The 271,744-nt window shown below is 48.7% G+C and overlaps 1 protein-coding gene across 13 annotated transcripts; it reads right to left on the reverse strand.

Moving 5' to 3' along the window:
* Nucleotides 1-17,028: 17,028 nt before the first annotated feature.
* LOC116942266 (voltage-dependent L-type calcium channel subunit alpha-1D) lies at nucleotides 17,029-234,374 on the reverse strand. Of its 13 annotated transcripts, none has more exons than XM_076066961.1 (50): nucleotides 233,499-234,374; nucleotides 229,417-229,930; nucleotides 220,545-220,650; nucleotides 143,420-143,559; nucleotides 134,922-135,070; nucleotides 133,602-133,754; nucleotides 131,322-131,518; nucleotides 130,031-130,134; nucleotides 129,192-129,358; nucleotides 124,043-124,133; nucleotides 123,851-123,877; nucleotides 121,703-121,863; nucleotides 120,614-120,839; nucleotides 120,152-120,359; nucleotides 118,650-118,770; nucleotides 117,837-117,951; nucleotides 117,218-117,317; nucleotides 116,722-116,791; nucleotides 114,601-114,733; nucleotides 113,505-113,634; nucleotides 111,457-111,516; nucleotides 109,663-109,769; nucleotides 109,047-109,134; nucleotides 100,973-101,080; nucleotides 99,680-99,732; nucleotides 98,749-98,895; nucleotides 98,161-98,362; nucleotides 97,858-98,016; nucleotides 97,147-97,257; nucleotides 87,984-88,067; nucleotides 86,520-86,603; nucleotides 82,092-82,127; nucleotides 81,392-81,532; nucleotides 80,246-80,311; nucleotides 80,013-80,104; nucleotides 78,340-78,499; nucleotides 77,735-77,862; nucleotides 76,669-76,765; nucleotides 76,347-76,449; nucleotides 75,765-75,866; nucleotides 74,981-75,108; nucleotides 73,782-73,898; nucleotides 67,670-68,496; nucleotides 67,066-67,092; nucleotides 56,637-56,816; nucleotides 49,881-50,029; nucleotides 46,752-46,876; nucleotides 38,303-38,449; nucleotides 37,194-37,376; nucleotides 17,029-27,568 (listed from the first exon to the last, which is right to left on the reverse strand). In XM_076066961.1, the coding sequence occupies exons 1-50, from the start codon at nucleotides 233,524-233,526 to the stop codon at nucleotides 27,224-27,226; spliced, it is 7,296 nt and encodes a 2,431-aa protein (XP_075923076.1). In that variant the 5' UTR covers nucleotides 233,527-234,374; the 3' UTR covers nucleotides 17,029-27,223. The 13 variants fall into 13 exon arrangements, with proteins under 13 accessions (XP_075923076.1, XP_075923075.1, XP_032809853.2 ...); XM_076066960.1 differs by having other exon boundaries at nucleotides 74,981-75,105; nucleotides 117,218-117,320; XM_032953962.2 differs by having other exon boundaries at nucleotides 117,218-117,320.
* Between the last annotated feature and the right edge of the window lie 37,370 nt (nucleotides 234,375-271,744).

The following is a 271,744-nucleotide window of genomic DNA, read 5'->3' on the forward strand; positions in this document are numbered from 1 at the left end:
ACCAAACATTAAACTAATTTTCAATGGTACAGTATATTTTTTCAAGTAGTGCTATCCCAAACTTTCGCAGCTGCTTATTTTCTCTTCACACCAACATTATGTAAACTGCCCCCCCCCCCCCTCGCCGGACTGAACATGTTCCCTCTACGTCGTCGTGCATCATGCTAATCCCCCAATTACATGCTCATTTTTTATGCTAACTCCTTTGTCAAGGCGCTCTGTTTCATCCCACACAGCTTGAAGGACGTGGTCTGGGCTTGGCTGTGTTCACTCCAGCGCTGTCCTCTGGACAGTCCGGTCCCTTCACCTGATGAAGGCCACTTGTGTTGTTGCCGAAACGTCGTGATTTTTTGTCATTTTATTTTTTGCCTACGTGACTTTACCGAAGAGAGCCAAAGAGTATAGAATACATAATCATTAGCATTGTTATTCTAAGTTAATTATATTAGATACACATTCATAGTTTGAAATTTAGCAAAATAATATGGTGTTCCGATTTAAAGCTTTCGTGACTGCAAGGATCCATCTTCTTTGGTTCTTTCGGTAAAGTCACGTAGAATGAGAATAAAATAATAAATTGACAAAATAAAATAACACAATAATATTCTCACGACGTTTCGGTCACAACACAAGCGGCCTTCATCAGGTGACGGGACGAGACTGTCTGGTAGGACAGCGCTGGAGTGAAAAAGCCACGCTCAGATCACGACCTTTAAGCTGTGTGAGAAGAAACAAAGCGGCTTGACAAAGGAATTAGCATATAATTTAGCATTGAAATGGCTGAGTGATTAGCTTGTGACTGGTCACAGAAATGGCTATGTTAAAGTTAAAGCATACACATCCGCAGAGGCACCCCTTGACAAAGGAATTAGCATAGAATTTAGCATTGAAATAGCTGAGTGATTAGCTTGTAACTGGTCACAGAAATAGCTATGTTAAAGTCAGAGCATACACATTCACCGAGGCACCTAGTACAAATCAAACAGGATAATTTAGCATTGAAATAACTAGGCTAATTTAGCATTGAAATAACTGAGTGATTAGCTAGTGACTGGTCACAGAAATGGCTATGTTGAAGTCAAGGCCTACACATCTGAGCTATTCACAGTAACTGGGTATACAATACAATATATAATGAATACTACATAGTGAACCAATAAAAAACTAAAATATAAATGACCTTAATGTTATCAATAAACTCTATATTCTCCAATCAGCTAAGCTACCAACAATCAGTCGTTATATATCACAATGCTATATGGCGAAACAATGGGTGGATTCTTACCCTCAACTTTAGCAACACGGATAGCTACGGGCCCCGTTCAGACGGACGAGTTCATCCATGGTCGGAACAGAGGAGGGGGAGAGAGACAGCTGCGAGGCGCTATTATACTCCATGTTGTAAACCATACCATTAACCGTGGTGTGAGAGGTATTAAGAGTCAATGCTGGCGAAAGAGCTGCGGTCTGAAGGTCATCGTAAAATTCAATTAATTAAGAACGGAAATGGTTTAAAACATCTTTCCAATGGTTACTAAGCCAGAATCCATCTTCTTGGTTGAAATTGTCTCTGTGCTTGTATATGTGAATGGCCTCATGAACGAATCTCTCATGGTAGCCGGTTGGTTTGCAAAGAATCTCCGTCTTAGAGAAGTCAATGTCATGTGAGCCCACTGAATTATAACAGTGATCTGCCACGGCAGAGGAGTTTGTTCTACCGTGTTTCAAGTCTGCTTTATGTTCGCGGATGCGGTCCGAGATATGTCGTTTGGTTTCTCCAATGTAGCTACTACCACAAAGGCACTTTAGTTTGTAAACGCCCGGGTACTGTATGTCTGGAACAGCATCTTTTACAGTTTCTTTTACAGATTCTACAGATCATTCTACGTGACTTTACCGAAAGAACCAAAGAAGAATATGTTGTTCCTTTGGGTCTTCTTTGGTTCTTTCGGTAAAGTCACATAGAATGAGAATAAAATAATAAATTGATAAAATAAAATAACAATAAAATTCTCACGACGTTTAGGCCACAACACAAGTGGCCTTCATCAGGTGAAGGGACGAGACTGTCTGGAGGACAGCGCTGGGGCGACCACAGCCAAGCTCAGACCGCGACCTTTAAGCTGTGTGAGAAGAAACAGAGCGCCTTGACAAAGGAATTAGCATAGAATTTTGCATTGAAATAGCTGAGTGATTAGCTTGTGGCTGGTCACAGAAATGGCTATGTTAAAGTCAAAGCCTACACATCCACAGAGGCACCTAATATAAATCAAAGGAGAATTTAGCATTGAAATAACTGAGAGATTAGCTTGTGACTGGTCATAGAAATAGCTATGTTAAAGTCAAAGTCTACACATCTACAGAGGCACCTAGTACATGGACACCAAAGGGGCTGCAACAACTCGACTATCATATAGTAAACCGATGTGAAAAAAACCCAAGTCTAAATTACATCAATATAATAAATATACTCAATATATTCTTCAATAAGCTGAGCTATTAACAGTAACTGGGTATACACTACACTATATAATGAATACTAAATAGTAAACCAATAAAAAAATAAAATATAAACTACCTCAATGTTATCAATAAATTCTGTATATTCTCCAATCAGCTAAGCTACCAACAATAAGCCGTTACATATCACAATGCTATATGGCGAAAAAATGGGTGGATTCTTACTCTCAACTTTAGCACCACGGATAGCTACGAGCCCCGTTCAGACGAACGAGTTCATCCATGGTCGGAACAGAGGAGGGGGAGAGAGACAGCTGCGAGGCGCTGTTATACTCCATGTTGTAAACCATACCATTACCCGTGGTGTGAGAGGTATTAAGAATCAATGCCAGCGAAAGAGCTGCGGTCTGAAGGTCATCGTAAAATACAATTAATTAAGAACCGAAATGGTTTAAAACATCTTTCCAATGGTTACTAAGCCAGAATCCATCTTCTCGGTTGAAATTGTCTCTGTGCTTGTATATGTGAATGGCCTCATGAACGAATCTCTCATGGTAGCCAGTTGGTTTGCAAAGAACCTCTGTCTTGGAGAAATCAATGTCATGTGAGCCCACTGAATTATAACAGTGATCTGCCATGGCAGAGGAGTTCGTTCTACTGTGTTTCAAGTCTGCTTCATTCTCATTCTACGTGACTTTACCGAAAGAACCAAAGAAGATGAATCCTTGCAGTCACGAAAGCTTTAAAGCGAAATTTAACCGCCTCTACGGGAAGGGATTCCACACAACCTTAAGATCATTCAACAGACTCCGGGATAAGAAGGCTCAACTAATCGAGTCTCTCACCTTTCTGAAGAGATGCCGCGACTCTAAGGTAATACCAACCGCATTTATACTAACCTCTGCTGCTGCAACGTCTCTCAATGCAAAACGAATTCTAGCTAGAACTAGCTTCACTCTTATCTCGGAAAAAATCAGACTTACACGCACCGAACTCGATCAGTTAGACAAGACACTCTACAAATCACACTTAACATTGACAGCAACAATGTCTACATCTGATTGGGAACATGTAGACAATATGACTACCTCTTCGGCTGCCACTATGTCGACCAAATGTAGGGACAATTTGATTTCCAAATTCAATCACCTCTCCAACAAAAAAACGAACAAAATCATCTCTGATTCAACAGCATTAATTGATCAGACCAAACAGTTCTCGTTGAAACCCTCTGCTGCCAGACCACCAAGATTATATGACCTTCCAAAGATACACAATGAAGATACACCCCTTCGTCCCATCGTTTCTACTATCAACTCCCCCACCTATAAACTGGCACGTTTTCTTGCTGATATACTACCATGCGTTAATTGTGTTTTGACTGGCCCTCTGTGTTGCATTAATATTGTTTCCAAATTTTACTTAATCTTGTTCGATTTGATGGCTTCTCCATCTCTCTTTGTCTCCCCTACATGCTAAGGCGTCGGCACAGAGACCCTATCTCTCTGTGCTCCATACGTTGTGTCTCTTGGTGTCTCTGTGTTAACTCCCTCTACTTAGGTGTCTGTACATATATATCTGCGGTTCTGTGTTTCCTCTCTCTTAAATTTAGCTCTTCTATGCCTTATGATGATTGCTTGCGTTGCAATCGAAACGTCGTATGCTATTATGTAATTTTATTATTTCTTATTTCTACGTGACTTTACCGAAAAAAACAAAGAGTATGTCAACACCTGTTTTATTGCCAGAAAGTGTAAAACCTATTCTTATTTTTCATCATTATTTTGTTTCTGTTGGAAATTTTATATGTATAATATGTCGGTGGAGTTACCTCTTAATGCCCATGGCATTCTCCTTGGGTTCTCACCTGTCCCAGTTTGACCTCGACATTCTGGGAATTGGCATTTGTGTTTGGGTGACAGGCATTGATTTGTACTGATACCTGGTTCCAGTATTGTGTTGAACTTTATTCCAGTAAACTACACAGTTTTGTAAACCTTGGCCGACTGAGAAATATGTTAAATTTTGATCTACAGTGGAAAAGGTGGCAAATTCTACGTTTTCCTTCGTTTTTCTCGAGAAAACCCTCTCTGTTAACTCATAACAGCCTCCATTTGGTTCAGGGTACACAGGAGTGTTAATAACGACACTCACTGTGATGGCTTAGGCTTTATGGCTGTTAGCGTTACTATTGCATGTCAGCATAGACTTTGAACCCAGGGTTCCTTTTACGATCATTGAACTCACCGACCTTGAATTTGTCATTTATAGAATGTAGGTAAGGAGCGCATATATACCCACTGTGTTCTGCGGGAGGTTTCACAACAGCCTAACTGCTTTGTGGTTTCCCCCCGCCTCTCGGATTAGCACGGTTAGCTGCGTATGGTGCGAAAGAAGTTCAACATATTGTACATACATAATATCTTTACTAGGGTTGCCACCTTTCCAGTAATTGCCATCTGTGTTTGTACTGAGATCTGGTATGTATGTATATGTATGTTGAACTTCTTTCGCACCGGACGTACCCAACCGTACTAATCGGAGGTGCGGGTACTGGTATCGCATTGAACTTTATTGCAATATGTACACTGTACAGTTTTGATAATAGGCCTAGGCTGACTGGGAAATATGTTTGATTTGTGGGCAATGGCAACCCTAATCTTTATTTTGATGCAATGATTAATGCAATGATAATTGGGATTGGATTAAATAGATACGGCCATGTGGTTCCACGTTAAAGCGAGAGGCTTGCAATCAGAAAGTTGCAAGTTGACATCCTGATTGGGAGTTGACTCTGCCCATCGCCCTTCCTGAGTAAATAAAATTAGCACCACTTTATAAGGAAGTCAATAGTGGGTGTCCTATGTGTAGTGGATTCTAATCAGGCACACAACAAGACTTGGAGGCAACACGTTTATTCACTAATACAACCAACACTGCTCAACGTTCCAAGGTTAACTATGTACATTCCGGGTAACTATGTACATTACGGCTAAACCAATTAAGGTGGTGGCTACCGTTCCTAACCACCTAAGCACTTGAACAGAATCACTATATGGTTGAACCAGAACAGCCGACACACCGTTGGGTCTTCGTGTGCGGAGACTGAAGAGTGAGGATCGAAGAAGGCGGCTTCATTCCCGGGTCGAACAGCCACGCTCCCTCTCGGGACTCGACTTGTATAGCCCCTGGTCACGCCCCCTTCTCGATCCTTCGCGGAGGCTCTGGGTCCACATCACGTGGCCCGCTCACCCCCTCCTGGGGGTCCCCGTACTCCCTCGTCCGGTCACGTGCTCTCGCGGGTTCACCCAGACTGTTATGTCCTGACCCGACCTCCGTGACATCCGGAATCTGCCCTCTAATGAGCCACTAGGTATAGTACACCCACTGGTGCCATGGAATGGCTCATTTATGTCGTTACATATCGATGGAATCGCCCTCCCCAAAAAGGAATGAGGAAATTCCATCACTGACACAGCACTGTAAATAGGCGATGAGCACCGCCTCAATGCTCATCTGATCAGGAATCACTTTGAATTTGCCAGGTTAATAAGTCATGTGTGAGCAGGATATAGAAGGAGTCACTCTGGATATCCAGGTTTAGCAATACAAATTTTAATCAGGTCGTTAATTGCTCATTATGTTAGAACATTCATTTTTCCATCACCCCGATAGAGTTGGGCAATTCGTTTTTTTTTATCAACAACATCCCAATACCGATTTGATGCACGTAGGCAAATGTCTAGGGCAATAAACAGAACATCTTCATCTTTTAACTGAGAAACGAAGGGAATTACTACAGTAATGGAATGGCTTGGCACACTTGACTACACCACAGTCAATCAATCGCCAGGTTGCATATTCTGAGGTAAAGTGTGGGTATGCCAACTTCTTCCCACAAATGTTGTTAACGTGGAGAATAGTCGAATACCTTCCAGAAATAACTACAGTGGACGCGCAATGGTGTGAGCAAGCAATTGCAAGGCTGCACACTTACACTGAGGACCACGCGATGCCTTAGGCCTGCCACCAGTAATTTAAGATGGATGCCGCCAACCAATTAGAGTCGCACACACCATATATTTTGGACAAATTCACAATTCTATTGGAAGCAGTTATAGCTTTCATGGTTTACCAGTTATCTTTTATTCTGTAGCTCGGTTGTTCTTGCTCGAATAATATATTAGTTATTCTTTGGTTCTTTCGGTAAAGTCACGTAGAAAGGAAAAATAATTAAATAATACGTTACGCCGTTTCGATTGCAACACAAGCAATCATCATCAGGTACAAATGAAAGATAAAACAAACGTAGTAAACTTAGAAATATAATGCAATACAACACAGAGAGTCGGCTAACATAACAGTCGACACCCTACCTGGATAATTACGTTCTTCCAAAGATTGCTAAATTTGAGAGAGAGACAAAACACAGACACGGAGACACATAGACAGACAGATAATCAGAGAGAGATAACACAGAGACACACACAGAGAGACACATATAGAGATAACACAGAGACACACAGAGAGAGACACACACATGGGCACACAGAGAAACAACGCCTCTGTGTCGAGGCCTTAAATAGAGAGACAGGAGGGGTCAGAGAGAAAGGTGGGTAGATAAATTAGCATGTCAATGAGAGATTTGGAGCTTTCGTGACTGGAGGAAATACTAGAGCGACAACACGAGGACACAGAGAGAGAGAGAAAACACAGGTAATCAAACAAACTTAGTAAAATTTGGAAATGTAATGCAATGCAACACAGAGAGTCGGTCAACACATAATTAACGCATAGCCTGGTTGATTACGTTCTTCCAAAGATTGCTAATTAGAAGTTAAATGTGAAATTTTAAGAGACAGACAAGACACAGACACGAAGACACAAAGACAGACACACAAGCAGAGAGAAACAACACAGAGACACACAGATATATTAGTTGTTTTTGCTCTGATTTCTATTTTGTTTTTATGCCATTGCTTTATAATTTTGGTGAACCATGTTCGTCACTTGCAAATTAGACCATCGTGATCTCTTGATTTCTCACCTTGTTAAATAAATGCACATTTTTTTTACAACTTTAATATGAACACATCTTCAAGCTGGCTTGCATGGAAAAGAAGTTAGTTTGGTTACTCCACCCTCAGAGCTGGGTCTAAAATTCCAGTGTTTTTTTGCTTAAAACCTTAGAAAACCATGCATTACCCTAAGCACATATAATTGCACATTCTAATTGGTGCCTTAAATCGTGTGCAGACACAATGCAGAGAGTTTGCAAGCCTATGCATGAGGGTCTCATTTTTACAGACGATGGTCCAGGCCACATATCTCACTTGCCTGTAGCAATTGAAAAAAGAACAACTGAGGCTTCTCTCTTTCAATGAGACTATTCAATTGTAAGCATTTAGAGATAAAAAGGTAAAGGTGCGGCCCTTCAATTGCTCGCTCATGCCACTGCGAGTGGAAGGGCCTCCACTAGAGCGAACTCTGGAGGGAAATTGGTCTTTGCCTCCATTTTGACCTGATGTTACAAGAGGCGGGAGTTTCGATACTTTACCCTACCACACACGACATCCCGATCAACTAACTGTGGTGTTCCTATTACTACTGCTGCGTAGACAGTGGCAGTAGGGAGGATTTATATTCCTTCCTACTTATTTCACAGATGTACTGGACATCTGTGAATACTGAACATCTTTGAAAAATTGCTTTATATCTCATCGGATTCCTCCAGTATATATAAATATTCTGATTTCAACTGCCGTGCCAGCAGATGGAATCTAACCGGTCACCTCTGGATTTCAAGTCGTGTGCTGACCATTAGACCACATAAACTCCCCTGCATACGCATGTATAAAAAAATGGGCAGACAGACATCACATCATGTATCGGGTGGTAGCTCAGGGTCACTACATAGCAAACCCTCAGGACACTCTGGAGCCATCAGTCAAATAAATATTAATGTATCATCATTACATAACATTAAATCAATGCAATATTGATTTATTGGATACATTACATTTCAATTGTTTCTGTAATGTGGTTACTTTTGCTCAGATTAATATTTTCTTGTTTTTTCTTCATTGTCTTAGTTTGGTTTCATGGCTTTGCGTTTGTCATTTTGGTGACCCAGGTCTCTTGAATTCCCACCTGGTTACACCAAATACATCTGTCCGGGTGGCTCATTGGTAGAGCGAGTGGCTCACAATTAGAAGGTTGCGAATTCAAACACCTAACCGGGGGTTGACTCAACCCCTCATCCCTTCCTCCGTGGTCATTACAATAAGTGGCACTTTGTGGGGAAGACCAACAGCAATTGTCCTATGGATACACTCGCCCCCACCATAGCAATGTGGAATTTCTACCGCTGGCTCAAGGCTGTAAACGGGAAATGAGCACCGCCTCAATCCTCATTTAAGCAAGAAGTCAGCTGGCTAGCAAAATAAACTGGAAAACCACAGCGAGGCAGAGCAGCAGCTCAGCTGCGGGTTATCACAGGAAACACAACCTACATCCCACGACATAACCACGGGAACTCACAGCTCGAGTCCATTGCTGACAATGTCAGCGTGGAGCCTGCACTGTGCACATACGCTTATCAGATTGTGGTGACCAAGGGGTTGGTGGTTGTGGTGGTAGTGGTGGGCGTTGTGTTTGTGTTTAAAAAAAAAACAGTTTCTGAGCACAGGTCCATTACGTCAAAGTCGTCAGCAACAGCTCTTTCAAAGTTATAATATTTGGGAGTGTAACACATTTCTTGATTTAAGCAACATTATTATAATAACTTGGGGAAATAAACATTGGAAGGGAATTCAAAAGTGGAGTTGTGCGAGGGAAAGTTTTTGCAGCCAATATTTCGATTCATAATTGATTTGTGGCCTCACAAAAAAATATATCATGAATAAAGATAAGGAAGTGTTGTGACCTGCAGTGTGATGGTTGAAGCAAGTGTACAGGATCCGACGAAAGTCAGTCTGCTAGACCGGAGTTAACAAGACATAGGCAAAGAAAAGAAAAACAATCTTCTTTGATGCCTCCTTAGCCAGAGCAGTAATGTAGCCAGATCAGTAACACACCCATTCCATGGCAGCTCAGATGACACTGGTATTTCCCTTCACCCCGCACCTCCGATTAAAACGGTTGGCTACACACGGTGCGAAATAAGTTCAACATACATACCCAGAGAGCGTGTGAGTGAAGGGGGAGGTGGAAGCAATGTGGAGACGTCGCGACCGTGGAGACCTCTGTTGTTAGTTATGTAGTGACATCTCGGGATGTCACTGTCCAGTGCCGGCCCTAGAGAGGCACGGCGTGCGATGTAACGACATCGCGGACACCGCTATGATGTGGGTGCAGTACCGGCCCTAGAGGGGCTCGGTCAGCGCTGAGTGATAGCGCTGGATGGCATCACGCTTGGCGTGCAGTGCCAGCCCTACAGGATAGGGTGTGGAAGTTCCGGCTGTACGTGACTTTACCGAAAGAACCAAGAAGACGTAGGAAAGGTGTTACTAAAGGCCCATGGCACTCCGGTTGACCCGAGAGGACACGTGACCAGTTAAGTCTACAAAGGGGCCCCAAGTGGGGGGCTAGGGGTGGTCACGTGGTCGGGGTCCAGATCCTCCTCGAGGGTTCTGGAAGGTGGACGTGGCCAAGGGCTGAGCCAGCCACGCTACAGAGAATATAAGCAGGGACCCCCAGAGGGATCGACGTTGTTGTTCATCTTGAAGAAACCTTCGTCTACGTCCTACAGTGAAGGAAAAAAGTATTTGATCCCCTCTCAATCAGAAAGATTTCTGGCTCCCAGGTGTCTTTTATACAGGTAACGAGCTGAGATTAGGAGCACACTCTTAAAGGGAGTGCTCCTAATCTCAGCTTGTTACCTTTTTAAAAGACACCTGTCCACATAAGCAATCAATCAATCAGATTCCAAACTCTCCACCATGGCCAAGACCAAAGAGCTCTCCAAGGATGTCAGGGACAAGATTGTAGACCTACACAAGGCTGGAATGGGCTACAAGACCATTGCCAAGCAGCTTGGTGAGAAGGTGACAACAGTTGGTGCGATTATTCGCAAATGGAAGAAACACAAAAGAACTGTCAATCTCCCTCGGCCTGGGGCCCCATGCAAGATCTCACCTCGTGGAGTTGCAATGATCATGAGAACGGTGAGGAATCAGCCCAGAACTACACGGGAGGATCTTGTCAATGATCTCAAGGCAACTGGGACCATAGTCACCAAGAAAACAATTGGTAACACACTACGCCGTGAAGGACTGAAATCCTGCAGCGCCCACAAGGTCCCCCTGCTCAAAAAAGCACATATACATGCCCATCTGAAGTTTGCCAATGAACATCTGAATGATTCAGAGGATAACTGGGTGAAAATGTTGTGGTCAGATGAGACCAAAGTGGAGCTCTTTGGCATCAACTCAACTCTCCGTGTTTGGAGGAGGAGGAATGCTGCCTATGACCCCAAGAACACCATCCCCATCGTCAAACATGGAGGTGGAAACATTATGCTTTGGGGGTGTTTTTCTGCTAAGGGGACAGGACAACTTCACCGCATAAAAGAGACGATGGACGGGGCCATGTACCATCAAATCTTGGGTGAGAACCTCCTTCCCTCAGCCAGGGCATTGAAAATGGGTCGTGGATGGGTATTCCAGCATGACAATGACCGAAAACACACGGCCAAGGCAACAAAGGAGTGTCTCAAGAAGAAGCACATTAAGGTCCTGGAGTGGCCTAGCCAATCTCCAGACTTTAATCCCATAGAAAATCTGTGGAGGGAGCTGAAGGTTCGAGTTGCCAAACATCAGCCTCGAAACCTTAATGACTTGGAGAAGATCTGCAAAGAGGAGTGGGACAAAATCCCTCCTGAGATGTGTGCAAACCTGGTGGCCAACTACAAGAAACGTCTGACCTCTGTGATTGCCAACAAGGGTTTTGCCACCAAGTACTAAGTCATGTTTTGCAGAGGGGTCAAATACTTATTTCCCTCATTAAAACGCAAATCAATTTATAGCATTTTTGACATGCGTTTGTCTGGATTTTTTTGTTATTCTGTCTCTCACTGTTCAAATAAACCTACCATTAAATTTATAGACTGATCATTTCTGTGTCAGTGGGCAAACGTACAAAATCAGCAGGGGATCGAATACTTTTTTCCCTCAATCTACGTCCTACCGAGTCTCCAACACGTCGACCTGGACCCGAGCTGTGGTCCGGTCCATTGTAGCTAGTTACGTTGTAACTAGTGTAGTTAGCCTGGTGGTCACCACCGTAGGTTGTTATTCAGTTAAGGGGCAGTCACCCTGTGTGTTGGTGTTAAATAAATGTGTTACCTTCAAGAGTACATCTGCGACTCAGTTGAACTCACCACATATGTGTGTTTATGAGTGTATTTGTACGTTAGTGTATGCATGAGTATATACGTGTAAGTGTATACGTGTATGTGTTTGTGATGGACTAGGTCCATATGTATGTGATTGAGTGTATATGTGATTCTCATCGATGCCCGGATACGGTCAAGGAATGTCCCCTGTTGGTTAACCATTTTTTTAAAATATATATTTTACCAAGTAAGGCCTACTGAGCGAAATAGCTGTTTGTCAGAAGCGATCTGACCACAAATGATTGCTGAACGAAGTGGCTTATTACCTGGAAATTATAGTAGCCAAATACTATAAACGCGTGTTTCAAAATATGAAGGGAAAATCTGAAGACCCGGAGAAAAATCCACGGGACCACGGGGAGAGAGATATGCAAACTCTAAATATACATGCGTTAGGGTCAGGATCGAACAAACGACCTCCCGAATACCAGGCCAGGGAGTTAACGTCTAAAACGCAGTTAGTTAGCGCAGTAAGGAGCACAAGTGGTGCATCTGTTAGTTATATCAGCAACCCATGACACTTGGGTCTTTTTCGTGACTTCCTGCCAGCGAGGCTTCAACACTGGCCTCAAAGTGCACCTAGCCTGGTACAAACACTGTGGTGACGTCACCATCATTTAGTGGGGAATGGCAGCTGTTGTATATGAGTGTATGTTTTTGTGTAGTTATATGTGGGGAGCGGTGTCGCAGTGTTTCGTGCACTCGCTACGAACTCGGCAACCCGAGTTTGATTTCCACTGACGACCAATAACTGTCGAATATTTTAACCGGGCTTCGACCTCCTCTAGGTCGACTCATCCTTAAATGAGTACCTGGTGCGGTGTGTAAACATCAGTCCTGGGGAGACAAAGGCGGCGGAGCGTGGTGCTACTCACCCATTCCCTTGTGTGCCGTATCAGGCTTAATAGGCCGAAAAGGTTATATGGGGGACCTTTGTGTTTGTGTCAATCGACACCCTGGTCACCCTTACAAACGAGATGTTCCGTCTCAAGCGATTTTTCAGGTGAAATATGAAAGTAAAAAAAAAACACATTCAAAGATGCATAAAACACCTTACGTGGAAAGTGTGAGGAAAACACCAAGGCACAAACATCCCTCCAACTGCCCACTACCTTTTTAAATGCTTGCTTCCTTACGCCTGTGGCTTAAAAAGCATTGGATATATTTGTTAAATGTACCCGAGCATGCTCTATAAAAAGACAGGTGCTTCCTGACAAGTTTACGGAGTGCTGCATTCGAAAGGGCTCGTGAACGTGGAACACAATGCTCCAACGGCCGAGTCGAGCCAATGCAAGAGCATTAATGACACACAATGCAAGAGCGACACGGTGGGGAAGGGGCGAGTCCCCCAGGGCTCCCACTGCGTGCCCACCTCACTCACAGCGCCATCCCAGGTGCCGACCATACATCAACCGCCTTCGCACGGTTCATGAGGCGGTGAGGTCGGGTTATTGTGAGGAGGGTCCTGCTGGGGCTGACACCTTTACCACAGAACAAACTTGGACACGTTTCTCAATCAACCGAGGTCCACTTTCAAAACTATGCAGTGTACTGCGACAAAATTAAATACAAAAACGGGTACTAGATCTTAGTACCAATCAGTTCCTGTCACTAGAACACAGACACTAATTTCCAGACTGAGCAGTTGCATGCGACCAAGAATAGCGTTCATGTGCAAGCAGAGGACGTCCTCATGCTTGCTATTCTATAAGCGGGTGATTGAGTTGAGCGATTTGAGAGCGATTTGGTTGCACGAAATAATTTTAATTTTTATAGCGTTGTTGTGAAGAAAAGCAGTCCGCTTCCTTCCTATATCTGCCCCTCTCACCAGCAGTCACGCTTGTGCACTACAGGTAGCTATCACATTTTAGAGCGAAAGTCACCACAAGCGACTCTACACTTGAGCAACGCCACAGGTCGTGGCCTCGTGACACTGTCTCTGGAATATGGCGCTGGGTAATTAAATGGACTTATAATTATTATTCAGCCAATTGTTAACCTCGTAAATGCCTTTACAATTATATTCTTCAAACTCTGAATACTCGTTTCACTAAAGTGAAACTGATATCATCATGAGTCATCCTCTATCCATTGCTGTATGAAAGCCTTGCCACACTAACCCCATCCCTCACAGTCTTGTGAAGTCACAGCTGGGTGGCTCAACATTTAGAGTGAGCAGCTAACAATTGTAAGGTTGTAAGTTCATATCCTGGCTGCTGGTTGGCTCAGCCCATCATCACTCAGAGAATGATAAAAAAAAATTGTACCACTTTGTGGGGAAGGCTACAGTGAGTGGCCTATGGATAGACCCGTTCTCACCATAGGTATATGGAATTTCCACCACTGGCTCAGCGCTGTAAATAGGCGATGAGGACTGCCTTAATGCTCATTCCAGCTAGAAATTACGTTCACCAAAGGCATTAATGATTTGGCACCTAATCTTTCAGAATTGCTTTTTACTTATGTCCTATCTCTGATATTATTATAATTCTGTGCAACAATAGCACTGCTCAGCTTTAGGCATGCATGTGAGTGTTTCAAGCATTGGACATATCTGTTGAGATAAGCACAACAGGGTAGAAATGAGTGGGTGGTCTATGCTACGCCAAGAGCAAGCTTTTTTTTAGCCATACAGTATGTGCCTTGATCTTGCACGCTTTGCATCATGGTTAAATAAAGCGGCTCACCCATTTTGTTTACCTGAGTCAAGATGCCATCATAATACATGTCACGAGCATTCCGTGTCCATCGTCCCTTCCTGGGCCAGGCAGCCTGAGAAGCGCATCCAAGCGGTGCAGTGACCCTCTTTTGTTCGATGGCTACTGCCTGGCCACATGCAGATGCCAGCGTGTGTGTCGTCCACAGACACATGAAGGGCATTTAATGGCGAGACAAGTAAAAAACAGTAAACTATGACATAATTTTAACACAATTAATAAGCAGACAATACGCCTCCTTCCCATATCTGTATCTCACAATAAAATACATACGTCTTCTTTGGTTCTTTCGGTAAAGTCACGTAGAATGATAATAAAATAATAAAATAAAACAATAAAATTCTCACGACGTTTCGGCCACAACACAAGTAGCCTTCATCAGGTGAAAGAACAGAACTGTCGGGACGACAGTTCTGTTCTTCATCTGTTCTTCATCTGTTCTTCAATGAAGGCTACTTCTGTTGTGGCCGAAACGTCGTGAGAATTTTATTGTCTTATTTTATTGTTTTATTTTATTATTTTATTATCATTCTACGTGACTTTACCGAAAGAACCAAATAAGATGAATCCTTGCAGTCACGAAAGCTTTAAATCGAAATAAAATAATACGTATTCTATTTTCTCACCCCATCATTGGACACACGGCCTTATACAAATTCAGCATCATTCAGTTTTCACATTCAGTGTATCATCAGCGATCAGGCTTGCTTACAGACAAGGACCCTTTCTGTTAGATATGGGTCCTAGTTAAACACAAAACTGTACTATATACTACGCAAAATAATAATTTGCGTCGTCACATTGCCCTATTAGCATACTTTCTATGCCGATTCGTTTGCCTGACAAACAAATTGCAGGCAATTCCCACAGCATACTCAGACACTGATGAAGATTACCCTCACCGGGAAGATGTGTCACCGGATATTTGTCTTTCCGATAAAATTTTTTACCATATTTTCCATCATAAGAGTTTGGGTTTGAGGGTTGGGGGAATTCGAAGTTAAACTGGAATATGGAGTTAAACTGGAATATGGAGTTAAACTGGAATATGGAGTTAAACCGAAAATTGTAGTTAAACTGGCGACCTCTAGATTGCAAGTCCAGCGTGATGAACATTATACCACAGCAGCTCCATTAAAACGATAAACGAAGGGAATTGTTCACTGTATCCTACCCCTAAGCTTCCCTCTAGAAATTAAGTAGGCAATAGATAGCACTACAGAAACGGATTATCGATTCAAATTGGGCAGCACTTCAAGTGGTCACCCCTTGATTTAAAGCTTTCGTGACTGCAGTAATTCATATTCTTAGCTCTTTCGGTAAAGTCCCTTCAACGTGACTTTACCGAAAGCGCTAGGAATATGGTCACCCCTTGTTATTTTCTGAGTGCTGCCATTTTCATCCACCAGCAAACACCCATTCAGGAAACTTGCCACATGTTCAATTGGAAGACCCTCCTTAGAAAGAATATTGAGACTGTAAAGTTATGCTGAGTAAATGCATTGGTATTATTGTGATTGCTTACTCAGCAAAGTCTCAGTTTCAAGACTATTTTTCAGGGGGTTTTTTTGCAGCAGAGGGACTATGCTGCTGCTGTACCTAATCCCAATTGAGTAATTTCCAGGTGATTTATTCGCATTGGGATGTTTGGCCAATATCAGTTACATTCTGTGGGTTTTTTGCGAAAATGAAGGGCAACATTATAAACATGGGACCATCAGTCCACAACTCCCCGGCCACTCCACTCCACCGCCACAGTCACCAAGGTGACTCAGTGGCTGTGGCTTAAACCACAGGTGTTAACGAGACTGAGCCACGCGGCGTTTCCAAACATACATGGTTATTAGCACGGCATAGGAATAACAGATACCCCACAGGGTCCACGGGCAGCTATTGCCTAGAATGCCAGGCAACACAGCAGGGTTTGTTGATTAGTCCCAGCATTGTTTTGTTTAAACCCCAGTCGCTAAGCAAAGTGACCAGCAGCAAACAGCACTAATCAAAATTGTAATAGGTAAGAGTATGCAAGTTTCTTGCACTCACTGACCCAACCACCAACTCCCCCACTCACCGCACTGCAGGTCACAACGCTTCTCTTTCTGCTTCTTCCCTTGCACTGATCCACTTTGGAATTCCCTCCCATCGCTTCCTTTCCCAAGCTCTTATAATTACCTTGCTCAATTCAGGAAACATGTTACACTCCTATCTATTGCATTTAAAGTACTGACTCATAACAGAGTTTTGGGTTAGGCCACGTAATGTAGATTACACCTGTGTCGTTGAGACCTCCACCATTTGACATAAAAACAAACCTACATGTCATGTTGTTTGTATTTCAGTGCCAGTTGACGTGTAGAGCCGTTGGGCCTGTGCTCAACATTTTTTTTTTAAATACAGCGATCCAATGTGCATGTATCCGTGTGTATGTAAAACCACGAGAAACGCAGAGGGCAGGCATCAGGAAATAACACATTTTGTTTTACTTACAGAGCTGCAATACAACATTCCTTTGTATAAAACTGTGACGTACAGTACTTACAGTAATATGTACATATACATTAGTCGGTTCTATTCCGATGTACACAGCAGAGTCGCAAATCAGCGAGCTATTTCACAAGCTGTACCCAACATGTGAATATGAACATCAAATTTTGGACTTCCACACGAAGCTTTACAATCAGCCACGCCACCCCACCTTGCCATGAAAACGAACCATGAAAAGTTAACAAAATATGAAAAGGGGCCCCGTAATGGGGGTTGATGCAGGGATAGAACTTGTCGTTGGCTAGTTGGTCACAATTGGGGTCAGGGTTAATGTCAGTGGAGGGCGAGTGCTGGTGGTTAACTGCTCACCAACAGATAATGGTAGCGAGAGCATTTGGTTGCATTATTTGGTGAAACTGCATTGGCAGTGGAGCACAAGAAAATCACAAAAACCCAACACATTTGTCAAATACACTCCCTTCTGCACAGCACATGTGCTGGAAAGGTGGGCCATTGCCCAAAATTACGCCAATAACATGTTTTCCTTTTAAGGCCACGGTGTTATTGACTTCATTGTGTGTTGAATTTTTGGTATTGACATTTGGGTTGTCAGTACTGCCCCAAAACCACTCACCCCTCCGTCCCATTGCAATATAGCCTTTTACATTTTTAGTCGCTTTTCATTTCGGGTCTTCACAGCAGTTTAAACATAAATAACAATCTGCCAAAAAAAACCCTTAAATAGGTCCAAGTTAAAGTGTCCCATGCCCTTAAGAGCAAACCAATTAAATAAGAAGACAATTCGCCTCTTTCCTTTATCCGTATCTCCACATTAAAAATAAGACATTTTATACATATTCCTTCGGCCATACGGCCTTTGAGGCGTGCATTATTTCAGCAGCATTGGTTCAAACGCAAGCAAGACGTTGGACTGATTTCGATACACAGTGTCGAATCAGCAGCCAGGTTTACTCACACCAATGCTGCTGAACTGCCAGATGATTATAGACAAGGGCCCTTTCTGTTGCGTATCTAGTGACTTACATTCTCCACGATGCAATTTATTTTATTTCAAAAGCACAAGACGGTGCTTATCTCCATTGGCAGTCACAAACCAGTGGTGGAACTCCACATATGCCTCACCACTGTCTCTCAACAAGGTAACCACTGCCGATTCCTCACCGAGTGTTGTAACCGCACCTGGTGAGGTAGCAACGTGGGCTCAAGTCGATTCTCACCAGGATTTAAACCCGTATCTTCAAGATCACGAGCTCGCAGCTAGCCCAGCTTTAAAACATAATTACAAAAAGAAAACGAGCTTTACATTGTTTAATGCGTAGGCTTTCACGCCCAATTCCATAATACAGGTTTGTTGGGTTAGATCGCGTAAATGTGTCGTTAAACCCGCCACCACCCGCCACAGCCAATTAGTAAGGTTTTTCACGTAAACAGAACATGCCAATTCGTTAATAGTACAGCACACCAGTGTTGGAGAGCCAAGCCACAACATTTACAACCTGAGCACGAGATTTCGCCAGTAATCATCAGGCGACAGACGGATTTAAGAAACGAAACAGGAGGATTTCTCCACAAATCTGGCTGTCGCCTGATGAAGCTAGTTGTAATTACTGGCGAAATGTCGTACTCAGATTGTAAATGTTGTGGCTTTGCTCTCCAAAACACTGGTGTGCTGTACTAGTAACGAATTGACATGTGGTGGTGGGATTAACGGCACATTTATATATTTACACGATCAAACCGAAAAAAAACCCCTTGTATTATGAGCTTTAAATACTTCACAAGCCCATTAGGGGCAAGCAATTAATGTCAAGGCAAATATGTCAAATATATTTAAATGTACACACACTGGTTTCAAGCACATTGGGGTGATTTTTCAACTCTGTGAAGCTATGTGTGGGGTGCGGCTGTTTGTGAATTCAGATTTGAAACCCACCACCGTCTGGGTGGGTGAGCGGAGGGGGTTTGAGAGAACAGGTTTGGGGGATGGAAGGGAGGCATTCGTACAGCACAGGCGTGGCTGCATGCAGAGGTGCGCGAGAAAGAGCGGGTAAGGGTTAGGGTTTGGTAAGGGTCACTTATAAACTACGCACGCATTCAGTTAAAGCGCTTTCCTCGTAAACAATTCAGCCAGGAAGCCGCTCGGGCCACCGATATTATATCAGAGGAGACAACAAGTGGCCAAATATTGACCAGAGGTAAAATGATAATAGTTAACAATAAAAAGAATAATACTAAACGCATTAGCGCAGCCAAGTTTAAATGGCCGAATTCACTGATGGGACAAAGTGGAGGCGAGCCGCATCGCTGCTAATTGTACATTTTAGACGTTTCTGTTTGACACTGCCCACGCAGTGCAGGGAAGCTTGACGGATTGAGGCCGTTACCATCCGCCGCTGAATTTGTATTAGCAGCTTCTGGCCTCTGCTCGTTAACATGATTTATCACCACCCCTCTGGCACAGAGACATGGGGTTGGACCTCACGATAAGTGGCAAAATGACATATCAAACGGGCTTGGCATTTGTTTTACCAGCAGTGTAAAGTAAGCAAATGACATTCAAATCCACCTACCAATGACACCACGGGTCAATGTTTTCAGCAATGTTTAAACTAAACAAGGCCAAGCCTGAACCGGTTTTGACTTCAATGAGTCATCAGCAGGCGGTGGTCTTATGGTATAGCCATGGGCTACTAACAAACACCGTCATGTCCAAAGTTACCATCGGCACAAAAATAGCGACACTGTACAAATCTCAACTGGCATAACTGTTAGTCTGAGAACATTGCCAATGTGCAACACTTAGAGGTATCACTGCTACTTTTAAATCTTGACGTCCAAGTAAAACCCAGTTGCATTATTAATTTGTAATATTCAGCAACACGTTTAAATATACATGCTGCTTCTTGTTTGGTCAAGTTCACTCTCATAATGAATAATTAACAGAGTCCGGTGTGCCTGAGACAATGCCCACTGGCAAACGGTTCCTAAGCACACTGGCTGGAAAGTATCAAAGATTCCCTGCTCAAATGAGCATCGAGGTGGTGCTCATCTGTTCACAACTCTAAGCCATATTGCTGTGATGGTACCACATTGCCGACTCACAACCATCTAACATGTGAATCAAACATTCTGACCACATTTGGCACCAGGCCGAATTTTGGATGTTACATCACACCGCACTAGAAATTGGATTTACTTAATGTATTATCCTTGTTAATCCAGAAAAGCCTCACTGAGTCGCAATACACTTTCAGGAGGGTTCCGCCAAGTTTTTGCACAAGGAGCAATGATGCTACTGCTTTGTGTAAACCCATTTCAGTAAATTGCAGGTAATTTTCCAACATTGAGATGTTTTGGCCAACACCAGTTACGTTGTGTGTTTTTTAGCTATATGAGGAAACCCATGCAGCACATAGGGATAAAACAAACTCCATGCAAAAATACGCCCGAATTGGGAATCGAACCGCGACCCTTGCTGTTGTTACCATTGTGCCACTCTACTGTCAAAAGCATACATACCACAGTCTCTCAAGACGGTGAAGGAAGGAGGGAGGGGTACGAACAGCTGAATTAAATCTTCAAGCTGCTTGGGCTTCACGATTTAAACAAAACTTGATTGCATGGGGAAATAATGTGAAACGTGAGTGATGAAGCTGAATCACCGGGAGTATCGTAAACCACCTGAATGCTCAGTGGGGCCCCGTGTCTCCAGTTTGAAGAGATAAAAAAGTCTGCCCCTCATTTTACATTCTCAGGTTGTGCACCTCAGTGGATTTAATACCTTCTATGCTAGATGGTCCAGAAACAGTCTTGTGAAAAAAAATGTAAGTGTCCATATAGACTTGGAGAGACGCATGCTTGGAATTACTGTGACATAAAGACGAATAAATGGCATAGAGAACATATGCAGGTTAATGACATTTTCCAAAAGATTAGGAAAGTGTGCTTGGACAGGATGCGTGAAGGCAAGAAGGGATGGTGGATGATGGTAAAGAATTGCGACAAAAGTGGCAGCCAAGGAATGGAATCAGATGGACTGATTAAATAAATTAATGTGCAGGTGTTAGATGGATTGTTGCATCACAAGATTGTGAGAGACTGCGGCAGCGGCGGCTTAAGCAATACAGTCTCTGGGTCTCTGTGTGTAAGAAGCCACTGCAAGAACGTTCCAGCTACTCATGGGTCTCCATGTGAGTCTACAGGTGCCTGTGTGAGTCTCTGGTCTCTATGTGGATATATGGGTCTCTATTTGAGTAGTCAAGGCCAGCATATTCCAATGATATCAGTCACTCAATGAGTCCACCTACACACGTTATTATCCAAGTCTATAAAACCCTGGGCCGGAATTTGTAACCTACTCAACTGCCAACAACATTCTGAGCCTCCTGATGCCACCAGTTTCACTTTTAATTAAACCACACACAGCATTGCCTTGCTTTCACTTCCAGATATCCCTGAATCTGAAAGTACCAAGTTCTGTAAATAAAACACATGCTCCTCTGAGTGAACATCACTGTGGGTGGAGGGGGGCGGCGACGGAGGAAAGTCTGGCGTGGATTCGCACCCATTTGTGGAAACGAGTGGGTAATCTTGGCAAACTGTGACAGCACAATGCGGTACAGTAGTTGTTTTGCTTTTAACAGCGCACACACACGTACTGTGTAAAAATATGCACGCCAACACACAAAAGACACCATTCTTTGCATTGACCGAGGGCTTAGACAGATTCCATAGCACACGCAAGCTCACAAGACCCCCCAATTTAGCCTTAACAGGCTTTGGGAGCAAGTTCTGTCTTATTATAACATCTATGAAGGCTGCTACGCCACACACGAGGAAGTGATGTTGCCAGGACCGCTCCCAGTTGCTTTTGTCTCCCCAGTTCTGACGTTCACAACCCTGATCAAGTACAAAGACACACACACGAACAACTCACACATAGTGCACATCATTTGAACTTTGCATGGTGCTATGTAACTCAGATAATGTAAAATATTACCAACTAGGTTACATGATATATGTGAGTTGATTGGGTTTACAGTGGGCACATTCAAATCGTCAAAGTGATGTTCTTCTCAAAAGAGAGCAGTCCTGAGCTAGGAATTTACTTCCCATACTCCTATGGTGTGGACGAGTCTCTCTGTAATACAACCGCTGTTAATTCTCCCAAAAATGTATCCTTATTTTTCAACCCCGGAGGGATGATGGGTTGAGTCAACCCCTAAACTCGGATTTGAACTCGGGACATTCAAATTGCGGGGCATTCGCTCTACTTGGCATATACAGCCAACATATCATACACTCAATTCGAATACCCGAACCCATCGCTGTTTTTTTTGTTTTCTGAAGACAAATTAAATGAGAGGCGAATATAAACCCACACCCAACCATAGGCTGAGAACACCAAATCGCGTGTCCTTGGGTAGTTATGCAGACTCACTCCTTTCTTAAACCCAATCTTTTCACAGCATGGTCAAAAGTTTATATTCATATATTTGTATGAGTATATTTATAACCAGTTCTGTTTGTTCAGAACTGGTTTATTCCATGGGCCCAAACATATTTCACTGAACTAAAAACGTAGGTTTTCATTGCCAATACAATGATCCATATTAGTTGTTGGGTTATGCCATATGAGCGAACCCAAAAACAAATATGGATCAGATATTCCATTTGTTCGTGCTGTACCCCTTGAGCTGTGGGAACGTACTTATGTTTTGTTGAGGGCCGTAATTACAGACGAATACAGCACTTGGATGTGATAACGCTTAAAAGGTAATCATATAATCTTGATTTAATTTAAATTTGCTACAAACGACCAGGTTGGCTCAACGGTGGAGATAGTGACTCGCAATCGGAAGGTTGAAAGTTAAGATTCTGACAGGGGGGTTCTCTGCCTATCATCCATCTGGGGTCGATAAAATGAAGACCACTATGTAGCGAAGATCAACAGTGGTTGTCCTATGGACAGACTCTTCCCCATCATGGTAAGGTGACATTTTCACCTCCACCAGCTCAGGGCTGTAAACAGATGAGAATTGCCTCCAATACTTATATGAGCAGAGAATCACTTTGTAATTGTCCAGGTAGATTAATTGGTAGGACTGCCCGCCCAGAAGTTTTGCTCTCACTGACAGTTCCATGTTCTATCTTGTCCCATGGACCAACTGAGCTTTAACAAAGCGATGCGTTTTGCATGGTCACCAGTACCAGCGTCAAGCAATAATTATGAACATATTCATTGCTGGAGCAATGACACACGTAGACTTATGGTTGCAACACAGGACACATGCAACGCATGTGTGTGCATTAGAATGCACAGAGGCAAAATGGGAACACGTAAAACACGGTAGTGATACGTGTGGAGAGCTGTTAACCGCTAGCGGTGAAACGGTAACCAGATTCCCGGTTCCAAAAGTCAGGACGGTGTAATTATTTCGAGTGGAATTTTCGTAACAAATACACTAATTGGCACAGGCGTTTGTCAGTTGACAAGGGTGCATGCAGCCTTGTAATTTCTTGCTCATTCCACTGATAGCAGAAGGGGCTCCACGAGAGGGAGCTCTAGTGGTATTTGGTCTATTGTTTCACGCTGAGCAGACGTGAGCGTGCCCACGCGTTTCCCCACCGTACGCGACCTGGTGATCAACTACGATATATTATTAATTCACACTGCTGGGTGCACAGAGGCGATGGGGTGAGGGATTTAAGAAACTTGCTATCATTGTTCCAACTGCCTCATCGGGAGATGGAATAAAAGTGGCGACCTTTGGATTGCAAGTCCAGTGTGCTAACCATTGGACACGGCAGTTCCCTTCATTACACAGTTAAAAAGGTGAACGTGCTATGTTTACTGCTCTCGACATTTCTATAAGTGCAGCACACCAGTAACTGGGTTTACTGTCTTCCATGCAGTTACCGGTTAAGCAGAAACAATGGTCTCAACAACCATAGTGCGAACAGGCACGTTCCACACACAGACACGGGTCATGTTACAGAGGCAGCGGCAACTTGAACCAGGGGCCTGAGTTCAGAAAACGCTTATAAAATCCGACAGGCAGTGATTGTAGGAAGATCCGAAATTCCATAAGACCAAACAAAAAAACCCCCATGGTAAATAGGGGTGTCCGAGTAAGATAGTAAAGCTGGGTGTACGGCAGTGATTGCTAGGAATGATGTCATCAGCTCCCACTGCACCGGCCAATCGGCTGCCAGGAAGACAAGCCCATGCAACATGGCCACGAGGCCATCCCTCGTACATGGCCAGTCCGTGGTAGCAGTACATTTACGTTTTTAATGTTTGTTATATTATTTTTGTTAGAATTAATGTTCCCATGTTAGTTTAATTATTGGTTTACCTTTATGTACTTTGCCAATCGAGGCAAGAATGATCCCGACCATAACTACGGTCTCTCCTAACTTTACGACGTTTATTTGTTTCAATTTCCCTTGTGGAATTAATAGTCACGGCAAAAGTATTTTAGAATTGTCGGAGTTCTGTAGTCAGGCCCTAGCAGAGGCAAGAGAACCTCGTTCCGCTTCATAATTTCCCGGCGGCTCTGCTTCCGTGATGTTTTAGTCACCATACCCAGGTCTGGCTTCGCACGCCGCCCGACAACCACGCGCAACCACACGGGCGTCTCAAACAATAAAACGCTTTTGACAGGTTCACACCCTAAATTACAAATATAGAGAACATTTCTTCTTTACAAATACATTACGAATATATTACAATAGTGTAAAAGTAGTTATTTTTTACGCATGTAACGCACCATCCCCTCTTATCCTCTGTAATGTTTTATACACATATAAAGTCATAACTTAAATCCGCGTGACTCGCACGCCAGATCGCTTCATCGCAAAAGCTGGGGCCTTGAGCCCGCGTCCTGCATCCCCCCCACACCACCAATAGGAGGAAGCGACCAGGGGAGGGGGCGTTAGGGCCTACGCGAGGTGCCTCTCAGTGGGGCAATTTGTTGGTTTAGGGGACACGTGGATTTTCATGCATTGAAGCGATGGTGGTGCAGAGGGCGAGGGGCAGAATTTGGCAGGTTTTGTTGTACGCATCATGAAAGTGCAAGTGTCATCTTAAAAAGAAACGTTATGCCCTTTTATCATCGCTCTAGAGGTCGAACGTGTACATCCCGACAAGCAATTAGAAAGGGCCACACTGCTCACCTATCCATCTATCTCCCCCACCGCAGGATGGATTGGGCCAGTGGTAAACTGTATAAACCGGTCCTTCCTGAAGTGAGGCCACGCCACCACTCTGTTCCATCTCAGTAATTTTCTGGCCAAATGAAGTTGCCTTTTTACGTTGGGCTGTTTTACATGCAGAATTTCCATACTTTCCCTGCTACTCCATCTCTTCCCTTTTTCATCCATTGCCATCTTCATGCATTGCCTTCATCTCTTTCATCCTCCTCCATCCCCTCTCTTCGCATCTTTTTCGCCCCTTCCCTTTTCGCTTTCCTCTCTCCTCTATCCCCTTCCCTTCCCCATGGATCCCCTGCTCCTGCATCCGCTACCTTCTCCATAGCATGACTGGCTATGTACGGTGCGAAAGAAGTTCAACAAACCCTTCCCTGCTCCATCCCTTCCCTTCGTCGCCTCATTTAGAACGGAGCCCAAAGCGAAGGATGCGACTGCATCGAGGCCTTCCCCGAGTGCACGTAGACACGAGTGAAGCGAGCTATTGGTTTGCCATGTCCACACGGCCGCTCGCTGTCTCGTATAAACATCACCAGTGGAACTGCTCAAGAGAAACGAGCGTGTTGAAAAAATATACCCGTCTCCCTTGCCTCTTCCCTCCCACTCTCCGTCCCACCCACCCCTGCAAACTTCATTCTAATTTCGCATCATGAACTTAAATTATACAACGCACCTCCGATGAGCGCGGTTGGCTATGTACAGTGCGAAAGAAGTTATACGTACAGTACAAGGGGGTTGGTTGTGGGACACAAAAAGGGGACTCGATCAGGGGGATGGGGGGGTCATGATGGGGAGGAGAGAAAACCAAACGAGAACCCTCCTGCAATGTAGAGAGCGGCTCAGTGCAAAAATACAAAATATGCACGGACATATGCACCGGAAGCGACGAAAACCCTCCATGACAGCGCGGAACTAGCCGCAAGTTACAAACAATCCCATTGATCCTGTCTCACCCGTTAGAACATTGACATCACTTATGCGCAGCCGGCAATGATAGTATCTCACCGCAACAGCCCAATAGAGCGCATCGGGCAAAAGTGCATTGTGGGGGCCCAGGGCCTCGTTCCCATCTTCGAGCAGCCAAGGGGAGGAACTACCCCCACTGGGAATATCTCCCATGCACTCGATCTGGAGTTGGCGTTACCACACAACTCAGAGTGACTCGAACGCAAACTTCTGCTAATCTATGATGAGCAGAAAAAATGAGGCATCTCAATACCGATTTCCCAGTGGCACATTCCCGCCCCGTTTAACGACGCCTCATGGTTAGACGAGAAAAAAAATCGCCGCTGCACCCTAGCAAAATATTCTCAAGATCCACAGAACCGTGAACTGAAATTCTGCAAGGCCATTTTTCAATGAAAAGGGCACACGTTAAACTTCTTTTTCACTGCTCGTGGTCTTTGGAAGTGTGGTCCTCTGTTTATGCATGACTCACTGCGTGACATAATCAGTTAAAACACACGCACAATCATCCCTTCATCGAAGGTATGTCACGATGTTATGCACAGCGTTTAAAAAAACAAATTTCAAGAAAATTACATTCTGGTTTGATCAACAAGAACGAATATGTATGAAAAACAACAACAATCATCGCTCTGGCCGACGTCAGATGAAAATGATGCAGGTTTTTACGCGAGTGGCTTACGTGCCATGAAACCGCATGCGTTATTCTGGCGTGAGACTCGGCTCAGCTGGTTGACCAGGCCGGGCTTGACCAGGCCGGGCTAGGCCAGGCCGGACGCAGTGCGGCCCTGGGCCTTCGTAGCCGTTCCCAAGCGGTTCCACGCGCACAGTCGTAAGCGAGGCACTGGATCGGGCGACCTGAACATCTGGGCCGTGATTGAACGGGCCACAACCCGCCTGCGCCCGCTTGCGCCCGGGGCAGCTGAAACCAGCCCGGCGGCACGTGGCGCTCGCACCCCGGCAGCCGCTGCTATAACTTGGTGATGCAAATCATCTCGTCTTCCAGCTCTCGCTCGTACAGGCGTCTCCTCTCGCCGCCCGGCTGCAGATTGTCGTTGCCCTCTTCTTCTCCGCCCTCTTCTCCGCCGCCCTCTTCTTCTTCGCCGTAACCCCCTCGGTGGAAGTGGCCGGGGAAGAGCGGCTCGCGACTTGAGGAGGTGTCGTCATGGCCTTCATCGGCGCCGTTAATGAGGTCGCTGGCGGCGCTCTCCATCTCGTCCACCGTCATGTCGCATGCGTCCGCCAGCTCGCGCTTCATCACCGACACAAAGCGCCGGTCACGAGCGAACAGGCCCAGCCCCTCTGAAATCAGCACCTGCGGGCGAACGGTGGCACAGCGGCCCGCGGGGGGTCAACGGATGAGCGACTGGGAGGACGAGTATAGTAATAGTTAAAATTGCGGATATTCAAAATACAAAGTTTCAGAAAAAACTTTGGATTTATTACCATTAATTTAATGGAAAAACTAAATAAGATAATAAATAAACAATCTAGTCCCATATAAATAACAATAAAATAAAATTTCTAGATTTAAAGCTTTCGTGACTGCAAGGATCCATACTCTTTGGTTCTATTCGGTAAAGTCACGTTGGTAAAAAAAAAATCACGACGTTTCGGCCACAACACAAGCGGCCTTCATCAGGTGAAGGGATCTTGCTGTCTCGAGGACAGCACTGGAGTGGAACACAGCCACGCTCAGACCGCGACCTTTAAGCTGTGTGCCTGGAAACAAGGTGCCTTGACAAAGGAATTAGCATAAAAATTAGCATTTGATTGGCCGACTTAGCATAGAGGTGGTGTACATGCGGGTGCACATGCCGGTTGGTGCGGGGGGGGGGAGTTTACCTATTGATGGTGTGAAAAGGGAATTTAAGAGCTGCGAAAGTTTGGGGTACCACTACTTGAAAAATATACTGTACCATTGAAAATTAGTTTCATGTTTGGTTCGATTTAGAACATCTTTCCAATGGTTGCTTAATTTGAAACCATCTTCTCGGTTGAAATTGTATCTGTTTGTAGATCTGAATTGCTTCATGAACAAATCTCTGATAAAATCCCGTGGGTTTGCAAAGAACCTTGGTATCGGAGAAAATTATATTGTGATCACCCACAGCGTTGTAACAATGATCAGCTACGGCAGAAGAATTCGTTTTTCCATGTTTCAAATCTGATTTGTGCTCGCGAATTCGGTCAGAGACATGTCGCTTTGTCTCCCCGATATAGCAATCACCGCAGGTACAACTCAATTTGTAAACCCCGGGGTACTGAGTTGTACCTGCGGTGATTGCTATATCGGGGAGACAAAGCGCCATGTCTCTGACCGAATTCGCGAGCACAAATCAGATTGGAAACACGGCAAAACGAATCCTTCTGCCATAGCTGATCATTGTTACAACGCTGTGGGTGATCACGATATAATTTTCTCCGATACCAAGGTTCTTTGCAAACCCACGGGTTTTTATCAGAGATTTGTTCACGAGGCAATTCAGATCTACAAGCACAGACACAATTTCAACCGAAAAGATGGTTTCAAATTAAGCAACCATTGGAAAGATGTTCTAAATCGAACCAAACATTAAACTAATTTTCAATGGTACAGTATATTTTTCAAGTAGTGGTACCCCAAACTTTCGCAGCTCTTAAATTCCCTTTTCACACCATCAATAGGGAAACTCCCCCCCCCCCCCCGCGCCAACCGGCATGTGCACCCGCATGTACACCACCTCTATGCTAAGTCGGCCAATCAAATGCTAATTTTTATGCTAATTCCTTTGTCAAGGCACCTTGTTTCCTCGCACACAGCTTAAAGGTCGCGGTCTGAGCGTGGCTGTGTTCCACTCCAGCACTGTCCTCGAGACAGCCTGATCCCTTCACCTGATGAAGGCCGCATGTGTTGTGCCGAAACGTCGTGATTTTTTTTTTTTACCTATGTGACGTTACCGAATAGAACCAAAGAAAATTAAGTTTCTTAACTTTATTTTTTTTATTCATGGTAGTTTTATATTTTAATACTCTAACATACTCTTTGGTTCTATTGGGTAAAGTCACGTAGGTGAAAATAAAATAACAAAAAATCACGACGTTTCGGCCACAACACAAGCGGCCTTCATCAGGTGAAGGGACGAGCCTGTCTGGAGGACAGCGCTGGAGTGGAAGAAGCCACGCTTAGATCACGACCTTTAAGCTGTGTGAGAGGATAAAGAAGGCCAAGCGCCTTGACAAAGGAATTAGCATATAATTTAGCATTGAAATGGCTCATTGAAATAGCTAAGTTAAAGTATACACATCCGCAGAGGTACCCCTTGACAAAGGAATTAGCATCGAATTTAGCATTGAAATAGCTCATTGAAATAGCTAAGTTAAAGTATACACATCCGCAGAGGTACCCCTTGACAAAGGAATTAGCATCGAATTTAGCATTGAAATAGCTGAGTGATTAGCTAGTAACTGGTCACAGAAATAGCTATGTTAAAGTTAGAGTATATACATTCACCGAGGCACCTAGTACTCATCAAACAGGAGAATTTAGCGAAACACAACCACGCTCAGACATCGGACCTGTGTGCGAGCAAACAAGGTGTTCTGACAAAGAAATTAGCATAAAAATTAGCATTTGATTGGCGGATTTTAGGAAAGAGGTGGTGTACGTGCCGGTGGACTTGCAGTTTGGCGCGGGGGGGGGGGGGGGGGGAAGGGGGAGGGGGAGTTTACCTATTGATGGTGTGAAAATGGGAATTTATAAGAGCTGCGAAAGTTTGGGGTACCACTACTCGAAAAATATACTGTACCAATGAAATTAGTTTAATGTTTAGTTCGATTTAGAACATCTTTCCAATGGTTGCTTAATTTGAAACCATCCTCTCAGTTGAAATTGTGTCTGTGTTTGTAGATCTGAATTGCTTCATGAACAAATCTCTGATAAAAGCCCGTGGGTTTGCAAAGAACCTTGGTATCGGAGAAAATGATATCGTGATCCCCCACAGCGTTGTAACAGTGATCAGCCACGGCAGAAGAATTCGTTTTGCCGTGTTTCAAATCTGATTTGTGCTCGCGAATTCGGTCAGAGACATGTCGCTTTGTCTCACCGATGTAGCAATCACCGCAGGTACAACTCAATTTGTAAACCCCGGGGTACTGTAAATCAGGAATGACATCCTTCACGGATGGGATCAGATCACGAATTTTGTGTACTGTATTTAACCGGACCTGGATCTTGTGTTTGTTTAGAATTTTGGAAATCTTTTTAGTAACGCCTGCTATATATGGAAGTGTGATGGTTTTGACCGGAGTATCAAGTGCTTGTATCTGTATGGAGCGAGAGACAGCTTGGAGGATGGTACGGTCAGAGTAACCATTCCTTTCGAGGGCCAGGTGTACATGTTTTAATTCACTGATCAGGTGGTGTTGGTCCGAAATGCAATGAGCCCTATGGTATAAAGTTTTTATGAGAGAATTATTTTGGGCTGGGTGGTGGTGGGAATCAGGTTTCAAGTAGGAATCTGTGTGGGTGGGTTTCCTGTAGACAGAATGCCCCAATGAGCCATCAGGTCTCCTCTCAAACAGAACATCTAAGAATGGTAGCTTGCCATCTTTCTCCACTTCCATGGTGAATTTGATGGTGGGATGTCTGGAATTGATGTGGTGTAGGAAAAGGTTCAGAGCTGGGAGGCCATGTGGCCAAATGACGAAAGTGTCATCCACATATCTCTTCCACAGGGAAGGTCTGAGGGTGGAAGTCTGGATGGCGTCTGATTCAAATTTCTCCATGAAAATATTGGCTATCACTCACTGGTGATAAGGGGGATCCCATGGGGGTACCCTCATTTTGTTTGTAGAAGGAGCCATTCCAAGTAAAGTAGGTATTGTTGAGGCAGTGCCTAACCAGTGCAGGTGTGTCAGGGTCTAGTCCATGTTGGACCAAATTTTCAATTATTTCAATGGTATCAGGTACTGGGACCTTGGTGAACAAAGAGACCACATCGAAGCTGACAAGGATATCGTCAGGGGACAGTACAACGTCTTTGACCATAGAGACCAATTGGGCTGAGTTAAGTACTATATCACTTCTGTATTTTAAATTCGCGAGTTCAGAGCGTTCATTTTTGCTGATGTTACTAATGGGTTTCTTAGCAACATCATCTTAGCAACATCAGCAAAAATGAACGCTCTGAACTCGCGAATTTAAAAAACAGAAGTGATATAGTCATCCTCTCAGCCGATAAAGGCAACGCTACTGTTATTATGGATAAACATTCACACAACAACAAAATCCAGAATCTGCTCAACGATGGAAGTTACTCAAAAATAAAAAAATGACCCCACTAATAGCCTAGCGATGAAAACCAACAAGATCATCACAAGTTCGACCTCCCTAATCGACCCAACTAAACGTCCCTCCCTAAAACCTTCTGCTGCAAGACCCCCTAGATTCTATGGTCTTCCCAAGATTCATGAAGAAGGCACCCCACTTCGACCCATCGTATCCATGATCAACTCCCCTACCTATAGACTAGCCCGTTTTCTGTCAGATACCTTGCTGCCTTTCACTGGCAAGACCGCCTCAGCAGTACTTAAATCAGCCCAATTGGTCTCTATGGTCAAAGATGTTGTATTGTCCCCTGACGATATCCTTGTCAGCTTCGATGTGGTCTCTTTGTTCACCAAGGTCCCAGTACCTGATACCATTGAAATAATTGAAAATTTGGTCCAACATGGACTAGACCCCGACACACCTGCACTGGTTAGGCACTGCCTCAACAATACCTACTTTACTTGGAATGGCTCCTTCTACACGCAAAATGAGGGTACCCCCATGGGACCCCCCTTATCACAAGTGATAGCCAATATTTTCATGGAGAAATTTGAATCAGACGCCATCCAGACTTCCACCCTCAGACCTTCCCTGTGGAAGAGATATGTGGATGACACTTTCGTCATTTGGCCACATGGCCTCCCAGCTCTGAACCTTTTCCTACACCACATCAATTCCAGACATCCCGCCATCAAATTCACCATGGAAGTGGAGAAAGATGGCAAGCTACCATTCTTAGATGTTCTGTTTGATAGGAGACCTGATGGCTCATTGGGGCATTCTGTCTACAGGAAACCCACCCACACAGATTCCTACTTGAAACCTGATTCCCACCACCACCCAGCCCAAAAGAATTCTCTCATAAAAACTTTATACCATAGGGCTCATTGCATTTTGGACCAACACCACCTGACCAGTGAATTAAAACATGTACACCTGGCCCTCAAAAGGAATGGTTACTCTGACCGTACCATCCGCCAAGCTGTTTCTCCCTCCATACAGAAACAACCACTTGATACTCCGGTCAAAACCATCACACTTCCATATATAGCAGGCGTTACTAAAAAGGTTTCCAAAATTCTAAACAAACACAAGATCCAGGTCCGGTTCAATACAGTACACAAAATTCGTGATCTGATCCCATCCGTGAAGAATGTCATTCCTGATTTACAGTACCCCGGAGTTTACAAATTGAGTTGTACCTGCGGTGATTGCTACATCGGTGAGACAAAGCGACATGTCTCTGACCGAATTCGCGAGCACAAATCAGATTTGAAACACGGCAAAACGAATTCTTCTGCCGTGGCTGATCACTGTTACAACGCTGTGGGGGATCACGATATCATTTTCTCCGATACCAAGGTTCTTTGCAAACCCACGGGCTTTTATCAGAGATTTGTTCATGAAGCAATTCAGATCTACAAACACAGACACAATTTCAACCGAGAGGATGGTTTCAAATTAAGCAACCATTGGAAAGATGTTCTAAATCGAACTAAACATTAAACTAATTTCATTGGTACAGTATATTTTTCGAGTAGTGGTACCCCAAACTTTCGCAGCTCTTATAAATTCCCATTTTCATACCATCAATAGGTAAACTCCCCCTCCCCCTTCCCCCCCCCCCCCCCCCGCGCCAAACTGCAAGTCCACCGGCACGCACACCACCTCTTTCCTAAAATCCGCCAATCAAATGCTAATTTTTATGCTAATTTCTTTGTCAGAACACCTTGTTTGCTCGCACACAGGTCCGATGTCTGAGCGTGGTTGTGTTTCGCTAAATTCTCCTGTTTGATGAGTACTAGGTGCCTCGGTAAATGTATATACTCTAACTTTAACATAGCTATTTCTGTGACCAGTTACTAGCTAATCACTCAGCTATTTCAATGCTAAATTCGATGCTAATTCCTTTGTCAAGGAGTACCTCTGCGGATCTGTATACTTTAACTTAGCTATTTCAATGAGCCATTTCAATGCTAAATTATATGCTAATTCCTTTGTCAAGGCGCTTGGTCTTCTTTATCCTCTCACACAGCTTAAAGGTCGTGATCTAAGCGTGGCTTCTTCCACTCCAGCGCTGTCCTCCAGACAGGCTCGTCCCTTCAGCTGATGAAGGCTGCTTGTGTTGTGGCCGAAACGTCGTGATTTTTTGTTATTTTATTTTCACCTACGTGACTTTACCCAATAGAACCAAAGAGTATGGATCCTAGCAGTCACGAAAGCTTTAAATCTAGAATTGATAACCTCTATGGGGAGGGCTTTCACCTATCTGTTAGAGCTTTTAACAGATAACGGGACAAGAAGTCACAACTCATCGAGATGCTGACCTTCCTCAAAAGATGCCGCGATCACAAGGTAATACCCATCTCTTTCACACTCACTTCTGCTGCTGTATCTTCTCCGAATTCTAAACAGATTCTGCTTAAGGCCAGCCTATCTTTAATCTCAGAGAGGATATGGCTACTCCGATTTGAACTCGATACTTTAGACAGGACTCTCCTACAAGCTCATTTAATGTTAACAGAAAAAATGTCACCTTCTGATTGGAATCACGTAGACAACATGACTCCTTCTGCTGAGTCACTGTCAGTCAAATGTAAAGCTAACCTGATTTCTAAATTCAACCACCTATCAAAGAAGAACCCAGTTCCACATATAACAAAACTAGATGTTAACAAAATCGTCATTAATCAGAGTAGCACCCCGATTTCGGACAATCTGAAAACAGTACTGGCTAGGCGACTAAATTTTGCTGTCACCCCAAAACACATACCAATAGATGATATCATCTCTCAGGTCGATGTAGCCCTCAAAGGCGTAGGACACATCCAAGCAGACGTTGCGAGAGCTGAAATAGCCACTATTCTTAAGAATGCTAAGAAACCCATTAGTAACATCAGCAGAAATATACGCTCTGAACTCGCAAATTTAAAAAAACAGAAGTGATATAGTCATCCTCTCAGCCGATAAAGGCAACGCTACTGTTATTATGGATAAAGATTCATACAACAACAAAATCCATAATCTGTTCAACGATGGAAGTTACTCAAAAATAAAAAAGACCCTACTAATAGCCTAGCGATGAAAACCAACAAGATCATCACAAGTTCGACCACCCTAATCGACCCAACTAAACGTCCCTCCCTAAAACCTTCTGCTGCAAGACCCCCTAGATTCAATGGTCTTCCCAAGATTCATAAAGAAGGCACCCCACTTCGACCCATCATATCCACGATCAACTCCCCTACCTATAGACTAGCCCGTTTTCTGTCAGATACCTTGCTGCCTTTCACTGGCAAGACCGCCTCAGCAGTACTTAACTCAGCCCAATTGGTCTCTATGGTCAAAGACGTTGTACTGTCCCCTGACGATATCCTTGTCAGCTTCGATGTGGTCTCTTTGTTCACCAAGGTCCCAGTACCAGATACCATTGAAATAATTGAAAATTTGGTCCAACATGGACTAGACCCCGACACACCTGCACTGGTTAGGCACTGCCTCAACAATACCTACTTTACTTGGAATGACTCCTTCTACAAACAAAATGAGGGTACCCCCATGGGATCCCCCTTCTCACCAGTGACAGCCAATATTTTCATGGAGAAATTTGAATCAGACGCCATCCAGATTTCCACCCTCAGACTTTCCCTGTGGAAGAGATATGTGGATGACACTTTCGTCATTTGGCCACATGGCCTCCCAGCTCTGAACCTTTTCCTACACCACATCAATTCCAGACATCCCGCCATCAAATTCACCATGGAAGTGGAGAAAGATGGCAAGCTACCATTCTTAGATGTTCTGTTTGAGAGGAGACCTGATGGCTCATTGGGGCATTCTGTCTACAGGAAACCCACCCACACAGATTCCTACTTGAAACCTGATTCCCACCACCACCCAGCCCAAAAGAATTCTCTCATAAAAACTTTATACCATAGGGCTCATTGCATTTCGGACCAACACCACCTGACCAGTGAATTAAAACATGTACACCTGGCCCTCAAAAGGAATGGTTACTCTGACCGTACCATCCGCCAAGCTGTCTCTCGCTCCATACAGATACAACCACTTGATACTCCGGTCAAAACCATCACACTTCCATATATAGCAGGCGTTACTAAAAAGATTTCCAAAATTCTAAACAAACACAAGATCCAGGTCCGGTTCAACACAGTACAAAAAATTCGTGATCTGATCCCATCCGTGAAGGATGTCATTCCTGATTTACAGTACCCCGGGGTTTACAAATTGAGTTGTACCTGCGGTGATTGCTACATCGGTGAGACAAAGCGACATGTCTCTGACCGAATTCGCGAGCACAAATCAGATTTGAAACACGGCAAAACGAATTCTTCTGCCGTGGCTGATCACTGTTACAACGCTGTGGGGGATCACGATATCATTTTCTCCGATACCAATGTTCTTTGCAAACCCACGGACTTTTATCAGAGATTTGTTCATGAAGCAATTCAGATCTACAAACACAGACACAATTTCAACCGAGAGGATGGTTTCAAATTAAGCAACCATTGGAAAGATGTTCTAAATCGAACTAAACATTAAACTAATTTCTTTGGTACAGTATATTTTTCGAGTAGTGGTACCCCAAACTTTCGCAGCTCTTATAAATTCCCATTTTCACACCATCAATAGGTAAACTCCCCCTCCCCCTTCCCCCCCCCCCGCGCCAAACTGCAAGTCCACCGGCACGTACACCACCTCTTTCCTAAAATCCGCCAATCAAATGCTAATTTTTATGCTAATTTCTTTGTCAGAACACCTTGTTTGCTCGCACACAGGTCCGATGTCTGAGCGTGGTTGTGTTTTGCTAAATTCTCCTGTTTGATGAGTACTAGGTGCCTCGGTGAATGTATATACTCTAACTTTAACATAGCTATTTCTGTGACCAGTTACTAGCTAATCACTCAGCTATTTCAATGCTAAATTCGATGCTAATTCCTTTGTCAAGGGGTACCTCTGCGGATGTGTATACTTTAACTTAGCTATTTCAATGAGCCATTTCAATGCTAAATTATTTGCTAATTCCTTTGTCAAGGCGCTTGGTCTTCTATATCCAACAACACAGCTTAAAGGTCGTGATCTAAGCGTGGCTTCTTCCACTCCAGCGCTGTCCTCCAGACAGTCTCGTCCCTTCACCTGATGAAGGCCGCTTGTGTTGTGGCCGAAACGTCGTGATTTTTTGTTATTTTATTTTCACCTACGTGACTTTACCCAATAGAACCAAGAGTATGGATCCTAGCAGTCACGAAAGCTTTAAATCTAGAATACTCTAACATGTTTGGCCAGTGTCTATGTACGGTATGAAAGAAGGTCAACATACATACATACTTTTTAGCTATGAGAGGAAACCGGAGTACCCGGAGGAAACCCATGCAGAACATGGGGAGAACATACAAGATCGACACAGTGATCAAGTCTTATATTGAGGAAATCTATTGGGCTCTCCCTTCTCCCCCACCGCTTTTTCCCCCTTTATCCCCTCTCTCTCCCACCCCATCTCTCCCCCTTTATCCCCTCTCTCTCCCTCTCTCACCCTCTCTCTCTCCACCCCTCTCTCCCCTCTCTCTCCGCCCTCTCTCCGTTCTCCCCCCTCTCCCTTTTCACGCACTGCCTGCACGAGGCTGTCGGCGCTGCCGCGGTGGTGTCGACGTGGGGAGGGCAGCGGCATGAGGGAGAGCGACGCGGCACTGGGGGTCTCCGACCCCCACGAGTGGCGGGCCCCATGACCCCGGGCCCCCAATGCCCGGGTTATACTCCCCTCTCTGTCAGCCGGGGAGGAGGAACACTCCACCTGAATGGGACAACCATACACACACAAATACAACACACACGTGAACAGACACACACAACACGCACGTGAACAGACACACAACACGCACATGAACAGACACAACACGCCCGTGAACAGAACACACACGTAAACAGACACAAAAACGCACATGAACAGACAGCACGCACATGAACAGACAGCACGCACGTGAATAGACATAACGCACACGTGAACAGACACAACACGCACATGAACAGACACACGTAAGCAGACATACAAGATACACGTGAATATGAACACAACACGTAGGAGAATGAATACGCGCACACGCATGAGAACACGTACAACACGCACGTGACCATATGCACACAACAATAACAAATCACGTAACTTTCGCAAAATAGATTTTTTGGTTAGGGGCCATCCATAAATGACGTCACGCGATTTTGTACGATTTCCCCCCCCCCTCGTCACATGGCATCACAAAAAGTCAGACCCCCCCTCAAAAATGACGTCACAAAGCTCTGCCCCCCCCCCCAAAACCATATTTCCATTTTGAAAATAAAACGTGCTTCAAATGTGGCGCTACACTCGGATGTTGTAGGAGAAAACATTTATTAAAAAGTATATTTAATTAAGTAGAACGTGTTGGCGTCACATTTCTCAACCCCCCTCCCTCGTCACACATCGTCACAAATGTCTGACCCCCGCCTCCCTTCAGGTGCGTGACGTCATTTATGGACGGCCCTTTAGGGCATGTAATGATCTGGCCATATTTGTGTTATAAAACCCTCCACCACCCAACACAGCCTATCAAACTTCATTGTCACGTGCGCGAGCGATGAGGATCGCACTGATTAAACGGAGTGCTGCCGTACAGAACAGGAGGGCATCCTCTTCGATCTCCGGGATTGGCGGAGCCCCGGGCGCGTGGCACGGCCACTCACCTGTATGGCGGGTGTGTAGAGATGGGGGCAGCCGCGCCGTCCGCGCGTGGGCGACGAGGGCGGCGTGCTCCACGCGTGTGTTGAGCACGAGAGCGCGCTTGCGTCGCCACGGCCCCCAGCCGCCTCGCTCCCGTCTCCCGTTGCCGCCTCGGGTCGGGGGGTGGGGGAGCGTCGGGCAGGGGGCACGGAGGGGGGCGAGCGGGGGCACGGATAGAGGACATTGGGGGGGCGTGATGGGGGGGGGCACGCAGGGGACACCTCCCATTAGCGCGGTTGGTTACGGATGGTGCGAAACAAGTTCAACATACATACGTTTCGATCGTACAATCCTGTTTGCTCCAAAATCACACAACGCAAATACAGGCAGTCCTCGGCTTACGAACGGGCTCCATTCCTGAGATACTTTTGTGAATGGATTTGTTAATAACTCATAAATAAGAAATTGTATGTTCTTGTTGTGGTTTTCACACCTGATGATGATTGCTTGTGTTGCAGTCGAAACGTCGTGAGAATTTTATTGTTTTATATATTTTTATTATTTTATTGTTTCCCTTCTATGTGACTTTACCGAAAGAACCAAGAATATGAATCCCTGCAGTCACGAAAGCTTTAAGTAAAAAAAAAGAAATTGTATATTTGTATATAATACTGTAATAAATACTGTATAGTGAATAAAACGTTAAATTACATAACTTAAAATAAATTTAACGGTTCACTGTTGTGCATCATGCGGGATGCTGGGACTCATTATATCTTGCGGAGGATTGCTGCGCCGAACAAAATAGTTCCACGGTTCATTTTGTAAGTACAACCAAATGTTCCCAAGTTAGATGGTTAAACATAACATCTTATGGTGGTTCCTTCGTAAGTGTGGATGTACGTAAGTCGGACGTTGTATCGGGGACTGCCTGACTCAAGAAGATATGGCCAACCATTCGAGGCTGGTCATTCTTGCAAATGATCCTTATGGCGGTACCCCGGGGTACCAAATAATACAAAATGTCCGAAGCAATTAAATAGTTTATTTCTGGGACATTATTTTTTCCAGGGGTGTACTTAACTCCGCGACTGGGGTACCAATCTGAAATCAGTGCTACTCCGCGATGTCGAAACACCAAACAGCATAAAAAATCCGTTATCGAAAAATTATACTTTGAATAGTGCATAGTGTACAGCTATGCACTATTCGATTGTCGCATCGCCGACCATTAACAGACTAAAAATAACTGCATCACGGGCATTATGCGAGAGCCGGGGAACTATGGTACCCCGGGGAATCGCCATAAGGATTCAAATGGTCACTGCTCCCTGTGTTCTCACCTAGTTAAGTAAAATAAACTTCAAACTTGGATATACATGTGTAATGATAGGGTGCCTCCTGTCGGCCTGGAGGGATAATCGCGGGTATGGGCAAGTTATATAATGACTAACTAGAAGGGGGGCGTATCTGGGGTAAAGGTGAAAGGTGGAGTCAGTCGGGAGGCTCCGGGAACCTGCTTGAAGGCTCTGGAAGGGGGCGTGGCCAGAGGCGGGGCTTGCACACGCCGGCAGGTATATAAGGGGGACAGAAGCAGAGGTTCGGGGCTGTTGCGGGTCCTGGGTCCTTGCTGCGTCGCTGCTCGCCATCATCTATCTTTGTCGTCCAGCCGCATGGCCGATCCTCTGCACGGCTCTCATCGTCGTCGTCGCTATGCTAGTCAGACAGCTGTGTAGTTGTACGCCGATAACGAGGTTGTTATAGAAGGGTCAGCTATGTGTAGCCATGTAGATACGTTCTGTATAACGCCCACTGTTGTGCCCAATGTGAGAATAAATAAGAAGCTGTCTACACTACGTGTCTCGGAAGTCGCTCACTACACATGTATGTACACATGTATGTACATCTGTAGTGGAGTAACGCGCGTGGGGTTTTGCAAACAGTGTGCACGCATGTGTGAGTGGCGGACAGTGAAGTCACGTCAGGGCACACAGGTGCGGAGAGAGACAGCAACCAGAGAAAGGCGACCAATTAAGGTGCATAGCAGTGATTGGCTTGGCTGCAAATGCAGACACGGTGTAGGCGCCTGGGAGTCTGCAGATAGAGGCATAAGCATGGCGGAGATGGCGCGAGAGCGCCAGCTTAATGAGGGCCACATGAGATATCTTAATGAGTAAGGGCATATAAGCTGATGCACGGAGAAATGGAGTTGAGTTGGTTGGAGTTGGTTGGGGTTGGTTGGAGTGAAGTCCGAGGCCCCGCTCTCCACACCTCGTCCTCTCCTCCAGCGGGGATGGCTGACCCTCCGCTGGAGGCAAGGGCGATGATGGAGGAGTAAGGGTAGACAGGTTAGTAGCAGAGAAGCTAGCAGAATATATAGCGAAAGACTAGCAATAGAGAGGCTAGCAGAGTATATAGTGAGAGGATAGCAGTGGGGAAGCTAGCAGAATATATAGTGAGAGGCTAGCAGTGGAGAGGCTAGGAGAGTGAGAGAGAGAGCAGGCTAGCAGTGGAGAGGCTAGGAGAGTGAGAGAGAGAACAGGCTAGCAGTGGAGAGGCTGAGAAAGAGCGGAGTGAGCGAAGCGGAGCAGGCGAGCAGCGCAAGCGGGAGAGTTGCGACGGAGTTACGTGGTGTTGAACGCGAAGAGTTATGTTCAAATAAAAGTGATACAGGAGAAAAAGAAGAAGTCCACGTGAAATAACGCCACTACACATGCAAGCAGGGTGGCAACGCAGTGGTAACATTTGCGCCTCACAGCAAGAAGGACCTGGGTTCAATTCCTGACACAAGTGTATATCTGTGTGGTGTTTGAAGATTCTCCTTGTGTTTCCTAATGGGTTTCCTCGTTTCCAGAGAGTATGTGTATGTGAGCGAGAGTGTGTGGTGTATGACAACAACGGAGGGCGGAGGAGCGACGCTCACAACAACGAGCGGAGCGCCGGGTGGCTAAAGCACAGCAGGTTGGCACAGTAGGGGGCACAGGTGGTGCATCAGCCAGTCATCTCAGTCAGTCGACCCGTGGCACCTGGGTCTGCCCCGTGACCTCCTGCCAGCGGGCGTTCGACACTTCACGTGGCCTCAGGGTGCACATAGCCTGGCACAAGCGTCGTGGTGACGTCACCGCCACTTAGTGGCGAATGGCGGTTGTTGTTGTGGTGTATGAGTGTGAGAGTGCGTGAGTGTGTGTGTAAATATGCGTGTGTGTTCATGTGTTGGGGAGCTGTGGTACAGTAGTTAGCGATTTCCATTCACAGCCACCATCAGTGACAAATATATGAACCAGTCCTGACCCTCCTCTCGGTCGATTCAACTTTAAATGAGTACCTTGTGCTGTGTGCAATCAGCACTGGGGAGTCAAAGGTGGCTGGGTGTGGTTGCTGGTCACCCACCCCCTCGTGTGCTGTGCCATTCTTAATAGGTGCTCTCTAACAGCACTTGCACCAAAGGCTGTTAAATGCTATCGGGGTTTATTTGTCTTTGTGTAAATGTGCCAGTGTGTGTGAACGACTGTGTGGCGTTTGTATATTCTCATGGATTCCCCTCAAGTTTTCTAGTTTCCTCCTATAGCTAAAAGCATACTGGGGCCAATCCCAATATAGCATGACCCTCCTGAAAAAAGTATTTGGACTCAGTGTGGCTTTTCTGGGTAAATAGGTAATTACAATTGAATTAAATCTTTAAAAACAATAGCTTTGCAAGGTTAAAAATGTTAACAGTTTCTGTATACAGGCCCAAGGGCCCCAAATGTCAAATAGCCAGCAACACAAAACTATCAGATAAGACACATAGAACAATAAAATAATAAAAATGAAATACAGGGTGTTTGAAAAAGATTTACCCAATTTCAAAGCAGTATATTTCACGATGGCAACATGTTACAATTACACAAAAAGTTACAAACGGTTTAATGAGTTATCAAGTTTTACTAACCATTTTATAAATGCTCTATGTGCCCTCCACCTGCTGTACGGACAACATCGAGACGATAATTGAATTCGTCCCAAACGCCTCTCTTCTCACATTTCCCTCTGAGGTGCATGGTCGCCCTGTGCTCTTCCCCTTACATAAACAGCAGCCCGTTTCCTCAAATTATCGATACCAACTACGAATGCTCTTTGACATTGGCGGATCAACGTCCCTTGTGTTGCGGGGTCACCGTCTTGCGAATGACGTGAGGCTAGGGGCTGTTTGTGCGCAGGGAGAGGCATCTAGCGGGTAATCATTTGAAACTCTATGCCCCGCCCCCTCTCTATGCCCCGCCCTCTCTATGCCCTGCCCTTTCAAGTAGTAAGAGTTTCATTCATGGGCGGTTCGTGGTTGCAGAGATATCGTGATATTTTTTCTTATTTTTTATTATTTTATTATTTTATTGTTCTATCTACGTGACTTTACCGAAAGACCCAAAGAATATGAATTCCCGAAGTCACGAAAACTTTAAGTCAAGATTTATCAGATAAGAGTGAACACGTTTATTGAATTGAGGAAGGCTATTATTGTAAATGCTTAGGGGTGAAAGAGACGATGGGAAATAATTTCAAAGTGAAGTGGGAGGGAAAGAAGCATAAAGAGAAGCGTTGTGACCTGCAGTGTGGTGAGTAGTTGGGTACATGAGTGAGCGTGCAGTTGTGCCCTGCAGTGTGGTGAGGGAGTGGGTGAGTGAGTGGGTGAGTATTTGGATGAGTAAGTGGGTAAGTGGGTTAGTGAGTGATTGGGTGAGTGGCTGCGTGAGCGAGTGAACATGCTGTTGTGCCCTGCAGTGTGGTGAGTGGTTGGGTGAGTGAGTGGGTGAGTGGGTGGGTGAGTGGGCGAGTGAGTGGTTGAAGTGTGAGAGTGAGTGGTTGGATAAGTGAGTAAGTGGTTGGGTGGGTGAGTGAGCGTGCTGTTGTGCCCTGCAGTGTTGTATTTGAGCACAGTAGAGAGAGAGAGAGGAAACAGTCGGGTAGACCGAGCTCTCACCATGGGTGTGTGTGTACATATTCATAGTGTAAACACGTTTATTATAGATGTGGGAGGTAGTGTAGTAGTTAACTCGCTGCGCTACAAACCCGGCTGCTCGAGTTCAATTCCCGCCCAAAGCCAACATCAGTGACGAATATCCTAATCGGTCCTGGGCCTCCCATAGTTTGACTCAGCCTCAAATGAGTACCTGGTGTGGTGTGTAAACATCGCCACTTGGGGACAAAGGCGGCTGGGCGTGGTGCTGGCCACTCATCCCCTCGTGTACCGTGTTGGCCTTCATGGGGGCTCCTTACAGCACTTGCCCCAACACTCTGTTAAGGCTATATTGGGGATCATTGTATTTGTCTTTGTTTGCAAATTCCAGTTGTGTGTGTACTGCATTAATGAGTAACCAGTGAACTATATTAACTTAACCTCAGTTGGCTTTTACACTACATATGTGACACACTGTCCTTCAAAATTAAGCATTTTCTTAAGGTGCTTGACCAGAGGGCATGGTTTTCAAAGTCTGTTTAATTGCCATTGTTAAATTGCATTTTTTATTTATTCGTTGAGATTGTTGTTCGTTCAACTTAGGTGAAGAGATTGAGTTGAAAGAGGCGAAACAGCCTCGCACGTTATCTAGCCAAGCTGTGGTATCGCTCCTCATTGTGGCCTCACCAAATGTCGCCCTAACAAATTTACCATGGGGTTTTGATGCTGTTTAAACACCGAAAGAGTCGAGTTGTCCATGTTAATTTGTCTGAACCAGGAAATAACTCAAGAGAGCAGGAGAAGTCTCATTTTCAAGAGTGACCTGGATCACCAACAATAAAGCAAATAGAAAACAGCGCAAAAACAACCAAACTGAAATAAGAAAATACAGAATCAATAGTTTAGCATCAAATTGTGAATTAGAAGGAAGTGTAATTGCGGACATATTTGAAGCATTGGAATTCCAGGTGTTAGGGCATTTCAAATAAAATGAAAACCAAACCGTGGAAAACAAGTGCAACCATGTGCTAACTTAAACTCAGCACTGCGGGTTAAAATTGCCAAGTGGGATCACAACCTGATTTTATGAGTAGGCACGAAAGTGGAGTGCTAAAGCATTCTAGACTCATGAATACACGCTACCCATTTGAACGGATGAGTCAGCTGGGAAGAGTGTATTGGAGTCTGTCCATGACAAGTGAGAAAATCACAAGCTGCTCAAAACCCAATTTTTCCTCATATCCTCTGCTGATCTATGCCAGTACCTCGTGTGTTCGCTAATGGCAGATTGTGGAATTTTCACTGCAGAGCCACCAATAAACACGAGCACCACCCGATCTATCTTCCTGAATGCTGAGACACTCAGAGTCAGATTCTTGTCGTTATCGGACAAAATAAATGCATCGTGGTGGCAAATTGCACCAAGGTTTCGTGATGGAGACAGCACAATATTGGCAAACATGAGACAGAGCACATCTATGAATGCATATGTATATAACATCGCGGATGTCACTGTGTGGTGCCGGCCCTAGAAGGGCATGGCGTGCGATGTATTCGCATCGCGAGCATCACGTATGTAGCGACATCGTGACTGTCACTGAGTAATGCCGGCTCTAACGAGGCATGGCGTGCGATGCATTGTCATCGCGGACACCCCGTAGGTGGGTGTAGTACCAGCCCTAGAAGGGGCTCGGTGAGCGCTGGGATAGCGCTCAGTGGCACCACGCGTGGCGTGCAGTCATGACTCCTACAGGAGGGAGTGTGAGAGTGTCAGCCATGGGATGAGGTTACCCTGGGCCATGGCACTCTGGTTGACCCTGGAAGGCACGTGACAAGCAAGATCTACACAGGGGCCCCAGGTGGGGGCTTGGGAGTGGTCACGTGTCAGGGTACGGCAAGGGTCAAGAAACGACAAGAGGTTTCTCGAAGGTGGTCGTGGCCAAGGGCGGGGCCAGCCACGACCCAGCAGCAGGTAAACGGGGTCTTCACAGGGACAGGGGTTCAGCGTTGCTGCCGTCATCTGATGATCTATGTTCTACGTCCAAGAGGAAGTCACCAACTCGTGGACGAGGACCCAAGCCAGGGTCCTGTCCGTTGTAGCTACTCCCAGTAACTAGCGTAGTTAGCCTGGTGGTCCACCACCATAGGTTATCTGGTAAAAGGGCAGTAACCCCTTTGTGTTCATGTGTTGGTGTTCATAAATATGTGTTGCCTCCAAGAAGTATGTCTGCGACTCAGTTGAATCCACTACACACATATAAAAAAACCCAACGCAGTGCAACATGAATTGACCCAAACACCCAAAAGCTGAAATATTACCTGCAAATTACTAAATTTGGATCACATACGTTCATGTGCAGAGATAAATGTAATTTATTTGTCGAGTTAAGGTAATTGATTCGATTACTGTTGCTGTTTCACAATGCTGTTTTTGTCAGGGTTAATAATTTTTGGTGTCAGGGTTCAGATTTCTTAACAATCTATGGGTGTGGCATGTTCTGTGCATTGACCCTTTCAGTTACCCAACCCTCAGAGCCCTAGGATATAAATACAGTCCACAGACAATTCGCCTCACTCCTGTAGCTGGCCTTAAAAAATATATATAATACATATCTCCTTCTGGGAGTGCACAATTTCAGCAGCATTTGTTCAATATGACCAATTATGGACTGTTTTTGACATTCAGTGTCTTATCAGCAGACAGGCTTGCTCGAATCAATGTAAGTGAAGTGCCAGTTTTGACAAGCAACGACCCTTTCTCTTAGACATGGGTGCTAGTTGAACACAAATCTACAAAATATACAACACAAGATAATAATTAGCATCGCTAATTATTATTTTGTGCTCTAAACACTGATCAGCTAGAGTTGCATGTCTTGTGACACTTTAAATAAAAGTAAAACTGATAGACAATGACAGCAAAGATGAGAATGTGAGGCAGATGAAATGACATCTTAATGCTACGAGAGATGTGGACTGATGGGCATTTTTTTTGTAAGCACTGTCCATAATTATATGACATTTGGTGAGTCTCTATACATGTGGGCCCCTCCCTCTAGCAGGACAATAACAGCTTAATTGCATCTGGTTTCTTTTTAGCTGTATGGTGTGAGTCCATGTGCATGTATTATGCTTGTACAGTTGGACAGTGGACCGTGCATTGCACTATGAACCCAGCAACCCAAGTTTGAAATGTGCTCACAGGTTAAAATCTTTGGAGGATTTGTGAACCAATACCCAGTATTGGGAGTGGATGGCCAGCACCACACTCGGTCTTCTTTGTCTCTCCAATGTTGACGGTTATACACTGCACCTGGTACCCATTTAAGACTGAGTAAACCTTGGGGAATTCCAGGACCTTTTCAGATATTCATGACTGATGTTGGCTGTGAGTGGAAATGAACTTGAGTTTGTAGCACAATGCACTAAGCACTACAGAATCAGAATCTTTATTTATACTGGTGGAATCTGATGAGCTATGCAGCTCTTTTTCACAGATTTTCACACAACACTCAGACAGCACATATTCACTCGCTCACCTGCAGCTGTGACACCAGCAGGGGGAGGCAGGTGCTACGTTGGCTGGGCGGCAGGGTCACCTCTCCTGTGATGCTTTGGGTACCCTGCCTTTTCCAGCACTCCATGTTGAAGGACTTACGCCGCCCTGTAGGAACACAGCAGTCCATTAACAGAGGGCCCTCCACCCAGTGCAATCATGCAGGGAGTGTGGTATACGGACACAGCACTGTCCGCTCCAAGCATCGTGATGTTCATGCTTGCTGCCTGGGCCATCTTGTTCCTTTTGCTGAGTACAGGCTCAAAAGCCCAAAATTTCAAGCGGCCAGTAATGAACAGCACTGTCAAAGTTGCTATAGGTAAAAGTTAACATGCTTATTCAAATCGATAAAAACTCAACACATTTATCACTAACACTGTGGCCTTAAAAGGAAAGGTATAACACAAGTTTTTAATAGTCGATGTTTTGGGCAATGGCACTTTTCTTCATAGCAACATTAACATAGAGCCCAGAGCGATGGAGCGGGTAATAAGAGTTGGAGACTGCCCTTGTTTACTCCATGGGGCCTGATTATACATTTTTAAACTTGTTTTATGGTGACCAGTTTTTAAATACTGGCATATAATTAGTTACCTAACAATAGCTATTGAGTAACAGGCAAATCCGTAAATAGTATATATTTTTTACGAAACATCAAATTTACATTTAAAGTAAAATAAAATATTGCTGGTACATTCCACTCTGGGAAGATTTGAACTTGTGAGCACGAGGCGCGGTCCACCTGGAAATGCATCCTGGGCACATTCACCAGTTCTATCAAAGGTACTTAACTGTCCTGCATTCCTGAGGCAGACAAGTCGGAGAAATTAAATGTGAGGGACAAATATGAAATTAAAATAATTGAAATGAAGTCCAAGGGATAAAGTTTGCCTTGCACTCAATACTCTTTGGTTCTTTCGGTAAAGTCACGTAGATAGAAAATTAATAGATCACGACGATTCGATCGCAACACAAGCAACCGTCATCAGATGAGACAAACACAGCAGGAGAACTGCTGACTTCACAGAAAGAGCTGCTGCAACAAGAGTTTCATATATTTATATACGTTTATATCCCTCGATTTGCAAAAGAGATGCGTTCTTCAAAAAGTACGCGCAAAACAATATTTCTAAAATCGGAATAGCTTTTTCCATTTTTATAATACTTAATATTAGTGATGTGTTTGGGACAGTCATTCCAACTCTACTCCTAACCTAAAAATACACCACTTATAATACAAATATAATAACATAAATATGAAAACGATTAAATTGTTAATTTAAAACAAAAAGAACTAACCTTTTCAGGGAACTCGCCAAAAGATCTGCTGCATGTTGGAATGACAGTAAAGGTGATGTGGAGGCGTTACTGTGGCACTGCAGGGACACCGTGACGCTGTGAGGGGTGGATGACGACGCATCCTCCTGGGGGCTTCTTGTTTCATGATCTCATGGCACGGGCCGAGTGAAAGTTTCATTAACGCGGAAATTAGATTTCGTTGATCGAAAAGTGAGCATAATTTGTTCATTGCGGGAACATGAAATTTCATAAACCATATGTTCGTAAATTGATGGATACCTGTATAGTGACGACGGGAGGAAATTGCAATTGCCCAAAACAACAAGAATGGAGCAGTGTGAGATAAGAATCAGAAATAGAATGTTTGTGGCATGCGGTGTGGCTGTTAAACGCAGTGCAATGGACGAGATGACACAGTGACAGTCTGATAGACCGAGTCCTCAACGTGGGTGGAGGAGTCAACCAGTGAAGTTCACGGGAACAGTGACCTTGGTAGTAGCAACAGAAGGGTGATACGGCGGAGGAGAATGACTGCCGGTGAGTGAGAGAGTAACTGGCGTGAATCAGCGCAAGCTGGATCATCAATACTGTTCTTGCTTATTTTTGACAATGCATAAATGTATCCTGCATAAGTTCGTAGATTTTAAACTGTGCCTGTGGCATTGTTTGTCTGCTATGCATCAAAGGATTTTGCAAATAAATAAAATACATGGGAGATTGTATGCCCCATCTATAGCTGCCAGTTTGTCTTTCTTACTCAATATCATATAAAACGGTTTAACTCAAATGTTGTGCTTCAAACATCTCAAAGACAAACTACCTCCATCAATATAATTAACGACACTTACTATGAGCTGCCCGTCAAACTATGATGGCTTCCTCAGAAGCTTGGAGGTTTTTGTTTATGTTATCCTCTGTTTAATTATTGTTTAATAAAATGTATGGTTATGATGCAGCGGCATTCATATCCAACAAATGAGCCACTCACACTAGCCTCAACCCTAAACAATGAACCACGAGTACTAGCCTCAACTTTGCATGTATGTATGTTGGACTGCTTTCGCACCGTGCGTAGTTAACCATTTTAATCAGAGATGCGGGTGAAGGACAACAAACTATACACAAAAAGCAGTTCTAAAGAAATGAGTTTTAAACCTAGATTTAAAAGTGCATTTCTCCAGTGGCTTCGTAATATCAGAAGGAAGAGCATTCCAGATGGCCGCAGAAGCGCATCTAAAAGTGCGCGATGCAGTGACCATCTTTGTTCGATGGCCAGCCAAAAGCCTGCTGCAAGGATGACTGGAGTTCGTGTGATGGTTTATGCTCCTTCACCCAATGAGCCACCCGAACTAACGAGTCACTCGTATTAGCCTCAATTCTAACCAACGAGCCACTCGTACAAGCCCTCCCACTGATCATATGGGGAACCAACTAACCACCCAGCCTATTCATGTCATCGTTGTGCTCCTTTTTATTGCTTTTGTAATTTTGGTGACCTACGTTACTCTTACAAATGGAACGGTCCGCTTCTCTTGGTTCTCATCTGGTCACACAACCATCTCTAACCCTACCCTACCACTGGCGTTTCACGAAGCCCATTCATCACCAGAGCATGTATTTGTTTGCATGCTCACCACAATGACGTGTGGTTACTGCAGACAGGATTCCTTGCAAAAGGTTTATGTTTGTTGCTTTAACATCTTAACACCTGTTGCTTTATTGCAAGAAAGGGTAAAACCTATTATTATAATTTGATACTAGCAAGGTCCCATATTGGTGTCCGTGTTGGCGGGGGTGAGTGACGGCGCCGCACCTGGGGGAGTCGGGGGCAGCAGGGGCTGCTGGGAGAAGAGGCTGGGCCGATCGGCGTGCGCGTCGCCGTGGTAACTGTGTCGCTCAAACCCCAGCGGGAAACGCCGGATGCGGCGACCCCAGCCTCGGCCCTCGCGCCGACTTGGGTGCCTGGGTTGGGAGGAGCCGAGAGAAGACAAAGGATGGCAGGGTGGCGCTGTGGTAAGTTCATGCCTCACAGGAAGAAGCACCTGGGTTCGAGTCCCAACTCGGATGCCTTTCTGTGTCAATCTTTCTTTGGAAAGTTTGTATGTTCTCCCCTTGTTCTACCATGGGGTTTTATCCGGTTTCTCCTGTTGCTCCCACAGCTAAAACATAAACAAAGTAACCGGTCTGTATTGGCCAAACATCGCAATGCTGAAAAATTACCTGAAATTACTCAATTGCCCAAACACAATGCCACATTACCCCCTACTCCAGAATCTTAATAATGATAGGTAATAAAACATATATAACATAACGACCGTTGTTCACCACTAAGTCACAGTGACATCACCACTGCGCTTGTGTCAGGCTAGGGGCAATTTAAGGCCATGTGAAATGTCGAAGGCCCCGTTGGTAGGAAATCACAGAACAGACCCAGCAGGTGCCACGGGTTTGTCTCAGATGACTGACAGATGCACCAACTATGCTCCACACTGTGCCAACTCTCTGCGCTTTACATGTGGAGTGACACCGCGGGTTGTCAACATGCAGTGCCGGCCGTAGAGAGGCACGGCGTGCGGTGTAACGACATTGAAGATACCACAAGGGTGTGGGTGTAGTACCGGCCCTAGAAGGGCCCGGTGAGCGCTGATTGATTGCGCTAGATGGCACCACACTTGGCGTGCAGTACCAACCCTGTGTGGGAGTTCCGGCCGTAGGATGAGGTTACTAAAGGCCATGGCACTCTGGTTGACCCGAGAGGACACGTGACCAGTTAAGTCTACCAAGGGGCCCCAAGTGGGGGCTAGGGGAGTCACGTGGTTGGGATCCAGATCCTTCCCGAGGATTCTGGAAGGTGGTCGTGGCCCAGGGCGGAGCCGGCCACGCCACAGAGAATATAAGCCGGGTCCCCAGAGGGACCGGCATTGTTGTTCACCCTGAAGAAACCTTCGTCTACGTCTATGTTCTCCGTTCAACGAGTCTCCAACACGTGGACCTGGACCCGAGCTGTGGTGCCAGTCCGTAGTAGCAGTTACGTTGTAACTAGTGTAGTTCGCCTAGTGGTCATCACTCGGTTAACTACACTAGTTACTTTGTGACTAGTGTAGTTAGCCTGGTGGTCACCACCATAGGTTGCTATTCTGTGAAGGGGAAGTTACCCCGTTTGTTGGAGTTGAATAAATGTGTTGCCTCAAAGTCTACATCTGTGACTCAGTTGAACTCACCACAAATGCATATAATACAACAAAGCCACCCTGTATCGCCTTAACAACTGTTGGGGCAAGAGCTGTTGGCTAGCACCTATGAAGGCCTGAACGGTACACATAAGGGGTGGGTGGCCAGCATCATGCCTGACACCCTTTGTCTCCCAAGTCGCAATGATTACACACCACACCAGGTACTCATTTTGTGGCTGAGTCGACCTAAGGGAGGCTCAGCCCGGTTTAGATTATCGTCACTGATGGTGGCCGTGAGCGGAAATCGAATTCGGGTCACCAGGTTCGTAGCACAGCACGCTAACCGCTGCACTACCGCTCCTCACATAGACATACATATACACTTCCACACACGAACGGAGCATTAGATTGTCAATTGTTCTATACGTATTTAATCCACGTATAATATTTATTGTGTAGTCTTGGAGTTTTATTCTGTTAGTTATAAAGGCATTGGAGTATAAATTATAGATCTTCTTTTAAAACTCAAATAATTTGAGCATTTTTTAATCAAGTTATTCAGCCATAGATGGCATCTCTGCTCACTGCAGGGACACTATTACGTGTGGCCAGTTCCATTGATCGGTGGAGTCTTTGGTTCAAGATAGCAATGCACGCACGCAGACACAAGGCTATGAATATCAATCAGCTTCAGGCCAACAACGCTGTTAATGGATATGCATATTATTCCATGATCATCGATTCAAATGTATTCTCATGCTCACGTGTTAAATTGTCCGAGTAAGAATACATTTTTTTAATTCAATGGCATGCAAATGACTCCTTTGGGAGAATGGGCTCCATGAAGGAGATGGCAATGCATGAGGCACAGCACGAACACCAGAAGGACAATTTGGATGAACGAATGACGGGAGACCGTGAAGAGAGACAATACAAATTGATCTCCCGCTCAAATGAGTTTAGAGGCAGTGGTGCTCATCTCTTGTTTATAGCCCTGAGCCTGAGTGGAAATTTATATTCCTATGCGAGGGGCAAGTTGATCCAGAGGACCCACACCTCCGATTAGAACAGTTGATTACATATGGTGCAAAAGAAGTTCAACATACATATATACAACCGCTGTTGCCTTCCCCACAACACAGTACTTATTTTTTATTATTTAGTTCTTTCGGTAAAAGTCACGTAGATAGAAAAATTAAAATAAAGTGAATAAAAAACCCCATTAATGTAGACTGTAGCCTAGTTCCTAATCGGAGTGAGTGCACTGGCAGTCTATAATGTAGACTGCAGCCTGGTTCCTAACCTCGGTGAGTGTAATGGCAGTCTATAATTAGGCTGTAGCCTGCTTTTTAAGCTTGGTGAGCGTATTGGCATTCTATAATGTAGACTGTAGCAACGGTTATTAAACTGAGTGAGCGTACTGGCAGTCTAAAATGTAGACTGCAGCCCAGCTCCTAACCTGAGTGAGCGTACTGGCAGTCTATAATGTAGACTTATTCTTTGTTATTTCAGTAATAAAAAATAAAATAAAAATAGCAAAAAATAAATAAAAACAAAAACTACGACGTTTCGATCACAACACAAGTGATCGTCTTCAGGAGGACAGCCGAAGATGGTCAACTAAGGCAACCGTTAATACAGGTTTCAAAAATGGGCGTGGTACAAGAACAAAAGCTCCTGCGGCGCAACAAAGTGGGCGAGGCATATGTATCCTGGGGTTAGAGAGCACCAATGTGAAGCACAGAGCATGTAGTGCCACAAAACGTCTTCGTGTCAGAATGAACTGGGCGGGGCATATGTGCCCTGGGGCAAGACAACAAGAATACAACACAAATAAAGTCATGACTTGACCTGTGCTCCCCCGACAAGAAAACACAAATCAAGTCACGACCCAAAGTGGTTGATGACCATCCTCTCGGTTGAAATTGTCTGTGTCTGTATATATGGGTGGCTTCATGAACGAATCTTTGTTGATAGGCAGTGGGCTTGCAAAGTACCATCATCTTAGAGAAATACATTTCGTGTGAGCTAGCCGCATTAAAATAATGATCAGCCACGGCAGAAGTATTGGTCCTACCGTGTTTCAAATCTGCCTTATGTTCACGAACACAGTCCGAGACATGTCGCTTAGTTTACCCAATGTAACTGCTGCCGCAGATACAGCTTAGTTTGGTTACCTCTGCTATGTATGGCAAGGTGATGGTTTTGATTGGATCCTCAGATGGCTCCCTCCTCACGGTTGGGGTGATGGCTTTGCGGATTGTGTAGTCAGAGTATCCATTCGCCTTGAGCGCTTGGTGTATGTGTTTGAGTTCACTGGTTAGGTGTTTATGGTCGGAGATACATTGAGCTCTATGGTGTAGCGTTTTGATGAGGGAATTCTTCTGAGATGGATGGTGGTGCGAATAAGGTTTTAGGTAGGCGTCAGTATGGGTTACTTTCCTGTAGACAGAATGGCTCATTCAGCCATCTGGTTGCTTTTTTATTAGGACATCCAAGAAAGGTAGCATGCCATCCTCTTCTACCTCCATGGTGAATTTGATTGCTGGGTGTATGAAATTCATGTGGTTGAGGAATTGCCTCAGAGCCGGTCGGCCATGTGGCCAGATGACAAACGTGTCATCCACGTACCTCTTCCACAAGGGTGGGCATAGAGTGGATAACTGGATGGCGTCTGTCTCAAGATTTTCCATGAAAATATTGGCTACAATCGGAGATAAGGGAGAACCCATTGGGGTGCCTTCAGTTTGTTTGTAGAATGTTCCATTCCAGATGAAGTATGTATTTGGTGAGGCAGTGTCTCACCAGGGCCGGTACATCAGAATTCAATCCTTGTTGGACCAAATCTTAAATTATTGCAATGGTATTGGGCACAGGAACTTTGGTGAACAAAGAAACTACATCGAAACTAACGAGTAAATCACCTGGGGACAGTGAGATGTCCATAATTGATAATACCAGGTGAGCTGAGTTAAGTACAGAAGAGGTGGTCTTACCAATGAATGGTTGCAAGGTCACAGACAGATATCGGGCCAGTTTGTAGGTGGGTGAGAGCCAATGGTGGAGACGATGGGGCGAAGGGGTGTACCACCTTCTTTATGGATTTTTGGTAAGCCATATAATCTGGGTGGTCTAGCAGCAGAAGGTTTTAAGGAAACCCGTTTGGTCAGTTCAATTAATGAAGCTGAATCAGTGATGATACTGTTCGTTTTTGTAATGAGGCTGTGGGTGGGATCTCTTTTGATTTTTGTGTAGCTACCATCATTAAGTAGGTCCTGTATTTTGTTATTGTACACGGTTTTGTCCATGATAACCGTGGCATTGCCCTTGTCGGCTGAGAGGATGAAGATATCATCTCTCTTTTTAAATTGAGATAACTCAAAACACTCATCCTTACTGATGTTGCTGGCTTGTATCTTAGCGCTTTTTAAGGTTGTAGCGATTTCAGATCTTGTCACATCTGCAGCGATGTGTCCCAAACCCTTAAGAGCTGCATCGACCTGGGCAATAATGTTCTCCACTGGTATGTGTTCGGGGGTGACTGTGAAGTTCAACCCTTTAGCTAAAACCGACTTTAGACCATCAGAAATTGGGCTTTTACTCAGATTAATAACAACTTTGTCAACGTCTAACTTTTTAATGTGAGGATCTCGTTTCTTCTTGGAAAGGAGGTTGAACTTGGAAATTAGGTTATCTTTAAATTTAGCTGACATTGCAGCGGCTGATGAAGCAGTCATGTTATCTACATGTTCCCAATCAGATGTAGACATTTTTTCTTTCAATGTTAAGTGTGATTTCAAGAGTGTCTTGTCTACATGATCTAGTTCAGTACAGAGCAGTCTAATTCTCTCTGAGATCAGGGCCAAGCTAGCCCTGAACAAAATTCGTTTGGCATTGGAAGATGTGACAGCAGCAGAAGTCAGTGTAAATGAGATTGGTATTACCGTAGAGTTGCGGCATCTCTTCAGAAATGTGAGTGACTCGATCAGATGAGCTTTCTTGTCTTAGAGCTTGTTAAAAGATCTTATGGTTATGTGGAAACCCTCCCCATAGAGGCGGTTAAATTTTGACTTTAAACTTTCGTGACCGCAGGAATTCATATTCTTTGGTTCTTTTGGTAAAGTCACGTAGATAGAAAAATAATAATACAAATATATGAATAAAAAAATCAGTACCTATTTTATTGACCCAGGAGATGATTGGCCGAATCAACCCCTCAATCAGGATTTGAACTCGCAACCTTTTGATTGTGAGTCACTCGCTCTACCACAGGCCAGATCTTGCCTGGAGCACTAAATGCTGGCCGCTGAGCCTTTACACTTGTCCACAGAAAATACAATGGCTTTTTAATATACATCGATTGTACAATTTGATCCTGCAATTTGAATTATACTTCCGGATTGCACTGTCCAGATCAGAGATGGGCAACCCAGACAAACTCGTGGGCCACATTAAAGCTTGAAATCGTGCTTATGCAATAATCATGACCCCCACGCACAATCCTCAATACACTTAAAACAGAATCTATATTTATCCTGAAGGAATCTCATGAGCTATGAAGCTCTTTTTCACAGACGTCCAGTAGGTGCGGGTCACCAAGTTACAACAACAAAGACAAACAATGATAGGATTGTAAAATAGAGAAAAGGTAAGCAAGTTACAGAAAATAAGAAAATATAAATAAATTATATAAGTATAAATTACATAAATTCCTACGGATTTTTTTACACTAAATGCAAGCTTGGAAAAGGCAGCAAAACAACAACAGTCCCAGACCACACCAAGACAACACACAGTCCCTCAAATGTACTGCACATGAACAATGAACTATCGATGATGAACGGTAAAAAACGGCCACCACGAGGGGCTGCAGGGGCTGCATGGGCCACAGGTTGCCCACCACTGGTCCAGAAAAACCCTTTGCAAGTCGCCCCCCTATCTGTGGCCACGTGTTGTTGTTGATGCAGCGACATGGCCCAACACATTCTCTAATTGTGGCAGCAGTTCATTTCTGGCAGGTTGCCGTGTTAAATACCGCTGTGTATTAACCATAAAATACTGTGTGCTGGATCTTAAAATATTGTGACATCAATTGATACGAGTAGGCCATTGTGTGCCGGCGTCACGGTCCTAATTTGCTAAATAAAAAATGTAACTGCAAATTTCTCAAATGGCATTACACACAGCAGCATCATCATCGCTCGTTATTGGCAGATTAATGCCTGCTAGGAGGCCAGTGCTGTGTTACCTTGTACAACACAGGGACAGCTGCCACTGGGAATGCCCTCCAAACGTTTGAGTTGAGAAGTGATGGAAGGTGCTTTGAGTTTGTCGAGGCATTTAAGATAATGCCATATAAATGCAAAGATCGTTATTAATGGGTAGCTTTTGCGCACCTCTCCAGGGTCATCCCCGCCTGGTCACCGGCATCACCCAGGTCCCCAGAGTCCCCGGACTCTGCCAGGACCCCGGGCGTCCCCCCTGGACCCCCCCATGACTCGTGGGGGTCTTGTTCCGCCGTTCCAGGTAGCTCCTCTGTGCGGATGACGGGAACCAGTCCTGGAGTCGACTCCAGGCTGAGCACGCAAAGGCAAAGGTCTCGGCATTAGCCTCATCAGAGGGCCTTCCTAAAGCAGCACTCACAAACATGGCAGCTGCCACGCGCAGCATTACACAACCGATGAAGATAATTCCAGTCGACCGAATCAATGTGATACCTCTGCTGCCAAATCAAAACTCTTCATGGAGTGTGTATGTGTGAGAGTGTGAAGCTCTTTTTCACACACATACACACTCAAACAAAGACATTTTAATTTGTTTTGTGTGTGTGTGCGTAACAGCACTTTTCCCAAAAGTCTTTGAAGGCTATATGGGAGTTCTTTGTGTGTTTTTTATGTGAGGGAGTGCAGGGAATGGTGGTGTAGCGTTTAACGCGCTGCACATCGAACCCAACGATATGAGTTCGATTCTCGCTCATGGCACAACACCAGTGACGATTATCTGAACAGGTCTAGGGCATCCCCTAGGTCGACTCAGCCTCAAATCAGTACCTGGTGTGCTGTGTAAGCATCGCTACTGGGGAGATAAAGGCTGTCGGGCATGATGCTGACCACCCACCCCTTCGTGTACCGTTCAGGCCTTCATAGGTGCTAGCTAACAGCGCAGGCTCCAACAGTCTGTTAAATGCTATACGGGGGATCTTTGTCTAGACGTGAGGGAGTGAAGTTTATGTTTTCCCCTTGTTCTGTGGGTTCTCCAGTTTCCTCCCATAACGAAAAAACCCGCACACAGTGAAACTGGTATTTGTAGTGGATTCAACTGAGTCGCAGACGTATTTCGTGGAGGCAACACATTTATTAACATTAACACATGAACACAAAGGGGCTACTGCCCTTTTACCAGATAACCTTCTGGTGGTGGACCACCAGGCTAACTAAGCTAGTTACTGGGAGTAGCTACAATGGACAGGACCCTGGCTTGGGTCCTCGTCGACGTGTTGGTGACTTCTTCTTGGACGTAAAACATAGATCGTAGATCTTCAGATGACGACAGCAACGCTGAACCCCGGTCCCTGTGCGGACCTAGTTTTTATGCTCCCGGGTCGTGGCTGGCCCCGCCCTTGGCCACGACCACCTTTGAGAAACCTCTTGTCGTGTCGCGACCCTTCCCATAGGATCTCACCCTGACATGTGACCACCCCCAAGCCTCCAACTGCGGCCCTTGTGTAGATCTTACTTGTCACGTACCTTCGTGGCACTCAGCCGTCCTGGCTGTCAACTCCCCCTTAAAACGAACTAAGTAAGGTGATAAAAATGAGTAAAACATGATTAAATGCTATGTGTGCCTCAAAAAATAAGAATTACCAATTATATACCCAAACCCACCTATCCAATATTTACGCTACCTACAAATGTACATTAACAACTTTCCCGAACCCAGTGGAGACGGTGCAAGCAGCGGCGCTGGGGACGTCAGGCGCGCGGCACCTGGGGAAGGGATCACATGACTCCGCTGAGGACCACCCTCAGCGGGCACACACCCCGGCTCGCCGGACACATCTGACACTCGGGCCCTGCGGTGTGGAGATGGAACGAACTCGCCCGGCGCAATGAAAGGTTTGAGGCACGAGGGATGTACAAACCAACTCCGCCGTCCTAAGCGGATCTGGACACACTGTGGTTGAACGACCCGAATCACATCAACCGGCCCTCTCCAAGGTTTGAACAATTTGGGTGATGTACCCACCGGAACATATGGACAGTGCAACCAGGCTCTGTCCCCAGGCGCCCACTCATGTGCAGAAGCAAGGGAAGCCCTCAGCCGCTCATTGGCCAATTGGCGCAAATTGGAATTTCCCCTAGAGGCTTCCCACGCTTCGGAAAGCTTTGAAGGGTGAAACACACAGTCAGAAATTTTAGATTTAGCTTTGTCGCGCGCGGCTTGTAACTGAATATCAATCGGGGGGTCATGCTCTCTTCCATACATTAAAGAAAACGATGAGTAGCCAGTGGATGCATGAGGGGCCATCCTATATGCAGATAGGACTCCGGGAATGTGTAAATCCCAGTCGAGTTGGGACTCGCTGACCTGGTGGCTCAACATGGACGACAGAGTCCTGTGTAGGTGCTCAACCATGCCATCCGTCTGTGGGTGGTATGGTGACGTGCGTACTTTTTTTGTTCCCAACAAATTGCACACCTCCCGCAACATCTTTGAAGATACATTTTTTGCCCTGATCAGTCAGAAGACGTTCAGGAGCACCATTGTCCATTACATAGCCATTGAGGAATGCCTCAGTGATCGTCGCCGCTGACTGGTTGGGGAGCAGCCAGGCCACAGGCCATCGTGAAAAATACTCGACTTCCACCAGCAAGTACTTATTCCCATGAGGGGTAGCGGGAAATGGACCAAGGATGTCTAGTGCAACTAACTCATTAACGCGGGAAACCTGAATCGATTGTAATGGTGGACAACAGGGTTTCGCCAGCGGCTTCCGCCGCGCACATTGCACACACCCTTTCAACAAATTAGCGACATCCTCAGCCATGCCAGGCAAAAAAAGAAGTCCAACTTAAGTGTGGCCAGCGTCTTATGCACACCTAGGTGCAACAAGCGCTCATGTAACGCCCAAATTAACTTGCCCCGCAGGGCAGTGGACACAACGATGTTGTATCGGCGCAACCCTCCGTCCCAATGCATGAGCAATCCGCCTCTAAGAAGAGGTGATACCTGTTGTATATAAAGGCCTTAATATTAACAATAATTCTGCCATTTGTTTAAAGATAATAATCGATAAAATAAATAAATAAAACTCCCTCAAACCCGCTACCTCCCACAAGCACCAAGCATCTGGAGGTCGTAAAAGGCCATTAAATAATAAACTCCGGGGCAAAGGGAGGTTAACGACAATCTGAAAAATCTCCAGATTGCCAAAGGACCGCATGCCATGACCTGCTTGGCGCTTTGGACAGTTCACAAACAGATATTCAGAATCACAGGCAAGGACACAGAGCACAGGGCAAACGGACATTATAACTGATATACTTTTTTTGAACGGAAAAAGTAGAAGCTTGGCTATAAGAATAAGTCGACATTATAGACTGCAGTATTCCTTATATTATTCCTTATTGTATCTTTCTATCTACGTGACTTTACCAAGAGAACCAAAGTACATGAGTTCCTGCAATCACGGAAACTTAAGTCCAAACTAAGCTATATCTCTGACCTAGAGAATAAAAAAGCACGGATCCCTGGATGCAGACAGGGAGCAAAAAGTAATAAAACCCTTGAAATACCGGAGGTAACATCTAAAGACATTACAAATCTTGGTTAAACATGAACCACATAATAATCACAAGAGATTAGACCTAGGGTAACTCAAAAGAGATATAAGAAAATAGGTCAAACACACAAGACCAGATAATATGTATTCCATGAAATCAGAGGCTCCCTGGCCACCTTTGTCTTCCAACAACTTGACACAAACACATGATAGTCATAAAATACGTATGAAAGGTGCGTCCCCTCCCTTAGCAGACACCACGAAGAGAGGGGTTGGGAGTGCAAACAAACATAAATTTGATGTAAAGCAGCCCGCCGAAGTCACCAAGGAAAGAGGGGGGAGCAATCAGGCGCGGCCGCGGGGGGAGAGCATGACGGAGTAAGCATCTGTTCTTTTCTAGCAAGAGATGTGCAGAGGGGAAACATTTTCAGATATAAACAGCAACACGACACACAATTTTAAGCTCGGCAAGGGACAGCGAGACAGCAGCTCAGAAGAGGACAGCAAGCCAGCTCCGGAGCATGGCCTCGAGATCAACAATATGTGTGGTGCATCGCAAATAAGAGGGGCGAGGTGATGTTAGGTGCTGAGTTCGGCATGGACCGACAGAGTATTGCTGAAAGTTTATTCTACATTCATCCTGATGTTTTGAGTCACTTGAGAATCGAGGATTGCGATAAGTTGTATCGTACTAAGCTATCAGAGTTGTGTAAGAGGTGCGCAAATACAATTTTCAAGTTTTGAGAGTGAGTGATCCAGCCAGCGACGAGCAGCTCACAGCAAAAGCCCTCCTGGAAGAAGGGTGAAGAGCACGAAAGTTGAGCAACGACAAAGCGCAGCCCTGAAGTAAGGGCGGGTGTCCGTGTGAAGCTGGCAGCTGCACGATCAAGGAGAGAGCAAGAGAAATGAGAGAGAAAGAGTGCCGAGCGACGACAAGCAATCATCCTGGAGAAAGGACGGAAAGCGCCAAGCATCGACCAAGCCAGCATCACAGAGAACCAGCTCCACCGAGCAAGGGTGTCTGCCACCAGCGAACGAGCTGCACGCGCAATCGAGCATCGCCAGAGAGAGAGACGGAGCAAGAGAGAGAACGAAGCCGTTTGTATGACCCTCCCCCACACTCACACCCTCACGACGCATCGCCCGGCGTCTGCTTTACGCAAAGAATTGAACAAGTGGCAAAGAACACACACAACACGCATATCGGGACAAATGAGATTGTTCCAAAAAGTTATCTTTGTGTTTCAAGAAGGGTTGCCATTCCAAAGTGGTGCGTTAAATATCAACTGATCGTGAAGAACATTGCTGCCCATTGAGTTGTAGATACGGTCATTACCAATGAATTAATTGATAACTACTCTTGCCTTCGGGACATGTTTCTTTATTGCCCTTCGTATGGATATCATTGCATTAATTCTTAAGGACTTTTCCTCTCGCCGTGTATGCTCGCGTACTCTGAGGAATAATCGATTGTACTGTTACCCAGTTAACGAACGTGACCATTGAGGGTTAAATATATAGATCAATGAGGGGAACATCTCCAGGAGTACTATTTTGACAATTCCAAGCATAAGAGTTCGCATATTAGAGTGTTATGTTTTTGTTTAGAAATTAAAATTGCTTAACACAGAAGTGTCTGAGTGGTGCCTTCCTAAGTTCATGCATAATAATCTTAATTATAAGAACTGTATCCTGCGGTGAGATTTGAATTTGGAGACCTGATATAAACACACTAAGACATGATCAGTAAATGTTAAAGCGAGAATAATTGTATTATACCGATTGATAATACAACCCTAGACAACGAAGCCGAGCTTAATCAAGCATCCTCCACCTGGAGGCGCCCCCATTCTGCGTGGTCCAACCCAATGACAGCGTCACGCGCCGCTGGACTCTCAGCCAACTCAAATGTTACCACTTCGGCCGACGCTGCGAGAGGAGGGGACAAGGGCTCGGCGACCGGCTTACAGCACCCGGAGCCCGAAAAGCAGGCGCACCCGCCGCTTGTTGGTAATCGCGACAGGGCGTCAGCGTTCGTGTAACGGGAGCCCTTGCGATAGGTAACCTTAAAGGAGTAATCCTGAAATACCTCCAACCAGCGTGAAAGTTGGCCAGACGGCTGATCAACACGCAGCGCGTACTGTAGCGCTGCCTGGTCAGAGCGCTCCTAAAAGTGTCTACCATACAAATAGGGACGATTCTGATGCACAAAAACCACAATGGCCAACGGTTCCCTGCGTGTGACACAATACCGTTTTTTTACCAGAGACAGCACCCTGCTGCCGTATGCGACAACACTCTCGACACCATTGACAACTTGGGACAGAACAGCTCCAATTCCGGTGTTACTAGTGTCTGTATCAAGGACAAACGGCAATGAAAAATCGGGGTAGCAGAGGGGAAGGGCGTGCACCAAGCCATCCCGGAGCGAAACAAATGCGGCCTCCTCCTCCCCCCAATGGAATTTATGACCCTTAGACGTCAAGGCTTGGAGAGGCTTAGCGATGGTAGCAAACCCGGGCACAAAACGGCGGTAATAGGACGCGAATCATAAAACTGCATACCTCCCCCACCGACGTGGGGGTCGGCCAAGTTCGAACACACGCGGTTTTGTCGGGTCAGTCGTAATACCTGATTCACTTCCTATGTGGCCAAGATACCGAATCAATTTCTTGAGGAAGTGACATTTCTGCGGTTAAAATTTCAGGTTGGCCGCACACATTTTGAGAAAGACAGCGTGTAGCCGTTCCAGGTGTTCGTTAAACGTTCGGCTGAAAACGATGACATAGTCGAGGTATATCAAGCACGAGTCCCACTGGAGACCAGCCAGGACCAGTTCCATTAATCGCAGGAATGTGGCCGGCGCGGAATGAAGACCCATCGGAAGCCGATTGAATTTGATCAAGCCTTGTGGTGTACGAAAGGCTATCTTGAGCTTCGAGACTTCGTCTAGTGGCAAGTGCCAGAATCCGGATAGGAGATCAAGAGTGGAAAAGAACCACGCTCCGGCTAGAGCATCCAGTGAGTCATCCATTCGAGGTCAAGGGCAAGCATCAGCGACAAAGACCTTATTAAGCTTACAGAAGTCAACACAAAAGCACAAGCTACCATCGTGCTTTTTAATGAGTACAATTGGTGCTCCCCATGGGCTGGTGGACGGTGAAATAATGTCCGTGGCTAACATTTTGTCAACCACCAGCCGAACGTGTTCTTTTTCTGCAGGGCTCAGCCGGTAGGGATTCTGTTGGATGGGAGCGGCGTCATCCGTATCAGTGTGCGTCTAATATCACATTTCCCTTTACTAAAAACATCCGAAAATTAGTGCAAAAGTGCCTGCAGCTTCCCCCTCTGGACCTCGGACAATTCCGCATTCTCGGAACAAAGCTTCTCTATCCACCCCTCATCAGGTTTCTGGCGCGACCGCGTATTCGACGTGGCACCCACATTGCCAACAATGCTTCCCTCAGGAAGTGCTGGCGACGCATGAGCTAGCACGGTACCTTCCTGGATGACCGACGTGTCTAACCCTGCGTTAAGGACCTGAATAAAGGGTTCCTGATTATTGGATACCAACATCTGCGCCCCCACCAACGTCAAACCACGACTGACTTTATTAGCAGGACCCAGGAGAATTCCTCCCGCCGTCGCCCCCCGGTCTAGCGGCTTCCTCAATCGTAGGGGAACCAACATTTGCGCGCCGGGGGGAATCCTCACCGTCCTACATGCAAGTGCTTGCACGGTAGCATTATCCATGTATAAGCGGGTGGGAGAAGGCAAAAATTCCATTCGATGGCCGGGTGGTAATTCCAGGCACCCCTGGTCAATCAAAAATTTCAGGGGCATTCTTCCCAAAAAAATCAGTCCCGAGCAAGCAAGGAATAGCAAGGGACGTCGAAACAAGACCCTGTCCTGTCAATTTAACATCCGCAATGCACACCTCCACTGTTATTTTAAAACGTAGGCTTTCGCGACCAATATTATTCATAATAAAGGTTTTTGGGTTAGATCGCGCGAAACGTCGTACTCAAACTGTAAATGTGGATTCACTCTTCAACACACCGGTGGGCTAAAGTAGTGAATTATTTGTCTTTTGTCAACGTGACACTTTTTTTGCTGATTGGCCATGTCGGGTGGTGGAGGGTTACGACACATTTATAAATAAACGCGATCTAACCCAAAAACCTTTATTATGGACTCCACTGTTATTTTCGCAATAATGCCCAATGAGCCACTGTTTGCGGCGAAGCAAGGAGCTTCGACAGGGCACAAGGAACGACATTTAGGGGGAAAGATATTATAAATCAATTCTGAAATGATGGCCGCTGATGCACCGGTGTCAACGAGCATCCTAATTTCTACCCCTTCTATCAGTCCAATAACAGCGGATGAACCTGCGGTCGCGGCCACCACTCGATGGGCCAGCTCTGACCACTGACCCGGTCGGAGCATCCGGCCGGCCTAATCAACATCAAAATTATCCCGCCCTGACGCACGACCGGAACGAAACCCAAACGCACGAGATGGGTGAGATGGATGTGTTGCGGCTTGCCTTAGGGTGCAGTGGATCAAAGGACGGTTGGGCGGATGACAGCGGTGGTCGGGGGAGGCGTTGTCATGGTACTCCGCAGCCCGACGAGACGTGTCCCGGCAGGCCGCAGCTGTAGCACACGACGGGGCTGCTCCCGGGACCAGGAGATGTCTTCCGCCGTCCCTGGTCATCCGCCCGCCACACCATGCCGTCCCCTCGCCCGCCTCCACTCTGGGTTGATGCGCATGCTGGGACGGGCTCCACATCTTCAGGTGTATCCGGCCCCTCGTGGGACGCGGAACACGCCACCAACTTGTGCTGTTGCAGGAGTTGGTGAGCCTGAATGCATTTAGCAACCCTGATGGACGAAAGATCGTCGTCTACAGCTGGCAGAGCGATGTTGAGGTCCCGAGCCAAAGCCAGCAGTCTCTCAAGGACCAACAAGTCGACTCTGTCGTGGTCCATTCTTGCAAAGGCAGCCTTCGCTAGCGCCAATAGAGCGCTACGGTAGGCAAAGGGCATCTCGGTTTACCCTATCTTTCGCGTAGCGAACTTGCCGCGCACGTTGGACGGCGGCTCAAATGGCCGCCATTTGGTCGATGGCTTGAGTCAACGTGGCTCTCTCCGATGGCGGGATAAGGAACACCACCAGGGCATCGCCATCCAGGGCAGCGGGTAGCGCTCTTAGCGCCTCTGCCTCCGTCCACCCCGGCAAGTTGGCGTTCGTCAGGAACGGCCGCTTGAAGACCACCCAGTCGCTTCCGGTGGCTGTAAATTATTTCATGAAGGGAATTTGTCACCGGAGAGATGGAACGTCCACCGACGATTTTGACGCAACTTTGGATTTGGCGGGTCCCGCGCTATGCTCTTCGGAGATGGCAACTGCAAGCGCGGGCTGCGCCACGGGAAATGGCGGGAACTTTGTTCCCAAGTGGCTCCGTTGCTCGCGCTTCCACCGCTGGCTCCGCAATATGGAGCTCCGCTAGAATGGACATCGCGGCATGGAGGAGCTCTGCGAGCCTGGAGCATCCTCCCCTTCAGCGTGGGGCAGTCGCATGCCTGGACGGTGCTCTGCTCTGCCGGCAACGCTTCAACTCCATCCTCCTGGGCTGTTTGCGGGATGAGATCTTCGTCTTCATCGTCCGACGCCCTGGTACGTAGTCCACAGCATGTAGACATAGTCTAACAGCTAGCTAAGTAAAATAGCGTTTGGCCACTTCCAACACCCGTTGTAGTGGATTCAACTGAGTCACAGACGTACTCTTTGGAGGAAACACATTTTTTAACACCAACACATTAACACAAAGGGGTTACTGCCCCTTTACGAGATAACCTATGGTGGTAGACCACCAGGCTAACTAAGCTAGTTACTGGGAGTAGCTACAACAGACAGGACCCTGGCTTGGGTCCTCGTCCACGTGTTGGTGGCTTCTTCTTGGACGTAGAACGTAGATCTTCAGATGACAACAGCAACGCTGAACCCCGGTCCTTGTGAGGACCCGGTTTATATGCTCCCGAGTCGTGGCTGGCCGGCCCTTGGCCACGACCACCTTCGAGAAACCTCTTGTCGTTTCTCGACCCTTGTCGTAGGATCTCACCCTGACACGTGACCACCCCCAAGCCCCCACCTGGGGCCCCTGTGTAGATCTTACTAGTCACGTGCCTTCCGGGGTCAACCAGAGTGCCATGGCCTAGGGTAACCTCATCCCATGGCTGACACTCTCACACTCCCTCCTGTAGGATTCAGCACTGCACGCCACGCGTGGTGCCACTGAGCGCTATCCCAGCACTCACCGAGCCCCCTCTAGGGCTGGTACTACACACACCTACGGGGTGCCCGCGATGACAATGCATCGCATGCCGTGCCTCGCTAGAGCCGGCATTACTCAGTGACAGTCACGATGTCGCTACATACGTGATGTCTGCGATGTGAGTACATCGCACACCGTGCCTCTCTAGGGCCGGCACCACACACTGACATCCGCGATGTCACTACATATTGACTAAACAACCAATGCTTAAAATTGCAATTAAAATTTCTTATACAAACCAACATCGCCCCCTACTGTGTAAAATTGGCAAAATAAGAGTGTCGAGACTCCGGGAGTGCTTTCGCCCGGGTAAACAAACAAAACGTTGCTGATGTTGCTGCTCGTGTGGAGTCTGATAGAAAATCCAAACATTCGCCACACAGGTGGCAGATGTGTACAGCGTGACGTGAGGGTGGCATAGGAATGTATGTTGTATGTATGTGTAACTTCTTTCGCACCGTACATAGCCAACCGTGCTAATCGGAGGTGCGGAGGAAGGACAATAAAAATAAACACAAAAAGCAGTTCTAAATAAATTAGTTTTCATTTAGATGTTAAAGTGTATACCTCCAGTAGCTTCCGAAGAATAAGTAGTGTGGAAGTGTCGGAGGCAGTGGGGTGGCATGAGGGTGGCCCGGGGGTGGTGTGAGTGACATGGTTTGCATTTGGGGGGCTTGGGTGGCGTGAATGGCATGGGTACCTACCGGATCAGAGCCTCATAGTACCGCCTCCTGGCAACCCAGAATGGCAAGCATTTGGCAGTCACAGGAAACATCGGTGTTTTAGGTTAACCAAGCAATCCCAGCCATAACCAATTCACTTTCAATAGCGGTCTGCAAGTGCATTCATATCTATTATATTTAATTTGTACTGGGATTTTGTGCCCACGTGTTTTTTTTTGGGCACTCCGGTTTCCTCCAACGTGTATAAACAGTCATGATGGAGTTTTCAATATATCCCAATATAGGACCACAGAGCTTGGGCAATTGGGACTGCCGGTTTTGCTTTCCTTCCCGCTTACCTGTGATTTGCCATGCCTATGTATAGAAACTACGAGTGGTACAAAATCTATAGCGTTTTGAGATGCAATTTAAATGAATGACTGTTATTGGTGCCCGTTATTGCATAGTTAACAGCTCCTACCAGTTAATAAGTATGTACTTTGTGGTTAGTTTTATATATTCCTTGTTGCATTTACACCTTTTACAAGCACTACACAATGAACTACCCATTCTCTTGGCCACTCATTTAAAGGTGGTACACAAGATGATTATGTCTGAGAGGGAGGGAGTCCCAATGTGGACCCACCTCCTCAAGCTCCCCGTGATGCTCGGTGACGCTCCTCCACTCCCTCGCATGGTCACCGCATCCTCCTTGCCACCTGTCACATCGCTCCGCCCAGCGGGCTCCACCGCCCCGGCTGCCCTGCAACCCGCGCAGCCGCCTGCCCCTGCCGATGGCGCGGGCCCCGTGCGGGCCGCACAGGCCACCGTGCTCACCACCTGCAGCAGGGCCTCCTGGATGCCCGGCGGCACGCAGCGAGGGGGCGGTAGCGGCGGAGGAGGAGATGGCGGCGGCGACGGGCCTCTCGCATTGTTGTTCAGGTTGGAGTTGGAGCTGGATGGGGAACCACGCGGGTGACGCTCGCTCCAACGATTGTCGGCCGCCGCGTTGTCCGCGTCTGGCAAATGCCGCCCGCGGCCACTGTCGTCGCCGTCGTCGTTGTCCTCGTCGCCGCAACCCGCCACCTCCTCCTCTTCTTCGCCGTCATCCTCGTTGTTGTTGTCGTCAATCGAATCTTCTGGTACCGCGAGGTTGTTCCCGTCACTTTCTCTGCTACAACTTCCACCGTCATGCTGCGTCTGCTGCGTCTGCGGCGTCTGTTGTGTCTGCACGTTCGGGTGATGCGAGTTCGCAAACGCCAGGGGGGCAGGCTGCCGCTGCTGTGAGTGGTGATGGTGGTGATGATGGTGGTGATGGTGGTTGCCCATCAGCTGGCTGGTCGATGTGGGTGGTGGGGTGCTGGGGGGACGTTGGATCTGTAGAGGGCGCCGCGTGGCCAGCGTCTGGGGCAGTGAGGCACGACGCTCGCCTGGGTAGCAGCTCACGTGGTTTGAGAAGAGCCCCCCAGAACGCTGGACAGACCCCCAGACCGGAGTGCAACAAGGGAGGATGTGCATTAGATTAGTCAGGGTTGTAGTTCGTGTGTATTTATGGATTGGCTTTGTACTGACAGATGCATAGTGGCGGTGACGCAGTCCAATGGAAGAGAGTTTGCCGCCAAAATCTATTTTAGTTATTTATTATATATTCTTTTTACGTCATGTTGTTTTTTATTCTATTTTATATTATTATATTTGTATATTTTTGCCCACTCAGGCAAGGCATGGGTTTTCTCTGGGTACTCCGGTTTCCTCCCATGTGTATATTAAACAAAAGTCATCACATACTCTTTGGTTCTATTGGGTAAAGTCACGTAGGTGAAAATAAAATAACAAAAAATCACGACGTTTTGGCCACAACACAAGCGGCCTTCATCAGGTGAAGGGACGAGACTGTCTGGAGGACAGCGCTGGAGTGAGAGAAGCCACGCTTAGATCACGACCTTTAAGCTGTGTGAGAAGAAAAACACAAAGCGCCTTGACAAAGGAATTAGCATATAATTTAGCATTGAAATGGCTCATTGAAATAGCTAAGTTAAAGTATACACATCCGCAGAGGTACCCCTTGACAAAGGAATTATCATAGAATTTAGCATTGAAATAGCTGAGTGATTAGCTTGTAACTGGTCACAGAAATAGCTATATTAAAGTCAGAGCATATACATTCACCGAGGCACCTAGTACTCATCAAACAGGAGAATTTAGCGAAACACAACCACGCTCAGACAGCGGACCTTTAAACTGTGTGCGTGCAAACAAGGTGTTCTGACAAAAAAATTAGCATAAAAATTTGCATTTGGTTGGCGGATTTTAGGAAAGAGGTGGTGTACGTGCCGGTGGACTTGACGTTTGGCGCGGGGGGGGGGGGAAGGGGGGGAGGGGGAGTTTACCTATTGATGGTGTGAAAAGGGAATTTATAAGAGCTGCGAAAGTTTGGGGTACCACTACTTGAAAAAATATACTGTACCATTGAAATTAGTTTAATGTTTAGTTTGATTTAGAACATCTTTCCAATGGTTGCTTAATTTGAAACCATCCTCTTGGTTTCGATTGTGTGCCTGTGTTTGTAGATCTGAATTGCTTCATGAACAAATCTCTGATAAAAGCCCGTGCGTTTGCAAAGAACCTTGGTATCGGAGAAAATTATATCGTGATCCCCCACAGCGTTGTAACAGTGATCAGCCACGGCAGAAGAATTCGTTTTGCCGTGTTTCAAATCTGATTAGTGCTCGCGAATTCGGTCAGAGACATGTCGCTTTGTCTCACCGATGTAGCAATCACCGCAGGTACAACTCAATTTGTAAACCCCGGGGTACTGTAAATCAGGAATGACATCCTTCACGGATGGGATCAGATCACGAATTTTGTGTACTGTATTGAACCGGACCTGGATCTTGTGTTTGTTTAGAATTTTGGAAATCTTTTTAGCAACGCCTGCTATATATGGAAGTGTGATGGTTTTGACCGGAGTATCAAGTGGTTGTTTCTGTATGGAGGGAGAAACAGCTTGGCGGATGGTACGGTCAGAGTAACCATTCCTTTTGAGGGCCAGGTGTACATGTTTTAATTCACCGGTCAGGTGGTGTTGGTCCGAAATGCAATGAGCCCTATGGTATAAAGTATTGATGAGAGAATTATTTTGGGCTGGGTGGTGGTGGGAATCAGGTTTCAAGTAGGAATCTGTGTGGGTGGGTTTCCTGTAGACAGAATGCCCCAATGAGCCATCAGGTCTCCTCTCAAACAGAACATCTAAGAATGGTAGCTTGCCATCTTTCTCCACTTCCATGGTGAATTTGATGGCAGGATGTCTGGAATTGATGTGGTGTAGGAAAAGGTTCAGAGCTGGGAGGCCATGTGGCCAAATGACGAAAGTGTCATCCACATATCTCTTCCACAGGGAAGGTCTGAGGGTGGAAGTCTGGATGGCGTCTGATTCAAATTTCTCCATGAAAATATTGGCTATCACTCACTGGTGATAAGGGGGATCCCATGGGGGTACCCTCATTTTGTTTGTAGAAGGAGTCATTCCAAGTAAAGTAGGTATTGTTGAGGCAGTGCATAACCAGTGCAGGTGTGTTGGGGTCTAGTCCATGTTGGACCAAATTTTCAATTATTTCAATGGTATCAGGTACTGGGACATTGGTGAACAAAGAGACCACATCGAAGCTGACAAGAATATCGTCAGGGGACAGTACAACGTCTTTGACCATAGAGACCAATTGGGCTGAGTTTAGTACTGCTGAGGCGGTCTTGCCAGTGAAAGGCAGCAAGGTATCTGACAGAAAACGGGCTAGTCTATAGGTAGGGGAGTTGATCGTGGATACGATGGGTCGAAGTGGGGTGCCTTCTTTATGAATATTGGGAAGACCATAGAATCTTGGGGGTCTTGCAGCAGAAGGTTTTAGGGAGGGACGTTTAGTTGGGTCGATTAAGGAGGTCGAACTTGTGATGATCTTGTTGGTTTTTATCGCTAGGCTATTAGTAGGGTCATTTTTTTATTTTTGAGTAACTTCCATCGTTGAGCAGATTCTGGATTTTGTTGTTGTATGAATCTTTATCCATAATAACAGTAGCGTTGCCTATATCGGCTGAGAGGATGACTATATCACTTCTGTTTTTTAAATTCGCGAGTTCAGAGCGTTCATTTTTGCTGATGTTACTAATGGGTTTCTTAGCATTCTTAAGAATAGTGGCTATTTCAGCTCTCGCAACGTCTGCTTGGATGTGTCCTACGCCTTTGAGGGCTACATCGACCTGAGAGATGATATCATATCAATGCTACTGTTATTATGGATAAAGATTCATACAACAACAAAATACAGAATCTGCTCAACGATGGAAGTTAGTCAAAAATAAAAAATGACCCTACTAATAGCCTAGCGATGAAAACCAACAAGATAATCACAAGTTCGACCTCCCTAATCGACCCAACTAAACGTCCCTCCCTAAAACCTTCTGCTGCAAGACCCCCTAGATTCTATGGTCTTCCCAAAAATCATAAAGAAGGCACCCCACTTCGACCCATCGTATCCACGATCAACTCCCCTACCTATAGACTAGCCCGTTTTCTGTCAGATACCTTGCTGCCTTTTACTGGCAAGACCGCCTCAGCAGTACTTAACTCAGCCCAATTGGTCTCTATGGTCAAAGACGTTGTACTGTCCCCTGACGATATCCTTGTCAGCTTCGATGTGGTCTCTTTGTTCACCAAGGTCCCAGTACCTGATACCATTGAAATAATTGAAAATTTGGTCCAACATGGACTAGACCCCAACAGACCTGCACTGGTTAGGCACTGCCTCAACAATACCTACTTTACTTGGAATGGCTCCTTCTACAAACAAAATGAGGGTACCCCATGGGATCCCCCTTATTACCAGTGAGTGATAGCCAATATTTTCATGGATAAATTTGAATCAGACGCCATCCAGACTTCCACCCTCAGACCTTCCCTGTGGAAGAGATATGTGGATGATACTTTCGTCATTTGGCCACATGGCCTCCCAGCTCTGAACCTTTTCCTACACCACATCAATTCCAGACATCCCGCCATCAAATTCACCATGGAAGTGGAGAAAGATGGCAAGCTACCATTCTTAGATGTTCTGTTGAGAGGAGACCTGATGGCTCATTGGAGCATTCTGTCTACAGGAAACCCACCCACACAGATTCCTAATTGAAACCTGATTCCCACCACCACCCAGCCCAAAAGAATTCTCTCATCAAAACTTTATACTATAGGGCTCATTGCATTTCGGACCAACACCACCTGACCAGTGAATTAAAACATGTACACCTGGCCCTCAAAAGGAATGGTTACTCTGACCGTACCATCCGCCAAGCTGTTTCTCCCTCCATACAGAAACAACCACTTGATACTCCGGTCAAAACCATCACACTTCCATATATAGCAGGCGTTACTAAAAAGATTTCCAAAATTCTAAACAAACACAAGATCCAGGGCCGGTTCAATAGTACACAAAATTCGTGATCTGATCCCATCCGTGAAGGATGTCATTCCTGATTTACAGTACCCCGGGGTTTACAAATTGAGTTGTACCTGCGGTGATTGCTATATCGGGGAGAAAAAGCGACATGTCTCTGACCGAATTCGCGAGCACAAATCAGATTTGAAACACGGCAAAACGAATTCTTCTGCCGTGGCTGATCACTGTTACAACGCTGTGGGGGATCACGATATAATTTTCTCCGATACCAAGGTTCTTTGCAAACCCACGGGCTTTTATCAGAGACTTGTTCATGAAGCAATTCAGATCTACAGACACAATTTCAGCCGAGAGGATGGTTTCAAATTAAGCAACCATTGGAAAGATGTTCTAAATCGAACTAAACATTAAACTAATTTCAATGGTACAGTATATTTTTTCAAGTAGTGGTACCCCAAACTTTCGCAGCTCTTATAAATTCCCTTTTCACACCATCAATAGGTAAACTCCCCTTCCCCCCCTTTCCCCCCCCCCCGCGCCAAACGGCAAGTCCACCGGCACGTACACCACCTCTTTCCTAAAATCCGCCAATCAAATGCAAATTTTTATGCTAATTTCTTTGTCAGAACACCTTGTTTGCTCGCACAGTTTAAAGGTCCGCTGTCTGAGCGTGGTTGTGTTTCGCTAAATTCTCCTGTTTGATGAGTACTAGGTGCCTCGGTGAATGTATATGCTCTGACTTTAACATAGCTATTTCTGTGACCAATTACAAGCTAATCACTCAGCTATTTCTATGCTAAATTCTATGCTAATTCCTTTGTCAAGGGGTACCTCTGCGGATGTGTATACTTTAACTTAGCTATTTCAATGAGCCATTTCAATGCTAAATTATATGCTAATTCCTTTGTCAAGGCGCTTTGTGTTTTTCTTCTCACACAGCTTAAAAGTCGTGATCTAAGCGTGGCTTCTCTCACTCCAACGCTGTCCTCCAGACAGTCTCGTCCCTTCACCTGATGAAGGCCGCTTGTTTTGTGGCCGAAACGTCGTGATTTTTTGTTATTTTATTTTCACCTACGTGACTTTACCCAATAGAACCAAAGAGTATGGATCCTAGCAGTCACGAAAGCTTTAAATCTAGAAAAGTCATCACACATTTTAAGCTAAAAACCCAATGTGGCAGGACCCTCCTACAACACATTGCGGCTCTCCTGGATAAATAAGTACATTTCCAAAAATCCACAGTGCATGTGTGCGCTCGGTGCATGCCAGGCAGCCCAAAAGCACCATCCGATTTCTGGAATTTATAATTACCCGGAATATGCCCTCCTCGCCATCAGCGCCGCTTTCTAGGTCATCGTCCTCCTGCAGCTCCCCCGAGATCGCGCGCCGGATCTCAGGGCCCATGTCGTGGAGCGTTCTTAGCCCAGCCTGTGTGATGCACGCACGCACGAACGCACGCGCGCATGGGTACATGCATGCGTGTATGTGCACACATACACGCACGTGTACAAATATACACAAATCGTTTACATACATGCGTGGACTCATACAAGTATAAAAACAAAGACAAAGACCACCCTTATATCCATACAATTAAACAACTATGCTTTGTTTAATTTTGTATATACATTGTTCTTTTTTTTGGTGTGGTTTTCATATAAGCCCTCTTGGGTTTCCGACCTCACCTGCACACCTTTTTTACCTTTTTTTACTTGCACTGTTTGTCTTTAACTTTTTTGAGCGAATAAACAATACCATAGAAGCTATCTATTAGGTTATTTAGGTAAATTCACGTAGATAGTAAAACAAATAAATAATAGATCACGACGTTTCGATCGCGACAACTAGCAATCGTCCTCAGATGAAAGAGAGAAACATGCCTCTGTGACAAGGCATTATATTACAGGGGGGAGGAGGGGAGGCCGCAAAGGGGTGAGAGGGTGGGGATAAAATTAAAAGAGGGCTTGGGTGAAAGAGAGAAAAGAAATGTGACAAGGAAGCTTAGATATAAAACTTAACAAAATTTAGAAATGCAATGCAGTTCAGAGAGTCGGCTAACATATATAATGCCTTGTCACAGAGGAATGTTTCTCTCTTTCACCCGAGGATGATCAAATGTTGTTGCGATCAAAACGTCGTGAGCTATTATTTATTTATTTATTCATCTACATTACTTTACCAAAATAACCTAAGAGTATGTGAATCCTGCAGTCACGAAAGCTTCTAATCACCATAGAGGCTGTTGGGGCAAGTGCTGATAGGGAGTGCCTATCAAGGCCAGCACGGTACACGACAAGGTAGGGTGACCAGTACCACGCCTGGCAGCATTTGTCTTCCCCAGCGCTGATGTTTACACCCTGCACCAGGTTCTCATTTATGACTGAATTGATCTTGGGGAGGTCTAGGACCGGATGCAGATATTGGTTACTGAAGCTGGTGGTTGCCAGGTTCGTAGTGTAGCGCGCTTTCCACTGCACCTCGCCCTCACACGGGGTTCACTGGACCCTCACCTGCAGGGCGATGGTGTTCCTAGGCCCAATCCCCAGTGCCCCCAGCTCCTTGCGCTTCTTGAACTTGCGGAAGTAGTCCTGGATGAGGAAGGTGGCGTAGAACTTTCCCACGGTCACCTCATCATCTGCTGGACAGGGCAATGTGATGCACGCACGCCGTGTGATGGCCGGACGACGGGGTGGCCAGGGTGATGAGGCAGGGAGAGGGGGGGCAGGCGAGGATGAGCAGGGGAAGTGAGAAGGGTGTGGTGGTGGGGAGGGGGGCAGCAGCAGATAGAGCCTGTAAGCACCATGCAATCTGGCACCCTGCTGTTACCAGTCATTAATATTATTATTGTTTAACGCAGTTGTTGGGCACAGACCCAAAAGTCCAAAAATCTCATGCGGTGAAAAACAATCAGCAACTGTTGAATTTGTAATCGTAAGACTTGACACGTTGCTTGAATTAAGTAACGTTATTGTAAGAGTATGAGAGAAGAGACGATGATGATGGGAGGAGGAAATTCCAAGGTGAAGCAGTGCGAGGGAAGACGCAGAAAGATAATTGTTGTGGCCTGTAGTGTTGTGAGTGTGCGAGTGGATGAGTGATTGAGTGAGTGGAGAAGTGAGTAGTTGGGTGAGTGAGTGAGTTGTTGTGAGCTGCAGTGTGGTGGTTGAACAGTGTGGTAGATGAGGCGAAGCAGTCAGTCTGCTAGAGACAGATTCCTCAACATGGGAGGAGGAATCAACATGTGAAGTTGGTAGGACTTCACTTTGTTCACACAGACAGCCAAGCAGCAATCACCTCCAGCAGGGGGAACCACTTGATCCAAGAGCTTCATGTTTGTCCGCTTCCATATTTTCTTGATGACAGCTCGCAGTTCCTCGTTGGCCTGCTCAAGGTTTCCTGCAAGCACGTACACTCGTACATATCTGTTCATGCCCCAAACACCTGCAACATAAATTACTTCATAAATGTCATCCATAATTTAGGTTTTTTGAGTTAGATCGTATAAATATAAATGTGTCGCCAAACCCGCCACCACCCACCACAGCCAATTAGTAAGGTTTGTTACGTAAACAGAACGTGTCAATTCGTCACTAGTACAGTACACTGGTGTGTTGGAGAGCAAATCCACAACATTTACAATCTGAGTACGACATGTCGCCAGTAATTACAACTAGCTTCATCAGGCGATGGCCAGAATCTGTTTCGTTCCTTGTGAGCCTTACTTATTCTTTAAATAGGATCAAAGGCTTTCAATAAATGTTTGGCTGAGAAATAAACTCAACTGTCATTGCACAGGAGTGGCAGAGAGATGAACCGTTGATCTGGAGGGAGGATACCGGCGGTGAATACTGGCAGGGACTGCTGTGCGCTGCCTACCGTCCGTTTTGATTTTGAGCGAAGTGCGGACGAGGGCGAAGAGCGTTGCGTTGAACATGACGGTGCCGTCGCTGTTGAGAGGCATGTTCATGGAGACGAGGCGCTGTGGGGGACAGTGGCGCGTGGCATAGAGGTCAAGAGGTCGCAACACCCACAGCAGGGGACGGCCATTGCGAGCGAGAACTCAGGAGGTCGACAGTCTTTTGAGAAGCGAGCGGTCGAGTGGTACGGTAAGCACGGAGGCGTTTCAGTCTAATTGCGTATTGCCAATTAAAAAACGTCGGAGTTTTTCATGCGGAAACCGAGATTCGGGTTCGCTCACCTTGCAGGCAACGCGGTGGGGGCACAGCTTCCCGAAGCCGAGGGGCGGCTGAATGCGTCTCAGCAGCGTCACCACGTCCACGTGCTTGATCCGGCCCCTGTCGCCGCACGCACAGAGCGAGGTCATGCTGCCAAACTTACATCTCGTCAAATCGGTCAAAACAAATGTCATCTCATCATCGCGGTGTTAAGTTGTGGTGACACTACCCAGCGCGGTGACGTGCTCGATGCCTGTTGCAGAGGTTCGCGGTTCTAGTCCAACAGGACGCCCTGGTTAGTAGTGGGTGTATTAATGGTTAAATATACACCATCAGTTAACTCAGTGGGCATTATAGAAATAAGATAAAAAACCAAACAGAAATCAGAGTAAAAACAACCAGATTACAGAATAAATTAAAAATACTGCATCAACATAAATAAATGTTAAATCAAATATATTCCAGTGACAAAAACTGGCTCAGTCAAATAACTTTGATAAACCATTCGTAGTAAAATTAAGCAATAGAAATCATCCGCATAGACTCAAGGATGATTATTGCACTCATGTGTAAACAGACAATAATTAAATATGAAACAGACTTAGGGTGATTACTGTACGAGTGTACACACAGACAAGGATTATAAGTTAAATACAACTGCAAATGAAGCTATCGCAAAAGTCAACAGGCTGACATGACTTTGTAATTTAGGTGGGAGAGCAACCAAGGACAGGACAGAAGCAATGCAATTCCATGTGTTTGTGGCATTCGCAGAGTCTGAGTAAGTATCAGAATAACTGTCACTCGAAGTCTCGAGGGATAATGGTTGATGGAGTGGCAGCCAGGGAATAGAACGTGTCCGAGAGGACGTCCAACGAGGAGATGGAGCCATGATATCAGTTCATGTGCAGGTGCTGGTTGGATTGTTGCATTGTAGGATTGTGAGAGATGGCGCAAGCTTGGGGAGGCCTTCATCCAGCAGTGGATTAATCATGGCTGGTTATGAAGATGAAATGTTGTCTGGGTGGACTGTGTATCGGAGAAGGTGGGTGACTAGGCCCCGTATGTTGCCAATTGATGGTCACTCACTTGGCCTCGGGGTCGTACTCTGCCCAGATCCTCTTGAACTCGTCCAGATGGTGGGGACCCAGGATGGACCAGTCACGTGTTAGGTAGTCAAAGTTGTCCATGATTACGGCCACAAAGAGGTTGATGATCTTTGAGAAGAAAACAGAATATGGGTCAAGGCGTCTCTATGATCCAAGGAGCATTGGGTTATATCCTGTCTCTATCCCCCACCTCGATCCCCTATCCCCCAACTACACCCCTATCCTTCTCTCTATCCCCTACCTCGATCCCCTCAACCCCAACTATACCCCTATCCCTGACTCTATACCCTACCTCAATCCTTTATACTCGAGCTCTGTGGTTCTTAAACTTGTGTGTGAGAAGCCCCTTCTTTGGGTGCGAGACATGGCCAGATTATTTTGGAAGGTAAATCATCGAAAAAACTCATTAAGCACGGGGACATAAGTACAATAACTTTGTTTCATTAAACTCTATGCATTTATTAACATTAAAAATGTTTAACGATTAAGAACCAAAGGGAGGCAAGGATGCAGTAAAGGTTAAGAACCACTGCTCTTGCTCTACCCATATCACTGGCACCACCCGCTGGCAGTGCCTGGCAGTACCAGGAAGGCACAGAGCATGTAGAAGCTGACGAAGTAGAAGATGGCGAAGCTGGATCCACAGGAGAACTCCTCGCCCACGCTGGCGTCGGCGTCAGGGTCACAGCGCCGGCCCGGCATGCAGGCCAGCATGATGTCCTGCCACGCCTCGCCCGTCGCACACCTGCCCGGGGCACAGCGGCACACGTGAACACGCACGGCAATGCAAAGATCCCCAGCGTAGTGCCATCGGTGCTGTTAGCGAGCGCCTATGAAGGTTGACAAGGCATCACATCTTTGCCGGGTCGCCTTTATCTCCCCAGTGGTGATATTGACACACCGCACCACTCCTTTCAGGCTGAGTCGACCTAGTTCAGTGCCGGGAGCTTTCAGATTTGACACTAATCTTATCCTTGACTAAGAATCGATATTTTGGTCGCTGGGTTTGAGGCGCAGTGCGTCTGTAGTGGAGTAAACAATATGCATAGGAATTGGCCATATACAGTACATACAGACAGACAAGGAGAACGGGTCACATGAGGTCGAACAGGTGGTCGAGTCGCGGGTTGCGTAAACAACCCGAAGTAATTAAGGGAGTCGTGGCACGAGGGCTGTGATTGGTCGAGAGGCTGTTAGTGTTAAGTGGTGGCGTCTGGATGTCTGATGGAGGGGACAGGTGCGAGCTGGCGGAAAACGGCCAGCGAGCCACGTGGCAATTAATTAAGGCTAATGCGAAAGGGGATAAAACGCGAGGTGGTTTGAACGGAGTTGAGTTGCTGCTGGGGAGTTGTTGTTGGAGAGTTGTTGCTGGGCAGTTGTTGGCGAGAGGTGAAGAGATACGAAGAAGACAGCTGGAATGTTAGGGAAGAATAGATAGAGAGCCGAACCCCAAAGACAGTAAATAGCGATAGGGAGAGTCAGCGTTAGCGGAGATAGATGGAGTCACTGTGTGTGAATAGATAGATGGAGTCACTGTGTGTGAATAGACAGACAGGATACTGCGTGTGAATAGATAGAAGAACCACTGTGTGTGGAAGGGAAGTCACTGCGTGTGAAGAGATAGCGGCGATACTGTGTGTGTGAGGAGATAGAAGACGAACCACTGTGTGTGGAAGGAAAGTCACTGTGTGTGAAGAGATAGCGGCGATACTGTGTGTGAGGAGATAGAAGACGACCCAATGTGTGTGGAAGGGAAGACACTGTGTTTGAAGAGATAGAGGAAGGAACACTGTGTGTGGAAGGGGATGCACGGACGATGCTGAAGTAAATCGGAGTGTCCGAGTTGGCGGAGCATGGAGAGAATTACTGTGTGTACGGAACGATGGAATAAAAGTGACGGCGGAAAAAGAGACGGTTGTCGTCCGAGTGAATTCACGGCACTACACGTCAATGCAAGTATGTGTGTGTTAAATGTGTGCTTGTGCGATTCCAGCTCACAGCTGACACATAGTAATTGTTATCTGAACCAGTCATGGGCCTCCCCAATGTAGATTCGGCCTCAAAAGAGAAGAAGGTACTATGTGTAAAACATCACTATAAGAGTGACAAAGGCGGCCAGTCGAGGTGCTGGACACCCACCCCCTTTGTGTGCCGTATCGGCCTTGATGGGTGCTGCTCGCTAACAGCACTTGCCCCAATAGTCTATGAAGCGTATACAGGAGTCTGTGTTTGTCTTTGTGTGTGCACGTGCATGACACCTGAACAGCAGCAGCACGGCCTGCGGAAACGTCTGGAAGTTGTTGTTCCTGTTGATCTGCGAGCCGTCTTGCATGGCAATTTTACCGAACATCTGTTCCGACGGAGCATACGCGCAAACAAACCACACTCAACGCGTTGCTCCATAAGATGCCACTGTTGTGTTAAATTTGTATTACATAAAGAAACTTTCGCGAAATTTGCAGAGGCCCCAGAGCCCGGGGTAAATGCTGACCTGCATGCCAATGACGGCGTAGATGAAGAAGAGCATGACAATGAGGAGAGCGACATACGGCAGGGCCTGCGGGGAAAAGTGCGTGGCAAGGGTAGCGAGTGAGCGAGCGGGCAGGAGAGCAGTCGCCACGTTTATAGAGACGGCTACCGACACTAGCGATCAACCAGGTAGCTGACTAACAGAGCCACCAGCTAAGAAGCTACCAAATCCCTCAGTGCCTGCAAACTAGCCAACCACCACCACTCATTCATCCAACCAACCAACAAGTCACCCAACCAACAAAGCAACCATCGAATCAACATCAGCCCTGCCCACCATCCCAAGCAACAACTCAAGCAACCAATGGACCAGCTAACCACCCACTTGCGGACTCCACAATCAACCCACCCATCCACTCAACGGAGCTCCAGGTCCTCTACTCAATCATTGAATGATGCACATATCCACTCACCCACCAACCTATGTGACCAACTACTCAACCACTCAACCAGAGAATCATCCAAAGACAAATATCCCCTTATCGCACCTCTGATTAGCGTGGTTGGCAACATATGGTGCGAAAGAAGTTCAAAATACATACATACAAGTGCCTTTAGTGGGCACCTATGAAGGCCGGCATGGCACATGAGGGGGTGGGTGCCAGGACCACTCCCGATCGCCTTTGTCTCCCAAGTGGCGATGTTTACACACCACACCAGGTACTCATTTTGGGATAAGTCGACTTAGGGGAAGCCCGGGACCGATTCAGATATTCGCCACTGATGTTGACCATGAGTGGGAATCAAACTCGGTTCATAGCACAGTGCGCTAGCTGTGACACTACCACTCCCCACTAACGCTCCCATCTACAAACTCACCCACCAACCTAGATACCAACTCCGACAGTCACTCACCCGTTGCACCAACCACTCAATGACTTGACCAACAACAGTTGCACCACCTGTAATCCCCACTGTCAACTTGTTGTGTTCTAGCCGCCTGGTGCTCCGCTCGATGTTGTGAGCATCGCTCCTCTGCCCTCCGTTGTTGCTGGAGGGCGACTGCCTCCAGCTCCCCAGCAGCGTCCTTCACGAGCCTTAACCACCCAGCTACCCACCCCCCCAGTTAACCAACCACTCAACCGTTAATTGCTCGTCCTCAACACACCTGGAAAGACTTGATGAAGGTCCAGAGCAGCGTGCGGATACCCTCGCCGCGGCTCAGCAGCTTGACGAGGCGCAGCACACGGAAGAGGCGGAAGAACGTGATGGAGATGCGGTTGTTGTCCTCGGCGGCGCTGCCCGAGTTCTGCAGAAGGCACCACGACGGCGACGTGAGCAGCGGCAGCAGCAGCAGCAGCAGCCTCAGCCTCGCAACGACGATATCCTCAGTGCCCTTGTCCTGACCCGATCCCTGACCCTAACCCTCGGATTCAATAATAATCATAACAAATAACGTATCCTGCCCATATATGTCCCTCCACAATACATATAGAACGTATTTTTTAAACATACCATCAGCCATGTGATTTTCTGGGAGTTCACCAACATTGGTTCAATCAAGCCTGACTGCTGATGAGACATTGCACATCAAATCTGAAGGCTGTATGGCTGTTGGAAGGTGTAAAAATGTTTTTCTTTTCACGTGGAGAGACAGATATGGGAAGGAGGCGAAATATCTGCATGTCTGCCTGACACAGGGTGATGCACTGCTCAATGCGAGTTCAGTATTCAAACGTCTTCACCTCATGAGTTCGTGACAAGAATAATTTTAAGAGACACACTGAGGAGGCTCCCTTAACGGCCTGGCTTGCCAGCTCACGCGGCGGCCTCTGCCGCTGGCTCCGCTGTGGGTTGCACGTTCTTACCAATGCGACTTCCGTGAGGGGCGTGTGCTCTGGCGTCTTTAGGGACAGCACGGGCAGCACACAAGGGGCGGCACACAACGGGAAGCGGTGAGGTGGCTCGCACCGGCGACGCTGTCATGAGAGACGCCACTTCTCCGAAAAAAGAATCCTGCTGCTAGCGAACCTCCCAGCTGCTGTCGAGGCCGGGCTGGGCGATGGAGGGACCACGTATCTGCACTAAGTTTCTGCTGGGACCGGGTATGTGCCTGGTAGTTAGATAGGAAATTATTCACCCCTGCCCACCAGCGATTAGATGAGATGAAACGATGATGCACCAACTGTCTCATTGTCCAGTTTTATTCGGCCTAATAGCATCGTCATGTCACATGTGGCTAGGGTTGAAAACAGTGTGAGGGGTTGGTTCATGGTTAGGGTTACAGATATGAATAGATTTGGAGATAGGATTGGCTTGGTGATGATTGGGGACAGAGTTAGGTTGGGTTAGGGTCATATTTCTGACTGAATATTTTCCGGTTTGCAAGTAGATTGGTTAGGTGGCGCGTCACTAGTATTAGCCATATCGAGAGGTTCACTGAATGTTGTATCCTAGATATGCCGGGTGTGGAAATGCATTGCGTGTCACCAACCCAGACAGACCCGACTGAAGTCAATCCCTGGTTGGCTGGAACGACTATGTGCAGCACAGGTTCTCAGAGAAGCAACATTTCACATGACACGGAGTATCACATCGACGCCCGCCAGACCCTCACGACACTCACCGGGAGGGGGCAAGGGCGGACACCAAGGGCTGTGGGGCATCTACACGGATCCCCTCCGTCCATCACCTCTACTTAACCATCAAACACCGCCTTCACCCCCCCAACCCTAACCCCACTCTATGAATCTTCGTCTTTCCGCAACTATCTGGTCGGCACTGAACTTTCACTGCTGCTGCTCTCTCTGCCACTATTTAATTCACTGCTGCCCATAAATCCACTGCTGCACACTTTTCTGACCTTTAATTTGGGGTGCCATGGTGCCGATATGTCAACTACCTCATTATGTATACAGAGTGTCGTGGGATCGATCCTGACCCTAATGCCTGCTGTATAGTTGGAGTTTGCGTATTCTCCCCGTGGTCGCGTGGAGTTTTCTCCAGGTTGTTCGGTTTTTCCCTCCATGTTAAGAAACATGTGTTTAGAATATTTGGCGGCGATACATTTCCAAACTATAATCCACTTCGTTGAGCTTTCATTTGTGGCCAGGTCGCTTCTGAAAAGAGCTATATAACTCAGTGGGCATTACCTGGTAAAATAAAAAAACATTGTTTACAGTTTTTAGTTTTGATTCACTGCTGCACACTCTGCTGCCATTTAATTTACTGCTGCACACTCTGCTGCCCTTAAATTCACAGCTGCAATGCTCTGATGTATTTTAATTCACCACTGCACAGTGTTGCACTTAAATTCACGACTGTCCTTTAATTCACTGCTGTACACTCTGCTGTGTGAAATCCTCTGCCTTCGTCCCTGCGAGGCTGTGCGCTTCACTTGCTCCTCTACAATGCCTCTCCCCCACCTCCAAACCAACCTGGCACAGCAGGTTGTCCCTGGCTTTGCTGTGAAGTCTGGACTTAAGTTTCATTATTTCAACAGTTAATTTAATCTGACACTGCGTAATCTATGAGAAAACCCACCACAGCAGGAGAATGCTGAAGACTAGAAACACATAGATTTAGCAGCAAGCAAAGGTGTCATGTTTAGAAATAGCAGAAGGGCACGACTCCCATCCATACGCCTTACATGCATGTCAATAATGATCTCAGCCTTGTTAAGGCCAACAACTCAAGAGCTGAATATTCGCCCGGGTTTAGAAGAGATGTTAGGACGTCCACATATTCAATTATTCTTAATTCGGTGGTCTGAACACACGGTTGCACGTTCAGCTCTTGAGTTGTTGGTCTAGACAAGGCTGAGAGCATTATTGTACGTGCAATGTGGTGGTCACATTGCATGAGGGAGTACAAGTCTGCGTATTCTTAAGTCGAATACTCATCATTTATTGTCATCATCTTATCAAGGAGAACCTCACTAAGTCTCAACTCTCTAGGGTCCTGTTGCATTGGGATGATTTGCCAATTTGTGTTTGTCTGGTTACAATTGAGTAAAAATTAGTAATAATGTTGTTTTATTTGTACACGGCATTATTAATGCAGATTGCAACGTTGTAGAATGCGTAACCACAGACAAACAGCAGGAAGGCAGTGAGAACCCCTGCGTACACAGCACTGGGTCTTAGGTTGCACCACCACGTTCAACAGAGCAACCAGATGTCCCTTTTACCCTCCTCCTCCCTCTCCCTTCTTTCCTCATCCTGGCTAACGAAGGTTAGGGCCACCACTTCTCCCACAGTGAAAACCCGGACGTGTTTCTCAGTCGGCCTAGCCATGTAATCAAAACCGTGCAGTTTACTGCAATAAAGTTCAGCACTAGAGTGGTACGAGATCTTGATACATATCAACTCCTGCCACCCGAACACTGATGCCGACTCCCAGAGTGGTGGCAACCCTACTAATGGGCATGTGGCCACACCACAAGAGTACTAGCCACCGGCACCACCATGATTCGTAGAGCAATGCCGGTCACATTTCAGTGGTTATGTCTCTTCTCCTGCTCTTGACTCCCCAGGACAGAACAAATGGGATGAGGGGAAATGAGAAATGAGAACAGAGAAACGCAATGAAGATTCATGCTGGGAATTACACCGAGAGAAACAGAGAGGAGCACACAGATCAGGGAGCAAAATGCAGGTTAGAGACAGAGACATCATAGTGGTGGTTGAGGACCATTCAGTGTCATTGGCCAAGAGACATCGCTGGAAGGACTATGCACAAGACCGGTGATGAAATGGCAGCCAAAAGAGGGAAACAACACCACTGTGGAGATGGACCACGAGCGGGACATTACGTGGCATGGGAAAACCGTGAGCCAAGGTGAAGGTGTGAAGAGGCCTTCATCCAGTAGCAGATAGATCATGGCAGCTGCTGATGAAATATGATGCGTATAAGTACAAGTATCCTTCAATTTACAATAGTTCAGCTCACGAAATTTGGTATAAATGCAATTGATAGACAATGGACACTTTTCGATGAACGAATAACAATTTCCGCGTTCACGAAATTTTTAAAGGCAGGTGCCATGAGATCACCCGGGAGGCTGCGTCATCTGTCTGCGACAGTGTCACGGTATCCCTGCAGTGCAACAGTCACGTCTCCACATCACCTTTCCAGGTATTCCAACATACGGATCTTTTGGTGAGTTCCCTGAAAAGGTTAATCCTCTTTTATTAAAAATTAATTATTGAATCATTTTAATATTTATGTTCTTCGTTATTATTTCTGTATTGTGAAAAGTGACACGGGTGTATATTTTTAGTTTAGGAGAAGAGCTGGAATGACTTTCCGAAACACATCCCGATTTTTTGTATTCAATTAATGGGAGAAGTAATTCCGAGTTTCAACGCTAAAATGTGCAACGCCTTTCAAGGACAAATGCATCTCTCTCGCAAGTTGAGGGATAACTGTAATCAAAAGTGATTGTCGGCGACTCAGATGGGAATCACGTTTTTTGCGTCTGTGGCTCAAAGCAAGAAGCGAGAAGCAGTGGACAGCAGTAGCAGGGGGTGTGCAGCAGACGGGCGCGAGTCCGCGTGAGACAAAGCGTCACGTTCCCCTGGTACCGGGCCCCAGCCACGTGTGTGACTCCATGACCGGCCGTCACTCAGGGTCCACCCCCCCCCCTTACACTTCATCTCCTTACACCACTGAGATGAACAGCAATCATGAACGGGAATGTAACACGAGAGTAAATTTAACTTGCAGATTTATGATTCATAATTGACTTTTGGGTTGGGCAATGTAGTGAATGAAAATGTAATGTTAACAAGCGTTTACCGCCCCGATTCGTATCGTTGGGTGAGCTGAAGAACAATTCTCACAACTACATTTAGCAATTAGGTTTGCGACATTTCACTTCAGAATTGGTCTTCAACTCATCGGTGAGCTGAGGCAAGAGTAATTAGCATGTTGAACGCTTGGTCACATGACAATTTAATTTGTTTAGCTAAGCTGGGTGGTAGAGGATTGCACAAGACAAATTTGGCGACATCAAGTGACATAACCCAAAAAAGAATGACTCAAGAGGGTAAGTGTCACCAGTGAACGCAGATTGCTTGAGCAGCAGCAGCAGCAGAAGCCACACACAGTGCCATACCCAAATAAAGTTTAAATTGCGTGCCGACGGGTTCTGACATTGCTGCTGCTTTGGCTTTGTTACAGTGGGAAGGTTTTGAGGCAGATGGGTCAGCGATGGCAGTGAGGCAGCAGCGGGGGGGGGGGGGGGGGGTGCGTGGGATGGATGGGGGCCAGGGCAGAAGGGCACTCTTACTTACGTTCATCTCTGTGATCGCAATGTCAACGATGCTACCCACAACTAGCAAGGCGTCAAAGGCGTTCCATGCATCCGCAAAATAGTGCTGCATGCCAGGAAGATAGAGACAGAGAGACACGGAGACACAGTAATGGGAGACGGAGAGACATGGATAGCCAGTAATGGAGAGACAGAGACAGACATGGACACAGAGAAAAAGACGGACATTGCTTGAAGAGATACAGCAAGAAAGAGGGACATTGTTTGGAGAGATACAGCAAGACAGAGACAGGAAGAGCCAGAGAGATGAAGAGGGAATGTGAGACACAGAAAGAGAAAGATGGAAACAGTGAGATTGATAGAGAGATGGAAAGACATCGAGAGACAGGGAGATGGAGAGAGAAAGCACAATACAGGCAGGGTGAGAGGGCCAGACAGACAGAAGGAGACACATAGAAGCAGAGACATGGACACACAGAGACAGAGAGAGACATCGGGACAGTGATGGGGAATGAGAGAATAGATAAAGGGCAGAAACAGAAAGAGAGAGAGAAGAATAACAGATTAAATAAAAACGAGAGAGTGGTCACTCCAGAGCGAGGGGAGGGTGAGCGGCAGTGGGCTTCGTGAGCGCCGGGCATTTCGAAAGACAGCGCTTCCCCGAGTCGTCCACTCGGCCCCTCACCCCCCAGAAGGACCCGGAGTCAGCACCCACCTCCACTCGCGAATTTGCTCTGCGCTCTGAAACAAAACAACCCTGTGGTGAAGAGCTCGCCCCGGCGTACGCCGTGACTACCCCCTTTCTCCCACTCACTCCGAATTGGAATCGTCACGAGCCCTGCGAACGTTTCGTTTTGCAGCCGCTGCGGCCCAGTCGCGGTGGCAAGCAAAGCGACGAGCAACGAAACAAGGCCGGAGACCAGAAAACAGAGCTGTGAGCGGCAGTGAGGTGGCGAGAGCGCTGCGGAGAACACACGGTTGGTCAGATCGTCCACAGCCTGAAGACAGAACCCTCGAGAGAGAAAAACACATTTGCACAGTTAGTGGGAAACACGAGGAGGATGAGCAGAAGGACGAGGAATAGGATGAGGAAGGTGGAGGATGATGCAGATGTAGAAGGGGAGGAGGAGCAGCAACTCCATGAGGTGTTGGACCCACAGCAGGTTCAGGCTGCTCGCGGGCAAGGGTCGGTGGGGAATGAGTGATGGTGAAAATGTACAACTCTGTTTAAGATTAATAAACAACTCAATTATGAATCGTAAAGTAGCCTGTGAAACCCTACAAGTTGCTTTAACTCTGTAATTTGTGGCTATCACCAGGAGTCAATGACCTTCTGCTCACATCCCAATGCTTTGCTCTCAACCACCCTGCTTCCCCCCCATTCTAGAGCCCGCATGGAAGCAAACACTTGGGGAGCCCCACAGGCCGAGGAGTCAGCCACCCCCCACACCACCACGAAGCCTCATCCGCGTCACTCGGTACTCACATTCAGCTCACTCAGAATGACGTCAATGATGCTGCCAATTACGATGAGGAAGTCAAACACGTTCCATGGGTCGCTAAAGTAACCCTGCGTGAGGGAGGGGCAGGGGGAGAAGAGGTGAAGGAGTCAGCCAGATCAGCTTCTCTTGGACATGTTCACCTACCACGTAAGCGCACTCCGACCGCACGCGGGACGCACGCAGTGTACCACGCAACGTGACCCACGCAAGGCAACATTTGTCTTGTGACAAATTTCATCAGCTGTCCCTGCAAAAGAGTGTTGGACACAAGCTTGGCAGCCACCTTGAGCCCCCACACTCAACGTAATAACATTACAAATACATTAACCCCAAGGCGTCTTACACAATACACGAAACCTGCGTGGAACGCGCGGCTATGTTACGGATGTATTAGTACTTTGAGCAAAACTGGAATTTTTGTGGCAATTATAGCATGCAGGTGAAAAGACATCTCAATGAAATACAGGAGCTCTGTCGTCCCTCTGCATAAAAGTCCCACCACCTATTTTGCCAAAATTTGGTTTGGTAGTTTTTGCCACGGCTCAATTAGATCCAGTTGAACATTACGAGGATGTTGTGCATGTCCAGCGCAAAAACCAGAAGGGAATTATCTTCGACACTCGCCAGGTTTGTAGAGAAGACTTCAAGGGTGGGACCTTGTTTGTTTAGATGTTTCTGAGTTGGACCGTTTTCTGAAAAATCTACTGTTTATAAGAATTTGATGTGCATGTGCAGCGCACGCACACATACATTTAGTTATTTGCGTGTGGCGTGATCGCGCGGCGGCGTCTATGTCGCAAGGGTTAGGGTTGGGTTTGGGTTGGGTTAGTGTTAGGGTTTGGTTAGGGTTGGGTTAGGATTAGGTTAGGGTTGGGTTAGGTTAGGGTTGGGTTAGGGTTGCGTTAGGGTTCGGTTAGGGTTGGGGTGAGTTAGGGTTGGCTTAGGGATGGCTTAGGGATGGGTTAGGGTTGAATTAGTGTTGGATTAGGATTCGGTTAGGGTTGCATTGGGTTAGGGTTGGGTTAGGAATGGATTAGGCTTAGGGTTGGGTTAGGTTTAGGGTTGGGGTAAGGTTGGGTTAGGGTTATAAACACAAATAAATACTGTAATAATTACTGCAAGTTGTGTAAATTCCACATTGCCATGGTGGGAGTCAGTCTCTCCACTTCATATAAAGTGCCATATTAATTTTATTGACCCTGAAGGAATGATAGGCTGAGTCAAACCTACATAGCTATTTACAATTTGCCTGCTTCATATATTTTTGTCCTGCACATATTTTGTACACATCCCATCATGAAATCAAAAGATGTGAGGCTGATGGAATGTATAATAATTATGTGCATAAGTTGTTATGTCGAAAGACGAATATGTAAGGAGGCATATGGGTTTCACAAGGATGCGCCTGCATATTTTGTCCCACGTGCCGTAGGTTGTGCAGGAGAGGCGGCGACTCGGTTGTCTCCACCGCCGAGCCAGGGATGATACTTGGAGTTCTGGGCCACGTGGGAGACTGTGCCATCACCGTTGCAATGAAGGCAAGAGTGAGGTCCGGCACTCTAACGGTAACGGTGGCACCGCTGGGGCTCATGATAATACCGTAGCCAAGTCCACGTGCGTATCCAACCCACCCAAGTAAATAAAAATCAATAAACAATTACTGTCGCACACCAGTGATGGACTGTTATCATTGTGCAATGTTGTTATTGTCTCTTTAGTGCTGGAGAGCTCTCCGCGGGCAATTGAGATGTGGTCATTATTTTCCAGTTCCTTTCCTGCAGGGCTTATGTTTTTATTTTAAAAAATGTACTATAATAATGATGTGCAGGAAAACTCAACAAAATGTTGATTTCTCATTTAGCTTTTCCCACATTGTTTCATGGCATAGCCTCCTGGTTTCATAGGCATAGCCTATGAAACCAGGAGGGTAGCCAGCACCAGGCAATACATAATGCCCCAAATTTTGGCTTATTGGATAAAGTAGCTTAATTTGGTTGGCCCATCTATAAACATCATGCCCTCAAGCTCTCAAGATGAATGGATATTCAGACTACACAATCTGTAAAGCTATCACCCCAACTGTTGGAAAAGAACCATCTGAGGACACAATCAAAACCATCACCTTGCCATACATAGCAGGGGTAACCAAAAATATTTCCAAAATCTTGAGCAAATACAAGATCCAGGTTCGATTTAACACAGTACATACAATTCGTGATCTGATCCCATCTGTGAAGTGATCCCTGACATGCAATACCCCGGCATCTACAAACTAAGCTGTGTCTGCAGCAGTAGATACATTGGGGAAACTAAGCGACATGTCTCGGACCGTGTTCGTGAACATAAGACAGATCTGAAACATGGTAGGACCAATACCTCTGCCGTGGCTGATCATTGTTTTAATGAGGTGGGCTCACACGAAATTGATTTCTCAAAGACAATGGTACTTAGCACACCTACTGGCTATCAATAAAGAGTCGTTCATGAAGCCATCCACATATACAGACACAGACACAATTTCAACCAAGAAGATGGGTACAAACTTATCAATCATTGGAAGGACGTTATCAACCAGTTTAAGTCATACCTGGCTGTGATGTTCCCATCCTGCCACCTTCTGATGTTAGTTATTTTCGGCTCTCCCATTTTACATTAACAGGTTAAATTTCTCACACCAACACAGCGCCGACCTAGACGTGGCGGCGGCTCTGCGATCTCACATTAACATGCTAATCTCTCACATTAACATGCTAATCTCTCACATTAGCATAGCCACCTCAGCGCGCTCGTCGTGGAGGCCACTCACTGATCTTACATGAACATGGGAATTTTTACTTTGCAGCCCTTTCATTGGTGGAAACACCACCACATTCGCGGTCGCCGTCCATCACTTACATTAACATTAGCTGCCCCGCCCATGCTGCTGACATTTGGGCTATGCCCATTTCGGGCCTTTATAAACAGTTTGCCTTTAGAAGCTAACCCACTTTTCCTGATGATGACCGCTTGTGTTGCGATCGAAACGTTGTAGTTTTTTGTTATTTTCTTTGAACCTATCTACGTGACTTTATCGAAAGACCCAAAGAATATCATGCCCTCGTTAGACAAAAGCACTGCGATTGTATCAACCATAAAATACCACGGGCGGTCTTCTTCACTCAAAATACCATCAGCGTTCTTCTTCACTCCAAATACCACGGGCTGCCTTCTTTACTCAATATACCATGGGCAGTCTTCTTCACTCAAACTACCACGGGCAGTCTTCTTCACTCAAAATACAATGGGCGGTCTTCACAACTCAAATTACCACGGGCGGTCTTCTTCACTCAAAATACCACGGGCAGTCTTCTTCACTCAAAATACCATGGGTGGTCTTCTTCACTCAAAATAACACGGTCAGTCTTCTTCACTCCAAATACCACGGGCTGCCTTCTTTACTCAATATACCATGGGCAGTCTTCTTCACTCAAACTACCACGGGCAGTCTTCTTCACTCAAAATACAATGGGCGGTCTTCACCACTCAAATTACCACGGGCGGTCTTCATCACTCAAATTACCATGGGCGGTCTTTTCACTCAAAATACCATGGTCAGTCTTCTTCACTCAAAATACCACGGGCAGTCTTCTTCACTCAAAATACCATGGGTGGTCTTCTTCACTCAAACTACCACAGGCAGTCTTCTCCACTCAAAATACCATGGGTGGTCTTCTCCACTCAAAATACTATGGGTGGTCTTCTTCACTCAAAATACCACAGTCTGTCTTCTTCACTCAAAATACCACGGGCAGTCTTCTTCACTCAAAACACCACGGGCTGCCTTCTTCACTCAAAATGCCACGGTCAGTCTACATCAATTAAAATACCACGGGCTGTCTTCTTCACTCAAAATACCACGGGCTGTCTTCTTCACTCAAAATACCACGAGCGGTCTTCTTCACTCAAAATACCACGAGCGGTCTTCTTCACTCAAAATACCATGGGCGGTCTTCTTCACTCAAAATACCATGGGCGGTCTTCTTCACTCAAAATACCACGAGCTGTCTTCTCCGCTCAAAATACCACGGTCAGTCTTCTTCACTCAAAATACCACGAGCTGTCTTCTTCACTCAAAATACCATCGGCGGTCTTCTTTACTCAAAATACCACGGTCAGTCTTCTTCACTCAAAATACCTGGGGCTGTCTTCTTCACTCAAAATACCACGAGCTGTCTTCTTCACTCAAAATACCACGAGCGGTCTTCTCTGCTCAAAATACCACGGTCAGTCTTCTTCACTCAAAATACCACGAGCTGCCTTCTTCGCTCAAAATACCACGGTCAGTCTTCTTCACTCAAAATACCACGAGCTGTCTTCTTTACTCAAAATACCACGGTCAATCTTCTTTACTCAAAATACCACGGTCAGTCTTCTTCACTCAAAATACCACGGGCAGTCTTCTTCACTCAAAATACCACGAGCTGTCTTCTTCACTCAAAATACCACGGTCAGTCTTCTTCACTCAAAACACCACGAGCGGTCTTCTCTGCTCAAAATACCACGGTCAGTCTTCTTCACTCAAAATACCACGGTCAGTCTTCTTCACTCAAAATACCACGAGCTGTCTTCTTCACTCAAAATACCACGGTCAGTCTTCTTCACTCAAAATACCACGAGCTGTCTTCTTTACTCAAAATACCACGGTCAGTCTTCTTCACTCAAAATACCACGAGCTGTCTTCTTTACTCAAAATACCACGGTGAATCTTCTTTACTCAAAATACCACGGTCAGTCTTCTTCACTCAAAATACCACGGGCAGTCTTCTTCACTCAAAATACCACGAGCTGCCTTCTTTACTCAAAATACCACGAGCTGTCTTCTTCACTCAAAATACCACGAGCTGTCTTCTTCACTCAAGTTACCACGGGCGGTCTTCTTCACTCAAAATACCACAGGCAGTCTTCTTCACTCAAAATACCACGGGCTGTCTTCTTCACTCAAAACACCACGAGCTGTCTTCTTCACTCAAAATACCACTGGCGGTCTTCATCACTCAAAATACCACGGGCTGTCTTCTTTACTCAAAATACCACGGTCAGTTTTCTTCACTCAAAATACCATGGGCAGTCTTCTTCACTCAAAATACCACGGTCAGCCTTCTTCACTCAAAATACCACGAGCTGTCTTCTTCACTCAAAATACCATCGGCGGTCTTCTTTACTCAAAATACCACGGTCAGCCTTCTTCACTCAAAATACCACGGTCAGCCTTCTTCACTCAAAATACCACGAGCTGTCTTCTTTACTCAAAATACCACGGTCAGTCTTCTTCACTCAAAATACCACGGTCAGCTTTCTTCACTCAAAATACCATGGGCAGTCTTCTTCACTCAAAATACCACGGGCTGTCTTCTTCACTCAAAACACCATGGGCGGTCTTCTTCACTCAAAACACCACGAGCTGCCTTCTTCACTCAAAATACCACGAGCTGTCTTCTTCACTCAAAATACCACGGGCTGTCTTCTTCACTCAAAATACCACGGGCTGTCTTCTTTACTCAAAACACCATGGGCGGTCTTCTTCACTCAAAATACCATGGGCAGTCTTCTTCACTCAAAATACCATGGGCGGTCTTCTTCACTCAAAACACCACGAGCTGCCTTCTTCACTCAAAATACCACGGGCTGTCTTCTTCACTCAAAACACCATGGGCGGTCTTCTTCACTCAAAATACCATGGGCAGTCTTCTTCACTCAAAATACCATGGGCGGTCTTCTTCACTCAAAACACCACGAGCTGCCTTCTTCACTCAAAATACCACGAGCTGTCTTCTTCACTCAAAATACCATGGGTGGTCTTCTTCACTCAAAATACTATGGGTGGTCTTCTTCACTCAAAACACCACGGGTGGTCTTCTTCACTCAAAATACCATGGGCAGTCTTCTTCACTCAAAATACCATGGGTGGTCTTCTTCACTCAAAATACCACGGTCTGTCTTCTTCATTAAAACTACCACAGGCGGTCTTCTTAACTCAAAATACCACGGTCTGTCTTGTTCACTAAAACTACTACGGGCTGTCTTCTTCACTCACAGTGGACGTCCAAGATCCCATGGCGTAATTATAAAAATAGGAGACCATCGTGTGCCAGCGCCACGGTTAAAGTTTGCCAAATTAGAAAAATGACAACGCAAGTTACTTAATTGGGATTGCACATTGCATTAATTGCCCTTGCTGCGAAACGACTGCAGGCTATTGTCTGTGAAACATATTTTCATCCTTCGTGAAAGCCTCGCGCTATAATAACGGTCCAATTACCAAACGTAGTAAATTTAGTATTACATTATTATCTTATTTATAAACCAGTAGTTCCCAACCTGTGCTCTGCGGACTACCGTCGGTGTGCGCAAGGTCGTGGGAAGTGGCTCACAGACCTCGAGCAGATACAGCTATCACTCACTTTATGTACGTTCGGTTTACAAAAATTTTGTGTTCACGCAATTGACAAATTATGGACACTTGTCGATTAACGAAATTGAATATCCACGTTTATGAAATTTCACACGGCTTGCGTCATGAGATCATCAAACAAGAACCATCCGAGAGGCTGCGTCATCCATCCGCGACAGCGTCAAGGTGTGCCTGCAGTGCAACGGTAACTCCTCCACATCACCTTTTCAGTCACTCCAACATGCAGATCTTTTGGCACGATCCCTAAAAATGTTAATTATTCTTGTTTTAAATTCATTATTATTCAATCGTTTCAATATTTATGTTCTTTATTTTTTTTTATGCTGATATTATGAAAAGTGATTATGATGTATACTTTTTAGGTTAGGAATAGAGTTGTAATAACTAAGAAACAGATCCCAGATTTTTCGTATTATATTTACTGGAAAAGCCGTTCCCATTTACGAAATTTTGTTTTACATATTTTTTTTTAAAACGCATCACTTTAATAAATCGAGGGATCCCTGTACTGCAAGATTGTCCACAAGATGCCCTTTCTCTTGATTAACCATTACACACCAGTTGAGAATGTATTAATGACTCATCAACACAGCCAGCTCTTGACTGACAGCTTTAACATCTGATGGAGGATATCTCTACAATTAACAATTGCACCGTCATCAATTTCACATAACGGTGCAGGATGATGTCATAGGAAATCAATCCTGATGTAGTTTGTGATGTAATGAGAGAGCACCACAATTGGTGGGGGCTGCATACTGAAGCTGCTTGGCCATGCGGTGGCTAGGCATGCGGGTTAAATGACCAGCCTCACCTGGCGGAGGAGCTCAAACTGTGCCAAATCCTTCCAAGGATCTTTGAGCTCCTCACAATGTAATTCAGCCTGGTTAAACCCGGATGGATGGTATGCAGGCTATTAGCAATGCTTCAAGGAGGCGACAGAGACACGGCCACGCGATCGCGCAACACGCAAACAAATCAATAAATGCATGCATGCGCGAACATGCCCAGACAATTCTTATAAATTGATAATTTTTAAGAAAACAGTCCAACTCAGAAATATCTAAACAAACAAACTTGGCGAGGGTTTCATGATAACGCCCTTGGAGTTTTTTGCGCTAGACGTGCACAACATCCTCGTAATTTAAATGGAATCTAAATCATCGTGTTGTGAGGTCGTCTGCGGAAAATCTACCAAACCGATTTTCAGAAAAATTGTTAGCGGGACTTGTTTTTGAACTCGTGTTTGGGAAGATGACAAAGCTTCCAAAGTCAACTGAGATACCTCATTTCACGCTGTGAATGCCACAAGAACATGGCTTTTTCTCAAAGTGCCAACGCACGCACAACTCTAGTTGCGCGACACGCGCAGTTATGAGTCTCTTTTTATAAAATGCAGTAATCAGCCAGGTGACCCAGTGGAGGTGTGAGCGCCGCGCAATCAGAAGCTCAGAAGTTAAAATCGTGGCTGGGTACTGACACAACCCATCGTGCTTCCCTCTGGGGTCGAGAAATTTGTACCACTGTGGAGAAAAAATTACAGTGGTTGGTCCTATGGATAGACTTGGCGCAGCCATAGAAAGAGGGAATTTCCACCACTGGCCCAACACTATAAATAGGGAGAAGAGTGCTGCCTCATTGTCCATTTGAGCAGGAAATGGCTGGAACTTTTGCGTGTCAAGTAATTTCTCAAAGTAAAAACATTCGGCCGAGGTCCCAGCACACGGTAACCCACGAACAACGTCTGAACTTAACGGCAGAGAGAGGGCGTCCCAACGCCGCAGCAGGAATTTCTGCACCGGGCAGACGTGGGAATTGAACTGAAATAACTTCCGTGTGAAATGCGACATGGCAATGGAAACGGAGTTACACAGTTTGTGACCTGGTACGCAAAACGTCGGTAGGTAATTTATCATGCCGGTACACATGCACGCAGGTACACACACGCACACGTGCAATGCATGTCTTACACAGGTGCTGCGTGGCTATACTTGCACATGTGCGCACACACACGCACGCACACCTCCATTCGCCAGAACGTCTTTGCAAATAAAATAGTCGCGTGCCATGCTTCCCCCAGTCCTGCACGCACCCTTACGCACCAACGTACACGCACGCACGCATGCACACCAGTCCAGCTCCGCTGATGGTAAAGCCATGGTTACACATTACAACGAACGCGCACGCAACCCGCTTGCTCCGTAGCACGCATCCACGTGCACATCACTTAAGCGAGCAGCAAAGCAGTGCAGTGTGAGCTGTGTGCAGGTCGAGTACATCACAAGCAGCGTGCGGTGCATGGTGTGGTGTGCATGGTGTGCTTTGCAGCCCTCTCAATGTTGTGCAGTGTGTGGCAGGCTTTGTGTGATGTGGTGTGTTCTGCTTGTGCTGTGCATGCTGTATGGAATGCTGTGTGTAGTGTTTAATGTGCATGTGCTGTATGCAGTGTATGCTATGCGACATCCTATGTGATGCGCTTTGCTCTCTGTAGTGTGTCCTGTGCAACATCCTGTTTAATATTTATCTGCATGTATAGCATGCTATCTGGTATGTTGTGTGCTGTGCATAGGGTATAGTATGCAACATGCTGCGTGCTGAATGTATTGTATGCTGCCTGACATGCAATGCGCTGTGAGGTTTAGCCGTGTGCTCTGCACTGTGTGCTGTGAGCCACGCCGTGCCGTGTCAGCGCTCACCCTGGGCTTGAAAGCAACGAGTTTGAGAATCATCTCGGCAGTGAAGAGCCCGGTGAAGAGCATGTTAAACGCGTCCATCGCCTCCCGGAACGACTTTGACTGCCCGTAGTGCTGCAGCACAGCCACCAGCACAGTCAGCACTGATAGTGGTGGTGGTGGTGACGGTGGTATTGATGGCTGTGATAGTGGTGGTGGGGTGATAGTGATGGTGGTGATAGCGTGGGGAGCCATAGAGTAGCGGTTAGAGCGCTGCGCTACAAACCCAACGACACTAGTTCGATTCCCGCTCACGGCCAACACCGGTGCCGATTATCTGAATCGATCCTGGGCCTCCCCTAGGTCGACTCAGCCTCAAATGAGTACCCGGTGCAATGTGTTAACCTCGCCACCAGGGAGACATAGGCGGCCGAGAGTGGTGCTAGCCAACCACCCCCTCGTGTGCCGTGCCAGCCTTAATTGGTGTTCACTAACAGCACTGTTAGACGATACGGGGAATATTTGTCTTTGTTGCCGGTGATAGTGATGGTGGTGATAGTGGTGCTGATAGTGGTGATGATGGTGGTGATAGTGGTGGTGACGGTGATAGTGGTGGTGACGGTAATAGGGATGATAGTGATGGTGGTGATAGTGATGGTGGTGATAGTGGTGGCGACGGTCATAGCGAAGGTGGTCGTGACGTCCAGTGGTGGATTTGGTAGCGACAGTGCTGACCTGCATGGCGAGGCACAGCGTGTTGAGCATGATGAGTCCAAACATGAGGTACTCGAAGGCGGTGGAGTTCACCACGTACCAGACGCGGTACTGGTATGGGTTCTTGGGGATGTAGCGCCTGAGAGGGCGAGCCTTCAGCGCGTACTCCACACACTGCCTCTGTGGGTAGGTGAGTGGGTAGGAAGATGGATGGGTGTTAAAAAAGGTAAAAAGGTACCAACCCATCCATCCATTCACTCACTCACCCACCCACTAATTCACTCACCCACTTAACCCTCCTACCAACCCATCCCATTCACAGACCTGGTTCTTGTCGAGCTCACAGTTCTTGTACTCCTGTTCTCCTTGCTCCTGGAATGTGACGATGACGAAACCAACGAAGATATTCATCATGAAGAAGGCGATGATAATGATGTAGATGATGAAGAAGATGGAGATCTCGACGCGGTAGTTGTAGATAGGTCCCACGTCCTCGGCGTGAGAGTCAATCGCGCGGTGCAGCAGCCTGGGAGACGCACGCATTCACTGTGAGCACGGACTCGCTCGCTTCGTGCAGCCATGCGGTGCAGTTGTGGTGGAGTGTGGTGTGGTGTAGTGGGGTGTGGCGCGGTTGTGGTGTAGTGGGGTGTGGCGCGGTTGTGGTGTAGTGGGTGTGGTGTAATGGGGTGTGGCGCAGTTGTGGTGTAGTGGAATGGGGTGCAGTTGCGGTGGAGTGTGGTTGTGGTCTAGTGGGGTTTAGTGTGGTTGTGTAGAGGAGTGCGGTGTGGTTGTGTGGTGGGGTGCAGTGTGGTTGTGTGGTGGGGTGCGGTGTGGTTGTGTAGCGTGGTGCGGTGTGGTTGTGTAGTGTGGTGCGGTTGATTGTGCGGTGACGGTGATCCTCTTTCCACTCACGTGGGCCAGCCCTCAAAGGTGGAGACCGTGAAGAGGGTGAGCATGCCTGAGAGCACGTCGTCAAAGTTGAACTCGTTATTCTGCCACACACGCCGCTTCGTGAGCGGCTGGTTCACGTCGCCATCCTTGTACACAATGAAGTGGCCCCTGGGAAACAGCCCGGCCACGAGAGTCACGCTGCGACCGCGGCGCTGTGATTGCGGTGCAGGGCTTGGTTTGGATCGAGTTTGGTTCTGATCCCATCAGCGATGCTGCAGATCTCATCCCAATTCACCAACACTAGACTTGAGTTGTTGCGTAACATTAACAGATGTACGCAATATATTACAAATGATAACACTATATTACCAATAGCGTGTGTGCACGGAGTGTATGAGTGTCAGTGTAGTGTGTGATAACGTGGTGAGCAATAGTGTAGTGAGTGTGTGTCACTGTGGGCAGCAGTAGTGTAGCGATTAGCGCACTGCGCTACAAAACCAGGCGACCTGGGTTCGATTCCTGCTCACGGTCAACACCAGTGACGAACATTTGAACTGGTCTTGGGCATCCCCGAGGTCTACTCAGCCTCAAATGAGTACCTGGTGCAGTGTGTAAACATCGCTACTCGGGAGACAAGGGTGACGTGATGCTGGCCACCCACTCCCTCGTGTGCTGTGCTGGCCTTCATAGGTGCTCGCGAACAACTTTCCCCAAAAGTCTGTTGAGGCTATATGGGGGATCTTTGCCTCTGTTGTGTTCGGTGGAAAGTGTGTAAATGGAGTGTGAGCGCGGCGGGCAGTACAATTACCCTGAGTGTGGGGAAATCGCTGCATCAATTCTGCGTGGAGTGCGTGAGTGTGGTGAGTAGCGTCAGTATGGTGAGTGTGGTGAGTACCGTCAGTGTGGTGAGCAATGCGTAGTGCGCTGCGCTGCATGGTGACGTGCAACGTACTTGCAGTCGGCTGGCGTGTGCTTTGCTTCGTCCGTGCAGCTGTAGAAGGTTCCCTGGAAGCACAGAGTATGGAGGCGTCAAAGCAATGCACGAGTCACCATTGCACGCAGCCGGTGATCAGAATCAGAATCTTTACTTCGACTGGAGGAGGAATCCGATGAGCTACGAAGGTTTTTTTTTTACAGATGTCCAGCAGGGGCAGGTTACAAACAAATATCAGGGGCAGGTTACAAACAAATATCGATAGGCGTGCAAAATGGAGAAAAGGTAAGCAAGTTACTAGAAATAAACATACATAAAGTATATAAACAAAAACTCCACAAGTACATAAATTCCTGCCGATTTTTTAAACACTAAATGCAAGCTTGAGCAAGGCAGAAAAATAATAAAATAAACAGTCTCAGACCACACCAAGACAACACAAAGTCCCTCAATAAAATTGCACATTCAAATTTAACTATCGAAACACGGGTATGGATCAAAGTTACAGACTACATTTGCATATGTCGTTGTATCCAGCACCAATCTTCTGCTTCATATCCATGTAATAAAATAAGAGGCATGGCATCGTTAAACCGGCCTTCACTGCCGAGTTATGGCTGTTTATCCAGGTTATGTTGATTTCCTGCTTTCCATACTCGACGCATTGGGACCTACGGGGCACAATGCGCCACTTGACAAATATCAATCATCCCGAATATTCCCGGGACGATGGCGCCGCCTCGTGGCTGTTGACCCAAAGTGCCAGGGGTTTGGTTTGCGCGCCATACCCGTGCGGCTCTGCTCCCACCTCGTGGTCACATCGGGGATAGAAAACACTGCAGAAGCAACAACCTGGGTCATGCCCCCCTCATTCACTCTGAATAACCCCCACAAAAATCAAACCAAGTTTACAACATTAATGAACAAAAGCAGCATATTGATTGGTGATGCACAGGTGAAAAGCATGCCGCCTGTGCCAGGGTGAAAGGATCTCTTGAGTGGCACACCTCATCTATGTGCTATGAGGACAAGACATTGCCCAGCTCGTCACCTCATAGACGTATATATTTACCTTTCAAAGCCACAGTGTTCAACAAATGGGCTGACTATTGTTATTATTTGTGCTTGTGCACCGCTCCCAACGCAAACGCATCACCAAATAATTTGTCTAATTCACAGGTAGTTTTGCAAAAGCAACTTCCACGAGCCGTCCTCTAACACGACGCCTCTCACGGCATCGCTTCTGTAGCACAAAGAAAAATGTCAAAAAAATAATGCCGCAGTTATACGCGCGTTATCAGAGCACCACACCTTGAACAGCTGAACACCCACGCAGGCGAAGATGAACTGCAGCAGCGTCGTGACGATCATGATGTTGCCGATGGTGCGGATCGCGACGAACACGCACTGCACCACATGCTGCGGAGACACGGGGCTGGAGTCAAGGGCGCTGGAGCGGCGTGCGCCAAAGCACAGATGTGGTCAGCATCACACACACACACACACAGGTGTGTTTGTGTGTGGTCAGCAGCAACAACAATAACCGCCATTCTCCACTAAGTGGCGGTGACGTCATTACGACGCTTGTGCCAGGCCATGTGCACCTTGAGGCCACGTGAAGTGTCGAACGCCCGCTGGCAGGAGGTCACGGGGCAGACCCAAGTGCCACGGGTCGACTGACTGAGGTGACTGGCTGGTGCACCACCTGTGCCCCCTACTGTGCCAACCTGCTGTGCTTTAGCCACCCGGCGCTCCGCTCGTTGTTGTGAGCGTCGCTCCTCTGCCCTCCGTTGTTGTTGGAGGGCGACTGCCTCCAACTGCCCAGTAGCGTCCTTCATGAGCCTCCTCCACAGAGGCCGATCTTGACACCACTGGTACCAGTCATCGGCAAGTCCACTCAGCTCCATGTCCTCCTGTACCACGTCACTCCATCTCTTATCTAGCCCATGCCGCGCCTGTTTAGCCCCCTCTATCCGGCAGAACAAAAGCTGTTTAGGCATGCGGTGGCTAGGCATGCGGGCTACATGACCCAGCCAATGCAGCCTTACCTGCCGGAGGAGCACACCGATGGGACTTTGCCCAGATATTTCAAGTATTTGTGAGCTCCTTACACAATCCAGCCTGGTTAAACCCAGGATGGATCGTAGGCAGGCCAGCCTAAATGTTTCTAACCGGCGAAGATGCTCCATTAGGGGGGTCCACGTTTCGCAAGCATAGAGAAGGGAGGGAATGACCGTGGCCGAGAAGACCTGAAGCTTAGTGCGGAGCGACAGACCAGGTAGCTTTCACACAGCGTTACACAACCGATGAAAAGATATTGCCGCTCGACTGATTCGGAGTGAGACCTCTGCTGCTAAACTGGAGCCAGTCATAAGCACACTGCCCAGGTATGGGAAACTCTCCACTCTCTCCACTACTGCCCCACCACCGATTGGGAGATCTGGAGGTGGAGTGTCCGATGGTACAAAATACCCAGGCAGGTGCTTAATTTTAGTGGGGCTGATGGTAAGCCCCCACCTCTTAGTGGCACGCTCCAGTTTCAGCAGCAGCGTCTCCAACTCCTCCTCTGAATGAGCAGCTATTACCAAATCATCGGCATACATAACGTGGTTGACCAATAGGGAGCCATCCCTTGACCGCACCCGGGTATCAATCAGCCTCCCATTATATCTGTACCAAATGGAAATTCCCCCGGTACAGCTATTGAAGGTTTAACGAACTACTTGGTCAAGATAGATGTTAAATAATGTGGGAGCCAGAGGACATCCCTGTCGCACCCCAAGGTATACAGGGAATGGCTCCGACTCCTGGCCACGTAGTTTTACCCAGGCCCGTTCACCATCATGAAGGTCCTTAATGATTGTGAGCAGAGGGTCAGGGACTCTGAAAGCACGAAGAAAAACCCAGAGCCCAGGCCTACTGATGGTATCATAGGCCTTGACCAAGTCAATAAAGCAGAGATGTAGGTCTTGTTGGAATTCCATACACCTCTGCTGTAGCAGATGGACAGAAAATATGGCATCTGTGCAGGACCGCCCTTTCCTGAAACCGCATTGGGGCTCCGCAAGCCTCTCCTCAGCGTGCCTAGCAAGGCGATGTTGTCAGCAGCATCACACACACACACAGGTGACCACACACACACACACAGGTGACCACACACACAGGTGTGTGTGTGTGTGGTCAGCAGCATCACACGTGGTTCTTTCGTACAACAATGCCATCGAAGCTGCCATGGAACAGCTGCGGTACTCTTCTGGCTGCGTTACTCGTCTGGCTGTGTTACTCTTATGGCTGTGTTACTCTTCTGGCTGTGTTACTCTTCTGGCTGGGTTACTCTTCTGGCTGTGTTACTCTTCTGTCCGTGTTACTCTTCTGTCCATGTTACTCTTCTGGCTGCGTTACTCTTCTGGCTGCGTTACTCTTCTGGGTGTGTTACTCTTCTGGCTGTGTTACTCTTCTGGCTGTGTTACTCTTCTGGCTGTGTTACTCGTCTGGCTGTGTTACTCTTCTGGCTGTGTTACTCTTCTGGCTGTGTTACTCTTATGGCTGTGTTACTCTTCTGGCTGTGTTACTCGTCTGGCTGTGTTACTCTTCTGGCTGGGTTACTCGTCTGGCTGTGTTACTCTTCTGGCTGTGTTACTCTTCTGGCTGTGTTACTCTTCTGGCTGTGTTACTCTTCTGGCTGTGTTACTCTTCTGGCTGTGTTACTCTACTGGCCGCGTTACTCTTCTGGCTGTGTTACTCTTCTGGCTGTGTTACTCTTCTGGCTGTGTTACTCTTCTGGCTGTGTTACTCTACTGGCCGCGTTACTCTTCTGGCTGTGTTACTCGTCTGGCTGTGTTACTCTTCTGGCTGTGTTACTCTTCTGGCTGTGTTACTCTTCTGGCTGTGTTACTCTTCTGGCTGTGTTACTCTTCTGGCTGTGTTACTCTACTGGCTGTGTTACTCTTCTGGCTGTGTTACTCTTCTGGCTGTGTTACTCTACTGGCCGCGTTACTCTTCTGGCTGTGTTACTCTTCTGGCTGTGTTACTCTTCTGGCTGTGTTACTCTTCTGGCTGTGTTACTCTTCTGGCTGTGTTACTCTTCTGGCTGTGTTACTCGTCTGGCTGTGTTACTCTTCTGGCTGGGTTACTCGTCTGGCTGTGTTACTCTTCTGGCTGTGTTACTCTTCTGGCTGTGTTACTCTTCTGGCTGCATTACTCTTCTGGCTGCGTTACTCTTCTGGCTGTGTTACTCTTCTGGCTGCGTTACTCTTCTGGCTGGGTTACTCTTCTGGCTGTGTTACTCTTCTGGCTGCATTACTCTTCTGGCTGCGTTACTCTTCTGGCTGTGTTACTCTTCTGGCTGCGTTACTCTTCTGGCTGGGTTACTCTTCTGGCTGTGTTACTCTTCTGGCTGCGTTACTCTACTGGCTGCGTTACTCTTCTGGCTGTGTTACTCTTCTGGCCGTGTTACTCTTCTGGCCGCGTTACTCGTCTGGCCGTGTTACTCGTCTGGCTGTGTTACTCTACTGGCTGGGTTACTCTTCTGGCTGTGTTACTCATATGGCTAAGGAAGCATCATAGATGCTTGGTTTTCTTTTCCGTATCAAAACCTCATTCACGCCAAACAATTATCGCTGCTGCTGCACGGAGCACAAACTCGGAAGATGTTGAAATCCTGCTGCTGCTGTATCTGCACATGTTCTCGCTAACTGTCGGTCAGTCATCTCCTTGTTACTGTTCCCGTGAATTTATTTTGTCTGATTCCTTCACCCACATTGAGGACTCGATCTACCAGATTGAGTGTGTTGTTTCATCCACACTGTGATCAACTACCATACTGCAGGTCACAATAACTCACTCATCCACCATAACCACACCTCTGCCAGCAGCCACTCAGCCGGCTATAGATGCGGGCAAATTCAACAGCCACCTCACACAGTGGGGCTACTCAAAACATCGCAAAGACGCAGCGAGACTCGGGGTCTGGTCGTCAGCACAAAACGCCTTCCGTATGTACGACCCTAAAGAGTTGGGCACGTTTCATGCAGCCTGATGAAACGAGAACCACGACCCAGACTCCCGCTTCGTCGAAAAGGACGAGAACGGACAGCGTGAACTGCTTCATGAACAATTAGAGGCAATTTTCCCAAAAGGCAACACAGACCTGCAGTTGCTCAAATTTGACTTCTGATACCGGTCACCACTGCTGTGCAAACAGTGGCACAAAGCAGATGTCCAGAATAAACAACTCATTGAAGACCCAAACATCGCACAACCTGGCATTGACAATTCTCCTCGAAGAAATCAACTGCATACAGTGAGGGAAAAAAGTATTTGATCCCCTGCTGATTTTGTACGTTTGCCCACTGACAAAGAAATGATCAGTCTATAATTTTAATGGTAGGTTTATTTGAACAGTGAGAGACAGGATAACAACAAAAAAATCCAGAAAAAACGCATGTCAAAAATGTTTTAAATTGATTTACATTTTAATGAGGGAAATAAGTATTTGACCCCTCTGCAAAACATGACTTAGCCCTTGGTGGCAAAACCCTTGTTGGCAATCACAGAGGTCAGACGTTTCTTGTAGTTGGCCACCAGGTTTGCACACATCTCAGGAGGGATTTTGTCTCCAAGTCATTAAGGTTTCGAGGCTGACGTTTGGCAACTCGAACCTTCAGCTCCCTCCACAGATTTTCCATGGGATTAAGGTCTGGAGACTGGCTAGGCCACTCCAGGACCTTAATGTGCTTCTTCTTGAGCCACTCTGACTCACTCACACATCATACACTGACTCACTCACACATCATACACTGACTCACTCACACATCATGCACTGACTCACTCACACATCATACACTGACTCACTCACACATCATACACTGACTCACTCACACCATGCACTGACTCACTCACACATCATACACTGGCTCACTCACACATCATACACTGACTCACTCACACCATACACTGACTCACTCACACATCATACACTGACTCACTCACACATCATACACTGACTCACTCACACATCATACACTGATTCACTCACACATCATACACTGGCTCACTCACACATCATACACTGACTCACTCACACCATGCACTGACTCACTCACACATCATACACTGACTCACTCACACATCATACACTGACTCACTCACACATCATACATTGACTCACTCACACATCATACACTGACTCACTCACACATCATACCCTGGCTCACTCACACATCATGCACCGACTCACTCACACATCATGCACTGACTCACTCGCACATCATACACTGACTCACTCACACATCATACACTGACTCACTCACACATCATACACTTACTCACTCACACATCATACACTGACTCACTCACACATCATACCCTGGCTCACTCACACATCATGCACCGACTCACTCACACATCATGCACTGACTCACTCGCACATCATACACTGACTCACTCACACATCATACACTGACTCACTCACACATCATACACTTACTCACTCACACATCATACACTGACTCACTCACACATCATACCCTGGCTCACTCACACATCATGCACCGACTCACTCACACATCATGCACTGACTCACTCGCACATCATACACTGACTCACTCACACATCATACACTGACTCACTCACACATCATACACTTACTCACTCACACATCATACACTGACTCATCATGCGCTTACTCACTCACACATCATACACTCGCACACCCACTGACCCATTCACTCATCATACACAGGTTCACTCATCGTGTGCTGGCTCACTCACACATCATACACTCACCCTGCCGCTGACTCGCTCACACATCATACACCGACTCGCACATCATACACTGACTCTCACATCATACACTCACTAACGCTGCTGCTGACTCACTCACACATCATACACTGGGAGTGTCGTGCTGCCAGCTATGGCTGCAGTTTTTGTCGTCCGTGTTATATATGTCGTTTATTGTTAAATTTAAAATCACAGTTCCTATGATTTCTGTTGTTACATTGTTTTCTTAGCTTTATTTTGGTGATTCGAAAACATATGGTTAATCCAAATTGTCTTATGGTTGTTGTTGTTGGCTTGCACCACATTGATTTTTGCACACAGCGTTTAAATACTTTTTTTGTGTGGAATATTTGCTGGTTTATTCCAGAATGTTTCTGTTACGCGTTGTCGCTTTAAGATGTTCTCTGTTCAAATTTTGTTTGTTGCGGTTGCACCCGACTTAAGAGCCGCATGGCTCACAGGGCTATACCTAATAAATGAAACTTGAAACTTGAACTCCTTTGTTGCCTTGGCCGTGTGTTTTGGGTCAATGTCATGCTGGAATACCCATCCATGACCCATTTTCAATGCCCTGGCTGAGGAGGTTCTCACCCAAGATTTGACGGTACATGGCCCCGTCCATCGTCCCTTTGATTCGGTGAAGTTGTCCTGTCCCCTGAGCAGAAAAACACCCCCAAAGCATAATGTTTCCACCTCCATGTTTGACGGTGGGGATGGTGTTCTTGGGGTCATAGGCAGCATCCTCCTCCTCCAAACACGGCGAGTTGAGTTGATGCCAAAGAGCTCCATTTTGGTCTCATCTGACCACAACACTTTCACCCAGTTGTCCTCTGAATCATTCAGATGTTCATTGGCAAACTTCAGACAGGCATGTGTATGTGCTTTCTTGAGCAGAGGACCTTGTGGGCGCTGCAGGATTTCAGTCCTTCATGGCGTAGTGTGTTACCAATTGTTTTCTTGGTGACTATGGTCCCAGCTGCCTTGAGATCATTGACAAGATCCTCCCGTGTAGTTCTGGGCTGATTCCTCACCGTTCTCATGATCATTGCAACTCCACGAGGTGAGATCTTGCATGGAGCCCCAGGCCGAGGGACATTGACAGTTCTTTTGTATTTCTTCCATTTGCGAATAATCGCACCAACTGTTGTTACCTTCTCACCAAGCTGCTTGGCAATGGTCTGGTAGCCCATTCCAGCCTTGTGTAGGTCTACAATCTTGTCCCTGACATCCTTGGAGAGCTCTTTGTTCTTGGCCATGGTGGAGAGTTTGGAAACTGATTGATTGATTGCTTCTGTGGACAGGTGTCTTTTATGCAGGTAACAAGCTGAGATTAGGAGCACTCCCTTTAAGAGTGTGCTCCTAATCTCAGCCCATTACCTGTATAAAAAACACCTGGGAGCCAGAAATCTTTCTGATTGAGAGGGGGTCCAATACTTATTTCCCTCATTAAAATGCAAATCAATTTATAACATTTTTGACATGCGTTTTTTCTGGATTTTCTTGTTGTTATTCTGTCTCTCACTGTTCAAATAAACTTACCATTAAAATTATAGACTGATCATTTCTTTGTCAGTGGGCAAACGTACAAAATCAGCAGGGGATAAAATACTTTTTTTCCCTCACTGTAAAAACATCAACAGGCCGTTGTGCTCCTTTATAGATGCAAACTTAGAGACACAGCCACAGCAGTATGATTGTGGCCATACACCCCAAACCATGGACCAATAAAGTAAACCACATTATAGTCTGTTTTCATTCAATGGAAGAATGGTAAATCTTCACAAACTCACTCCTGAAGCCCGTTCATGGCAAGCAGACCTGGACATTGCTATATAGCTCCTGAACCATATTGCTGCCAAATTCAGAAATAGACTAGGCTCATTCAGCCACCCATCCATTCACTACCCCACTCCCTCACTTGCTCTACCAGGCACCCATATATTCACTCACTCTACCACTCAATCACCCACTCACTAACCCACTCACCACACTGCAGGTAACGACCCTTCTCTTTATGCTGCTTCCCTTGCACTGATCTACTTTGTAATTATTAAGTTTAAACCCCAGTGGGTTTTGCCTGGTAGCATGGGGATGCTTTAGTTGAATTTGTTTGTGTTTGGGTGATTTGTTTACCTTTCTTGTACTTTGCACTGCTATCGTGTTTGTAGTGTTTGTATTGTTTGTATTGTTTGTGGTGTTTGTAGTGTTTGTTGTTTTAACGTTATTACCCGCCCCTACTGGACAGTGGTGAAAAGAGCTTTATAACTCATCAGATTCCTCCAGTATAAGTCCAAATTCTGATCTAATTCTAGATTCCCTCCTCCCATCATCGTATTTTACGATAATTTGTCTCAATAAATAAATAAATATAATGGGCTTGATCGATTACAGCTTTGATGATGCTGTTTGTTGTTGGTTGCTTGACTTTTTTGGCCTTTTGGCCTGTGCTTAGAAACCTTGTGTTTACTTCTTTTAAATCAGGGTGATTGACGATCCAGCACTCAGTCAGTCACTCAGTAATTCACTCAGTCACTCACTGGTGGACGGTCACCTCCTTATCGCTCTTCTATCGTCACTACCACGGTTACCGTTCCCAACGCACCTTGAGGCCCTTGGCCCGGTTGATGGCGCGGAGTGGCCGCAGCACGCGCAGCACACGAAGAATCTTTACCACGGAGATGGCACTCGACCTGCGAGGAGATGCACACAAAGACAAAGCTCCCCCGTGTAGCCTACATAAGCTGTTGAGGAAAGTGCTGCTAGCGAGCAACACCTATGAAGGCCGGCACTGCACACGAGGGGGTGGGTAGCTAGCACCACACCCGACCGTCATTGTCTGCCCAGTGGCGATGTTTACACACTGCACAAGGTACTTGTTTAAGGTTGAGTCGACCTATGGGAGGCCTAGGATCAGTTTAGGTGCATGGGTAGGTGGCCTGGGTCATCCGAATGATAGATTAACTAAAAAACAAGTATGGGAATGAAGCAAAGAAAAAATTAGGGCAAAAACAACCGCAATACAGAAGAAATTACACATCGTACCAGGTACTCATTTGAGGCTGAGTCGACCTAGGGGAGGACCAGGACCTTTTTAAATAATCGTCAATGGTGTTGGCGAACTCGGGTCGCTGGGTTCGTAGTACAGCGCGCTAGCCATTGCATTACCGCTGTCCACATACACAGACGTATACATACGTGCACACACACGTGCTTCTCACTGAATGCCGAAGGAGATGAGAGAGACTCCCACCACCAGCAGGTCCAAGAGGTTGAAGTAGCTGCGGCAAAACGAGCCCTTGTGCACAAACGCGCCGTAGGCCGTCATCTGAGCCATGGGGAAGTGGGTGGGGGGCACAGCAAGTACTGGAATCAGAGTGACATTGATGGGGATGATGGTGAGGGTGGTTGTGGTGGAGGTGATGAGGTTAGCGGTGGTAGTGGCAGTTGCTTTTTCTGGTGAGGATTCAAAAAGCAAGTGGGTGAGCAGGTGGGTGGAAAGAAAGGTGGTTGTACAATTTGGTGAGTGGGTTGATCGGGAGGTGTATCGATGAGTGGGTAGGTGGGTGTGTGAAAGTTATTGGAAAGACTGGTGGATAGATAGGTGGGTGTCTGCAACTCCCTTCCCCGAGCAATCCTTGCTGTTGACTCCCTGTGCTGCCTCTTCTCCTCTTTCTAGTTATTATATACGTAAGTATGCTTTTTGTCCCATGTATCCATGTCCCTCTAATTTGTTTAGCAGCTTCAGATTAAGTTGCTCAAATGAGCATCGCAGCCATTGGTGGGAATTCCGTACTCATATGGTGGGAGTGAGTCTGCTCAGATAACAATCTCTGTTATCTGATGGATAGCCTCACTGAGTCTCAATACTTTTTCAGGAGGGTCCTTTCATGCAATGTTGCCAGTGTGTATAATCCAAATTGGGTAATTTTCAGGTATTTCTTTAGCATTAGGGTGACTGGCCAATACCAGTCACACTGTGACTGGTATTTCTTGAGCTATGGGAGGAAACCAGAGAACCCGGAGAAAACCCATGCAGAACAGGGAGAGAACAAATTCCACAGAGTCCGAGATCGAACTCAGGGCCTTATAGCTGCAAGGCACAAGTGTTCACTCTGCATCACCCTGCTGCCCATGATGGTGGTGATGGTGATCATGATCGCAGTGTTGTTGGTGATGGCAATGATTAGGGTTGCTGGCTGTTGTCACAAATAAATAAAAAAGCCATAAAAACATTGCGTGCTGTGCAGGTGAATCCACTCGTGCTGCATGCAAATGAGGCCTAGTGCAGGCGCGATGCTGGCGATAACATCAAACACTCTCAAGCCCTCTCGTGAGCCAGCCCTAATCATCCGTTTAATGAACGTTAAATTGGCGACTGTGTGGCGTGATGGGAGGGTGGGGGGCTGATGTGTTTTTTTTTCGAAAGCAACATCAAACGATGAGGTTTATCCACATCGAGGAAGACGCTTTGCTGTGTATTTGTCAGGCCGGGAGCGTGTGATGGGGAGGCAGGGGGTACATCAGGGCAAGGGCGGCGTCGTCTAAACCTCAGCTGTCACCACAACAATGTGAGTGATTACTTTGTGTTGTGTTTCATACAGTTTTCAACTAGGATCCATATCTAACAGAGATGGTCCTTGCCTATAAACATTTGGCAGGTCACCAGCATTGCTTTCAGGGAGCCTGACTCTGCTGATGAGACAATGAACGTCAAAACCGGTCCAGAATTTGACTGTGCTGAACCAATACTTCTGAAATAATGCACTTCTAGAAGGCCATGCGGCTAATGGATGTAAAAAAAATACTTATATTTTTTACGTACAGGGACATATCTGTGAAGGTGATGGATTGTCTGCGTATGTTTTTCTCCACAGCGACGTTCGTGATTATTTTGTGTTTTAGGCTTTAACCCTGAGATCAGCCAACCGCCAGCCACAGCATGGGCGACACGGGACCCAATAGCAGGAAAGAGTGAAGAAGCCAAATGCACACATGATGCCAGGGCATTTTACCTTGAGCATGATCTCTATGGTGAAGATGGTGGTGAAAGCATAATCAAAGTAGCCCAGGATCTGCAACCACATGAGACACACATAGGGACGCATTACTACACAAAACGGTATCAGCGTACTGTATGAATACGCGTCAGAAAACAAGCCAAAGTATGAAAACATTGTGTCGAACGCCACCATTCCACATCAATACAATGAACTAAGCATAAACAAACTGCACAATCAACCCTTGGATTATGTTACTGATTAAGAGCGGGTGATTATAACTGAGTAGATTTGGTCTTTACGATATTCTCTATAGCGCAGAGCGATCACGAAGGAAGACACAGTCTGCAGCAGTTTGAAAGGAAGAGCTGATAGTGCTGCTGTGTGTAATATCAAGTAATTTGCAGTTAATTAAAAAAATGTTGACCATGACGCCGGCACACAATGGCCTACTCTTTTAGAATTACATCATAGGATCTTTCACATCCATTGCCAGGCGGATCGCGGGTGATGTACTGAACAGTTATTACACGGCCAGTGCTAATGAACCAGGATGGCCAGCCACATTGAACTGCAAACCTCTGCAACTAGCGCTGAACCAGGCACCGCTGGGCCTCATTTCTAGTAGCCACCGCTAAAGCGTTTTCCATGTGGAACCTCGCATGCGGGTTGCAAGGCCTATGGGGTGCCTGTAAATTGCGTGTTTTCATTTGTTAAACACTTGCAACATCGTCAACTCGAGTATCACCAACCAAGGTCAATCCACTGGTGGATGAAGACCTCTGAAAGCTGCCACGACCTCTTCTCGCGATTCCGTGATGCAACTATCCATCGACCCAGCAGCTGCACACCAGTTGATTTCACTGCCCCATATCACTTCTTCATTCCTCTTCCTTTCCCTGAGAGATAGTCCCAACATCCAGCAAATCTTTCTCATTTTCTAAGCATGTCCTTTCAAGCATCCATTCTTATATCTTCCACGTTGATTTAAGGCTCACATGGCCACCATTTCCTCTACTGGCTGACTCATGCCCACTGGCAGGCCGGTGTGCGTCACCTCGCTCCACTGCCACTCGGGCTGCTCTTTGAACGCTTGAGATGACATGTGATCTACGGTCCTTTGTAAGCACCATATTAACGCAAACATTAATATTATTACTTAAATAATGACAGCAGGTTTTGCCTGTGAGTGTGACCTGAGTACAGGCAGAGTGCGAGGTTACATCCTTAAGTCTTGAGAGTGTAAATCTAAGCTAACTCGCAGAAGTAACCAGGAAATGCTCGTGTTGTATCGAGCGTGTGCACTTGCACGTGTGCGTGGGTGGGCTGTTGGCGGGGCGGGGGAGCGGTGGCACAGCGGTTAACACACTGTGTTCTTGACCCGGTGACCTGAGTTCGATTGCCGCTCACAGCCAACATCGGTAACGCATATCTGAACCCGTCTTGGGCCTCAGCTAGGTCGACTCAACCTTAAATGACGACCTGGTGCGATGTGCAAACATCAGTATTGGGGAGACAAAGGTGGCCAGGCATGGTTCTGTCATGGTGCTGGCCACCCAACCCGCTCTTGCACCGTGTTGGCCCTCACAGGTGCTCACTTACAGCACAACATTCTGCGAAGGCTTTACTGGGGATCCTTTGTCTTTGTGGGGAGTGTGCTTGCCCACCACATTCCCCAGCCGTAAAAAAACGTAAGTTGTTGCGGTTGCCCAGACAACGCTGCTATTATGGGACCCTTGTTTATTTACTGCTCTCCCCACAACCAAAACGGAATGCGTTTTAACCAACTGCTTTTTCCGGCAGCCTTGAACCTTGAGCCAGCGCTGGGCTCTGAGCAGGGACCGTCGTTGGGCCGTCTTGAGTCGGCCCTTTGCTGTATTGTGCCGCCAGAGTGACCGCAGCATGGCCCGTCTGTCACCCCAACCCTCACAGCCTTCTCAAGGCCTTCGCGAGGAAAGGCCCCCGTTGGGGCGGCCTAAACAAACTCACTTTACCTTGATGTAATTTATATTCATAATAAATAATTCTGCCTTTTTTATCATGATTATACAGATGGCACCTACCTCGTTGCGGAAAGAAGTTGAGCGGATTGGGTCCTCAGCCGCAAGCGAGACGCTGCTGAGCATGATGAAGACGAGGATGAGGTTGGTGAAGATGGTGTGGTTGATGATGTGGTGACACAGGATACGGAACCTGTACAAGCCACGGTGTCAGAAGCAGAAACAGACAACAAAAATAATTCACGTTGCGGACGATGCCAAGCACGAAACTGTGACAAAACTCCAACATTGTTAACATCTCGCGACTATTTATTTCACATTATTTAGATTTTTTAATGTATATAATTTTAAACATCTCACATTTCCCACAGTTGTTGACAGAGTTACCACCTGTCTGGATCAGTCTGGAAACTTGATGTCTGTGTTTGGGTGCCAGGAATCGATTTGTACCAAGATCTGGTACTAGTATCGCATTCAACTTCATCACAGGTACTGTATAGTTCGTATTAACCGAGGCTGACTCAGAAACATGTCCGGTTTTGGTTAGTGGAAAAGGTGGCAACTCGATTCATCCACCAGCCTCCCACTCACTCATCTTTCAGCGACATACCTCACCCTATCTGTCACCCAGGTGCCCCCTACTAACCCTTCTTATGCCCTCGCTCCCACCCAATCAGCCTGCTTCCCCAACCTGACCTGACCCCACCCCCCTCTCCCCCAACTCACTCACCATCCATCAATTGCCAGGCAGGTGGCAACCCAATGAATGCAGGTGGCAACCCGATGGATGAAGGTGGGGAGTAGGATGCATTGGTTAGTGGGTGGATTGGTGAATGGGCAGGTGGGGAGTCAGTGGGCAATCGAACCATAAACTCGCTAAAGGTTGGCATGAGCTGGATGGAGAGTTGGCTGGGTACGGAAGGATGAGTCAGGGCAGGTGGGCAAGCAGATGGATGAGTGAGCAGTTGAGTGACCGGGTGGATGAGGGGACAGGTGGGCGAGCGGGTGGATGAGTAAGCAAGTGGGTGAGCGGGTGGATGCGCAGGCAGGTGGGCAAGCAGATGAATGAGCAGGCAGGCGGGCAGGCAGGCGAGCGGGTGGATGAGTGAGCAGGCGGGCGACCGGATGGATGAGCGAGTGAGTGGGCGGGCAGGCATACGGGTTGGTGTGGCTGAAGAGGAAGAAAGCGGAGCTCTCGGGCATGGGCACCACTTTCTCCTTGATCTGCAGCTCAGAGAGACGGCGCGGACGCGGTCCCATCGGTACTTCGGGCTCACTCTCGTCGTCATCACCTGTGTCGTGGCGTCGCCACCGTGACAGACACACAGAGGCGAGCACACATGGTCACCGTCTCCGTGAGTCCGGGTGGAAAAGCCACGTCTCCGGCACTCCCCTCATGCAGCCCAAACGACGATGTGTGAACTTAATGCGGAGTAAGTCTTGACTTAAAGCTTTCGTGGCTGCAAGAATTCACATTCTTTGGGTATTTCGGTAAAGCCACATAGATAGAAACATAATAAAAAATATCACGACGTTTCGATCGCAACACAAGCCGGTGAAAGGTCAAGGAATCTTTAACGTCCACTGTGAAGCAGATGCTGCATTCGCTTAATGCACACCACAGCATTAACCAGGGTGGCCTGCGGGAATTGAACAACGGACCACTGCAAAATGCAGTGATTGTGCTACTCCTGAGTCAGGTCACTACCCCAGTGTCCATTTGTATACCACGCTTGACGATGCATTGCTTCAGTGGGGCTTTTACTTACATTTAATGTATCAGCAATAAGATGTGTTTTTATTGGCTGATTTAATCGCCTATTTGTCTTGTTTTATAGTGACTATAAATTGCATTTGGATAGTTAAGTGCTCTGCTAGGTCTCGGCTATCTTAATGGGATGGTCGCCATTTTCATAGAAAAAGTCAGCGGTGGAAATACCACAGTCCTATAGCGGGGGCGAGTCTATCCAGTGTGTGAACCATGCCTTTGACGTCTGTGTGGTCCCATACATCCACACAAGTGCTGGGCATTGCCAATTTATGATACCAGTTTTGAGGTATGATTGGAAATTCCACATTTATATGGTGGAGATTCACCAATTCAGAAGACATCTGTTAATGTAACACAAACGCATGTTTGTGCTCAATTTGTCGACCAAGGACAGATGATGATGGGCCGAGTCAGCCTTGAATCAGGATTTGAATTTGCAACTTTTCGGAGGAAGGGGCACTTTGATCACAGGAACAAAAGAGTCAGGAGCAGATTTACACGTTGACTACGAGACATAAATGCGGAGAATTTGTAAACCTCGTGTCGTCTCCGACAGAGCTGCTCTGTTCAGTTTCCCTCTCACGGGAGAGAGCAGACAAATGTATCCCGAACGCCGCACTAACACTGGAAGGCTTCCAACTTAGAGTGTGGGCCTCTGTTAGTCTTCAGACAAAGTAATGCGACGGTAATCCCAGTCTCAGCCCTGGGACCTCAACAAATTTCTTGGCAAAACAAGTGACACATGGCGCCTTTTCTTCTTGGCTAAACTCAGAGAGGGCATCATGACAATAGCACGCAAGCGGTTGATCATCAGACGGCATCGTGGCCAGGAGCTGTTTTTTCCGATTAAACAAAACTAAACTTTCATGCTTTTATATTTTGATGTATTGTGTCATTGTCAAGTCAAAATGCGACAAGGTAGGGCAGTGAAAACACTTGTGCCTCACAGTAAGTAGGCCCTGGGTTCGACAAGGAAACCTTTCTGTGTGGAATTTATATGTTCTCCCCCTGTTCTGTATAGGTTTCCACTGCCTTTCTCTGGTATTCTCCCATGAACAAAGGCAAAGACACACACGTATCCATAAACACAGGAAAATATAGACAAACACAAAAATATCTTGTATCGCCTTAACGGACTTTCTGGGCAAGTGTTTTTAGCGAGCACTGTGGAAGGCACACGAGGGGGTGGGTGGCCAGGTACATCGCCTTTGTCTCGCTAGTGGTTATGTTTACACACCTTACCAAGTACTCATTTGAGGCTGAGGCAAAGTAGGGGAGGCCCAGGACTGGTTAAGATAATCGTCACTGAGTAGGAATTTAACTCTTGTTGCCGGGTTCGTAACACAAAACGCTAACCGATACACCACCACTGTCCACTGCTACACACACACACAAATATAGATACAGACAAAAAGACAAACATAGGGAGACACACAAAGACACATTTTGTCCCTAGGCAGCTGGCTAGGGACAGCGAGCGACGTCCGGATGCCTCGCCACGAAGCGCACCTGGGTACTCGCTGGGAGGGTATGGGTCCTTCTCCTTGTCATCCTCTCCATCTGGGTCATCCAGAGGAATCTTCCAAACAGAAACGCACACTGACTTAAAACTTTCATGACTGCAGGAATTCATATTCTTGGTTCTTTCGATAAAGTCACGAAGATAGAAAATAAAATAAAAGATAATTAAATTAAATTAAATACAAATTTAAAATTAAAATACATTGAAAATTTGAAAAGTAAAAAAACCCACAATGTTTCCATAACAAAACAAGCGGTCTTTTATTTGTATTTTATTTTCTATCTACATGACTTTACCGAAAGAACCAAAAATAGAAACGCACACGTAGATACAATCAGTGATGTTAGCCGTGCATGGGAGTCAAACTCAGGGGCATCTCAGCATGCATTACACTCGATAAGCGACTTACATCACATCTCATCTAAAACATTTAAAAGGAGCATGAGCTGTCCGGGGTGAGTGACACTCACACACCATGCTTACCTTGGTGGTGCTGTCCGGGGTGATGGCCTTCAGCTCCATGATCTCCTCGGTTCCGTTGGCCTCCCGTGACTCCTCCTTGGGCTTCTTCTCGGGACTACCGCTTCTGGGCAGACAGGGCTCTCGTGACACCCGACACTCCCGCGCCCTCCCCCTCCATGCATGCCGGCTTTTACACACAAGCCCAGGATTTCCATTCCAAACTCTCTCTCGTGGAGTAATCCATAGTGTGGCCGCCTCTTCCAGACAGCAAACCCAAAAACACTCTATCCCTATCAAGACTGTGCAGCTCGCTGTAACAGAGTTCTACACAACTACACCAGTACCAGAATCTCAGGACAAATAAATTCCTGCCACCAACACAGATGCCAATCCCGGACTGACTGTGTCGAACCCGAACGGCCGACAACTTTTGTAAAACAACCCTACATCTAACCCTAACCCTTATGGCAGAGGACTTTGTGTACTTGGGCCAGGTGTGGAAAGGAGCAGTATATACGCTGGTATGCCATACTCGCACTTTCACAACGGTTCCTATTCCCACATCACGATGTTTCCACAGAGGGAACCGGCAGTGAACTCGGACTGCCAAACCAACAGGTTTCATAGTGGCCCCCCGTACCTGGCGATCTTCTTCCTCTCCTTCTCCTCCTCCGCCTCACGCTGAGCTGACGTAAGGCTCTCCGCGTCCGCCAGGTTGTCCACGGCGATGGCCAAGAACACATTGAGCAGAATGTCTGCACGCCGCGTCGCAGCGTCGCTCAGAAAAAAAACACGCGTTGACCTTCCTGATATTGCAGCTCAAATATTTTTCTGCTCCTGTGGAGTCTTAACCAGGGCTCGGCTGAAGAGGTCACACTGCCTTTTTAGTGAACCCATCATTTAATTCCGCGCATCCGTGTTTCTGCGGGCGGGCGGCGGGTTTACGAACTCGTCCCTCTGTAACGTCCCGTGCAGACTCGTTAGAGACCTGTCGCGGGTCTCCAAGCTTTGGGGATAAGTGGTGCCCATCAGAGGGATTCACCAATGGGTGCAGTCGCCTGGATAGCGATGGCCGCTTTTCGGATATTAACGCCGAGCAGCAGGCTCACGCCTTCACTGAACTGCACCGATCGATCAAAGTTTCTACTCAAATGAGCAATGAGGTGGTGCTCATCTCCTGTTTACAACCAGTGGTGGAAATTGCACATTCCTATGGCAGGGGTGAGTCTATGCATCAGACAGCCACTATTGACTTCTCCACAAAGAGTTGCTTGTTTTTTCAACCCCAGAGGTTCTGCGGATTCCTCCCAAACATCCCAATGCTGAAAAATTCCCTGAAAATGACTCACTTGGGATTAAACACGGCAGAAACATTGCACCCAACTGCAAAAAAACCTGGCAGGATTCTCCTGCAAAGGAGTCTTGAGGCCTTCCTGGGGGTGAGGCAGGATACAGTTCCCGCAGATGAAGAGGATGATGAAGTAGATGCAGACGAGCATCCCTGGGAAGGAAGGACCCCCATACGCCCTGATGCCATCATACATCACAGAGTTCCAATCCTCTCCAGTGAGGATCTGAGAAGGTGAGGAGGTGGGTGAGTTGCAGAGGAGGAGAGAGAGGGTGGAGGGAGGGCGGTTACTCACCAATGCGCACACCCGCACGCATATGCATCGGTGCACAAATCCACAGGGACACACACATAGATGTCCATGTACAATGATCCACATATGCACATATAGTTCAAGACAAATATTCCCTATATAGTCTTTAACAGGCCATTCGGGCCTATGAAAGCCGGCACAGCACATGAGGGGGCAGTGCGGCCAGTGCCACGCCCGGCTGCCTTTGTCTCCCCAGTGCTAATTTTTACACACCGCACCAAGTACTAATTTAAGGCTGAGTCGACCCCAGGGAAGCCCAGGACCGGTTCACTACATTATACTGCTCCCCACACTCACATACACAGATATAAACGTGCACAAACACACCCAAAGACATCCACACGCACGGGCACAGGCACACACACATGCACTTGGAAGGAAATTCTGGCAGGCCAAAAATGTTTTCCATTCTTACCAATGTTTTATTTAATAACGAGTCTGGCTCTATTGATAACACAGAAAACCAAATAAATCAAGCACACCTCCAAAACGAAATCCTTCTTAAGACTGGTTAGACCAGAGAACAGTGATGTTAGCAAGCACCTATTAAGGTCGGCATGGGTACTTCTCTGGATGGTGTGACCCCAGTGTTGATGTTAAGTAATCACACCGTAATACCACTTACAGATTTTAGGCTGAGTCAACATAGGAAATACCAGTGGCCATCATAGCTAGGAATGTAACTTAAATGTTCACACACACTCACATAAACATGCATAGACTTCCTCACATTCACAACAACAGCAGCCATTCGCCACTAAGTGGTGGTGACATCACCATGGCGCTTGTACCAGGCTCGGTGCACTTTGAGGCCACGTAAAATATCGAAGGCCCGCTGGCAGCAGGCAGTCACGGGACAGACCCAGGTCCCATGGGTTGACTGACTGAGATGACTGGCAGATGCATCAACTGTGCTCTCCACTGTTGCAACTCTCTGTGATTTATCAGCCCGGCATTCCGCTCATTATTGTGAGCATTGCTCCTCTGTCCTCTGTTGTTGCCGGAGGGCAACTGCCTCCAACTCCCCAACAGCATCTTTCATGAACCTCCTCCACTGAGGCCATTCGTGACACCGCTCGCGCCAGTCATCAGCAAGTCTACTCAGCTCCACATCCTGCTGTACCCACATCAGCCCATCTCTTCTCTGCCCGTGCTGCACCCGTTTAGCTCCCTGCATCTGACTAACCATGACACTCATCCGCTTACAGCCATTCACTTACCCACTCACTCTCACACTCACTGACCCACTCACTCTCACACTCACTCACTCACTGACCCACTCATTATCACGCACCTGGAAGACGGTGAGCAGCGCGGTGGGGAAGTTGTCGAAGGACGAGCGACGGACCTGCGTCTCGTCGAAGTTGAACTTGCCCCCGAAGAGCTGCATCCCGAGCAGCGAGAAAATGATGATGAAGAGGAAGAGCAGCAGGAGCAGTGACGCGATGGATCGCATCGAGTTGAGCAGCGATGCCACCAGGTTACTCAGAGAGTTCCAGTACCTGGGCCGGGCAAGAGGGCACAGGCAGAGTGATAGGAACAGGGTTAGGATGAGGGTTGAGGTTAAGGTTACGGTGATTGTTACGTTTCGGTGCTAGGGAAGGTATTCACTGTGTGCACGCCAACGCTCATCAAGAACGAATCTTTTCAGTTGCGTGTGACGCCAAGAACACGCATCCTGAGGCGCTCAGTCAGAGTGGCATCGAGCGAGCGTCGAGCGAGCGTCGGTGCAGGACGGCGCGTGACGGCGCTTCACCTCGTGGCCTTGAAGATCCGCAGCAGCCTGACGCATCGGAGCACGGAGATACCCAGCGGGGACATCACCTTGAGCTCGACGAGGATCGTCTCCACGATGCCGCCACATACCACGAAGCAGTCAAAACGGTTGAAGAGCGACACAAAGTAGGCCTGCAGGCCCAGGCTGTAGATCTTCACGAGCATCTCCAGGGTGAAGAGCGCCAGCAGAACCTTGTTGGCCGTGTCTGTGCGCAAGCCGCAAAGGGGCCAGACACGAATAATAACAAAGCACAAGGAAGGAAAAAAATCGTGCACGGATTACAGATTGACTTGCCACGTCACACAAAAATGTAAAAGCAATGTGTGCAGTTGCATGCGGTGAGTGAGGCACAAGTAGTGTGTTGCCAGGATGTTGTTTTATTTTTTACCTACGTGACTTTAACGAATAGAACCAAAGAGTAAGGATGCAGGGAGTGTGAGTGAGGCGTCAGTGAGGTGTGAGTGTGCGAGTGGTACGAGTGTTGAATGTGAGTGAGGCGTGAGTGAGGCGTGAGTCAGAGGTGAGTGAGGTGTGAGTGAGGCGTCAGTGAGGCGTGAGTGAGGTGTGAGTGAGGGGTGAGTAAGATGTGAGTGAGGTGCGAGTGTGCGAGTGGTTCGAGTGTTGAGTGTGAGTGAGGGGTGAGTGAGGGGTGAGTGAGGTGTGAGTGAGGTGTGAGTGTGCGAGTGGTACGAGTGTTGAGTGTGAGTGAAGAGTGAGTGAGGTGTGAGTGAGGCGTCAGTGAGGTGTGAGTGTGCGAGTGGTATGAGTGTTGAGTGTGAGTGAGGCGTGAGTGAGGCATGAGTGAGGTGTGAGTGAGGTGTGAGTGAGGTGTGAGTGAGGTGTGAGTGAGGGGTGAGTAAGATGTGAGTGAGGCAAAAGTGAGGTGTGAGTGTGCGAGTGGTACGAGTGTTGAGTGTGAGTGAAGAGTGAGTGAGGTGTGAGTGAGGCGTCAGTGAGGTGTGAGTGTGCGAGTGGTATGAGTGTTGAGTGTGAGTGAGGTGTGAGTGAGGTGTGAGTGAGGTGTGAGTGAGGTGTGCGTGTCGCGGTGCAGTGGCTGGCGAGCGGCACCCTGCACGTGTGTGAGCCACTGCATCTGGTCGTAGTGCTCCGAAGCGATGGTGAGCGTGTTGAGGAACACCAGCACGATCACCATCCAGTAGAACGCCGTCGACTTCACCGCCGCTCGGCACTTCCGGCGCCAGAAGCGGTTCCATCGACGCCACCGTCGGCTGTGGTTTCGGCGCGGAGGGAGGAACGTGCATGCATGTGCACCACACGAGGAGACGGTGGTACACGAATATGAAGACGAATACAACACACGTACATACACGTATGCATACGCACGCACAGACACGTGTACCGACACGTGCACAAGCACACACAAAGACAAAAACATGTACACAAGTGAACACATGCGCATGTGCGCATAAAAAATACACACATGCAGAAACACACACGCGCTCAAACGCACACGTGCACACGCAGGCACGATGGACAGCGAGCGACGGGACAGGGGGAGTGGACGTGAGTCAGTTTCACAAAGAGATCGCGAGCGTTGGCGAGTCACCCTCGGGAACCCACGGGGAGAGGACTCAGCCTTAAATGAGTACCTGGCTCAATGTGTACACATCAGCACTGGGGAGACAAAGGTGGCCAGGCGTGGTGCTGGCCTCGACACCCACTCGTGTGCCGTATTGGGCTTCGTAGCTGCTCATTAACAGCGCTTGCTCCAATGGTTTGTTAAAGCTATATGGGGATTCTTTGTCTCTGCGTTTGTGTGCAAGGAGTGAGCGGTGATGGCTGGTGCTGGTATGTGTGTGTTGAATGTGTGCGGAGATGGAAAATAGGACAAATAAAAGCATCTAACACCGCTCAAGGAGGTCACAGGTCAATATTCCCAAATTATAATTGGAAAATCAGGCCTGGTGGCTCAGTGGTAGAGCGAGCAGATCGCAATCGGAAAGTTGCGAGTTTAAATTGTGGTTGGGGGTGACTCAGTCCACCATCTCTTCAGGGATGATAAAATAAGTATAACTTTGCAAAGATGCCAACAGTGGTTGGCCAAGGATAGACTAACCCCCACCAAAGGAATATGGAATTTCCATCACTGGTTCAGGGCTCGAGACAGGAGATGAGCACCGCATCAGTGGTCATGGAAGAAGAAACTTGCTGACTGATGCAGGGAGCCTCACTGCAGATTTTTTTAAGGAGGGGCCGGCAATTTCTGTGCTTCCCAATTGAGTTCTTTGCGGTGTTGTTCAACATCCACTGCGAGAGTGAAGAAGGCGGTGCAAAGCATTGTTATAGTTAACACACACGGCAGCATTGACCAGGGCGACCTGGCAGATTCATATGATTGGATGAAGAAGGAATCTGTGAGATTATCGCTGCGTAACGACACCGGAAATCGCTCCCGGAATGAATACATCGTAGCTTCTGCCATCGCCATTCGCCCGCCATTGCGGCTACCGATTACAATGTGTAACCTCCGTATTTTCAGCGCCGCCACTCACGACGATCCGGCCAATCATTAGCGAGCGGCCGCGTTCATTAGCGAGCGATTGCGATCAACTGCATCAGAATCAGAATATTTATTTATCCTGGAGGAATCTGGTGAGCTTTGAAGCTCTTTTTGACAGTTGTCCAGTAGGGGTGGGTCAGCACCAACTATAAAAAAAAAACTTTGTTCGCTCCGAGTGCCAAATACCAATGCAAAATACCAATGAGTAAACAAAGATGTGCAGCATATTGCGTACAACAGCTTTGTCTAGACCACCAGCTCAAAATAATATTGGACCTTTATATGTAAGTATGTTGAATTTCTTTCACACCGTACGTAGCCAACTGTGCTAATCGAAGGTGCGGGGGAAGGACAACAAACTAAACACAAAAAGCAGTTCTAAAGAAATGAGTTTTCATTTTAGATCACCAACTCAAACAGTTGAGAAGATGTGGGCATTCCAACGCACCGGTGGTGACAAGTTATGGGTGTGGATAAGGCTGCGTGCTGTTACACCTGCGATGCTCTACATCCCTCCTGTGTGTTGCCAGAGCTACCCAGGCTGCATTAATATTTACCGAGTGACGGGTTGTCTCTTCAAATACAGATTTGAAACGGCCATGAACACAGAATGGCCACGAACAGAGAAGCGAATGCATGATGCCAGTCTGCTTAAGAAGAGTGCTGTTTTTAAGGCAGTGGCACCATCGACTAACCTGTATTTAGACTTGGAAATTCTGTGCCTGTAAAGACATAGACAACACACCACCATGCATGAGCCACTGGGACGGGAGCACGACGACACTGCATGCTCACAGCGCAAGACAATGACGCGACGGAGGGGACGACAATGACCACAGCGGTGTTGGCGGCGGTGGTGTTGAAGTCTGGGCTGGCGCGAGACTCACACGACTCGGGCGCAGACTGAGAGGCTCTCCAGCTCCCCGCTCCCCACGTTCTCCGTGTTGGCCGACTCCGACTCACTCGCCGGGGCGCTGGCTGTCGCACGCAAAAAAAAAGAACAAGATTCCTCGTGTAGCCTCAAGAGACAATTCGAGAAAATGTTGACACTTCTTACGCCACAGCCCTCGAAATAATCTGGCCAGGCTATCGTGAGCGCTCATTCGCGTGTATACATTTTAAATGGGAAGACGCACACAAACACTTGCCATGTTTCTGGGTACCCAAGCATGAGACAAACACATGTACACAGGCGCACACACACAAAGATCTGCGTATCGCCTTAACAGACTTTTGGGGCAAGTGCTGTTAGCGAGGACCTATCAAGGCTGGCATGGCACACGGGGGGGTGGGTGGCCAGCACCACGTCTAACCACCTTTGTCTCCCCAGTGGCAATATTTCAACCAAGCACTTGGTACTCTTTTAAGGCTGAGTCGACCTAGGGCGGTCCAGGAACTCACGCCGCCAGGTTCGGAGTGTAGTGCACTAACCACTACCCTACCGTTCCCTGCACACACAAAGACAACGATCCCCCGAAAGCCTTTAGACTGTAAGGGCAAATGCTGCAAGAGAGCAATGATTATTTCACTTGCTTATCCAGCAAAGCCTCGCTGAGTCTGAAGACTCGTTTTAATGAGGGTCCTGCTGAAGATTTTTCAGAAGGGGGTGACAAATGTTGCCGAGTCAATTCAAGAACTGTGTTTAGCTGAGGACTCTGTGCTGCTGCCCCGTGATAGACCAGAGCGTGGCAAGCGGAGCTTATGAGCCACGCTGCGCATAGACCGTTCATGCAGGGATGTGAAATGTCATCCGATGATGCCTCCAGTCGATGTCACCGAGGGCAATGCGAATGAGACTTTTTAAGTGGTTACGCCACGGCCCAGCGATAACGTATTCGCCGCTTGTTGCAGAGTTTCGCAGCTCGAATTTGGCAGGCCGCCCTAGTTATTACTGTGGCTGTATTAACGATAAAATACGCCACTGCTTCACTCACAAAGGACGTTAAATATTTCGGAACATCAATTTGAAGCGAGTAGAAGGCTACTGCATGGCGGTGCCACGGTCCAAATTTGCCTAATTATAAAAATGTACCTGAAAATTACTCAATTGGGATCACACTTAGCAGCAATCATCACCCTCTACTGGCAGTCTAATGCCTGCTTGCAGACCAGGTGTCGAGTCACCTATTTCTGCGCAGGGACAGCTGCCACTGGGGGTTCCTTTTATAACGTGTTGAGATAAGATGAAATGCAAGTCGCCTATCTCGTGTAACGCACTCTGAGGCGCCACCCCCGGTGTAAAGCAGGGCTGCTTAATCAGAAACAAAATCATGATCATTATGATTATTTATTATTTAGACCATTGAAATGTGTGTGACCATGCCATAACGTGTTTGATCCATGCGTGTCAGTCGACACCGTGGACACAATATGTTCCATCTCAAGGGATTTCCCAGGTGAAATATTTTAATTTGAAAAAAAAAAGGAGGATCATATACCAACTCACGCTTATGTGCCAAGAATAGCTGCACACAGACACGAACGTGACATATTTTAATTAAAATACCACTTATTTTTAATGCATGTCACATCTAAAAAAAATGGACCGACTTGCTTTATGGGTGCATCAATGCATTGCTCACCATCGGCAAAACCCATCTCACCAACGAGGTGAGGTGATGCAAGAGAGTACGGGGGGTGGAGGCGTGGCCACAGATTAATTATTTCCCTCATCACGTCCAAGACTATTCCAAGCCAATCACTCGTCAGAGTAAAATCACAAACTTCCAGTGGGGCGCGATGATGTCAAATGCCCCCACGGCTGACGGCTTAAGCGTGCCATTTTTTTAACATTTCAGATATTTAACAATTCCTCGGCAGGTCAAGGTCAAGAGGTCATCATGGCCAATGGCACTGCCGCCACCATGCGTAGATGAAACTTCACATCGAACCACATTGTTTTAATTTTTTAACATGCTTGCTGAGCATAGGCCCACAGGCCCATGCGTAGTGTATGTTTGCATGTTTGTATTTATATACGTATGTATGTTTGTACGTATGTATCTTTGTATGTATGTTTGTATGTATGTATTTTGTATGTATGTAGTTTAACTTCTGTCACATTGTACGTTTATGTGGAGGGATAGATATGGGAAGCAGGCATCGTGCCTGCTTGGTCATCTCGCTACGGAGTCTCCAGGCTCTGTCACAAGAGCGTCGCTGCACTGCTGGGATTGGCCAATCCTCTTGGCCAATCCTCTTGGCCAATCCTTTTGGCCAATCCTCTTGGGCATGGGAATGAAGCAGTAAGGGGAACAAAGATCACTCCAACTTCAAAAGAAGAGTTTTGCTTTCCTATCTGAATGCAAACTTCTATTAACAAATAAAGCCAAAAAAAAGTCCAAGTGATTATCTGATCAAATGAGCATTGAGGCAGATCTCATCTGTTTATAGCCCTGAGCAAGTGACGGGAATTCCACATTTCTATGGCGAGGGTGAGTTTATCCATAGGAAAACCACTGATGATTGTCCCCATAAAGTGGTATGCATTCTATTGCCCCTGAAGGGATAATGAGTTGATCAACCTGGCTGATAATACACAGATACACACACGCAAACACCACAGTGGTCTCAATGGAACCAGAATTATTGTTGGAAGGTCATAGAATAATAACAAAAGATAATTGAAATTTTTATTTAAAGCTTTCGTGACTGCAGGGATTCATATTCTTGGTTCTTTTGGTCAAATCACGTAGAAGGGAAACAATATATTTCTATTATTTTATTGTTTCCCTTCTACGTGACAATACCAAAAGAACCAAGAATATAAAAGATCATTTGTCGAACTGAGACAATTAAAGAATCTTGAAAGTTGTTTGCATGAGAATGTGTCCTGTGAACCAAATTCAAATATTCAAAGCAATTAGCTCTCTGCTCCGCCTGTTGGAATCGGCTGCCTGGAGAGGAAGTCCACCAAGGAGATGGAGCAATTAGATAAGTTCTTGGGTGGCTTGTTATATCGCAAGATCGTAACAGATGGTGGTGGCTGGGGAGGCCTTCATCCATCAGTGGAATGACCATGGCTGATGATAACGATGATAGAATGAATATTTCTTCATCAACTACTTTCGATTGCTCCCTCATTCTCCCTCAATTTTCCTTGCTAGTTTCTATACAATACGTATATTTCCAGCTGGCCTAGACACATATATAAAGAGAGGGAAGGTACTCGATGGTGAGTGTGGATGCAATTTCTCGACTGACCCAGAGGTCAGGGCGAGGAGAATGAGGGTTCATGGTATGGTTGGGTGAAGGAGGGCAGAGGGTGGCCAGCCAGGATTTATAGGTACTCTGCGATCCCCTTCCAAGGACTGCTCCCCCCGCCCCCCTAAAAAGCAAGCTTTAATATTATATATTCATGCGATCTAACCCCAAAAAACCTGTACTATGGTTGAATGCTTCTTTTGCCAACAATGCAGAGATAATTAGGAGTCCGAGGGTCTGGCCACCAATCACTGTCACAGTCACAATGACCAAATCTTTTGTCTCACATTGCACTCACTAAACAAAGACAAAGATCCCCCATACAGCATTCACAGACTGTAAGGGAAAGTACTGTTAGCGAGCACCTATGAAAGCCAGCACACACACACAGACACTATATACCTCACTCTAAATACTGTTCACTCTGCCGCTTACAGGACCCTAATTGAGGGGAAGTGTCTTCTTAAAAGGATCTTTTTGCAGGCGACACTAATTATATCTCACACCTCGCGCGCAGTAACACCCCCAGAGGTCACAGCCCTGACATTCTCGAGTTCATCCGACCACAGCGTGGATTAGGCTGCCATGTGATTGACACACGCTCCGTCATCATGAGACGTAGTCTATCCAATGCTGGGCACAACAACACACTTCTCCCTCACTCACTCAATCACCCACTCAACCACCCACTCACTCAATCACCCACTCAACCACACAACCACTCAACCACTCACTCACCCATTCTCTCATTCATTCTATCACCCGCTCACTCAATTACCCACCCACTCACTTAATGACCCACTTACTCACCACACTGCAGAACAGAGGATAAGATACAAACACGACGCAGAAATGTGCCCGACCCAGGAATCGAACCCAAATACTTTTTGCTCGGAGGCGCTACAACTGTTACCACTGCACCAACCAGCCATCATCAAAGTGTACGTGGCCCGTGTATTTAGGGTAACCGCTAAAATAATGGGAACCATTTTTTACCAGCTACCTTGAAGTAATTACCGGTCATGCAAACGAACCCATTCTGAGAGCCGTCGTGGAATCCATTCCCTCTTGCCGCTCGCTCCCATTAAGCCAACAACGACGTTTCCCAAAACGACTGTAAACGGTAGAACAACAACACAGCAAACGGTGGTGGTGGCGGCAGAGCGTGGGGGGAGAGGGGTGAGAGGGAGGGAGTGGAGGGACGTTGACTGCTGCTGGGGGACTTTTCAGGACCCCTGCCGTGGGGGTGGGGGCCACGTGCACACGCGAGGCCTAAACGTCCCCACCAATTAAAATGCTCACGTGCCTATTTGCTGAGGAATGTCACTGCTCGTGTTATTGCTCCGTTGCCCTCGTTTACCCGACCAGGTGGCTGCTCAGTGGCAGTGAGCAGCTCGCTGTTGGAAGGTCAAGAGTTCAACTGCTGGTTTACATGGTTGACTCAGCTCATCATCCCTCGTCCATGTGGAGTTGATCAAGTGAGTACCACTTTGTGGTTGTCCTATGGATAGACTTGCCCTCGCAATAGGAATGTAGAACTTCCAGCACTGGCTAACGGGTGTAAATGGGAGCGGGGTACCGCCTCCATGCTCATTGGAGGGGACATCGCTTTGGCTTTGGATGTAATCTTTTGAAACAGGGCCCTTCATTCATAAACAATTCAACTTATCTTCCCTGATAAAATACCAATATCCGTGGTCCCAAGGGGGGTGGGGGGGGCGATCACCCTCATTTCCCCCCCCCTCCCGTCGGCTCTGCCACCGCATCAATGATGCGAGGGAGCCATTGCTCCACCACCCATACAACCCCTCCCTCGCTCCCTCGCTTCCTCACCGAGGCGTGCCTCCTCCTTGCCCTCCTCCTCGTTCTCGGGGTCGATGTCCTCGGCCTGAGTGATCCAGTCCAGGTACCCCCGCAGATCCTCCTCCAGCTGCTGCTTCTCACGCAGTTTCTGAAAGTCGCCCCGTGCTTTCGCCTTCTCTCGCTCCTTTGAAAATTCCCTGCGAGGGCGACAAAGGAGGGGGGAGGAGCGGGGAAGAGGAGGAAATCACACCGTAAGTGCGCGGCGACATGGCCTGGTTAATACTGCATTGCTGCCCGCAGAGTCATCAATCACAACAACAACCGCCATTCGCTATTAAGTGGCAGTGACATCACCACGGTGCTCGTGCCAGGCTATGTGGACTTTAAGGCTACGTGAAGTATCGAACGCCCACTGGCAGGAGGTCACGGGACAGACCCAGGTGCCATGGGTTGACTGGCCGATGCACAACCTTGTGCCCCCTATTGTTTATCCTTCTGGCACTCTGCACCACCTCACCATGCATAGCCTTACCACACACAACCTCATCACACACAGTCTCATCACACAAAGTCTTACCACACAACCTCATCACACACAGCCTCACCACACAGCCTCATAACACACGTGTTATATTTAGCCACGATGATGATGATGTTAATGACACAGTTTTCATCACAAATGATGATGTTACAGTATTCACTCATGAATCCAAATCAGAACATGTATTTATCATGGAGGAATCCGATGAGTTATGAAGCTCTTTTCCACAGATGTCCAGCAAGTCACAATGAGCATGACAGTTCCGGTGACACCGACGACTTATCCGGTGACGATGGTGATACCACCTCGTTAGAGGTGAGTAACGCACCCGCTCAGCACTCCCAAGACGAGATTTAGAACGAAGAATGATCCAAAGATGACGAGACTGACGAAGTAGACCCATGGCAGCTCGTAGCCAATGGCGTCTTGCATCTGAGGGAGGTGAACGGGGAGGCACGCGGAGTGAGCCGTCGCAGCGTCAAGGAACCACCGTGACCACCAGAGCCACCGACGCAGCCTCCCCTCCGCCAGGGCCCACAGCTGCTGCACCGGAGACGCGCGGCGACCTCCACGGACTACCCGGAGAGTTTCATCCCCACCATCTGGTCTTAGACAGACTGACACAGAGACCCACAGACTCACACAGAGACCCATAGATTCACACAGAGACCCATAGACTCACACAGAGACCCATAGACTCACACAGAGACCCACAGACTCACACAGAGACCCATAGACTCACACAGAGACCCATAGACTCACACAGAGACCCATTGACTCACACAGAGACCCACAGACTCACACAGAGACCCACAGACTCACACAGAGACCCATAGACTCACACAGAGACCCATAGACTCACACAGAGACCCGCAGACTCACACAGAGACCCATAGACTCACATAGAGACCCATAGACTCACAAATAGATCCATAGACTCACACAGAGACCCATAGACTCACACAGAGACCCATAGAATCACACAGAGACCCATAGGCTCACAGAGATCCATAGACTCACATAAACTCACACAGAGACCCATAGACTCACATAAATCCATAGACTCACACAGAGACCCATAGACTCACACAGAGACCCATAGACTCGCACAGAGACCCATAGACTCACACAGAGACCCATAGACTCACACAGAGACCCATAGAATCACACAGAGACCCACAGACTCACACAGAGACCCACAGACTCATACAGAGACCCATAGACTCACAAAGAGATCCATAGACCCACACAGAGATCCATAGCCTCACACAGAGATCCATAGACTCACACAGAGGCCCATAGACTCACAGAGATCCATAGACTCACATAAACTCACACAGAGACCCATAGACTCACATAGAGATCCATATATTCATAAAAACCTATATACTTACACAGAGAGCTAAAGACTCACGCAGAGGTAAGTGAGCAGGGGGCAGGGCGGATGTGGGGAGCATAGTGGAGGTGAGGTGGGGGAACGGAAGACACGGGGAGGTAAGGGGAGGTGAGCGGAGACACGGGGAGGTGTGATGAGGTGAGGGGCACTGGAGGCTTGAGACTCAGCGTAGTAGCAGTAATGGTAACGACGGTGACAATGACGTTAATCTCGGAGGCGTCACCCAATAGAGCACGTCGGTCCAGCCCTCCATGGTGATGCACTGGAACACGGTGAGCATCGCGAAGCCGAAATTATCGAAGTTGGTGATGCCCTCGTTGGGGCCGACCCAGCCCGAGCGGCAGCTTGTGCCGTTGTCGTGGCACTGCCGCCCATGGCCTAAGTACGCGCACGGGGCCGGCTCGTCCTCCGCGATCATTTCTGTACGGGGGGGGGGGGGGGGGGGGATGGGAGAAGGAGGGACATGGGTGGTACATACAGACAGGTCACCCACATTTTTTTATCCTTTTATTTTATGTTCTACAAAATAATGCTGGTGAACAGAGTGTGGAACAACGTGGACATCCAGGATAAAGACTTAATTTTAGACCCAAACATCACACCTCCTGGTGACCCCAAATGGATTCCCTTGACTACTCAACATGAACTCCCTCGACTACTCCACATGAACCCCCTCGACTACTCCACATGAACCCCCTCGACTACTCCACATGAACCCCCTCGATTACTCCACATTAACCCCCTCGACTACTCCATATGAACCCCCTAGACTACTAAACATGAACCCCCTTGACAACTAAACATGAACCCCCTCGACTACTCCGCATGAACCCCCTCGACTACTCCGCATGAACCCCCTCGACTACTCCACATGAACCCCCTCGACTACTCCACATGAACCCCCTCGACTACTCCACATGAACCCCCTCGACTACTCCACATGAACCCCCTCGACTACTCCACATGAACCCCCTCGGCTACTCCACATGAACCCCCTCGACTACTCCACATGACCCCCTCGACTACTCCACATGAACCCCCTCGACTACTCCACATGAACCCCCTCGACTACTCCACATGAACCCCCTCGACTACTCCACATGAACCCCCTCGACTACTCCACATGAACCCCCTCGACTACTCCACATGAACCCCCTCGACTACTCCATATGAACCCCCTAGACTACTAAACATGAACCCCCTTGACTACTAAACATGAACCCCCTCGACTACTCCACATGAACCCCCTCGACTACTCCACATGAACCCCCTCGACTACTCCACATGAACCCCCTCGACTACTCCACATGAACCCCCTCGACTACTCCACATGACCCCCTCAACTACTCCACATGAACCCCCTCGACTACTCCACATGAACCCCCTCCACTACTCCACATGACCCCCTCGACTACTCCACATGAACCCCCTCGACTACTCCACATGAACCCCCTCGACTACTCCACATGAACCCCCTCGACTACTCCACATGAACCCCCTCGACTACTCCACATGAACCCCCTCGACTACTCCATATGAACCCCCTAGACTACTAAACATGAACCCCCTTGACTACTAAACATGAACCCCCCTCGACTACTCCACATGAACCCCCTCGACTACTCCACATGAACCCCCTCGACTACTCCACATGAACCCCCTCGACTACTCCATATGAACCCCCTCGACTACTTCACATAAACCCCCTCGACTACTCCACATGAACCCCCTCGACTACTCCACATGAACCCCCTCGGCTATTCCACATGAACCCCCTTGGCTGCTCACCCCTCCAAATTCGAAAGCAGCTTTTAAGGCCGGCACAGAGCATGCCGGGGTGGTGTGGCTAGGTCCGCGCCCAGCCGCCTTTGGCTCCCCAATGCTGGTGCTTACACACAGTACTAGGTCCTAATGCAAAGGCTGAGTCCACTGAAGGAAGCTCTAGGACCAGTTCAGATATTTGTCATTGATGTCAGCTGTGAGTAGAAAATCTAAATTGGGCCACCGGGTTCATACTTGGTGGTGCAGTGGACTAATCACTTCCCGCACACACAAAGACAAAGATCCCCCCTATAGCCTTAACATACTTTTGGGGGAAGTGCTGTTAGTGTGCACCTACGAAGACCGGCACGGCACACGAGAGGGTGGGTGGCCAGCACCACGCCTGACCGCATTTGTCTCCCTCGTGGTGATGTTTACACATTACCTCCAATTAGCTCGGTTGGCTACGTATGATGTGTACGCATTTGATGCTGAGTTGATCTAGGGGAGGCCCAGGACCGATTCAGATAATCGTCATTGGTGTGGCAATGAGCAGAAATCGAACTCAGGTCGCCGGGTTTGTAGCGAAGCGCGCTAATGAACCGCTACACTATCGCTCCCCATGTACACGCACCCACACACACCCACAGACCCACACAAACCCACAGACCCACACACACACCCACAGACCCACACACACACCCACAGACCCACACACACACCCATAGACCCACACACACACCCGAGTAGTTGAGGAAGCAGGTCTTGTGCATTCTGCCCATGAAAAGCTCGAGGCCAATGATGGCGTAGATGATGATGACGAAGAGAACGAGGAGGGCGATGTGCAGCAGAGGCACCATGGCCTTGATGATGGAGTTGAGGACGACCTGAAGACCTGCGCAGAGAGACACGAGTTCACACGGCTCCACCACCACCATACATGGCTCCACCAACACCACCATATATGGCTCCACCACCACCGAACACGGCTCCACCACCACACATGGCTCAATCAACACCACCATGCACCGCTCCACCACCAACACACACGGCTCCACTACCACAACCACCACTACCAAACATGGCTCTACCAATACCAATATACCAAAATCCGCCCTTCGCCACTAAGTGACAGTGACGTCACCACGATGCCTGTGCCAGGCCAGGTGCACTTTGAGGCCACATGTAGTGTCGAAGGCTCACTGACAGGAGGTCACAGGATACACTCAGGTGCCATGGGTTGACAGACAGATATGACTGGCAGATGCACCAACCATGCTCACTACTGTGCCACCTTACTGCGTATTAGCCGCCCAGTGCTCCGCTTGTTGTTGTGAGCGTAGCTCCTCTGCTCTCCGTTGTTGTTAGAGGGCGACTGCCTCCAACTGCCCAGTAGCGTCCTTCAAGGGCCTCCTCCAGAGAGGCTGTTCTTGACACCGCTGGTATCAGTCATCAGCAAGTCCACTCATCTCAGTTTAACACGTAGGCAGTTTAACACTCAGCTCCACATCCTAACGTACTGCATCAGTCCATCTCTTCTCCAGCCCATGTCGTGCCCGTTAACCACCTCTATCCGGCCAAACAGAAGCTGCTTGGGCATGCAGTGGCTGGTCATTTGGGCTACATGATCCAGTCAATGCAGCCTTGCCTGCTGGAGGAGCTCATTTGTAAGCTTCTCATAAATCCAGCCTGGTTAAACCCAGGATGGATCGGAGGGAGCCCTGCCTGAATGTTTCTAACTGGCGCAGATGTTCCATTAGAGGGGTCCACGTTTCATAGGCATAGAGAAGGAAGGGCATGACTGGCCGAGAAGATCTGAAGCTTTGCGTGGAGCAACAGACCGGGTTGCTTCCACGCAGTGTTATGCAGCTGATGAAATAATAATGCCACCTGCTCCACCATCAACACCACCACCCACGGCTTCACCACAACAACCACCACTACCACACAAGGCTCCACCACCACCACCACCACAGATGACTCCACCCCCACCACACATGGCTCAACAACCACAACTACCATACACGACTCCACCACCACCACACACGGCTCCACCACTCACTGGGCACCCCAGATACGAGTCGCAGAGGCCTCAGCACGCGGAACGCCCTCAGGGCCTTGACGTCGAAGCCGCCCCCCTTGCTCGCCATCACGGCCCCCCCTCCACCATCGTTCACCTTGGTCGTATGCTCCAGCACCACGGAGAAGAGTCTGGGGGACACAGGAATTGGTGGATCATGCAAGGATAAGCCAGAAGAATTTCTCCACTCTGTGACTGCCACCTTTTCCACTGCACAGTCAGCCTTAGCGGTACACTGTAATCAAATCCAGCACTTGTTTCTGTAAACATTTTGCTATGAACGATTTTAAAGTTTTTTTTTGTAGGAGAGTACTTTTGTGACATTATTTTATATAAATTCCTTCTAGTCAGGTGTTTGGCTCTGAGTTTGATTTCTATTTTCTTTACTTTATGTTATTGATTTGGTGATTTTGCTGATCCAGGTCGGACTACTCTTGCAAACGAGAATCTCCCAGTCTCTTGCGTTCTCCTGGTTCAACAAAGCAAACTTCCAACACAGGCGGCTGCGTCATTCCCCCTGCATTCTCCCAATCCCCAGCGCCGCCTCTGCCCTGCCGTGGCACCGAGATGGATCGTGTTGGGTGAGCCGCGTTGTTTCAAGGGTTAGGTGTTGGGTGAGCCGCGTTGTATTAAGGTGAACGCCTTTATTGTTGGGCAGCGAGGAACGGTGGAGGAGGGCGACGATGAAACACACGTAGGAGGCAAGGGTTGTCAGATCACTCAGAGATTTGTGAAACTCCAAAACAACACCGGACTGAATACAAGCGAGAGGGTTGCTGTGCCCATATGTGCAGACGTTTGAGTGTTATTGTCGACAATGCGTGCTGAGTTTTACCTCCAACACGAAGCCAAACTCTCGTTAAACTTTAAAGAGGCTTTGGCCAAACATCGGAATGTATCAAAACCCTCTTGAAAAATTATTTTGAGACTCTGCAAGAGGCTCTCCAAGAAATCCAACACAATCGTCACACGTGTCATTGTAGAGAAAATAACAACACAAATATGAAGACAATTCGTTGCCTCCCCATATCTCTCCCTCTACATACAGAATGTATGTATTTTTACACATCCCATCAGCCACACGGTCTTATGGGAGTGCGTAATTTCAGCTGTATTCGTTCCAGCGAGCGTGACTTTGCTGACGCGACACGGAATGTGCAAAACAGTTTTAGGTTTGCATGTTTTGAATCCATGCTGTTGAAATTAAGCACTGCCAAAAGGGCACGTGACTGATGGGATACGTGAAGGAGGCGCATCATCCACCCGTCCATCGCGTTCCTCGCCGTGGGCCCTCACAGACACACGTCACTCTCATCGCCCTCGTTGCTCACGAGCCATCACGGCTCCCGAGACTGGGCCGGTGCCCCTGGGAGGGGCCTCTCGTGCTGTCACGGCAATGATTGTCCGTGTGACATCACTCTTGCACCGTGACGGCGTGACGCCCCACGGTACCTCTGAACCCTCTCAAGTCCGCGTTTCGTCTTTTATGGAGGGAGGAGGTGGGATGGGGAGGAGGGAGGAGGAAGGGGAGGAGGGGAGAGGAGGAGGGGGGAGGAAGAGGGGGGAAGGAGGAGGGGGAAGGACGAGGGGGAAGGACGAGGGGGAAGGACGAGGGGGGAGGAGGAGGGGGAAGGAGGAGGAAGGGAGGAGGGATGAGGAGGGAGGGGGGAGGAGGTCATGATGAGGATGAGAAGGAAGAAGGGGGAGCGTGAGAAAGATAAGCGAGCGATGGTGAGAGAGGGGATAGGGGCTCCATTCTTTTCTAGAGAAATCTCTCGTATCCTATCGGGTGCATCGATTCTGTGTGCGTTAAATGATCCGCACGTCGCATTAATTGCCCAGGCAGCTGTGACCCCGCATCTGAAACCCATCTTCCCCTCTGCTCCCTGCTCCCCCACCGCTCGCTGGGGGAGGTGTTGACAGTGGGATGTTTAGCTTCTTGCAGGAGAGACAAAGGTGGTCAAGACATGAATCAACTCAATATCGTGTCAGTGGAACGCAATTTTTGTCATTCTAAAACGTGTGTGTGGATGCTTGTGTGTGATGGGGTGCGGTAGTGCCGTGACCAGCACACTTCACAACCAACCCGGCGACCCTAGGTTAACTCATCCTTAAATGACAACCTGGGATGGTGTGTAAACGTGAGTACTGAGAAGACAAAGGCGGCCGGGCGTGATGCTGGGCACTTTCTCCCTCATGTGACGTGCCAGCCTTCATAGGCGCTCACGAGCAGCACTTACTTACAATCTTGTTAAATTCATAATGAAGGTTTAGATTGCGAAAGTATAAATGTGTCGTAACTCGTCATCGGGCGATTTGGAAAATCGCCCGATGATGCTGTATGTAATTACCAAATTGTAAATTTTGTGGATTTACTTTTCAACACACCGGGCAGGTGAAGTAGTAAACTAATTGGCGCGTTGTTTACCTGACAAACCTTACTGGCTGTGTCGGGTGGTGGAGGGTTACGACACGTTTAAACTTACGCGATCTAACCCAAAAACCTTTATTATGAATAATATTGGTCGCGAAAGCCTACATGTTAAACGGTCTTGTTAAAGACTATACAAGGATCTGTCTCTCTGTATTTGTGCGTGGGCTATTTTTAGCGCCTGTGCGTGAGTAGGTTTCTGATATTCTACTTTCTCTCTCTGCTATCGTCGGTGTGAGAGAGGCGCTGATAAAATGGACCCTGTTCTACACAAAATACATCACAGCATAATTGGTCCAGTTTCGACTTTCACCAGTGTATGACACCATTACGACAGACCGCACTCTGCTGATGAGAGACAGCAAGCCAAAACAAATCCAGAATTTGTCTTCTTAAAAATAATCATAATGATGATAATAACAATAATCGAGAAAAGCCTCACCGAGTCTCAAGACTATTTTTCAGGAGGGTCCTGCCATGTTTTCACAGGAGGAGACGATGCTGCTGCTGTGTGTGATTTCAATTGAGTAATTTGCAGGTGATTTTATACTTTGGAATGTTTGGTCAATGCTAGTTTCATTGAATGATTTTTAGCTGTGGGAGGAATCCGATGCAGAAAAGGGGTAAAACATACAAACATACAAACTCCTTATGTTGGGCACGCTGCTCATTACACGAGGCTGCTGCTGCTGCTGTTTGTGATTGTCGAGCAAATTCACAACAAAGTGAGCGGCACAGCAATTAGGGGTGAGCGGCGAAGCGTGACTCACAGAGAGACGCAGCCAAACCCACTCAATCGATGTCACCCTCGTCTCACCCCAACTGATCTCCCCTCCCTGCCTCGCCCTTCTCCGCTACCTCCCTCCCTCCATCACTCGCCCCCAATGACCTCCTCCCATCCCTATATACGAGCTGTTAGGGAGCGCCTATTAAGGCCGGCATGACACCGCAAGAATGAGGTATAACCCATTCACAGGCCATATCAACTTATATCTTCACAACATAGGTAATCAATGCAGTGTACATTTCAGGCCGAGTTAACCTAGCAGACGCCCACATAATCTATGTAGAAGTGGCCCTGCATGACCCCAACTCAATTCGTTCAAAGGCAGTGAGCTCTGGCTCATGTGGACATCGAGGCAGGGCTCATCTCCTATCTCCAGCCCTGAGCCAGTGGGGGAAATTCCATATTCCTATGGCAGGGGTGAGTCTAAATCCACGGAACAACCACTGTCGACTTCCCCACAAAGTGGAACGTCTTATTGACCCCTGGGGGATGATGGGCTGAGTCAACCATCCCAACCAGCGTTTGAACCCGCAACCTTCCGATTATGAGCCACTCGCTCAAACGCTGTGCAGCTGAATTAATTTAGTCGGGGCGACCGCCCCGGGCCCTGCCCTTTGGGGGGCCCCACGCTTCGACGTCACAGTGGTGTCAGATGTCATAGTTCTGGATTAGTTTTAAGATGTCGGGGGGCCCACACGGTGGGATTTTCCCTATGCCCTGCACCCCCTGATGTCCCTCTCTGCGACACCAAATGGGTTATGGTTGAGGTGTCTCGCTCAGTGGGCAAATAACACAGAGGTGGAACAAACGCATGAGGGGAGTGTTTGCAGCAGAGGGCAGTGCGTGCGCCGTTAGAGATAATTGTAAAATAAAATACACAAATGTGTTTCACACTGGAAAATTGACATTGAGCATCAATGAGTATTCTATATTCTAAAAATGTTTGGTCAATTCCCTCAGACGGGATTCATTTTGCAAGTGGGAGGAAGCTGAAGCACCCATAAAAATCCTCGCATGGATAGGAAGCATGCTCAGTCTCATAATATACAGCCTACTCGCTGTACTGCATTGTACATATTCTATGAGAGAAAGAGGTGCCTTGACAATCATCATCATTATTATTATCGCTGCTGCACTTGTTTACCCAGGAGAGCCTCACTGAGTCTCAAGATTCCCTCTCAGGAGGGTCCTACCAAGTTTTTCAGTGGGGATGGAGGGGGGATGCTGCTGCTTTATGATCCCAATTGAGATATTCTTGAGGTAATTTTTCAGCATTGGGATGTTTGACCAATACCGATTACAAAGTGTGCATTTATTTGCTTTGAGGTGAAACCGGAGGAAACCCATGCAGAAGAGGGAGAACACACAATGTCCATGCAGATATGCGCCTGAGTGCGGAAGTGAACACAGGATGGTCTTGCTGTGTGACACAATGGTCATCACTATGCTACCCTGCCACCTATGGAAGAGGTAAACTGATAGTAAAATACATGTCAAAGCGCTTTCATTTTCCCCACAAAGTGGTCCTCAATTTATTAACGCAGGAGGGATGATGGGGCGAGTCAACCCCCTACACAGGCACACACTACAGGAGCCGCTATTCGCAACTAAGGGGTGGTGATGTCACCATCATGTTGGTGACAGGCTGAGTGCACTTTGAGGACACGTGAAGTGTGGAAAGCTCGCTGACAGGAGGTCATGGGACAGAGCCAGGTGCCATGGGGTTGATTGACTCAGAAGACTGGCAGATGGAGCACGTGGGTTCGCTACACTGCCAACTTGCTGTATTTTATCCACCATGGTGCTCCGTACATTGTTGTGAACGTTGCTACTCTGCTGTCCATCGTTCTTGGAGGGTGACTGCCTCCAAATAAATTAAACTAAAAATTCAACTATTTTTGTATTTCACCAGGTAAGGCCCACTGAGTAATATATCTATTTTTCAGAAGCGACCTGGCCATAAATGATAGCTCAACAAAGTGGCTTATCACGCGTAAATTTATAGCAGGCAAATACTCTCAACGCATGTTGATTCTAAATGTGGAAAGAAACCCCGGAGGACCCAGATAAAAATCCAAGGGACCACGGTGAAAACATGAAAACAAATTTACAGCAGGTGTCAAGGTCACGATCCAACCCACGACCTCCTGTATACAAGGCGAGGTAGTTAACATCTCGCCACTGTGCCGCCCAGGAGCCCAGTATTAGACACACACACACAACTCACACATACAGACACAGACATGCAACTCGCACACACAGACACACAGACACACAACTCACAGACACACAGACACACAACTCACACACACAGACACAACTCACAGACAGACACACAAATCACACACACAGACACACAGACATGCAACTCGCACACAGACACACAATTCACACACAGACACACAACTGACACACACATACACGCAACTCGCATGCACAGACACTGAAGAGTGCTCCCACGCTTGCAGTCTCGTGAACATTGAACATTCCTCGTTAGGCGTGTTGATAGAGATAACTCACTTGCTTATTAAATCAAAATAAGGGACGATATACGATAGTACAGCAAGTAGGATGCTGACTCTCTGCTTGGACATTGAGCGCGAGCCCCTTGTGCTAAAGGGTTATTTCAAGACTCAAACTTTAACTAAACTACTGCTAAACTACTACAAAACCAGTACTAAACTATGACTAATATATTACTAAACTCGTACTAAACTACTACTAAACTACCAAAAACCTCCCTGGCCACAGATTTGGTGATGGACAGTGAGTCTCGAATATCAGCAAAGCTTTCGAGTGAAGAGATATCATCATGATATCCATATCGGGGTTGTTAAACAATCATCACTGAACCGGTCAACATTTTTTAATCGTTACCGGTTACAGACTTACAGAACAAGTAACCGATTTCCATGGAATATGAGTACTGAACTCAAGGATTGGCTCTCGCAAATGGACAAACCGCACGGCGGGTTAAGTCACCGCGTGGCACAGTTTCTCCGTTTCTCAGTTAAAAGGCAGAGGTGCAGCCCTGCAACTGCTCACTCGCAGCCACTGCTGGCAGAAGGGGCTCCACCCTAATTTGTAGCAGCCCAGAATTTACAATCAGTTTTGTTTTCATTCTAATGTATGCACAGGCCAAAGTAAATATGCTAAAGTTTACATCGATTTTCATCATCGTTGTCAAATGTCAAGTTAAAAATATAACGTGTAAATTAAACTGCCAGGAGCGGGGTTTGTGGAGCGTTGTTACCAATAACACCAGGCAAGCCTGCGGCATTCATTTAACAGGCAACCCACCGCCTGCTGGCAAGCTTCAAAGAAGTCCACACCCCAGTCCAGGGCTTGCTGCATAATAAACAAATGCTTCTGGACAAACATCAGTTCAAAAGGATGATAATTTGATGTACGAAATCATCAGCATCATCAGTCATCATCAATCCACTGCTGGATGAAGGCCTCCACAAGCTACCGCCACCTTCCATGATTCTGCGATGCAACAGTCCACCCAGCCCATGCACACACACCGATCTCATCGCTCCATCTCCTGGGTGCACGTCTCCTTGGACGCGTTCCAATCCTTGGCTGCCACTCTATTATTATTCTTGACAATCGTCCATCGGTCCATTGAGCCACATGTCCTGTGCAAGCCCTCTCATTTAGCCTGAAAGGTCAAGATGATGCTTCTCACCCACGAGCTCGCGTCCGCTACTGCACGTCTACCTCTTGCTGCCTCTCAGTGTAATCCCAGCATGCAACTCTTCGTGCGTCGTTGCGCACTTCGCAATTTCTGTTCCGTGGTTGTTCATGGCCTCGACGTTTCTGAACCACGTGTCACCGCAGGTGGCACGCACTGATTGAAAACTTTATTCTCTGGGCCACAGTGCTGGGTGGTGGCTTTTTATGATAAAGTTCAACTTTCAAAACACAATATAACCTGCTCTGGTCCACCTCTTCATTTGCAATAAACCCGAGATCCTTGTCTGTTTACTTGTACAGTATAATATCATTTTCTTAATTTACACAAAGTTCTATCACAGTCATAAAAATTTTGTGATGCCTTTCTTATTTACTACACTGTTAGGGTATGTATGTTTGTTTAACTTCTTTTGCATCATATGTAGCCAATCATGCTAATCGGAGGTGCGAGATAAGTGCTATTAGTGAGTACCTGCAAAGGTGTAGTCAGCACGACACCTGGGAGTATTTGTCTCCCAAAGCTGATGTTTACACACCACATCAGGGACTCATTTAATGCTGAATTACCCTTCGGGAGCCCCAAGACAAGATCTGGTAACACTTGCTGCCACTGATGTTGGCCATGAGTGGGAATCGAACTCGGGTAATGGGACTCATAGCACAGTGTGCTAACGACTGCACCACCGCTCCCCACAGATGATCTCCCACATGCACACGTTCACGCCGCACATGAACACTCTCAGACATAGATCACGCTTTCTGTACCTGTTATTAATTATGTACATTGAATTAATTCGAATATTTACACCCCGCATATATTAAATTATGACACCTTCACAAAGGTCAAGTGCGTATTCCAATTTCTATTCATGTGATCAAGGAAGTGAAACCCAGAATTCCCACTTCCTAGCAAAACTGCCACAGGGAAACAATCTTAGAGCGAATGCTCTGTGAAAAATCGTTTAGTGGCCTGGCCATGAGCAAAGAACGCTGCTTTCACCGGAGAGAATTACTCTGACAGCAGAGAAATGCAGGGCCTTGCTTGCATCCTCATTGGTACCGCCTTCTCCCTCCATATCTCCTCCTCCTCCCTCTCCTCCTGCGCGCTCTCGTCCACGTGTTTCAAGCGTGTTTTAATGGACCAGGTGATAATTTAAGGGACCAGGAAGAGACTCATTTGCATGGGTGGGTGGCCTGGATCATCCAAATAACATAATAACAAAAAAACAAGTATGGCAATGAAGCAAAGACAAAATTAGGGCAAAAACAAATGCAATATATAATAAATGACAAATCGTACCAGGTACTCATTTGAAGCTGAGTCGACCTAGGGGAGGCCCAAGATCTTTTTAGATAAATGTCACACACTCACTCACACTCTGCAGAACAGGGTGAGAATGTACAAACTCCACGCAGAAAGATGTCCGAGTCAGGAACTAATCCCAGGCACTTCTTGCTGTCAGGCACGAGTGTTACCACTGCATCACCAAGCCAACCCTTCATCGGGTTAGGGTCCGAGTCCAGTGTGTGGGTCAGCCCTCACTCACCCCACCCTTCACTCACCCCACCACCACGATGACAAAGTCCAGGAGGTTCCACCCGTTGCGCAAGTAGGCGTTTGGATGAACGAGGAGGCCGTACGCCATGATCTTGAGGAAGGCTTCCACCGTGAAGATCACCAGGAACACGTACTCAACCTTTTCCTGAAAGAGACGGAGCGGCGAACGAGAAGTGACGTTCGGGTGCCGCGATCGCGTGATGCACCGATCGAGCGGCCGAATCGCAGCGCTGGTTCCACCACAGCCAGCGGGCAAAGAGAAACAACATCCGTGGGCACGAGCTTTGCACGCTCCGTGTACAATGCAAACAAAGAGTGGGAAGGTGCTCACGCGAACATCCACAGGTCGGGTGATAGTTCGAGTTGGGGTAGGGCTAGTGCTAGACTCTGGTTAACTCATTTGGTGGGGCTAGGGGAAAGATTGAGCATTTTGGGGAGTATTGTTGGGGTAGGACTAGTGTCTGGCTAGCTAGTGTGTTTATTGGTAGGGCTAGTGTCTGGCTGGCTAGTATGGTTATTGGTAGGGCTAGTGTCTGGCTGGCTAGCGTGGTGACTGGTATGGCTAGTGTCTGGCTGGCTAGTGTGGTTATTGGTATGGCAAGTGTCTGGCTGGCTAGTGTGGTTATTGGTAGGGCTAGTGTTTGGCTGGCTAGTGTGGTTATTGGTATGGTAAGTGTCCGGCTGGCTAGTGTGGTTATTGGTGGGGCTAGTGTCTGACTGGCTAGTGTAGTTATTGGTGTGGCTAGTGTCTTGCTGGCTAGTGTGGTTATTGGTAGGGCTAGTGTCTGGCTGGCTAGTGTGGTTATTGGTATGGCTAGTGTCTGGCTGGCTAGTGTGGTTATTGGTAGGGCTAGTGTCTGGCTGGTTAGTGTGGTTATTGGTATGGCAAGTGTCTGCGTGGCTAGTGTGGTAATTAGTATGGCAAGTGTCTGGCTGGCTAGTGTGGTTATTGGTATGGCAAGTGTCTGGCTGGCTACTGTGGTTATTGGTAGGGCTAGTGTCTGGCTGGTTAGTGTGGTTATTGGTATGGCAAGTGTCTGGGTGGCTAGTGTGGTAATTGGTATGGCAAGAGTCTGGCTGGCTAGTGTGGTTATTGGTATGGCAAGTGTCTGGCTGGCTAGTGTGGTTATTGGTAGGGCTAGTGTCTGGCTGGCTAGTGTGGTTATTGGTAGGGCTAGTGTCTGGCTGGATAGTGTGGTTATTGGTATGGCTAGTGTCTGACTGGCTAGTGTGGTTATTGGTAGGGCTAGTGTCTGGCTGGCGAGTGTGGTTATTGGTATGGGTAGTGTCTGGCTGGCTAGCGTGGTGACTGGTATGGCTAGTGTCTGGCTGGCTAGTGTGGTTATTGGTATGGCAAGTGTCTGGCTGGCTAGTGTGGTTATTGGTAGGGCTAGTGTTTGGCTGGCTAGTGTGGTTATTGGTATGGTAAGTGTCCGGCTGGCTAGTGTGGTTATTGGTGGGGCTAGTGTCTGACTGGCTAGTGTAGTTATTGGTGTGGCTAGTGTCTTGCTGGCTAGTGTGGTTATTGGTAGGGCTAGTGTCTGGCTGGCTAGTGTGGTTATTGGTATGGCTAGTGTCTGGCTGGCTAGTGTGGTTATTGGTAGGGCTAGTGTCTGGCTGGTTAGTGTGGTTATTGGTATGGCAAGTGTCTGCGTGGCTAGTGTGGTAATTAGTATGGCAAGTGTCTGGCTGGCTAGTGTGGTTATTGGTATGGCAAGTGTCTGGCTGGCTACTGTGGTTATTGGTAGGGCTAGTGTCTGGCTGGTTAGTGTGGTTATTGGTATGGCAAGTGTCTGGGTGGCTAGTGTGGTAATTGGTATGGCAAGAGTCTGGCTGGCTAGTGTGGTTATTGGTATGGCAAGTGTCTAGCTGGCTAGTGTGGTTATTGGTAAGGCTAGTGTCTGGCTGGCTAGTGTGGTTATTGGTATGGCAAGTGTCTGCCTGGCTAGTGTGGTTATTGGTAGGGCTAGTGTCTGGCTGGATAGTGTGGTTATTGGTATGGCTAGTGTCTGACTGGCTAGTGTGGTTATTGGTAGGGCTAGTGTCTGGCTGGCAAGTGTGGTTATTGGTATGGGTAGTGTCTGGCTGGCTAGTGTGGTTATTGGTATGGCAAGTGTCTGGCTGGCTAGTGTGGTTATTGGTATGGTTAGTGTCTGGCTGGCTAGTGTGGTTATTGGTATGGCAAGTGTAGGGCTGGCTCGTGTGGTTATTGGTAGGGCAAGTGTCTGGCTGGCTAGTGTGGTTATTGGTAGGGCTAATGTCTGGCTGGCTAGTGTAGTTATTGGTAGGGCTAGTGTCTGGTCGGCTAGTGTGGTCATTGGTGTGGCTAGTGTCTGGCTGGCTAGTGTAGTTATTGGTAGGGCTAGTGTCTGGTCGGCTAGTGTGGTTATTGGTATGGCTAGTGTCTGGCTGGCTAGTGTGGTAATTGGTAGGGCTAGAGTCTGGCTGGCTAGTGTGGTTATTGGTATGGCAAGTGTCTGACTGGCTCGTGTGGTTATTGGTAGGGCTAGTGTCTGGCTGGCAAGTGTGGTTATTGGTATGGCAAGTGTCTGGCTGGCTAGCGTGGTTATTGGTAGGGTTAGTGTCTGACTGGCTAGTGTGGTTATTGGTATGGCTAGTGTCTGGCTGGCTAGCGTGGTTATTGGTATGGCTAGTGTCTGACTGGCTCGTGTGGTTTTTGGTAGGGTTAGTGTCTGACTGGCTAGTGTGGTTATTGGTATGGCAAGTGTCTGGCTGGCTAGTGTGGTTATTGGTAGGGTTAGTGTCTGACTGGCTAGTGTGGTTATTGGTATGGTTAGTGTCGGGCTGGCTAGCGTGGTTATTGGTATGGTTCGTGTCTGGCTGGCTAGTGTGGTTATTGGTATGGCAAGTGTCTGACTGGCTAGTGTGGTTATTGGTAGGGCTAGTGTCTGGCTGGCTAGTGTGGTTATTGGTATGGCTAGTGTCTGGCTGGCTAGTGCGGTTATTGGTATGGCAAATGTCGGGCTGGCTAGTGTGGTTATTGGTATGGTTAGTGTCTGGCTGGCTAGTGTGGTTATTGGTAGAGCTAGTGTCTGGCTGGCTAGTGTGGTTATTGGTGTGGCTAGTGTCTGGCTGGCTAGTGTGGTTATTGGTAGGGCTAGTGTCTGGTCGGCAAGTGTGGTTATTGGTATGGCTAGTGTCTGGCTGGCTAGTGTGGTTATTGGTATGGCTAGTGTCTGGCTGGCTAGTGTGGTAATTGGTATGGCTAGTGTCTGGTTGGCTAGTGTGGTTATTGGTAGGGCTAGTGTCTGGCTGGCTAGTGTGGTTATTGGAATGTCTAGTGTCTGGCTGGCTAGTGTGGTTATTGGCATGGCTAGTGTCTGGCTGGCTAGTGTGGTTATTGGCATGGCTAGTGCAGGGCTGGCTAGTGTGGTTATTAGTATGGCAAGTGTCTGGCTGGCTAGTGTGGTTATTGGTAGGGCTAGTGTCTGGCTGGCTAGTATGGTTATTGGTATGGTTAGTGTCTGGCTGGCTAGTGTGGTTATTGGTATGGCTAGTGTCTGGCTGGCTAGTGTGGTTATTGGTAGCGCAAATTTCTGGCTGGCTAGTGTGGTTATTGGTATGGCAATTGTCTGGCTGGCTAGTGTGGGTATTAGTATGGCTAGTGTCTGGCTGGCTAGTGTGGTTATTGGTAGGGCTAGTGTCTGGCTGGCTCGTGTGGTTATTGGTAGGGCTAGTGTCTGGCTGGCTAGTGTGGTTATTGGTATGGCTAGTGTCTGACTGGCTAGTGTGGTTATTGGTAGGGCTAGTGTCTGGCTGGCTAGTGTGGTTATTGGTATGGCTAGTGTCTGGCTAGCTAGTGTGGTTATTGGTAGCGCAAATTTCTGGCTGGCTAGTGTGATTATTGGTATGGCAAGTGTCTGGCTGGCTATTGTGGTTATTGGTATGGCTAGTGTCTGGCTGGCTAGTGTGGTTAGTGGTAGGTCTAGAGTCTGGTTGGCTAGTGTGGTTATTGGTATGGCTAGTGTCTGGCTGGCTAGTGTGGTTATTGGTATGGCTAGTGTCTGGCTGGCTAGTGTGGTTATTGGTATGGCTAGTGTCTGGCTGGCAAGTGTGGTTATTGGTAGGGCTAGAGTCTGGCTGGCTAGTGTGGTCATTGGCATGGCTATTGTCTGGCTGGCTATTGTGGTTATTGGTATGGCTAGTGTCGGACTGGCTAGCGTGGTTATTGGTATGGTTAGTGTCTGGCTGGCTAGTGTGGTTATTGGTATGGCTAGTGTCTGGCTGGCTAGTGTGGTTATTGGTATGGCTAGTGTCTGGCTGGCAAGTGTGGTTATTGGTATGGCAAGTTTCTGGCTGGCTAGTGTGGTTATTGGTATGGCTAGTGTCTGGCTGGCTCGTGTGGTTATTGGTAGGGCAAGTGTCTGGCTGGCTAGTGCGGTTATTGGTATGGCAAATGTCGGGCTGGCTAGTGTGGTTATTGGTATGGTTAGTGTCTGGCTGGCTAGTGTGGTTATTGGTAGAGCTAGTGTCTGGCTGGCTAGTGTGGTTATTGGTGTGGCTAGTGTCTGGCTGGCTAGTGTGGTTATTGGTAGGGCTAGTGTCTGGTCGGCAAGTGTGGTTATTGGTATGGCTAGTGTCTGGCTGGCTAGTGTGGTTATTGGTATGGCTAGTGTCTGGCTGGCTAGTGTGGTAATTGGTATGGCTAGTGTCTGGTTGGCTAGTGTGGTTATTGGTAGGGCTAGTGTCTGGCTGGCTAGTGTGGTTATTGGAATGTCTAGTGTCTGGCTGGCTAGTGTGGTTATTGGCATGGCTAGTGTCTGGCTGGCTAGTGTGGTTATTGGCATGGCTAGTGCAGGGCTGGCTAGTGTGGTTATTAGTATGGCAAGTGTCTGGCTGGCTAGTGTGGTTATTGGTAGGGCTAGTGTCTGGCTGGCTAGTATGGTTATTGGTATGGTTAGTGTCTGGCTGGCTAGTGTGGTTATTGGTATGGCTAGTGTCTGGCTGGCTAGTGTGGTTATTGGTAGCGCAAATTTCTGGCTGGCTAGTGTGGTTATTGGTATGGCAATTGTCTGGCTGGCTAGTGTGGTTATTAGTATGGCTAGTGTCTGGCTGGCTAGTGTGGTTATTGGTAGGGCTAGTGTCTGGCTGGCTCGTGTGGTTATTGGTAGGGCTAGTGTCTGGCTGGCTAGTGTGGTTATTGGTATGGCTAGTGTCTGACTGGCTAGTGTGGTTATTGGTAGGGCTAGTGTCTGGCTGGCTAGTGTGGTTATTGGTATGGCTAGTGTCTGGCTAGCTAGTGTGGTTATTGGTAGCGCAAATTTCTGGCTGGCTAGTGTGATTATTGGTATGGCAAGTGTCTGGCTGGCTATTGTGGTTATTGGTATGGCTAGTGTCTGGCTGGCTAGTGTGGTTAGTGGTAGGTCTAGAGTCTGGTTGGCTAGTGTGGTTATTGGTATGGCTAGTGTCTGGCTGGCTAGTGTGGTTATTGGTATGGCTAGTGTCTGGCTGGCTAGTGTGGTTATTGGTATGGCTAGTGTCTGGCTGGCAAGTGTGGTTATTGGTAGGGCTAGAGTCTGGCTGGCTAGTGTGGTCATTGGCATGGCTATTGTCTGGCTGGCTATTGTGGTTATTGGTATGGCTAGTGTCGGACTGGCTAGCGTGGTTATTGGTATGGTTAGTGTCTGGCTGGCTAGTGTGGTTATTGGTATGGCTAGTGTCTGGCTGGCTAGTGTGGTTATTGGTATGGCTAGTGTCTGGCTGGCAAGTGTGGTTATTGGTATGGCAAGTTTCTGGCTGGCTAGTGTGGTTATTGGTATGGCTAGTGTCTGGCTGGCTCGTGTGGTTATTGGTAGGGCAAGTGTCTGGCTGGCTAGTGTGGTTATTGGTAGGGCTAGTGTCTGACTGGCTAGTGTGGTTATTGGTATGGCTAGTGTCTGGCTGGCTAGTGTGGTTATTGGTAGGGCTAGTGTCTGACTGGCTAGTGTGGTTATTGGTAGGGCTAGTGTCTGGCTGGCTAGTGTGGTTATTGGTAGGGCTAGTGTCTGGCTGGCTAGTGTGTTTATTGGTAGGGCTAGTGTCTGGCTGGCTAGTGTGGTTATTGGTAGGGCTAGTGTCGGGCGGGCTAGTTGATTGAGAAAGAGCTCAACATGATTTCATCATGAGATGACAAAAACGTAAATTTGGAATTTCATTAACAATGGCTTGCAATGTTCGACAGCGGTTCCACATCGCCAGTGCGACACATATAAGGAGTGTACTAGACCAGCAATTACAACTCACGTCGATTTGAAATCACACAAAATAAGCAAGCACATGATAACGCCTCCTTACAATATCTGTCCCTCCATGTAAAATATACAATTTTCTCGGGGTGCATCTCATTAGTAGCATTGGTTTAATACTAGTTAATCTCTGGACCCAGACAGAGAAGAGAGAAAGGGCGCAGACAGAATGTTAAGCATAAAATACTTCTGCACAGAAACTAAACAATAAAATGAAAGTAAAGTTCCTTTAAAAACAGGCGAAAGAGCGAGCAACTCACAATCAGAAGGATGTGAGTTAAAGTCCTGATTGGAGATTGCCTCGGCCCATCACCTCTATGGGTTGGATAAAATAAGTACCACTCTGTGGGGAAACCAACAGTTATTGTCCATTGTCCTGTGGACAATCACTGCAATTGTGAAGACTTCCCCAGGTCTATGGCTGTAAGCAGGGAGATGCGTGCCATGTCAATGCTCATTTGAGCAGGAAATCGCTTTTTTTGTTTGTTTGAACTTAACCTCGTAAATATTATATACCACAAAAGCACATTTTTAAAAGAGCCGTTTCACCGAAGTAAACATTGTACATTGCTGTGTGGTTTGTTGCGTAGATATCATGCGCACGTCGCGCACACATTTCCCCATCCTGCCCACAAGGTAGCTGCTCTTTGCGCATTTGGTCAATTAGCCAAATATCGGTTGCGAAAATCCCTGCCCTGGCTCCTCACCGCTCCCGGACGTCTATCTTTAGCTCGTGGCGCTGGATTTGCAGCGAGCAGCGCCGCGCGATGAATACCAAGGCATCGACGCGGGCTGCAACGAAGAAAAGCGAGCGTTTAGACCAGTCTCAAGCGACGGGTGGAGCGGCGACCCAGCGGCTGCCCAGCGGTTGCACGATCGCCGCTTTTCATAGAGGTTCACGGTTCATGGTTCACAGTTCATGGTTCACAGTTCACGGTTTGAACCCAGGAGGCTGCTGCGCATACTAACCCTAAAATCCCAAGCCACTTACGCATCACAGTGGATAATAAACATCCCTGAGGTCATTCGAATTGAGTGGCCATCGTGAGCTGGCGTCATGTTCTACGTTTACCAAATCTTAAAATGTATACAGTACTAAATTGGGATTACACAGAGGGAAATTGCTCCCTACAGAATGGTGCAAATGCCAAATGTACTAAATAATCATGATTTATGATCACTTGTTGTGATGGCCCTCCTTCATAAGCACACACCAATGGTGTGCTGCACAGAAGGGCCTTCGATTAATGTAGAGTTTCCTGGATAGTGGAAGACATTATTCACATCAAAAAAGCAACATTTTCTGTTAAAATGAGCAGCAAAGCGGTGCTCATCTCCTGTTTACAGCCTGAGCCATGTTCCTATGGTGGGGACGATTCTATCCATAGAACAGCTACTGTTGATATCCCCTGATGGTGGTGGTGGTGGTGTTGATAATTGTGGATATTAACCCATTAATATCTCCCAAACTGAACTCACGCCTCGATACCAAGGATTGACCCTTTGAGAATAAACGTACACACGCTCGAGCCGTATGACCTCCGCGCGCATCGTTTATGGAGGTGCGTTTGTGAGGTCTGTATTTTGGCGTGCAAGATGATGGTTTAAATCGTAGTAACAATAAAGACAGCTGTCATTTCCTCGAGACACATGTCCTGAGAGAATGAATTACTGCCAATGACGCCCACACTGACACGCATGCACGTAAACACACACGTACACGAATAGGAGACAAAGAGCTCTCGTGTAGCCTAAACAGGGAGTCTTGTTAGCGAGCGCCTATCAAGGCCGGCATGGCACACTAGGGCTGGTGTGGCTAGGACTTTGCCTGACCACCTTTGTCTCCCCAGCGGTGGATTGAACACAGATACTCATCAAAGATTGAGTTGACCTGGGGGTGTTGAGAGAGGTGAGGGAGGCACTGGGGCATTCTGGGGGGAGGGGGGTATGAGATATATGGGTACTGTTTTTAATTACCCAGTTGCTGAGCACAGGCCTAAAGACCTAACATGACTCCTACACCCATCCTATGCCGACACTGCATTAGCAACTACATTGCCCGCCCAGTGACTACTACACCCCTCCAGTGACTACTACACCCTCCAGTGACTACTACACCCCTCCAGTGACTACTACACCCTCCCGTGCCTACTACACCCCTCCAGTGACTACTACACCCCTCTAGTGACTACTACACCCCTCCAGTGACCACTACACCCTCCAATGACTACTACACCCCTCTAGTGACCACTACACCCTCCAATGACTACTACACCCCTCTAGTGACCACTACACCCTCCAGTGACTACTACACCCCTCCAGTGACTACTACACCCTCCAGTGACTACTACACCCCTCCAGTGACTACTACACCCTCCCGTGCCTACTACACCCCTCCAGTGACTACTACACCCCTCTAGTGACTACTACACCCCTCCAGTGACCACTACACCCTCCAATGACTACTACACCCCTCTAGTGACCACTACACCCTCCAGTGACTACTACACCCCTCCAGTGACTACTACATCCTCCAGTGACTACTACACCCCTCTAGTGACCACTACACCCTCCAATGACTACTACACCCCTCTAGTGACCACTACACCCTCCAGTGACTACTACACCCCTCCAGTGACCACTACACCCTCCAGTGACTACTACACCCCTCTAGTGACCACTACACCCTCCAGTGACTACTACACCCTCCAGTGACTACTACACCCTCCAGTAACTACTACACCCTTCCAGTGACTACTACACCCCTCCAGTGACTACTACACCCTCCAGTGACTACTACACCCCTCCAGTGACTACTACACCCTCCCGTGACTACTACACCCCTCCAGTGTTCGATGTGCGTGTCTCTGTCCGGGTCTCACGGCACGAGTATAAATCCGCGTGTCCCCGGGGAAACAAGAGACCGTGAGGGTCATGGGAACAACCAGGCCACTGAGACACACACACACGTGCACATGTACAGACACATATACCAACGCACACATATGTACACACGTATACAAGCATTCCAGATTTTTTAAAATATTTTTTATTTTATCATGTTTTATTTTTATTATTTTATTTCTATTCTACGTGACATACCGAAAGAACCAATAAGATGAATCCCTGCAGTCACGAAAGCTATAAATCGAAATTCCAGAAATACATTTCCACGTGTACATAACAACCACCATTTGCCACTAGGTTCCAGGCTAGGTGCACCTTGAGGCCAAGTTGTGTCATAAGGCTCACTGACAAAAGGTCACGGAAGAGACCCAGGTGGCATGGGTTGACTGCCTGAGATGACCTGTGCTCCACCCCTGCTGCGTTTTAGCTGCCCAGCGATCAACTCGTTGTGAGCACTGTTGTTGGAGGGCGACTGCCACCAAATGCCCAGTAGCGTCCTTCACGAACCTCCTCCACAGAGGCCGATCTTGACACCGCTGGTATCAGTCATTGGCAAGTACAGCTCAATATTCTTCCGTACCACATCAGTCCGTCTCTTCTCTAGCCCATGCCGTACCTGTTCAGCCCCCTCTACGCCTTTTGGCGTCCTCTGGTCTAACACCATTTGAGACGAGGCTCAAAAGAAAGCTGTCTCTGGTGTGGACCAATCAGTTTCAAGGACAATGCATATATTATCAGAGTATGTTTTTTGTTTGCTATCCACATATACAAGCACAGAGACAATTTCAACCGAGAAGATGGATTCTGGCTTAGCAATCATTGTAAAGATTTGATAAACCATTTCAGGTCTTAATTGATTGTTCACGCTTACAGTGGCTTTCAGACAGCATACATTAATTTTTCGTCTCCCCCCTCCTCTTTTCAGAACATAGATGGACTCGTCCTTCTAAATAAACTGCCAAATCGCTGCGCGTGGCGCTGACGTTTTTTATAAATAAATACACCGTTTTAAAATAAATAAATTAATGCAAACCGACACACCTAATGACGGCCGTTTGTGTTATAGTCGAAACGTCGTGAGAATTTTTATTGTTTTATATATATTTTTATTATTTTATTGTTTACTTTCAACGTGACTTTACCGAAAGAGCTAAGAATATCTTAACACCTGTTTTGTTGCCAGAAAAAAGGGGAAAACCCTATTTTCAAACAGAAGATGCTTGGGCATTTGGTGACTAGGCATGCGGATTACATGAACCAGCTAACGCAGCCTCACCTTTCGGAGGAACTCACCGATGAGACTGTGTACAGATCTTTCAAGGATGTGTGAGCTCCTCACACAATCCGGCCTGGTTAAACCCGGGATGGCAAGCCAGCCTGAATGTTTCAAAACGCGCAGATGTTCCTTTAAAGGGATCCAAGTTTCGCAAGCATGGAGAGGGAGGGCATAACAGTGGCCAAGAAGACCCGGAGTTTCGTATGGAGTGGAGATCAGGCAGCTTCTAAACAGCATTACGCAGCCGATGAAAAATAATGCCACTCAGTAGACTCAATGTGAGATGTGTACACACACGCACACAAACACTCGTAAACACACACGTTCGCTAGCTCACAGAGCAGGCTGCTCCTCGCTGACAGCTTCCAGCTGCTGGAAGGCTTCGCACCGACCGACCCAAGAACAACAATTAATCCAAAAATATTCACTCCTGGCCGAGCACTGGGGGTGCCTCTTGGACTGTACATGGCACAGAAACTATTGCACCAGTGGGGGACACGGGGGGGGGGGTGATGGTGGAAATCGGCCCCCCCTTAAGATCCCGAAAATTGGTAATGTTGGGGCAAGTGCTGTTCGCAAGCACCTATTAAGGCTGGCACTGCACACGAGAGGGTGGGTGACCAGCACCATGCCTGGCCACCTTTGTCTGCCTAGGTCCGGTTCCGTTGATCAGTCACTGACGTTGACCATACGCGAGAATCTAACTTGGGTAGCCGTGTTCGTAGCGCAGTGCGCTAACCCCGATGCTACCACTCCCCACACATACGCTAACACAACAATACATACTGGGCAAATGTGGAATGACATATACAGATATGTAAATCCAGAGCTTATACAACACCACACTCTGAGTGGGATGAGGCTGAAAAACCAGCCCAGAGGGGCACTGCTCTTCAGTAGGGGGTCACGGGCCCTGCAAACTACTTCATAGAAGCAATAACTATGCTGGTACCATCGCCATCAGACGAGGTGACGTCAGAAAAATTACTATATCCATGGGAATTATAAACTTGAACTTTTCTGGTTCAGAGCCTGTGCAGAAAACACATGAAACACAATCATTGAAAAAATGTCACGAATGGCCATGACGTAATTGTGCAGCCATTGGGATTATACTTCAAATACAGTATACATATATACAGCCTTAATCAAAATATATGTTGGAGCCAAGTCTTGTCAGTGAATGCCTATTCAGGCCGGCAGGGTATACACGATGGTAACAATCATATTGTATAATCACACAAGATGGGGTTGTGTTGCCAATATTTATGCCTGACCACCTTTGTCTCCCCAGTGATAATGTGGACAAACTGCACTAAGTAGTCATTTAAGGCTGAGTCAATGCAGGGGTGGCCACGGACCACGTCAGACATTCGTCACTGTTGTTGGCCGTGAATCGAACGCAGGTTCATCGGGTTGGACGCGCATTGCGCGCTGACCGCTCCAAAGACAGATCCCTCGGGTAGCCTGTGCAGGCCAATGGGGCAAGGGCCGTTAGCGAGCATCTGCCATTCCCCAGCTCTTGTAATCAATAATCTTGCTCAGTTCAAGGAGCGCGTGACTCTGATCTATTTCAACTATAATAGTGCGGTTGGTTGCTGGCCGTTTGACGTTCTGGGCCTCAGACATCTTGTACCACAAACAAACTTTGTCGGGCTGATTTTCTGAACGCGAGCCATGGAGTTAGGGAACGCGTTGCGTGTGGTGCATTAAATAAAAAGCGTTGTAACAAACCCATGCAACATGGAAACCCCGCAGGGACTGCAGAGCCAGACTGCTGCTGCACACAAAGGCACAAGGAATACGGCAGAAGGAACACTGTACAATCTTCTTGGTTCTTTCGGTAAAGTCACGTAGAAGGGAAATAACAAAATAATAAAAATAAATAATATGTTTTATTTTGATTATTTTATTATTTCCCTTCTACGTGACTTTGCCGAAAGAACCAAGAAGATGAATCCCTGCAGTCCTGAAAGCTTTAAATGGAAACACTGTACAACTTATAGATTTTAAATGTTTGTGTGCGTGTCACTGTGTGTGTTTGCTACGTTTGTGTGCGCGTGGGTGAATGCGTGCGTACATGCGTGTGAGTGTATATGTAAGTGAGTGTATGTCTATTTACATGTGTGAGTGTGTATATAAATGTATAAGTGTATACGTGTGTGTGAGTGGTGGTCGGGCCTGGTGCTGGCCACCCACCCACTCGTGTGCCGTGCCGGCCTTCATAGGTGTTCGCTAACAACACTTGCCCCGACAGTCTGTTAAGGCTGTGAGTGTATATGTCTATATGAGTGAGTGTGTTATTATTCGTGATTTCAAGGTCCCCTGACCCTGTGCTCACAATCATTAAAGACGTTCATGATGGTGGGCAGGCCTGGGTAAAGCTCCGTGGCCAAGATTCAGAGCTATGCCCTGTTCCCATGCCTGAGTAGTGTGCTTGTGACTAGTTCCAGTTTGACAGCAGAGGTTTCACTCCGAATCAGTCGAGCAGCAGTATCGTTTCATCAGCTGTGTAATGCTGTTACCTGGCATGTCACTTAATATGAAGCTCCAGGTGTTTTTGGTATTTTTGCCACAGTTGTGCCCTCCCTTCTCTATCCTTGCGAATCGTGGACCAATGTGGATCCCTCTGAAGGAACATCTTCACTGGTTAGAAACTTTTGGGCTGGCCTGCCTACGATCCATCCTGGATTTAATCAGGCTAGATTGGGTGAGAAGCTCACAGATCCTTGAAATATCAGGACATTGGCTGAGTCATGTAGCCCTCATACCCAGCCACTCCATGGTCAAGCAACTTCTGTTTGGCTGGATATAGGAGGATAAACATTTGAGGTTCCGTCTAAACAAGAGATGGGTTGATGCGCTACCAGTATCAGCGGTGTCAAGATCGACCTCTGTAGAGGAGGCTCGTAAAGGACGCTACTGGGCAGTTGGAGGCAGTCTCCCTCCAACAACAGAGGAGGGCAGAGGAGCGACGCTCACAAGAACCAGCGGAGCGCCAGGCGGCTAGGACAACGAGGTGGCAGAGTAGGGAGAACAGGCAGTCAACCCATGGCACCTTGGTCTGTTCTGTGACCTCGTGCCATCAAGCATTCAACATTTCACATGGCCTCAAAGTGTACCTGACCTGGCACAAGTGCTGTAGTGACGTCACCATCACAGTTGTTGTGTGAGTGTATACGTAGCAGTTGTTTCTATGTGCATATATGTCATTGTGTGTATATTGCGAGTTAATTGTTTTAACACAATTTCTAAGCAGTGGCCCATTTGTGGTACACAGTTGCTGAGGTTAAAAACGCGCAGCGGCCAGCAACAATCAGCACGACCAGAGAGTTGTAACAGATAAAGAGTTCAAACGTTTCTTGCATTGAGCAAGGGTATTATTTGGAAAAGAGACGATGGGAGGGAATTCCCAAGTGGAGCAGAAAAAGGGAAGAAGCAGAAAGAGAAGCGTTGTGATCTGCAGTGTTGTGAGTGAATGAGTGGGTGATTGGGTGAGTGAGTGGGTGAGTGAGTGGGTGAGTGTGTTGTTGTGACCTGCAGTGTGGTGGTGAATCGGTGTGATGGATGAGATGAAGCAGTCAGTCTGGTAGCCCGATTCCTCAACACAGGTGGATGAGTCAATGAATTAAGTCTACAGGAAGAGTAACCATGGTCGTCGTGAGTGGAGGTCCCACAGCGATATGTCAAAGTGGCCAGAGTGGGCCTCAGTCTCACGAGGCCTCCTTATTACCCTCTCCTTGGTCTGGGCACGGGAAAGGCGGTGGTGGGTGAGTCTCTGTTACCAAGTGTAAACGCTACCAAGTAATTTCAAATTCTTGGTTCTTTCGATAAAGTCACGTTGAAGGGAAACAATAAAATAACTTAATAATATCTTTTATTATTTTATTGTTTCCCTTCAACGTGACTTTACCGAAAGAACCAAGAATATGAATCACTGCAGTCACGAAAGCTTTAAATCAAAAGTAATTTCAAATTTATTCGTGAATCAAGCAAGAACCCAAGAGCCTCCCTGCTTCACAGTGGATGTTAAAGGTCCCGGTGACTTCACTGGAAGAAGAGTAGGTCGTTGTGTGCAAGTGTCTCAATACATATTTGCCAAATTTCTGTACTGGTGAAATAATTTCTATGGAAACAAACATCAATCATCAACCCCTACTGAGATAAACCTAGCAGGACCTTCCTGAAAAACAGTGTTGAGACTCGGTGAGGCTTGCCTGGGTAAGCAAGTGCAGTGATGTTTCTATAATCCGGCCAGGTGGCTCAGCAGTAGAGTTTGCAGCTGAGACCGATACCGGTTGACTGAGACTGAGACCAATACCGATAACCGGTCTCAGTCAACCACCGATACCATTGACTAGCTAGACTTGAGAATACGGTTCAATCGAATTGTGTCCGACAACTCGGATTTGAACCCAGGCCCTCAAAAGTTCGGGCTCGGTGTCTCTGACACGGCCATTATGAACCCCCTTCTCTGCGTCAGCAGGCCACCTCGAGGATGTGTGACCCTATACAATAAACGGCCACGACCAACGTCAGTGGCACTAATCTCCCATCATCAGCCAAATCTGCACAGAACGCTGGCATAAGCCAATAACCGCGGTGTGACAATCGCAGTGGGATTATTGTGAGATGGGAGCGATGGGGAACAGAGAGGGTGCGAGCAAGCGAGAGGACGAAAGTGAGCCGACGAGTCGAATTTACATTCCTGGGATTAAAATTCCATCTCCCGACGTGGACGGCCATGGATCAGGGCTGTCAGCCAGAGCTCAAAACCAGACCCTGCTGCACCGAGATGAAGCAAATGATGATACATAATGCTACTGATGACAATGATGATGATGTAGCTGTAAATGACTATGATCTTGTGCTTATTATGATGTTTGTTGCAGTTGCTTGCCGAAAAAAATATGTTGACAAATATGAGTCTGCTGTTGCGATTGATGATTAGGAGAATTATGATGATTGTGGTGATGATTATGAAGCAGCTGCTACTTTTTAATGATGAATATTATGATTACCTTGCTTGCTGATGAGGAGCAGGAGTCGGAGGGGGAGGAGGGGGGGGGATATACTGCAAGCGATGACCATGCCTAAAATTGCATTGTCACAAATTGTTGATGGCCACTCCGGGTTCCCATGGACTCGCATCGTACATGCCCAAAGTGTCAAGCAAAGTTGTACGAGAGAAGAGTGTAGCACGCTTCTTGTTTGGGGAAAGAGATGATGGGAGGAAATTCTCGGCGACACAAACGACAGAGGCTCCGGAAACTCATGACTTTGCTTCGTGTCACTGTGTTTGTGTTTACTTTTGTTTTGTGTGTGCATGTGTTTATCTGTATGTATATATGAGTGACCAGTGACGATTATCTGAACCGGTCCTGGGGTTCCCCACGGTAGACTCACCCTCAAATGAGTACCTGACCCCCAACCCCCTTAGCTCCCCCCTCTCCCTGATTCTTGAGACTGTAGTTCAGAGGACCAGCTGAGTCGATTCGCTCCGACGTGCAGGTGTATGTGCACATACGCACAGATGGACATGTACACACACACATACATATAAGCACACGAGAGAGACATGCTCACACACACGAAGACAAAGATCCCCCGTATAGCTTTAATAGACTGTTGAGGCAAGATCTGCTAGCGAGCACTTATGAAGGCCGCCAAGGCAAGCCAGTCGTGGTGGCCAGTGGTGATGTTTACACACCGCACCACTTACTCATTTAAGGCTGAGTCGAGATAGGGGAGGCCCATCCACATACAGACACATACTGAGACACAAATCACCATACTAAGAAACAAAGTCAAAGTGATTTCCTGATCAAATGAGCATTGAGGTGATGCTCATATGTTTACAGCTCTGAGCCAGTGGTAGAAAATCCACGTTCCCATGACAGGACGAGTATATCCATAGGCCAGGCTGGGATCCCCCTTCCTGCCGGCATGGCAACATTAGCTGGACTGAAAAACATTTGGGAAAGCACTTTAATTTTGGAATGTAAATCTCGCTTCCGTTCGGTGTTTGCTATTTAATTAATTTGCCGGGCGCTGGTGGCTTGATGCATTCTTAATCAGCGTGGGAATGCCGCTCATTTTCGCTCCGTTGCTTCCGACTGTCGTGGTTAACATGGTAATTGATTGTTTTTGATCGACTAAAAAAGTTGTCTAAAGCCAGCGTGGTATCAACACGCAGTTTACTCCGGAACCAGCGATTGAAATTCCTGGTTACTATGACGGGGCTGAGTACATCCCTAGGACAACCATTGTTGACTTGCCCACGGAGTGGCCTTCAGTCCAGACCAGCAGGCCGGTCCGGCCCGAGAAAGCCCTGGAGTGTGGGAGCCCCGTATCTCGCGGGGGCATCAGCGGGCTCCCTTACAAGAATCTGTTGGGCGTGCCTTCCGCTCACAGCGATCTTCCCATTCCGATCCGTGGGGAAATCCGTCTCCGCAGCGGGGGCACGGTGACCTCACCCTCACTCATGAAGCTCGCTACGCATTGTCCCCAGCTCTGACGCGAGAATTGTACCAACTTGTAGAAGTTAGAGAAGTTGCCAAAGTGCAGAGGACAAATAGCCAGGTGGCTCAGCGGGCGTCTCGCAATTGGAAAGTTGCAAGTTTAAACCCTGGTCGGGGATTGGTGAACTCAGCCTTTCAGTTTGTCCTCCGGGGTGTGTAAAACAAGTACCACTGTGGAGAAGTAAAGTGTTTGTCCTACGAGTAGACTTTGCCATAGGAATATGGAATTTACACCACTGGCTCAGGGCTGCCAATGGAGATGAGCCACCTCATGGCTTGATTCATCTCTCCATGCGGGAGGGCTGCGGCGTGAGAGCGAGTCCTGTTGTGTTTAATTTGCTGTCCATCCCCCACAGCTCCGATTAGCAGTTGTCTGTGTACGGTGCAAAAAAGAGTTGTAAATTTATTTTCGGTCCTTGATTTAATGCTCCACCCACATGACGATGTGTCGGCTTATCTCCATATCTCAGTTTCAGCCCTGCACTCACCCAAGGCTCTCAACACTCCGCACCCAAATGCACCTCCTTCTCCATGGTAATAATAGAATATCATCATAATATAATCATAATATAATCATGCTACATTGTTTACGTGGGAGAGAGAGATGCCGGTGCGCAGGAAGCCGCAAGACAACCGGGAAGGCTGCAAAAACTTGCGCCAACAATTGCCCAAGCTCCGTGGTTAATTATTGGGATGTTTGGCCAAGTCCACTCGTGAGTGTTCATACACGTGGGGCGGAAACATCACCCTCCTGCCATGACGCCGATGGCAGGAGTGGAATACGGCCGGGACAAAAACGGACCTGGTTTCGCGCGTCAACCCAAGGACATGAAAGCTCGCGAACGTCACCTGCATTTTCCCGCATGAAACTAGGGCCCCGACTTGCATCGATGGGTTACAGTAGAAACAACACCGTGCTAATTAAAAATAATAACAGGATGTGTTTACAGTTACCGGGAAGAAAAGAAACAGTGTGATGTGTGGCTCGCAAGGAAATGCTGCGGTGTACAGCGAGGGAGCGATGTTGAAATGCAATTTACATCATTAATACCACGGCAGTTCAATGATAAACAAGCAGAGGAGCCAGCACGTTAAGCGAGCTACCGTTAAGTTAGGGACAGAAACACGCACACACACGTACAAATGGACGCACACATTTGCTCACACATGCATGGATTCTAACGCACGCACGCCGCACTGCTATGGTTAGCGGTGGACATGCGCCGGTATACGACTACGGTACGCCAGAACAGGAACGCCAGATCAGAACACCGAACACAGTGGGACCCGGCTGCATGCGCTGCGAGCCGTCGGCCGAGTTCATGGCGAGTCTACGGAGAGAGCGACACCAGAAATGAAGTGTCACTTGGTATTTTATTTCACACAAAAAATATGATTTGTTGTTCAATAAAATTTTCAAGGAATATAAATGCAAATAAATTGAGGTTAGTGTTTCTGTAGAATTGCTTTGGCCCAACTTGGCCCCTTGTGACGCCATTACATGAAGTGACAGCCTGATTCTATAGGCACGGAGCAGGATCTTATTAATAAGTGATACGTTGTTATGTATTATGCAAGAGAGGGCAGGACAAATGTTTTTGAGAACTGGACACCATTAAAAATTATTCTAACAATCCAGTTTCCTGGTCAGTGTATACTAAATACATAATAAAATATTCTTTGTGCCTCCATAACTTTCACTTTCAGTGACAGAGAGAACTGGTGCCAACAATTTCCCAAGCTCTGTGGTCTTATATTGAGGTGTTTGGCCAACTCCATTATTGGAGTGTTTCTACACACGAGTGGAAACGCTGGGTACTAAGCGTTTCCTCAAACGTGTATTGAAAACCTATATTTGAATTCATTCAAAGAGAAATCGTGTAAAGCGATTTGTGAATTTATAATGAATACCAGTAACCGTTTCATAATTTCTACGCTGATGACCTTGCAAGAGATTCAGATTCGGGTGTAAATTGCGTGTTGACGTTTCCAATTAAAACTGTGTCACTTGCCAGATTTATGAGCGGTTTTCATAGCAAACGTGGCAGCAGGGGCAGTGGTGGTGGCGGTAATAGTGATGGTGAATGCGGTTGTGGCAGTGATAGTGGTGGTGCTGGTGGTGGTGGTCTTAATGAGGGTGGCGGTGGTCGTAGTGGTGGCGGCGGCAATGGCGGTGGCGATGTGGAGATGTTTAAAGTGAGATCTGCTCAAGTACCCAAACAAAACCTAGAAAACCCCACACAAGCCTCCCTCTTTCCCGCACCCACACGTGACTCCTTCTCCCTTGTAACAATAATAATGACAAATATGTAACACGCGCAGTGTTCGTTCACTCTCAGGGTGAGAATTATTCAGTGGTGTGAGAAGCCACAAAATGGTAGGGAGATAGCCAGAACCAGCACCAACAAGTGTTCAAGCTCTGTAGTCCTATATTAGGATGTTTGGCCAATGCCATGAATTAATGAGTGTGTTCTACATGTGGGATGAAATCGGGAGAACCCGGAGGAAACCCATGCAGAACATGCAGAGGACATACATACTCCACAGATAGGCGCACAAGTCGGTAATTGAACCTAGGCCCTCCTTGCTATGAGGCACAAGTGTTAGCACTGCGCCGCCACCTGCCACCCAATGACTTGGCAGACTCGCAAGCAACTCTGATGTCATCACCGCGGCTATACAGCGAGGTGACCCATCTCATAGCGAATCCGATCAGGCTCGCTTAATTACAGAATTAACAGCGCACGTGCGTCTATGCCACTTATAGTCCTGGGTATTGACCGCTCATATGAATGCCAATAGCGAGCCCACATGATGGTAGGGTTGCCACCCAGCAGGGTTGTACCAGACAGTCTGGGAACTGAAAGCTATATTCGGGTGAAGGACTTGTACTCGTACTTAGATCTGGTACTGGTATCACGTTCAAATTTATGACAGATAACACATGGTTCTGATGAACCTACAAAGACAGGTAAACACACATATACACACGTAAGCACAACATCACACCACACATAAGTACAGACACAAGTACATAGTCGACCTAGGGGAGGTCCAGTACCGGTTCAGATAATTGTCACTGTGAACGGAAATTGAACTCGAGTCGCCAGGTTTGTAGTGCAGCGCGCTAACCGTTAAACCATCGTTCCCCATACAAGTACACACACACACACACACGTGTACACGTGTGTGTGTGTGTACACGTGTGTGTGCAAGTTAAAAGCCGGCTGAACGCGGCGGGTCGCAGGAGATGTTCACGAGATTCGTGAGGACGTTATCAGCGTTTTTCGTGACTTGTCTGAACACAAATCTACATTGCGAATTTCAAAATTGCTTTCAAAAGAAAAATAACGAAATAAAATGTTCTTGGCCGAATATTAATAACAATCATCACACAACATCTTTAACGGTAACATATGGCACGAAAGAGTGGACTTGGGCAGCACCGTCGCTAGAAGGGGCTATGGCCGGGGTCAACATAAACTCTGGAGCGGAAGCGGAAGGGCGGAAAGCGCCCGAGAGGACGAGGCACCATGGAGATGGAGCGATGGAAAGTTCCTCGTGCGCAGGAGTGAGGTGGATTGTTGATGAGGTGTGAAGGCGTCGACGTCCTGAGCATGACAACTTCTTCACGAATCAAGGTGTTTGAGGATTTTAATTTCACGAGGGTAGTGAAATGTGGAATCGTTGTGCCATGAGGGACGGCCTTGATCCAGCAGTGGATAAATCACAGCTGTAATTAGAAATCATGCCTAGGTGGTGGTCAGGACTGTCCATAGGGGGGTGTGGAGCCCAGGGCAAATCACACCGCGTGGGTTGCCTGACAACTTGAAACTAAACCGGAACAATTACATCTGACACCGTGACGTCGAAGAGCGGGACCCCCCAAAGTGTGGGGCACAGGGCTGTCCTTCCAATTCGCCGTACCTGAGGGATGACTCTGGTCGTGGTGGCGGCCTGCAATTTCTTGCTGGCTCACTCTTCTGCTGGTGAAACGGCCTCCACCCAGCAGATCTCAAGAGGGTATTTGGCCTATTCTTCCATGCTGACCCAGAAATATTAAAAGAGGTAGGACTCCCCAAATTTCACCCCACCCCACTCCTCAGCCTGCCATGTATTGATACAGCTGGGTGGACAGAGGTGGAAACCTGCCATATTGTTTCAATAGGAACTGTCCCAGTGAGCAGTGAACCACCCTGTGTGACAGAACTAATTCTGAATTCACTTAAATTGCCTCTCATCCACACTGCTGTGGCACCTTTCACATGCCCTTCAAAAAGCGTGGCTCGCATTCCAATCAAATTAATCAATTAATGGTGATTTGCAGAGGTGGAGATGAGCCACGTATTTAGTAACATCCCGCATAGAATGATATTTGTTGCAGTCGTTCATGATCGGGCTGAGACCGTCAACTCACTGCACTTGAGTCCCCGGTGTAACAGCTGTGGTTGGGCAGACGGAATCCGGATTGGAACCCAGGATTTTGGCAGTGCAGGCTCAGAATCTGTAACCTCTGAGCAACCCGGCCTCCTCTGACAAAAAAAGTCACGAAGGTCACGCCGGTGTTTAGCCCTGTGGCGTTATTAAACCCCGGTGAGATTTTGTTGTTGCTGAAAGCCCTCGGTGAAAGAAATGTACGTGCCGTGACCTACTGCTGGCGGCGGTGACGTGCGCCGGCCGCGACCGTTAATGTAGAGGCAGGGCATTGAGATTCGGTTGATGTCGGGGAAAATGCGGTGGGCGTGCGAGCGAGCAATCGTCCGATGGGAAATCACGGAGACAACTCCTTCCCCCTTCGCCTCTTGACGGCGTCATCGCTTCACATCACGGCCGCTATTTCACCGCCACGGCCGCTCGTCGCTCACACCGATTGCGTTTGACCACAGGTGGTTGGTTGGCCGACACCAAAGCGGCCTAATTAACCCATTACTCGTGTAACAATGCCGCTCGGAGGCTTGCGGCTGGGGCTCACGAGGCTGTTGATGTGCCGTATTTTTCACGCTTAATGGGGCCACGGGAACGACAGCATTGCCTTCTCTGTGGAGTAGTTCGTTAGAACGCCTTTTCATTTTATTTTTTAACACAGTTTGCTGAGCACAAGATAGGCATGCTGCTTTTCCAGAGGTCAAACCCGGACACGTTTCTCCGTCAGCCTCGGTCTATTGTGAATAATGTGCAGTTTTTTATGAATGAAGTTCAACGCAGCAAGGCCGGTTCCAGATCTCGGTACAAATCAATTTCTGCTGTCCGGGCACAAATGCCAATTCCTGGACTGGTGGTAACCCTAGAACAGGTCCAAAGGCCCACGCTGTTAACCCATCCAGTAGCAACCGGCACCTTCAAAGTGGCAATAGGTCAAGAGTTAACTCTTTCCTTGTATTGAGTAAGATTATAATACGCGCTTGGGGAATATAAACGATGGTAGGTATTTCCGCAGCTCCAAAGTGGAGCAATGTGAGGCAATGAGCAGAAAGAGAAGTGATATGACCTGCAGTGTAAATGGGTGAGTGAGCAAGCCAGCGATTTGGTGTGTGCGGGGATGAGTGTGTTGTTGAACCAGACTGAATTGTGTGAGGAGCTCACAGATGTTTGAAAGATCTGGATACAACTAAATCAGTGAGCTCCTGCAGCAGGCGAGGCTGCATGCCCAAGCCGCTCATTTGGCAGGGCAGAGCGTGCAGCATAGGCGAGAGAAGAGGTGGGTGGTACAGAAAGACTTGCAGATGGTTGGTGCCAGCAGTGTCAATATCGGTGGTGCCTCTGAGAGAGCAGATGAATGGATGAGTGAATGGGTGAGCGGTAGTCAGCATAGTGGTGAGCACGTGCTGGTGCTTCTGAGAGAACAGGTGAGTGGATGAGTGAACGGTAGAGTGAGTCAGCACAGTGGGGAGCACAATTGGTGCATGTCAGTCATCACAGCCAATCTGTAACACCTGGGTCTGTGCGTGACCTCCTGCATGCCTTCCACAGTTCACGTGATGACCTCAACGCGTACCTAGCCTGGCACAATCAGCACAGTGATGACGAGGCCAAAACTCGTGTGGCACGGCGGCTATGCTTGTTGCTGGAGTTGTGTTGGCAAGATGATCTGCACAATACAGTGCTTGTTGGAGCCGTTCCTCTAGAAAATCTCCTGCTCACATGTGGCGGAGCAGAGAGGGTGTGACGCGCGTGTGCGTGGGGGAGAGGGGGGGAGGAAGAGGTAGAGGGGGGAAGGGAGGGGCGGAGGGCGAAGAGGGGTTGGTAGAGGAGGAGGGGGGGAGGGGAAGGAGAGAAGGGAGGGGTTGTGGAGGGGCGAAGAGGGGTTGGGAGAGGAGGAGGGGGAGAGGAGGAGGGAGGGGTTGTGGAGGGGCGAGGGGAAAGAGGAGGGGACAGGCGAGATTTGGAGGAGGGGAGGGATGGACCGCGGGAGGTGTGAGAGGCTCGCTGTCGTTGCCACGGTGACGAGACTACCAATTAGCCGAAGGCTGGCTGAGCGAGGAGCCCAGGGGTGCTTGGGTAAAAAACAACAACAAAAATAAACCTGGGTTCGGACTGAATAACGAGGCGGCGCGCACTGTACAAACAAAGACCCCCCATATAGTCTTCACAGACTGTGGGGCAAGTGCTGTTCGCGAGTATCTATGAAGGCCGGCACGGCACGCGAGGGGGTGGGTGGCTAGCACCAGGCTCGACCGCCTTTGTTCCCCCAGAGGCGATGTTTAAACATCGCACCAGGTACCAATTTGAGGCCGAGTCGACCTAAGGAATGCCCAGGACCGATTCAAATAATCGTTACCGGTGTTAGTGACCGTGGATTGAACTGAGGTTGCCGGGTTCGTAGTGCGGCGTGCTGACTTATACACTACCGCTCCCCACGAGATGTAGGGCCAACACTCTATACACACGCAGCATTCAGCATGCAGCACGCACGCGTGTGGCCGCATTGAAATAATGAAACGCAAAGTGGATTTAATAATCGACAAACGACGAGTTCTTCAGACACACTACATCCACCTGCTCCGTCACTTCCCTCACCACCACCACCATCGACCCTCCTCCATCACCCTCACTGGCCCCAGCCACACACGCCTATAAAGCCAGAGCCCCACCCATAGCCATAATAACACTATAACACTCGCCATAATAACACTATAACACTCGCCATAATAACACTATAACACTCGCCATAATACCACTATAACACTCGCCATAATACCACTATAACACTCGCCATAATAACACTATAACACTCGCCATAATAACACTATAACACTCGCCATAATAACACTATAACACTCGCCATCATAACACTATAACACTCGCCATAATAACACTATAACACTCGCCATAATAACACTATAACACTCGCCATAATAACACTATAACACGCGCCATAATAACACTATAACACTCGCCATAATAACACTATAACACTCGCCATAATACCACTATAACACTCGCCATAATAACACTATAACACTCGCCATCATAACACTATAACACTCGCCATAATAACACTATAACACTCGCCATAATAACACTATAACACTCGCCATAATAACACTATAACACTCGCCATAATAACACTATAACACTCGCCATAATAACACTATAACACTCGCCATAATACCACTATAACACTCGCCATAATACCACTATAACACTCGCCATAATACCACTATAACACTCGCCATAATACCACTATAACACTCGCCATAATAACACTATAACACTCGCCATGATAACACTATAACACTCGCCATAATAACACTATAACACTCGCCATAATAACACTATAACACTCGCCATAATACCACTATAACACTCGCCATAATACCACTATAACACTCGCCATAATAACACTATAACACTCGCCATAATACCACTATAACACTCGCCATAATACCACTATAACACTCGCCATAATACCACTATAACACTCGCCATAATACCACTATAACACTCGCCATAATAACACTATAACACTCGCCATGATAACACTATAACACTCGCCATAATAACACTATAACACTCGCCATAATAACACTATAACACTCGCCATAATACCACTATAACACTCGCCATAATAACACTATAACACTCGCCATAATAACACTATAACACTCGCCATAAAATCACTATAACACTCGCCATAATAACACTATAACACTCGCCATAATAACACTATAACACTCGCCATAATAACACTATAACACTCGCCATAATAACACTATAACACTCGCCATAATAACACTATAACACTCGCCATAATAACACTATAACACTCGCCATAATACCACTATAATACTCGCCATAATACCACTATAACACTCGCCATAATACCACTATAACACTCGCCATAATACCACTATAACACGCGCCATAATAACACTATAACACTCGCCATAATAACACTATAACACTCGCCATAATACCACTATAACACTCGCCATAATAACACTATAACACTCGCCATAACAACACTATAACACTAGCCATAATAACACTATAACACTCGCCATAATAACACTAAAACACTCGCCATAATAACACTATAACACTCGCCATAATAACACTATAACACTAGCCATAATAACACTATAACACTCGCCATAATAACACTATAACACTCGCCATAATAACACTATAACACTAGCCATAATAACACTATCCCTACCTATAGCCACACTAGCCATAATAACACTATAAAACTCGCCATAATAACACTACAACACTCGCCATAATAACACTATAACACTCGCCATAATAACACTATAACACTCGCCATAATACCACTATAACACTCGCCATAATAACACTATAACACTCGGCATAACAACACTATAACACTAGCCATAATAACACTATAACACTCGCCATAATAACACTATAACACTCGCCATAATAGCACTATAACACTCGCCATAACACTATAACACTAGCCATAATAACACTATAACACTCGCCATAATAACACTATAACACTCGCCATAATAACACTATAACACTAGCCATAATAACACTATCCCTACCTATAGCCACACTAGCCATAATAACACTATCCTTACCTATAGCCACACTTGCCATAATACCACTATAACACTCGCCATAATAACACTATAACACTCGCCATAATAACACTATAACACTAGCAATAATACCACTATAACACTCGCCATAATAACACTATCCCTACCTATAGCCACACTAGCCATAATAACACTATCCCTACCTATAGCCACACTAGCCATAATAACACTATCTCTACCTATAGCTACACTAACCATAATAACACTATAACACTCGCCATAATAACACTATAACACTAGCCATAATACCACTATAACACTCGCCATAATAACACTATCCCTACCTAAAGCCACACTAGCCTTGTAGACACGATCCCTACCTATAGCCACACTCGCCATAATAACACTATAACACTCGCCATAATAACACTATCCCTACCTATAGCCACACTAGCCATAATAACACTATCTCTACCTATAGCCACACAAGCCATAATAACACTATCCCTACCTATAGCCACACTAGCCATAATAACACTATACCTATAGCCACACTAGCCATAATAACACTATCTCTACCTATAGCCACACTAGCCATAATAACACTATCCCTACCTATAGCCACACCAGCCTTGTAGACAATAGCCCTACCTATAGCCACACTAGCCTTGTAGACACGATCCCTACCTACAGCCACACCAGCCTTGTAGACAATAGCCCTACCTATAGCCACACTAGCTTTGTAGACACTATCCCTACCTATAGCCACACTAGCCATAATAACACTATCCCTACCTATAGCCACACTAGCCATAATAACACTATCCTTACCTATAGCCACACTTGCCATAATACCACTATAACACTCGCCATAATAACACTATAACACTCGCCATAATAACACTATAACACTAGCAATAATACCACTATAACACTCGCCATAATAACACTATCCCTACCTATAGCCACACTAGCCATAATAACACTATCCCTACCTATAGCCACACTAGCCATAATAACACTATCTCTACCTATAGCTACACTAGCCATAATAACACTATAACACTCGCCATAATAACACTATAACACTAGCCATAATACCACTATAACACTCGCCATAATAACACTATCCCTACCTAAAGCCACACTAGCCTTGTAGACACGATCCCTACCTATAGCCACACTCGCCATAATAACACTATCTCTACCTATAGCCACACTAGCCATAATAACACTATAACACTCGCCATAATAACACTATAACACTCGCCATAATAACACTATCCCTACCTATAGCCACACTAGCCATAATAACACTATCTCTACCTATAGCCACACTAGCCATAATAACACTATCCCTACCTATAGCCACACTAGCCATAATAACACTATCTATACCTATAGCCACACTAGCCATAATAACACTATCTCTACCTATAGCCACACTAGCCATAATAACACTATCCCTACCTATAGCCACACCAGCCTTGTAGACAATAGCCCTACCTATAGCCACACTAGCCTTGTAGACACGATCCCTACCTACAGCCACACCAGCCTTGTAGACAATAGCCCTACCTATAGCCACACTAGCTTTGTAGACACTATCCCTGCCTATAGCCACACTAGCCATAATAACACTATCCCTACCTATAGCCACACTAGCCATAATAACACTATCTCTACCTATAGCCACACTAGCCATAATAACACTATAACACTCGCCATAATAACACTATGACACTAGCCATAATACCACTATAACACTCGCCATAATAACACTATCCCTACCTATAGCCACACTAGCCTTGTAGACACGATCCCTACCTATAGCCACACTAGCCATAATAACACTATCCCTACCTATAGCCACACTAGCCATAATAACACTATCTCTACCTATAGCCACACTAGCCATAATAACACTATAACACTCGCCATAATAACACTATAACACTCGCCATAATAACACTATCCCTACCTATAGCCACACTAGCCATAATAACACTATCCCTACCTATAGCCACACTAGCCATAATAACACTATCTCTACCTATAGCCACACTAGCCATAATAACACTATCCCTACCTATAGCCACACTAGCCATAATAACACTATCTATACCTATAGCCATACTAGCCATAATAACACTATCTCTACCCATAGCCACACTAGCCATAATAACACTATCCCTACCTATAGCCACACCAGCCTTGTAGACAATAGCCCTACCTATAGCCACACTAGCCTTGTAGACACGATCCCTACCTACAGCCACACCAGCCTTGTAGACAATTGCCCTACCTATAGCCACACTAGCTTTGTAGACACTATCCCTACCTATAGCCACACTAGCCATACTAACACTATCCCTACCTATAGCCACACTAGCCTTGTAGACAATAGCCCTACCTATAGCCACACTAGCCTTGTAGACACTATCCCTACCTATAGCCACACTAGCCTTGTAGATACGATCCCTACCTATAGCCACACCAGCCTTGTAGACAATAGCCCTACCTATAGCCACACTAGCTTTGTAGACACTATCCCTACCTATAGCCACACTAGCCTTGTAGACAATAGCCCTGCATCTAGCTACACCAGCCATGTAGACAATAGCCCTGCATCTAGCTACACCAGCCTTGTAGACAATAGCCCTGCATCTAGCCACACCAGCCTTGTAGACAATAGCCTTGCATCTAGCCACACCAGCCTTGTAGACAATAGCCCTGCATCTAGCCACACCAGCCTTGTAGACAATAGCCCTGCATTTGGCCACACCAGGCTTGTAGACAATAGCCCTGCATCTAGCTGCACCAGCCTTGTAGACAATAGCCCTGCATATAGCTACACCAGCCTTTTAGACAATAGCCCTGTATCAAGCTACACCAGCCTTGTAGACAATAGCCCTACATCTGGCCACAACAGCCTTGTAGACAATAGCCATGCATCTAGCTACACCAGCCTTGTAGACAATAGCCCTACCTATAGCCACATCAGCATTGTAGACACTATCCCTACCTATAGCCACACTAGCCTTATAGACACGATCTCTACCTATAGCCACACCAGCCTTGTAGACAATAGCCCTACCTATAGCCACACTAGCTTTGTAGACACTATCCCTACCTATAGCCACACCAGCCTTGTAGACAATAGCCCTGCATCTAGCTACACCAGCCTTGTAGACAATAGTCCTGCATCTAGCTACACCAGCCTTGTAGACAATAGCCCTACATCTAGCTACACTAGCCTTGTAGACAATAGCCCTGCATCTAGCTACACCAGCCTTGTAGACAATAGCCCTGCATCTAGCTACACCAGCCTTGTAGACAATAGCCCTGCATCTAGCCACACCAGCCTTGTAGACAATAGTCCTGCATCTAGCTACACCAGCCTTGTAGACAATAGCCCTACATCTAGCTACACTAGCCTTGTAGACAATAGCCCTGCATCTAGCTACACCAGCCTTGTAGACAATAGCCCTGTATCTAGCTACACCAGCCTTATAAATAATAGCCCTGCATCTAGCTACACCAGCCTTGTAGACAATAGCCCTGCATCTAGCTACGCCAGCCGTATAGACAATAGCCCTGCATCTAGCCACACCAGCCATACATACACTAGTCCTACCCATAGCCACACTAGCCATGCCGACACTAGCCCTACCAATAGGCACACTAGCCATGCAGACACCAACCCGAGACAGTTGCTTTTCTCAATCCGTTTTCACTTTTGATTCGTTTTTCATTTACATGATAGTGATGGTATTGGGGCCTTATTGAGCTCACCCCACCCTCACCGAAACAGAACCAGCGGTTACCACACTCAGGCTCACTCCAGGGTAACCCACTCTCACCCATGCTCACCCTAAGCTCACCCACGATCATCTCACACTAACCCACTCTCACCCACGGTAACCCAACACTCACCCATGGTCAGCCCACGCTCACCCACGCTCACCCGCGGTTACCCGCGGTCCGCCCTCCCTCGTTCCATCGCTCTCCCTCTCGGCGACGCCGCCTCTAGTCACGGCTCAATCACCTAATTGTGATTCCACGCCATGACCGTGCCCACAGAAGTACTTAGAGATATTGAATGACAAAACAAATCTCACTTTTTTTGTACACCAATCTCAAAAGAAAATAAATGAAACTCCATCGGGGATGACGTGGGATTTTGTTTTGTAAGATTGGTAAACGTGCGACTGAGCGCTGTACAAGCGCAACTCCTCGTACCTCGCGGGGTCAGGCGTAAGGTCAACCCTAAGTGGGTCAATCGTGCGAGATCACGCTTGCAAAGGAGGCGATCCAGAGAAAACCCAACACACTTCGTGCGAGATCACTCTTGCAAAGGAGGCGATCCTGGTCTCCGGACGAGACCCAAGAGAAAACCCAACACACTGACTACGAGATATGAGGAGATAACACAGATCGGTTAACAAAGTGTCCTCATGATGACATGCGGCCTAATACTGGAGTAACATCATCAGCATGTAACATTAACGGAGCCAGTCTTTCTTGTCTCATGCACACTTGGTTCACTCATCCAGGTCACGAACTCACCCACTCACTCACTACACTGCAGGTCACAACAAAACTCTCATTCACTCTGCCACTCACCCACTTACCACACTGCAGTTCACACTACTTATCTTTCTGCTTCTTCCCTAGCATTGCTCCACATCAAATCCCCTCCCGTCGACTCTGTTTCCAAGGTCTCATAATAGCTTTGCTTAATTCAAGAAACGCGTTAATTATCATCGATTACAACTTCGAGAGTGCAGTTTGTAGCTGGCCGCTTGACGTTTTGGGACCTGTGCTCAGCCAAGTTCAAGATGACGTCCATCGAGATGGAGCGGAATGAAATGTGTTCACGTGCAGGATCGTGAAAGGGGGTGGGGGCAGCTTAGGGAGGGAGGCCTTCATTCAGCAGTGGATTGACCATGGCTGACGATGATGCTGGGACTGAATTTACACCCGACTGATATTTGACCTCGTGACCTTCCGATTGCGAGTCAGCGCCCTAACCACGACAGAATTAATTTGCATGCGTACTGCGCTCTTTCTATCCCGTGACGGCAAACCGTCTTGAGAGCTGCAGGTCCCAGCATCGGCAGCTTGCTGCTGTGCAGCCCAAGCTGGCTCGGCAATGGGCATTCGTCTGCCAGTAGGGGGCGATGATTGCTATTTGGGTATTTTTTTATTTTTTTGCAAACTTCAACCGAGATTGACATTGTATGTTTTACCTATGGAAGGAAATCGGAGAATCTAGAGGAAACCCATGCAGTACAAGGACAGAATATACAAACTACACACAGAAAGGTACCCAAGTCGAGAATCGAACCGGGTATTTTCGTGTTTCGACTCTGCTCATGGAAATCCCGAGCGTGACTGGGACCATGCACGGGGCGGCTCAAGTTAAGCGTGTGGCTTTGAGCCGACCCATCTGAGCCATGGAGTTCAGTTCACTTCCCCAGTAGTGAACCAAGTCTGTCACGATCAGCAGCTGAGTTACAAAACCATCGGAGACTCTGTTATGATCACAGTCGTGTAATTGCAATTATTCTGGGCGGCCAGACTGTGCCTTTGTGCATCTATGGTACTCAAGACGGCATGGGCGTTGGTGAAGTTTTCCTGGAATCGTCCTGCGATTTCCCCCCACATACTCTTCTGCAGCGAGGAGAGTTTTATTTTCATACAAATTAGCAATAAATGGCAACAAAACTAGCCAATCACACCACAACAATGATTCTACTCCCAACCTAAACCAACTAGCCAATCAGACTGGCCCTACCACCTCTCATGTGATGTGGCGGTGGCTTGGAGAGACTTTCATCCATCAGTGGATTGACCGTGGCTCGTGATGATGTAAGACGTTCTAAAAATTGAAATTGCCAAACATCTTAATGCAAAACCCTCCTTGAACACCTCATCGAAGTGAATGTTTAACGTATAAATCACGTATTGCAATAATATTGTAATGATATACCGAGAGGGGCAATGGAGCGGTCTCCACGAGTTTGGCGACCAAAGGGAAGGGAAGGCCTAAGAGCAGATGGTGCCAGACGGTTACAGCAGGTATTGGAGGTCACATCTCTTCTGTGTGCTAGCTGCGGGATCTGGTGGAGGGTTGAAAGCAAGGCCGTAATTATAATATATATTGGGGGGGACACATCCCTCCCAACATTCAAATATGCTCAAAATGTCCCCCCAATATATTGCTATAAAAATAATTGCTATGCTATATAAATACAAACAACAATTTGCTAAACCTTGGCCACAATATCTGGACTTGTCTTCATATAAATCAATGCATAGATTTCTGTTCATATGATTGTGGTTATGGTTTTACTTTATTAATCCCTAATCTCTGCCATTACATACAATGGAACAAGAAATGGTAAAAAAAAGTTCAGTCAGCAATGTAATACAATATACTATTAGAAAAAAATAAAAGTCCATCCCATGTGTTACTGAATTTTTTAATATTTTAGGCAGGAAGTTATTTTCAAATTTAGATATTTTCTGGGTTGGGACCCCCAGACACCCTGGAAGATTTGGTCCCCCCCAATGTTGACTCCATGGCTACGGCATTGGTTGAAAGCGTTGGTAGTGAGGAGTTGGTGTGGTGGTAGAGGAGGTGTGGTGGAGGAGGAGTGGTGGCGGTCTGGTGGAGGAGGAGTGGTGGAGGAGGAGTGGTGGCGGTCTGGTGGAGGAGGTGTGGTGGTAGAGGAGGTGTGGTGGCATCACCAGCTTTGGCCATGGTGACGTACTAACATCTGAATATAATTGTAGTAAACTGAGTTATTGTAATTGCCACAACACGTTAACACACAAAGCAATTAAAAGCAATGTCCTGCTGAAATGAACGTGGTTCTACCCCCCTATTTAAATCCTGGAGCCAGTTGTAAAAATTCCACATTCCTATGGTGGGGGCGAGTATTCATGTAACAACCAATTCCAATAATGCATAACTTATTCAGCAATCCTGGAGGGATGGGAGGCTGAGAGAGACTGGCCTATAAATAGACGACCATCCAAAATCTGGACCCTTCTATATATAAGGAGGCTCGAGACTCAGGAGGCTTTTCTGGGTAAGTGACAAATAGCTATGAAATATTTATTTATTTATACCCCATCCCTGACGCACGGCGACACTGAGAGCAGCGCAGTCGTCAGCAGCGATTGATGAACGCGTTTGAAAAATCTCAGGATCGCGACGGTGGCTGTGCTGTCGCCGCCTGTAACCAGGCGGCAAGGCAGCAGTGGTCACACTCGTGCATCAGAGTAACAAGGGGCCTGGGTTCGACTCCAGAGAGGCTTAGTAGGTGCTTTGACCGCACAGGGAGCGCGGCTGAGTAGGTGACGTGACCGCACAGGGAGCGAGGCTGAGTGGGTCACGTGACCGCACAGGGAGCGAGGCTGAGTAGGTGACGTGACCGCACAGGGAGCGAGGCTGAGTGGGTCTCGTGACCGCACAGGGAGCGAGGCTGAGTAGGTGACGTGACCGCACAGGGAGCGAGGCTGAGTGGGTCACGTGACCGCACAGGGAGCGAGGCTGAGTGGGTCACGTGACCGCACAGGGAGCGAGGCTGAGTGGTTGACGTGACCGCACAGGGAGCGAGGCTGAGTGGGTCACGTGACCGCACAGGGAGCGAGGCTGAGTAGGTGACGTGACCGCACAGGGAGCGAGGCTGAGTAGGTGACGTGACCGCACAGGGAGCGAGGCTGAGTGGGTCACGTGACCGCACAGGGAGCGAGGCTGAGTGGGTCACGTGACCGCACAGGGAGCGAGGCTGAGTGGGTCACGTGACCGCACAGGGAGCGAGGCTGAGTGGGTGACGTGACCGCACAGAGAGCGAGGCTGAGTGGGTCACGTGACCTCACAGGGAGCGAGGCTGAGTGGGTGACGTGACCGCACAGGGAGCGAGGCTGAGTGGGTTGGTGAATCTGTCGAATTCATGCAGCTTCTTGCTTTTCTTTTTTTATTCCAACCACGCAGACATAAATTTTCAAGCACAAAAAAATCAAATCACTCCATGTAAAATTAAAACGTGTTACTTTCTTAAAAGCCAGTAGGAGGATTAAATGCATCAGACTCTGGTCGCGTACCAAGCCGAGCATTACTTTAATTGGTTACATTTCTGTGCCAGCTCAGCGCTCAGATTAAAACATAGTGTGAGAGGTGCTCGCATCCAAGGTATGAGCACAGCTCTCACCGCCCAGCTCTCACCGCCGCTGTTTTACGATGAAAATGTGTTTCGCGTTTTGTGTGCAGAGCAGCGAGGAGGAGGAGGTGGGGAGGCAGATGGGGGCAGAGAGTGTGAGTGGCTTGGGGCCTTTGCGGCAGAAACTTTAACAAGCGCGCCAACCATCGTGGCCCTTCGCTCATTGTAATTTTACCAATTTATTTTTAGGCTGGAGCCGTCCCCGTGCCCCGAGCGGGCGAGACAGGCAAGGTCGCGCCGTGCGGCGGCACCGCTGGAGATCCCTTCAAACCCGACCAGTCTGGGCTCATCGTGCGCAGAAACAACAACAGCGGTGGCGGAGACAGGGAAAGCGAGCGGCTTAGCATTCAGAACGAGTTCCGCAGACGCGCGGTGCTACAGACTTTCTTTGAAAGTAGCTGTGCGGCTCAACACTAGCAGCCGTGATCAACCAGCCGCTGCTGTATGAAGGCCTTCCCAATCTGCTACCACCTCCCACGATCAAGCGATGCAACAATCCACCCAGCACTTGCACACGAATCTATGTCATCATCGCTTCGTCTACTCCGTGGACGTCCTCTCGGATGGGTTTGTTCCTTGGCCGGGCGTCTCATGGGGGAAGAATACTGGGTCGAGGGACACCGAGCCACTGATGATAGCCGTGACTGGGAATTTAACCGGGCCAATGGGTTTATTAGAACAGTGCACAAACAGAAAAAAACTACTAAATTGATATTCGGGTGAAAACAACCTGATAGGAGTGTGGATAAAGGCAATTGAACTGGCTAGAGAATTAGCTGTGGTGTGGTTTTCTACGCGACGTTACACTGCGATGTAAGTCATCAGTGACCGGGCTGAGACTGCCAACTCTTGACACTCGAGAACCCCGTTAATCACAACTCGGTCTATGTGAGTCCATGGTTTTCTATGCAAGACTGTGGCTCCCTATGCAAGTCTATGAGTCTCAATGTGAGGATATGTCTCTCTGTATTAGTTTATGGGTCTCTATGCAAGTCATTTGTTATGGGGTTAAGAGCCGAGACCGTCAATGTGCTATACTTGAGACCCACGGTGGAATGGCTGTGGCTGTGCGGCTGAAACTCGAAAGTCCCCAGCGGTGTTGGCTCCACATCTCTGACCCCTGAGGCGACCCAGGCTCTAATTTTGCCGCTCGTTTGAGAGCCAAGAGAGAACGCCATTAGGCGCCGGCGCCGAATGCGTGCGCTGGCGCAGTCGCGTGTGCGTGCGTGCGCGTCCATGTCTTGGCTGGGTCATGGAGCCCGCAGGCCCAGCCACCGCACGCCCAAGCAGCTTCTGTTTGGCTGGATAGAGGGGGCTAAATGGGCACGGCACGGGCTGAGGAAGAGATGAACTGATGCGGTACAGGAGGATGTGGAGCTGAGTGGACTTGCCAAAGACTGGTACCAGCGGTGTCAATATCGGCCTCTATTGAGGAGGCTCATGAACGAAACAGTTGGAGGCAGTTACCCTCCAGCAACAACGGAGGGCAGAGGAGCAACGCTCACAACAATGAGCCGAGCGCCGGGCAGCTAAAATACAACAAAAGTTTGCACAGTAGGGGGCACAGGTGGTGCATTTGCCAGTCATTTCAGTCAGTCAACCCATGGCACCTGGGTCTGTCCTGTAACCTCCTGCCAGCAAGACCTCGACACTTCACGAGGCCTCAGAGTGCCCCTGGCCTGACACAAGCACCGTGATGACATCGCTGCCACTTATTGGCGAATTGGCGGCTGTTGTTGTTGCTGTGTCTTGAGCAGCAGGCACTGCATTACCACTGCTGCTTTTCCCTCTGCTCTGACACAAATATAGGCAGGAAAGTGTGAATATGCGGATGAATAACAAACTGAATAATGTATGTTGCCTACAAATACACAACTGCGTTAACAAACCGAGCAGTCTCGATGAGGTTAAGTTTCTCCTCTGCTGCTCCCACCGTCTGAAACTTAATTCCCTCAGCCATCAGCACTGTCCCCTCCCTGACCTTGTACACGTCCAGGTTCATCAAGACCTTTCCATTCACCTATGAGTTACAGCTTCTCTCCCATAGACTCACATAGATACCAATAGACTCACATAGAGACTCATAGACTCACACAGACTGCCTCTTAACAATGTGTACACTGTTTCTGTACAGCTTCTTGAGATTACAGTCACATTTCATCATTGTCCAAGTGTAGCACCTGGCATTAACCCATCGATCCTAAAAGCAAATCTAAAAAACATCGGTAAACGGGAACATTGGACTTCAGAGGGTAGCAGGGAGTTAGCTCCCACCACTCCACATACTGTCACCCACAAAGCTCTTATAGTTTGGGGGGGGGGGGCCTTAGGCATTGTGCCATCATGCAAGTTGCTGCGCCAGGGCGACCTGCCGGAATCATCCCGCGACCCTCCGAACAGGTTCCCTTGGCTCCGCCAGAGCCGTTCCCACAGCCCCCTCTAAACCGGCGGCAACTTCTGCAGATTTCTGCTGGACAGACGCACGCACGCACGGGGCAGCGCACGCACGTGGACGCAGCGGGGAGATCCCCCAGGCTGCACCCCCCGGAAGTAACCTCCGCACAAACAGCCATTGTGTGTTGCTGCGCTGTATTTCCGCTCTCCCAAAGAAAACAAAACCAAGAAACAAAAGCAGCGAAGGTTAGGAAGTAAAAAAAATACATTAGTTAGCACCGCCTTATCGAGGTGGAGTGGTGGTGCAGCGGTTAGCAATTCGCGCTATGAACTCGGCGGCCCGAGTTCGATTCTTAGTCATGGATAACCATGAGCGGCGGATGATGTCTGAATTGGTCCTGGGCTGCAATTCAGCAGTGGGGAAACAAAGGTGGTCGGGCTTATTTCTGGCCACAACACTCCCTAATCGTTGCGCAGTACTGGTCTTCATAGGTACTAGCTAATAGCACTTGCACCAACACCCTGTGTAGGCTACATCTTTGCTTTTGTCCGTGAGGATATTCGAGTGTTACCTCTCGCACTCTTGGTGGGTTTTCTCCGGGTTCCCTCACTGACAAGGAAATGGCCAAACATCCCGACACAGCAGCACTCTCCAGGAACAGATAACATCTCACCGCGGTGGTGAGATTTTATCTGCCTCATTTAGTATGCAGAAGTTTGTGGGTCGTTTGCGAGATCTCCCCATGGCGGCGTGAATTTTTCTCCGGGTCCTCCAGTTTTTCCCTCCACGTCAAGAAACATGCTTTTAGAATATTTGGCTGCTATAAATTTCCACAGGATGAGCCACTTCGTTGAGCTCTGATTTGTGGCCAGGTCGCTTCTGAAAAAGAGCTACATAGTTCAGTGGGCCTTATCTGGTAAAATATAGGTCTTTAGTAAATAAATAGTAAAATATAGGTCTTTAGTAAATAAATAGTAAAATATAGGTCTTTAGTAAATAAATAGTAAAATAAAGGCCTTTAGTAAATAAATAGTAAAATAAAGGTCTTTAGTAAATAAATAGCAAATATAGGTCTTTAGTAAATAAATCGTAAAATATAGGTCTTTAGTAAATAAATAGAAAATATAGGTCTTTAGTAAATAAATAGTAAAATAAAGGTCTTTAGTAAATAAATAGTAAAATAAAGGTCTTTAGTAAATAAATAGCAAATATAGGTCTTTAGTAAATAAATAGTAAAATAAAGGTATTTAGTAAATAAATAGTAAAATATAGATCTTTAGTAACTAAATAGTCAAATAAAGGTCTTTAGTAAATAAATAGCAAATATAGTAGGGCCCTCTCTGTTAGACACGGGGCCTCGTTCAACACTCAACTCTACGATATAAAACAATAATCATTCACCTCATTGTAGAGAAAATAAATAAGACGTGAGACAATGTGACTCCACATATCTCTGTCTTTCCACATACAATGTAAAATAAAATAATTAATACAATTTACTAAATATCTGGCAAGTTACCAACATAGGTTCACACAAGCCTGATGCTGCTTAACAGACATTGAACTTCAAAACCAACCCGTATATTTACGTCGAGAGACAAATATGTGAAGGCAAATGATCTGCCACTGCAGTTTGTTCTGCACCAGATGTATCAGATGGGGCCAGCGCTCTGTGCTGATCGAGCACCCATTTATCGTCTCGTTCAGCGAGGACGGACGCTTCCACTTCATTAACATCGTCGACTTCATCCGGCGACGAATCGACCGAGTGTTTTCATCTCCGTAACAGCTTCTCTCGCTTGGAGCCCGACGGCTTCCAAACCCTCCCACGCCTTACGCTTCATCCACGTCCACCGGCGACGTCAATCACCGTACCACTCCAATCGCCGGTGGCGCATGGCGCATTCTCGCCGCGGCACCCGCGCCGATCGAACGGCATGGCAGACGCTCCCAAGGGACGCAACCTCGGGCCGTCACCTTCCCCGCTGCAGCCCAGGCTCGGACACGCTTCTCCGTCACGCTTCTCCGTCAGCCTTGGTCTATTATCAAAATCACGCGGCATCTGTGATTGGTTGAACACAGCACTGGGTCCCGGTTCTTGGTACAAATCAATTCTTGCCACACGAACGTAAACACTAATTCACAGAATGACTGGTGGCAACCCGAGTGGGTGGGTGGATGTGTGAATGAGTGGGAGGGAGAGTGGGTGAATGAGTGGGAGGGTGAGTGGGTGAATGAGTGGGAGGGGGAGTGGGTGAATGAGTGAGATAGTGAGTGGGTGAATGAGTGGGTGAATGAGTGGGAGGGGGAGTGGGTGAATGAGATAGTGAGTGGGTGAATGAGTGGTAGGGAGAGTGGGTGAATGAGTGGGTGAATGAGTGGGAGGGTGAGTGGGTGAATGAGTGGGAGGGTGAGTGGGAGGGTGAGGGGGTGAATGAGTGGGTGAATTAGTGGGAGGGTGAGTGGGTGAATGAGTGAGATAGTGGGTGAATGAGTGGGTGAATGAGTGGGAGGGAGAGTGGGTGAATGAGTGGGAGGGAGAGTGGGTGAATGAGTGGGAGGGTGAGTGGGAAAGTGAGTGGGTGAATGAGTAGGAGGGCGAGTGGGTGAATGAGTGGGAGGGTGAGTGGGTGAATGAGTGGGATGGTAAGTAGGTGAATGAGTGGGAGGGTGAGTGGGTGAATGAGTGGGAGGGCGAGTGGGTGAATGAGTGGGAGGGCGAGTGGGTGAATGAGTGGGAGGGTGAGTGGGTGAATGAGTGGGATGGTAAGTAGGTGAATGAGTGGGAGGGCGAGTGGGTGAATGAGTGGGAGGGCGAGTGGGTGAATGAGTGGGAGGGTGAGTGGGTGAATGAGTGGGATGGTAAGTAGGTGAATGAGTGGGAGGGTGAGTGGGTGAATGAGTGGGAGGGTGAGTGGGTGAATGAGTGGGATGGTAAGTAGGTGAATGAGTGGGAGGGTGAGTGGGTGAATGAGTGGGAGGGCGAGTGGGTGAATGAGTGGGAGGGCGAGTGGGTGAATGAGTGAGGGTGAGTGGGTGAATGAGTGGGAGGGTGAGTGGGTGAATGAGTGGGAGGGTTAGTGGGTGAATGAGTGGGATGGTAAGTGGGTGAATGAGTGGGAGGGTGAATGAGTGGGAGGGTGAGTGGGTGAATGAGTGGGAGGCTGAGTGGGTGAATGAGTGAGATAGTGAGTGGGTGAATGAGTGGGAGGGAGAGTGGGTGAATTAGTGGGTAAATGAGTGGGAGGGTGAGTGGGTAAATGAGTGGGAGGGTGAGTGGGTGAATGAGTGGGAGGGGGAGTGGGAGGGTGAGGGGGTGAATGAGTGGGTGAATTAGTGGGAGGGTGAGTCGGTGAATGAGTGAGATAGTGGGTGAATGAGTGGATGAATGAGTGGGAGGGAGAGTGGGTGAATGAGTGGGAGGGTGAGTGGGTGAATGAGTGGGAGGGAGAGTGGGTGAATGAGTGGGAGGGTGAGTGGGTGAATGAGTGGGAGGGTGAGTGGGTGAATGAGTAGGAGGGCGAGTGAGTGAATGAGTGGAAGGGCGAGTGCGTGAATGAGTGGGAGGGTGAGTGGGTGAATGAGTGGGAGGGTGAGTGGGTGAATGAGTGGGAGGGTGAGTGGGTGAATGAGTGGGTGAATGAGTGGGTGAATGAGTGGGTGAATGAGTGGGAGGGTGAGTGGGTGATTGATTGGGAGGGTGAGTGGGTGAATGAGTGGAAGGGTGAGTGGGTGAATGAGTGGGAGGGTGAGTGGGTGAATGAGTGGGAGGGTGAGTGGGTGAATGAGTGGGTGAATGAGTGGGTGAATGAGTGGGAGGGTGAGCGGGTGAATGAGTGGGAGGGTGAGCGGGTGAATGAGTGGGAGGGTGAGTTGGTGAATGAGTGGGAGGGTGAGTGAGTGAATGAGTGGGTGAATGAGTGGGAGGGTGAGTGGGTGAATGAGTGAGTGAGAAGGTGAGTGTGTGAATGAGTGGGTGAATGAGTGAGAGGGTGAGTGGGTAAATGAGTGGGAGGGTGAGTGGGTGAATGAGTGAGAGGGTGAGTGGGTGAATGAGTGGGAGGGTGAGTGGGTGAATGAGTGGGAGGGTGAGTGGGTGAATGAGTGAGAGGGTGAGTGGGTGGTAGGTTTTCCACCTTTTCGGCATGTTCACCCGTGGTCTATCAGCTGCTGGATGAAGGCACTGTGACTTTACTATGAAGGGTTGTTGAAAGCAATTGTCCAGGCCAACTTTTTTGACTGGAAATTATTATTTTTTACATAAATTATGTTTGTGCATTGTTTTATATCTAATGCTGGATACAATCACATTTGCAAATGTGATTTATAGCTTTGTAACTTTGATCCTTACCCGTGTACTTATCGTTCAATATTAATGTGCCATTTCATTGAAGGACTGTATGGTCTTGGTGCGGTCTGTGACTCTTGTTGTTGTTGTTGTTTGGCTGTATTTCTCGAGCTTGTATTGAGCATTGAAAACATCCGCAAGAATGTATGTACTTATGCAATTTGTTTGTAATGGTATATAAAATGTAATTGATTTAAGTCACTTGATAACGTGTCTCTTTGTTGTACTCTGTTGTATGTTGTGTTGTTTGCTGTTGTAACTTGCTGACCCAACCCTTCTGGCCATCTCTGAAACAGAGCTGCAGAGCTCATCGTATTCCTCCACGAAGAATAATTATCTTGATTGTGATTGTTGAATAATGATCCTGATTGTGATTGTTGAATAATGATCCTGATTGTGATTGTTGAACAATGATCCTGATGGTGATTGTTGAATAATGATCCTGATTGTGATTGTTGAATAATGATCCTGATTGTGATTGTTGAATAATGATCCTGATTGTTGAATAATGATCCTGATTGTGATTGTTGAATAATGATCCTGATTGTGATTGTTGAATAATGATCCTGATGGTGATTGTTGAATAATGATCCTGATGGTGATTGTTGAATAATGATCCTGATGGTGATTGTTGAATAATGATCCTGATTGTGATTGTTGAATAATGATCCTGATGGCGATTGTTGAATAATGATCCTGATCGTGATTGTTGAATAATGATCCTGATTGTGATTGTTGAATAATGATCCTGATTGTGATTGTTGAATAATGATCCTGATTGTGATTGAAGAATAATGATCCTGATTGTGATTGAAGAATAATGATCCTGATTGTGATTGTTGAATAATGATCCTGATGGTGATTGTTGAATAATGATCCTGATTGTGATTGTTGAATAATGATCCTGATTGTGATTGAAGAATAATGATCCTGATTGTGATTGAAGAATAATGATCCTGATTGTGATTGTTGAATAATGATCTTGATGGTGATTGTTGAATAATGATCCTGATTGTGATTGTTGAATGATTCTGATTGTGATTGTTGAATAATGATCCTGATTGTGATTGTTGAATAATGATCCTGATGGTGATTGTTGAATAATGATCCTGATTGTGATTGTTGAATAATGATCCTGATGGTGATTGTTGAATAATGATCCTGATTTTGATTGTTGAATATTGATCCTGATTGTTATTGTTGAATGATCCTGATTGTGATTGTTGAATAATGATCCTGATTGTGATTGTTGAATGATCCTGATTGTGATTGTTGAATAATTATTCTGATTGTGATTGTTGAATGCCGCGTTAGTGTCCCGAAGTCGTCCTTACCAATGAGACTCCAGCCTCCTCTTCTCTTGAGGCCTCACCTTGTGAACACCTCAAACTTCATCTCTCCTAATCCTGTGATGCTGAAAACTGTCTCGCTCTTTCACCACCATATTCATCGCTCCATCTCCACGGTGCGTCGGACGTATCCGATGTGGATCTCTCCGTGCCTCTCGGTGCACTTTGGAGCTTTTGTTCCATTTACCATGACTATTTCTAGTCACGTGACTTTACCGAATAAAACCAAAGTACCATGACTATTGTCTATTAGAACTTTGACAATGCCTATTGTAGCTGGCTGCTTGATGTTTTGAGTCAACAAGTGTGTTTAACAAGTGTGTTTAAATTAAATTATGTTTTTTTCTTTAGGAAGGTTTTCGACAATACCCTTGATGCCCTTGGAGGAGGGGGAGGAGCTGTTTTTCTCGTGCCCTTTTACAAAGGGTGAACGGTCAAAAGCGTGGCCACAATTACATCAGGGATCCCACGTGCCCAGGTTTCAGCAGGGCAGTCTGGGAACTGGCGTCTGTGTTGGGGTGACAGTAGGAATTGATTTGTACAGAGATCCAGTGCCAGTGTGGTGTTGAACATTATGAGTACACTGCACAGTTCAGATAGAGCGATGCTGACTGAGAAACTTGGCCGGGATTGGCCTCCAATGGTCAAGGTGGTAGCCTTCATTACCACCACCAGGCTGCCAAGTGCAGTGTTCATCTTTAAAGTTTGATTTTGTTTCTTCCTGCCAGGGCCGCCCTTCCAAACAGTGCCTTCCGCCCACTCCTCTTTCTCCCCTCCTCCCCCACGTCACCACCTCCTCGCCCCCCTCTCTGTAAACAAGGGCTCATAAACAAGGTGTGTAGCTCGCTGTAGGCCCGGCCTGCGTTCCCCGGCTCCGTACAATGCTGCCATTGTGCGTTGCCGCGTTTCCACTTCACGTTTTGTTGCTCAAGCGAGCGACGCTCGTGCGATTGTTTGGGGTATCGATTGGATGACAAGCGCGAGCTTAGCTCAGCCAGTCACGAACGGGCTCACAGAGCGAGTACGTGCCTCGGTGTCATCGTCGTCGTCGGTTGACCGAGTCGGTCACATTGCGGGGCGGTGACGCTGCGGCCCAGCAGCAGCGTTCGCCCCCAATGGCGGTTTGAATGCGGTAGGCTGCCCTGGTTAATACTGCGGTGCGTTAACCATAAAATGCACGCTGCCTGATTAACAGTGGATGTTAAAGATCCCACGACTTTATTCGAAACGAGTAGGCCATTGTGTACCGGCGTCACGTTCCAAATTTGAAAAGTTACTGTCACGTCAAATTACCCAAATGGGATTACACACACACACAGCAACATCGCCCCCTACCGTGAAACTCATGCAGACTGTTCCTGTGAAACAAGGCGCCTTCCTTCGTGGCAGCCTTACCAAATTAACTAAATAAAAGTGGAAAGTCCCTTGAGGTGGAACGTCTCCTGTGCAAGGGATTCCCGTTTGTCTCGTGTCACGTGCACAGCGGACATGCGATGACACGTGCGCACACGTCACACGTCTGCTCAGAACGTCACACGTGATCTCCGGCTCAAACGAGCACCGAGGCGGTGCTCATCTCCTGTTTACAGCTCTGATCCAGAGGTGTAAATTCCACATTTCTATGGCTGTGAGGTCGAGACTATCCATAAACAACCACTGCTGAGATTCCCCACAAAGTGGTACTACTTTTTTCGACCAGGAGGGACGGATGATGAGCTGAGTCAACCCCCAACCCGGATTTAAATTATTTGATAAACCCACTGATTTTTAATTATTAATTACATAATTCAATGTCATTGGTTACATAAATGGAAGCCATGAAAGTGACATTCTGGTCTGGGCCAACGGGGAGTGTATGTATGTTGAACTTTCTTCACACTGTCCGTAGCAAATCGTGCTAAAGGAGGAAAGAACCTGGCAGAAACCCACACAGAACAAGGAGAGAACATTCACAATCCACACAGAAAGAGTCTGGAATCAAACCCAGGCCCTTCTTGCTGTCAGACACGAGTGTCACCACCGCTCCACCACCTTGCCGCCCTAAACTCGAGATTGTAAATGAGCCCTGCACACTGGCTTAGCGAGCAGTGGTGTGTGTGACTCACACAGAATCTAGGCTGACACCCAGGAGGATAAGTCTGCTCGTACCTTCTCTTTTGTCTCCCCCCTCCACCAAGCCCCCCACAACCAATTCAAAGCCAGCCCCCTACCTCTCAGTGTCTCGCTTGCTCCCTACCCGAGACAAACAGTGGCAGTGACGTCACGATGCTTTGCATGATGACACCATTTCCAACCTACTGCTCGATCTCATTGCAACGCAAAAAGACAAAGATCCCCCGTGTAGCTTTCACAGACTGTTGGGGCAAGTGCTGTGAGCGAGCATCTATGAAGGCCGGAACGGCACACGAGGAGGTGGCCGGCCAGCACCACGCCTGGCTGCCTTTGTCTCCGTAGTGGCCGGTATGGCAAACCAGCGAATACCGTCACATGACCACTCTTAGTACACACATTCATACTTACACTTCGTTATTATGGGGAATGTAAAAACAATCCATCTTAATGCACCCTTACAATGTCTTCTTTTTACTCACCCCATCAGCTATACTGCCTTCTGGGAGTGCATCATTTCGGCAGCATTGGTCACCACATGAAAACTCTGGACCAGTTTCCTCAGCTATATGCTCAACGATATGCTGTGTGTATGGTGTCTATATTCAAGTGTAAAAAAGCTGTATATACTCATCCTATCATCATTCCCCCAGAGTCGACAGAAATGAGTATCCCTTCTTGGGAAAATCAGCATTGGTAGTCTTATGGCTAGGTTTACCTCCGCCATAGGAATATGGAAATTCCACCACTGGCTTTGCAGGGGCTATAAACCGGAAATAAGCAGAACTTCAATGCTCATGTGAGCTAGACATCTCTTTGCCTTTTGACTCCCATCCAAGTCGGACACAGGCTGGAACCCGCTTGGCTTTGATGTACGAGCAGATCCAATTAGCACGGTTGGCTACGTACGGTGTAAAAAGAAGTTCAACATACATACAGCAGATGAAAAGCATCACAGAATAGTGGACAGAGGACAGGATTGGGCCTCGACAGTGTCTATAGATAGCACACTTCGTGTGTTTTTATAATAATACAGTTGCTGAGCACAGGCCGAAAGGACCAACACGTCCAGCAGCCAGCAACACAGCATGGTCAATGTCGCACTCGACACGAGTGAGCACCGATGAGCGAGCAAGCGAGCAGGCAGCTGGAATCGGCGATTGCCGGATGGATGCCCCGGACGGAGCGTGGCCGCCTCACGCGGCAGATGAAGCCGGCTGTGCGCACCGCGGAGGCGCGACGGCGGTGGCCGAAAGACGGATGAGTCGTTGCAAGGCTGCGTCATTATCCAAGAGGTCACGGATTCAGATAAACACAGCCGGCAGCATTATGAGGTCACACGGGACCTGGCGGTGGTGGTCGTGGTGGGTTGTGTTGGGGGTGAGGATTGGGGGGGGGGTTCGGATCCCCCGCGGTCACCGGGGCGTTGAGCCCTCTCGGAGGTATGGCCGAGGCGACGGCAGAATCAGCGGATTTAAGTGGCGCTGACGGCCGTGATGAGTCCGGCTAACTGCGTGTGTCATGCGCTGGGCCTGCACCCGGCTCGCTGCTCGCTCCGACCCCGGGCTTGGGGGGAGTTTCTATTAAATGAAGCACAGATTGCTCCGTGCGCTGTGCGACACGCTTGCTTAAGCAGTGTGGGGGGGGGGGTAGCAGTGGTAAAGCAGTTAGCGCACCGCGGCACGAGCATGGCGAACCGAGTTCAATTCCTGTTCATGGCCAACTTCGACAATGAATATCTGAACCGGTTCTGGGTGTGAACGTGTGCGCGTGCATGCACGGTGTTGCAGTGATTGGCGAACAGTGTTGCAGTGATTGGCGCACCGCGCTACAAACCTGACTCAAGTTCGATTCCCGCTCACGGCAAATATCGGTGACAGATATCTGAACTGCACTGGGAAAACAAATGTGGCCAAGCGTGATGCTGGCCCCCACCATCGTGTGTCGTGTGCCATGCCGGCCTTAATAGGTGCTCGCTAACACGGGAATCGTAGTGTGTGTGCGAGAGAGATGGCAGTGAGACAGTGGGCAGCACGGTATCTCCACGTGGTGAATGATAACGATGCTCGTGGCTTGTTTTTGATGGGTCCGCCCTCCTTTACGCTGGGTGCATCTCAAGATCTTCACACGCGATAAGCGACTTGCATCCCAACACATTCAAAAGGGCACCCCTAGTGGCAGCTGTCCCTGTGTGGCACAAGACACCTGCCGACGAGTGTCCATAAGCTTGCGAGTAGAGGCAATGATGGCTGCTGCCGTGTGGATTCCCATTTGAATATCACCAAAACATTCATCGACGGCGCAAAGCGCGAGTGACGATTCATCGTGCAGTCGATAGCCACTCTCTCCAAACGCGGTGGCAGTGCAACTAAAGACAAAGATAAAGTTCCCTCATATAGCCTAAACATACTTTTGGGGAAAGTGCTGTTTGTGAGCACATATGATGGCTGGCGTGGCGCATGAGGTGGTGGGTGACCATCACCAGGCCCGACCGCTTTTGTCTCCCAAGTAGCAATATTACGCATCACACCAGGACCTAGGCGAGGCCCAGGACCGGTTCAGATAATCGTCACTGGTGTTAGCCGTGAGCGAGAATTTAACTTTCGTCACCCGGTCCGTAACGCAGCGCGCTAACTGTTACACTACCACTCCCCACACACAGCCGCTCCCCACACACAGCAGCAACCACACACAGCCGCTCCCCACACACAGCCGCTGCAGAGGCGGTGGTGCAGTGATGCGGTGAGATTGCCGGCATGAGAGACAGATGCAGACAATCGTTCCTCATCCACCGCTACATCAGTCCCTCGTTCTGGCAGCTCGTGCAGCCCAGCTGAGAATACAAAACAACGATGGCCCAATGGCGGAGAGGAAAGAGGTTTTATTTGATAAAATTAGATTCTGGAAAAGTTTCCTTTAAATACGTAAATGACAAGCTAGATTGTAAAAAAATAATGCGGAGTGACTACTACGCTTGATATACTTTCCTAGAGATGCCGACTTTGTAAAGTCAGAGGATGGATTTGTGTTGCTTCCCATGATAAATACAAATGGTCACCAACGTCACAATGCCTACAGTCATCACCGGTCTCATGCACAACCCCACCATCCCATCTCAATCCCTCCATCTCTTTCCATCTATCACCCCACCCTCGTTCCCTCCTTCCATTGCTCAATCGCTCTTTCAATCCCTGAATTAACCCCTGCATCTCCTCTCTCTCCTGATTGAATTTTCGGATTCAGAACCCTTGACGATCCGGCAGACAGAAACTTACGTATGCCAGGGTTTTTTGGACCTAACTTCAACAATTTCATTGCAGTCAATAAGGTATGGAACCTACTACATCCATACCAAACGTCACCATTCTAGCCCTTGCCACTCGCCGTGTACACAGGAGCTCATCAGGCTGCATCGCTGGGATGGCTCAGGGAGGCCTTCGTCCAGCTGTGAATAAACCATGGCCGACGATGTTTGTGGCTCAGTCACTCAGACTTACACCACGCGTGTGCGTGCGAGTTATTATTGGTGCCCGCGCTCTCCGGCCTGCACAGCTTTATAGGATTTGAGACGCTAATGCACGCGAAGAGAATAGAGAGAAGAGAGAGGGGAGAGGGAGAGAGAAGAGGGAGAGAGGAGAGAGACCCCAGGCAAGATGAGACACAAGTCACGGGCACATTCCTGCAAAGCCGGTCCACGGTGGCGGAACAAAATGTTTTCATAATGCCATGCCTGAGAGCAAGCAAGAGGTAGAGCGAGAGAGAAAGAGAGATTATAATGCGGAGAGGTGGCTGGGTGGCTATTGCCAGGACCGCTAGGATCCTGGGTTTGAATGTTGTTTTTTGTTTGTTGCGGTTGCACCCGACTTAAGAGCCGCATGGCTCACAGGGCTATACCTAATAAATTAAACTTGAAGCTTGAAAGGTTCCAGGCGTCCATGGTTAATAATAACAATGATGACGATTATTAAATCAGAATTTGTGACGTGCGCAGTCTTTATCCACTCTATGAGCCAGAGAGAATGATTCAGAGGTGTGGTAAACGAGAACACAAGCTGGATGGCAGCCATAACTAGAACCAGCGATTGCCCAAGCTCTGTGTTTCTATATTTGGACGTTTGGCCAAGTCCACTCACCAGTAGATGTGGGAGGAATCCAAGAAAAAAACGACGCGTAAGAGAGAGGAAATACTAAATCGCCGTACAAATGAAATACAGATGTAAATTAACCCACTTGCTGTACTGCCATACTCGCGCACGCCAGGGGATGACGACCTCGATGCCCGTGGGTAGGGAAGCAGTTTCAGGAGAGTGCGTGTGTGATCCACTAACTCTCGTTGCTGCCCCCACAGCATTGTATTATGGGTCACACGCAGCATGGCCTCCAGCATGCGGCTTAAACCATTGACCCATAGACTCACAGACACCAACAGACTCACATAGAGACCAATAGACTCACATAGAGACCCATAGACTCACAAAGAAACCCATAGACTCACATAGAGACAAACAGACTCACATAGCGACCAATAGACTCACATAGTGACCCATAGACTAAGAGACCAATATACTCACATAGAGACGCATAGACTCACAAAGAAACCCATAGACTCACATAGAGACCCATATACTCACATAAAGACAAATAGACTCACACAGAAACCAATAGACTCACATAGAGACCAATAGACTCACATAGAGATCAATAGACTCACATAGAGACCAATAGACTCACATAGTGACCCATAGACTCACAGAGACCAATATACTCACATAGAGACGCATAGACTCACAAAGAAACCCATAGACTCAGAGACCAATAGGCTCACATAGAAACCCATAGACTCACAGAGACCAATAGACTCACAGAGAGACCAATAGACTCACATAGAAACCAATAGACTCAAATAAAGACCAATAGACTCACATAGAGACCAATAGACTCACATAGAGACAAATAGACTCACATAGAGACCAATAGACTCATATAGAGACTCACAGACTCACAAAGAAACCCATAGACTCACATAGAGACCAATAGACTCACATAGAGACCAATAGACTCACATAGAGACCAATAGACTCACATAGAGACAAATAGACTCACATAGAGACTCATAGACTCACAAAGAAACCCATAGACTCACATATAGACAAATAGACTCACAAAGAAACCCATACTCACATAGAGACCCATAGATTCACATAGAGACCAATAGACTCACATAGAGACCCATAGACTCACAAAGAAACCCATAGACTCACATAGAAACCCATAGATTCACATAGAGACCAATAGACTCACATAGCAACCCATAGATTCACATAGAGACCAATAGACTCACATAGAGACTCATAGACTCACAAAGAAACCAATAGACTCACATAGAGACCCATAGATTCACATAGAGACCAATAGACTCACATAGAAACCCATAGACTCACATAGAGACCAATAGACTCACATAGAGACTCATAGACTCACAAACAAACCCATAGACTCACATAGAGACCCATAGATTCACATAGAGACCAATAGACTCACATAGAGACCCATAGACTCACAAAGAAATCCATAGACTCACATAGCAACCCATAGATTCACATAGAGACCAATAGACTCACATAGAAACCCATAGACTCACAAAGAAACCCATAGACTCACAGAGACCCATAGACTCACATAGAGACCAATAGACTCACATAGAGACCAATAGACTCACAGAGACCAATAGACTCACATAGAGACCAACAGACTCACATAGAGACCCAGAGACCAATAGACTCGCATAGAAACCCATAGACTCACAAAGGAACCCATACACTCACAGAGACCAATAGACTCACAAAGAAACCCATAGACTCACAGAGACCAATAGACCCACATAGAGACCAAGAGACTCACATAGAGACGCATAGACTCACATAGAAACCCATAGACTCACATAGAGACCGACCGACGAATACACAGACCAACAAAGTATTCTAATAGAGACCCATAGGTTCATAAGGACACCCACGAGCCTATAAGATAACTCATAGACCCGTAGACTCACAAACGGCAGCCATAACACAATCGTGACAATTCACCACATTGTGTGACTCGGGTTGATCTGCACAGCCTTGAGTGATTCTCTCTCCTCCTCTCCCCGTGCACCCTCCACTCCTTTCCTCGCTCTCCTCTCCCTCCCCTCTTAACGTTAACAGCAGGCTTTGGTGGTCACTGTACAGGGGCCGCCGCGTTCTAAATCGGCAATGAGCCATCTCCTCCCTCTCGCTCTTCCTTTGTGAGCAACACAATTACAATCTGGCCCACCGGACTACTAAGAGGGCCTCCATTCAATGTGTTTCAGGAATACCTCACCGAGTCTCAACCCCTTTCCAGGAGGGTCCTGCCAAGTGTTTGCAGTCGGGGGCGATGCTGCTGATGCTGCGTGTTGTCCCAATTGAGTAATTTGCAGGTAATGTTCCAGCAATGGGGTGTTTGGCCATTGCCAGTTACATTGTTTTGTTTTAGTAAAGGGAAGGAACCGGAGAAAACAGAGGGAACCCATGCAGAGCAGGGGAGGGGGAGATACAAACTCCGCACAGACAGGGGTCGGGAGTCGAACTTAGGTGTTTCTCGCCGTGGAGGCGCCTCCACTACGCCACCGCCACCTTACAGCTCTAAGGGGTAAAGGCGCAGAGCTGCAAATCCTCACTCACGCCACTGCTGGCAGGAAGGCCTCCACCAGCGGCGCTCAAGAGGGTGTTTTGGTCTCCTCTGTAACGCTCACCAGAGGTATGAGAAGAGGCGGCCCCACCCATACGTGACCCCGCCACACGCAGCCTGCAGACTGCTGCGCATCACCCATTCACACCGCTTCACCTGCCGCGCCGGGACATCGGATTGAACCGGCACCACGTAAACCACGGCCAGGTACAATAACGGAGCGGTAGCAAAGGAATGGAACGCGTCCGAGAGGACGTCCAAACGTGAGAGATGGAACGATGAAATCAGTTTCACGTGCATGACAGGTGGCGGCTTGGGCAGGCCTTCATCCAGCAGTGGAATTACCAAAGCTGATGATACTCGTCTCTAACACGCACGCATCGATCGTGATGCTACGCGCCGAACCAAGCACCCGCATCGCATGGGCGGTCCGTGATCGTCAGCCTCGAGCCGAGCCTGGCACTGGGAGTGGCGCGCCGTGCGAGTCTCATGGAGATGGCTTCGGGGATTTACGTTCGTTTTTAAAACATGAGCAAGGCTTACAGACACACAGACAAACACACACACAGACACATGGACAGACACATACACAGACACACGGACAGACACACGGACAGACACATGGACAGGCACACACACAGACACATGGACACACACAGACACATGGACAGACACAGACACATGGACACACACACAGACACACGGACAGACACACACACAGACACATGGACAGACACACACACAGACACATGGACAGACACACGGACACACAGACACATGGACAGACACACGGACACACAGACACATGGACAGACACACAGACACATGGACAGACACACACAGACACATGGACACACACACAGACACATGGACACACACAGACACATGGACAGACACACACACAGACACATGGACACACACAGACACATGGACAGACACACGGACACACAGACACATGGACAGACACACACACAGACACATGGACACACACACAGACACATGGACAGACACACGGACACACACACACATGGACAGACACACACACAGACACACGGACAGACACACACACATACACATGGAGAGACACACAAACACATAGACAGACACACGGACACATGGACAGACACACACACAGACACATGGACAGACACACACACAGACACATGGACACACACAGACACATGGACAGACACACACACAGACACATGGACACACACACAGACACATGGACACACACACAGACACATGGACAGACACACGGACACACACAGACACACACACAGACACATGGACAGACACACAGACACACACACAGACACATGGACAGACACACACACAGACACACGGACAGACACACACACAGACACATGGAGAGACACAAGGACACACGGACACATGGACAGACACACGGCCACACGGACACATGGACAGACACACGGACACACAGACACATGGACAAACACACGGACACACAGACACACGGACTGCCAGATTATTTCCCCGGCACAGCTCCACAAAGCCTACGGGCTCCCTTAAAATTCAAATCGCGGAACGGCAACAACGGCAACAACAACAACAAAGATGTCTTTTGGCCGCGCAGCTGTGGGCGATGTGCTCCTAGCGAGCGCCGATTCGCGTCCCGTGAATTCACCATCGGAAGTTCGCGAGCGTTTATTTTGTCACCAGAATCCACCTGGAGTATCCGCTAAGATGGAACAGTCCTTCGCACATCATCACTCACGGGTGGATAAAATGAGTCTCCGTGAAGTGGGGAGTCAATAATGATTGTCCTCTTCTTTGGTTCTTTCGGTAAAGTCACGTAGAATGAGAATAAAATAATAAGATAAAATAATTGAAGCACTGTCGTCCCGACAGTTCTGTTCTTTCACCTGATGAAGGCTACTTGTGTTGTGGCCGAAACGTCGTGAGAATTTTATTGTCTTATTTTATTTTATTATTTTATTCTCATTCTACGTGACTTTACCGAAAGAACCAAAGAAGATGAATCCTTGCAGTCACGAAAGCTTTAAATCGAAATGATTGTCCTATTGAAACCGTCACCCGCCATAGCAATGTGGAATGTACACCACTGGCTCAAGGCCGTCGATTGAGATGAGCACTCGCCCAAGCGGGGAGACAGCGGCCCCTCGGTACGCGCGAGGTGGTCCAGCTACCAACACAAGGCTGTCTTTGTCTCTCCACTGCGGATGTCAAACGACTGTACGAGGTACCCTCTCATTGCTGGGTCGACCTAGAGAAGCTCAGCTTCAGCCTTCCACTTGCAACCTCGTGACCAACGTGGCCAGGAATCAAACACGAGCATGCAGGGTCGTCGCACGTGCGCACGTGCGCACGCACGGACCAAGACAAAGATCCCCCGTGTAGCCATAAGGACTGTTGGGGCAAGTGCTGTTAGCGACTACCTTTGAAGGCCAGCACGGGACACGAGTTAGTGTGGCCACAGCAATGCCCAGCCGCTTTTGTCTCCCCAATGCTGATGTTTTCACACCACACCAGTTATTCATTTAAAGCCGAGTCGACCGAGGGGAGACCCAGGACCGGTTCAGATATTTGGCGGTTAGCGGGAATTGAACTCAGATACGTAGAGCAGTGCGCTAACCGCTGCGCCACCGCTCCCCACACGTGCACAAGCAGACACGTGCACACACGCGCGTATATGAGACCGGGGGGAGCGACGCTATAATTCAGACGGAGGGGAGAGGAAACGGGGAAGGGCGTCTGGGAGGGACTGAGGGAATGGTTGCCGCTCATGAAGGCCTCCTTCTCACGAGCCCCCCCGCTCATGGAACGCAACTGCCAGGCATCAAATCTGGCAACAGTGCGTCCCGTGAACTCCTCTCGCCGATTCCTCCTCCTCCCCCCGTGTCTAGGACTCGGTCTACCAGACTGTGTCGTCTCATCCACACACTCGCTCGCTCAAGTACTCGCGCACCACACTGCGGGTCACAACCACACACTCACTCACCACAATGCAATCACAACCACACTCGCTCACCTACTCACTCACCACACTGTGGGTCACAAGCACACACTCACTCACCACACTGCGGTCACAACCACACACTCGCTCACCACAATGCGGTCACAACCACACACTGGCTCACCTACTCACCACAATGCAATCACAACCACATTCGCTCACCTACTCACTCACCACACTGCGGTCACAACCACACACTCACCACAATGCAATCACAACCACACTCGCTCACCAACTCACCACACTGCGGTCACAACCACACACTGGCTCACCTACTCACCACAATGCGGTCACAACCACACAATCGCTCACCAACTCACCACAATGCGGTCACAACCACACACATCCACTCAGCCACTCATTCACTCAGTTGCTCACCCACGCACTCAGTCGCTCACCCACGCACTCATTTACTCAGTCGCTCACCCACGCACTCATTCACTCAGTCGTTCACCCACCCACTCATTCACTCAGTCGCTCACCCACGCACTCATTCACTCACCCACGCACTCATTCACTCAGTCGCTCACCCACGCACTCATTCACTCAGTCGCTCACCCACGCACTCATTCACTCAGTTGCTCACCCACGCACTCATTCACTCAGTCGCTCACCCACGCACTCATTCACTCAGTCGTTCACCCACCCAATCATTCACTCAGTCGCTCACCCACGCACTCATTCACTCAGTCGCTCACCCACGCACTCATTCACTCAGTCGCTCACCCACGCACTCATTCACTCAGTCGCTCACCCACGCACTCATTCACTCAGTCGCTCACCCACGCACTCATTCACTCAGTCGCTCACCCACGCACTCATTCACTCAGTCGCTCACCCACGCACTCATTCACTCAGTCGCTCACCCACGCACTCATTCACTCAGTCGCTCACCCACGCACTCAGCCACTCAGTCGCTCACCCACGCACTCATCCACTCAGTCGCTCACCCAGGCACTCATTCACTCAGTCGCTCACCAACGCACTCATCTACTCAGCCACTCATTTACTCCTCACACTGCACAGGTCACGCCTCACTTCCCTCTCTGCTTCTTCCCTCGCACCGCTCCACTTTGGAATTCCCTCCCAGCATCACCATCGTCACAATAATCTTCACCATCGTCGTCTCTTTCCCCAAGCTCTTGTTAGAACCTTGCCCAGTGCAGGAGAGGAGGGGTTGTTGCACTCCCGAGTCTACGTCGGCAGCGCTGTTTGTTGACGGCCAAAAAACCGCGCGGTCACGAAGGGCCGCAAGCCACGACGGAGTCCCCGGCTCAGCGGCATCCGCAGCGGCTCGACTCGTCCGTGATGCAGAACTCCTCTCCCCTCCACAACGGCCGCAGCCCTTTGTGGTCCCGCATTTCGGAGGCAAGGGCTAAGTGGAACCACAGAGAGGTTGTGCAATTCGCAAACTCGGGATGTGAGGCCAATCAACCATTATCCTTTACGAAAGCAGTCAAAGTGATTCCCTTTACGCAGACACCGCACGGGTTTGATCATTTCCCGAGGCTGACCGTGGCACGTGCCTGGCCTCAGGGATGTGTGGTGGACGGTCCTGGGCAAAACCCTCTTGGGAACAGCCTTCAGGGCGTTGAGACTCAGCGAGGCTCTTACTGGTTCAGCAAGCGCAAATAATTTAAATATATAAATGTATACATTTCAATAAATCAATGCTGGCAGGTGAGACGCGTAAAGACTGAATTCACATTCCTTGGGAATGACACAGCAGTACACAGCGGCTGAGTGGAATGTACTGTACACATTAATAGACTGTATAGAGGCACAAACATCACAAACATAGAAAACACTCGCTCCTTTCGCCTGGTGGGGTGTTCAGAGCAGAGTGAAATGAGATGGGAAGGTCTCCACCTGGAGGTTGATGCTGTGTACACAATGTGGCGGGTCAAGTTGATTCGTGTGGCCATAGTGGCCAGGCTTGGAGTCTCCTTCACGAGGCTGGCCTCCTGGGCCACCGCAGTGACAAAGGCAAAGCCAACAGAGCACAGCCACGGGGCAAATCAGCGCAGAAACAGCAATTGTGACACGAGAAATTGGAATATCGCACAAACACAAATCAATACAAGACGTAAAGCATTTCCTGTAGCGAGTCGGCTCGGACAGATTCTGTTTAGACTGATCATAATACAATCACAAAATTAAGTTACATATCGGGTGACTATTGTGCTGTGTAAACAGACGAGGAATTACTCTTTGGTTCTGTCGGTAAAGTCACGTAGAAATACATTAAATTAAATAATAGAATGCGACGTTTCGATTGCAACACAAGCAGTCGTCATCAGGTAGAAACAACCCTCGTGAACTTAGAGACAAAACACAGACACGGAGACACAACCTGATGACGATTGCTTGTGTTGCAATCGAAACGTCGTATTCTTTTATTTAATTTATTTTCTTTCTACGTGACTTTACCGAAAGAACCAAAGAGTAATTCCTGCAGCCACGAAAGCTTCAAATCAAGACGAGGATATGTGTCACATACTGGTGATGGTCAAAGGTATAATGATAATGGTGGCAGGGATGATGTCCACATTGGTGGTTGATGGTGATGGTGGTGGTAATGTTGACGGTGGTAGTGGTAGTGATAATGGTAATATTTACACATCCTACCAGGTACTCATTTGAGACTGATTCGGCCTTGAGGAGGCCCAGGACCGTTTCAGTTAATCGTCACCGGTGTTGGCCGTGAGCAGGAATCCAACTCGTGTTAGGGTTAATAGCGCAAAGCGCTAACCGCTACACTACTGCTCCCCACACACACAAAGACATGCACACACAAACACACGCACACACACAAAGACACGCACACACACAAATACATGCACAACAACAACAACCGCCATTCACCACTAAGTGGCGGTGACGTCACCACGACGCTTGTGCCAGGCCATGTGCACCTTGAGGCCACGTGAAGTGTCGAACGCCCGCTGGCAGGAGGTCACGGGGCAGACCCAAGTGCCACGGGTCGACTGACTAAGATGACTGAGATGGCTGGCTGATGCACAACCTGTGCCCCCTACTGTGCCAACCTGCTGTGCTTTAGCCACCCGGCGCTCCGCTCGTTGTTGTGAGCGTCGCTCCTCCGCCCTCCGTTGTTGTTGGAGGGCGACTACCTTCAACTGCCCAGGAGCGTCCTTCACGAGCCTCCTCTACAGAGGCCGATCTTGACACCGCTGGTACCAGTCATCAGCAAGTCCACTCAGCTCCACGTCCTTCTGTACCACATCACTCCATCTCTTCTCTAGCCCGTGCCGCACCCGTTTAGCCCCCTCGATCCGCCCAAACAAAAGTTGTTTCGGCATGCGGTGGCTGGGCATGCGGGCTACATGACCCAGCCAACGCAGCCTTGCCTTCCGGAGGAGCTCACCGATGGGACCTTACCCAGATCTTTCAAGGATTTGTGAGCTCCTCACACAATCCAGCCTAGTTAAACCCAGGATGGATCGTAGGCAGGCTAGCCTAAATGTTTCTAACTGGCAAAGATGTTCCATTAGGGGGATCCACGTTTCGCAAGCGTAGAGAAGGGAGGGAATGACCATGGCCAAGAAGACCTGAAGCTTAGTGCGGAGCGACAGACCAGGTAGCTTCCACACAGCGTTACGCAACCGATGAAAAGATATTGCCGCTCGACTGATTCAGAGTGAGACCTCTGCTGTTAAACTGGAGCCGGTCACGCACACAAAGCAAAACAAAGATCCCCCATATAGCCTTAACAGACTGTAGGGGCAAGTGCTGTTAGCGAGCACCTATGAAGGCCGGAACGGTACACGAGGGGGTGGGTGGCCAGCACCACGCCCGACCGCCTTTGTCTCCCTAGTGGCAATGTTTACACACCGCACCAGGTACTCATTTGAGGCTGAGTTGACCTAGGGGAGGCCCGGGACCGGTTCAGATAATCGTCACTGGTGTTGGCCGTGAGCGGGAATCGAACCCGGGTCGCGAGGTTCATAGCGCAGCGCGCTAACCGCTACACTATCACACACACAAAGACACAGACACACAAAGACACACACACACAAAGACACAGACGCACAAAGACACACAAAGACACACACACACAAAGACACACAAAGACACACACGCACAAAGACACACACGCACAAAGACACACACACAAAGACACACACACAAAGACACAGACACGCAAAGACACACACACAAAGACACACAAAGACACACAAAGACACAAACATACAAAGACACACACACAAAGACACAGACACACAAAGACACACACACACAAAGACACAGACACACAAAGACACAGACACACAAAGACACACGCAAAGACACAGACACACAAAGACACACACAAAGACACATACACAAAGACACACACACACAAAGACACACACACACAAAGACACACACACACAAAGACACACAAAGACACACACACAAAGACACAGACACACAAAAACACACACAAAGACACACACACACAAAGACACACACACAAAGACACACACACACAAAGACACAGACACACAAAGACACACGCAAAGACACAGACACACAAAGACACACAAAGACACGTACACAAAGACACATACACAAAGACACACAAACAAAGACACACAAACAAAGACACACACACACAAAGACACACACACACAAAGACACACAAAGACACACACACAAAGACACACACACACAAAGACACACACACACAAAGACAAAGACACACAAAGACACACACACACAGACACACACACACACAAAGACACACACACACAAAGACACACACACACAAAGACACACACACACAAAGACACACACACACACAAAGACACACACACACACAAAGACACACACACAAAGACACACACACACAAAGACACACACACAAAGACACACACGCACACAAAGACACACACAAAGACACACACAAAGACACACACACAAAGACACACACACAAAGACACCTGCCCTCCCTTCCTCCCGATCTCCGCGTTTCCTCCGAACCTCACGACGGCTTCCTGTTGACCCCAGCACAGTGACGGCAGCTCCTGTGCAGCTCTAGGAGCGGCTGTGGTGAGAGATGAGGGGTGAGCGTTGTGGTGGGAGAGACAGCGAAGGGGTTTGGTGGCAGCGGTAGGGAGATGACCTCCAGGGTTGTGTATTTGTGGCCATGATGAATGAAGACGCACGGCGCTCTCCGCTGCTGCCCAAGCGCCCAGTGAAGTCACACCAACACAAACACGGACGCTGGCGCCGCGAATTAAACCCGCGCTCAGGACACTGGCTCCGAGCACAGAAGAGAACAGACGAGGTGCGGGAGGTTGTTGAGGGCTCCACCTGGCCACGAGGCTCAGCGGTGGAGCCAGCGGCTCGCAATCGGAAGGTCGCGAGTTCAACTCCTGGTTTGGGGAAGACGGGTGGGGGCCGGGAGTTGACTTGGCCAATCATCCTTCCTTCCGGGGTTGCTAAAATGAGTACCACCGAGTATCACTTTGTAGAAGTCAACAGTGGTTGTCGTGTGGGTATATTTGCCTCTTCCATATGAATGTGGAATTTCCACCACTGGCCGTAAAGAGGAGCTGAGCAAGCAATGCCTCAATCTCAGCTGTGGTATATTGATGGTGCTGTTGCTATTTTGATGGTACTGTTTTTGTTGCTAGCCACTTGGCATTTCAGGCCTCCGGGACATCTGTGAAACTATTGGACATCTGTGAAAAAGAGCTTTATATCTCATCGGATTCCTCCAGGATAAATCAAGATTCTGATTCTGAACTGTGTTAGAAATGTTTAACGTCAACGAGCTGGGCAGTGTGGGCTGAAGAAGGAGAGGGGAGGGGGCGAGCCACACTGTATTCAGCTCTAGTCGTGGCTGGTAATCGAACTCGGGTCAGCAGGTGTTGGGGGCGCAGTCTGAGTACCGTTGCGTCACCGCTTCTGCCACAGCGCCCGTGTGATTCAACGTTTTCCGAGCTCTCTGTAAAGAGAGGAGAGACGCGGAATGGACAAGACCAGCTGTGCTCACCGGCGCGTGTTTAGTGCCGCCACCTGCCCTGGAGCCGGCGGCGTCTGTGAACAGGCGCCAACTGATTTGTCCCGATAGCTGGTGCCGGTCTTGTAGTGAACTTCAAAGAGAGTTCACTGCAGAGCGTTTATCGTAGACGTGGGCCGATTGAGAAACGCGTCCGGCAGTATAAATGGTTACATCACAGTCAGTCGAAGGATACATTCGTCGCGTATGGTGGGGTAAAGTGTGGTTAATCCGACCTCTTCCAACATGCCTGGCCACCTCGGAAGAGTAGGCCAAATACACTGTTATAGAGGTCCCTCTAGTGCAGGTCCTTCCACCAGCACTTGCAAATAGTGAATGCGTGTGAATGTGAGCTGGGATCTGTGCGTGAGAGTATGAATAAGAATCCTAATATGGTAATTAAAGCGGTGATTGTTCATTACAGCGGTGATTGTTCATTACAGCAGCGTTTTTAACTCAGCGCGATTTTCACACAAACCTTCTATTTTATTTAAACAAGGCAGAGTTTACGTTCGACATGTCATGTCCACTCCATTCTGCGTGAAACATCTCCGTCAGAGAGGAGGAGAGCGAACGAGCGAGCGACCGTGTCGAGATTAAAATGAGGCTCATCACGGGAGGGGAGGCGTTCGGAAGAACCGGAGTGGTGGGGGTGCCCCCCCCCCGTATCCCCAGGGAGGCCCCATGTCCCCCCACGACACAGCGACTCGAGCGAACACGATTGTCAATTCTAGAGCAGGAGACATTTCTCCCTCATTGCTCCCCCGGTCTGTGTGGGTCGTTGGGTCTCTCTGTGATGGATATCCACCACTTATGTTAGCCATGAGTGGAAATCAAACTCCGTTGACCGGGTTCGTATAGCAGTGTGCCAACCACTACCCTACCACTCTCTCACACACACTTGCGCACACAGATGCCCCATAATTTTTCATCTGGCCAATAGATTTTCCACTCCCTTATATTCAAGTCAAATAAACAGCACTTACTGCGGCAGAAAGGGGCATTGGACAAATGGAGAACATCTCAATTGGCTCGTACCTGGTTAAATAAAACTTTTGCAATGGAGAGAAACATAAATCAATGATGGTGGACATTTCACTTGAGCAGTGGGGCTGTGCTGTGCTCAGTGAATAATAAACCCAGCGCCGGGAATCCAGAGGTTGGTCTTGGCAAGGACTCCACCATCCCCCCCAATGGCAGGGTCAAAAGGTCATACCATTGATGGCACAAAACCTCGCCACCGCTTCCTTCCTTATTCCAGATTCCTCAGCTGCTTCACAATTGAAACCTGCTCTCCAAGGGTCACTCTTCAGTCTCACCAACACCAGCTATGAGATCTCCCCCTCGGTCGCCGATTCAGAAATCACCGATTCACTCGCTCACCGGCGGTCAGCTACCTCCTTATCACTCTTCTATGGCTACTGCCATGGTCACTGTTCATGTGAACCTCACTCATCCAACCGTGTTGAGGACTCAGTCTATGTTGAAGATATCACTTTGGAATCCTCTCCTATCCGTTCCTTTCCTTTCCCAAGCTCTGAGTGAAGCGTGCACAATTCGAGAAGAGCGGCAACTCTCGTCTCTTACTACTTTGTGGGAGCAATGGTTTCAGCGGTCGTGTTGCGCCCCTCGGCAGAACCTCATCCCTCCTCCCACCCGGGGAAGTGAATGATCCGACCAGCACAGTGCCCGCGATAAATAAGTACAGGCAGTCCCCGAGATACGAGGGTACGACTTTTGAACAGCCGCATTATGAACGAACCGCCTTAAGATGTTATTATTTTTAACCATCCGACTTGCAAGCTTTGGTTGTACTTACGAACTGAAGGGTGGAACTGTTTTATTTGGCGTAGCGATCCTCCACGAGATGTATTGAGTCCCGGCATCACGCGTGGTGCACAATGACAGTGAACCATTCGACTCAAGGTAAGTGAAAATAACACATTCCTGCGGAGGGAGCTGGGTTGCTCGGTCAATGGCCAGGGTTAACGGCGGTGTGGTGTATTCCGCAAATATGCCCGACTGTGAGGACGGGCACAAGCCGGCGTGAGTAGGTTAAACGTTGAGTTTCATAAGGGCACCACGGGGTGACCAGCCCCTCCCCACCCAGCCCCACCCCTCCCACCCCCCACCCAGCCCCACCCTCCCCACCCAGCCCCTCCCCCTCCCCACCCTCCCCACCCAGCCCCTCCCCACCCTCCCACCCAGCCCCTCCCCACCCTCCCCTCTCCACCCAGCCCCACCCAACCCCACCCAGCCCCACCCTCCTCACCCAGCCCCTCCCCCCCCACCCAGCCCCACCCAGCCCACCCAGCCCCACCCAGCCCACCCAGCCCCACCCACCCAGCCCCTCCCCACTCTCCCCTCCCCACCCAGCCCCACCCAGCCCCACCCTCCCCACCCAGCCCCTCCCCACCCTCCCCTCCCCACCCAGCCCATCCCCACCCTCCCCTCCCCTCCCCACCCAGCCCCACCCTCCTCACCCAGCCCCTCCCCCCCCACCCAGCCCCACCCAGCCCACCCAGCCCCACCCACCCAGCCCCTCCCCACCCAGCCCCTCCCCACCCTCCCCTCCCCACCCAGCCCCTCCCTCCCCACCCTCCCCACCCAGCCCCTCCCTCCCCACCCTCCACACCCAGCCCCTCCCCACCCTCCCCTCCCCACCCAGCCCCTCCCCATCCTCCCCACCCAGCCCCTCCCTCCCCGTCAGCCCCTCCCCACCCTCCCCACCCAGCCCCACCCCTCCGATTTTTGGATGCACGACGGACGGACACAATAATCCCCTGTGGGCTGGTGTAACCAGGAGGTTCCTACCAGTAAAACTGACTATTTATTTTCACGTTACATAATTATGTTTCAGTCACTTTACAGTATTTATTACAGTATTACATATAAATGTACAATGTTATTAATTTATAAGTTGTTCAACCATAACACATTTTATAACACTGACCCTATGTACAATTAAATATTGAACTCCGATATACGAACAAATCGACGAAAGGGTCTCAGGAACGTAACCCTTCCGTAAGTCGAGGACTGCCCGTACTATATTACAACTCTGATGGTGCTGTTTGTTGCTGGGCGCTTGACGTTTCAGCCGTTGGGCCCTGCGCTCAGCAGCGGTGTGTGCGTGAGTGTCATGGAGCCCGCAAGAACTAATTTGGGCCACTTACATCTCATTCCAGACACGCGCCGACTCGTAGACTTGAATTCCAGGATTCATCAATGATCTTAATCCGTTCCTGATTTTATGTGCCACGCGCGTCATTCACCGCATGAATTAAGACATCACGCGCAGTGTCCATTGGATAGGAGGACAGTGGTACTCACCAAGGCTGAGTCAAACTAGGGGAGGACTACACCGATGTTGAGCAGTATAACCAGGCACAGCACTCTGCAAGGCTACGTTGTCAACAGTGGGCATCGCAGAAACATACTGTACTGTGCCTCATCATCTATGCTCCCCGCCTTCACCAGCCGGCAGGAACCAGCGTGGTGCAGTATGGTCAAAGAGGCCCCGTCACCCACACGGCATGGGGGGTCGGGGGGGGGGCTCGTCCAGCAGTGGGGGGCTTGAACGTGTGGACGTGATGTCATCCGCACTGCAGGGCAGAATGCAAATACCAGCTGCTCCATTCCACATTCCAACTCGCGGCGCACACACACACACACAAGAAGATCCCCCATGTTGTCTGAACAGACTGTTGGGGAAAGTGCTATTAGCGAGCAGCACCTATGAAGGTCGCCACGGCAAACGAGGGGTGGGTGGCCAGCACCGCACCTGACCGCCTTTGTCTCCCCAGTGTCGGTGTTTACACACTGACCGCCTTTGTCTCTCCAGTGTCGATGTTTACATACTGACCGCCTTTGTCTCCCCACTGCACCAGCCACCCATTTAAGGCCGAGTCAACCTCGGGGAGGACCAGGTCTGGTTCAGATATTCATAAGCAATATGGGTTTTGAGTGGGGCAATTGAACTCGGGTTTTCACGACCATAAACGATGTTCGTTAACCGCTGCGCCACCACTCCACGCTCACACGCCACGGCGCTCCGCGATCTGCCAGCCCATTCCTCGGGACCTTGACTCCGGGCCAGCCTCCCCTGGTTCTCTCTTCGATCGGAATGACTCGGACATCACCACACACATCCGATTTATGTCTTTATTGCTTCTGTCCAAAAAATAAACTGTTTGGCGTGCGGTTTTTTGGAGCAAACTCTGCCACCTTCAGTGGAAACATTTGGAGTTACAGAATCGGCATAAATGTATGTACTTATATATTTTATAGTTATGTAGTTATCGTTACTTGCTTACCTTTTCTCTATTTTGCACTCCTATCGTTGTTTGTTGTTGTAACTTTCTGACCTGCCCTTCTTGACGTCAGTGACAAAGAGCTTCATAGCTCATCAGATTCCTCCATGATGAATAGAGATTCTGATTCTGAAACAGTCCCGAGACGGGCGATCTGTGTAATCGTAACGATAATAACGATCATGATAGTGCCATTGTTATTAGCGCAATAAATACCCCGAAAAATATGTTGTTATTGATGTTGTTTTTTAAAATGTAATTTCCGTGAAATCGTGGGAACTCAGAGGCAGAGCGAGCGAGCAGAGTGTGGGGAGCTAGGGAAGACGTGAGATGGAAGACGTGAGATGGAAGACGTGAGATGGAAGACGTGAGAGGGAAGACGTGAGATGGAAGACGTGAGAGGGAGACGTGAGATGGAAGACGTGAGAGGGAAGACGTGAGATGGAAGACGTGAGATGGAAGACGTGAGAGGGAAGACGTGAAATGGAAGACGTGAGAGGGAGACGTGAGATGGAAGACGTGAGAGGGAGACGTGAGAGGGAGACGTGAGAGGGAAGACGTGAGATGGAAGACGTGAGATGGAAGACGTGAGATGGAAGACGTGAGAGGGAAGACGTGAGAGGGAGACGTGAGAGGGAGACGTGAGAGGGAAGACGTGAGATGGAAGACGTGAGATGGAAGACGTGAGATGGAAGACGTGAGAGGGAAGACGTGAGATGGAAGACGTGAGATGGAAGACGTGAGAGGAAGACGTGAGAGGGAAGACGTGAGAGGGAAGACGTGAGATGGAAGACGTGAGAGGGAAGACGTGAGATGGAAGACGTGAGATGGAAGACGTGAGAAGGAAGAGGTGAGATGGAAGACGTGAGAGCGAAGACGTGAGAGGGAAGACGTGAGAGCGAAGACGTGAGAGCGAAGACGTGAGATGGAAGACGTGAGAGCGAAGCCGTGAGATGCGAGAGCGTGGGGGAGAGAGCGGGAGGGGGGGAGAGTGCTCGGTAAGAGCGCGAGTAGGACGCAGGAGAGATAAGCGAGCGAGCGAGAGTGACAGGGAGAGTGTTGTAGGCATTGACTCACGCCCACCGCTGATGGATGAACGATGACGCCTTCATTACATTAGCGCGAGCCGGAGAGGAGGGGCTGGTGTGACTGAGGAGGTGGAGGCTTCCCCCCCCCCCAGCTCCTTCCATCTCTGATCCTCATTCCTGCCTTGACATCCCACCCGGTCCTTGGTTTTACCACTTCAAGTGTAGCGCAGCGGTTAGAACGCTGCGTAACGAACCTGGCGACCCGCGTTCGATTCCCGCTCACGGTCAACATCAGTGACGATTATCTGAACCGGTTCTGGGACTCCCCTATGTTGACTCAGCCTCAAATAAGTACCTGATGCTGTGTGGGAGCATCGCTACTCGGAAGACAAAGGCGGCCGGATATGGTGCTGGCCACCCACCCCCTCGTGTGCCGTGCCGGCCTTCATAGGTGCTCGCTGACAGCACTTGCCCCTACATTTTGTTACGGCTACACGGGGGATCTTTGTATTTGTGACTGTGAGCGGCCTTACCCACTCTCCTAACAATCGCTATTTCGCGAAAAAGGAAATGAGCCTCATTGTGTCTCAGGAGAGCCGAGCAAGCGGCATTCTCTCCGACCAAACAATATTCTTATTCTGGGGCTGTGCGCGCAGCGCGCAAAAAACAAACGCTCCATTCTGCACCACCGCTCCACAATCACAGATCTCGACACCAACTCGAATCGTGTTTACATCTCCCCCGTGACACCCCCCCCCCCTCCCCCTGAATGATCGCGATTGGAGTCAGCTGCATGCGAGAGATGTTCAGCTGCACGCGAGAGACGTTCAGCTGCATACGAGAGATGTTCAGCTGTCTGACGCGCGCGTGGACGGCAGCATCATTGATCGCCACCGACATGAACACCGTTCTCGATCGGATCGGCACAAGCCCCATATTGCGTAGGGCTAGCACAGAGCACAACCTCAGCCGATCCTGCATCAAACTTAACAATTATATTATTAGCAATTGTAAAATGATTAATTTGATTTGTACAACAGTCTCATCTGAACTGCCATAAAATGGCTGTGTTAATCATCTGGCTACATTACTCATCGGGTTAAGGACGCATCACAGAAGCTTGTTTTTCTCTTCTATGCCAAAGTCTCGTTACCTCCAAACACTTCTATTAAAGTAGCGCTGTTGCTGCTGCTGCACAGAGCACAACCTCAGCCGATGCTGGAATCATCCTTCTGCAGATGCAGCTGTTGCTGCTGCTGCTGCTGCAGGTGCAGCTGTTGCTGATGCTGCTGCACAGAGCACAACCTCAGCCGATGCTGGAATCATCCTGCTGCAGATGCAGTAGCATCTGGAGTGCAGCCCCCAGCTCCGACCTCGCTGGTGCACCGGACTTAGTTGAGAGTGAAGCAGCCGTCGGGGTGATTCATGGTCCTGGCAAATCGAGGCCGCGCTTGAGAGCCGCTGCCATTACCCCACAAAGACAAAGATCCCCCGTATAGCTCAACATGTTGGGGCAAGTGCCGTCAGCGAGTACCCGGGAAGGTCAGCCCGGACGCCTTTGTCTCCCCAGTACGTTCATTTACGCGCTGATGTTTACACGCCGCATCGAGTGCTAATTAACTGTAGGGGAGCTCCCAAGTCGGGTCGAGCTACTCGCTGCTGATGTTCGCCGTGGCCAGGGGTCGTGTGCGCATCGCTGGCGAGTGGCGGTGACGCCGGCAGGATGAGTGGCGTCGCGGGGGGGAGCGATCACGCTCCCACACATCGGACAACGCTCTCTCGAAACGCATGTTTGGAAGAAGTGGAGGGAGGGAGCATCATGGAACTGAACAGAAATCCTGAAGAAGTGGGAGTCTCTGCCCCACCCCCTCCCCCGGCACGCACAGAGATGTACGACGGCGGTCAGCTCATTACAGCCAATTACATCTCCCCAGTCGCGGGTCTCAATCACAATGAATCAGCCTCCTGCTGAACCCCGGCCGCCCTCTCCACCCCTCACGGCCACTCCCTCGCGCCAGGCGAGGCGCAGTGCAGCGGCAGGGGACTGGGGCAAGAGAACCCTTACTCTTGGGTTCTTTCGGTAAAGTCACGTAGGAATAAAATAAAATAAACCTGTGTGCACCAACCAAACCTGGACACGTTTCTCAGGCAGCCTGAGCCGCTCATCCACATTGCGCAGTTCACTTCTACGGTCGAGTTCAACGCAGCAACACGGCTAGCAGATCTCGCGACTGACCAATTGCCGGTGCAATCGGGGTCGGGTGGACCGGTGGCTACCCTGGTGGGCACACCGTGAGCTATCCCTGGTGGGCACACCGTGAGCTATCCCTGGTGGGCACACCGTGAGCTATCCCTGGTGGGCACACCGTGAGCTATTCCTGGTGGGCACACCGTGAGCTATCCCTGGTGGGCACACCGTGAGCATATCCCTGGTGGGCACACCGTGAGCTATTCCTGGTGGGCACACCGTGAGCTATCCCTGGTGGGCACACCGTGAGCTATCTCTGGTGGGCACACCGTGAGCTATCCCTGGTGGGCACACCGTGAGCTATCCCTGGTGGGCACACCGTGAGCTATCCCTGGTGGGCACACCGTGAGCTATCCCTGGTGGGCACACCGTGAGCTATCCCTGGTGGGCACACCGTGAGCTATCCCTGGTGGGCACCCCGTGAGCTTTGAGCATCCCCATCGCTCCGGGACACGGCGTCTGTCACTCTTCCCCTGGTCACTGGTCCTGCGAACTTCACTCACAGATTCACTCCGCCACTCGTGCGGAGGCTGACCACGCGCTGTCTCCCACCACTACCGCACTACAGGTCAAAACGAGATACTCACCCAATTACTCACCCACTCACTCACCCACCCACTCACCACACTTCAGGTCAAAAATACACTAACACCCACTCACCAATTTAGCTACTCACTCACCCCCCACTCACCACACTGCAAGTCACACGACCTCTCTCTCTGCTTCTTCCTCCCACTGCTCCACTTTGGAATTCCCTCCTCCGATCACCGTCTCTTTCCCCAAGCTCTCATTACAATAATAGTATTGCTCAATTCAAGAGACGCGTTACACTATCTAATCTGTTACAACTTTGATAGTGATGTTTGTTGCTGGCTGCTTAACGTTTTGAGCCTGTGCTGATCAAATGTTCGTAACATATAAAGATATAAAAATCCCCATTGTATATCACTCAATCTAGATTTGAAGTTTTCGTGACTGCAGGGATCCATACTCTTTGGTTCTTTCGGTAAAGTCACGTAGTAGGTATAAAATAAAATAAATTAAATCACGACGTTTCGGGCGCAACACAAGCGTCCGTCATCAGGTGGGACAACCACAGCAAGAAACAAACTGCTGAAGTGGGCAAACGGGCTGCCGTGACAAGAGGCCTAAAATATCGTGATTTAATTTAGTTCATACCTACTACGTGATTTTACAGAAAGAACCAAACAGTATGTCGATCACTCCCTTCACTTATCGATGGAATCGGCCAAATATAATAATGTAGGACCGTAGAGCTCGGGAAATTGTTAGCGCCGGTTCTGGCAGCATTTTTTCCTCCGTGGGCGCTACAAATTCGGCTTCAGCGAGTTGATCTTCCACGATCGACACGGAGCACGATGGCAACATCGCGACATTGTTACGGAAAATCTAGCGTGCGAAGAGGAGGGGTAGCTGGAAAAAATATCCACTGCGGATGATTCACGGAGGGTCTGTCACGGAGGGTCCGTCACACTCATCAAGAGCCAAAAGCTCGAGGCGCTATCGAGTGTCGGGCTTAGGAGCAATTAATTAGATGCCGGGGGTGGGGGGCTTTGTACAGTGCTTCTTGGGGGCCGTAAATAACCTCTAATCCCGAGGGTACAGGCTCGGACAGGGGGGGCTGTGCGGGGCTGTTGAGTAGAAGTCACGACCCCAGAGACACCTCTCAGGTTTTCCCCAGCACAAGGCTTCCCTCCCATCACTTCTCTTCCCAAGCTCTTGACTCACTCACTCAACCACCCATTCATTCACCTGCTCTATCACTCAACCAGTCACTCACCCACCCACTCAGTCTCCCGCTCACTCATACACATATCCAAAAGGACAAAGATACAAAGATCACCCGTATAATTTTAACAGACTGTTGGAGCAAATGCTGTTAGCGAGCACCTATGAAGGCCGGCACGGCGCACGATGGGGTGGGTGACCAGGACTACGCCCGCTCGCCTTTGTCTCCCCAATGCTGATGTTTACAAACTGCACCAGAAACTCATTTAATGCTAAGTCAACCTAGAAGAGGCCCAGGACCTGTTTAGATAATCGCCTCTGGTGTTGGCCATGAGCGGGAATCGAACTTAGGTCTCCGAGTTTGTAGCACAGCGCACTAACCACTACACTGCCACTCCATAACACCGACTCCGCTTCTAACTCACCCACTCACCCACTCACTACGTCACACTGACAGTACAATTGGAATTTGGATTTTTTAAATGACGTCACAAAAAAGGACAATGGGACACGGTCAAGAATGATAACGGAGTGGCAGCCAAGGAGATGGAGCGATGAAATCAGTCATGTGCAGGGGGCTGGGTGGACTGTTGACCTGCATAATCGTGAGAGGTGGCGGTGGCTTGTGGAGGCCTTCATCCAGCAGTGGATTGACCATGGCTGATGAGCCCAATTCAGCTGTTACAGGTAACGTGATCCCCACTGCCTCTTCACGCAAACAGATTCCATCACGTGGTTCAATAAAAAAATAAAGTTCGCCCTCTGGCCAAATCCTCCTGCTCCCCCTCCACCCCCCTCCCTCCACTGTGTGTGATGATGCTCTGTGTGGCGACACTGGAGACGTTGACACCCGGAGCGTTAACCAGGGCGGCCTGCTGGATTCGAATCTCTGTGCCCCCAGCCGACCGGCAGCGCCAACGAGGCGGATCGATGGCACAAAAAGCTAAAATAAAATTACGGACGCGAGCAAATAAATAGCAATCACGAGATGACACGTCAACGATGGGAGGAGGGCTCACCTCCTCACTCGCGCGTCAGCGACCCGTGGCGCGCGTCGGCACGCCTCGTCAGCCTCGCCATCATCGTCTCTGACGCGCCGTCATCGTCTCTGACTCGCCGTCATCGTCTCTGACTCGCCGTCATCGTCTCTGACGCGCCGTCATCGTCTCTGACGCGCCGTCATCGTCTCTGACTCGCCGTCATCGTCTCTGACTCGCCGTCATCGTCTCTGATTCGCCGTCATCGTCTCTGACTCGCCGTCATCGTCTCTGACTCGCCGTCATCGTCTCTGACTCGCCGTCATCGTCTCTGACGCGCCGTCATCGTCTCTGACTCGCCGTCATCGTCTCTGACTCGCCGTCATCGTCTCTGACGCGCCGTCATCGTCTCTGACTCGCCGTCATCGTCTCTGACGCGCCGTCATCGTCTCTGACGCGCCGTCATCGTCTCTGACGCGCCGTCATCGTCTCTGACGCGCGGCGGTTCCGAGGCGATAAGAATTGGTCCCAGCCAAAGTGCCCAACATCGCACATCACCAGCAAGGGAGTTATTTTTTTCCATCGACGGAGCGGCCGAGGATATTTAAATTTCACTTTCACTCTCAGCTGCTGCGCTGGGGGAGGCGCTGAGGTGCGGCAGGGGTGGGTGGAGGAGACGCGGATTACTTCCTAATTAAAGTAATCCGCAAAAGTTATCAGAAAGTAAGCATTCGCTCCACAATTATCCTATTTACCAGATCCGTTCCTTCACATTAAATATACACGCATTTATTTTACACATCCTATCAGCGACTTGCCTTCCTCAAGTACATACTTTCCCCAGCATAAATTCAACGCAAGCAAAAACTCTGGACCCGTTTGCTGGTGAGCTACCAGATGTTTATTGGAAAGGAACCTCGCTCTGTGAGACGTGGGACCTATTGTTGTTGTGGAGAACGTAAACATCAAAATAATCGGCCAAAACACCTCCTTGCACACCCGGTGTGTGTCGTTTCGTACGCTGCGTTACATCATCGCCACCGTCGCTGTGCCGGCTATTACATCACACGGTGGGGGGGAGGGCTCGTGTGGTTCTCGGAGCCCCAGGCATTGAAGCGTCTCCCAATAACAGCGAATCCCCGCGTCGCCGCACTGTCTGTAACGATTATCGCAATTACCGATTTATGCAAAACACCGACCACCCCCCCCACCCCCTGCCCCACTTGCCCCATCCGGCCCAGGTCCACACCGCACCGACGAGGCAGCCCCGGTGAGGGGTCCTCTGCTGAGCGTGAGGAGTCGACGATGGTCGTGGTGTTGGCGAATATCGCGCCTGCTTCGATGCCTCGGCAGCGGCATGCGCATTCCGAATGAAGTGATGGAATCTTTAACGTCCACCGCGAAGCAGACGGTGCCAAGTTAAGTCAGCATTCGCCAGGCCGGCCTCCTGCCAGATTCGAATTCGTGAACTTCTGCGCAACAAGCGACGTACAAAGCGCTACCGCTGAGCCGCGCCACCGCCCAATTGAGCATGCAGATGAGAACTCGAGAGAGCAGCACCCTACCCCGAGTGTCATTCGCAACTGACCTGGGTCACCAACATGACAAAAGCAATCACATCAAAGCCAAGTACAGCGATGCAGCAAATATGAGAGCACGAACAACCAAGTAGAATCGTAGCAACAACCTGTGGTGTAAGACCCTCCACCACCCGACATAACCACGTTCGAGTGTCGTGTGAACGTGCGTTTAAAGCACCAATTACTATTGTTTCAGGGAGCTGATCAACGATTCTCACGACCACGTGTATCCATTAGCTTTGCGGCGTTTCGCAGGAAACTGCGTCAAACATCCTCAGGAAAATAATAAAATCCAGAAGTTCAAACTCAAAGTCCCTGGTGAGAGAGCAAGACGGCTGCGAGCGGATTCTCTGTTTAGCTTCAATATAGTGCTGCTTGTTGCTGGCCCCTCGGAATTGTTGGGCCTGCGCTTGGCAACGACATCACAACAACAACCACCACCACAACAAGAACAACGGGAGCGCTCTCCTGAAGCCAGCGGCGTCTCTCCCTCCCGCGGGGGTCTGCGGAGAGGGGAGGGGGGGGGGGGCTGCGTGATGATTTGGGGTAAGCGATGGCTTTGACCTTCGACTGTGACACCGGCACCCGAATAATTGTTTCTGGGGAAGCTCTCGAGTCGACCGAACCAAGTTTGGGGATAAACCCGAGCAGACATTCTCGCCATCTCCCACAGGCAAAGCCTGACTCACGCTCTGCTGCATTTACAGTGGGGGATGGGACAGCGCTGTGGTGAATGTAGTCGTGCTCGAGTAATATTATCATTAAGCCTGTTTACCCAGGAAAGCCTCAATGAGTCTCAAGACTCCTTTTCAGGAGGGTCCTGCCAAGTGTTTACACTAGGGGGGCGATGCTGCTGCTGCTGCTGTGTGTGTGATCCCAATTGAGTGATTTGCAGGTTATTTTGCAGCATTGGAACGTTTGGCCCAATACCGGTTACACTGCGAGTGTGCCTCTTAGCTATGGAGGGAACGTCCACCGCACATGCCGGGGAACAACACCCGCAGGTCCACACAGACAGGTTCACAAACGCCCTTGCTGTACTGCCACCCCACATCCCAGCGGGTTTGTGAGCTTCATGCATCTCTCGGTGACCCATTAACCCGTGTGCGACGTGGCCAGGCAATGATGACGAGTTATGTTCCACGCGTCGCTCCATTCGCATTTCGAGCTCCGACTGGTGGCCCTTCTCAGCCAGGAGTGAAAATTCCACAGTCTTACTCCAGGCACCATACCCGTCACGGAACAAACCTCATCAAAGTGGTACGTATTTTATCACCCCAGAGAGAGAGAGACACGGTGATCTGAACGATATCTCGATGCACGGGGAGAACGCATCGTTTGCAGGGCGAATGTCTCGTGTCGTAGCTGATTTTGGAGTAAGGCTCCGTAACGATCTGATCAATTGTACGTCAAAAAGAACCCTCCACCACCCGACACGCAGCCAAGCAGCCAAACAGCCCAACACGTCGAGTGTCCACGCGGGGTACCGCGAGCTCTGGTCACGCACGAGCCTTGCGCGAGCGAGGCCCGGTGGCAAGGATCGCACTCGGCGCCGTCGCTGCACCCTTTGCGCACACGCGCGAACATTTCATGCGTTTAGTTGCGTCGGGTTGGTGGAAGGGCTCCACGACACAAACGTGGTTAGATGATTAGGCGGCCCGACCAGAATAATCAGCGCCATCGCCCACACACAAAGCGGAGTCAAACCCCGCGGGAGGCCCGGGCCCCGCGGCGTCGGGGGCCCTGAGAGGCGCCGCGCACCTCTCGCGGCTGCTGCCGCCGCCGCAACTTTGATGCGAGCGGCGAACAGTCGAGAGCGACAAAAACACAACGCAGATACAGAGTAAATAATTAATTAATGTTCGCGCTGGCACCCCCGCCACGGCACTTCTCCTCCACCCCCTCTCATCCCCACCCAGCCAAAAGACTCCCGTATAGCCTTGACAGACTCGTGGGGCAAGTGCTGTTAGCGAGTAGCACCTACGAAAGCAGGCACGGCACTCGAGAGGGGGGATGGCCACCCACAAGCCCGGCCGCCTTTGTCTCTCAAGTGACGATGTTTACACACCGCTACACGAGGTACTCATTTGAAGCTGAGTCGACCTAGGGGAGGCCTGGGACCGGTTCAGCTAATCCTCACTGGTTTTGGCCGTGGACGGGTATTGGTTTCCGGGTTCATAGCGCAGCACGCTAACCACTCACCCTACCGCTCCCCACCCACTCACCCTACCGCTCCCCACCCACTCACCCTACCGCTCCCCACCCACTCACCCTACCGCTCCCCACCCACTCACCCTACCGCTCCCCACCCACTCACCCTACCGCTCCCCACCCACTCACCCTACCGCTCCCCACCCACTCACCCTACCGCTCCCCACCCACTCACCCTACCGCTCCCCACCCACTCACCCTACCGCTCCCCACCCACTCACCCTACCGCTCCCCACCCACTCACCCTACCGCTCCCCACCCACTCACCCTACCGCTCCCCATCCACTCACCCTACCGCTCCCCACCCACTCACCCTACCGCTCCCCACCCACTCACCCTCCCACTATGCAGAAAAAAAGCCATATCTGGCTCGCCATCCTCGCTGCACTTGTGGGAACAATTTGAGGGAGGGAGGAGGGGTAAGAGAGGGAGGGAGGAGGGGAAGAGAGGGAGGGAAGAGAGGGAGGGAGGAGGGGGAGGGAGGAGGGGGAGGAGGGGGAGAGAGAGATTTCGTGAAATCCCTTTCATAAAATGCGAGCGCTGGAAGGAGTCTGCGCCGTCTGCCATCCAATGCACTGGAGGCGAGGGTTGGTGGACCACGTAGAGAAGTATTTAACGAATAATTCAGATTGAGCAGATTACAATATTTTCGTTTGCAAGAGGGATCTCCCTGAGTCACCACAATCACAAAAGGTAAAAGTTGGACAAGAGCCGCTGTTGTAAACCTCTCGGAAAGTTCCCCCCAAGTTCTCAGGTTCCCGAACACGAATCCAGACACCTCTCCTTTCAACAGCGATTGTCCAATATCCTAATGCAGGGCCCCCTCCTGTATACGGGTCGTGAGTTACAAGATTGCATTGCTATTATCATGATCATAATTACGCTGTTATTACAAAAACTGGAGGAAGGGCCTTTGCTATTGATGCCCCCAGTCTGGAATGCTATTGCCAATAAACTGCAACTTGAATCGCTACCAATGGCATCTTCTCTCAAAACTGATCTAGAGAAGTTGTACACCCCTAGCTGCCACTGCTATTCATTGGCATAAAATAAAATAAAATGTTTCGCTCCGGATGACGCTGCAAAGTATTATCTGTATTTTGATTTAGCGTGCTGATCTTAAAGGTGCATTAAAAAATTTGATACTCCGACCGATGCTTTTGTTGTTGTGGAGTAACTCATGCAGCCAGCTATGGCTCTGGGATTTGGTGTTACATGTTTTTTACGTAGTTTATTGTAAAAATTCCGTCATAGTCCCTATAATCACCGTTACATTGCAATTATGGCTTTATTTTTTGGTGATTTGGAAAAGCTTTTTGGTTTGGACATGTTTGTTTTGTTGTAGTACGGAGTTAGACTGATGGCCTTAATCTAAGTTTTTGTGGTTGTTGTTGTTTAATTTGCATCCCACTGGGATTTTTTGCACACAGCGTTGGTGTACGGTGCTTTTTTCAGGAATATTTTTGCTGTTTTTTTCCATGGATTTTCTGTTTGCACAGTCACATAGTCACTTTAAAATGTTTTTCTTGTTCGTGTTTTTTTGTTTGTTGTGGTTGCACCCGATTCAAGAGCCAAATGGCTCACAGGGCTATACCAGAATAATCTGAACTGAACTGCTGGGAGGGGGGTTGGGATGAGCTATCGGTCTGCGCGTCACGTTGCTTCACGCTCGCACTATGTTTAGAGCGAGGGCTCCCACACAAATAGCGGAGGGGGGGAGGTTGCGATTTGAACCTCGGCTGAATTCATGGAAATGAAAAATACAACACGTAACGCGAGGAGGCCTTGCGGCTCCAACACGCCGAGCCGGGCCGCTACAGTGAGTCGATGGTCTCATGTTAGTTACCGGTGACTTACATAGAGACCCACTGATTCACATAGAGACCCACAGCCTCACAAAGAAGGACACGTCAAAGTGATGTCTATGTACTGTATGCGAGATAAGAATACAACTGCATTCATGTCAGAAGTAGTTTTATGGTGCGAGCTTCCAGGGCCGTTCTTTGAAAAGCGGCGGTGGTGTTCTGTTAGCTTCAGGTTGATTTATCACTCGGCAAAGACGCCCTGGATCGGCTTAGCAGACGTTTGGCGAAAGTGGTGTTAGCGAGCAGGAGCGCTCATGAAGGCTAGAACGGTACACGAGAGGGTGGGTGGCCAGCGCACATTCCCTTTTGTTTCCCTAGTGGCAATGCCTACACATCGCAATACGTACTCACACCGCTCCTCATATACAAACAAACACACACGCACGCAGACACGCACACAGACGCACATGGTTGGCTACGTACGGTGCGAAAGAAGTTCAACGCACAGGCATCCGTGGAACCCCTCAGCCCCGCGTGTTTTACTGCAGAGGCACTGTCGCGCGTCACCGCTCCGGGGGAGCACAAAACAAACGAGGACGCGCGTCGCGTGGCAGCGTAGAGCGAAGCGCTCGCTCCTCACAGCGACAAGCGGCCTGGGCTTGCTCTGCAAGGAAGAGATTCCCTAGCACGGGCAATGTGCGGACAGCACGCGGCAGCGACGAGACAGCCAACGACGAGACAGCCATGCTGTGGGCAGCATCTCCATCACCACGGCCTGTTCAGTCATCACTCACCATCATCATTACCATCTGAATAACCAAAATATACAACGCCATCACGACAGGCATCAAGGTCTACACCTACCACATGGGAATGTCAGCAATCGCCATCACAATCGTCATCATCATCACCACAATCGCCATCACAATCGTTGTCATCATCACAATTGCAGATGTCGTGGTGGTGATCGTGGTGGTGATCGTGGTGGTGATGGTGTTGGCAGTGATCGTGTTGATGGTCGTGGTGCTTGTTGTGGTGATTGTGTAGGTGGTGATCGTGTTGGTGTTGATCGCGGTGTTGGTGGTGGTGTTGGTAGTCCTCGCCGTACCAGGTTGGCGTTGCTGCGGTTGGAGTCGTCCTCGGGGAAGGGCACATAGACGGCGAGGGCGAGGCAGTTGGCGAAGATGGTGAGGAGGATGAGGATGTCAAACGGTCTGCGAGGCCACGGGTCAAGGAGTCGTGACCGTCGATCGGAGAAAGTTTAAAAATCTAAACCATCGCAAGCAACCCGACGACGGATCAACCAACTAATCAACCAACTGAACCAAAACGGTCCAACTCCCACATGACCGGCATGAAGTGGCAAGGGAGTCATCCAGCAGTAGACTCATTTTGTAAACACAGTTGCTCCGCAACAAGAAGATCCTTGGTTGGATTCCAGACTCAAGTCCCTTTGTGCCATCTGTGTATTCTCCCCTTGTTCTGCATGGGGTTTCTCCGGGTTCTGCTGTTTCCTCCTACAGCGAAAACAATCGAATTGGCATTGGCCAAACATCCCAATGCTGAGAGATGATGACCTGCAAATTGCTCAAGTGTATTGCACTTAGCGATAGCACCGACTTGGCAAGACCTTCCTGAAAACGAGTCTGGAGGCTTCCCTTGGTGATCGAGCATGACTATAATAATAACGACGTCAAGAAGACGCGTGCAGCGTAGCTACCAGCGCCCGGCCACCATGAACTCTGCCCGCTGAGTTGGAGGGCGGTTCGTGGGCAGCAGCCGAAGGGTTAATGCACACGGCACGACAGCTGTGCACCATCACAGCCCCGAGTCGCACGAAGTTCGCCTTTCAAAGCGATTTAATCGCAGCGCACGGCTCTGCGGAAATAGCCGGGCCGATGTAATTGTGGTAATTAGCAGAGGCACGCGGAGCAGCAAAAAAACACGAGGGAGCTCAACTCGGCCCGGGCACAGGGCCCGGGAAGGTCGGCGTCATCCCTCGCTGCGGCCATTCGGCCACCGCCACCGTCACCGCGGTCAACCAAAACCAACTTGGTCAACCGCCATCAATCGTCATCGTCATCCTTCACTCGCCGTTAACGACTGTGATCATGCACTACAAATCATCAACCAATAATCATCATTATCATGATCATCATTAAATCACTATTATCGTCCATCATTATAATAAATCAAAATAAGATCGCATCATTCAACCACCACCATTATGATTATGAGCCACTATTTATCCACTGCTGGATGAAGGTTCTGCATCATCATTGTCATCATCATCAGTATCGTAAGCCATGTCGGTCAACTGCTAGATGAAAGCCTTGCCATCATTATATCATTATCTATCCACTACTGGATGAAGGTTTCATCCATGATCATAATCATCAGTCGTCACTGTATTTCTTCATTGCCTTCATTGGCGTCCACGTGTGTGTGTGTGTGATCCGCACGTCATCGCCGGCAGCCCCAACAATTTCCGATCGTGACATCATCAGTCGCGATCAATCACTGCTCCGGGCCCCGTCATTGTGCCGGGAACGCGGAAGTGGTGGCATGGAGACGGTGGCATGGAGACGGTGGCACTGAGATGGTGGCACAGAGACGGTGTCACACGAGAGCTCGAGAGAGAGGGTAGCGGAGTCGCGTTCGCAAGAGGGGCCACCCTCGGTGGGCGACCGAATGACAGGGAAGTCAAACAACCACAACGGCTCGTGACTCGTACCGCTGGTGACGAGCATCACGATCCGTGACCACAACCAAGGCTCTTGACAACCAACACGAACACCACCACCTCCACCACCACACGTGACCACGACTCATCGCTATTACCAGTCATGATGAGCAACATTGGTGATCACAACCATGACCACCACAACCACCACCCCAACTACCACCACCCTAAGTACCACCACCACAACAACTAGCGCCACCACAACAACTACCACCACAAACACCACCACAAACACCACCATAAACACCACCAATACCAACACCCGCCATTCCCCACTAAGTGACGGTGACGTCACGACGGCCCCTGTGCCAGGCAAGGTGCACTTTGAGGCTACCACGTGAAGTGTCGAAGGCTCGCTGACATGAGGTCATGGAACAGACCCAGCAGGTGCCATGGGTTGGCTGACTGAGATGACCGGTAGATGCATCAGCTGTACCCCCTACTGTGCAAACTTGCCGCCCGACGCTCTGCTCGTTGAGAGCATCGCTCCTCTGCCCTCCGTTGTTGCTGGAGGGCGACTGCCTCCAACTGCCCAGTAGCATCCTTCACGAGCCTCCTCCATCGAGGCCGATGTTGACACCACTGGTACCATTCGTCGGCAAGTCCACTCAGCCCCACATATCCCGTACCGCATCAGTCCATCTCTTCTCCAGCCCATGTCGTGCCCATTTAGCGCCCTCTATGCGGCCAAACAGAAGATGCTTGGGCATGCGGTGGCTGGGCAATGCAGCCTTGCCTGTCGGAGGAGCTCACTGAAGGGAATGTGTCCAGATCTTTCAAGGATTTGTGAGCTCCTCACACAATGCAACCTGGTTAAACCCAGGATGGATCGTAGGCATGCCAGTCTGAATGTTTCTAACTGACTCAGATGTTCCATTAGAGGGGTCCACGTTTCACAAGCATAGAGAAGGGAGGGCATGACTGTGGCCGAGAAGACCCGAAGCTTTATGAGGAGCGACAGACCAGGTAGCTTCCACACAGCATTGCGCAGCTGATGAAAAGATAATGCTACCCGACGGTTCGGAGCGAGACCTCTGCTGTCAAACCGGAGGTGGTTATAAGCACACTGCCCAGGTATGGGTAACTCTCCACTCTCTCCACAACCACTCCATCACCAATGGGGAACTGAGGGGGTGGAGTGTGTGGTGGCACAAAATACCCAGACAGGTGCTTAGTTTTGGTTGCACTGATGGTAAGACTCCACCTCTTAGTGGCATTTTCAGCAGCAGCGCTTCAAACTCCTCCTCTGAATGAGAAGCAATCACCAGATCATCGGCATACATAACGTGGTTGACCAATAGGAAGCCATCCCTCGACCGCACCCGGGCATCGATCAGCCTCCCATTGTATCCCAACCAGATGGAAATTCCACCGGTACAGCCATGGAAAATGTCTCGAACTACGTGGTCAAAGATGATGTTACATAATGTGGGAGCTAGACGACATCCCTGCCGCACTCCTGGCCATGTAGTTTTACCCGATGATGTCTATCAACAAGAAGGCCCTTAATGATTGTGAGCAGAGGGTCAGGAACTCCAAAAGCACGAAGAACTGCCCATAGCCCTGGCCTGTTGATTGTATTATTGGCCTGCTGTAGCAGATGGAGAATGACACCCTTGCAGGACCACCCTGGTCTGAAACCACGTTGGGGCTCCGCAAGCCTCTCCTCAGCAAGTGTCTCCTCAGCGTGCCTGGCAAGGTGATGTTGAATAATCCTTGCCAGGACCTTTCCCGGCACACTGAAAAGAGGGATGCCCCTGTAGTTGTTACAGTCTGTAATAACTATAAGGGGGACCACCAGGACATCCTTCTAATCCTGTGGAACCAGTACTGTGGTCCAGACATTTGTGATGATGTCATGTAGGGCAGTCTGCACAGAGATGCCACCCTCCTCCCTCAGCATCTCGCTTGGGAGATCGTCTCTGCCCGGTGCTTCTCCTTGCACTTCATCCACAGATGGCACCTCAGCCAACCATTCAGAAGGGGTGGCTACCTCTGCCACCACAACAGCCACCACCACAGCCACCACCACAAGAACCACCACCACCACAAGAACCACCACAACCACCACCACCACAACTACCAGGTGTATAGACTACTATCACTACGCCTGGTAACCCAAAAAACCCTCACCGAGACGCAGTGGGAGGCGATGTTGCAATCTGTGGAATTCAAATGTATTTATCTGCTTGCAGACGTCCAGCATTGGGAAACCAGAAAACCCCAGAAAACCCACAAACTCCACACAGATAATGTGCCAAAATCGGGATTCGAACCCCAAGCCGTCTCCCTGTGAGGCACAAATGTTAACACTGCTCCACCCTGCCGCTCAGCGAACAATGCCAGCGATCGTGATTGAAGGACTAGACACTCATTGTAGACTTGGTCTCTGCCAATTGTTAAGGACTAAGCCACATCAGGCTCCCCACACTGTGTTCAACCATCACACTGCAAGTCACAACAACACCCTCACCTACTCACCACTCTGCAGGTCACAACAACACACTCATCCACAACAACACACTCACCCACTCACCACACTGCAGGTCACAACAACACACTCATCCACTCACCACACTGCAGGTCACAACAACACTCACCCACTCACCACACTGCAGGTCACAACAACACTCACCCACTCACCACACTGCAGGTCACAACAACACACTCACCCACTCACCACGCTACAGGTCACACCAACACACTCATCCACTCACCACACTGCAGGTCACAACAACACACTCACCCACTCATCACACTGCAGGTCACAACAACGCCCTCACCCACTCACCACACTGCAGGTCACAACACACTCACCCACTCACCACACTGCAGGTCACAACAACACACTCACCCACTCACCACACTGCAGGTCACAACAACACACTCACCCACTCACCACACTGCAGGTCACAACAACACCCTCACCCACTCACCACACTGCAGGTCACAACACTTTCTGCTGATTGTCTGGCACTGCTCGACTTTGGAATTCCCTCCGATCGTCTCTTTCCCCCGGCTTGTTCAATTGAAGACTCACGTTAACTCTTATTTTGTTATAACTTTGACAGTGCTGTTTGTTGCTGGCCACTGGATGCCTTGGGCTTGTACTCACCAACTGTGTTTAAATAACGAGAAAATCCATATGCGTCTCTCTCTCTCATTCTCCCTGTGTCCGGCTCTCTCAATCGTTCATTACCGATATCCATCTCCCTCTGTCACTCTCCATCTCTCTCCGTCTCTCTCCATCTCTCACTGTCTATCTCTGGTCCCCCACCCCTCCCGGACCCCTGTGGACTCCCTCTCAATGGACCCCTGTGGACTCCCTCTCAATGTACCCCTCACTTCCACTCCCCTCTGCCAAGCGCCCCTTGCCACTGTGACCGGCTCCCCGCACATAGCGCCTCGTGATGTGCACGAGGCGCTATGGAGTGTGTGTACACATGTGTGTGTGTACACATGCGTGTGTGTGTGTACACATGCGTGTGTGTATACACATGATTGTGTGTGTACATATGAGTGGGTGTGTACGTGGCCGGATCGAGGGGGCTAAACGGGCGCGGCATGGGCTACAGAAGAGATGGAGTAATGTGGTACAGGAGGTTGTGGAGCTGAGTGGCCTTGCCAATGACTTGTACCAGCGGTGTCAAGATCGGCCTCTGTGGAGGAGGCTCGTAAAGAACGCTACTGGGCAGTTGGAGGCAGTCGCCCTCCAACAACAACGGAGGGCGGAGGAGCGACGCTCACAACGAGCGGAGCGCCAGGTGGCTAAAGCACAGCAGGTTGGCACAGTAGGGGGCACTGGTGGTGCATCAGCCACTCGTCTCAGTCGACCCGTGACCTCCTGCCAGCGGGCATTCGACACTTCATGTGGCCTCAACGTGCACATAGCCTGGCACGAGCGTCGTGGTGACGTCACCGGCACTTAGTGGCGAATGGCGGTTGTTGTGTGTGTACATATGATTGTGTGTACATGTGTACGTGTACATATGATTGTGTGTACATATGATTGTGTGTGTACATATGACCTTGTGTGTGTGTGCATATAATTGCGCATGTGTGTGCATATGACTGTCTATATATGACGGTATGTGTGTGTACACATCAACTAGTATTTGTTCCCGAGAGAATGGCTTTAAGATTTGATACCACACACACCACTAAACCACAGACTCATCCGAATCACTCACAGACATCAACCACACAAACAACAACCACAGAACCAGCCTATGCATACACTACCCAACCACCGAGCCAACAACACCAACACTTGGAGGCCACGTGAAGTGTCGAACGCTTACTGGCAGGAGGTCATCGAACAGACCCAGGTGTCATAGGTTGACTGAGTGAGATGACTGGCAGATGCACCAACTGTGCTCTCCATTGTGCCAACTTTCTGCGTTTTAGCCGCCTGGCACTCCGCTCGTTGTTGTGATCGTCACTCCTCTGCCTTGCATTGTTGCTGCAGGGTGACTGCCTCCAACTCCCCAGCAGCGTCCTTTTCGAACATCCTCGACAGAGGCCAACCATGCCACTGCTGGTACCTGTCATAGGCAAGTCCAATCGGCTCCACATCCTTCTGTACCACATCATATGTAGGCTAGCCTGAATGTCTAAAACCGGTGCAGAGGGCTCCACGTTTCGAAAGCATAAAGGATGGTATGATTGTGGCCGAGAAGACCCGGAGCTTTGTACGGAGCGACAGACCAGACAGCTTCCACACAGCGTTACGCAGCTGATGAAAAGATAATGTCGCTCGACTGATTCGGAGTGAGACCTCGGCTGCCCAACCGGAGCTGGTCATAAGCACCTTGCCCATGTACGGAAACTTCTCCACTCTCTCCACAACTGCCCCATCACTCATGGGGAGCTGAGGGAGGGGAACATTTAGTGACCTAAACTTAATTGGGTGTTTGCGCCGTGTCGTTGCTGGTATAAATTCGTACTGAGTGGATGGGTTACCAGCCCCTTGCACACCCCGATCAACAACCCAACCAATACCGCACACACACAGCACAGTACACACACACACACGATACGGGACAGACCCACACACACAAAGACAAAGTTCCCCCGTATAGCCGGAACAGGCTGTACGAGCAAGTGCCGTTAGTGAACACCTATGAAGGCCGGCACCTCGCCCGGCCGCTTGTCTCCCTAGTTTCGATGTTTACACACCCCACCAAGTACTCATTTGAGGCTGAGTCGACCTAGCAGAGGCATAGGACCGGTTCAGATAATTATCGTTACTGGTGTTGGCCGTGAGCGGGAATCGAAGTCAGGTCGCTGGATTCGTAGCGGAGATCGCTAACCACTACACTACCGCTCCCCCACACACACAGCACAACCCCCCCACACACACAGCACAACCCCCCCACACACACACACACAGCACAACCCCCACACACACACACAGCACAACCCCCCCACACACACACACAGCACAACCCCCCCACACACACACACAGCACAACCCCCCCCCCCCACACACACACACAGCACAACCCCCCCCCCCCACACACACGGCACAACCCCCACACACACACACATAGCACACCCCCCACACACACAGCACACCCCACACACACACAGCACAACCCCCACACACACAGCACAACCCCCACACACACACACAGCACAACCCCCACACACACACACACAGCACAACCCCCACACACACACAGCACACCCCCCACACACACACACAGCACAACCCCCCCCCACACACACACACTACCCCCACACACACACACAGCACAACCCCCCCACACACACACAGCACACCCCCCACACACACACAGCGCACAACCCCCACACACACACACACAGCGCACAACCCCCACACACACAGCACAACCCACACACACACACAGTGCACAACCCCCACACACACACACACAGCACAACCCCCCCACACACAACCCCCCCACACACACACAGCGCACAACCCCCCCACACACACACAGCGCACAACCCCCACACACACACACAGCGCACAACCCCCACACACACACACAGCACAACCCCCCCCCCCCCACACACACACAACCCCCACACACACACAGCACAACCCACACACACACAGCACAACCCCCCCACACACACACAGCGCACAACCCCCACACACACACACAGCGCACAACCCCCACACACACACACAGCGCACAACCCCCACACACACACACAGCACAACCCCTCCCCCCCCACACACACACAACCCCCACACACACACAGCACAACCCACACACACACAGCACAACCCCCACACACACACAGCGCAACCCCCACACACACACACAGCACAACCCCCCCCCACACACACACAGCACAACCCCCACACACACACAGCACACCCCCCCCCCACACACACACGGCACAATCCCCACACACACACAGCGCACAACCCCCACACACACACACAGCGCACAACCCCCACACACACACACAGCACACCCCCCCCCACACACACACACAGCACAACCCCCCCCCCCCCACACACGGCACAACCCCCCCCCCCACACACACACAGCAAAGAGCCACACACACGGCAATGAATACCCCCCCGTGGGCATCATATAACCCAGCACAGCAACACTCTCATATCACAGAACACACTGCATACCACGCATCACCACAACACAAGGTCTTACATAATACCACACATCACCACACACCTACACAACGCACGATCTAGCCTCATACCGCACATCGCTATCATAGCAGATGACAACACGTCACAACCACACAGGGCCCACACATCACCACCATCTACATCAACACACCACACCACCACAACTAAGTACGGCACCACACGTGATATGACACTCCACATCGCACCACTCCAATCCACAACCCCAAACATCACATCATCGCCCCACACAGCACCCGCCACCCACCACATCCACCATCCCAGGCGAACATGGCAAGCATACGTCACTCCACATCACATCACCCGTAACCACCATCCATCACACGACCACCCCACACACACGGCGCTGCATCACACCAGCCCGTCACCAATCCACTCGATCACAGTCGACATCACCGCCGCACGACCACCATACACACAGCACCACTCTGGCCGCCCCATCGCACACCCCCCTCCCGCCTCAATTAACGAAACGACACTTGCACTATGACGCGGATGCACAGCACGTAACACCCAGCACATGGCATCGTCCGTGACACAACACCATCACCGCCGCCGCGATGACGTGCGGGCAGGCAACGAGGATACTTCCACTCCACGATGCCGATGCAGGCTCTGCGCAGCGGATTCTGCAGGGAGAGGCAGAGCAGAGCCCTCGCGGGCCGCACGGCGCCCGTCGATCCGCACTGCTTCTTCCCCTTCGCGTACTGGTGCCGCTTCCTCTGCGCCCCGAGCCCCGCCGCCCCGGGCACCCCGGCCGGGGCCCCGGCGGCCGCGGCGACCCCGACAACGGCCGCGCCGACCCGGGGCGTCCCGGGCAGAGCGCGCGGCCCGGCGGCCGGCGGCAGCGCCGCGGCGGCGACGGCGCCGCAGCCGCCCCCCCCGTGCGCTCCGGCGCCGAGTCCGCGTCCTCCTCCCCCTCTGCCTCCGTGCTGCGCGCCTGTGCCCGGTATCGAACTCATTGCCTGGGCGAGGCGGGCAGCTTGGATGGCCGCCTCCCACGACAGTGCACCGGCGCGTGGCGGGGGGAGCCCGGCCGGCACGGACGAGGAGGAGGAGGCGGGGGCCGGGGACGCGCGCTCGCTGGCATAGCTCGGCCCGCCTGGTGGAGGAAAACGGAGGCAGAGGAGGGTGAGGGTGGTGGTGAGGGTGGTGGTGGTGATGATGTTGGGTGATGATGTTGGGTGATGCGCGGGTGATGTTGGTTGATTGGTGGGGGGTGGGAGCGTGGATTTGGCTGAGAGCGCGAAGCGAGGTTGGGAACAGAGGCGCCGCCTCGAATCATAAACCCTGCCGCGCACAGCGTCCGCTTCGCAGACGAGGACGACGATAGTGGTGGTGACGATGATGATGGTGACGACGGTGGTGGTGATGACGATGGTGGTGGTGGTGATGATGATGAAGATAACGGTGGTCGTGGTGGCGGTCCTGTTAGTATCGTTGTGAGACACTCTGCTGTTCGCGCCGAATGCGGCAGCAGCAGCTGCGGCGAGAAGAGCGAGGGCGCTCCTCCCGTGGCAGGGGCGAGCTAACATTGCCTACCGGGCGGTAACCGCGTGGTAGAAGCACCCCGGCTAACCGGTTACAGCAATGACCAGCGCTATAGACGCAGCAGCGCGCTTGCACTGCGAGAGGAAGACATCAGCCAAAGAGGTCGTGGTTCACTCGTCCGGCATGCTGGGTGTCAGCTGGTTCAATATCCCACTGGACTCGGCAATGTGGACTTCGCCAAGTTAGGTTCTATCTCCGGGCGCGGCAGGTGAAATTTCTGGGCAAGTTTAAATCAGAGCACATTCACTGATAAGACTCCACTGGATTACGATGACTGATTTCTAACTCTCGAAAATGGAAGTTGATTCTGAAAACGGTTACCTTCTCAGTACCCCCCCCCCCTTCTCTCAACGACCCCCTCACTCCCCCATCCCCCTCAATCTCCCCCTCGTCGCTTGGCTGAGAGAACACGAGTGCATAACCCAGCGTTATAGGCACGCGGTTGTGAGATGGCCAGGGGATTGCAGTGCAGCAGCAACAGGTCCAGTCCACATACGAGTCCGTGAACTGGATCTGTCACTGGGTTGAGTCTATTTGTGCAGAGTTGTGAGTGCTGGGTTTCTCTACGGATCTCCCAGACCAAGCCAAACGCTCGAGATTTAAACTCAACACAACTGTCACACCTCCGTGACGTTTCGGGCATTGACCCTTCTTCATAGCACACAGATAATGCGAATCTGTGTTTAGTTCTTGTTATTTTTGTGCTGAAGCATCGCTTAACATTCAAAGTGATTTCCGACTCAAAGGAATATCGAGGCATTGGTGCTCATCGCCTGATTACAGCTCTGAGCCAGAGGTGGAAATTCCACATTCCTATGGACGGGAGGCGGGGAGAGTCTATCCATAGGCCAACCACTGTCGACGCTGCGTCATCACAAATCATCTGTCGTAAATTAAACTGGTACTCATGGCCAAACATCTCAGTGTAGCAGGACCCTCCTGAATGAAAGTCTTGAGACTTGGTGATGGCTCTCCTGAATACATTAATATATCCTGCATCCTTCTCGCCCCTACTGTCCACAAATTAATTCGTCACTAAATGGACTGGGGTAAGCTCGCATGTGAATGGTAGCCGCAGCCTTGCAGGTATTAAAGAGGATAGGGTGTCTGATGTCGGTGATACGGAATGTAGTATTATTCTCCCGCTTGTTTACCCGGGAAAGACTCATTGGGTCATGTCAGGTTTTCACAGAACGGAGCGACGCTGCTGCGTGTAACCCCAAGTGAGTAATTTGTAGTACTTTTTCAGCATTGAGCTGTTTGGCCAAAACCAGTTCCAATGTGTGTGTGGGTTTATCTATTTGATTAAACCGGAGAACCCAGGGGAAAGGCATGCAGAGCAGGGGGCGAGCATACAAACTCCACACAGAAAGGCGGCCGGGTCAGGGAATCGAACCCAGGTTACTTTTGTTACGAGGCCCTGCGCCACCCTCCCGCCCAACGTGACCCGTGATGGGGGTTCGTGTGACGCGGCCCTCGCAGTCCGCGAGGCCCCCGCGCGAGTTCCACGGCTCTGAGAGAGGAGGAGCAGCGGCTCGTGACGCTGCTGATGACGGTGATGATGCTGCTGATGATGATAGTGGCGATGATGCTTGTGGGGATGATTATTGTGGTGATGATGCTGCTAATGATGATGGTGCTGCTGCTGCTGATGGTGGTAATGCTGCTGCTGATGATGACATTGATGAATGCAATTGCTATGCTTGCTGTCAATGTTGCTGCTGCTGCTGATGCCATTAAGGCTTCGCAATCGTTGGCAATAGTGTACTAGCACAGATAACAAAAAACTAAACACATTCGTCACTGCCCTAGTTATGCGCTCTGCAGAAGGGCTATTGCTCGAAACGTCGCCAATAGTTTATTTTTAGGACAGTGTTACTGAGTAATATGTAGTTTACTGTTGCTAGTACTGCGACTGTTGCTGCTGCTGTTGATGACGGTGTTGCTTGCTGCTGTTGCTACGGCTTTCTGCTCATGCTGTTGCTGCTCATAATGATGATTATGACGCTGTTGCTGCTATTATTATTATTATCCTATAATGATGATTATGACGCGCTTGGTGATATTGCTGCAACTGCTACAATGCGCTTGCTGCTGCTACTACTGCTGCTACTGCTGATGCTATTGTTAGCCTCCTGATGCGTCTGCTACCGATAATCACGACGCTGCTGCGCCTGCTACTATCGCTTCTGCTATTGATTATCTTGTTACAGTTACACTTGCTGCTACTATGAGACTGCTGTTGCTTATTCTACTATTGCTGCTGCTGTGACAACTGCAATTGGGACTGCTGCAACTGCTGCTGCAACTGCTGCTGCAACTGCTGCTGCAACTGCTGCTGCAACTGCTGCAATGCCAGGGGATGAATGGGAAGGTAATTTTCGCTCCACGCCACCCTGCCCATCCTACTCCCGCCTCTAACATCAGAGTCCCTTTGAGTCCACGTGAGTCCTTCCGAGTCCACGTGAGTCCCTACGAGTCGCCTCGACACCACGCGCATACTAATCACCCAGACCGGGCGCCCTACGATGTGGCGAATGCGCCTAATTACGACTCATTAGCGCACAGGGGGGTGATGCGATTATGAAGATGATAATGGTGATGGTGATTATGTATGTAGTTGTGGGTGGCTCATGATGATGGTAATGTTGATGTGGATGATGGTAATGTTGGTGATGATGCCGGTAACATTGGTGATGATGATGGTAATGTTGGTGATGATGACGGTAATGTTGGTGATGATGATGGTAATGTTGGTGATGATGATGGTAATGTTGGTGATGATGATGTACGATGATGAAGTTACTGTTGGCTATGCTGATGTGTGTGGTGGTGGTGGAGTGACCTGCCGTGTCGGCCTTCATAGGTCTGTTGATGCTTTATGGGGAATCTTTGTCTTTGGATGATGCGGTTGCTACTCCTGATGATCATCGCGATCACGGTGCTAGTGCTGCTGCTAATGTCCTCGAGTCTATCTATCTCCCACCGCCCATCTCCCATCTACCACCTTCCCGTCCACATCTCAATCTTACAACCCGCACCACCATCTCCCATCTCGACCCACCCCTTCTCCCGCCCCATCTTCACCACCACCGCCGCCGACGCCACCTGCCACGTACCTTGGCACGGCTCGGCAGGTAGTAGCATGGCGGACAAGACGCGCGCCGCCTCGCTGGGTTGCCCTGCGCCTCGCTCCTAGTTGCCGTGCAGGTGCGTCTCAAAGCGGCGCGACGCGCGGCATACTCCCATGTCGCTTCGACAGTTGCGCTCCGGGTCCGGGTCTCCTTGCGCGCTCTCTCCCTTTGAATCTCTCCGTCGCTGGCACTCCCTCTGAATCTCTCCGTCACTCTCCCGAGCGCTCTCCTCCCAAAGCTTCGCAGTAGTCGCCGCTCCCTCTCTCACTCGCTCACTCGACTCCTCCTTCGTCTCCGTGTCTCTCCCTCTCTCGCTAAGAGCTCTCTCTTCTCAGATCCTCAGTGGCCGCGCTCTCTCTCGGCTCCTCATTCGGCTCTCTATGTCTGTATGTGTGTGTGTGTGCGTCTCTCTCTCTCTATTACTCTCTCCCTCTCTCTCTGTCTCTCGCGCTCGCTCTCTCTTTCGCAGTTGCCGATGGTCGGGTGAAAGATCCGGAGCGGAGGAGCAGCCGGTGCAGCTGAGTGCAGCCGCAATCTTCTCTATGGCGACGCGAGGAGGAGGCGAGGGAGGGGACACGGGGAGGGTGAGGAGAGAGGTAGGAGGAGAATGGGGGAGGGTGAGGAGGAGGCGGCGGCGGCGGCGCGGGAGGGATGAAAGAAGGAGGTGCGAGGGAGCGAGGGAGGCAGAGACTGAGAGAGGGGAGGTGCAGGAGGCATTGGGATGAAAAGAGGGAGAGGATGAGGGGTGGAAGGGAGCGCGAAGCCGCGAGGAAGAGGCCGCGTGGGAGAGGCGCATAGCCAGGGATCGTGTTGAGTGTGGAAGTGAATTTCTGTGATGTGTGAATGTGTCTGTGCTTGTATTTTTGTGCACGTGTGTTTCTGCGTGTCTATGGTTATGTGTTTGTGTGAGACTGCCTACATGGGTAAATTTTACGTGCGGCTGTCTTTGTGCATCTCCGTGTCTGTGTTGCTTGCGAGTCTGTGTAAATCCACGTGTGTGTGTAAATCCACGTGTGTGTGTGTAAATCCACGTGTGTGTGTGTAAATCCACGTGTGTGTGTGTAAATCCACGTGTGTGTGTGTAAATCCACGTGTGTGTGTGTAAATCCACGTGTGTGTGTAAATCCACGTGTGTGTGTAAATCCACGTGTCTGTGTAAATCCACGTGTCTGTGTAAATCCACGTGTCTGTGTAAATCCACGTGTCTGTGTAAATCCACGTGTCTGTGTAAATCCACGTGTCTGTGTAAATCCACGTGTCTGTGTAAATCCACGTGTCTGTGTAAATCCACGTGTCTGTGTAAATCCACGTGTCTGTGTAGCTATGTAGTTGTCATCTCGCGAGCGAATTGTGCCGTCTAGCGGCCGCGCTCGGCATCTGTAGCCTCGGCTGAGTGCGTCCGGCAACTCACCCGAGCCCCACTCACCCCGCCGCACACGTCACCCAGCAACCCGCCCCCGCACCCCACAGCCCCTCCCCCCCTCTTGGTCGCTTAGCAACCCACATCAGCATCCTCCTCCTTGAACTTACACTCAAGCGCACGCGGCCAATCAGCGCCTCCTCCAGAGGGAAGGGGGAAAAAGCGTGAGGATTGCGGGAGGGCGGGGCAGTATCTCGCACTCCACAGACTCAACACACGCAAGTCTGTCTTGATGAGCCTCTATGTGTCCTATAGAAATGTATCTACTCACGCACCTAAAAGCTCAAAGGCAAAGATCCCCTGTATAGCCTTAACTGACTTGGGGCAAGTGCTGTTAGCGAGCACCTGTGAAGGCTAACACGGCACACGAGAGGGTGAGTTCAGTTTTTCAGTTGCATTTATTTTGGTAAAGCCCTGTGAGCCAATCGGCTCTTGAATCGGGTGCAACCACAACAAACAAAAAACACGAACAAGAAAACATCTTAAAGTGACTATGTGACTGTGCAAACAGAGAATCCAGGAAAAAAATAGCAAAATATTCCTGAAAAAGCACCACACACCAACGCTGTCTGCAAAAATCCCAGTGGGATGCAAGTCAAACAACAACCACAAGAAAACTTAGATTAAGGCCATCAGTCGAACTCCGTACTGAAACAAACAAACATGGCCAAACCAAAACACGTTTTCGACATCACCAAAATACCACGCCTGACCGCCTTTGTGGCAATGCTTACACATCGCATCAGGCACTCATTTTAGGCTGAGTCGACCAAGGGGAGGCCCAGGACTGTTTCAGATCATGTTCACTTGGTGTGGACCGTGAGCGCGAATCGAACTTGGGTCACCAGGCACGCCACCGCTCCCCACGCATGCACTCACGGGCGCGCTCACCCACGGCCTCACCCATGCGCGTACGCCCGTGTTAATGCGCCCGTGTTAATGCGCCCGTGTTAATGCGCCCGTGTTAATGCGCCCGTGTTAATGCGCCCGTGTTAATGCGCCCGTGTTAATGCACCCGTGTTAATGTGCCTGTGTGTTAATGTGCGTGTGTTAATGCGCCTGTGTTAATGTGTTTGTGTTAATATGCCTGTGCGTGTGTGTGTTAATGTGCCTGTGTTAATGTCCGGCAAAACAACCCGCTACCTCCTCGTGGTGCCGGACGGGCAACTCTGTCGTGGACAGTGCTGTGGGGGGAGGAGCCAATCGGACCCTCATGGCGTCTGTGACCACCACAGGGGCTAAACGGGGGTTCTGGACGGGTGCGAGGGGCTGGTAACCCCTCCACCTTCAAAAATGTACCACTAAACCACGTCTAAAATATCTAACTAATAAGCTTGTGCCGGAGGCCCTGGGGGGACAGGAGTCTATCACTTCTCCAGGCCAAACCCCAATTGGTGGAGCCAGGAGATTGAATCGCTACCCTCGGGACTCCCCCAGAAACAACGAAAAGCCACTTCGTGTGGCCACGTGGAATGCTCGAACGCTCACTGCGGAGGAGAGGCTGCCACTCCTCTGTCGGGAGCTGGACCGGTACCACCTGGATCTCTGTGGCATTCAGGAGGTCCGGTGGACCGGTTCTGGCTCCTGCCACCATGAGGGGTGGACAGTCCTCTACTCGGGGCAGCAGACTGCCAAACAACAGGGTGTAGCTCTTCTTTTGAACAAAAGAATGAAGGGGGCATGGGAGCGTGGCGGTGAGGTGTGGGAAGCTGTAAACCCCAGGCTACTTTGGGCTCGCCTTCCCATCAACCGGAGGCGAGGAGTGGTGGTCGTGGTTACTTATGTCCCCACCGAAGACGAACATCCGTGGAGGGATGCAGGCAAAGCCGATGAGTCAGATGCCTTCTATGACCTCCTGTCACAGGTGCTGGCTAAAATGGACCCTCGGGATAGTCATCTTGTTGGGTGACTTCAATGCCCGAGTTGGTCATGATGCTGACACCTGGTCTCGAGTGATTGGAGGGCATGGGCCTGATCAGCTCAATAACAACGGTAGGAGGCTGCTAGATTTTTGTGCAGCCCATGGGCTTGTAATTACAAACACGCTGTTCCGGCATCGGCGCATCCACACAACATCATGGATGCATGCCGGGTTCAAGCAAGAACATCTGCTGGACTACATAGTGACGGACGAGCGGATGCGAGCCCATGTCCTTGACACCAGGACCTATCGTGGAGCTGATCTGCCCTCTGACCATCGACTTGTCATCTGTAAGATGCGCCTGCCATTCTTCCGCTCGGGTGGTGGGTGTACACCCAGGACCCCATTCCAACCTAAAGTGGCCTGGTCTCAGTTATCTGATGAAAGTTGCAAGCGAGAATTTCATCATTGCTTGCGGCTGGGTTTGGCATCGTCCCCCACTCCTCCTGATGTCGAGGATAAATGGGCGAGGTTTAGGACTGTCACTCATGCAGCTGCATTGGCTGCTTTGGGTACGTGGTCCAGACCTCCCCAGAGACCCTGGCTGACAGAGGAAGTGTTCAGGATAGTTGAGAAAAAGCAACAGGCCCACTGTCATCGGCTCCAGAATCCCACGTCAGAGAATGAGGAGGCTTACCGCAGCCTTCGCTCGGAGGATGGGAGAGCCGTGAGGCGCTGCAAGAATGGGTGGTGGTCGCGGGTTGCTGAGGAGATGGAGTCTTCCTCAGTGGCAGACTCCATCAAAAAAGTAACCTGCAGCGCGACACCTATTACCATCATTAGGGGAAAAATCGGTGATCCAATCTCCGACCCCCAGGAACAGGTTTGCAGATTTGCTGAGCATTTCTGTGAGGTCCAGGGGGAGGGAAAATCCCTCAGCCAGGAAAACATCGTGGCACAAAGTGGGGATGACCCTGCTGAGGCTGCGGTGCCTCAAACATTGGAAGAAGTCACACCCTGTGAGTGGTTGGCTGAGGTGCCATCTGTTGAGGAAGTACTGAAGGCGATCCGGAGTCTGAGACCAAAAAAGGCAGCGGGCAGAGATGATCTCCCAAGCGAAATGGTGAGGGATGGTGGCGTTTGTGCACAGACTGCCCTATATGACATCATAACAACAGTCTGGACCACTGGACAGGTTCCGCAGGATTGGAAGGATGCCCTGGTGGTCCCCCTCTTTAAGAAGGGCGACCGCAAAGACTGTAACAACTACAGGGGCATCTCACTCCGCAGTGTGCCGGGAAAGGTCCTGGCAAGGATTATTCAACATTGCCTTGCCAGGCACGCTGAGGAGAGGCTTGCGGCGCCACAATACGGTTTCAGGAAAGGGCGGTCCTGCACAGATGCCATATTTTCTGTCCGTCTGCTACAGCAGAGATGTAGGGAATTCCAGCAAGACCCACATCTCTACTTTATTGACCTGGTCAAGGCCTATGATACCATCAGTAGGCCTGGGCTCTGGGTTGTTCTTCGTGCTTTTGAAGTCCCTGACCCTCTGCTCACGATCATTAAGGACCTTCATGATGGTGAGCGGGCCTGGGTAAAACTTCGTGGCCGGGAGTCAGAGCTATTCCTTGTACACCTTGGGGTGCGACAGGGATGTCCTCTGGATCCCACATTATTTAACATCTATTTTGACCACGTAGTTCGTGAAGCCTTCAATAACTGTACTGGGGGAATCTCCATATGGTACAGATATAATGGGAGGCTGATCGATGCCCGGGTGTGGTGCGTTATGTATGCCGATGATTTGGTAATAGCCGCTCATTTAGAGGAGGAGTTGGAGACGCTGCTGCTGAGACTGGAGCGTGCCACTAAGAGGTGGGGCCTTACCATCAGCCCCACCAAAACTAAGCACCTGCCTGGGTATTTTGTACCATCGGACACTCCACCCCCACAACTCCCAATCGGTGATGGAGCAGTTGTGGAGAGAGTGGAGAGTTTCCCATACATGGGCAGTGTGCTCATGACTGGCTCCAGTTTAACAGCAGAGGTCTCACTCCGAATCAGTCGAGCAGCAATATCTTTTCATCGGTTGCGTAACGCTGTGTGGAAGCTACCTGGTCTGTCGCTCCACACTAAGCTTCAGGTCTGCTCAGCCACGGTCATTCCCTCCCTTCTCTACGCTTGCGAAACGTGGACCCCCCTAATGGAACATCTTCGCCGGTTAGAAACATTTAGGCTGGCCTGCCTACGATCCATCCTGGGTTTAACCAGACTGGATTGTGTGAGGAGCTCACAAATCCTTGAAAGATCTGGACAAGGTCCCATCGGTGAGCTCCTCCGGCGGGGAAGGCTGCGATGGCTGGGTCATGTAGCCCGCATGCCCAGCCACCACATGCCGAAACAACTTTTGTTCGGCCGGATTGAGGGGGCTAAGCGGGCGCGGCACGGGCTAGAGAAGAGATGGAGTGATGTGGTACAGGAGGACGTGGAGCTGAGTGGACTTGCCGATGACTGGTACCAGCGGTGTCAAGATCGGCCTCTGTGGAAGAGGCTCGTGAAGGACGCTACTGGGCAGTTGGAGGCAGTCGCCCTCCAACAACAACGGAGGGCGGAGGAGCGACGCTCAGAACAACGAGTGGAGCACCGGGTGGCTAAAGCACAGCAGGTTGGCACAGTAGGGGGCACAGGTGGTGCATCAGCCAGTCATCTCAGTCAGTCGACCCGTGGCACCTGGGTCTGCCCCGTGACCTCCTGCCAGCGGGCGTTCGACACTTCACGCGGCCTCAGGGTGCACATAGCCTGGCACAAGCGTCGTGGTGACGTCACCGCCACTTAGTGGCGAATGGCGGTTGTTGTTGTTGTGTGTGTTAATGTGCCTGTGTTAATGCGCCTGTGTTAATGTTAGTGGTTCACGCGCTGCGCTATGAACCCGACGGTTCGATTCCCGCTCACGGCCAACACCAGTGACGATTATCTGAACCGGTCCTGGGCCTCCCTTAGGTCGAATCAGCCTTAAATGAGTACCTGGTGCGGAGTGTAAACATCGCCACTGCAAAAACAAAGAGGGTCGGGCGTGGTGTTGGCCACCCACCCCCTCGTGTGCCGTTCCGGCCTTAATAGGTGCTCACTAACATCACTTGCCACTACAGTCTGTTAAAGATATACGGGGGATCTTTGCCTTTGTGTTAATGTGCCTGTGTTCAAGTGCCTGTGCGTGTGTGCCTGTTTTGACGTGAGAGTACCTGGGGCGTACCTGGTGAGGCAGGTAAACATCGCCACTGGGGGACACAAAGGTGGTCGGGCGTGGTGATGGCCACCCACCCCCTCGCGTGCCGTGCCGACCTTCATAGGTGCTCGCTAACAGCACTTGCCCTAACAGTCTATTGCAGGCTATACGGAGGATCTTTGTATTTGTATACACGCACTTACGTTGTATTTTGTATTCTGAGCGAAAATTCCCTCTCCAGGAAGGATCCAGAATCCGCTCTGCTATGCACAACTTGCTGTGAGCGAGCACACAGCTCTCCCAGCATCACACAGCCACTCTACATAGCAACACCATAGCTGTACCAGCATTACACAGCCACTCCACAGTGAGGGAAAAAAGTATTTGATCCCCTGCTGATTTTGTACGTTTGCCCACTGACAAAGAAATGATCAGTCTATCATTTTAATGGTAGGTTTATTTGAACAGTGAGAGACAGAATAACAACAAAAACATCCAGGAAAACGCATTTCAAAAATGTTATAAATTGATTTGCATTTGAATGAGGGAAACAAGTATTTGACCCCCTCTCAATCAGAACGATTTCTGGCTCCCAGGTGTCTTTATACAGGTAACAAGCTGAGATTAGGAGCACTCCCTTTAAGAGTGTGCTCCTAATCTCAGCTTGTTACCTGTATAAAAGACACCTGTCCACAGAAGCAATCAATCAATCAGATTCCAAACCACCATGGCCAAGACCAAAGAGCTCTCCAAGGATGTCAGGGACAAGATTGTAGACCTACACAAGGCTGGAATGGGCTACAAGACCATTGACAAGCAGCTTGGTGAGAAGGTGACAATAGTTAGTGCGATTATTCGCAAATGGAAGAAACACAAAAGAACTGTCAATCTCCCTCGGCCTGGGGCTCCATGCAAGATCTCACCTCGTGGAGTTGCAATGATCATGAGAATGGTGAGGAATCAGCCCAGAACTACACGGGAGGATCTTGTCAATGATCTCAAGGCAGCTGGGACCATAGTCACCAAGAAAACAATTGGTAACACTACGCCGTGAAGGACTGAAATCCTGCAGCGCCCGCAAGGTCCCCCTGCTCAAGAAAGCACATGTACATGCCTGTCTGAAGTTTGCCAATGAACATCTGAATGATTCAGAGGACAACTGGGTGAAAGTGTTGTGGTCAGATGAGACCAAAATGGAGCTCTTTGGCATCACCTCAACTCGCCGTGTTTGGAGGAGGAGGAATGCTGCCTATGACCCCAAGAACACCATCCCCACTGTCAAACATGGAGGTGGAAACATTATGCTTTGGGGGTGTTTTTCTGCTAAGGGGGCAGGACAACTTCACCGCATCAAAGGGACGATGGACAGGGCTATGTACCGTCAAATCTTGGGTGAGAACCTCCTTGCCTCATCCAGGGCATTGAAAATGGGTCGTGGATGGGTATTCCAGCATACAATGACCCAAAACACACGGCCAAGGCAACAAAGGAGTGGGTCAAGAAGAAGCACATTAAGGTCCTGGAGTGGCTTAGCCAGTCTCCAGAACTTAATCCCATAGAAAATCTGTGGAGGGAGCTGAAGGTTCGAGTTGCCAAACGTCAGCCTCGAAACCTTAATGACTTGGAGAAGATCTGCAAAGAGGAGTGGGACAAAATCCCTCCTGAGATGTGTGCAAACCTGGTGGCCAACTACAAGAAACGTCTGACCTCTGTGATTGCCAACAAGGTTTTTGCCACGAAGTACTAAGTCATGTTTTGCAGAGGGGTCAAATACTTATTTCCCTCATTAAAATGCAAATCAATTTGTAACATTTTTGACATGCGTTTTTCTGGATTTTGTTGTTGTTATTCTGTCTCTCACTGTTCAAATAAACCTACCATTAAAAATATAGACTGATAATTTCTTTGTCAGTGTGCAAACGTACAAAATCAACAGGGGATCAAATACTTTTTTCCCTCACTGTAGCTGTACCAGCATGACACAGCCACTCTACATAGCTGTACCAACATCACACAGCCACTCTACATAGCTGTACCAACATCACGCAGCCACTCTACATAGCTGTACCAGCATCACACAGCCACTCTACATAGCTGTACCAGCATCACACAGCCACTTTACATAGCTGTACCAGCATCACACAGCCACTCTACATAGCTGTACCAGCATCACACAGCCACTCTACATAGCTGTACCAGCATCACACAACCACTCTACATAGCTGTACCAGCATCACACAGCCATTCTACATAGCTGTACCAGCATCACACAGCCACTCTCCATAGCTGTACCAACATCACACAGCCACTCTACATAGCTGTACCAACATCACACAGCCATTCTACGTAGCTGTACCAGCATCACACAGCCACTCTCCATAGCTGTACCAACATCACACAGCCACTCTACATAGCTGTACCAACATCACACAGCCACTCTACATAGCTGTACCAACATCACACAGCCACGCTACATAGCTGTACCAGCATCACACAGCCACTCTACATAGCTGTACAAGCATCACACAGCCACTCTACATAGCTGTACCAGAATCACACAGCCACTCTACATAGCTGTACCAGCATCACACAGCCACTCTACATAGCTGTACCAGCATCACACAGCCACTCTACATAGCTGTACCAGCATCACACAGCCACTCTACATAGCTGTACCAGAATCACACAGCCACTCTACATAGCTGTACCAGCATCACACAGCCACTCTACATAGCTGTACCAACATCACACAGCCACGCTACATAGCTGTACCAGCATCACACAGCCACTCTACATAGCTGTACCAGCATCACACAGCCACTCTACATAGCTGTACCAGCATCACACAGCCACTCGACATAGCTGTACCAGCATCACACAGCCACTCTACATAGCTGTACCAGCATCACACAGCCACTCTAGATAGCTGTACCAGCATCACACAGCCACTCTACATAGCTGTACCAGCATCGCACAGCCACTCTACATAGCTGTACCAGCATCACACAGCCACTCTACATAGCTGTACCAGCATCACACAGCCACTCTACATAGCTGTACCAGAATAACACAGCCACTCTACATAGCTGTACCAGCATCACACAGCCACTCTACATAGCTGTACCAACATCACACAGCCACGCTACATAGCTGTACCAGCATCACACAGCCACTCTACATAGCTGTACCAGCATAACACAGCCACTCTACATAGCTGTACCAGCATCACGCAGCCACTCTACATAGCTGTACCAGCATCACACAGCCACTCTACATAGCTGTACCAGCATCACACAGCCACTCTACATAGCTGTACCAGCATCACACAGCCACTCTACATAGCTGTTCCAGCATCACACAGCCACTCTACATAGCTGTACCAGCATCACACAGCCACTCTACATAGCTGTACCAGCATCACACAGCCACTCTACATAGCTGTACCAGCATCACACAGCCACTCTACATAGTTGTACCAGCATCACACAGCCACTCTACATAGCTGTACCAGCATCACACAGCCACTCTACATAGCTGTACCAGCATCACACAGCCACTCTACATAGCTGTACCAGCATCACACAGCCACTCTACATAGCTGTACCAGCATCACACAGCCACTCTACATAGCTGTACCAGAATCACACAGCCACTCTACATAGCTGTACCAGCATCACACAGCCACTCTACATAGCTGTACCAGCATCACACAGCCACTCTACATAGCTGTACCAGCATCACACAGCCACTCTACATAGCTGTACCAGCATCACACAGCCACTCTACATAGCTGTACCAGCATCACAGATATTCAACACAGCCAAACAAGGGCAGAGGAAATGACAAATCAATTGGGGATGCTGCTGCGTTGCCAGTGATGCACAAACACAGTTAACAACGCGAGCTCAACACGTTCCTCAACAACAACCGGTGCCTTTAAACTGAACATAATAATAGGCGATGTTTCGGACAACGGCCCTTCCGCAGTGCATAGATCAAGGGAAATAAGGCGCACGTGGAGCACACGATACGGCGGCGATTCTGCACGACGTTGGCAGGGATCGCGCCACTCGCGCGCTGCGTGACGGGAGCCCAACGCGCAGACGCGGGGCGATCCGCCGCTAGGGGTCACGGCGCGCGCCACTCAGTGAAAGTGGCTCTGGCGGAGTGAGCGCAATCAGTGAGGACCTGTGGCTGTGCGTGTGTAAATATGAGCGCATGTGTGCGAGCGGATGTTTGAGTGGGCCAACACGTGTGCGCGTGTGTGTAAATGTGAGTGATTGATTATATTATGCGTGTGTGTGTGGTATAGACCGGCTCCAGTTTAACAGCAGAGGTCTCACTCCGAATCAGTCGAGCGGCAATATCTTTTCATTGGTTGCGTAACGCTGTGTGGAAGCAACCTGGTCTGTCGCTCCGCACTAAGCTTCAGGTCTTCTCGGCCACGGTCATTCCCTCCCTTCTCTACGCTTGCGAAACGTGGACCCCCCTAATAGAACATCTTCGCCGGTTAGAAACATCTAGGCTAGCCTGCCTACGATCCATCCTGGGTTTAACTAGGCTGGATTGTGTGAGGAGCTCACAAATCCTTGAAAGATCTGGGCAAGGTCCCATCGGTGAGCTCCGGCAGGCAAGGCTGCGTTGGCTGGGTCATGTAGCCCGCATGCTCAGCCATCGCATGCCGAAACAGCTTTTGTTCGGCCGGATCGAGGAGGCTAAACGGGCGCGGCACGGGCTAGAGAAGAGATGGAGTGATGTGGTACAGGAGAACGTGGAGCTGAGTGGACTTGCCGATGACTGGTACCAGCGGTGTCAAGATCGGCCTCTGTGGAGGAGGCTCGTGAAGGACGCTACTGGGCAGTTGGAGGTAGTCGCCCTCCAACAACAACGGAGGGCGGAGGAGCGACGCTCACAACAACGAGCGGAGCGCCGGGTGGCTAAAGCACAGCAGGTTGGCACAGTAGGGGGCACAGGTGGTGCATCAGCCAATCATCTCAGTCATCTTAGTCGACCCGTGGCACTTGGGTCTGCCCCGTGACCTCCTGCCAGCGGGCGTTCGACACTTCACGTGGCCTCAAGGTGCACATGGCCTGGCACAAGCGTCGTGGTGACGTCCCCGCCACTTAGTGGCCAATGGCGGTTGTTGTTGTGTTATAGAGCGGTAGTGTAGCGGTAAGCGCGCTGCGCTACGAACCTGGCGACCCGAATTCGATTCCCGCTCACGGCACAACACGGGCGACGATTATCTGAACCGGTCCTGGGCCTCCCCGAGGTGGACTCAGCCTCGAATGAGTACCTGGTGCGGTGCGTTAAAATATCCACTACTAGGAAGGCAAAAGGCGGCTGGGCGTGGTGCTGGTCACCCCCACCCCGTTAACGCTATACGGGGGATCTTTGTATTTTTTTCGAGTCGTGTGTCATCTGTCAAGTGTCTTTAAGGGGGATCTTTGTAGTCTGCGTGTATGTGTGTGAGCGGGTGATTGATAGGTGCTCGCTAACAGCAGTTGTTCCAACAGTATGTTAAAAGGCTATGCGGGTGATCTTTGAGTTTATGAGGGTGCGTGGGAAGGTTTTGTGTAGTGATTGTATGGGTAGTGTGTGCGTGTAGCCGGCTTAGCCAGGCCGCGATGGGCTTTCTCTGGCGGCTGGGGGGCTCGTTCCGTAGGAAATAAACAATGGGGAATTGCACGATTAGCAGACGGCGATAAGCGCAGCGCCCCCTCCACAACCGCCTGTCGTTTCAAAAGCGGAAATCGCATCCTGGCAACAACACGGCTTGCGAAACAAACACAGCACGGGGCACGAGCGACAATGAAAGTGGGTGGTGGTGGTGAAGTATGGTAGTGGTGGTGGCGGCCACGTGGGTGGTGGTGAAGTATGGTGGTGGTGGCCACCCGGGTGGTGGTAGAGTATGGTGGTGGTGGTGGCCACGTGGGTGGTGGTTAAGTATGATGGTGGTGGCCTCGTGGGTGGTGGTGAAGTATGGTGGTGGTGGCCACGTGGGTGGTGGTGAAGTATGGTGGTGGCGGCCACGTGGGTGGTGGTGAAGTATGTTGGTGGTGGCCACGTGGGTGGTGGTGAAGTATGTTGGTGGTGGCCACGTGGGTGGTGGTGATGTATGGTGGTGGTGGCCACGTGAGTAGTGGTTAAGTATGATGGTGGTCACGTGGGTGGTGAAGTATGGTGGTGGTGGCCACGTCAGTGGTGGTTAAGTATGATGGTGGTGGTTAAGTATGATGGTGGTGGTCACGTGGGTGGTGGTGAAGTATGGTGGTGGTGGCCACGTGAGTGGTGGTTAAGTATGATGGTGGTGGTGGTCTCGTGGGTGGTGGTGAAGTATGGTGGTGAAGTATGGTGGTGGTGGCCACGTGGGTGGTGGTGAAGTATGGTGGTGGCCACGTGGGTGGTGGTGAAGTATGGTGGTGGTGGCCACGTGGGTGGTGAAGTGTGGTGGTGGTCACGTGGGTAGGGGTTAAGTATGGTGGGGGGCACAGGGAAACTGACCCAGTCGGGAACCCCGCATTTGTGGGCGGGGCGGGGGTGGGGATGGGGATGGGGCGGGGGTGGCGGTGGGGGCGGGGGTGGTAGTGGCGGTGGGGGCGGGGGCGGGGGTGGGGGCGGGGGCCGGGGTGGGGGCGTGGTAGGGGTGGGGGCGTGGTAGGCGGGTGAGTGAATGCAACGAGACCACCCCCTCTCAGTCCACCCGGGATTTCAGATTTGCTCACGAACTCAAACACACGTCTGGTTAGAACCACGCCCGGCCGCCTTTGTCTCCCCAGTTGGCGATGTATCTACACAACCATACATATACACTCAGATACGCAACGACAGCCTCCATTTGCCACTAAGTGACGGTGACACGCTTACACCAGGCTAGGTAGTTTCATAGTTTAGTTTCATAGTTTCATTTATTTGGTATAGCCCTGTGAGCCATTCGGCTCTTGAATCGGGTGCAACCGCAACAAACAAAAAAACAAAAACATGAACAAGAAAACATCTTAAAGTGAATTTGTGCATGTGCAAACAGAAAATCCAGGAAAAAACATCAAACATCAAAATATTCCTGAAATAGCACCGTACACCAACGCTGTGGCCAAACCAAAAAACTTTTAGAAATCACCAACATAAAGCCATAAATGCAATGTAACAGTGATCATAGGAACTGTGACAGAATTTTTAACAATAAACTACATAAATAACATGTAACACCAAACCCTAGAGCCACAGCTGGCTGCATGAGTCACTCCACAAACAACAGGAGCATCAGTCGGAGAATCACATTTTTCAATGCACCTTTAAGATCAGCACACTAAATCCAAATACAGATAATACTTTGCAGCGGTCATCCGGAGCGAATCATTTTATTTTATTTTAGGCCACTGAATAGCAGTGGCAGCTAGGGGTGTACAACTCCTCTAGAGCAGTTTTGAGTGAAGATCTCATAGGTAGTGATTCAAGTTGCAGTTTATTGGCAATAGCATTCCAGACCCTGGGGGCATCAATAGCAAAGGCCCTTCCTCCAGTTTTTGTACGGCAATAGGGAATGTGAAGCTGGTAGATGAGCGAAGACCTGAGGTCAAATTTGTTCTTTGAAACAGAGAGGAGATCCAGCAGGTGGTCTGCGGATTTTTTTGTAAGTACATCGTGAATAAATAAGATCTGGTGTACAAGCCGTCGAACATTAAGAGATGTTAAGTTTGACCCAATGTAGAGATCACAGTGGTGAGTCCTATATGGGCAGTTCAATGCAAATCTTAAGGCCGAGTGATAGATGGAATCACGCTTCTTCAGTACAGTACTTGGGGCTGATTTATACACGATATCACAGTAATCAAGTAGAGGCAGTATGGTAGCTTTTATCAATTCCAAACGGAAAATAGGGGGGAAGCAGTGCTTGTGTCGATACAGAAAAACAATTTTTATTTTTGTCTTTTTACCAATATAATCAATGTGATCTTCAAAATTCAGTTTTGAATCCAGGATGACCCCAAGATACTTATAGATCTTGACTTGCTCTATTTGATAATTATTTAAGGAATGTAATTTGGGAAAAATAACTTCCTGCTTTAGTCCCGGTGAGAAGCATAGCACCTTGGTTTTGGAGGTATTTAGGACTAGTTTATGAGCAACGAGCTGATGTTGTAGTTTGTTGAAATCACCCTGGAGCTTAACAATCACGTCATCCGGAGAGCGGCCAGCAGTAATCATTATCGTGTCATCTGCAAAAAGATTTACCCTGGAATGATCCAGGTCAGTGCCCAAGTCATTGACATAAAGAGAGAATAAGAGGGGGCCGAGGATGGAACCCTGTGGAACCCATTTTGTTATCTTAACACTGTTTGACCTCCAACCATCTGTGAATACAGTTTGGGTGCGAGAAAAGAGGTAATTTTTTTACCATTTTACTGTGTTTTTGGAAAAACCGAGGCAACTTAGTTTACCAAGCAGGGTGTTGTGGTCTACTGTATCAAAAGCTTTGGACAGGTCAAGAAAAAGACAGGCACAGTACTGCTTATTATCAAGGCTACTGTAAATTTGATTCAGAGAGTCTAATGCAGCAGATATGGTGCTGTATTTTTTTCGGAACCCAGATTGTTTTAGATGTAGTAGATTGTTGGTGGACAGGAAACTGCTAATTTGGTAGTTCAATAATTTTTCAAAATGTTCATCAATGGGGACAAAATTGAGATAGGTCGGTAGTTATTGGGATCATGTTTAGGGCCCCCTTTGTGAAGTGGACGTACATAGGAATGTTTCCATTCTAGAGGAACTGATGCTTATTTGATGGACAGGTTGAAAATATGGGCTATAGGTTTGTATATTAGGTGACCAACAGTTAGTAGAGCAAAGACGGGGAAACTATCTGCTCCGGTAGAGGAGGACCCTTTGAGGTAGGACAGCTGTTTCAGAACATTACTTTCGTGGATTGTCTGGAAACTAAGTTCGTTTAATGTTTGGACAGGGGTGTAGGAATTTGCATGAGCAGGGGTGACTCCTATTACATTATCAAAAAGATTACCAGCTTCAGAAAAATGAAGGTTAAAATTGTCAACTATTTTTTGGGGATCTGAAAAATATTTCCCATTTCGGTTTAGCTCAACGGGCAGATTGACTGTTTTGGATGCCTTTTCGATACATTTGATTGTTTTCCAAAAAATCCTCGCATTTCCATGTGATTCCAGGAGAGTGGAGGAAAAAAGGTACACACACAAGACAAGAATCCCCGTATGTAGCCTGAATATATCTTGTTGGGACAAGTGCTGTCAGCGAGCATGCACACACAGGGACACGGACACAATCCCGCGTCTCCTCTGTGAGCCACGCCGCCCGATCCTAGGATGCGCATCTCGGGATGTAACCATGGCAACTGCTGGGTATCCATCCTCCTCCTCCCCCTTGTACCCCGCCACCCGCTGCTGCACACGCCCACATGTTTACACGCCCACGTGTTTACACGACGCGCGTTTACATGCCCACGTGTTTGTACGGGGAGATACAAAGGCGGCTCGGCGCGAGTGGTCCTGGCCATGCCACGTCAAACTCCTCGTGCGCCGTGCCGGCGTTAATGGGTACTCGCAAACAAAACGTTCCTGTCGGCTCTAGCAGGTTGAATATGCGAGGGGTTTGTCTTTGGGTTCGTGAGCGTGTGGGCGGTGGGTTGAGTCGTGGCACAGTGGTCAGCGCAACTGCGTGGCGACCCGAGTTCGATTCCCGGCCACGACCAACATCAGTGGCAAATGATATCCGAACCGATCCTGTGCGCAGCCCCCTCAACCAATTTGAAATGACCAGCTTGGTGAAGTATGGTCAAGAAACCCCATTACCGATATTGGCTAATGTTTGTGCAGTATTTTCACTCTGGTTGTTTTGCTTGTGTAGGATTATGGTTATATTCGGTTGTCTTTGCTCGTATTTCTACAGGAGGTGCTTAATTCCTGTACTTTGTTGTACGCTATATCTCTTGTCATTTTCACGCCTCAGAATGAGATTCTATCCTGGTCTCTTGAATGATCACCTGGTTACACAAAATCAACTAAACTGCCAACCTGGGAAATCCTTCGTCCAGCAGTGGATTAACCAATGTCATGGCTGTGAATATAGAAGGGTGATCTTTGTCCTGGTACACCTAGAATAATCACACACATACACACGTCTGGCGCTGCGACAGGCAGAGCCACCACTGCTTGTGCTGCTCTGGGAGGCTGCAGAGCCAATCACGAAGCTGTACCGAGTGCTGTTCATGTGGCCTATCTTGTTCTACAAACACTCAAACTTATTATGTTACCAGGTAGGGCCTACTGAGCTATATAGCTCTTTTTCAGAAGTGGCCTAGCCACAAATTATAGCTCAAAGAAGTGGCTTATCATGTGGAAATGTATCGCAGCCAAATCCTGTAAACCCATGTTTAAAAACCGGAGGACCCGGAGAAAAATCCATGGGACTACGGGGAGAGAGACACGCAAACTCCAAATATAGAGCAGGCGTCAGGGTCAGGATCGAACCGACGGCCCTCCTGCTTACCAGGCGAGGTAGTGAACATTTCCTAGCCACCGTGGCTGCCCAAAGGCACGTGTGTAACAGCACGTGTGTGGGTGTGCGTGGATGTTTGCGTGTGTGTGAGAGCAGTAGTGTAGCCGTTAGCGCGCTGAGCTACGAACTCGGCGATCCGAGTTCCGCTTACGGCTAATACCAGTGACGATTATCTGAATTGGTCGTGGACCTCCCCTAGGTAGACTCAGCATTAAACGAGTACCTGGGGCGCCAGGATCCAAATCGCCACTCTCCATTGTCGATGTGTGAACATCGCCATGGTGGCCTTCATGAGTGCTCACTAACATCACTTGCCCCAAAAGTATGTTAGGGCTTTAAGGGGGATGTTTGTCTTTGTGAAAAATCTCAAACCAATATCTCTTTCTCTACCCATAACTCGGTGTGGTGGAGCAAACTGTGGGCACTCTTCCAAGACGTCTGATCAGCATGGACGAGAAGACCAAATAGCCTCTGAAACTCCCTCTGGAGGAGACCCTCCCGCCCTCCATTCGTGGTGTGAGCGAGTACCTGCAGAGCTGCGCCTTTATCTCTCCCACGCGGCAATGGGAATGAATCGATTCGGGCCACGTGGATCGAGCAGAGGGCATCGTAGCCAAACCTCTTGCATCCATTCCCCTCCTTCACCCACCCACAGTGACCAGCGTGGTGAAGTATGGTTAAACAACCCCCATGGCCCCCACGGCGTGGGGAGGCCCCATCAAGAAGTGGATTGTTTAACGTCTGAATGTGGACGATGTTCATATGGGAAACAATAGTCCTCATATATGTTACTACACACGAACAGATACAAAATAAATTACAGATCCCATCAGCCACCCGGTATTATAGAAGTACAACATTTAAACAGCAGTTGTTCACAGCAGGCAAAGCTTTGTAACGGTGTCAACATACAGTGAGTGTCTTATCACCAGGCCAAGTTCACTGCACGCTAGAGTGAGCGGTACCGTGGCCCGCTCTTTGCTCCACGTGGCACAGCAGCCGCCAGATGGCGCCATGTACCAACTATTCACTCAGAGATTCGCAGAGACCGAATAGGCTCACATAAATACCACAAGGCTCAGATAAACACCACGAGGCTCACATAGCTTTAGAATAAAGACCAATTTACCAACGTAGACTATACTCGACGCATTCGTCAATAACACTGTGGCCTTAAAAAAAACATGTAATGGGTACGACGTTTCGGGGAATTGCCATCTTTTCCTCGCAAATAAATGGAGAGACCAGACGGAGTGAATATTAATTATCCAATTATAATTGGAGGCTCTCTGAGAATGAACGTGGCCACAATGTGTTTCAAGCGAATGGAGATGTACGGGCTCGTGATTGGCCGCTGTATACACAGCGCTTTTGTGTCTTGTGTCTGACTTTCCCCTATGCTCACAGAGCGAGTGACGTTTATGTGTCAGTGCAGAGGGCGTGAAGCTGTTTACCCTGGGGGGTGATGATGCAAGAGGCCAGGAGGCTCGAAACCGCCGCCCCTTCGCGCAGTCCGTAACGTCAAGGGAGACAGTCGAGGAATGTGCCCACGTGCGTGGCAGGTGAGGGGCAGCGGTGGGAGGGAGTGGAGGTGAGACGTGGAGGGGTGGAGGGTGTCAGATGCTGGGGGGTGTAGCTGGGAGGCGGGGGTCGTGGTAGGCCATGTGTTGGGGTGTAGGTGAGAGGTAGACGGGAGATCGGGGTGCACCACTTACTCCCTCACCCCACACACCGTCACCTGACCCTGCCACACGTTCTTAGAAGGGGGCGATTCTGCTGCTATGTGTGGATGATATCAAGGCAGTTATCTGCAGGTGATTTTGCAGCATTGAGATGTTTGGCCAATACCAGTTTCACCGCGTGTCTGTTTTTGTAGCTAAGGGAGGGAATGGGAGACGCCAGAGAAACCCTGTGCAGAACAGGGGGAGACCAAACGAACTCCACACAGAAACAGTCGTTGTACTGGTGACAATGACAATAAAGGATCTATCTATCATCATCTCACAGCGACCCTTGCTGCGAGGTACGCGCGTCTCCACTACCCTGCAGACAATGCTACTGACAAAATGGACTCCCATAAGGACGTGGCTGACGGGATGCGTTAAACAAAATATGTATTTGGCCATGTAGCATTTGTAATTAATGGTCATTTGTAGCGTGGTGATTTTCCAGGGGACTGGGGTGGCGTTTGCGCTGGAGATGGACGAGCTTCGTGCTGCGGCTGTCGCCTGCCAACAGAGCTCGGCTCCGCATCAGTGCGTCAGGAGCCTCCATGCAGGCTGCTGATGCCTCACAAAATGCAATCCCAGTCTGTTATTTGGCAGCAGACAATGTGGTAAGACTCGTGGCTCACAGCAACAAGGACCTGGGTTCGATTCCCGACTCGGGAACCTTTCGGTGTGAAGGGGGTTGTACGCCCCCCCACTCTGTTCTGCAGTGAGTGTGCGAGTGAGTGTGCGAGTGGGTGTGTGAGTGATTGTGCGAGTGACTGTGAGACTGTGATTGTGCGAGTGAGTGTGCGAGTTAGTGTGTGAGTGACTGTGAGACTATAATTGTGTGAGTGAGTATGCGAGTGAGTGTGTGAGTTACTGTGAGGCTGTGATTGTGCAAGTGAGATAGTATGTGTGTGAGTGAGTGTGCGAGTGAGTGTGTGAGTGACTGTGAGGCTGAGTGATTGTGCAAGTGAGATAGTATGTGAGTGTGTGAGTGAGTGTGCGAGTGAGTGTGTGAGTGACTGTGAGGCTGTGATTGTGCAAGTGAGATAGTATGTGTGTGTGAGTGAGTGTGCGAGTGAGTGTGTGAGTGACTGTTAGGCTGTCATTGTGCAAGTGAGATAGTATGTGAGTGTGCGAGTGAGTGTGTGAGTGTGTGAATGGCTGTGAGGCTGTGATTGTGCAAGTGAGATAGTATGTGAGTGTGTGAGTGAGTGTGCGAGTGAGTGTGTGAGTGACTGTGAGGCTGCGTGATTGTGCGAGTGAGATAGTATGTGTGTGTGTGGCGTGTGTATATTCTCCCCAAGTTCTGAATGGATTTCCTCCTCGTTCCCCGGTCTCCTGCTATACCTACAACAATGTAACCGGTATTGGCCAAACATCTCAATGCTGAAAAGTCACCTGCAAATTATTCAATTGGGATCACACACAACATCATCGCCCCGACTGCGAAAAAATGTCAGGACCCTCATTGATCCAGGCATTCTTGGATTAATAAGCACAATAATGTAACACATTACATTTAAAAAAAAACTAAATGAATGATGGATCGCGACATCCATAGGACATTGGCGTAGATCCGTGCGCGCGTATGTTACAGCCACGGTGGCTGGGAGATGTTAACTCCCTCGCCTGGTATACAGGAGCTCGTAGGTTCGATCACGACCCTGACGCCTACATATTTGGAGTTTTAATATTCTCCCCGTGGTTGCGTCGATTTTTCTCTGGGTCTCCCGGGTTTTCTCTCCAAATTTAGAAATATGCGTTTAGAGTATTTGGCTGCTATAATTGTCCACATGATAAGCCATTTTGTTGAGCTATCATTTGTGATAGCCAGGTCGCTTCTACAAAATAGATATATAGCTTAGTGGGCCTTACCCACTGGTAAAATAAAAAAAAAAGAATGTCGATCCACTGCTGGCAATCACGGGCGTTTGTTCGACTCTACCATACTGGTCAGCATACTTGTCCTCGCTGAGTTCAGCACAACCCTGCTTTGGTCTGCACTACCCTCTGCTGCCCAACACGAGCCTATGGGACCTGTAACCCAGACTCAAAGCCGGATTAGTTTGCGACGTCTCACGAGATCGGGAGCGTTCCGGGAGACGCGAGGTATTCACTGCCCTGTACCTGCAGTGAAACCTCGTTGGCTCCCTCCTCTGAGCCTCATCTCACCCGACTCACCTGCGCTCACCCCCACTCACTCCCCCCAGATAAGGGCTTGGTGCCTCGCTCACACACAGGGCGCCCATTGTCAATTGTCCTGTGTTCTATATTGGACGTGCGACTCACACAGGTATATGTGTGCGTGCGTGTGTGTGTGCGTGTGGGTTATGTGGAGGGGAGCGGTAGTGTAGCGGTTAGCGCGCTGCGCTATGAACCTGGCGCCACGGGTTCGATTCCCGCTCACGGTTGAGGCACTTGCCTCAACAGTCTGTTTAGGCTATACGGGTGATTTCGATTTAAAGCTTTCGTGACTGCAATGATTCATCTTCTTTGGTTCTTTCGGTAAAGTCACGTAGAATGAGAATAAAATAATAAATTGATAAAATAAAATAACACAATAATATTCTCACGACGTTTCGGCCACAACACAAGCGGCCTTCATCAGGTGAAGGGGGCGAGACTTCACCTGATGAAGGCCGCTTGTGTTGTGGCCGAAACGTCGTGAGAGTATTATTGTGTTATTTTATTTTATCAATTTATTATTTTATTCTCATTCTACGTGACTTTACCGAAAGAACCAAAGAAGATATACGGGTGATCTTTATCTTTGTAGGTTGTGCGTGTCTACGTGGAGGGTGTGAGCGGATAAAGCCATCTCAGGCATGACACCTGTGACCTGTGAGCATTCCACACGTGACAGCTTCAAAATGCACCTCGCCTGGCACAAGCGCTGAGGTGAAATCACCACCACCACTTGGTGGTGAATGACTACTGTTGCTGTGTTCTACATGAAGTGGACACGCGAGGGAGATGACACGGAGCGAGATAAGAGACGAGGCGAGGTGCGCTCTCGGGGTAGCGAGCCACTCACCATGGAGACACGCAGCTGGTTCCGCGCAGTCGAGGGAGGGCTCTTACCAACAGACGCAAATAAATGTGTATTTACATCGACTACATCGCCTTCAATTAGTGCACAATTCCAGCAGCATTGTGTTTCATCAACAGTCAGGCTTGCTTGCAAAACCCTATATAACACCGTGATGCACGACTTGGAATCGTCACGAGAGTGGAAACAATGGGGCCCGTTTCTTTCATCCCGCCTCCATCCGCCCAGCCGGGTACACCACGGTCAGTTGATTGGCAGGTCGGGTAAAGTGTAGCCTGTTCTCACCTCTTCATAGACGTTCTGACCAGTGTGTAATAGAAGGCCACCAGCCTCTCTCGAGTACCCTATCGTGGGAGGCCCTTCTGCCAGCAGTGGCATTAGTAAGACATTACAGGGCTGCGCCTCTAGCTTTCAATTAATTGGCAAGGCTTGCTCCCAATGAATCTGGGAAGCTAAGCCGGTTTGACCCTTGTTTATAATAGTAACGCATGCATAACGCATGCGTTACTATTACACTTAAACAAGTTGCCATAGGGTTACGTGGTGGCAAGTGGAAACCCGTTGCTCTACCGTACTTCTATGCTTCCCGCCTTCACCAACCCACACCGACCGGCGTAGCGAAGTATAGTCAAATGCAACGAATGGAATAATAATCACCTATTATCTATCCACAAGCCGCCCCCTCTCATAGTGAAGCCGCGTGCTGCAACTGATTCCACGCTCGGTGAACGTCCTCTCAGACGCGTTCCATCCCTTGCCACAACTCCAGAAGCAAAACAATAAATTGCGTCGTTATTTAATCAATTACGCAACAAAATTGTGTTTGACGCGAGGGCGCAGGGAGGAAGGGCCAGGAGCCCCGGGGGCCGAGTTGTGACGCAGGGGAGCGGGGTTCGCGATGCGCGTTTCCATCTCGGATCATCAGGGGGCGGCGCGGTGGTGACATCTCAGCAAGAATGCGCATGGGTTCCATGCCAGTCTCCGTGCGCCCTTCTGTGTGGAGTTTGTGTGGAGTTTGCGTGTTCTACCTTCTGTGTGGAGTTTGCGTGTTCTACCCCTGTTCTGCAGAGTGAGAGTCTGTGGTCTATGTGGGTAGTGCAGCGGTTAGCGCACTGCGCGACGAACCCGGCCACCCGAGTTCGATTCCCGCTCATGGCCAATACTAGTGACGATTATCTGAACCAGTCCTGGGCCTCCTCCTCCTAGGTCGCCTCAGCCTCAAATGAGTACGTGGTGCGATGTGTAAACACTTACACTGGGGAGACAAAGGCTGCCGGGCGTGGTGCTAACCACCCACCCCCTCGTAGGTGCTCGCTAACAGCACTTGCCTCTACAGTCTATGAAGGCTTCACGTGGGGATCTGTGGGTGATGGCCTCATCAAGCTGCTGCCATCTCTCGAGGTCTCGTGACGCGACCTGCCCAAGTCCACTCCCCTGTCTTAGCGACACGAAGTCTCGAACCTGTGTGGTTCTCTCATTCATCGTCATCATCCAGCAGCCTTGCCTCGCACTACCCCGCTTTGGAATTCCCTCCTCCCAGCATCGTCGTCTCTCTTCCTAAACTCTCACAAAAAAATCACCTCGCTCAATTAAAGAAGCGCATTCACTCCGATCCATCACGATTGTAGTCGTGCTGTTTGTTCCTGGCCGCTTGGAGTTTTTGGATATTTGTGCCCGTGCTTAGAAACCTTGATTTTTTAAAATTAATGTTAATGATAAATGACAACGATTGTCAATCATGGTAATTCATAATGATCATGGGGAGACATGATCAACAATGATAATGCAAAATGATCGTGTATGATCAATCATGAAAATTAATCAATGATATTAGTGACATTCGTAATAATAGATTGGCATTTTAAAAGAATCTCCCCCCTCCCCCCCCGGGTCTCATCCCATACCCTCAGAGTCACCCGCGCCCTGGGCCGCGCCCTCACGGCCCCTCGAACAACCAGCGGGGTGCGGGAAGGGAGCAAGAGGCCCGGGGTCCCCGAAGACCGCCCCCCTTTACCCCCCCTTTACCCCCACCCCTCCCCCTTTACCCCCCCCCCTTTACCCCCACCCCCCCCTTTACCCCCACCCCCCCTTTACCCCACCCCCCTTTACCCCACCCCCCCTTTACCCCACCCCCCACTCACGCCTGCGGCTCACGCCGTGGGGAGAGAGAGGCGTGCTCACTCGAGAATTTGGCCGTCGTTGGGGGCATTCGTGTTGTTGTTGTTGTTCTTGATGTTCTTGATGCTTCTGCTGTGTGTATATTTATAGAGTTTTGCGCCGAACTAGGACCCGTATTGTGGCGGCAGTGGTGACAGCTTGTGGCTCACGGCTAGAAGGTCTGGGTTCGATTCTCGACTCGGGTGCCTTTCTGTGTGTCGGGCGTGTGTAGGGTGCGTCAAAGTTGGTGCTCGTAAACAGCACTTGCCCCAACAGTATGTTCAGGTTATACGGGGGACTTTTGTCTGTTTTGTGCGCATTGTTCCACCGCCTTCTAACAACAGCAACTGCGACGCAGCGCGCGTGTGTATGTGCACCTAGCCTGGCACAATGTTATTGCTGAGTATGTGTGTGTGTACACACGGTTGTGTATTTATGTTTGTGTAGTCATTGTGTGTACACACAGTTGTGTATTTATGTTTGTGTAGTCTTGTGTGTGTTTGGTTGTGTATTTATGTTTGTGTAGTCATTGTGTGTGTGTGGTTGTGTATTCATGTTTGTGTAGTCAATGTGTGTGTGGTTGTGTATTTATGTTTGTGTAGTCATTGTGTGTGTTTGGTTGTGTATTTATGTTTGTGTAGTCATTGTGTGTGTGTGGTTGTGTATTCATGTTTGTGTAGTCATTGTGTGTGTGGTTGTGTATTCATGTTTGTGTAGTCATTGTGTGTGGTTGTGTATTTATGTTTGTGTAGTCATTGTGTGTACACACGGCTGTGTATTTATGTTTGTGTAGGCATTGTGTGTGTGTGGTTGTGGGGAGCGATTGTGTAGCGGTTAGCGCGCTGCGCTATGAACCTGGCGACCCGGGTTCGATTCCCGCTCACGGCCAACACCAGTGACGATTATCTGAACCGGTCCCGGGCCTCCCCTAGGTCGACTCAGCCTCAAATGAGTACCTGGTGCGGTGTGTAAACATTGCCACTAGGGAGACAAAGGCGGTCGGGCGTGGTGCTGGCCACCCACCCCCTCGTGTACCGTTCCGGCCTTCATAGGTGCTCGCTAACAGCACTTGCCCCTACAGTCTGTTAAGGCTATATGGGGGATCTTTGTATTTGTATTTATGTCCGGCAAAACAACCCCCTAGATCCTCGCGGTGCCGGACGGGCAACTCTGTCGTGGACAGTGCTGTGTCCACCACAGTGGCTAAACGGGGGCTCTGGACGGGTGCGAGGGGCTACGAATACAAAATTTAACAATTAAGCTTGTGCCGAAGGCCCCGGGGGGACACGCGTCTATGACGTCTCCTGGCCAAACCCCAATTGGCGGAGCCAGGAGATTGAATCTCTACCATTACGGATGGCCACGTGGAATGTTCGAACGCTCACTGCGGAGGAGAGGCTGCCACTCCTCTGTCGGGAGCTGGACCAGTACCGCCTGTCCATCCCTCATTGTGGCTCCTGCCACCATGAGGGATGGCAGGAGCCACCATGAGGGATGGCAGTTCTCTACTCGGGGCAGCAGACTGCCAACAGGGTGTGGCTCTTTATTTGAACAAAATAATGAAGGGGGCGTGGGAGCGTGGCAGTGAGGTGTGGGAAGCTATAAGTCCCAGGCTACTTTGGGCTCGCCTTCGAGAATTTCATCATCGCTTGCGGCTGGGGTTGGCATAGTCCCCCACTCCTCCTGATGTCGAGGGTAAATGGGCGAGGTTTAGGACTGTGACTCATGCAGCTGCAATGGCTGCTTTGGGTACGCAGTCCAGACCTCCCCAGAGACCCTGGCTGACAGAGGAGGTGTTCAGGATGGTTGAGAAAAAGCAACAGGCCCACTGTAATCGGCTACAGAATCCCACGTCAGAGAATGAGGAGGCTTACTGCAGCCTTTGCTCGGAGGTTCGGGGAGCCGTGAGGCGCTGCAAGGATGGGTGGTGGTCGCGGGTTGCTGAGGAGATGGAGTCTGCCTCAGTGGCCCGTGATCACAAATCTCTATTTAACGCCAGCGTCACACCTATTACCATCATTAGGGGATAAAACGGTGATCCAATCTCCGACCCCCAGGAACAGGTTTGCAGATTTGCTGAGCATTTCTGTGGGGTCCTGGGGGAGGGGAAATTCCTCAGCCAGGAAAACATCGTGGCACAAAGTGGGGATGACCCTGCTGAGGCTGCGGTGCCTCAAATATTGGAAGAAGTCACCCCCTGTGAGTGGCTGGCTGAGGTGCTATCTGTTGAGGAAGTACTGAAGGCGATCCGGAGTCTGAGACCAAAAAAGGCAGCGGGCAGAGATGATCTCCCAAGCGAAATGGTGAGGGATGGTGGCGTTTGTGCACAGACTGCCCTATATGACATCATAACAACAGTCTGGACCACTGGACGGGTTCCGCAGGATTGGAAGGATGCCCTGGTGGTCCCCCTCTTTAAGAAGGGGGACCGCACAGACTGTAACATCTACAGGGGCATCTCACTCTTCAGTGTGCCGGGAAAGGTCCTGGCAAGGATTATTCAACATCGCCTTGCCAGGCACGCTGAGGAGAGGCTTGCGGAGCCCCAATGCGGTTTCAGGAAATGGCGGTCCTGCACGGATGCCATATTTTCTGTCCGTCTGCTACAGCAGAGGTGTAGGGAATTCCAGCAAGACCTACATCTCTGCTTTATTGACCTGCTCAAGGCCTATGATACCATCAGTAGGCCTGGGCTCTAGGTTGTTCTTCGTGCTTTTGGAGTACCTGACCCTCTGCTCACGATCATTAAGGACCTTCATGATGTTGAGTGGGCCCGGGTAAAACTACGTGGCCGGGAGTCAGAGCCATTCCCTGTACACCTTGAGGTGCGACAGGGATGTCCTCTGGCTCCCACATTATTTAACATATATTTTGACCACGTAGTTCGTGAAGCCTTCAATAGCTGTACCGGGGGAATCTCCATATGGTACAGATATAATGGGAGGCTGATCGATGCCCGGGTGCGGTCAAGGGATGGCTCCCTATTGCTCAACCACGTTATGTATGGCGATGATTTGGTAATAGCTGCTCATTCAGAGGAGGAGTTCGAGACGCTGCTGTTGAGACTGGAGCGTGCCACTAAGAGGTGGGGCCTTACCATCAGCCCCACCAAAACTAAGCACCTGCCTGGGTATTTTATACCATCGGACACTCCACCCCCACAACTCCCAATCGGTGATGGGGCACTAGTGGAGAGAGTGGAGAGTTTCCCATACCTGGGAAGTGTGCTTATGACCGGCTCCAGTTTAACAGCACAGGTTTCATTCCGAATCAGTCGAGCGGCAATATATTTTCATCGGTTGCGTAATGCTGTGTGGAAGCTACCTGGTCTGTCGCTCCGCACTAAGCTTCAGGTCTTCTCGGCCACGGTCATTCCCTCCCTTCTCTAAGCTTGCGAAACGTGGATCCCCCTAATGGAACATCTTCACCGGTTAGAAACATTTAGGCTGGCCTGCCTACGATCCATCCTGGGTTTAACCAGGCTGGATTGTGTGAGGAGCCCACAAATCCTTGAAAGATCTGGGCACGGTCCCATCGGTGAGGTCCTCCGGCAGGCAAGGCTGCGTTGGCTGGGTCATGTAGCCCGCATGCCCAGCCACCGCATGCAGAAACAGCTTTTGTTCGGCCGGATCGAGGGGGCGAGACGGGCGCGGCACGGGCTAGAGAAGAGATGGAGTGACGTGGTACAGGAGGACGTGGAGCTGAGTGGACTTGCCGATGACTGGTACCAGCAGTGTCAAGATCGGCCTCTGTGGAGGAGGCTCATGAAGGACGCTCCTAGGCAGTTGGAGGCAGTCGCCCTCCAACAACAACGGAGGGCGGAGGAGCGACGCTCACAACAACGAGCGGAGCGCCGGGTGGCTAAAGCACAGCAGTTTGGCACAGTAGGGGGCACAAGTGGTGCATCAGCCAGTCATCTCAGTCAGCCGACCCGTGGCACCTGGGTCTGCCCCGTGACCTCCTGCCAGCGGGCATTCGACACTTCACGTGGCCTCAATGTGCACATGGCCTGGCACAAGCGTCGTGGTGAAGTCACCGCCACTTAGTGGCGAATGGCGGTTGTTGTATTTATGTTTGTGTAGTCATTGTGTGTGTGGTTGTGTATTTATGTTTGTGTAGTCATTGTGTGTGTGGTTGTGTATTTATGTTTGTGTAGTCATTGTGTGTGTGTGGATGTATTTAATGCACGGCTGTCTTTGCGTGTTTATGTCCCGGTGTATTTTCCTGTTGTTGTCCTATGGACAGACACGCCCCCGCCATAGGAACGATGAATCTCCACCACTATCTCCGCGTTGGAAACGGGCGAGGTGGGAGGGTACACCAATGATTCGTTCGCACTTGAGCCGCAGGAACTCACCGCGGCTTTGCGCCGAGTCAGCAGAAGACTCCGCATTGTTACAAAAACAATGCCCAGTTCCATTTCCTTTCAGGTCTCCGGAGTTCCCCCAAAGTCACCGTTAAATGCAGGACACATCCGCAAATCTGGCCACGTTATTGCGAGAACAATAAGACAAAGATCCCCCGGATAGCCTTAACAGACTATGGGAGCAAACGCTGTTAGCGAGCACCTGTGAAGGCCGGTACGGCACGAGAGGAGGTGGGTGGCCAGCACAATGCCCGACCGCCTTTGTCTCCCTAATGGCGATGTTTACACATCTCACCAAGTACTAATTTTATGCTGAGTCGACCTAGGAGTGGCCTAAGACAGGTTCAGATAATCGTCACTGGTGTTGGCAGTCACTGGATTCGTAGTGCAATGTGCTAATCACTTCGTCACCGCTCCCCACTGTTGGCACACTCACACGAGTGGGAATTCTCGCTGCGCTTAGACGCGCTTTGAAGTGTTCAGCGCTTTGAAGTGGTGGCCAGGAGGAGCCCAGATAGTAAATGTGCAGAGGCAGACGCTGACCGTCCACATCGACATTAATAAGCAGACAATTAGAATTCCTCCCGTATAGTTATAGTCACATAAAGCATTTTCACGAAACATCAGTAATGTATCAGTCGCTGCCTCGTCCCATGCCCACAACTTTTAAGAGCAGCAGCACCACCAACGTCATCGACATCATCAGCCATGATCAATGCACTGCTGGATTAAGGCCTCCCCACGCAGTCACCATCTATCATCATCCTACCAAGTGTTTTATTTTTCTAAATAGATGCCGATCCCAAGCCCAAAAGGGCAAAGGCTAGCAACAAACAGCACCGTCAAATTACTCATTGTTTTTTTCGGTAAACCAATGAGTAATTTTATGCAGTCACGAAAGCTTTAATACTTTATTCGCACCGTCAAAGTTGTAATAGATAATAAAGAGTGGAATGCGTCTCTAGAATTGAGCAAGAGCTCGGGAAAAAAGTAAAGCACCGGATTGTGGCGGTTCAAGACTGCGCACGGGATGGAGTCCCCGACTCAGGTAGAGGAATCAATGGGTGAAGCAGTAACCATGGTAGTGGTAGTAGCAGCAGCAGCTATAGAAGAATGACTAGGAGGCAACTGAACCGCCGTTGGGCAAGAGAGTGAGTGAAGTGAATCAAAGAGTGCTGGACTATCAATCAACCCGACTTCCACTTCATGCTGAAGTCTCTCCGGCGCAGCAGTGAGGTCCGAGCTGGGCGCTCGATCCCGGCAATTGCAGCAGCAGCAGCAGCAGGAGCCCAGCACCCGCTGAGTTCCAACAACTTCGCGTCACCCCCTACCGCCACAAATATGTCAATACCCTTGCCAAACACTCGGAAACACCCCGAGAATAAACTTAACCACGACGCCGGCAGTGACAGAGTCTACGGCTCGCAGGCACGCCCCGTGGCGCCCACGCGGAGGAGACTTCTACCTCTCTCTGTCCGTGATCGTTGGGGGCATCACTGCTGTCGGGCGGAAGCGTGTGTGTAACTCAACACTAAGTGTTTGTCTTCGTGGGTAAACCATTTGGAGCTGGCCGGGGTGGCTGGGCGGTCAGACGCAGCGAGCCGGCAGCCGCTGCACAGAAGCCCCCATGGGTTAGAATCCGGGTCTCAACCGCAGCGGCGACGACAAACCGGTGGCACCAGCGGAGCGCGTTCCCCGGCGCCATCCCGGGACGCGCACGACTGACTGCACGCTGAACAATCACATACAATTGAGTAACACGAAAACACCATAGCGTTTGTGTTGAGATCGGAAGAAACAAGATAAACACAATGACAAGACACATGCTTCGCATATCTTTCATTCCACTTTTAAGTGTCAGTTTATCGTTTTGTAAAATTAAGCTAAGATATAATGAAATCCAGGACCAACATGGAACAGAGAGTGGGGCCCTCGCCTACAGACAACAGCCAGTCACCATCATTGGCGCAGTGAGCCTGACTGCTGATGAGACCCTGAATATTGAAACCGGTCCAGGGTTTTGTTCGCATTGAACCATTGCCGCTGAAACAAACAAAACAGAATCGCGCGCAGAAGCAAAGCCGTCATCTGGCTGATGGGATGTCTAACATACTCTCATTCCGTATGTAGAGACATATGGGAAGCAGGCGTGATGGCTGCGTATGTATTTAATTGAGTGATGATACAATTGTTGGGCTTTATTAATCGTGTCCATTGTTATCCATATTATAAATAGACACGCGACGCCCTTCTTTGGTATTTTCACGCCAAAGAGCGGCGGAGTCTTCGCGATGTTTTCATCTTCAGCGCTCGCGCGTTCCGCGAGACGCCCACAGCACAGATGCGTGCTTGTGAGGTGATGCGAGTTATTATTTTGAGCATTATTACATTTCTGCCCTTTACATTGTCCACAAAACTTGCAAGACGGTGCTAAACTGGGTGCACCCACACTGACACAGCTACAGACGCAGGATGTGTATTAACTCTCTCACGCACACACCTTCACACGTACATTTAAAATGCAAACAACACGACGATCCCTCTAATAGTCTCAAGAGACTGTTGGGGGTAATGCTGCTAGCGAGCGCATATTATATATTATTATATATTAAGCCTGAGCACGAGGGGATAATGTGGAGAGCGTTTGTCTCCGCAGTGCTGATGCTCACACAGCGGTTCTGACATCACTCGGTAATGATGATAGCCGTGGCTGGGAACTGAACTCAGGTTGCCGGGTTCACTCACCAGGGCACTAACAGCTGTGACACCGCTCCCCCCCATTCGACACACACACTTCACTCTCCTGCGCTTCCATATCCACATTCACTTAATTGAAGTGAAAAATACGTTCTTCACTCGCGCCACAACGCCAGTGGAAAATGCCGAGCCAATTATTAATCCGCGCTAGCAACAGAAGACGCGGCGTAGCGGACGAGTCGGCAGGGAGTGTCACCCAAATAAACTGCAGGGTGTCCCATCTGTATAAATTGTGGGGTATTTGACCATACTTCACCACACTGATCAGTGCAGGTTGGTGAAGAGTAGGCCGAGAGGGGCTTCCTGGAGATGCCTCTCGTGGAGGCCCAATTGAAGGCAGTGGCGTGGGGGGCACTTACAGGGCTGCGCCTCTAGGTCTGGCCTCGAGCGGAGAGCCGTGGCGGTGGTCAGCCGTGACAGGAGGACGCGGCTCGAACTGGGCACGGGCAGTCGACACCGCAACTCAGCGGCGGAGGAGTCCGTGATTGGTGATGGCTGTGGTTGATAATTAACTTCCACGCAGCACCACCAACGCATCGCCATCACCAGCCCCAGCCAACACGGAGAGAGAGGAGGCTTTTGTTTTGTAAACCATCGTTCTACACGTATACATCGCAACATCATTAGAACATCATCACAACACATCACAACATCATCACACCACACGTCGCCCTTGCACCCAATCTCTGCCGCCTCACTCGCCACACAGGCGACTTCCATCTCCTCGCCGTCGTTTAGCCGCTCGTTTTGTTACAAGGCTGCGCATTTAGCTTGTACTGTACATAGATAATTAATCGATTATCATCATGCGTTTAAAAAGCGAAAACAAACGATACGGGAAAAATCGAGAAAATAAATTTAATCTTTCTACAGACAAATCAAATAAAAAATGCGATATTGCAGTGAGAGTGATGCACAAACAACAACAATACAGTCAACACATTCGTCAAAAACAACACTGGCCCGAAAAGGAAACGAACACAACAGTCGACGTTTCGGGCAATGGCCCCTTCTTCACAGCACACATGAACTAGCTGCTGTACAATGGTACACGTCATCATCACCGCCACTACCATCATCATCATTGCCACATCATCACAGCGACGTTTTTAAACATCGAGATGCAAAGAGCAGTGGTGCGAGTTCGGCCTCAGCGTCGACCCCGGCGGTGCGAGGGATCAGCTTGGGGGGCGGCGCCTCTGACCACGACGAGAGTCGCTCTCCTGCGCCTTGCGCGCGGATGCTGAGACGGCCCGGTCCGTGGATGTTTGATGTTCATCCCCACGATCATCATCGTCGGCCAATCTGATAAATACTGTCCCAATCCTGCGGTGTAGTCGGTAACCTACCCGGTACCTGCGGCACGAGGAGCTACATTCACCCCTCCGTCTCCCGCCTCGACGTCATCTCGGATGCGTCCCTTGGCCGGCAATCCAATCCAGTTATAATCACAATGGTATTGTTTATAATCGTTAGAACATTGCCATTTCTTTATCCACGAAAGTCTCGATGCGCCTCAAAGGCTGCTTTTCAAGAGGGTCTTGCTGTATTGGGATGTTTGGCCAATTCCTATATTTTTTTAATAGTGGGAGTTTGTCTTCGTGTGGAGGAAACGGGGGGACCCGGGGAAAACCCCGCCCCGCGATCCCTACAGTACCTTGTTTTATTTTACAATCATAGAGCGCCTTCACTCACGGCGCCTAACAGTTTAAACAACGAGGGGATAGCGAAAGCAACATTAGTACCCTGCAGCTGTGTGTGAGCGAGCGAACTCTGTGCGCCGAGTAAATCTTCTGCGCTCTCTGCACTTTGTGGGGTCCCGGCCCTTTGGGAGTTCACTCATGAACGCACGGATTGACTCGCGTGAACGGACAAACCGCAAGGCGACCTCAGTCACGGGGTGGTACAGCTGCCCTCGTTTCTTAGTTCATACGTCAAGGTGAATCCGTGGTCGCTAATGCCGCTGATGGCGGTAAGGGCCTCCACTAGAGGCGGGCGCTATGGGGTATTTGGCCTACTCTTCCATCCTGACGTGGGCGTACCCACACCTCACCCCACCACAAGCGACCTACCGATTGACTGCGGTGAACCCACTTCACACCTCTGGGTGGACAGAGCCGGTGGAGGGAGATTCACGAAACGCGCCCCACGCTTCCACTGCCGCGCGGGGAGATGGAATCGAACCGGCGCGAGTTCTAAATGTCTAGTCCGACCACTCCACCACCACCACCACAGCGACAGCGACAGCTCCCTTCGTGTCTTGTGCTCCAGACGTTGATTTATGTGCGGCACATGGGCAAACCGGTTTTGTTTCATTCGGTAACTGGTAATGCAAAAAAAACCGGTTCCTACAACCGGAGTAAAAATTGAGGCAAATGAAGTCATCTCGTGCCCCCCCCCCACCCAGCAACAGCAGCAGCGAGGCGCCAGCAGCCCCCTCGCCCGACCTGCACGGGCGCATTCCCCTCGCGCCTCCCTCCACGGCGCCAGCAGCCCCACATGGAGACAGCTGGCAGCCTGCACGACTCCGTCAATAATCCGAGATCTTTAAATAATAACAACAGCGCCACTATCCAAACACAGTTGTCAATGGCTCTCTTTGAAGAAGGGCCATTGGCCAAAACGTCGCATTTGTTTCATAGAAACAGTATATATGTATATATTTCAAGGGCACTGTGTTGTTCAGGAATGTGTTGCGATTGTATTATTAGTCGTGCTGATGCGCCACTGCCTACACAGCCGCAGCAGCGGCACCACATATTTTACTACATTGAAAACTGATATATTTTCCACACCCCACCGATGATATTCTGTATATATGTAAAACATATATTGTGTCCGACGTTCTGCTCCACGTGCTGGTATCCACTTCAGGAACTGAATTCGATTTGGGCATGCCCTCTCATGCATATTGTTTCATCGCTGCTCAATTCGGTTCTTAAAAAAAGCTGCCGGTACATGGAGCGAAACGTCAAACATGGTACCGAGCAATACACAGTACAACCCGAAAACACATCATGGACATGCACAGCCGTGAATACAAAGGCAAATATCCCCCACCCGGCCCCCCTGTAGCCTTAACATAATGTTGGGGCAAGTGCTGTTAGCGAGCAGCCTTGAAGGCCGGCACAGTGGCACGCGAGACAGTGGGTAGCCAGCACCACGCCCGGTCGCCTTGGTCTCCCCCGTGCTGATGTTTCTAAACCGCACCAGGTACTCATTTAAGGCCGAGTTGGTGTTGTGGAGGCCCAGGATCGCTGTCCCTCCCGGCCATATCTAGTGCCACACTCAACTCTACAAACAGCTACCCTCGTTACTTTGCGTCCATACTTGTTGCTCGATTTGCTACTACACCTGCTAATGAAACAGCTCAAAGACACTTCTACACTCCATCATTGTATCCTTTTAAACCCTATCTTTGTCCCATTACTTCACCAGCACTCCTGCCAAACTTCATTCAGTCACGAACCAAAGAAGATGAATCCTTGCAGTCACGAAAGCTTCAAATCGAAATCTAAGTTTACTTGTGGTTGTTGTTGACTTGCATCCCACTGGGATTTTTTGCACACAGCGTTGGTGTACGGTGCTTTTTTCAGGAATATTTTGCTGTTTTTTTTCATGGATTTTCTGTTTTCACAGTCACATAGTCACTTTAAGATGTTTTCTTGTTCGTGTTTTTTGTTTGTTGTGGTTGCACCCGATTCAAGAGCCGATTGGCTCACAGGGCTATACACAGAATAAATAAGATAACAAAAGGGGTTCCACAGGGTTCCATCCTCGGCCCCCTTTTGTTCTCTCTTTATGTCAATGACTTGGGCACTGACCTGGATCATTCCAGGGTAAATATTTTTGCAGATGACACGATACTGATTACTGCTGGCTGCTCTCCGGATGACGTGATTGCTAAGCTACAGGGTGATTTCAACAAATTACAACATCAGCTCGTTGCTCTTAAACTAGTCCTGAATACCTCCAAAACCAAGGTGCTATGCTTCTCACCAGGACTAAAGCAGGAAGTTATTTTTCCCCAATTACATTCCTTAAATAATTATCAAATAGAGGAAGTCAAGATCTATAAGTATCTTGGGATCATCCTGGATTCAAAACTGAATTTTGAAGATCGCATTGATTATGTTGGTAAAAAGACAAAAATAAAAATTGGCTTGTCTGTATCGACGCAAGCACTGCTTCCCCCCAATGTTCCGTTTGGAATTGATAAAAGCTACCATACTGCCTCTACTTGACTACTGTGACATCGTGTATAAATCAGCCCCAAGTACTGTACTGAAGAAGCTTGATTCCATCTATCACTCGGCCTTAAGATTTACATTGAACTGCCCATATAGGACTCACCACTGTGATCTCTACATTGGGTCAAACTTAACATATCTTAATGTTCGACGGCTTGTGCACCAGATCTTATTTATTACCGATGTACTTACAAAAAAATCCGCAGACTACCTGCTGGATCTCCTCTCTGTTTCAAAGAACAAATTTGACCTCAGGTCTTCGCTCATTTACCAGTTTCACATTCCCTATTGCCGTACAAAAACTGGAGGAAGGGCCTTTGCTATTGATGCCCCCAGGGTCTGGAATGCTATTGCCAATAAACTGCAACTTAAATCGCTACCAATGAGATCGTCTCTCAAAACTGCTCTTTAGGAGTTGTACACTCCTAGCTGCCACTGCTATTCATTGACGTAAAATTAATTAAAATGTTTCGCTCCGGATGACGCTGCAAAGTATTATCTGTATTTTAACTTAGCGTGCTGATCTTAAAGGTGCATTGAAAAATTTGATACTCCGGCTGATGCTTCTGTTGTTGTGGAGTAACTCATGCAGCCAGCTATGGATCTAGGATTTGGTGTTACATGTTTTTTTATGTAGTTTATTGTAAAAATTCGGTCACAGTCCCTGTGATCACTGTTACGTTGCAATTATGGCTTTATTTTTTGGTGATTTCGAAAAGTTTTTTTTTGGTTTGGACAAGTTTGTTTTGTTGTAGTACGGAGTTCGACTGATGGCCTTAATCTAAGTTTTCTTGGGGTTGTTGCTGTTTGACTTGCATCCCACTGGGAATTTGTGCACACAGCGTTGGTGTACGGTGTTTTTTTTCAGGAATAATTTGGTTTTTTTCATGGATTTTCTGTTTGCACAGTCACATAGTCACTTTAAGATGTTTTTCTTGTTCGTGTTTTTTTGTTTGTTGTGGTTGCACCCGATTCAAGAGCCGAATGGCTCACAGGGCTATACTAAAATAAATAAACTGAAACTGAAAATATACGCCACTGTTATCGGGCGTTCGGGGGAATCGCATCTGAGGTCGCCGTATTTGTAAAAGCAGTGTGCTAACGACTACACTACCGCTCCCCACGCCGTGAATAACCCCACAGCAGTGGCAGCATCCTTCTGCACGTGGGTGCCAGGGTGGACGCACTGGGATGACACTCGTGTCTCACAGCAACACGGGCCTGGGTTCGACTTCCAACTCGGCCCCTTGTCTGTGTGGAGTCTGTATGGAGTCTGTATGTTTGTATGTCTGTATGTCTGTATGTATGTTTGTATGTATGTCTGTATGTTTGTATGTCTGTATGTCTGTCTGTATGTTTTTATGTCTGCATGTTTCCATGTCTGTGTGTTTGCATGTCTGTCTGTATGTTTGTATGTCTGTATGTTTGTATGTCTGTATGTATGTATGTCTGTATGTTTGTATGTCTGTCTGTATGTATGTCTGTATGTATGTCTGTATGTTTGTATGTCTCTATGTATGTCTGTATGTTTGTATGTCTGTCTGTATGTATGTCTGTATGTCTGTATGAATGTCTGTATGTCTGTATGTTTGTATGTCTGTTTGTATGTTTATATGTCTGTATGTCTGTCTGTATGTTTGCATGTCTGTATGTATGTCTGTATGTTTGTATGTCTGTCTGTATGTATGTCTGTATGTATGTATGTCTGTCTGTATGTCTGTATGTATGTCTGTTTGTATGTCTGTATGTATGTCTATGTTTGTATGTATGTCTGTATGTTTGTATGTCTGTATGTATGTATGTCTGTATGTATGTATGTCTGTATGTATGTCTGTTTGTCTGATGTCTGTATGTTTGTATGTTTGTCTGTATGTTTGTATGTCTGTATGTCTGTATGTTTGTATGTATGTCTGTATGTCTGTATGTCTGTATGTCTGTATGTTTGCATGTCTGTATGTATGTCTGTATGTTTGTATGTCTGTCTGTATGTATGTCTGTATGTATGTCTGTATGTATATCTGTCTGTATGTATGTCTGTATGTATGTCTATGTTTGTATGTATGTCTGTATGTTTGTATGTATGTCTGTATGTATGTATGTCTGTATGTATGTCTGTTTGTCTGATGTCTGTATGTTTGTATGTTTGTCTGTATGTTTGTATGTCTGTATGTTTGTATGTATGTCTGTATGTCTGTATGTTTGTATGTCTGTATGTCTGTATGTATGGCTGTATGTTTGTATGTTTGTATGTCTGTATGTCTGTATGTTTGCATGTCTGTATGTATGTCTGTAGGTTTGTATGTCTGTCTGTATGTATGTCTGTATGTATGTCTGTATGTATGTCTGTCTGTATGTATGTCTGTATGTATGTCTGTTTGTATGTCTGTATGTATGTATGTCTGTATGTATGTCTATGTTTGTATGTATGTCTGTATGTTTGTATGTCTGTATGTATGTCTGTATGTATGTATGTCTGTATGTATGTCTGTTTGTCTGATGTCTGTATGTTTGTATGTTTGTCTGTATGTTTGTATGTTTGTATGTATGTCTGTATGTCTGTATGTTTGTATGTCTGTATGTCTGTATGTTTGTATGTCTGTATGTCTGTGTAGTATGGCTGTATGTTTGTATGTTTGTATGTCTGTATGTTTGTATGTTTGTATGTCTGTATGTACGTCTTGTCCAGCAAAACAACCTCCTACCTCCTCGCCGTGCCGGACGGGCAACTCTGTCGTGGACAGTGCTGTGGGGGGAGGTCCAATTCCGATTGGCTCCTCCCCTCATGGCGTCTGTGACCACCACAGTGGCTAAACGGGGGCTCTGGATGGGTGCGAGGGGCTGGTAACCCCTCCACCTTCAAAAATTTACCACTAAATCACGTATAAAATATCTAACTA

Source organism: Petromyzon marinus, chromosome 14, assembly GCF_048934315.1.
Source record: "Petromyzon marinus isolate PM22_M1 ecotype Great Lakes invasive population chromosome 14, UKy_Petmar_22M1.pri1.0, whole genome shotgun sequence".
Taxonomy (NCBI): domain Eukaryota; kingdom Metazoa; phylum Chordata; class Hyperoartia; order Petromyzontiformes; family Petromyzontidae; genus Petromyzon; species Petromyzon marinus.

Bases quoted from the DNA above. Each gene is read 5' to 3' on its own strand.
- LOC116942266 (XM_032953962.2), bottom strand. From the start codon at position 233,526: ATGCTACTACCTGCCGAGCCGTGCCAAG. The intron at 220,651-229,416 runs GTATCCTCGTTG...GTGGCCTCGCAG, and splicing joins ATCGGCATCGTGGAGTGGAA to ACCGTTTGACATCCTCATCC. The intron at 133,755-134,921 runs GTGAGTGGTGGA...CTCTCTGCGCAG, and splicing joins ACTCGTATCTGGGGTGCCCA to GTCTTCAGGTCGTCCTCAAC.